The 288,358-nt window shown below is 48.0% G+C and overlaps 4 protein-coding genes and 2 pseudogenes across 11 annotated transcripts; 4 read left to right on the top strand and 2 right to left on the bottom strand.

Moving 5' to 3' along the window:
- The first annotated feature begins 9,967 nt into the window (after positions 1–9,967).
- Positions 9,968–28,833, top strand: LOC139259664 (tubulin alpha-4A chain-like). The gene is made up of 4 exons (XM_070875213.1): positions 9,968–10,104; positions 21,492–21,714; positions 26,412–26,560; positions 27,526–28,833. The coding sequence occupies exons 1-4, from the start codon at positions 10,102–10,104 to the stop codon at positions 28,498–28,500; spliced, it is 1,350 nt and encodes a 449-aa protein (XP_070731314.1). The 5' UTR covers positions 9,968–10,101; the 3' UTR covers positions 28,501–28,833.
- Positions 28,834–51,717: 22,884 nt separating this feature from the next.
- On the bottom strand, positions 51,718–53,441 carry LOC139256820 (tubulin alpha-4 chain-like; annotated as a pseudogene).
- A 29,863-nt stretch (positions 53,442–83,304) lies between these two features.
- On the bottom strand, positions 83,305–232,374 carry LOC139259666 (tubulin alpha chain). Of its 6 annotated transcripts, XM_070875216.1 has the most exons (6): positions 232,302–232,374; positions 174,842–175,121; positions 161,766–161,942; positions 90,084–90,306; positions 88,385–88,533; positions 83,305–84,466 (listed from the first exon to the last, which is right to left on the bottom strand). In XM_070875216.1, exons 3-6 carry the CDS (start codon positions 161,796–161,798, stop codon positions 83,492–83,494), a joined length of 1,380 nt encoding a protein of 459 aa, XP_070731317.1. In that variant the 5' UTR covers positions 161,799–161,942; positions 174,842–175,121; positions 232,302–232,374; the 3' UTR covers positions 83,305–83,491. The 6 variants fall into 6 exon arrangements, with proteins under 6 accessions (XP_070731317.1, XP_070731319.1, XP_070731321.1 ...); XM_070875218.1 differs by lacking the exon at positions 161,766–161,942; XM_070875220.1 differs by lacking the exons at positions 161,766–161,942; positions 174,842–175,121 and having other exon boundaries at positions 232,302–232,362.
- Positions 159,462–164,219, top strand: LOC139259669 (tubulin alpha-4A chain-like; annotated as a pseudogene).
- Positions 211,496–225,033, top strand: LOC139259665 (tubulin alpha-1D chain). 2 transcript variants are annotated; one of them, XM_070875215.1, is made up of 4 exons: positions 211,496–211,685; positions 217,614–217,836; positions 219,253–219,401; positions 223,625–225,033. In XM_070875215.1, exons 1-4 carry the CDS (start codon positions 211,683–211,685, stop codon positions 224,606–224,608), a joined length of 1,359 nt encoding a protein of 452 aa, XP_070731316.1. In that variant the 5' UTR covers positions 211,496–211,682; the 3' UTR covers positions 224,609–225,033. The 2 variants fall into 2 exon arrangements, with proteins under 2 accessions (XP_070731316.1, XP_070731315.1); XM_070875214.1 differs by lacking the exon at positions 211,496–211,685 and adding an exon at positions 215,423–216,044.
- On the top strand, positions 231,944–249,389 carry LOC139259668 (tubulin alpha-1D chain-like). Of its 2 annotated transcripts, none has more exons than XM_070875222.1 (4): positions 231,944–232,030; positions 244,173–244,395; positions 244,535–244,683; positions 247,668–249,389. In XM_070875222.1, the coding sequence occupies exons 1-4, from the start codon at positions 232,028–232,030 to the stop codon at positions 248,640–248,642; spliced, it is 1,350 nt and encodes a 449-aa protein (XP_070731323.1). In that variant the 5' UTR covers positions 231,944–232,027; the 3' UTR covers positions 248,643–249,389. The 2 variants fall into 2 exon arrangements, with proteins under 2 accessions (XP_070731323.1, XP_070731324.1); XM_070875223.1 differs by lacking the exon at positions 231,944–232,030 and adding an exon at positions 242,006–242,028.
- The last annotated feature ends 38,969 nt before the right edge of the window (positions 249,390–288,358 follow it).

Genomic DNA, 288,358 nt, shown 5'->3' with positions numbered 1-288,358 from the left:
AAAGATGAAATAGCAGCGCATTTGGAAAGCAGTGAAAGGATCGGTCCAAGTCAGCATGGATTTATGAAAGGGAAATCATGCTTGACAAATCTTTAAGAATTTTTTGAGGATGTAACTCGTAGAGTGGACTAGGGGGATCCATTGAATGTTGTGTATTTAGACTTTCAAAAGGCTTTTGACAAGGTCCCACACAAGAGATTAGTGTGCAAAATTAAAGCACAGGGTATTGGGGGTAATGTACTGACATGGATAGAGAACTGGTTGACAGACAGGAAGCAAAGAGTAGGAATAAATGGGTCCTTTTCAGAATGGCAGGCAGTGACTAGTGGGGTACCGCAAGGTTCAGTGCTGGGACCCCAGCTATTTACAATGTACATTAATGATTTAGACGAAGGAATTGAATGTAATATCTCCAAGTTTGCAGATGACACTAAGCTGGGTGGCGGTGTGAGGAGGATGCTAAGAGACTGCAGGATGATTTGGACAGGTTAGGTGAGTGGGCAAATACATGGCAGATGCAGTATAATGTGGATAAGTGTGAGGTTATCCACTTTGGTGGCAAAAACAGGAAGGCAGATTATTATCTGAATAGTGACAGATTAGGAAAAGGGGAGGTGCATTGAGACCTGGGTGTCATGATACATCAGTCATTGAAAGTTGGCATACAGGTACAGCAGGTGGTGAAGGCGGAAAATGGCATGTTGGCTTTCATAGCGAGAGGATTTGAGTATAGGAGCAGGGAGGTCTTACTACAGTTGTACAGGGCCTTGGTCAGGCCGCACCTTGAATATTGTGTTCAGTTTTGGTCTCCTAATCTGAGGAAGGATATTCTTGCTATTGAGGGAGTGCAGCGAAGGTTCACCAGACTGATTCCAGGGATGGCAGAAGACATATGCGGAGAGACTGGATCGATTAGGCTTATATTCAATGGAATTAAGAAGAATGAGATGGGATCTCATAGAAACATATAAAATTCTGACGGGATTGGATAGGTTAGATTTAGGAAGAATGTTCCCGATGTTGGCGAAGTCCAGGATCAGGGGTCATAGTCTTAGGATAAGGGGTAGGCCATTTAGGATTGAGATGAGGAAAAACTTCTTCACTCAGAGAGTTGTTAACCTATGGAATTCCCTGCCGCAGAGAGTTGTTGATGCCAGTTCATTGGATATATTCAAGAGGGAGTTAGATATGGCCCTGACGGCTAAAGGGATCAAGGGGTATGGAGAGAAAGCAGGAAAAGGGTACTGAGGGAATGATCAGCCATGATCTTATTGAATGGCGGTGCGGGCTCGAAGGGCCGAATGGCCTACTCCTGCACCTATTTTCTATGTTTCTATGTGTCACATATAAGGTTACTGCGCAAGATAAAAATTCACGGGGTTGGGGGTAATATATTAGCATGGATAGAGGATTGGTTAACCAACAGAAAACAGAGAGTTGGAATAAATGGGTTATTTTCCGATTGGCAAACAATGACTAGTGGGGTGCCGCAGGGATCGGTGCTGGGTCCTCAACTATTTACAATCTATATTAATGACTTGGATGAAGGGAGCGAGTGTAATGTAGCCAAGTTTGCTGCTGATACAAAGATGAGTGAGAAAGCAAATTGTGAGGAGGACACAAAAAATCTGCAAAGGGATATAGACAGGTTAAGTGAGTGGGCAAAAATTTGGCAGATGGAATATAATGTGGGAAAATGTGAGGTTATCCACTTTGGAAGAAAAAATAGAAAAGCAAATTATAATTTAAATGGAGAAAAATTGCAAAGTGCTGCAGTACAGAGGAACCTGGGGGTCCTTGTACATGGAACACAAAAAGTTAGTCTGCAGGTACAGCAAGTAATCAGGCAGGCAAATGGAATGTTGGCCTTTATTGCAAGGGGGATACAGTATAAAAGCAGAGAAGTCCTGCTACAAATGTACAGGGTATTGGTGAGGTCACACCTAGAGTACTGCGTAAAGTTTTGGTCTCCATATTTAAGGAAGGATATACTTGCATTGGAGGCTGTTCAGAGAAAGTTCACTCAGTTGATTCCGGAGATGAGGGGGGTGACTTATGAAGATAGGTTGAGTAGATTGGGCCTAAACACATTAGAGTTCAGAAGAATGAGAGGTGATCTTATCGAAACATGTAAGATAATGAGAGGGCTCGACAAGGTGGATGCAGAGAGGATATTTCCACTCATAGGGGAAACTAAAACTCGGGGACATAGTCTCAGAATAAGGGGCCACCCATTTAAAACTGTGATGAGGAGGAATTTCTTCTCTCAGAGGGTCGTAAATCTGTGGAATTCTCTGCCCCAGAGAGCTGTGGAGGCTGGGTCATTGAATATATTTAAGGCGGAGATAGACAGACTTTTGAGCGATAAGGGAATAAAAGGTTATGGGAAGCGGGCGGGGAAGTGGAGCTGAGTCCATGATCAGATCAGCCATGATCGTATTAAATGGCGGAGCAGGCTCGAGAGGCCAGGTGGCCTACTCCTGCTCCTATTTCTTATGTTCTTATGTTCCTCAATTCCGAGGGACTACTTATGGTGATGATAAAACGCTAGTTAGGCCACAACTAGAGTACTGCGTGCAGTTCTGGTCACCACATTACAGGAAAGATGTGACTGCACTAGAGAGGGTACAGAGGAGATTTGTGAGGATCTGGGCTGGAGAATTTTAGCTATGAAGAATGATTGGATAGGCTGGGGTTGTTTTCTTTCGAACAGTGGAGGCTGAGGAGTCCTTATGTATAAAATTATGAGGGGCCTAGATGGAGTGGATAGGATGGACCTATTTCCTTTAGCAGAGAGGTCAACAACCAGTGGGCATAGATTTAAAGTAATTAGTAGAAGGTTCAGAGGGGACATTTCTTCACCCAGAGGTTGGTGGGGGTCTGGAACTCACTGCCTGAAAGGGTGGTAGATGCAGAAACCCTCACCACAGTTAAAAAGTACTTGGATGTACATTTGAAGTGCCGTAACCTACAGGGCTACGGACCGCGAGCTGGAAAGTGGGATTAGGCTGGATAGCTCCTCGTCGGCCGGCATGGACACGATGGGCCGAAATAGCTTCCTTCCCCGTTGTAAATTTCTATGATTCTATGAGTAGGGAATAAATGAGGAAAGTAGAGGGTAACTGGAAGGTGTGAAGTGACAGGGAGATTTTAAGGATTCAGAGACTGGGTGGCTCAGTGGGTGCATGTGTCCCCTGGTGTGATACTCAACCATAGGGAGAAGGAAGGGCCTGGGTTTAATCTCTGGTCCATGCTGACTGAGTTGACCATAGCTGGGATCATGCTGGTGGTGCTATAATTATCCTGGGAAACCCGGGACTAGGGAGAAGTTGGTCAAAAGTGCATCTGGGTCGATGTTGGGCATGGATGATATAGAACTGGGATTTAATGCCTTTTACAATATAATAGCATACCAACACTCAGCGTCTCAGGAAAGAAAGACATTTATATAGCGCCTTTCACAACCTCAGGACGTCCCAAAGCGCTTTACAGCCAATAAAGTACTTTTTGAAGTGTATTCACTGTTGTAATGTAGGAAACGCGGCAGCTAATTTGCACTCAAGCAAACTCCCACGAACAGAAATAAATCATCTATTTCATTGATGTGGTTGAGAGATAAATATTATCCAGAACTCACCTGCTCTTCTTAGAAAGCACCTTGGGAGTTTTTACATCCACCTGAGAGGGCAGACAGGGCCTCAGTTTAATGTCTCATCCCAAAGACAGCATCTCCAACATTGCAGCACTCCCTTGGTACTGGTCCCTGGGGTGGGACTTAAACTCACAACCTTCTGACTCAAAGGCAAGTGTGCTACCCACTGAGCCACGGCTGACACTTTATTCGGCAATGAAAATCTAATAAGATTTTAGTTTATCCCTTATAGCAATAGATTGTTTGCTAACTCTCACCAAGTCCCGTTCATCCATCTCCCCTGTGCTCACTGAACTCCCTTTGACACTGTTAATCGTGAGGGACTATGGCGCGTCCTCCTCCGTTTCGGCTGCCCCAAAAGTTTGGCACCATCCTCCGCCTGCTCCACGACGACATACAAGCCGTGATCCTGACCAGCGGATACACCACAGACCCAATCCACGTCCGGACCGGGGTCAAGCAGGGCTACGTCATCGCACCAATGCTCTTCTCAATCTTCCTTGCTGCAATGCTCCATCTCATTCTTGGCAAGCTCCCCGCTGGAGTGGAACTAAACTATAAAACAATTTGGGAATCTGTTCAATCTTCACCACCTCTAGGCTAGATCCAAGGCCGTCCCTTCCTCTGTCATCGAACTACAGTACCCGGACGACTCTTGCGTCTGCGTACATTCAGAGGTCGAACTCCAAGCCATTGTCAACATCTTCACCGAGGCATACGAAAGCATGGACCTTACATTAAACATCTGTAAGACAAAGTGTTATATATGTAAACCTGTATATACCTTGTATAGCCACCAGAGAGCTCATCCCCTGGAGTCCCATGGGATTCCACAATCCCTTGGGAGCATAGATACTTAAGGATGCCTCAAAGGCTGGAGAGCACTCTGGAGTCCTGCAAGAAAAGACTAAGGTCACACGTTACTTTGAGCTCACAGTATCCAGTCAGACTCTTTATTCATATATAACACAAAGGTCCTCCACCAACCTGACCCCCCGGTCAACAAAATCCACGGCGCGACCTTGGACAACATGGACCATTTTCCATACCTCGGGAGCCTACTATCGGCAAGGGCAGACATCGATGACGAGGTCCAACACCGCCTCCAGTGCACCAGTGCAGCCTTCGGTCGCCTGCGGAAGAGAGTGTTTGAGGACCAAGACCTCAAATCTGGCACCAAGCTTATGGTCTACAGGGCAGTAGTTATACCCGCCCTCCTGTATGACTCAGAGACGTGGGCCATATACAGCAGACACCTCAAATCGCTGGAGAAATACTGTCATGTATTCAACCAGCATTGTAACCCATGTATAATCTGACCTAAGTTGTACACTGTGAGAACAATGACCACTAGGTGCTGAACTTGTGGGAGACACCCCTAACCTAGACCTTCAGAAAAGGGGAAGCTCCACCACTTCCATCACTTGAGTGCTAAGGAATAAAGGACAGGTCACAGACTGACCTTCTCTCAAGCATGGGCCTCGTGTGCATTTATACTGTATCGTAAGGACGTATCAAATACCACCAGCGCTGCCTCCGCAAGATCCTGCAAATCCCCTGGGAGGATAGACGCACCAACGTCAGCGTCCTCGACCAGGCCAACATCCCCAGCATCGAAGCACTGACCACACTCGACCAGCTCCATTGGGTGGGCCACATCGTCCACATGCCCGACACAAGACTCCCAAAGGAAACGCTCCACTCGGAACTCCTACACAGCAAGTGAGCCCCAGGTGGGCAGAGGAAACGTTTCAAGGACACCCTCAAAGCCTCCCTGATAAAATGCAACATCCCCACCGACATCTGGGAGTCCCTGGCCCAAGACCGCCCTAAGTGGAGGAAGAGCATCCGGGAGGGCGCTGAGCACCTCGAGTCTCGTCACCGAGTGCAGGCAGTGGAAAGAGCGTGTGGCAAACCAGACTCCCCGCCCACCCTTTCCCCTCCAACCACCTGTGACAGAGACTGTAATTCCAGTATTGGACTGTTCAGTCACCTGAGAACTCACTTTTGGAGTGGAAGCAAGTCTTCCTCGATTTAGAGGGACTGATGATGACTCTGGCTCCCAGTTACGCAACACCTCAGTTTAAAAATTCTCATCCTTGTTTGCAAAACGCTCCATGGCCTCGCCCCTCCCTATCTCTATAACCTCCTCTAGCCCTATAATTTCCCCGAGATCTCTGTGCTCCACCTATTCTGCCCTCCTGAGCATTATTGATTTTATTTGCTCTATCATCGGCGGCCGTGCTTTCAGCTGCCTGGGCCCCAAGCTCTGCAATTTCCTCCCTAAATATCTCCGCCTCTCCACTTCTTTTTCCTCCTATAAGACGCTCCTTAAAACCTACCTCTTCGACCAAGCTTTTGTCCTAACACCTCCTTATGTGGCTCGGTGTCATATTTTTTCATTTTTTTATAACGCTCTTGTGAAGCGCCTTGGGACGTTTTGCTACATTGAAGGCGCTATATAAATACAAGTTGTTGTTGTTGTTGGATGTTCAATTGTGAAGACAATGAGTAACTGATTATTACAGGCAAGGAAGCGCCGAGGTTGAGCGTGTGGTATGTGTGGAGTTAACTGGGGGTGACCGAGGCTGGGGTATCTCAGCAATTGGCTGGGGTCTCCTGGGGTCTCCCCCCCACCGCCCCCCCCACTCACTATTCACTGCCACCTGACGCAATGTGGACATTGGGCAAAGATGGATCTGAGTCAGGTGTGGATCCTCCTGTAGTCCAATATCCTGCCAACACTCCTCGCCCAGGGTTGCCCGTGAACAAATTCATCCTGGGCAATGCACTGGAGGGGGCCTGGTGCCTGTTGACCTGTCAGCTGAAGTGCGGGAAATGTTTTGTGGCGGAGGAACGCTGAGAGATCAGCGGCGAGAGAGCGTGGCAGACGAGCGGCGAGAGATCAGCGGTGAGAGATCATGGCGGAGGAACGGTGAGAGGTCGTGGCGGAGGAGCGGCGAGAGATCAGCGGTGAGGGATCATGGCGGAGGAACGGTGAGAGGTCGTGGCGGAGGAGCGGCGAGAGATCAGCGGTGAGGGATCATGGCGGAGGAACGGTGAGAGGTCGTGGCGGAGGAGCGGCGAGAGGTCAGCGGTGAGAGATCGTGGCGGACGAGCGGCGAGAGATCAGCGGTGAGGGATCATGGCGGAGGAACGGTGAGAGATCATGGAGGAGGAACGGTGAGAGATCATGGCGGAGGAGCAGCGAGAGATCAGCGGCGAGAGATCATGGCGGAGGAACGGTGAGAGGTCGTGGCGGAGGAACGGTGAGAGATCATGGAGGAGGAACGGTGAGAGATCAGCGGTGAGGGATCATGGCGGAGGAACGGTGAGAGATCATGGAGGAGGAACGGTGAGAGATCATGGCGGAGGAGCAGCGAGAGATCAGCGGCGAGAGATCATGGCGGAGGAACGGTGAGAGGTCGTGGCGGAGGAACGGTGAGAGATCATGGAGGAGGAACGGTGAGAGATCGTGGTGGAGGAACGGTGAGAGATCGTGGTGGAGGAACGGTGAGAGATCGTGGTGGAGGAGCGGCGAGAGGTCAGCGGTGAGAGATCATGGTGGAGGAGCGGCGAGAGGTCAGCGGTGAGAGATCATGGCGGAGGAACGGTGAGAGATCATGGAGGAGGAACGGTGAGAGATCGTGGTGGCGGAGCGGCGAGAGGTCAGCGATGAGAGATCATGGTGGAGGAGCGGCGAGAGGTCAGCGGTGAGAGATCATGGCGGAGGAACGGTGAGAGGTCGTGCTGGAGGAGCGGCGAGAGGTCAGCGGTGAGAGATCATGGCGGAGGAACGGTAAGAGGTCGTGGTGGAGGAGCGGCGAGAGGTCAGCGGTGAGGGATCATGGCGGAGGAACGGTGAGAGGTCGTGGCGGAGGAGCGGCGAGAGATCAGCGGTGAGGGATCATGGCGGAGGAACGGTGAGAGGTCGTGGCGGAGGAGCGGCGAGAGGTCAGCGGTGAGAGATCGTGGCGGACGAGCGGCGAGAGATCAGCGGTGAGGGATCATGGCGGAGGAACGGTGAGAGATCATGGAGGAGGAACGGTGAGAGATCATGGCGGAGGAGCAGCGAGAGATCAGCGGCGAGAGATCATGGCGGAGGAACGGTGAGAGGTCGTGGCGGAGGAACGGTGAGAGATCATGGAGGAGGAACGGTGAGAGATCGTGGTGGAGGAGCGGCGAGAGATCAGCGGTGAGGGATCATGGCGGAGGAACGGTGAGAGATCATGGAGGAGGAACGGTGAGAGATCATGGCGGAGGAGCAGCGAGAGATCAGCGGCGAGAGATCATGGCGGAGGAACGGTGAGAGGTCGTGGCGGAGGAACGGTGAGAGATCATGGAGGAGGAACGGTGAGAGATCGTGGTGGAGGAACGGTGAGAGATCGTGGTGGAGGAACGGTGAGAGATCGTGGTGGAGGAGCGGCGAGAGGTCAGCGGTGAGAGATCATGGTGGAGGAGCGGCGAGAGGTCAGCGGTGAGAGATCATGGCGGAGGAACGGTGAGAGATCAAGGAGGAGGAACGGTGAGAGATCGTGGTGGCGGAGCGGCGAGAGGTCAGCGGTGAGAGATCATGGTGGAGGAGCGGCGAGAGGTCAGCGGTGAGAGATCATGGCGGAGGAACGGTGAGAGGTCGTGCTGGAGGAGCGGCGAGAGGTCAGCGGTGAGAGATCATGGCGGAGGAACGGTAAGAGGTCGTGGTGGAGGAGCGGCGAGAGGTCAGCGGTGAGAGATCATGGCGGAGGAGCAGCGAGAGATCAGCGGCGAGAGATCATGGCGGAGGAACGGTGAGAGATCGTGGCGGAGGTACGGCGAATGTTTATGGCAGAGGAGCGGCGAGAGATCGTGGCGGAGGTGTGGAAAATGAGGGTACAGGGTCCAGAAGAGCCGAGGGCCCAGGGGCAGCACGGGCCAGCCCACACTGCGATGTGTGTGCGCACTAGGTCCGTGCAGCAGGGCTCCAGTCGTCCTGGTTAACCCTTGCTACTGGATAAAGACCTAGCTCTGTCGAGCCCGTGTGGTGGCTGGTGTGCAACGGTCACCACACGTTAAAACAATCCACGCACAGGCATCTTCCACCCCTGGAGTTCAAGACTGGACCATCGGGTCATCCATTGAAACATCTGTAAACGCATCCCTTTTGGTGTGGAAGCAAGTCATCCTCGTTCGAGGAACCGCCTATGATGACCCCTAAAGATGTTGTTACCTTCAGGAGAGGGGTATTGGAGGGAGCCTGGTGCCTGTGGACCTGTGCCCCAAAAGGAGGCCAAAGGGCGGAGCCAGGTGGGAAAAAACTGGGAGGAAAGTAAAGGTTAATGTGAATAATTTGCCAATCGGATGACTGTGCTGACCCCGGCATTTGCCTGGGTTGGAGGTCAGCTGGTCAGGCTCTCCCTGGGGAGGAAATATCTGTCTGTACTGATGGGTTTAAGCTGCTGTGTGTTCCTGGTTTTGACCTGCCTCGCTCTATCTAACCATCAGTCCAGAGGTTCCCATATATATAATATATTTATATTTATAGTTCATTTAAAGTCCCTCCTTTAACCTTGTTTCCCTGGGATGTTCCTATTCCCATTCCCAAAAAGCTCTCTCATATAATTTCATTCATTTTCTTTCTCTTTTTAGCTCTTTCCCTCGCTCTTTTTTTCTCTCTCTCACTTTCTTTTTCTCTTGTTTTCTCTCTCTCTTTCTTTCTTTTTTCTCTCTTTTCCTTTCTTCTTTCATTCTGTCTTTTTCTTTTTTATCTTTCTCTCGCTTTCTTTCTTCCCCTCTCTCTCTTTTTCTTTTGTTCTCTTTCTCCTTTCTCTCTTTCCCTTTCTTCTTTCATTCTTTCTTTTTCTTTCTCTTTTTATCTCTTTCTCTCGCTCTCTTTCTCTCTCTCACTTCCTTTTTCTTTTATTTTAGTTCCCTATCTCTTTCTCACTCTTTCATTCTCTCTCTCTCTCTTTTCCTCTCTCACTTTCTTTTTCTTTCTTTTTGTTCTCTCTTTCTTTCTCTCTCTCTCTTCTTTCTTTCAGCACTGTTTTGCCCGTCCAAATAAGCAACACTATGCATTGTACCCGTAAACCATCGACATATGCAAACTAGTTTATAGGTACACCTTTGTTTAGTATCTTTTTGCATAATGAGAAGAAATATGACAATATTTCTATGAGGCGGTGTCCCACCCTGTCATAAAGCAATGGTTTTGCTATTCATGTTCCCTAAAACCTCTCTCATACAATTGCAGCATTTAGTCATTTTGATTGCCGTAATGTTTTTAAACCAATCCCCCATCCTGTGACGTGAACAGCTGTATAAATAGGGTCCCGGGACAGCTGTTTTCCGTTGTTCCTTGCTCTGCCTTGTTCCCTATTGTTCCCAGTCTGAGGTGATCAGTCCTCGTACAATCTTTCCTCCTACACCCGCCAGCTTAGAGAGAGAGAGACAGACAGAAACGACATTTTGAAATGGTAAGTGAGCTGAATTAAGCCAGTGCGGCCAAGACCTTTAAACCACGGAAACTTGAAACTTCATGAGGAATGTTTGTTTTGTTTTAGTCTAAAATTGTGGATCTGGGGAGCATGTGTTTTGTGGAGATTCGCAGCTCTGCTCGAGCAATTCGTCCTGCTCGCAGAGGAGGGCTCACAGTGATTGGAGGTGGGAGGGGGCGCAGGGGAAGAGGGACAGAGTTCAGATCTGTCCGGGGGAGGGGGGAGAGGAAGGCAGAGTCCGAGGGGGGGCGGGGGGGAGAGTGAGGCAGAGTCTGGGGGGGGGGGGGGGGAAGAGTGAGGCAGAGTCCGGGGGAGGGGGGGTGGGGGGAGAGTGAGGTAGAGTCTTGGGGCGGGGGGGGGGGGTAGAGTGAGGCAGAGTCTGGGGGAGGGGGGGGGGGAGAGGAAGGCAGAGTCCAGGGGGGGGTGGGGGTGGAGAGGAAGGCAGAGTTCGGGGGTGGGGGGAGGGGGGGAGAGAGTGAGGCAGAGTCTGGGGGCGGGGTGGGGGGAGAGTGAGGCAGAGTCTCGGGGCGGGGGGCGGGGAGAGTGAGGCAGAGTCTCGGGGCGGGGGGGGAGAGTGAGGCAGAGTCTCGGGGCGGGGGGGGGGGGAGAGTGAGACAGAGTCTCGGGACGGGGGGGAGAGTGAGGCAGAGTCTGGGGGGGGGAGGGTGAGAGTGAGGCAGAGTCCGGGGGGGGGGGGGGTGGGAGAGTGAGGCAGAGTCCGGGGGAGAGGGGGGGGTGGGAGAGTGAGGCAGAGTCTGTGGGGGAGGGGTGAGAGTGAGACAGAGAGACAGAGTCTTGGGGTGGGGGGGGAGAGTGAGGCAGAGTCTCGGGGTGGGGGGGGGGTAGAGTGAGGCAGAGTCTCGGGACGGGGGAGGAGAGTGAGGCAGAGTCTCGGGACGGGGGAGGAGAGTGAGGCAGAGTCTCGGGGTGGGGGGGGGAGAGTGAGGCAGAGTCTCGGGGTGGGGGGGGGGGTAGAGTGAGGCAGAGTCTCGGGGCGGGGGGGGAGAGTGAGGCAGAGTCTCGGGACGGGGGAGGAGAGTGAGGCAGAGTCTCGGGACGGGGGGGGAGAGTGAGGCAGAGTCTCGGGGCGGGGGGGGAGAGTGAGGCAGAGTCTCGGGGCGGGGGGGGGAGAGTGAGGCAGAGTCTCGGGGCGGGGGGGGAGAGTGAGGCAGAGTCTCGGGCGGGGGGGGGAGAGTGAGGCAGAGTCTCGGGGCAGGGGGGGGGAGAGTGAGGCAGAGTCTCGGGGCGGGGGGGGAGAGTGAGGCAGAGTCTCGGGGCGGGGGGGGAGAGTGAGGCAGAGTCTCGGGGCGGGGGGGGGAGAGTGAGGCAGAGTCTCGGGGCGGGGGGGGAGAGTGAGGCAGAGTCTGGGGAGGGGGTCGGGGGTGGGTCGCAGGGGGAGGGTGCCAGAGTTCAGGTCTATCCGGGGAGGGGGCGGGGGCGGGGGGAAGAGTGAGGCAGAGTCCGGGGGAGGGAGTGAGGCAGAGTCCATGGGTGGGGGAAGAGGTGGGGGGAGAGCGAGGCAGAGTCCGGGTTTGTCCAGGGAGCAGTGAATTGGGGTTTGATTGGAGGGTTTGTGGAGGGGGAAATGGAGTCTCTTTAAATCAGACTGATCCCAATGAGGAAATATTTGCCCCCCCCCCCAAAAAAAAAACCTGTAGGAATTACCCTCTGGAGAGAAAGAGGGAATCCTATTGGGGACGAGGAGAGGGTCCCTGGGTCTGGATGGGGGCTGACTTTGCCCTCTCACTGACCGCTGTCTCTGGGGCTGGGTGTCCCCACTGACCACTGCTATAGCCCCCCCACACACCCTGTCCCGGGGAGTGCAGGCTGCCAGCTGTCAAACCCCCTGCTGTGCATCGGGAATTAAACCTTCCCCCCACCCTCCCAAATCCTATTGGAAAAAGCACTGTAAATCTTTAATGAGTGCGTGTGTGTCTGCACAGTTTTTTCTCTCTCGTACTCTTTACTGCTGGAAAGGAGCCATTTCTCGACTGGGAAGAAAGTGATTTAAGAAGGGGCGAGAGGTGGGGAGGGAACTTTAAACTTGGATGAGTGGAAGTTAATCTGAAACCCCCTGTGTGACATTTTTCAAACCTGAAAATAGTACCTTTTTTTTCCAGTGGGTTAATGTTGCTTTATCGTGATGAGGCAAATGATTGATATTAATCGAATCTAACGGGTTTTGCTGAGCCGCGTGTATTGCAGTGAGCTTAAACCCACATTCCGATCCTGTGACAGCAACTAGCCACGAAATGAAAGCACTAAAATGCTATTTATTTTTTGTCCTTTTTTGTTCGCATTCTGCCAACCCCCTTTCCCATTTCCTGGCAGTGCTGTGATTGGCCAGCTACTGTTTCCATCCAGTCCTCTGGTGCCTTGTGGAATTTGGGCTGTAGTTATACTGACACCTGCACACGACTTGCAGCTGGCAACGCTTGTGTTGCACTGTGAGCCACCTCTGGCCACGATTCGTGCGCTGGGCGTGTGTGTGTGAGTGTGGTCTGTGTGTGTGTGAGAGTGAGTGTGTGTGTCTGTGTGTGAGTGTGTGCGTGAGAGTGTCTGTGTGTGTCTGTGTATGCGTGTGTGTCTGTGTGTGTGCGTGAGTGTCTGTGTGTGTGTCTGTGTATGTGTGTGTGTCTGCGTGAGTGTCTGTGTCTGTGTGTGAGTGTGTGTGTCAGTGTGTCTGTGTGTGTGTCTGTGTATGTGCTGTGTGTGTGAGCATGTGTGTGTGTCTGTGTGTGTGTGTTTGTGTAAGTGTCTGTGTGTGTGTGAGTCTGTGTGTGTGTGTGTGAGTGAGCGTGTGTGTGAAGGGGATTAGATAGGGACCCCCTAAGAGAAGAGCCCAACCAAAGAAAAATGCAAATATCATTCATTTATACATAGTTTCTATTTTTTAATTATCTTCCTCCCCTCTCTTTTTTATTTTCTTTCTTTCATTCTTTCTCTTCATTTTCTTTCTCGCTCTCCTTCTTTCTCCCTTTTTCTTTTTCTTTCTCTCTTTTTTATCTCCTTTCCCTCTCTTTGTTTATCACTTTTGCCTATGTGTAAAACGACAGGATGAACTTCCCCCGTCAACCATTTGCTCCATTTGAGCCGCGGAGAGTCGATAATGTACCTCACGGCCCAGTATGCAAACTACCTTTTGCACAACGAGAATACGCGCAGCAACCTTTTGCCAGGGCTAGTTCCCCACCCGCTCCTCTCACAGTGCAATAGTTTTGCCTTTGCCGTTTGACTCCTCCGATTTATTTAGCCTCTTTATATTCCCTGCCTGCAGTTCAGGTCCAGGTTTGCCTCGGTGGAGTCATGGGACAGCGCTCGATGCAAGTGTAATTTGACCAGAGACGTGCGCTGCCACCTTGAGTTGATTAGCTGAAAAGAAACATTTTTACAAGTGCTTGAATTTCAATAGTGTTCGTCGTGGACAGAGGCCTCTGCTTATTACAGATCAAGCCGAGCAATGAAAGCGGGATAGAGAGGTGGGGAGACATAAACGCACAGACACAGAGAAAGAGGGAGCTATATTTATATAGCGCCTTTCACTACTCCAGGACACCCCAAAATGCTGCGCAGTCAGTGAATGACTTTTGGCATGTAGTTACTGACCCGTAGCCAAACGGGGCAGCCAATTAGTGCACAGCAAGATCCTACAAACGGTATGTGAATTCTCAGATTATCTATTTCCAGTCCCGTTAGTTACAAACAGAGAAACATAGAAAATAGGTGCAGGAGTAGGCCATTTGGCCCTTCGGGCCTGCACCACCATTCAGTCAGATCATGGCTGATCATTCCCTCAGTACCCCTTTCCTGCTTTCTCTCCATACCCCTTGATCTCTTTAGCCATTAGGGCCATATCTAACTCCCTCCTGAATATATCCAATGAATTGGCATCAACAACTCTCTGCGGCAGGGAATTCCACAGGTTACCAACTCTCTGAGTGAAGAAGTTTCTCCTCATCTCGGTCCTAAATGGCCTACCCCTTATTCTAAGACTATGTCCCCTGGTTCTGGACTTCCCCAACATTGGGAACATTCTTCCCGCATCTAACCTGTCCAGTCCGGTCAGAATCTTATACGTTTCTATGAGATCCCCTCTCATCCTTCTAAACTCCAGTGAATAGCGGCCCAGTTGATCCAGTCTCTCCTCATAGATCAGTCCAGCCATCCCTGGAATCAGTCTGGTGAACCTTCGCTGCACTCCCTCAATAGCAAGAACATCCTTCCTCAGATTAGGAGACCAAAACTGAACACAATATTCCAGGTGAGGCTTCACAAGGCCCTGTACAACTGCAGTAAGACCTCCCTGCTCCTATACTCAAATCTCCTAGCTATGAAGGCCAACATACCATTTGCCTTCTTCACCGCCTGCTGTATCTGCATGCCAACTTTCAATGACTGATGAACCATGACACCCAGGTCTCGTTGCACCTCCCCTTTTCCTAATCTGCCGCCATTCAGATAATATTCTGCCTTCATGTTTTTGCCCCCAAAATGGATAACCTCACATTTATCCACATTATACTGCATCTGCCATGCATTTGCCCACTCACCTAACCTGTCCAAGTCACCCTGCAGCCTCTTAGCATCCTCCTCACAGCTCCCAGCACCACCCAGTTTAGTGTCATCTGCAAACTTGGAGATATTACACTCAATTCCTTCATCTAAATCGTTAATGTATATTGTAAATAGCTGGGGTCCCAGCACTGAGCCCTGCGACACTCCACTAGTCACTGCCATCCTGAAAAGGATCCGTTTATCCCGACTCTCTGCTTCCTGTCTGCCAATCTGTTCTCTATCCACGTCAGCATATTACTCCCAATACCATGTGCTTTGATTTTGCACACCAATCTCTTGTGTGGGACCTTGTCAAAAGCCTTTTGAAAGTCCAAATACACCACATCCACTGGTTCTCCCTTGTCCACTCTACTAGTTACATCCTCAAAAAATTCCAGAAGATTTGTCATGCATGATTTCCCCTTCATAAATCCATGCTGACTTGGACCGATCCTGTCACTGCTTTCCAAATGCGCTGCTATTTCATCCTTAATAATTGATTCCAACATTTTCTCCACTACTGATGTCAGGCTAACCCATTTTCTCTCTCCCTCCCTTTTTAAAAAGTGGTGTTACATTAGCTACCCTCCAGTCCATAGGAACTGATCCAGAGTCGATAGACTGTTGGAAAATGATCACCAATGCATCCACTATTTCTAGGGCCATTTCCTGACATACTCTGGGATGCAGACTATCAGGACCCGAGGATTTATTGGCCTTCAATCCCATCAATTTCCCGAACACAATTTTCCGCCTAATAAGGATATCCTTCAGTTCCTCCTTCTCACTAGACCCACTGTCCCCTAGTACATTCGGAAGGTTATTTGTGTCTTCCTTTGTGAAGACAGAACCGAAGTATTTGTTCAATTGGTCTGCCATTTCTTTGTTCCCCATTATAAATTCACCTGAATCTGACTGCAAGGGGCCTATGTTTGTCTTCACTAATCTTTTTCTCTTTACATATTTATAGAAGCTTTTGAAGTCAGTTTTTTATGTTCCCTGCAAGCTTCCTCTCGTACCCTATTTTCCCCCTCTTAATTAAACCCTTAGTCCTCCTCTGTTGAATTCTAAATTTCTCCCAGTCCTCAGGTTTGTTGCTTTTTCTGGCCAATTTATATGTCTCTTTGGTTTTAATACTATCCTTAATTTCCCTTGTTAGCCACGGTTGAGCCACCTTCCCTGTTTTATTTTTACTCCAGACAGGGATGTACAATTGCTGAAGTTCATCCATGTGATCTTTAAATGTTTGCCATTGCTTATTCACCGTCAACCCTTTAAGTATCCTTTGCCAGTCTATTCTAGCCAATTCACGCCTCATACCGTCGAAGTTACCTTTCCTTAAGTTCAGGACCCTAGTTTCCAAATTACCTGTGTCACTCTCCATCTTAATAAAGAATTCTACCATATTATCGTCACTCTTCCCCAAGGGGCCTCGCACAACAAGATTGCTAATTAGTCGGGAGGCGCCAGTGGGTGGTCGAGGAGACGTTGAGGAGGAGGAGCAGGAGTTCGGGAGGCCTATAAAAGGCCCATCAGTCGGGAGGCGCCAGTGGGAGGTCGAGGAGACGTTGAGGAGGAGGAGCAGGAGTTCGGGAGGCCTACAAAAGGCCCATCAGTCGGGAGGTGCCAGTGGGAGGTTGAGGAGATGTCGGAGAGGAGGAGCAGCAGGGTCGGGAGGCCTACAAAAGGCCCATCAGTCGGGTGGCGCCAGCGGGAGGTCGAGGAGACGTTGAGGAGGAGGAGCAGGAATTCCGGAGGCCTACAAAAGGCCCATCAGTCGGGAGGCGCCAGCGGAAGGTCGAGGAGATGCCGGAGAGGAACAGCAGGAATTCGGGAGGCCTACAAAAGGCCCATCAGTCGGGAGGCGCCAGCGGGAGGTCGAGGAGATGTCGGAGAGGAGCAGCAGGAATTCGGGAGGCCAGCCGGTGCAGCTGCAGCAGGGAGGCAAAAAAGTAGAAAGAATACGAAAGGTGACTTCACAGCCAAGGGGGTAAGTGATTGGCTGGTGATTGGTGAGTAGCTTTTCTTTTTTCTTTTCTTTATTAGTTAAGGGATGAAAGTTGGCCAGAACGTGGGGAGAACTTCTCTGTTCTTCTTCGAACAGTGCCGTTGCTGCACCCGAGCAGGCGGGGTTTAAGACGGCACCCCTGACAATGCCGCACTCCCTCTGTACTGAGGTGCCGTCCTAGATTAGGCGCTGTAGTTCTTGGAGTGTGGCTCAAATCCAGGACAACTTTACTGATTGGCAAGAGCCAAGGTGAGATTGGAGAGAGAGAGTGGGTATTGGGGGGCCTTTCGAAAGCAAAGAAGGAAGCAACTAGGTGGAGAGGTTTCGAGGGGATGTGTCAGAGAGCAGGGGCAGGATTGAATCATAGAACGATACAGCACTGAAGGAGACCACTCGGCCCATCATACGTGTGCCGACTTGTTGAAAGAGCGATCCAATTAGTCCTGTTCCCCTGCCCTTCTCCCATATGTGATATATTCTTACTTTTTCACCGACAAACACACTCTGCACAAGATGGCTCCATACCAGAAAACTGTCGTCACATGACCTTTTATTATTTCATCATCAGAGGCAGTCCCTCGGAATCGAGGAAGACTTGCTTCCACTCTAAAAGTGAGTTCTCAGGTGACTGTACAGTCCAATACGGGAATTACAGTCTCTGTCACAGGTGGGACAGACAGTGGTTGAAGGAACAGGTTTGCCGCACGCTCCTTCCGCTGCCTGCACTTGTTTTCTGCATGCTCTCGACGATGAGACTCGAGGAGCTCAGTGCCCTCCTGAATGCACTTCCTCCACTTAGGGCGGTCTTTGGCCAGGGACTCCCAGGTGTCGGTGGGGATGTTGCATTTTATCAAGGAGGCTTTGAGGGTGTCCTTGAAACGTTTCCTCTGTGCACCTGGGGATCGCTTGCCGTGTAGAAGTTCCAGGTAGAGCGCTTGCTTTGGGGTTTACTATTTACATCAGTAGTTTCAGTACATCAGTAGTTCACTAGGGGAGCTCTATTACAACTATGGCACATTTTCCCCTTCAAGTATTTGCCCAATTCCCTTTTGAAAGTTATTATTGAATCTTCTCCCACAACCCTAGGATGACCTTGCATGAACCATTATTTTTGTTAAGTGTCCATTATTTCTGACTGTGATCATCCTAGGTTGCCTTCAGTTCCTTCAAGTACTACAAAGACATGCCTTTCATGAACTTAGGATAACCGAAAGTGCTTTACAGTCAATTTTGGAGTGTCATCACTGTTGTAATGTGGGAAACGCAGCAGCCAACTTGCGCACAGCAAGCTCCCACAAACAGCAATGCGATAATGACCAGATAATCTGTTTTTTTAGTGACGTTGGCTGAGGGATAAATAGGGGAGACCTCCCCTTATCTTCTTCCAATTAGTGCAGGGGGAATCTTTTATGTCCACGCAAGAGGGCAGATGGGGCCTCAGATTAACGTTTCATGCGTAGGAGAGCATCTCCGGCAGTGCAACACTCTCTCGATACTGAACTGCGAGTGTCAGCATACATTATGGGCACAAGTCCCTGGAGTGGGACTTGAATCCACAACCTTCTGACTCAGAGGCGAGAGTGCTGCCCACTGAGCCACGGCTGACACTGCCATGGTATTTAGTTGGCGCTGAGCTTAAACTGCATTTTCTTTTGTGCAAGTTCAGATTCCTTCTAGGGCAAGTCCCTCAAGCTTGTGTTCTAGAAAGCTGGGTTCTAACTTTTAAAACTTTATATTTTCAAGTCCCCCTCCAGGGACTGGAGCACAAAACTTTAGGCTGACACTCCAGTGCAGTACTGAGGGAGTGCTACACTGTCAGAGGTGCCAGCTTTCGGATGAGACGTTAAACCGAGGCCCCGTCTGCTCTCTCAGGTGGATGTAAAAGATCCCACGGCCACTATTTTGAAGAAGAGCATGGGAGTTATCCCCGGTGTCCTGGGCCAATATTTATCCCTCAATCAACATAACAAAAACAGATTATCTGGTCATTATCACATTGCTGTTTGTGGGAGCTTGCTGTGCGCAAATAGGCTGCCATGCTTCCCACATTACAACAGTGACTACACTCCAAAAGTACTTCATTGGCTGTAAAGCGCTTTGAGATGCCCGGTGATTATGAAAGGTGCTATATAAATGCAAGTCTTTCTTTCTTTCGAAAAGTGGTTTTTCGCCAACCAGTATTGTGTGTTGACTAAACCAGGAAGACATTATTTGGGAAGTGGAAGTAACTCCCACTAGTAACCATTCAAACTGTAAATAAAGATACAAATATGCAACCAATATACATTTTTATATTTGCCTGGGTCTTGCTGCGGAGATCATGAATTCCAAAGGCTAATTGGAGCTGCGTAGGCCCCAGGCTCTGGAATTCCCTTCCTAAACCTCGCGGCCCTAAGCTCTGGAACTCCCTTCCTAAACCTCTCCACCCTATGCTCTGGAATTCCCTTCCTATATCTCTCCGCCCCTTTAAGACCCTATTAAATCCTGCATCTCTAGGCAAGCTTTTAATCACTTTACGTTCTTTAGCTCGGTGTCAAATACTGTCGGTTTACGCTCCTGTGACATGCCTTGCGACGTTACATACTTATCAGGGAAGACTGAACAGACTAAAGAAGACCGAGGGGTGATCTGATAGAGGTCTTTAAAATTTTGAAGGGTTTCGATAGGGTAGACGTAGGGAAGATGTTTCCACTTGTGGGGGAAAACAGAACTAGGGAGCCATCAATATAAGATAGTCACTGATAAATCCAATGGGGAATTCAGGAGAAACATCTTTACCCAGAGAGTGGTGAGAATGTGAAACTCGCTGCCACAGGGAGTGGTTGAGGTGAATAGCATAGATGCATTTAAAGGGAAACTGGATAAACACATGAGGGAGAAAGGAATAGAAGGATAGGGTGATGAGGTGAGATGAAGGAGGGTGGGAGGAGGCTCGTGTGGAGCATAAACATCAGCACGGAGCGATGGGCCGAATGGCCTGTTTCTGTGCTGTAAAATTCTATTGCAATTCTACGTAATATTCTACAATGGTTTCTCAGTCCATGTTCATATTCCCGTTAATACCACTGGTCTTTTAACATAGAAACATAGAAAATAGGTGCAGGAGTAGGCCATTCGGCCCTTCGAGCCTGCACCGCCATTCAATGAGTTCATGGCTGAACATGCAACTTCAGTACCCCATTCCTGCTTTCTCGCCATACCCCTTGATCCCCCTAGTAGTAAGGACTATATCTAACTCCTTTTTGAATATATTTAGTGAATTGGCCTCAACAACTTTATGTGGTAGAGAATTCCACAGGCTCACCAGTCTCTGGGTGAAGAAGTTTCTTCTCATCTCATTCCTAAATGGCTTACCCCTTATCCTTAGACTGTGACCCCTGGTTCTGGACTTCCCCAACATTGGGAACATTCTTCCTGCATCTAACCTGTCTAAACCCTTCAGAATTTTAAACGTTTCTATGAGATCCCCTCTCATTCTTCTGAACTCCAGTGAATACAAGCCCAGTTGATCCAGTCTTTCTTGATATGTCAGTCCCGCCATCCCGGGAATCAGTCTGGTGAACCTTCGCTGCACTCCCTCAATAGCAAGAATGTCCTTCCTCAAGTTAGGAGACCAAAACTATACACAATACTCCAGGTGTGGCCTTACCAAGGCCCTGTACAACTGTAGCAACACCTCCCTGCCCCTGTACTCAAATCCCCTCGCTATGAAGGCCAACATGCCATTTGCTTTCTTAACCGCCTGCTGTACCTGCATGCCAACCTTCAATGACTGATGTACCATGACACCCAGGTCTCTTTGCACCTCCCCTTTTCCTAATCTGTCACCATTCAGATAATAGTCTGTCTCTCTGTTTTTACCACCAAAGTGGATAACCTCACATTTATCCCTTTCAGACTCCTGAATATCTGCTATCTTAAATTAAATCTCTCTGATGACTGGATGTCATATTACAAAGTTCATGTGAGCACTAACTCCTTGAAACTATGATTTATTTTGATTTAAGGCTCCACCTATTTCACTTGTCCAATTCTAAGTGCATGATGTACAAAACCTAGGTTGCACGCACCTGTATTAGAGGCTGGGATTTTCCGGACCTCTCCGCCTCTGTTTTTGCCCCCGGAGGTGCGGGCAATGGTGGTGGGTGAGCACTTCCGGGCGGGCGGCCAGCTCCCAGCGCCCCGCCGGGGTTTTCGGGGCCGGTATTGGCGGGAGGCGCGGAGCATTACCGCCCGGGAGAGCCGAGCCGGTGTGCAACGCCCCTGGTCGCGACACCGGCTCGATTTTTGGCTCCTGACCAATCCGTAGCACTGCGTAGAGCGCCCCCTAGTGGGAACGCCTGTGGAAGCGGGCCGTCCGAGCTGTAGCGGCTGCAGTGAGGGAAGTAATGTCCACCTCCGGCAAGTGTGATTGGTTTTTATTTTATTTTTGTTTGATGATTTATGTTGTGGTGGCGTGGGCTGTGTATTGGGAATGTTTTTGGTGGGGTTTTTTTTCGGGTTTATTTTTTTCGCACCGAGGCCTCTCTCAGAGCGCTCCCAGACCGGCTGTTTAGCTCGGGATTTTCACATGCCCAGCCGGCCTAGCGCCTCCCTTAGCATTCTGCCCCACACTCAGGGCCCAGCTGACCAATTTTGCTGACTGAGGCACAAACTGTTCCCGGGCAGTATCGGGACTGCCCCACCGCGATTTACGCCCCGAAATCCTAAAAACCGAATATCCAGCCCCCAGGGACTTGGCTGTAACCACTCAGCGTCTATCCCTCTCGGACGTCGCACTAATTGTTCATCACTTCCTCCACAGCGTGAATGTATCTCCATCCATGTTGGCCAGGCCGGTGTCCAGATGGGCAATGCCTGCTGGGAGCTGTACTGTTTGGAACACAGCATCCAGCCCGACGGTCGTAGACTTGACGGGAGAGGCACTGGAGGGGCAGACGACTCCTTCGACACCTTCTTCTGCGACACGGGAACTGGGAAACACGTGCCCAGGGCAATCTTTCTGGATCTAGAACCGTCTGTGATCGGTAATGGAAAATACTCATCTCTCTGAGCTTTCGGCCACATATCAACAGCATAACTAGGACCACCTATTCCCACCTCCGTAATATCGCCTGTCTCCACCTCCTTGCCTCAGCTCATCAGCTGCTGAAGCCCTCATCAAATCCTTTGTTACCTCCAGACTTAACTATTCCAACGCACTAGAGGTGATCCATAACTCGGCTGCCCCGTGTCCTAACTCGCACCAAGTCCCGCTCACCCATCACCCCCTGTGCTCGCTGACCTACATTGGCTTCCAGTTAAGCAACAACTTGATTTCAAAATTCTCACCCTTGTTTTTAAATCTCTCCATGGCCTTGCCCCTCCCTATCTCTGTAATCTCCTCCAGCCCCACAATCCCCCCCGAGATGTCTGCGCTCCTCTAATTCTGCCCTCCTGAGCATCCCTGATTATAATCGCTCAACCATCGGTGGCCGTGCCTTCTGTTGCCTGGGCCCCAAGCTCTGGAACTCCCTGCCTAAACCTCTCCACCTCTCTACCTCTCTTTCCTCCTTCAAGATGCTCCTTAAAACCTACCTCTTTGACCAAGCCCGGCGCTAATTTCTATTTATGCGATTCGGTGTCAAATTTTTATCGCATAATGCTCCTGTGAAGTGCCTTGGGACGTTTCACGACGTTAAAGGCACTATATAAATGCAAATTGTTGTTGCATTCAACACGCTTCTGGATCTTTCACACAACGAGTTGATACGATCTGGAACACGCTGCCTGAAAGGCTGGTGGAAGCAGATTCGATAATAACTCCCAAAAGGGGAATTGGACATATACTTGAGAATGAAAAATTCGCAGGGCTTTCGGGAAAGAGCAAAGGGGGAGTGGGACTAACTGGATAACTCTTTCCAAGAGGCACAAAAGGCCGAGTGACCTCCTTCTGTGCTGCATCATTCTATGATTCTAACTCTTGGTTCCAGATATCCTTGAGTTTTGACTAGGAGCTTCCCTTCACTGAACGTCTGGTTGTGGTTGAATCACCGGGTGGTGGAAGAGCAGTCCGAGAGAGTAGCAATTCCTGATGGGACTGCTCATCTTTCTCTCTGTACAAGGTGTCTATTACTGTCAAACATAAGAACATAAGAAATAGGAGCAGGAGTAGGCCATTTGGTCCCTCGAGCCTGCTCCGCCATTCAATAAGATCATGGCTGGTCTGATCTTGGCCTCAACTCCACTTCCCTGCCCGCTCCCCATAACCCTTGACTCACTTATCGCTCAAAAATCTGTCATAGAAACATAGAAAATAGGTGCAGGAGTAGGCCATTCGGCCCTTCGAGCCTGCACCACCATTCAATAAGACCATGGCTGATCCTTCACCTCAGTATCCCTTTCCCGCTTTCTCTCTATACCCCTTGATCCCTTTAGCCATAAGGGCCATATCTAACTCACTCTTGAATACATCCAATGAATTGGCATCAACAACTCTCTGCGGCAGGGAATTCCACAGGTTAACAACTCTCTGAGTGAAGAAGTTTCTCCTCATCTCAGTTCTAAATGGCCTACCCCTTATCCTAAGACTGTGTCCCCTGGTTCTGGACTTCCCCAACATCGGGAACATTCTTCCCGCATCTAACCTGTCCCGTCCCGTCAGAATCTTATACGTTTCTATGAGATCCCCTCTCATCCTTCTAAACTCCAGTGTATAAAGGCCCAGTTGACCCAGTCTCTCCTCATATGTTAGTCCAGCCATCCCTGGAATCAGTCTGGTGAACCTTCGCTGCACTCCCTCAATAGCAAGAACGTCCTTCCTCAGATTAGGAGACCAAAACTGAACACAATATTCCAGGTGAGTCCTCACCAAGGCCCTGTACAATTGCAGTAAGACCTCCCTGCTCCTATACTCAAATCCTCTAGCTATGAAGGCCAACATGCCATTTGTCTTCTTCACTGCCTGCTGTACCTGCATGCCAACTTTTAATGACTGATGAACCATGACATCCAGGTCTCGTTGCACATCCTCTTTTCCAAATCTGCCGCCATTCAGATAATATTCTGCCTTCGTGTTTTTGCCACCGAAGTGGATAATCTCACATTTATCCACATTATACTGCATCTGCCATGTATTTGCCCACTCACCTAACATGCCCAAGTCACTCTGCAGCCTCTTAGCATCCTCCTCACAACTCACACCACCACCCACTGTCTATCTCCACCTTAAATATATTCAATGACCCAGCCTCCACAGCTCTCTGGGGCAGAGAATTCCAAAGATTCACGACCCTCTGAGAGAAGAAATTCCACCTCATTTCAATTTTAAATGGGTGGCCCCTTATTCTGAAACTATGTCCCCTAGTTCTAGATTCCTCCATGAGGGGAGATATGCTCTCTGCATCTACCTTGTCAAGCCCCCTCAGAATCTTATATGTTTCAATAACATCACCTCTCATTCTTCTAAACTCCAATGAGTATAGGCCCAACCTGCTCAACCTTTCTTCTTAAGACAAGGGTTTGTCACGATACATGGCAGAGAATTAAAATTCATCCGGATGTTTTCCGCCCCCTGCAATGAGATTAAAGAACAAATGTTGAAACTCGTTGGTCGAACTGTAAATTCTCCCACCACATAACTACAATTACTTTCGGGTGAATCTTGAAATGAAAAGCCGCAAATCGTGTCGTGTCAAATGATACAGCACAGAAGGAGGCCATTCGGCCTATCATTGCCTGTGCCGGCTCTTTGAAAGAGCGATCCAATTAGTCCCATTCTCTTGCCTTTACATAACAACATCAGAACATAAGAAATAGGAGCAGGAGTAGGCCATCCAGCCCCTCAAGTCTGGTCCGCCATTTAATACGATCATGGCTGATCCGATCATGGACTCAGGTCCACTTCCCTGCCCGCTCTCCATAACCCCTTATCGGTTAAGAAACTGTCTCTGTCTTAAATTTATTCAATGTCTCAACTTCCACAGCTCTCTGAGGCAGCAAATTTCACAGATTTACAATCCTCTGAGAGAAGAAATTCCTCCTCATCTCAGTTTTAAATGGGCGGCCCCTTATTCTAAGATCATGCCCCCTAGTTCTAGTCTCCCCCATCAGTGGAAACATCCTCTCTGCATCCTCCTTGTCAAGCCCCCTCATAATCTTATATGTTTCGATAAAAGCACCTCTCATTCTTCTGAATTCCAATGAGTAGAGGCCCAACCTACTTAACCTTTCCTCATAAGTCAACCTCCTCATCTCCGGAATCAACCAAGTGAACCTTCTCTGAACTGCCTCCAAAGCAAGCATATCCTTTCGTAAATATGGAAACCAAAACTGCACGCAGTATTCCAGGTGTGGCCTCACCAATACCCTGTATAACTGTAGCAAGACTTCCCTGCTTTTATACTCCATCCCCGTTGCCCTTCTCCCATAGCCCTGTAATTTTTTCCTCTTCAAGTAGTTATCCAATTCCCTTTTGCATGTTACCACTGAATCTGCTCCCACTGCCCTTTCAGGCAGCGTGTTCCAGATCATAACAACTCGCTGCGTAAAAAAAAAATCCTCCTCCTCCCCAATAATCCCCCGAATATTTTTTTGGTGAACGGTCCATTTAAGGGACTGAGCGGCCCAATCAAAACTTTGCACATGCCTGAAAGGTCACATTGAAAAGCCAATGATCAGCCTGCGCCGGATCTCCATGCCAACTCCGCAGGTCAACGTGAACATTGACCTCTGGTTCTTTTGTCAATTATCTTAAATCTATGTCCTCTGGTGATCCATCCACCTGCCACTGGAAACCAGTTTCTCCTTATTTACTCAATCAAACGCCTGAGTGTCAGCTGTGGCTCAGTGGGTAGCACACTTGCCTCTGGGTCATAAGGTTGTGGGTCCCACTCCAGGGGCTTGAGCACAACAAATCTAGGCTGACACTCCCAGTGCAGTGCGGAAGGATGTGAAGTCTTTAGAGAAGGTGCAGAGAAGATTTAAGGGAATGATTCCAGGAATGAAGTTACACTGATAGACTGGAGAAGCTGGGGTTGTTCTCCTTGGAGCAGAGGAGATTTGATAGAGGTGTTCAAAATCATGAGGGGTCTGGACAGGGTAGATAGAGAGAAACTGTTCCCGTGGTGTCAGCTGTGGCTCAGTGGGCAACACTCCCACCTGAGTCAGAAGGTTGTGGGTTCAAGTCCCACTCCAGGGGCTTGAGCACAACAAATTTAGGTTGACACTTCCTTCAGTGCAGTGCTGAAGGAGCGCTGCACTGTCGGAGGCGCCGTCTTTCGGATGAGACATTAAACTGAGGTCCCGTCTGCCCTCTCAGGTGGATATAAAAGATCCCATGGCACTGTTTTGAAGAAGAGCAGGGGAGATATCCCCGGTGGCCTGGCCAATATTTATCCCTCAATCAAAATAACATAAACAGATTATCTGGTCATTATCACATTGCTGTTTGTGGGAGCTTGCTGTGCGCAAATTGGCTGCCGCGTTTCCCACATTACAACAGTAACGACACTCCAAACAGTACTTCATTGGCTGTAAAGCACTGTGAGAATAGGGTGGTCGTGAAAGGCGCTATATAAATGCAAGTATTTCTTTTTTTATTCTTTTTAATAATTTCGAACACCTCTATATTAAATGTCCCCTTAACCTTCCCTTCTGTAAGGAGAACACTTCCAGCTTCTTCAGTCTTTCCACGCATTGTTGTGAGTAAGCATTAGTGTAACCTGTTGCACGAATCTTTCTGCAGATGAGGTCCGTGTTGGTTCCTATCGGCATCTGTTCCACCCCGAGCAGCTCATCACCGGGAAGGAAGACGCGGCAAACAACTACGCCCGCGGGCACTACACCATCGGCAAGGAGCTGATTGACCCCGTCTTGGACAGGATCCGCAAATTGGTAAGAGTGTAGATGATGTAAAGCTCGGTCGTAGAATGTCGTGTGCCTGATGTGTATTGGGGGGGAGGGAGTGCAGCGAAGGTTCACCAGACTGATTCCCGGGATGGCAGGACTGACATATGAAGAAAGACTGGATCGACTAGGCTTATATTCACTGGAATTTAGAAGAATGAAAGGGGATCTCATAGAAACATCTAAAATTCTGACGGGGTTGGACAGGTTAGATGCAGGAAGAATGTTCCCGATGTTGGGGAAGTCCAGAACCAGGGGTCACAGTCCAAGGATAAGGGGTAAGCCATTTAGGACTGAGATGAGGAGAAACTTCTTCACTCAGAGAATTGTGAACCTGTGGAATTCTCTACCACAGAAAGTTGTTGAGGCCAGTTCGTTAGATATATTCAAAAGGAAGTTAGATGTGGTCCCTATGGCTAAAGGGAACAAGGGGTATGGAGAGAAAGCAGGAATGGGGTACTGAAGTTGCATGATCAGCTATGATCATATTGAATGATGGTGCAGGCTCGAAGGGTCGAATGGCCTACTCCTGCACCTATTTTCTATGTTTCTATGTTTCTATGAGTCTGACATGCGCGCTGTAAGGACGTGACTTGACTTGTTTTGACTTGAAAGAAAGACTTGCATTTATATAGCGCCTTTCACGACCAATTAAGTACTTTCAGAGTATGCTCACCAGCCAGTTGGGTTTGGGGGAATCCACGATGAGGCAGGTGGTTGTGAACCTGGTGGATGAACCAGTAATGTGTAGTGTGATTGTTAAACCTTTTGCTAATAAACCAACTAGTTCTTAATAGCAATGTGTTGCTATGAATTCTTAAGCAAAGAACCCATGAAGCAAATACATTACAATTGACACCCGAAGGTCAGGGCCAGATAATGTATCGTTTGCTTCTATTTGGAAAGTGACATTTGCTGTTTCTTTTTTTTGTCTTTCTCTTTTCCCCTCCCAGGCTGACCAGTGCACTGGTCTACAAGGCTTCTTTGTGTTCCATAGTTTTGGTGGTGGCACCGGTTCTGGTTTCACCTCCTTGCTGATGGAACGTCTCTCCGTCGACTACGGCAAGAAATCCAAGCTGGAGTTCTGCATCTATCCGGCTCCCAGGATCTCCACAGCCGTGGTCGAACCCTACAACGCCATTCTGACCACCCACACCACTCTCGAGCACACCGACTGTTCCTTCATGGTGGACAACGAGGCCATCTACGACATCTGCCGCAGGAACCTGGACATCGAGCGCCCAGGCTACGTCAACCTGAACAGGCTGATTGGCCAAATTGTCTCGTCCATCACCGCTTCGCTCCGCTTTGACGGAGCCCTGAATGTCGACCTGACAGAATTCCAAACTAACTTGGTGCCTTATCCTCGCATCCACTTCCCTCTGGTGACGTACGCTCCAGCCATCTCGGCTGAGAAGGCTTACCACGAGCAACTGTCTGTGGCCGACATCACCAGCTCTTGCTTTGAGCCGGGCAACCAGATGGTTAAGTGTGACCCTCGCCGTGGCAAGTACATGGCTTGCTGCTTACTGTATCGGGGTGATGTGGTGCCAAAAGACGTCAATGCTGCCATCGCGGCCATCAAGACCAGGCGCTCCATCCAATTTGTGGACTGGTGCCCCACTGGCTTCAAGGTTGGCATCAACTACCAGCCTCCCACCGTGATAGTCGGCGGGGACCTGGCCAAGGTGCAGCGCGCGGTGTGCATGCTGAGCAACACCACGGCCATCGCCGAGGCCTGGGCTCGCCTTAATCACAAGTTTGATCTGATGTACGCCAAGCGCGCCTTTGTGCACTGGTTCGTGGGTGAGGGGATGGAGGAAGGGGAGTTCTCGGAGGCCCGCGAAGACCTGGCGGCCCTGGAAAAGGACTATGAAGAAGTTGGTGCGGATAGTACAGCAGACGATGACGATGGGGAGGAATTTTGAATTCCATTCAACCCTCCATTCAAAAAAAAATTCACTTTTGCTTGATATAACTGAGATGTGAATAAAATTGCATTAATATTGAGGAATTAATGTGTTTTGGCTTGAATTAATCTTCATTGTGTGAGAAGCTTGTAATGTATGCTCACAGGTTTGTAGAGCTGTTGCATTGAGAGTGGCTTACTCATTCTCGCGATGTTCACAAGACTCAATAAAACCCCAGCCAGTTGGGTCTCTGTCATCCACGATGAGGTATGCAGTTGTGAGCCTAGTGGATGAACTGGTAATGTGTAGTGTGATTGTTAAACCTTTGTTAATAAACCAACTAATTTTTAACAGCAATGTGTTGCTATGAATTCTTAAGCAAAGAACCCATGAAGCAAATACATTACAAAGCTGAACATTATAAACATGTTCAGATGTGAGGCATTTATTTTGAAACACTCATCTGTTTTTATCTGATGAAAATAATTGCTGCAACATTGCATTGGAGAAATCTTTGATGTTTCTAATTATAAAGTGTAATCTAAGTAGGCTGTTGCAGTGGACAAGGGGCTTTGTGATGTGCTGCATCTTCCATTATGTAGCAACAGCCAGCTATGATAATGCAGCCAGAAGTATCAAAGAATGAGAGTACAAATCCCACCATGGGAAGTTTGAGAAATTGAATTCAGCGTAAAAAGAAATCTGGAAACAAAAACGCAGGTATCAGTAAAAGTGACCATGATAGGAACATAAAAACCTAATAATTAGGAGCAGGAGTAGGCCATTCGGCCCCTCGAGTCTGCTCCGCCATTCAATAAGATCGTGGCTGATCTTCGACCTCAATGCCACTTTCCCGCCCGATCTCCATATCCTTGGTTCCCCTCGAGTCCAAAAATCTATCGCTCTCAGCCTTGAATATACACAACAACTGAGCCTCTACAGCTCTCTGGCAGAGAATCCCAAAGATTCACCACCCTCTAAGTGAAGAAATTTCTCCTTATCTCAGTCCTAAATGGCCGACCCCTTATTCTGAGACTGTGACCCCTGGTTCTAGACTCCCCAGACAGGGGGAAACATCCTCCCTGCATCTACCCTGTCAAGCCCATTAAGAATTTATATCTTTCAATGAGATCACCTCTCATTCTTCTAAACTCTAAGGAATATAGGTCTAGTTTAATTTTCTCCTCATAGGACAAATCTCCTATCCCAGGAATCAGCCTAGTGAACTTTTGTTATACTCTCTCTAAGGCAAGTAAGGAGACCAAAACTGTACACAATACTCCAGATGTGGTCTCACCAGGGCCCTATATAATTGCAGTAAGACTTATTTCTCCTCATACTAAAATCCTTTTGTAATAAAAACGAACATACCATTTGCTTTCCTAATTGCTTGCTATACCTACATGTTAACTTTCTGTGATTCATGTACAAGGACACCCAGGTCCCTCTGTGTAACAACATTTTCCAATCACCATTTAAAAAATATTCTGGTTTTCTATTTTTCCTACTAAAGTGGATAACGTCACTTGTGTCAGATTACTGTGCCATACCGTACAGTGTGTCTGCCCTTTACACTCATGTGCAAACAAAAACCACACCATCGAAAAACATTTCAACATCAATCCAAAAATAATTTTGCGTTCCAGCCTGCAGCCACAGTAAAGTCAAGGATGCAAAAAGGTTTTTTAAAATTTAACCAAACAAAGCCTGCCTCTACAGTACACTTAACTCTCTCATCGCTAGATCTCAATCTCTCACCTAAATGGTGAGAGATTGGGAAATGTTGGTGTTCAGAGGGACCTAGGTGTCCTTGTAACGAAACACTGAAAGTTAACATGCAGGTACCAGAAGCAATTGAGAGCAAATGGCATGTTGGCCTTTATTACAAGAGTGTAAGAGTAATGATGTCTCATTGCAATTATATAGGGCCCTGGTGAGACCACACCTGGAGTATTGTGTACAGTTTTGGTCTCCTTACCTAAGGAAGGATATACTTGCCATAGAGGGAGTGCAACGAAGGTTCACCAGACTGATGCCTGGGGTGGGGGGAATTGTCCTATGACGAGAGATGGAATAGACTAGGCCTATAGTTTAGAAGAATGAGAGGTGATCTCATTGAAATATTCAAAATTCTTACAGGGCTTGACAGGACAGATGCAGGGAGGCTGTTTCCCCTGGCTGGGGAGTTGAGAATCAGAGGTCAGCCATTTATGACTGATGAGGAGAAATGTTTTCACTGAGGGTGGTGAATCTTTGGAATTCTCTACCCCAGAAGGCTGTGGAAGCTCAGTCTTTGAGCATATTCAAGACAGAGATTGATCGATTTTTGGATATCCAAAGGATATGGGGATAGATGAGGTCCTTACTACTAGGGGGATCAAGGGGTATGGCGAGAAAGCAGGAATGGGGTACTGAAGTTGAATGTTCAGCCATGAACTCAATTGAATGGCGGTGCAGGCTAGAAGGGCCGAACGGCCTACTCCTGCACCTATTTTCTATGTTTCTATAATGTAGGCAAGTGGAGTTGAGGTAAAAAATCAGCCATGATCCCATTGAATGGCAGAGCAGGCTCGAGGGGACGAATGTCCTACTCCTGTTCCTATTTCTTATGTCACATTTCTCCATATTATACTCCACCTGCCATGTTCTTGCCCACTCATTTAACCTGTCTACATCCCTTTGTATCTGTTATATATTTATATTACACTACCACCAGAGGGCCTACCTGTTGGAGTCCCAAGGGATCCCAGCATCCCTTGGGAGCATGGTATATAAGCAGGCCTCCCACGAGGTACCTGCACTCTGGAGTCGCAATAAAGGAGCCAAGATCACACTTGCTCATTGTACACATTGCTCAGTTTCTTTCTTGTGTATTATGAGCATAACAATTGGCGACGAGGTAACGAACAACCGCACGAAAATGCAAAGAACAGTTGGTATCCCGGAGAAGTTCTCAGAGGGGGACGATTGGGAGGCCTTCATGGAGAGACTTGACCAATACTTTGTGGCCAACGAGCTGGAAGGGAACGAAAACGCTGCCAAACGAAGGGCGATCCTCCTTACCGTCTGTGGGGCAACAACCTATGGCCTCATGAAGAATCTCCTAGCTCCGGCAAAACCAACAGAGAAATCCTATGAAGAATTGTGTACGCTGGTCCGGGAGCACCTAAATCCTGCATGCAACGGTTGCAGAACAATGGGACACCTGCAGCGAATGTGCAGGCGAGCTGCAAACCCTGCAAACCCTGCAAACCAACATGTTGCAGAGGAAAATTGATCCATTGGGGATCAGGCTGAATTGGAGACTCGTACCGAGGAGGTAGAAGTGTACGGGGTACACACATTCATAGAAACATAGAAAATAGGTGCATGAGTAGGCCATTCGGCCCTTCGAGCCTGCACCACCATTCAATAAGACCATGGCTGATCATTCACTTCAGTACCCCTTTCCTGCTTTCTCTCCATTCCCCTTGATCCCTTTAGCCGTAAGGGCCATATCTAACTCCCTCTTGAATATATCCAATGAACTGGCATTGGATCTCTTCAAGAGGGAGTTAGATATGGTGGACATTCACTACGAAATGTCCACCAATAATGTTGAAAGTTGAACTGAACGGAATTCCAGTATCTATGGAACTGGACACAGGTGCGAGTCAGTCCATAATGAGTAAAAAGGCCTTCGACTGGCTGTGGGGCAAAACGGCACACAGGCCCAAGCTCAGCCCCATTCACACCAAACTAAGGAACTAATCCCTGTAATTGGCAGTGCAGAAGTCAAAGTCTCCTATGACGGAGCAGTGTATGAACTCCCGCTGTGGATTGTGCCGGGGATGGCCCCACGTTGTTTGGCAGAAGCTGGCTGGGAAAAATCCGCTGGAACTGGGACATCCGAGCACTTTCGTCCATCGACGACGCCTCATGTGCCCAGGTTCTGAGCAAGTTCCCATCGTTGTTCGAGCCAGGCATTGGAAGTTTCTCGGGAGCGAAAGTGCAGATCCATTTGGTTCCCGGTGCACGACCCATCCACCACAAGGCACGAGCGGTACCGTACATGATGCGTGAGAAAGTGGAAATTGAGCTGGATAGGCTGCAGCGAGAAGGCATCATCGCGCCGGTGGAATTCAACAACTGGGCCAGTCTGATTGTCCCGGTACTTAAAGAGGACGGCATGATTAGAATTTGTGGAGATTATAAAGTAACGATTAACCGTTTTTCGCTGCAGGACCAGTACCCGCTACCCAAGGCAGATGACTATTTGCGACCCTGGCTGGAGGGAAGACATTCACCTAGCTGGACCTGACCTCGGCCTACATGACACAGGAGCTGGAGGAGTCCTCGAAAGGCCTCACCTGCATCAACATGCACAAGAGTCTGTTCATCTATAACAGGTGCCCATTTGGGATTCGGTCGGCTGTGGCAATCTTTCAACGGAACATGGAGAGCCTGCTAAAGTCAGTTCCTCACACCGTGGTTTTCCAGGGTGACATACTGGTTACAGGTCGGGACACCATTGAGCACTTGAAGAATCTGGAAGAGGTTCTTAGTCAGTTGGATCACGTGGGGCTCAGGTTGAAATGCTCGAAGTGTGTTTTCCTGGTGCAGGAGGTCGAGTTCTTGGGAAGAAGAATCACTGCAGATGGCATCAGACCCACCGACGCCAAGATGGAGGCCATCAAGAACGCGCCGAGACCACAGAACGTGACGGAGCTGCGGTCGTTCCTGGGATTCCTTAACTATTTTGGTAATTTCCTACCCGGGTTAAGCACCTTGCTAGAACCCCGACATGCGCTACTGCGCAAGGGAGACGACTGGGTATGGGGGAATTCACAAGAGGCTGCCTTTAAGAAAGCCAGAAATACGTTGTGTTCAAACAAACTGCTTGTCCTGTATAATCCTTGTAAAAGATTAGTGTTAGCTTGCGATGCGTCGTCATATGGGGTCGGGTGAGTGTTATAACAGGCTAACGAATCGGGAATCTTGCAACCGATCGTGTATGCATCCAGGAGTTTGTCCAAGGCCGAAAAGGCCTACAGCATGATTGAAAAAGAGGCTCTGGCGTGCGTTTACGGGGTAAAAAAAAGGACCAGTATTTATTTGGCCTCAAGTTTGAGTTTGAAACTGACCACAAGCCGCTCATATAGTTGTTCTCTGAGAGCAAAGGAATTAACACCAATGCCTCTGTCCACATCCAAAGATGGGCGCTCACGCTGTCGGCATATAACTATGTAATCCGCCATAGACCGGGCACAGAGAACGGCACAGATGCTCTCAGTAGGCTGCCATTGCCCACCACTGGGGTGGAAATGGCACAGCCAGTGGACTTGCTCATGGTCATGGAGGCATTCGAGAACGAAAAGTCCCCCGTTATGGCCCGCCAGATCAGGACCTGGACCAGCCAGGATCCTTTACCGTCCTTGGTAAAAAAAAACTGTGTCCTCCATGGGAGCTGGTCCAGTGTCCCAGTGGAGATGCAGGAGGCGATTAAGCCGTTCCACAGGCGCAAAGACGAAATGTCCCTCCAGGCGGACTGTCTATTGTGGGGCAATCGCATGGTCCTGCCCAAGAAAGGCAGAGATACGTTCATTTGTGAACTGCACAGCACCCACCCGGGCATTGTAATGATGAAAGCCATAGCCAGATCCCATGTGTGGCGGCCTGGCATCGAGTCAGATTTAGAGTCATGCGTGCGCCAGTGCAACCCTTGCTCTCAGCTGAGCAATGCACCCAGAGAGGCATCGCTAAGTTTGTGGTCATGGCCCTCCAAACCCTGGTCAAGGATCCACGAGGACTATGCGGGCCCATTTCTAGGCAAAATGTATTTTGGTTGTCGTTAACGCCTACTCAAAATGGATTGAATGTGCGATAATGTCTGTAAGCACATCCATGGCCACCATTGAAAGCCTATGAGCCATGTTTGCCACGCACAGCTTGCCTGATGTCCTAGTCAGCGACAATGGGCCGTGCTTCAACAGTGCTGAATTCAAGGAATTCATGACCCGCAATGGGATCAAACATGTCAAATCTGCCCCGTTCAAGCTCGCATCCAACGGCCATCACCATAGCCCAGGCTTTCATATCCACGAGCGACAACACGAAACAGATATCTTCACAGCATCGAAGCTCACCGGCAAGTACTGTCCATAAAATAATGCCTTCAGCAGGCAGAACTGTACATGGCAGGGCCTACACGACTGCAGAGGCCAGACCTAGGATGATTCAGAGGCCACCGAGGGGCATGAATGCGAATCCATTAACACCATGTTGGCGCTGTGGGGGCAGTCATAGAGCCCATCAATGTCGATTCAAGCACTATGTGTGCAAGGACTGTGGAACAATGGGGCACCTCCAGCGAATGTGCAAACGACCTCTGACTCACCAGGTGGCAGAGTCAGCAGAGGATGACCAATCTAGCGTGGATCACACTGAACGAGCAGGAGAGGCGACTCAACCTGAGGATGAAGAGGAAGTGTATGGGCTACACACCTTCACCACCAAAAGCCTTCCGATAATGTTAAAAGTTAAACTTAACGGCATTCTAGTCACCATGGAATTGGACACGGGGGCGAGTCAATCAATCATGAGCCAGAAGGCTTTTGAGAAACTGTGGGGCAACAAGGCACAGAGGCCAAAACTGAGCCCGATTCACACAATGCTGCGCACTTACACCAAAGAACTCATACTTGTTATCGGCAGTGCGGCAGTGAAAGTATCGTACGACGGAATGGTGCATGAATTACCACTATGGATTATACCAGGCGATGCCCAACGCTGTTCGGCAGAAGTTAGCTCGGAAAGATCCGATGGAACTGGGACGACATCAAAGCACTGTCTTTGGTGGGTGACATCTCGTGCACCCAGCTACTAAACAAATTCCTGGCATTATTTGAGCAAGGCATTTACAACTTCACAGGCACCAAGGTGCAGATTCATCTTGCAACTGGGGTGCAGTCCATTCACAAGGCCCGAGCAGTCCCATATATGATGCGAGAGAAAATCGAGATCGAGCTGGACAAACTTCAACGAGGGGGGATCACCAATCGAGTTGAACGAGTGGGCCAGTCCAATCCAGTCGGTGCTAAAGAGCAATGGGACGGTCAGAATCTGCGGGGACTACAAGGTAATGATCAACCGAGTCTCGTTACAGGACTAGTACCCACTACCCAAAGCGGAGGACCTATTCACAACGCTAGCAGGGGGAAAGTCTTGCATCAAGCTAGTTCTAACCTCTGCTTACATGACATAGAAGCTGGCTGAACCATCAAAGAAATTGACGTGCATCAACACGTACAAAGGACTGTTCGTGTACCACAGATGCCCCTTTGGGATTCGCTCTGCTGCGGCTATCTTCCAGAGGAACATGGGGAGTCTGCTGAAATCGGTTCCATGCACCATTGAGTTTCAAGATGACATCTTGATCACTGGCCGCAACACCACCAAACACTGCACAACCTGGAAGAGGTTCTAAATCGACTGGACATAGTGGGACTCAGGCTGAAACGCTCCAAGTGTGTTTTCCTGGTGCCAGAGGTCGCATTTCTGGGGAGAAAGATTGCGGCGGACGGCATCAGACCCACGGACTCCAAGACGGAGGTCATCAAGAATGCACCCAGACCACAGAATGTGACGGAGCTGCGTTCGATCCTGGGACTCCTCAACTATTTTGGTAACTTTCTACTGGGGTTGACCACTTTGCTGGAACCCTTGCATTTATTGCTACGCAAGGGTGACGACTGGGTTTGGGGTAAATCTCAAGAGACAGCCTTTAATAAGGCCAGAAACCTGCTATGCTCTAACAAGTTACTTGTATTGTATGACCCATGTAAACATTTATACTAGCTTGTGATGCGTCGTCGTACGGGATTGGTTGTGTGTTACAGCAAGCAAATGTGTCAGTCAAACTTGGAACCGGTTGCATATGCATCCAGAAGTTTATCCAAGGCTGAAAGAGCCTACAGTATGGTTGTGAAAGAAGCATTAGCATGTGTATACGGGGTTAAGAAAATGCACCAATACCTATTTGGTCTCCGGTTCGAGCTCGAAACCAACCACAAACCGTTTACTTCACTGCTCTCAGAAAGCAAAGGTATTAACACCAACGCTTCGTCCTGCATCCAAAGATGGACACTAATATTGTCGCATATGATTATGTAATCTGCCATAGACCAGGCACCAAGAAGTGTGCTGATGCCCTCAGTCGGCTACCGTTGCCCACCACCGGGGTGGAAATGACGCAACCCGCAGACTTGCTTCTGGTAATGGATGCTTTTGAGAGCGAGGGGTCACCCGTCATGGCTCGCCAGATCAGGACCTGGACTAGCCAAGAACCTGCGCTATTACTAGTAAAAAGCTGCATTCTTAATGGGAGCTGGTCGGCGGTCCCAGGGGAAATGCAAGATGAAATTAAGCTGTTCCACCAACGTAAGGATGAATTGTTCATCCTATCCGATTGTCTCCTCCTATCCGATTGTCTCCTATGGGGGAATCACGTGGTTTTGCCAAAAAAAGGCAGGGAAACGTTTATATATGACCTACACAGTATCCACCCAGGCATAGTCATAGTCATGATGAAGGCTATCGTCAGGTCGTACATTTGGTGGCCCAGTATTGACTCGGAATTGGAGTCATGCGTACCCAGGGAGACCCCACTGAGCCTGTGGTGATGGCCCTCCAAACCGTGGTCAGGGTCCACGTAGATTTTCCTGGCCCTGTTCGAGGAAAGATGTTTCTTGTAGCAGTGGATGCTTACTCTAAATGGATCGAATGTATAATAATGTAATTGTCATGTATCTTACATTATTATATATAACTGTATCCTAACATGCTATACATGACTGTAATAAGATATGACCTGTAACCACCAGCATACCTTACCACCAGGGCTGCACTTGCAAGAGACAGGTATATAAGGACAGGTCTCAGGCAAGTGCAGCATTCCAGAGCTGTGAAATAAAGGTGCAGGTCCAGAGTGACCTTGACTTCACTACATGCCTCGTGTGAATCTGTACTGAGGGGACAGGACTTTACAGTCATCATGTACGTCCACTGCCACCATTGAAAGCCTCAGGGCCATGTTCGCCACTCATGGTTTGCCTGATGTGCTTGTAAGTGACAATGGACCATGTTTCACCAGCTTGTAATTCAACGAGTTCATGACCCACAATGGTATTAAGCTTGTCAGGTCTGCCCCATTTAAGCCCATATCCAATGGTCAAGTGGAACGGGCAGTCCAAACCATCAAGCAGAGATGAAATGCGTAACGGACGGCTCCTTGCAGACCCGGTTATCTCGGGTCCTGCTCAGCTACCGGATGGGCCCCCCACTCGCTCACCGGGGTTCCCCCTGCAGAGTTGTTAATGAAGAGAGCACTCAAAACCAGGCTCTCCTTAGTCCACCCGGATCTCAATGATCACGTAGAAACCTGGCGGCACCGGCATAACTTGTACCACGATCGCGCGGCTGTATCACGTGACATTGCGGTTAATGACCCAGTGTTTGTTCTCAATTATGGTCATGGTCCCAAATGGATTCTGGCACTGTGTTAGCCAAGGAGGGGAATAGAGTGTTTGTTGTTAAACTGCTGAATGAGCAAACGTGCAAAAAGCACTTGTATCAGATCAAACTGCGATTCACTGACAACCAAGAACAGTTTGAAGAAGACTTTGCCATCTATGATTCACCAACACACACCCAACCAGCAATCGGCCTTGCTGTCAACCATGAGGATGAACCCACCACCGTGCCCGACAGTCCGATCAGACCAGCCACACCGCAGTGCAGCAATGATCCGACCGACTCACTCATACCAGGACTTCAACTCAGGCGATCGACCCGGGAACGCAGGGCGCCAGATCACCTTAACCTGTAAATAACTTGTACATAAGACTTTGGGGGGGAATGATGTTATGTATGCAAACTTCACCAATGTGCAACACTTGCCACTAGGGGGCATACCTGTGGGAGACCGAAGGGTTACCTGTGCACCCTGGAGCAAGCAGGTATAAAAGGCAATCCACCATGCTGCTGCCTGACTTTGGAGTTACATTAAAGAGACCAAGGTCACAATGGTTTGAGCTTACAACACAGTCTTGTGGAGTTATCCTGAACACAATAGACGATGAAGGAACGGCCGATATATTTCCAAGTCAGGATGGTGTGTGACTTGGAGGGGAACGTGGAGGTGATGGTGTTCCCATGTGCCTGCTGCCCTTGTCCTTCTAAGTGGCAAACGTCACGGGTTTGGGAGGTGCTGCCGAAGAAGCCTTGGCGAGTTGCTGCAGTGCATCTTGTAGATGGTACACACTGCAGCCAGGGGGCGCCGGTGGTGGAGGGAGTGAATGTTTAAGATGGTGGATGGGGTAGAATGAATAATAAAAAGAAGGTACATAAATGTGCCTTGTTTGGGGGGGTCCGAGTGTCTCAGCTTAATCACCCATCAACTTTCATTGCCCATTGGATGTGTTTATGCAACAAATGCAGGGATAGACAGATGTTAGAAATGGCTTTTGCCGTAGCCAAACACAGTAATCTACTTGTCAGCATGTGTCGACGCTGAAGCCAGATTCGCGAAGCTCCAGTGGCAGCACTCACGCCTCGAAGTCAGAAGGTTGCAGGTTTCAGGTCCCACTCAAGGGAGTGAAAACATAATGAAAGTGGATACTCCCCCAGTGCAGTACAGAGGGAGAGCCGCACTGTCGGAGGTGCGCCGCCTTTCGGGTAAGACATTAAACCGAGACCCTCGTCTGCCCGCTCAGGTGGACTGATGTTACAAAGACGAGGGACCACAGAGTTTGGGGCAAGAGATACAGGGCGGGGGGCGGGAGTGGGGGGGCGGGAGTGGGGGTGGGGGGTGGAGGAAGAACTTTTTACGCAGCAAGTGCTAATGACCATAAACTCGCTGTCGCCGATTGTGGTGGAAGTGGAGACAATCAATAATGTTATCAAAAGGAAGTTGGATCGGCACTTGAAGGAAATAAACTTGTAGGGCTAGAGGGATAGAGCATCATCATAGGCAGTCCCTCGGGATTGGGAAAGACTTGCTTCCACTCTTAGAATGAGTTCTTAGGTGGCTGAGCCACAGTCTCTGTCACAGGTGGGACAGACAGTGGTTGAAGGAAAGGGAGGGTGGGACTGGTTTGCCGCACGCTCTTTCCGCTGCCTGCGCTTGATTTCTGCATGCTCTCGGCAATGAGACTCGAGGTGCTCAGCGCCCTCCCGGATGCACTTCCTCCACTGAGGGCGGTCTTTGGCCAGGGACTCCCAGGTGTCGGTGGGGATGTTGCACTTGATCAGGGAGGCTTTGAGAGTGTCCTTGTTACGTTTCCTCTGCCCACCTTTGGTTCGTTTGCCGTGAAGGAGTTCCGAGTAGAGCATAGAGCAGGGAAATGGGAGTGACTGGATTGCTCTACAGAGAGCCGGCATGGACTCGATGGGCCAAATAAGAACATAAGAAATAGGAGCAGGAGTAGGCCATACGGCCCCTCGAGCCTGCTCCACCATTTAATACGATCATGGCGGATCTGATCATTGACTCAGGTCCACTTCCCTGCCCGCTCCCCATAACTCCTTATTCCCTTATCCGTTAAGAAACTGTCTATCTTTGTCTTAAATGTATTCAATGACTCAACTTCCACAGCTCTCTGAGGCAGAGAATTCCACAGATTTACAATCCTCGGAGAGAAGAAATTCCTCTTCATCGCAGTTTTAAATGGGCGGCCCCTTATTCTAAGATTATGCCCCCGAGTTCTAATCTCCCCTATCAGTGGAAACATCCTCTCTGCATCCACCTTGTCAAGCGCTCTCATAAATGGCCTCCTTCTGTGCCGTTATGATTCTATGACATAAAAGATCCCACGACCACTACTTCAAAGAAGAGCAGGGGAGTTATCCCCGGTGGCCTGGCCAATATTTATTCCTCAAACGACAGGAGATTATCTGGTCATTTATCACATTGATTACACTCCAAAAGTACATCATTGGCTGGAAAGCACTTTGGGAAGTCATGAGGTTGTGAAAGGCGCTATAGAAATGCAAGTTCTTTCTTTCTTGCTTTTACTTGGCGGTTGAACCTATATGGCCATGAACCCAGCCCTTGCACAGTTGGGTTTGTTCACAGTTGCACTATACAAGGTAATCCAATCTTTCGAGGACCACCTTCCCCTGGGTCAACAACCTTTCCTCACATACAACTGGAATAATTGAAGCATTGGCTGCTCAGTTTTAGCCCTTGTGTCATCCACTGGGTTTATCCCAAGTCCTCAAGCCAATGTACTTGAATCTGAAACAGTGCTGTTGTTTGTTCTTGCAGACATTGCATTTACGTGTGTCAGCTGTGCTCAGTAGGTAGCACTCTCGCCTCTGAATCAGAAGGTTGTGGGTTCAAATCCGACTCCAGGGACTTGAGCACAAAAATCTAAGCTGACACTCCCAATGCTAGTACTGAGGGAGCGCTGCACTGTCAGAGGTGCTGTCAGGTGAGACGTTAAACCGAGGTCCTGTCTGCTCTCTCAGGTGGACATAAAAGATCCTACGGCACTATGTTGGCCTTTATTGCAAGGGGGATAGAGTATAAAAGCAGAGAAGTCCTGCTACAACTGTACAGGGTATTGGTGAGGCCACACCTGGAGTACTGCATGCAGTTTTGGTCTCCGTACTTAAGGAAGGATATACTTGCATTGGAGGATGTTCAGAGAAGGTTCACGTGGTTCATTCTGGAGATGAGGGGGTTGACTTATGAAGATAGGTTGAGTAGGTTGGGCCTCTACTCATTGGAGTTCAGAAGAATGCAAGGTGATCTTATCGAAACATATAAGATAATGAGGGGGTTAGACAAGGTGGATGCAGAGAGGATATTTCCACTGATAGGGGAAACTAAAACTAGGGAACATAATTTCAGAAGAAGGGGCCACCCATTTAAAACTAAGCTGAGGAGAAATATCTTCTCTCAGAGGGTTGTAAATCTGTGGAATTCTCTGCCCCAGCGAACTGTGGAGGCTGGGACATTGAATATATTTAAGGCGGAGATAAACAGATTTTTGAGCGATAAGGGAGTAAAGGGTTATGGGGAGCGGGCGGGGAAGTGGAGCTGAGTCCATGATCAGATCAGCCATGATCTTATTGAATGGCGGAGCAGGCTCGAGGGGGCTGTATGGCCTACTCCTGCTCCTATTTCCTATTTCTTATGTTCTTACTATTTTGAAGAAGAGCAGGGGAGTTCTCCCCAGTGTCCTGAGCCAATATTTATCCCTCAGCCAACGTCACTAAAACAGACGATATGGTCATAATCACAGTGCTGGTTGTGGGAGCTTGCTGTGCGCAAATTCGGCTGTCGCGTTTCCTTCATTACAACAGTGACTGCACTTCAAAAAGTACTTTATTGGCTGTAAAGCGCTTTGAGAAATCCAGTGGTCGTCTTTCTTTATTCAGTGTCTTTCACAACCTCAGGCTGTTGCAGGATCAACAAGATCATCCATTGTGAGTGGTGGTTTGTGTTGGTCAGGATACCCCCTGCTGCTCTCCCCACATTACAACAGTGGCTACGCTTCAAAACAATTGTTCATTAACTGTAAAGTGCTTTGGGATGTTCTGAGGTCATGAAAAGCGCTATATAAATGCATGTTTTTCTTTTTTTTCCTTTTCAAAGCGTCCCGTGGCAGGCTCCAGATCCATTTGAGAGGGCAGACAGGGCTTCTTTTTAATGTCTCCTCTGAAATACATCCCCTCCAGCAGCACAGCACCTCACTGTGCTCACGTCGCTGGCATTGGGCCTACGTTATTACAATGACTAGAGCACGTCCGAGGTTGTGAAAGCTGCTGAAGAAATGCAAGTTCATTCTTCGATCTATCGCTCTACCCTTCTCCCCTCCTGTTCATGTAGAGGGAGAGAGAGGGAGTGGGAGAGGGGGAAGGGTAGAGAGAGAGAGGGAGGGAGGGGAGCGGTACGGATAGGGAGGGGTAGAGAGAGGGGAGGAGTAAAGACAAAGGGAGGGTGAGTGTCATGTATTCAACTGTCATTGTAACCCATGTATAAACTGACCTAAGTTGTACACCGTGAGAACACTGACCACTAGGTGGTGAACTTGTGGGAGACACTTCTAACCTGGACTTTCAGGTATAAAAGGGGAAGCTCCACCCACCTTCTGCACTTCAGAGCTGGCTAATAAAGGTTACTGGTCAAAGAGTGACCTTTTCTCAAGTATGGGCCTCATGTGCATTTGAGCACAGTGCGGTGCTGTGCTGCTGGAGGGGATGTATTTCAGAGGAGACATTAAAAGAAGCCCTGCCTGCCCTCTCAAGTGGATGTGGAGCCTGCCACGGGATGCTTTGAAAAGGAAAAAAAAGAAAAACATGCATTTATATTGCGCCTTTCATGACCTCAGAACATCCCAAAGCACTTTACAGTTAATGAACAATTGTTTTTGTCATGTATCTTACATTATTAGTACAGTAAGGACATATTATTTCACCTCCCCCCCACAGTCTTATTGGGATCACAAGTTAAGTCTCTCTGGTGGTTTACGCTCCCTTGTAGAGCGTCTGAGTTGGGGCTCCGGTTGTTGGGCGCTGGCCTGAGTGTCTGCTGTTTGTGGTGCCTCAGGCCTGTCCGGACTGCCCACAGTGACTGGGCTCTCCTCCACTTGGTTCCTGTGTTCGGTCACCTGTGGTGGAGTGAACTCTATATCGTGTTCTTCCTCTACTTCTTCGATGGGGTTGCTGAACCTCCTTTTTGTTTGATCCACATGTTTGCGGCAGATTTGTCCATTGGTAAGTTTAACTACCAGAATCCTATTCCCCTCTTGGCAACCACAGTGCCTGCGAGCCATTTGGCCCCTGCAGCGTAGTTGAGGACAAAGACAGGGTCATTGACATCAATACATCGCGCCCTCACATTCCTGTCATGGTAGTCACATTATGACTGGCGCCTGCTCTCAACAATTTCTTTCATGGTGGGATATATAAGGGATAACCTGGTTTTGAGCGTCCTTTTCATTAGCAGCTCTGCAGGTGGGACCCCTGTGAGCGAGTGTGGTCAGGATCTATTGGCCAACAGGAGGCGTGATAAGCGGCTTTGTAGGGAACCCCCTTGGATTCTGAGCATCCCCTGTTTGATTATCTGCACTGCTCGTTCTGCCTGGCCATTTGAGGCTGGCTTGAACGGTGCCGTTTTGACATGGTTGATACCATTTCCTGCCATGAAGTACTGGAATTCAATGCTCGTGAAGCACGGGCCATTGTCACTGACCAAGACATCGGGTAGACCATGGGCGGCGAACATTGCCCGTAGACTTTCTACCATGGCAGAGGATGTGCTTGAATTTAAAATGGCACACTCAATCCATTTGGATTAGGCGTCTACTACAACCAAAAACATTTTCCCCATGAAAGAACCTGCGTAGTCCACATGGATGCGTGACCATGGCTTGGCGGGCCAGGACCAGGGGCTAAGGGGTGTTTCCCTGGGCGCACTGCCCAGCTGGGCACACGTGTTGCACCTGCGAACACAAAGTTCCAGGTCTGCCTCTATCCCTGGCCACCAAACGTGTGACCTGGCAATTGCCTTCATCATGACAATGCCCGGGTGCCCATTGTGGAGTTCTCGGATGAACACCTCTCTGCCCATCTGGGGCATGACTACTCGGTTTCCCCATAGTAGGCAATCGGCCTGAATCGAGAGTTCATCCTTGCGCCTATGAAATGGTTTAAATTCCTCAGGGCATGCCCCGTACGTGGCTCCCCAGTCCCCATTCAGGACACATTTCTTGACTAAAGACAATAGCGGATCTCTATTTGTCCAGACTTTGATCTGACGGGCTGTCACGGGTGAGCCTTCACTTTCAAAAGCTTCAACAGCCATGCTCAGCAGCATGCTCGGTTATCCCCTCGGTGGTGGTTAGTGGGAGCCTGCTGAGTGCATCGGCGCAGTTTTCAGTGCCCGGTCTGTGCCAAATTGTGTAGTCATAGGCGGCTAACGTGAGTGCCCACCTCTGTATGCGGGCCGACGCATTTGCATTTATGGCCTTGTTGTTGGCCAAAAGGGACATTAGGGGTTTGTGATCTGTCTCCAGCTCAAATTTCCTGCCAAACAGGTACTGGTGCATTTGTTTTACTGCATATACACATGCAAGCGCTTCCTTTTCTACCATCCCATAGCCCCTTTCTGCCTGGGACAGACTTCTGGAGGCATAAGCTACCAGCTGTAACTGACCCTTGGCATTGACATGCTGCAACACACACCCGACCCAATAGGACGACGCATCGCACGTTAAAACAAGTTTCTTACATGGGTCATATAGCATTAACAGATTGTTGGAGCATAACAAATTGCGTGATCTATCAAAAGCCCTTTCCTGGCTGTTCCCCCAGATCCATTCACAACCTTTGCGTAGGAGCATGTGTAGCGGCTCTAACAGCGTGCTCAATTTGGGAAGAACATTACCAAAATAATTCAGGAGCCCCAAGAACGAACGCAACTCCGTAGATCGCTTCCATTTTGGATGCAGTAGGGTCTGATCCCGTCTGCTGCTACCCTCATCCCCAAGAATTCTACCTCTGGAGCTAGGAAGATGCATTTCGCTTTTTTCAGTCGCAGCCCTACCCGGTCCAGTCTGCGTAGCACCTCCTCCAGGTTGTGGCGGTGTTCTTCAGTATCGCAACCCGTGATGAGGATGTTGTCTTGAAAAACCACCGTCCTTGGAATCGACTTGAGGAGGCGTTCCATGTTTTATTGAAAGATCGTGGCGGCCGAGCAAATCCCGAACGGGCATCTGTTATACTCAAACAACCCCTTGTGTGTCGTGATGGTGGTCAGCTTCTTCGACTCACTCGCCAGCTCCTGGGTCATGTAAGCTGAGGTCAGGTCCAATTTTGAAAAAAGTTTGCCACCGGACAGCGTCGCAAAGAGGTCCTCCACTCTCAGTAGCGGGTACTGGTCTTGGAGTGACACCCGATTGATGGTGGCCTTGTAATCCTGACCGACCCATCCGCTTTGAGCACCGGCACAATCGGACTCGCCCAGTCACTGAATTCGACTGGCGAGATGATGCCTTCCCTCAGCAGGCGGTCTAATTCGCCTTCTATCTTTTCCCGCATCATGTATGGCACCGCTCTGGCCTTGTGGTGTACTGGCCTGTGAATAGGGTTTATGTGAATCATTACCTTGGCCCCTATGAAAGTGCCAATGCCGGGTTGAAATAGTGAGTCAAATTTGTCCAGGATCTGTGAGCATGATATTCGCTCCACAGAAGAAATTGCATTGACATCGCCCCATTTCCAGTTCATGACAGCAAGCCAACTCCTCCCCAGCAGTGCGGGACCGTCCCCCGGGACAATCCAGAGTGGCAACCTGTTCTCCGAATCTTTGTGGGTCACGACTACTATGGCGCTGCCTAGCACCGGAATGATCTCCTTTGTATATGTCCGTAGCTGTGCGTCAATCGGCAATAATTTTGGCCTCCTGGCCTTGGACGGCCACAACTTGTCGAACTGTTTCATACTCATCAGAGACTGGCTGGCCCCCGTGTCTAGCTCCATTGATACTGGGATGCCATTGAGGAGCACTTGCATCATTATCGGTGGCGTCCTGGTGTATGAACTGTATATGTGCTCCACATAAACTCACTGAACTTCAGCTTCCAGCGATTTCCCCCAGTATTCATTTGGCCTTGTAGGGCTTACATCGGGCCCGTCCTCCTCATACATCAACCTGGCTGCAGTCTTCCTGCACATACGCGCCAAGTGACCGCTGAAGTTGCAATTTCTGCAGGTGTATTGCTGATACCTGCAAGCTCTGGCTGGGTGTTTGCCTCCACACCTCCAACATGAGCCGTTGTAGGAAACAAAAGGTCCATTACCAGTCGATCGTCTCTGACTGTCTCTGTAACTGTCCTTAAGCGCTTGGGGCTTAAGGCCTTAAGTAATGGGGCCATCAACAGATGTTGATGGCCCCATTACTGGCCGCATTGTCCGTTGCGATGGCATGAATCGCTGTTCAGCTAGCCATTGTCTCTGTTGAATTCCCCCTTTGGGTTCAACTACATGCTCGGACATGACCGATCGCCCCTGTCTGCCTGGAGAACTGTGTGCCGCGTTAACAATGTTGACTCCCTGTCCATTTTCTGCATTTAAACCAAGATTTTTGTCAAACATCATTCTGGTCTCTTCCTCCCCTGAGATAAATGTGTGGGCCATCAAAGCCGCCATTTCCAGGGTCAAGTCTTTGGTCTCAATCAGTTTCCTGAAAACTCCAGCGTGCCCGATGCCCTCAATAAAAAAGTCTCGCAGCATCTCCGCTCTGCATGCATCTGTGAACTTACATAGGCTCGCCAATCGCCAGAGATCTGCCACGAAGTCTGGAACGCTTTGCCCTTCTCGCCGCCGGTGCGTGTAAAACCGGTGTCTCGCCATGTGCATGCTGCTCGCCGGTTTAAAGTGTTCCCCGATCAACTTACTGAGCTCTTCAAAAGTCTTGTCCGCTGGCTTCTCTGGCGCTAGAAGGTCCTTCATCAGGGAGTACGTCCTGAATCCACAAACCGTCAGATGAGCCCTGCGTTTGTCGGCCGAATCCTGTCCCAGCCATTCCTTAGTGACGGAACTTTGCTGTAGTCTTTGAATAAAATCGTCCCAATCCTCACCAACACAGTACCTCTCGTCTGTGCTGCTAGTGGCCATGCTCGCGTGGTTTTAATCCCAGTTTCTCGTCGCCAATAATATGTCCTTACTATACAGAACAAATGCACACGAGGCCCATACTTGAGAGAAGGTCACTCTGTGACCAGTAACCTTTATTAGGCAGCACTGAAGTGCAGAAGCTGGGTGGAGCTAACCCTTTTATACCTGAAAGTCCAGGTTAGAGGTGTCTCCCACAAGTTCACCACCTAGTGGTCAGGGTTCTCATAGTATAACTATAACTTAGGTCAGTTTATACATGGGTTACAATGACAGTTGAATACATGACAGTGAGGGGGAGAGAGAAGGAGAATAGAGAGAGGGAAGGGGAGAGGGAGGGGGTGGGGTAAAGAGAAAGAGAGGGGGAGGGAGAGAAGGAGGGTAGAGAGAGGGAAGGGGAGAGAGAGAAGAGCAGAGAGAGAGGGGTGAGGGTAGAAGGGGGTTAGAGGGAGGGGGAGGGGTGGAGAGGGAGGGGTAGAGAGAGGGGGACGGATAAAGAGAAAGGGAGGGGAGGGGGAGAGAGAAAGAGGACAGAGAGAGGGAAGGGGAGGGGGGAGAAGGGTAGAGAGAGAGAGAGAGAGAGGGGTGAGGGTAGAAGGAGGGGGAGGGGTCGTGAGGGAGGGGGCAGGTTGAAGTTGAGAACAAAGGGAGGGTGAGGGGAGAGAGAAGGGTAGAGAGAGAAAAGGGGAGAGGGAGAAGGGTAGAAAGAGAGAGGGAGAGGGAAGAGGGAGCGGAGGGGTAGAGAGGGAGAAAGAGGGAGAGGGAGAGGGCGGCAAAGGGGGAAAGGGGAGAGGGAAGAGGGGGAGGGGGGCATAGGAAGAGGGGGAGGCCATTCAGCCCCTCGAATCTGTCCACCATTCAATGGGATCATGGCTGATCGATGACTGAACTCCATATATCCGGCTTGGAACCACATCCCTTTATACCTTTGGTGAACACAAATCTACCAATCTCAGATTTAAAATTAATAATTGACCCAGCATCAATAGCCCTTTGTGGAAGAGAGTTCCAAACGGCTGCCACCCTCTGTGTGTAGAAGTGATTTCTAATTTCACTCCTGAAAGGCCTAGCTCTAATGTTTAGACTGTGTCCCCTAGTCCTGGAGTCCCCAACCAGTTTCTCTCTATCTACCCTATCTGTTCCCCTTAATATCTTCGATCAGACTCTAAACTCTAGGGAATACACTTCTCATTTGTGTAATCTCTTCTCGTAACTTAACCCTTGAAGTCCGGGTATCATTTTGGTAAACCCACGCTGCACTCCCTCCAAGGCCAATATATCCTTCCTACGATGTGGTGCCCAGAACTGCTCACAGTGCTCCAGGTGTGGGCTAACCAGGGCTTTGTACAGCTGCAGCATAACCTCTACCCCCTTGTATTCTAGTCCTCTGGATATAAAGGCCAGCATTCCATTCGTCTTTTTGATTATTTTCTGTACCTGTACATGACATTTTAATGATTGATGTACCTGAACCCCCAAATCTCTCTGGACCTCCACTGTTTTTAGCCTTTCATCATTCAGAAAGTACCCTGTTCTATCCTTTTTAGATCCAAAGTGGATGACCTCACATTTGCCTTGCCAGCGACACCCACATCTCGGTAAGAATAAAAGAAAAATTTGCCTACATTGAAATCCATTAGCCGCAGTTTTGCTCATTCACCTCATCTATCGATATCCCTGTGTAATTTTATTCTTCCATCTACACTACATACGCCTATCTGTGTGTCATCGGCAAATTTGGACTTTGTATGTCATCATCTACGTCGTTCATAAATACTGTCAATAATTGAGCCCCGACACTGATCCCTGGAGGACACCACTAGTCCACCTCCTGCCAATTAGAGTAACCTGCCCATTATCCCTACTGCCTGTCTCCTGCCACTTAGCCAACTTCGTAACCAGGTCAATAATTTGCCCTCAATTCTGTAGGTTACCTTCGTTAACAGTCTCTGATGAGGGATTTTATCAAATGCCATCTGGAAGTCCAAATAAATAACATCTGTAGACATTCCCCTGTCTATTACTTTAGTCACCTCCTCAAAAAATTCAGTCAGGTTTGTCAGGCATGACTTACCTTTCACAAAACCACACTGGCTCTCTCTGATCAACTGAGAATTTGCGAGGTGTTCAGTAACTCTATTCGTAACTGCAGACTCTATGTCCCGACAATAGATGTTAGGCTAACTGGTCTATGATTCCCTGGTTTCCCCCTCTCCCCATTCTTAGAGAGAGGGTAGAAATAAAGAGAGAGAGGAAGAGAATGGAGGAGAGGGAGAGGGAGAGAGAGAGAGAGAGACAGAGGAGGGTAGAGCGGCAAGGGAGAGAGAGGATTGAAGTAAAGAGAGAGAGAAAAAGAGAGGGGAGTAGAGGAAGAGGGAGAGAGAGACAGAAGAAGAGAGAGAGAGACAGAGGAGGGGTAGAGGGCAAGGGAGAGAGAGGATAGAAAAAAAGAGTGAGAAAGAGACTGGGGTAGAGAGAGAGAGATAGCAAGGGCGCAAAGCCTCAGTTTTACACTATAAATCTGGCAGTCTTTGGATCCAAGGGCTTTGGATTGTTATTGCTGGGGAAGAGAAGGCTCACGCAAGATATTATTCAAGAGTCTTATGTGACTAGCTGAACTGAACCTTGATATATTTGAGATTGCCAGATATCTCTCAACCAACAGCACTTTAAAAAAAAACAGATGATCCATTCCTTCTCACATTGGTGTTTGTGGGAGCTTGCTGTGCACAAGTTGGCTGCCGCGTTTGCTACATTACAGCAGTAACTACATATCAGAAAAGTATTTCATTGGCTTTAGGATGCCTGGAGCTTGTAAAAGGCACTGTAGAAATGTAAGTTTCATTTTTTAACTGGACATAGATTTCTCTGGCTGTCGCATCAGTTCTGACGATGCCACCTTCCACACTAGTGCTTCCGATATGACTTCCTTTTTCTTCAACTGAGGATTCCCCTCTACCGTGGCTGACATGGCCCTCGGCCGTGTCACACCTCTGCTCTCACCACTTTCCCTCCCTCCCAGAACCACGATAGGATTCCCCTTGTCCTCACCTTTCACCCCACCAGCCTCCACGTTTAATGGATCAGCCTCCTCCTCCACCTCCAGCATGATCCCACCACCAAACACATCTCCCCCTCCCCTTTCAGCATTCCAAAGGGACCGCTCCCTCCGTGACACCCTGGTCCAGTCCTCAATCACCCCCAGCACCCCCTCCCCTTCCCACGGCACCTTCCCGTGCAAGCTCGGGAAATGCAACATCTGCCCTTTTACCTCCTCCCTTCCCACCGTCCAGGGCCCCAAATACTCCTTCCAGGTGAAACAGCGATTTACTTGTACTTCTTGCAGTTTAGTATACTGTATTGGCTGCTGACGATGTGGTCTCCTCTACATTGGGTGACTGCTTTGCAGAACACCTCCGTCCAGTCCGCAAGCGTGACCCCAAGCTTTCGTTCACCTGGCACTTTAATGCTCTGCTCCACTCACACCCTCACCTCTCACACTGTTCCATCGAAGCTCAACGTAAGCGAGAACAGCACCTCATCTTTGGACAAAGCACTCAACATCGAGTCCAACAATTTCAGACCATAACCTCTGCCCCTATTTTTTCAGATAGCAGCTGTTGTTGATTCTGCTGTAGCAAACTATTGTTTCTTTACTTGGCCATCTCCTTTTTCTTTGTACAATCATACCCTTTGCTTTGTACAATCATACTCCTGTCTTCCACCCTATCTAGTGTCAGCTGTGGCTCAGTGGGCAGCATTCTCGCCTCAGAATCAGAAGGTTGTGGGTTCAAGTACTGCCTCAGGGACTTAAGCACAATAAAATCTAGGCTGACATTCCAGTGCAGTGCTGAGGGAGTGCTGCACTGTTGGGGGTGCATGTTTCAGTTGAGATGTTAAACTGAGGCCCCGTCTGTCCTCTCAGGTGGATGTAAAAGATCCCATGGCACTATTTCAAAGAAGAGCAGAGGAGTTATCCCTGGTGTCCTGGCCAATATTTATTCCTCAATCAACATAATAAAAAAACAGATGATCTGGTCATTATCACAGTGCTGTTTTGGGCTTGCTGTGTGCAAATTGGCTGCCACGTTTCCCACATTACAAAAGTACTTCATTGGCTGTAAAGCGCTTTGAGATGTCCGGTAGTCATGAAAGACGCTATATAAATCCAAGTCTTTCTATTGCAATCCCTGCCCTAGTGTTAGTTGTGGCTCAGTGGGTAGCACACTTACCTCTGAGTCAGAAGGTTGTCGGTTCAAATCCCACTCGAGGAACTTAAGCACAAAAACCTAGTCTGACACTCCACTACAGTGAGGTACTGTCTTTTGGATGGGACACTAAACCGAGGCCTCATCTGCCCTCTAAGCCTTTCTTCCTTGCCTAAAATCTGTTACTTTTCTAACTTTTTCCGGTTCTGACGAAAGGTCATCAACCTGAAACGTTAACTCTCTCTCTCTCTACAAATGCTGCCTGACCTGCTGAGCATTTCCAGCGTATTCTGTTTTTATTACAGATTTATAGTCCTGTACGGCTGCCACCCACTTTGGAAATTAGAATTCAGAAAAGTCCCGACTGCTAAATGTCATCCCGATACAGTAAGCAGCAAGCCATGTACTTGCCACGGCGAGGGTCACACTTGACCATCTGGTTGCCCGGCTCAAAGCAAGAGCTGGTGATGTTGGCCACTGACAGTTGCTCGTGGTAAGCCTTCTCAGCCGAGATGGCTGGAGCGTACGTCACCAGAGGGAAGTGGATGCGAGGATTAATTTGAAATTCTGTCAAGCCGACATTCAGAGCTTCGTCAAAGCAGAGAGATGCAGTGTGATTGAGAGACAATTTGGCCAATCAGCCTGTTCAGGTTGACCTAGCCTGGACTCTCAACGTCCAGATTCTTTTGGCAGATGTCATAGATGGCTTCGTTGTCCACCATGAAGGCACATAGAAACATAGAAAATAGGTGCCATTCGGCCCTTCAAGCCTACACCACCATTCAATATGATCACAGCTGATCATGCAACTTCAGTACCTCGTTCCTGCTTTCTCTCCATACCCCCTGATCCCTTTAGCCGTAAGGGTCACATCTAACTCCCTTCTGAATATATCTAACGAACTGGCCTCAACAACTTTCTGTGGTAGAGAATTCCACAGGTTCACAATTCTCTGAGTGAGGAAGTTTCTCCTCATCTCGGTCTTAAATGGTTACCCCTTACCCTTAAACTGTAACCCCTGATTCTGGACTTCCCCAAAATCAGGAACATTCTTCCTGCATCTAACCTGTCCAATCCCGTCAGAATTTTATATGTTTCTATGAGATCCCCTCTCATTCTTCTAAATTCAAGTGAATATAAGCCTAGTCGATCCAGTCTTTCTTCATATGTCAGTCCTGCCACCCGGGAATCAGTCTGGTGAACCTTCGCTGCACTCACTCAATAGCAAGAATGTCCTTCCTCAGATTAGGAGACCAAAACTGAACACAATATTCAAGGTGTGGCCACACCAAGGCTCTGTACAACTGCAGTAAGACCTCCCTGCTCCTATACTCAAATCCTCTCGCTATGAAGGCCAACATGCCACTTGCCTTCTTCACCATCTGCTGTATCTGCATGCCAACTTTCAATGACTGATGTACCATGACACCCAGGTCTCATTGTACCTCCTCTTTTCCTAATTTGTTACCATTCAGATAATATTCTGCCTTCCTGTTTTTGCCACCAAAGTGGATAACCTCACATTTATCTACATTATACTGCATCTGCCATGCATTTGCCCACTCACCTAACCTGTCCAAGTCACCCTGCAGCCTCTTAGCATCCTCCTTACAACTCACACTGCCACCCAACTTAGTGTCATCTGCAAACATGGAGATATTACATTCAATTCTTTTGTCTAAATCATTGATGTATATTGTAAATAGCTGGGGTCTCAGCACTGAACCTTGCAGTACCCCCTAGTCACTGCCTGCCATTCTGAAAAGGACCCGTTTATCCCGACTCTCTGCTTCCCCCAGTTCTGTATCCACGTCAATACATTACCCCCAGTAACATGTGCTTTAATTTTGCACACCAATCTCTTGTGTGGGCACAGTCTGTATGTTCCAGTGTGGTGTGAGTGGTCAGAATAGAATTGTAGGGTTCGACCACAGCTGTGGAGATCCTTGGAGCTGGGTAGATGGAGAACTCCAGCTTGGATTTCTTGCCGTAGTTAACGGAGAGACGTTCCATCAACAGGGAGGTGAAACCAGAACCGGTGCCACCACCAAAACTATGGAATATCAGGAATCCTTGCAGACCTGTGCAATGGTCACTCTGATAGACAAGGTGGATAGGGTGGTTAGGATGGCATATGGAATACTTGCCTTCCTTGGTGGAAGGGTCCATTACGAGGAGGCATAGTTTTAAAGGTGGTTGGTAGAAGATTTAGAGGGAATTTAAGGGGAAGTTTCTTCACACAGTGGGTTGTGGGAGTCTGGAACTCATTGCCTGGAAGGGTGGTGGATGCAGAAACCCTCACCACATTTAAAAGATGCTTGGATGGGCACTTGAAGAGCCGCAACCTGCAGGGATACGGACCAAGAGCTGGAAAGTGGGATTAGGCTGGATAACCTCTTGTTGGTTGGCGCAGATATGATGGGAAGTACTTCAGGGAATCTAATACGGCCAGAGTAATCTCCTGGAGTAGTTTTGATTGCCTGGATGGGTCAGAAAGGAATTTTACCAGATTTTCTTTTTCCCCAATTGGCCTGGGTTTTTATTTGTTGTTTTACCTCTCCCAGGAGATCACATTGATCCAGGTGGGGTGGAGTGCAAAATGTTGTGGGGGGCAGACTGTCCACCATTGTTCATTGTTTATAGGTTTATATGTAAACTTCAGGGCTGCTGACCGAGGGCCGTGTGGCTCTTTGTCAGCCGGCGCGGACATGATGGACCGAAATGGCCTCCTTCTGCGCTGTAAATTTCTATGTTTCTATTAGCCGAGACATATAATACAAGAGCAGGGAGGTTATATTTGAACTGTATAAAACACTAGTTAGACCACAGCTAGAGTACTGCATGTAGTTCTGGTCACCACATTACAGGAAAGCTATGATCGGACTAGAGAGGGTAGAGAAGATTTGCGAGGATGATGCCTGGACTGGAGAATTTTAGCTATGAGGAAAGATTGGAGATGCTGGGTTTGTTTCCTTTGGAACTGAGGAGGCTGAGGGGAGACCTGATTGAGGTGTATAAAATTATGAGGGTCCTAGATCGAGTGGACAGGAAGGACCTATTTCCCTTAGCAGTGGGATCAACAACCAGGGGGCATAGATTTAAAGTATGTAAAAGGTTTAGAGGGGATTTGAGGGGAAATTTCTTCACCGAGAGTGGTGGGGGTCTGGAACTCACTGCCTGAAACCCTCACCACATTTAAAAAGTACTTGGATGTGCACTTGAAGTGCCGTAACTTACAGGGCTACGGACCGAGAGCTGGAAAGTGGGATTAGGCTGAATAGCTCTTTGTCGGCCGGGGCGGACACGATGGGCCAAAATGGCCTCCTTCTGCGCTGTAAATTTCTATGATTCTATGAGGGGCGTGAGGAAGAAACAAAAGGCAGCAAGGTATTATCAACATTGAGTTATATCCCATTATGAATCATTGAATCAAAAATCATGTAGTACAGAAGGAGGCCATTCGGCCCATCGTGCCTGTGCAGATTCTTTGAAAGAGCGATCCAATTAGTCCCACTCCCCTGCCCTCTCCATTGACCAATTTATCCAATTCTCTATTGAAAGTGACTATTGAATCTGCTTCCACCAGCCTTTCAAGCAGCGCCTTGCAGATCACAACAACTCGCTGCGTTAAAAAAGAAATTCTCCTCAGTCGACCCCCCCCCCCACCCCCGCCTTTTTTGCCAATTTAAAATCTGTCCTTTGGTTACTGACCCTCCTGCCAGCAGAAACAGTTTCTCCCTGTCTATTCTTGGCAATTCTGAGGAATTTTGAACACTTCTAATAAATCTTCCCTTAACCTTCTCTGTTCCAAGGAGAATTCCAGCTTTCTCGCCTCTCCACATAACTGAACCACCTTACCCCCTCGTAAACCTCCTCCGCACCCTCCCCAAGGACTTAATATCCTTCCTGCAATGCGGTGCCCAGAATTGAACACAATACTCCAGCTGAGGTCTAACCAGTGTTTTATTAAGATTTAGCCTAGCTTCCTTGCTTATTTTTTACTCTACGCTTCTATTTAAATTTTGGACTCTGTATTTAAGGGAGGATATACTTGCATTGGAGGCTGTTCAAGAGAAGGTTCACTGGTTGATTCCAGAGATGAGGGGATTGACTTATGAAGATAGGTTGAGTAGGTTAGGCCTATACATATTGTAGTTCAGAATAAGAGGTGACCTTCATCCCTTGCACATGATGGCCAGACTACAGAAACATTTTGCCTTCTGTATAAAAGGCCCCAAGACCAACATCGCAGGCCATTGGATTCTGATTGGTACAACTGCTTAAAAAAGGCACATCTGTTCAAACTCTCCTCCCCTTGCCCCCCCCCCCCCGCTTAAAAGTCCTTCTCGGCCTGTCTGCAGCCATTGACACGGTTGACCACTCTATCCGTCTCCGACGCCTCTCCACCGTTGTCCAGCTGGGTGGGACTGCACTCACCTGGTTTCATTCTTATCTATGTAATCGAAGCCAGAGAACCACCTGCAATGGTTTCTATTCCCACCCCCACATAGTTACCTCTGGTGTCCCCCAAGGATCTATCCTTGGCCCCCTCCTAGTTCTCATCTACATGTTGCCCCTTGGCGACATCATCCGGAAACACAGGGTCAGTTCCCACATGTACGCTGATGGCACCCAGCTCTACCTCACCACCACTTCTCTCGACCCCTCCACGGTCTCTAAATTGTCGGACAAGATCAATTTTCTCCAATTGAATATTGGTAAGACCGAAGCCATTGTTTTCGGTCCCCGCCACAAACTCCGTTCCCGAGCCATTGACTCCATCCCTCTCCCCAACATCTGCCTGAGGCTGAATCAGACTGTTCGCAACCTTGATGTCATATTTGACCATGAAATGAGCTTCTGGCCACATAACCGCCACATAACTAAAACCGCCTATTTCCACCTCTGTAACATCGCCCATCTCCGCCCCTGCCTCAGCTCATCTGCTGCTGTAGCCCTCATCCATGCCTTTGTTATCTCTAGACTTGACTATTCCATCGCACTCCTGGCTGGCCTCCCACATTCTACCCAACGTAAACTAGAGGTGATCTAAACCGTGACTGCCCATGTCCTAACTCGCACCAAGTCTCACACACCCATCACCCCTGTGCTCGCTGACCCTACATTGGCTCCTGGTTAAGCAACGCCTCGATTTTAAAATTCTCATCCTTGTTTACAAATCCCTCCATGGCTTCACTCCTCCCTATCTCTGTAATCTCCTCCAGCCCTACAACCCTCCGAGATATCGGCATTCCTCTAATTCTGCCCTCTTGAGCATCCCTGATAATCGCTCAACCATCGGTGGTCATGCCTTCCATTGCCTCAGCCCAAAGCTCTGGAACTCCCTCCTTAAATCTCTCTGTCTCTTTATCCTCCTTCAAGATGCTCCTTAAAACCTACCCCTTTGATCAAGCTTTTAGTCACCTGCGCTAATTTCTCCTTCTGTGGCTCGGTGTCAAATCTTTTGTCTCATAATACTCCTGTGAAGCGCCTTGTGAAGTTTCACTACATTGAAGGCGCTATATAAATGCAAGTTGTTCTTGCTGTAGTTGTTATGTCTTTAGATGCTCTGATAATGACTCTACGAGGCAAAGTATTGTACTTGAACTGTAGTGACCTTAGTCCATTTAATATAACTCCAGAATGAAGATGCCACACGATGGACTCCCTTTTATACCTGGGTACCTGTGGTGTACAGGTGACCCCTGGGCCTCCACTAGTTGCACCCTCTTCTGGTGCCAGCATAGTGTGTACCGTGTGAACCTTGTTGAGGTACCTTCGATAAACAAGTCTCCATCTTATGCAACTATACAGTGACTACACAGAGAGTATATCTATAGTATACATATATAACAGTAATAAAGGCCTCCAAGTGGGGCCCAGAGCGGACTCCAGGGAGTTAGGAATGCCAAAGACCTGACAAGGAAGGTAATCTTAATTTCTGAACTCATTCAACCTTCCTTCCCATACTGTAGGAGTTGTACCAAAGTCGGATTGGTTTAAAAGGGGAAGGCCTTAGCTGAATCATAGAGCAAAGGAGGAGGCCATTCGGCCCATCGTGCTTGTGCTATCTCTATGAAAGAGCTATCCATTTAGTCCCTCTCTCTCCCTCCCCGCCCCCACTCATTCCCCATAGCCTTGCAAATTCCCCCTCCCCCAATTATTTATCCATTCCCTTTCGAAAGTTACTATTACTTGTTAAAGCCACTTCCCTGCTTGGTGAAGTGTCTTCTTTCCATAGCAATTGAAGTGTCACGAATCTCAGGCATTACTGCTCTTATAGAAGAGGCTGCACAAGGTCACCACGTGTCAAGAGACTTAATTGGACAACTTTTTGCAGATTCGTTTTGAGAAAAAAAACTTAGTGTCTTAGAATCCAAGGAGATGTCATTGGATCTGCTGTTAAACTCATCCAAGGAATTAAAAAGTGGGGGGTGGGAAATTGCCCTATAATTAAGTACTTGAGCAATAGGTACTTGGAATTCTCTCCCTAAACCTAACTGTCTCTCCTCCTTTAAGATGCTCCTTAAAATCTACCTCGTCACCCATCCCAATAAATATGGACTGGAGGGTAGCTAATGTAATACCACTTTTTAAGAAAGGAGGGAGAGAGAAAACGGGTAATTATAGACTGGTTAGCCTGACATCAGTAGTGGGAAAAATGTTGGAATCAATAATTAAAGATGAAATAGCAGCGCATTTGGAAAGCAGTGACAGGATCGGTCCAAGTCAGCATGGATTTATGAAAGTGAAATCATGCTTGACAAATCTTCCAGAATTTTTGGGGGATGTAACTAATAGAGTGGGACAAGGGAGAACCAGTAGATGTGGTGTATTTGGACTTTTAAAAGGCTTCTGACAAGGTCCCACACAAGAGATTGGTGTGCAAAATCAAAGCACATGGTATTGGGGGTAATGTACTGACATGGATAGAGAACTGGTTGGCAGACAGGAAGCAGAGAGTCGGGATAACCGGGTCCTTTTCAGAATGGCAGGCAGTAACTAGTGGGGTGCTGCAGGCCTCAGTGCTGGGACCCCAGCTCTTTACAATATACATTAATGATTTAGATGATGGAATTGAATGTAATATCTCCAAGTTTGCAGATGACATTAAGCTGGGTGGCGGTGTGAGCTGTGAGGAGGAAGCTAAGAGGCTGCAGGGTGACTTGGACAGGTTAGGTGAGTGGGCAAACGCATGGCAGATGCAGTATAATGTGGATAAATATGAGGTTATCCACTTTGGTGGCAAAAACACGAAGGCAGAATGTTGGCAGAATGTTATCTGAATGGCAGCAGATTAGGAAAAGGGGAGGTGCAACGAAACCTGAGTGTCATGGTTCATCAGTCATTGAAAGTTGGCATGCAGGTACATCAGGCGGCGAAGAAGGCAAATGGTATGTTGGCCTTCATAGCTAGGGGATTTGACTATAGGAGCAGGGAGGTCTTACTGCAGTTATATAGGGCCTTGGTGAGGCCTCACCTGGAATATTGTGTTCAATTTTGGTCTCCCAATCTGAGAAAGGACATTCTTGCTATTGAGGGAGTGCAGCGAAGGTTCACCAGACTGATTCCCGGGATGGCAGGACTGACATATGAGGAGAGACTGGATCGACTGGGCCTGTATTCACTGAAGTTTAGAAGAATGAGAGGGGATCTCATAGAAACATATAAAATTCTGACGGGACTGGACAGGTTAGATGCGGAAAGAATGTTCCCTATGTTGGGGAAGTCCAGAACCAGGGGACATAGTCTAAGGATAAGGGGTAAACCATTTAGGACTGAGATGAGGAAAAACTTCTTCGCTCAGAGAGTTGCCAACCTGTGGAATTCCCTGCCGCAGAGAGTTGTTGATGCTAGTTCATTGGATATATTCAAGAGAGTGTTAGATATGGCCCTTTTGGCTAAAGGGATCAAGGGGTATGGAGAGAAAGCAGGAAAGGGGTACTGAGGTGAATGATCAGCCATGATCTTATTGAATGGTGGTGCAGGCTCGAAGGACCGAATGGCCTACTCCTGCACCTATTTTCTATGTTTCTATACCTCCTTATGTGGCTCAGTGTCAAATTCTATCCGATTACATTCCTGCGAAGCTCCAGGGGACGTTAGACTATGTTAAAGGCATTAATAAATACAGGCACTAATATTCTCAAGGTGACACTGGGAGCTTTGCAAACGTGCAGGGTGGGAAGAGAAAAGAGAGAAAAAGAAATTAAAATCCCCACAATATAGGATTTAGCCCTAGAGTTACATTATGAACAACCGACAGGAAAAGGCCCTTAAATAAAACCTTCACTTGATTTAGTTAACATTCACCTGGTCTGAAGAATCAAGGTATGGTAGCATAGTGGTTATGTTACTGGACTAAGATTCCAGAGGCCTGGAGTAATAATCCAGAGACATGAGTTCAAATCCTGCTATGGCAGCTGGGGAATTTAAATTCAGTTAATTAAATAAATCTGGATTCTAGAAATTTTTTTTAAAAAGCTAATATTAGTGATGGTGACCATGAAACTACTGGATTGTCAGGAAAAACGCAACTGGTTCACCAATGTACTTTAGGGAAGGAAATCTGCCACCCTTACCCGGTCTGGCCTATATGTGACTCCAGACCCACAGCAATGTGATTGACTCTTAACTGCCCTCTGAAATGGCCCAGCGAGACACTCATTTGTACCAAACCGCTGCAACATCGTCAGCATGTGGGAGCACCTGCACCACACGGACTGCAGCGATTCAAGAAGGCGGCTCACCACCACCTTCTCAAGGGCAATTAGGGATGGGCAATAAATGCCGGCCTTGCCAGTGACGCCTACAACTCATGAATGAATTAAAAAGAAAGGGCGATGCACAATAGCCTTCATCTAAATCTATCCACATAACCCTCTATTCCCTTCTCCCTCATATGCTTATCTAGCCCCTTAAATGCATCTCTATTATTCGCTTCAACCACTCCCTGTGGTAGCGAGTTCCACATTCTCACCACTCTCTGGGCAAAGAAGTTTCTTCTGAATTCCCGAGTGGATTTCTTGGTGACTATCTTATATTGATGGCCTCTAGTTATGCTCCACCCCACAAGTGGAAACACTCTCTCTGTCATAATTTAAAAGACTTCTATTAGGTCACACATCTGTCTTCTTTTTTCAAGAGAACAGAGACCCAGCCTGTTTATCCTTTCCTGATAGATATACCATCGCCTTTCTGGTATCATCCTTGTAAATCTTCTCCGCACCTTCTCCAGTGCCTCTATATCCTTTTTATAATGTGGGGACCAGAACTGTACCAGATCTTTGTAATAAGGATCACTTTGCATTTTCAACATAAAAAAGAGACTTTCATTTTTATAGCCCCTTTCACAACAAATGAACTAGTCATTCATCCAATTGCTGTTTGGGCAATCCTGCTGTGCGCAAATTGGCTGCCGCATTTCCTCTGCCCACCTGGGGCTCGCTTGCCATGTCGAAGCTCCGAGTAGAGCGCTTGTTTTGGGAGTCTAGTATGGGGCATGCGGACGATGTGGCCCGTCCATCAGAGCTGATCCAGCGTGGTCAGTGCTTCTGATATGTCCTTACTATACAGTATAAATGCACACGAGGCCCATACTTGAGAGAAGGTCACTCTGTGACAAGTTACCTTTATTACCGAGACCTCAAGTGATGAAGGTGGGTGGAGCTTCACCTTTTAGAAAGTCCAGGTTAGGAGTGTCTCCCACAAGTTCACCCCCTTGTGGTCAATGTTCTCAAGGTGTACAACTTAGGTCAGCTTATACATGGGTTACAATGACAGTTGAATACATGACATCACCTCCACCCCAAAATCTTATTGGGATCACAGGTTAAGTCTCTCTGGTGGTTTACGCTCCCTTGTAGAGCACCTGAGTTGGGGCTCCGGTTGTTGGGTGCTGGCCTGAGTGTCTGCTGTTTGTGGTGCCTCAGGCCTGTCCGGACTGCCCACAGTGACTGGGCTCTCCTCCACTCGGTTCCGGTGTTCGGTCACCTGTGGTGGAGTAAACTCTACGTCGTGTTCTTCCTCTGCTTCTTCTATGGGATTGCTGAACCTCCTTTTTGTTTGATCCACGTGTTTGCGGCAGATTTGTCCATTGGTAAGTTTAACGACCAAAACCCTTTTCCCCTCTTTGGCAATCACAGTGCCTGCGAGCCATTTGGCCCCTGCAGCGTAATTAAGGACAAAAACAGGGTAATTGACATCACTACATCGCGCCCTCGCATTCCTGTCATAGTAGTCACATTGTGACTGACGCCTGCTCTCAACAATTTCTTTCATAGTAGGGTGTATAAGGGATAACCTGGTTTTGAGCGTCCTTTTCATTAGCAGCTCTGCGGGTGGAACCCCTGTGAGCAAGTGTGGTCGGGGTCTATTGGCCAACAGGAGGCATGATAAGTGGCTTTGTAGGGAACCCCCTTGGATTCTGAGCATTCCCTGTTTGATTATCTGCACTGCTCGTTCCGCCTGGCCGTTTGAGGCCGGCTTGAACGGTGCCGTTCTGACATGGTTGATTCCATTGCCTGCCATGAAGTCCTGGAATTCAGTGCTTGTGAAGCACAGGCCATTGTCGCTGACCAAGACATCGGGTAGACCATGGGCGGCGAACATTGCCCATAGACTTTCTATCATGGCAGAGGATGTGCTTGAATTTAAAATGGCACATTCAATCCATTTGGAGTAGGCGTCTACTACAACCAAAAACATTTTTCCCATGAAACGACCTGCGTAGTCCACACGGATGCGTGACCATGGCTTGGCGGGCCAGGGGCTAAGGGGGTCTTTCCTGGGTGCGTTGCCCAGCTGAGCACACGTGTTGCACCTGCGAACACAAAGTTCCAGGTCTGCATCTGTCCCTGGCCACCAAACGTGTGACCTGGCAATTGCCTTCATCATGACAATACCCGGGTGCTCATTGTGAAGTTCTCTAATAAACACCTCTCTGCCCCTCTGGGGCATGACTACTCGGTTTCCCCACAGTAGGCAATCGGCCTAAATCTCGAGTTCATCCTTGCGCCTATGAAACGGTTTAAACTCCTCAGGGCATGCCCCGTACGTGGCTGCCCAGTCCCCATTCAGGACACATTTCCTATGTAAAGACAGTAGCGGGTCTTTATTTGTACAGACTTTAACTGATGGGCTGTCACAGGTGAGCCTTCGCTTTCGAAAGCTTCAACAGCCATGACCATCTCAGCAGCATGCTCAGCTGCCCCCTCAGTGGTGGCTAGTGGGAGCCTGCTGAGTGCATCGGCACAGTTTTCAGTGCCCGGTCTGTGCCCAATTGTGTAGTCATAGGCGGCTAACATAAATGCCCACCTCCGTATGCGGGCCGATGCATTCGCATTTATGGCCTTGTTGTCGGCCAAAAGGGACATTAGGGGTTTGTGATCTGTCTCCAGCTCAAATTTCCTGCCAAACAGGTACTGGTGCATTTTTTTTACTGCATATACACATGCTAGCGCTTCCTTTTCAACCATCCCATAGCCTCTTTCTGCCTGGGACAGACTTCTGGAGGCATAAGCTACCGGCTGTAACTGACCCTTGGCATTGACATGCTGCAACACATACTCGACCCCATAGGACGACGCATTGCACGTTAGAACAAGTTTCTTACACGGGTCATATAACGTTAACAGTTTGTTGGAGCATAACAAGCTGCGTGCTCTATCAAAAACCCTTTCCTGGCTGTCCCCCCAGACCGAATCACGACCTTGGTGTAGGAGCACGTGTAGCGGCTCTAACAGCCTGCTCAATTTGGGAAGAAAGTTACTAAAATAGTTCAGGAGCCCCAGGAACGAACGCAGCTCTGTCGTGTTACGGGGTCTGGGTGCTCTCTGGATCGCTTCCGTTTTGGACGCAGTGGGGCTGATCCCGTCTGCTGCTACCCTCATCCCCAGGAATTCTACCTCTGGAGCTAAGAAGACGCACTTCGCCTTTTTCAGTCACAGACCTACCCGGTCCAGTCTGTGTAGCACCTCCTCCAGGTTTTGGAGGTGTTCTTCAGTATCGTAACCCGTGATGAGGATGTCTTCTTGAAAAACCAACGTCCTTGGAATCGACTTGAGGAGGCTTTCCATATTTCGCTGAAAGATCGCGGCGGCCGAACGAATCCCAAACGGACATCTGTTATACTCAAACAACCCCTTGTGTGTCGTAATGGTGGTCAGCTTCTTCGACTCACTCCCAGCTCCTGGGTCATGTAAGCTGAGGTCAGGTCCAATTTTGAAAAAAGTTTGCCACCGAATAGCGTCACAAAGAGCTCCTCCGCTCTCAGTAGCGGGTACTGGTCTTGGAGTGACACCCGATTGATGGTGGCCTTGTAATCGCCACATATCCTGACCGATCCATCCGCCTTGAGCACCGGCACAATCGGGCTCGCCCAGTCACTGAATTCGACTGGCGAGATGATGCCTTCCCTCAGCAGGCTGTCCAATTCGCCTTCTATCTTTTCCCGCATCACGTACGGCACCGCTCTGGCCTTGTGGTGTACTGGCCTGGCGTCCGGGTTTATGTGAATCACCACCTTGGCCCCCATGAAAGTGCCAATGCCGGGTTGAAATAATGAGTCAAATTTGTCCAGGATCTGTGAGCATGATACTCGCTCCACAGAGAAAATTGCATTGACATCGCCCCAATTCCAGTTCATGATAACAAGCCAACTTGTAGGTATTAGGCACCCTAGGGCAACGGCACCTGTAGGATAAGGTTAGAAATACACCTGTAGTATAAGGTTAGAACTAAATATGTAACTTGTACCATAAAATGGCTACCAGTGAAGCCTCAAGGGATTTCTGTTAGCTGAAATTAGACCGCATTCTTGGAGACTGATACTTGTTGTTTCCCACACACAGGACTAGAAGCAAACTCTGCAGGTGTCTCTAAATCAGCCAGGCCTCAGGACTAAATGTTCTGTTGAAAGTAAGGACAATACGACTCTGTAGCAGGATTGAGATAAGGAGGCTACCCAAACACAGCATCCAAGGACAGTAAGATAAGGGAGGCCCAGGCCATGTTACAAGACACATGAGTCATTCCTAGCAACACACCCCTTAGCAACACATCTCTTGGCAACACATGAGCCACTTTACATTTAGAGACTAACTCTATCTATTGGTCTAATGTAACTGTAGTAAACTGTTGTATGTAACTGTAGTAAACTGTTGTAAAACATATAAAGATCCACGAAACCCTTTGTTCTGCGGAGAGAAGCCTGGATCCAGTCCTGAGGCTTCCTCCCCGCTGGCATTAATAAAGGCGTTGGAACCGACTCTGAGTGTTGAGTGATTCTTCTGATAAACACTAACACTAACATCCTGTGAGCGTGATACTCGCTCCACAGAGGAAATTGCATTGACATCGCCCCATTTCCAGTTCATGACAGCAAGCCAACTCCTCCCCAGTAGTGCGGGACCATCCCCCAGGACAACCCAGAGTGGCAACCTGTTCTCCGAATCTTTGTGGGTCACGACTACTGTGGCGCTGCCTAGCACCGGAATGATCTGCTTTGTATATGTCCGTAGCTGTGTGTCAATCGGCAATAATTTTGGCCTCCTGGCCTTGGACACCCACAACCTTTCGAACTGTTTGATACCCATCAGGGACTGGCTGGTTCCCGTGTCCAGCTCCATTGATACTGGGATGCCATTGAGGAGCACTTTCATCATTATCGGCGGCGTCCTGGCGTGTGAACTGTATACGTGCTCCACATGAACTCGCTGAACTTCAGCTTCCAGCGATTTCCCCCCGCGTTCATTTCTGCAATTTCTGCAGGTATTTTGCTCATCTCTGCAAACTCCGGCTGAGTGTGTGCCTTCGCGCCTCCAACATGAGCTGCTGTTTGAAACAAAAGGTCCCTTGCCAGTCGATCGTCCCTGACTGCCCCTGTTATTGTCCTTGAGTGCACCATTAACAGATATTGATGGCCCCATTACTGGCCGCATTGTCCCTTGCAATGGTGTGAATTGCCGTTCAGCTTCCCATTGTCTCTGTCAAACTCCCCCTCTGGGTTCAACTACATGTTGGGGCATGCCCGATTGCCCTTGTCTGCCTGGAGATCTGTGTGCTGCTTTAACAATGTTGAATCTCTGTCCCAACCATTCCTTAACACAGTATCTCTCGTCTGTTCTGCTCGTGGCCATGGTTTAAATCCCAGTTTCTCGTCGCCATTGATACGTCCTTACTATACAGTATAAATGCACACGAGGCCCATGCTTGAGAGAAGGTCAGTCTGTGACCTGTCCTTTATTCCATAGCACTCAAGTGATGGAAGTGGGTGGAGCTTCCCCTTTTATACCTGAAGGTCCAGGTTAGGAGTGTCTCCCACAAGTTCACCACCTAGTGGTCATTGTTCTTACAGTGTACAACTTAGGTCAGATTGTACATGGGTTACAATGCTGGTTGAATACATGACAATTTCTACCTCCAACATTTCAATCACTCGTACTTCAGACAGCTCACAAATCTGTGTTCTGAAGACTGCCTTACTGCCGAGTATATGGCCCAGGCACATCCTAGGGGGATTCAAAGAGCTAGATTTTTTATTTTGAATAGTATTTTAAATGCAAGAGTAGCAGAGGACACACAGCATGAGATGAGACTGCCTCCATCATAGTTCAGGGATAAATCACAGGATGATAGACAGTATTCATTGAGCAAAATACAAATGCTTTTCTTATATGCAACATTTAGCTCAGTAACATTGCAGTGTCTGCTCACAACTCATTTCCCTCAGTAAACTTATTCAACTTAAAATTTGCATCCAGCCGAGTCCCAGGACACAGCGCAAGTCAGCGAGAACAAGCGACTGAAAGAAAGAACTTGCATTTCTATAGCACCTTTCAAGGCCTCGGGATGTCCCAAAGCGCTTCACAGCCAAAGAAGTACTTTTTATTTTAAAGTGTAGTCACGGTTGTTGTTATATATATAAACCTGTAAACACCTTGGGAGTCCCAAGGGATCTTAAGGAGGCTGGAGAGGCACTCTGTTAATAAATGACTACGGTCACACTTTACTTTGAACTCACAGTATCTGGTCAGACTCTTTATTCATGCTTAACAGTTGTAATGTGGGAAACACGGCAGCCAATATGCGCACAGCAAGCTCCCACAAACAGCAATGAGATAATGATCAGGACACCGGTTATAACTCCCCTGCTCTTCAAAGCAGTGGCATGGAAAATTTTACGTTCACCCAAGGGGGCAGATGGGACCTTGGTTTAACATCTCATCCGAATGACAGCATCTCTGACAGCGCGCCATTGTGAATGTAGAATCTTGCGGCGACATCGTTGGTGGTATTTCTCCAGTGACTTGATGTGTCGACTGTACATAGTCCATGTCTCTGAGCCATACAGGAGGGAGGTATTACTACAGCCTGTAGACCATGAGGTTGGTGGTAGATTTGAGGGCCTGATCTTCGAAACTCTTTGCCGAAGGCTGCACTGGCGCACTGGAGACAGTGTTGAATCTCCTCATCAATGTCTGCTTTTGTTGATAAGAGGCTCCCGAGGTATGGGAAGTGGTCCACATCATCCAGGGTCATGCCATGGATCTTGATGACTGGAGGGGCAGTGCTGTGCGGCGAGGTCAGGCTGGTGGAGGACCTTTGTCTTACAGATGGTTAGCGTAAGGCCCATGCTTTCGTATGCCTCAGTAAATAAGTCCACTATTAATAAATAAGTCGCTGGAGAAATACCATCAACGATGCCTCCGCAAGATCCTATAAACCCCCTGGGTGGACAGATGCACCAACATTAGGGGCCTTGACCAGGCCAACGTCCCCAGCATTGAAGCACTGACCACACTCCATCAGCTCCGCTGGGCAGACCACATTGTCCGCATGCCAGACACGAGACTCCCAAAGCAAGCGCTCTACTCGGAACTCCTTCACGGCAAACGAGCCAAGGGTGGACAGAGGAAACGTTACAAGGACACCCTCAAAGCCTCCCTGATAAAGTGCGGCATCCCCACAGACACTTCCGCCCTAAGTGGAGGAAGTGCATCCGGGAGGGCGCTGAGCACCTCGAGTCTCATCGCCAAGAGCGTGCAGAAACCAAGCGCAGGCAGTGGAAGGAGCGTGCGGCAAACCAGTCCCACCCTCCCTTACCCTCAACGACTATCTGTCCCACCTGTGGCAGGGACTGTGGTTCCCGTATTGGACTGTACAGCTACCTAAGGACTCATTCTAAGAGTGGAAGCAAGTCTTCCTCGATTCCGAGGGACTGCCTATGATGATGATGATGATGATGCGTGCAAGCGTCAACCTCGATCACATGCTCACGTTTCCAGAGCGAGACTTGAACACAACTTTTTGACTCCACCCACTGATCAACAGCTGACGACAACAACTTGAATTTATATAGCGCCTTTAACATAGTGAAACATCCCAAGGCGCATCACAGGAGTGTTTTGAGACAAAGGATTTGACACCGAGCCACATAAGGAGAAATTAGGGCAGGTGACCAAAAGCTTGGTCAAGGAGGTAAGTTTTAAGGAGCGTGTTGAAGGAGGAAAGAGAGGCAGAGAGGTTTAGTCATAGAGTCATAGAAATTTACAGCACGGAAGGAGGCCATTTCGGCCCATCGTGTCTGCGCCGTCGACCAAGAGCTATCCAGCCTAATCCCACTTTCCAGCTCTTGATCCGTAGCCCTGTGGGTTACGGCACTTTAAGTGCATATCCAAGTATTTTTTTAATGTGATGAGGGTTTCTGCCTCTACCACCCTTTCAGGCAGTGTGTTCCAGACCTCCATCACCCTCTGGGTAAAGAAATTTCTCCTCATATCTCCTCTAAACCTCCTCTCAATCATTTTAAATCTATGCCTCCTGGTTGTTGACCCCTCCGCCAAGGGAAACAGGTCCTTTCTATCCACTCTATCCAGGCCCCTCATAATTTTATACACCTCAATCAGGTCTCCCCTCAGCCTCCTCTGTTCCAAAGAAAACAATCTTTCCAAACATCTCCTATCTTTCCTCATGGCCAAGGTTTAGGGAGGGAGTTCCAGAGCTTGAGGCCTAGGCAACAGAAGGCAGACCAATAGAACATATACTTTGGTTCTATCTTCACAAAGGAAATACACAAATAACCTTCCGGAAATATTAGGAGACCGAGGGTCTAGCGAGAAGGAGGAACTGAAGGATATCCTTATTAGTCAGGAAATTGTGTTGGGGAAATTGATGGGATTGAAGGCCAATAAATTCCCAGGGCCTGATAGTCTGCATCCCAGAGTACTTAAGGAAGTGACCCTAGAAATAGTAGATGCATTGGTGATCATTTTCCAGCAGTCTATCGACTCTGGATCAGTTCCTATGGACTGGAGGGTAGCTAATGTAACACCACTGTTCAAAAAAGGAGGGAGAGAGAAAACGGGGAATTATAGATCGGTTAGCCTGACATCAGTAGTGGGGAAAATGCTGGAGTCAATTATTAAAGATGAAATAGCAGCGCATTTGGAAAACAGTGACAGGATCGGTCCAAGTCAGCGTGGATTTATGAAAGGGAAATCATGCTTGACAAATCTAGAATTTTTTGAGGATGTAACTAGTCGAGTGGACAAGGGAGAACCAGTGGATGTGGCGTATTTGGACTTTCAAAAGGCTTTTGACAAGGTCCCACACAAGAGATTAGTGTGCAAAATTAAAGCACATGGTATTGGGGGTAATGTTGGCATGCAGGTACAGCAGACGGTGAAGAAGGCAAATGGTATGTTGGCCTTCATAGCTAGGAGATTTGAGTATAGGAGCAGGGAGGTCTTACTGCAGTTTAACAGGGCCTTGGTGAGGCCTCACCTGGAATATTGTGTTCAGTTTTGGTCTCCTAATTTGAGGAAGGACGTTCTTGTTATTGAGGGAGTGCAGCGAAGGTTCACCAGACTGATTCCCGGGACGGCAGGACTGACATATGAGGAGAGACTAGATCAACTGGGCCTGTATTCACTGGAGTTTAGAAGAATGGGAGGGGATTTCATAGAAACATATAAAATACTTACGGGACTGGACAGGTTAGATGCAGGAAGAATGTTCCCGATGTTGGGGAAATCCAAAACCAGGGGACACAGTCTAAGGATAAGGGGTAAGCCATTTAGGACCGAGATGAGGAGAAACGTCTTCACTCAGAGTTGTTAACTTGTGGAATTCTCTACCACAGAGTTGTTGATGCCAGTTCGTTGGATATATTCAAGAGGGAGTTAGATATGGCCCTTACAGCTAAAAGGGATCAAGGGGTATGGAGAGAAAGCAGGAAAGGGGTACTGAGGTGATGATCAGCCATGATCTTATTGAATAGTGGTGCAGGCTCGAAGGGCTGAATGGCCTATTCCTGCACCTATTTTCTATGTTTCTATGGATGAGGGTTTCAGCAGCGGATGAGCTGAGAAAGGGCGGAGACGGGCGATGTTACGGTGGTGGAAATAGGCGGTCTTAGTTATGCTGCGGCTATATGGTCGAAAGCTCATTTCAGGGTCAAATATGGCACCAAGGTTGCGAACAGTCTGGTTCAGCCTCAGACAGAAGTTGGGAAGAGGGATGGAGTCGGTGGCTAGGGAACGGAGTTTGTGACGGGGACCGAAAACTATGGCTTCAGTCTTCCCAATATTTAATTGGAGAATATTTCTGGTCATCCAGAACTGGAAGTCGGAGGAGCAGTCTGACAATTTGGAGACCGTGGAGGGGTCGAGAGAGGTGGTGGTGAGGTAGAGCTGGGTGTCTTCAGCGTACATGTGGGAACTGACCCTGTGTTTTCGGATGCTGTCGACAAGGGGCAACATGTAGATGAGAAATAGGAGGGGGCCAAGGATAGATCCTTGGGGGACACCAGAGGTAACGATGCGGGGGCGGGAAGAGAAGCCGTTGCAGGTGATTCTCTGGCTACGATTAGAGAGATAAGAATGGAACCAGGCAACACTTCACCTACCAACACTTCAGGATGGAAAGACAACAAATGATACAATTAATTGGGAAGAATTCAATTACAGATGGAGGAGTGGGGAGTGTGGGGGGGAGAAACACCTTATTCAAGAGTAATAATAAAGTGAAAACTAAATTGAGAAAGTGCCTCTTTTCCTAACAACTCATTTAGAATTGACTCTGTCAGGTTTGTGCACTTTATGCAAAGCCAACAAACAAATGTGTTATAAACAAAAAGGTATAGTTTGCATAGGACCAAAAGATAAGCTAAGAAGATAGATGACAGGAAGTCAGACAGGGCAGCTCCCATTATTTTAAACTGAGCTCCACAATGTCCTCAGAGTTCTGTCTGGGACCATAGGAACAGGAGGAGACCATTCAGCCTCTCAAGTCTGTTCCTCCATTCAAATAGATCACAGCTGATCTGTACTCTAACTCCATATTCTCTGATACCCTTAACCAACATATCTCAATCTTGAATATTTCAATTCACCACCCAGCAGCCATAGCTTTTTGGAGGGAGTGAGTTCCAGATTTCATAACATCACAAACAGATTATCTGGCCTTCATCACAGTGCTGTTTATGGGAGCTTGCTGTGCGCAAATTGGGCGCCGACCTACCCTTCACAAATTCATGCTGGCTTGCCGCTGATCAGTTTATACTTCCAGTGCTCAATAACTCTCTTCCTGATGACAGATTCCAGTTACTGAGCCACAACTAACGTTAGGTCTGTAGTTATCAGAATTCTCTCCCCCTCCATTCTTAAATAATGGAGGCAGATTTGCAATTTTCCAATCCAACGGAGGGATTCCCAAATCAAGAGAACTTTCCAACAAGTTCCTCCCCGAGAATTATTTTTAACATCCATTGTACCACTGGTATTTTAGCCTCTTACTCTGCAGAGAGATTGAAATGTACTCATTTAACAAACCTGCTATTTCCTTATTATCTATTACAGGCATCACTGGGGCCATGTTCCCCTTTATCACCTCTCTTAATACTAGAACTTTTACTTTTACTGTTATGCTATCCTTGGCAAGTTTTTAAGGGGTTCGCTGTGGCTCAGTGGATAGCACCCTTGCCCGAATCAGAGGGTTGTGGATTCAAGTCCCCACTCCAGAGACCTGAGCACAAAAATCCAGACTGCCACTCCCAGTGCCATCTTTCGGACGAGACGTTAAACCGAGGGCGCGTCTGCTCTCTCAGGTGGACGTGAAAGATCCCATGGCCAATATTTCAAAGAGCAGGGGAATTCCTGCCGGTGTCTTTGCCAAGATTTATCCCTCAATTAAAATCACTAAAACATCACATAGCTGTGTGTGGGAGCTTTCTGTGCACCAATTGGCTGCCATGTTTCCAGCATTACAATGGTGACTACACTTCTAAAGTACTTAATTGGCTGTAAAGGCCTTTGGAATAGCCGCTGGTCATGAAAGGCGCTATAGAAATGCAAGTCTTTCTTTCAAGACTTCTGTTAGCTTTGCTATTGCTGGCAAGATTTTAAATCCATAATTTCGTTTCACCCCTCTACTTCCTTTGTTGCTTTTTATAGCTCAGTTGGGAAATGTTGGTGTTCAAAGGGACCTGGGTGATCTTGTACACGAATCACTGAAAGCAATTAAGAAAGTAAATGGAATGTTGGCCTTTATTACAAGAGGATTTGCATATATGAGTAAAGACGCCTTACTACAATTATATAGGGCCCTGGTGAGACCGCACCTGGAGTATTGTGTACAGTTTTGGTCTTCTTACCCAAGGAAGACCACAAGAAAAATATATTCCAGCGAGGAGGAAAGGGTGCAAGAGAAAAGATAACTATCCGTGGCTAACTAAAGAAATAAAGGATGGTATCCAATTAAAAACAAGAGCATACAATGTGGCCAAAACGAATGAGAAGACAGAAGATTGGGAAACGTTTAAAAGCCAACAAAGAATGACTAAAAAAATGATTAAGAAAGGGAAGATAGGCTATGAAAGTAAACTAGCACAAAATATAAAAACAGATAGCAAGAGTTTCTATTGGTATATAAAAAGGAAAAGAATGGCTAGAGGAAATGTTGGTCCCTTAGAGGACGAGACCGGGGAATTAGTAATGGGGAACATGGAGATGGCAGTAACTCTGAACAAATATTTTGTATCAGTCTTTATGGTAGAGAACATTAACAATATTCCAACAGTGGATAGTCAAGGGACTATAGGTGGGGAGGAACATAACACAATCACAATCACTAAGAAGGTAGTTCTCAGTAAGATAATGGGACTAAAGGTGGATAAATCCCCTGGACGTGATGGTTTGAATCCTAGGGTCTTAAGAGAAGTAGCGGCAGGGATAGTGGATGCATTGGTTGTAATTTACCAAAATTCCCTGGATTCTGAGGAGGTCTCAGCAGATTGGAAAACTGCAAATGTAACGCCCCTATTTAAAAAAGGAGGCAGACAAAAAGCAGGAAACTCTTGACCAGCTAGCCTAACATCTGTGGTTGGGAAGATGTTGGAGTCCATTATTAAAGAAGCAGTAGCAGGACATTTGGCAAAGCAAAATGCAGTCAGGCAGAGTCAGCATGGATTTATGAAGGGGAAGTCATGTTTGACAAATTTGCTAGAATTCTTTGAGGATGCAACGAACAGGATGGATAAAGGGGAATGAGTAGATGTGGTGTATTTGGACTTCCAGAAGGCATTTGACAAGGTGCCACATAAAAGGTTACTGCACAAGATAAAAGTTCACGGGGTTGGGGGTAATATATTACCATGGATAGAGGATTGGCTAATGAACAGAAAGCAGAGAGGAGGGATAAATGGTTCATTCTCGGGTTGGCAATCAGTAACCAGTGGGGTACCGCAGGGATCAGTGCTGGGACCCCAACTATTTACAATCTATATTAACGACTTGGAGGAAGGGACCGAGTGTAACGTAGCCAAGTTTGCTGACGATACAAAGATGGGAGGAAAACCAATGTGTGAGGAGTACACAAAAATTCTGCAAAGGATATAGACAGGCTAAGTGAGTGGGCAAAAATTTGGCAGACTGAGTATAATGTTGGAAAGTTTGAGGTCATGCACTTCAGCATAAAAAAAATCAAAGAGCAAGTTATTATTTAAATGGAAAAAGACTGCAAAGTGCTGCAGTACCGCACGACCTGGGGGAACTTGTGCATGAAACACAAAAGGTTAGTATGCAGGTACAGCAAGTGATCAGGAAGGCCAATGGAATCTTGGCCTTTATTGCAAAAGGGATGGAGTATAAAAGCAGGGATGTCTTGCTACAGTTGTATAGGGTATTGGTGAGGCCACACCTGGAATACTGCGTGCAGTTTTGGTTTCCATAGTTCAGAAAGGATATACTTGCTTTGGAGGCTGTTCAGAGAAGTTCACTAGGTTGATTCCGGAGATGAGGGGGTTAACATAGAACATGGGCAAAGGCATGGCAGATGCAGTAAAATGTAGATAAATGTGAGGTTATCCACTTTGGGGGCAAAAACAGGAAGGCAGAATATTACCTGAATGGTGACAGATTAGGAAAAGGGGAGACCTGGGTGTCATGATACATCAGTCATTGAAAGTTGGCATGCAGGTAAAACAGGTGGTGAAGAAGGCAAATGGCATGTTGGCCTTCATAGTGAGAGGATTTGAGTATAGGAGCAGGGATGTCTTACTGCAGTTGTACAGGGCCTTGGTGAGGCACACCTTGAATATTGTGTACAGTTTTGGTCTCCTAATCTGAGGAAGGATATTCTTGCTATTGAGGGAGTGCAGCGAAGGTTCACCAGACTGATTCCAGGGATGGCAGGACTGACATATGAAGAACAACTGGATCCACTAGGCTTATATTCACTGGAATTTAAAAGAATGAGAAGGGATCTCATAGAAACATATAAAATTCTGATGGGATTGGACAGATTCGATGCAGGAAGAATGTTCCCGATGTTGGGGAAGTCCAGAACCAGGAATCACAGTCTAAGGATAAGGGGTAAGCCATTTAGGATCGAGATGAGGAGAAACTTCTTCACTCAGAGAATTGTGAACCTGTGGAATTCTCTACCACGGAAAGTTGTTGAGGCCAGTTCGTTAGATATATTCAAAAGGGAGTTAGATGTGGCCCTTACGGCTAAAGGGATCAAGGGGTATGGAGAGAAAGCAGGAATGGGGTACTGAAGCTGCATGATCAGCCGTGATCATATTGAATGGTGGTGCAGGCTCGAAGGGCTGAATGGCCTAATCCTGCACCTATTTTCTATGTTTCTATGTTCATTTGCTGGCTTACTAGAACAGTTAGGTTGGAATATTATATTTTTAATCATCTATCCCAACACTTTTCTTTTGGAAAAAGAACATAAGAAATTGGAGCAGGAGTAGGCCATTTGACCCCTCGAGCCTGCTCTGCCATTCAATAAGATCATGGCTGATCTGAACTTGGCCTCAGCTCCACTTCCCTGCCCGGGGAAATGGCGGGAGAGTGGTACTAGCTGAGAGTCGGCATGGGCTCAACGGGCCGAATAGCCGCCTTCCATGCTTTAACCATTCTATTTTTTAGTCACCTGTCCTACTATCTTCTTACGTAGTTTCGTGTCAAATTTCTGCCTTATGATACTACTGTGAAGTGCCTTGGGATGTTTTACTACGATAAAGCTGCAATATAAATGCAAGGTGTTGTTGTAGAAGGCAGTGTGTCGCAAGGATGGATGTTTCAGGCGACCAATGCGGGAGCGTTGGAAGCAGGAGGTCTTGCAATTAAACATACAGAAATCCATCCAAGCAGAGTTGGCAACCCCACAGAATAGTACAGCACAGAAGGAGGCCATTTGGCCCATCGAGTCCATGCCAGCTCTTTCGAAGAGCCACTCCCCCGCTCTTTCCCCATATCACTGCAATTTTTTCTCCTTCAAGTATTTATCCAATTCCCTTTTGAAGGCCAGGGTAGATAAGGTGGTTAAGAAGGCATATGGAATACTTGCCTTTATTAGTTGAGGCATGGAATGCAAGAGCAGGGAGGTTATGCTTGAACTGTATAAAACACTGGTAAACCACAGCTGGAGTACGGTGTGCAGTTCTGGTCACTGCTTTACAGGAAAGATGTGATTGCACTGGAAAGGGTGCAGAGGCGATTTACAAGAATGTTGCCTGGAATGGAGAATGTTGGCTATGAGGAAAGATTGGAGATGCTGGGTCTGTTTTCTTTGGAACAGAAGAGGCTAAAGGGAGACCTGATAGGGCAGTGGATACAACTCAATCAGGTAGTGCATTCCAAATCCTAACCACTTGAAGCATAAAGGAGCTGCTCCTCATGTCGCCTCTGGTTCTTTTGCCAATCACCTTAAAATGGTGCCCTCTCATTATAAAACCTTCAGCCATTGAAACAGTTTCACTTTATTGTACAGGTCAGGTGGGCAGAACAGAGGCAAATGGAATTCAATCCGGATAAGTGTGATGCATTTGGGGAGGGCTAACAAGGCAAGGAAATATACATTAAATGGCATGACATTGAAAAGTGTAGAGGAACAAAGGGACCTCGGAGTGCAGGTCCACAGATCCCTGAAAGTAGCAGGCCAGGTAGATAAGGTAGTTAAGAAGAAATATGGAATACTTGCCTTTATTAGTCGAGGCATAGAATACAAGGACAAGGAGGTTATGCTTAAACTGTATAAAACACTGGTTAGGCCGCAGCTGGAGTACGGTGTGCAGTTCTGGTCACCAGATTACAGGAAAGATGTGATTGCACTAGAAAGGGTGCAGAGAAGATTTACAAGAATGTAGTCTGGACTGGAGAATTTTGGCTATGAGAAAAGATTGGAAATGCTGGGTCTGTTTTCTTTCGAACAGAGGAGTCTGAGGGGAGACCTGATTGAGGTGCATAAAATGATGAGCTGCCTGGATAGAAAAGACCTGTTTCCCTTGGCAGAGGGGTAAACAACCAGGGGGCAGATTTAAAGTAATTGGGGGGAGGTTTAGAGGAGATAGGAGGGGAAATTTCTTCACCCAGAGGGTAGTGAGGGTCTGGAACTCACTGCCTGAAAGGGTGGTAGAGGTAGAAACCCTCACCACATTTAAAAGATACTTGGATGTGCACCCGAAGTGCCGTAACCTACAGGGCTACAGACCACGAGCTGGAAAGTGGGATCAGGCTGGAGAGCTCTTGGTCGGCCGGCACAGACATGATGGGCCGAAATGGCCTCCTTCAGTGATATAAGTTGCCATGATTCTATAATTCTCTCATTATATTTGGTCCCCGCCACAAACTGCATTCCCTAACCACTGACTCCATCCCTCTCCCTAGCATCAATCTGAGGGTGAACAAGACTGTTAAGGATGAAATAGCAGTGCATTTGGAAAGCAGTGACAGGATCGGTCCAAGTCAGCATGGATTTACGAAGGAGAAATCATGCTTGACAAATCTTCTGGAATTTTTTGAGGATGTAACTACGAGAGTGGACAAGGGAGAACCAGTGGATGTGGTGTATTTGGACTTTCAAAAGGCTTTTGACAAGGTCCCACACAAGAGATTGGTGTGCAAAATCAATGCACATGTTATTGGGGATAATATACTGACGTAGATAGAGAACTGGTTGGCAGACAGGAAGCAGAGAGTCAGGATAAACGGGTCCTTTTCAGAATGGCAGGCAGTGACTAGTAGAGTGCCGCAGGGTTCAGTGCTGGGACCCCAGCTCTTTACAATATACATCAATGATTTGGATGAAGGAATTGAGTGTAATATCTCTAAGTTTGCAGATGACACTAAACTGGGTGGCGGTGTGAGCTGTGAGGGGGATGTTAAGAGGCTGCAGGGTGATTAGACAGGTTAGATGAGTGGGCAAATGCATGGCAGATGCAGTATAATGTGGGTATATGTGAGGTTATCCACTTTGGGGGCAAAAACACAAAGACAGAATATTATCTGAATGGTGGCAGGTTAGGAAAAGGGGAGGTGCAACGAGACCTGGGTGTCATGGTTCATCAGTCATTGAAAGTTGGCATGCAGATACAGCAGGCGGTGAAGAAGGCAAATGGTATGTTGGCCTTCATAGCTAGGGGATTTGAGTATAGGAGCAAGGAGGTCTTACTGCAGTTGTACAGAGCCTTGGTGAGGTCTCACCTGGAATATTGTGTTCAATTTTGGTCTCCTAATCTGAGGAAGGGCGTTCTTGCTATTGAGGGAGTGCAGCGAAGGTTCACCAGACTGATTCCCGGGATGGCCGGACTGACATATGAGGAGAGACTGGATCAACTGGGCCTTTATACAATGGAGTTTAGAAGGATGAGAGGGGATCTCCTAGAAACATACAAGATTCTGACAGGACGGGACAGGTTAGATGCAGGTAGATTATTCCCGATGTTGGGGAAGTCTAGAACCAGGGGACACAGTCTTAGGATAAGGGGTAGGCCATTTAGGACTGAGATAAGGAGAAACTTCTTCACTCAGAGAGTTGTTAACCTATGGAATTTCCTGCTGCAGAGAGTTGTTGATGCCAGTTCATTGGATATATTCAAGAGGGAGTTAGATATAGCCCTTACGGCTAAAGGGATCAAGGGGTATGGAGAGAAAGCAGGAAAGGGGGACTGCAGGAATGATCAGCCATGATTTTATCGAATGGTGGTGCAGGCTCGAAGGGCCGAATGGTCTACTCCTGCACCTATTTTCTACGTTTCTATGTTTTTATGTTTGCAACCTAGGTGTCACGTTTAACTCTGACATGAGTTTCCAACCAAGTATCTGCGGCATAACTAAAGCCGCCTTTTTCCACTTCCGTAACATTGCCCGCCTCCGCCTCCGCTCTTCTGCTGCTGAAACCCTCATCCACGCCTTTGTTACCTCTAGACTTGACTACTCCAACTCACTCCTGGCTGGCCTCCCACAATCTACACTATGTAAACTTGAGGTCATCCAAAATTCAACAGCCCGTGTACTAACCCGCACCAAGTCACGATCATCTCGGTGCTTTCTGACCTACATTGGCTCCCGGCTAAACAACACCTCGATTTCAAAATTCTCACCCTGGTTTACAAATTACTCCATGGCCTTGCATCTCCCTATCTCGGCAATCTTTTTCAGCCTGACAACCCTACAAGATGTCTGTGCTCCTCAAATTCTGCCCTCTTGAACATTCCTCATTATAACTGCTCAACCATTGGTGGCTGTGCCTTTAGCTGCCTGGGCCCCAAGCTCTGGAACTCCCTACTTAAACCTCTCTCCCCCTCTCTCTCTCCCCTCCTTTAAGACACTCCTTAAAACCTACCTCTTTGACCAAGCTTTTGGTCATCTGCCATAATTTCTTTTTTTGTGGCTCAGTGTCAAATATCTTTGCTTTGTCTTGTAATTAATTCTGTTGTGAAGCACCTTGGGAGGTTTTACTATGTTAAAGGCACTATATAAATAAGAGAGTTATTACTCTATCTAAATGCTTGATGGTTTTGAACACCTCTATCAAATCTCTTCTTAACCTTCCTCTGCTCCAGGAGAACCACCCCAGCTTCTCCATTCTATCCACATAACTAACTCATCCCTGGGACCATTCGAGTAAATCTCTTCTATATCCTCTCTGCAGCCTTCACATCCTTCGTAAAAGGTGTGGTGCCTAGAATTGGACACAATACTACAGCTAGGGCTGAACTAGTGGTTTATATAGGTTTAGTATAACTTCCTGACCTTTGTACTCTAGGTCACTATTTATAAATCCCAGAATCCCATGAGCTTTATTAACTGCTTTGAGAACCTGTCCTGCCACCTCCAAAGATTTGTGTCCATTGATTTTCCTCTTATTACAGAACTGCATAGTGATGGTTTTCCAACTGGCCTGCCTGACCCACTCTCAGGAGATGGTGTCCATCAAATGGTGTAGGATTAGAGTCAATGTAGGCCAGGTTAATTCCCTTCCCTGAAAGACATTGGTGAACCAGTTGTGTTTTTACAACAAGCTGGCAGGTTTCAAGGGCATTTGTTTCTGATTGAAGATGAAAAAATTACCACATTTAATAAATTCACTTCCATAATTTACCATCGCAGAGCCCCAATCACAAGCTAGAAATCATCACCGTCGGTATCATGGGCAGTCCCTTGAGTAGAGGATGACTTGCTTCCACATCAAAAAGTTCAGAGATGTTCCAACGAAGGACCTAAAATTCCAGGTCCCGAACTAAATCTTGAAAAGGTGGAAGATGCCTGTGCGTGGATTTTTTTTTTTTAATGTGGGGTGGCCGTTGCACACCAGCCACCACACAAGCTTTACAGAGCTAGGTCTAGTGGCAGGACGACTGGAGAGCAGCTCTGCTGCACGGACCTAGTGTGCACACATATTGCAGTGTGGGCTGGGCCCGTGCTGCCCCTGCCCCCAGATCACGTCCCACCAGTCTTTCGCTGCTCCTTCACCTCGACCTTGCCACTCCTCCTATATCGGCGCACGCTCCAATCACCGACCTGGACCTTGATGACATCACTCTTCACTGGCCTCCTGCTTCAGCAGGTGCTGCTCGCTGGAGTGGTACATCGCCCCACTGCTCCTGCCACTGTGTTTGAACAACAACTTGCATTTTTTTTTTTTTAAAAAGCACCATTGACGTAGTAAAACATCCCAAGGCACTTCACGAGCATTCATCAAATAAATGTTGACACGAACCACAAAGAGATACGAGGACAGGTGATCAAAAGCTCGGTCAAAGATGTAGGTTTTAAGGAGCGTCTTCAAGGAGGAGAGAGGAGGTAGAGAGGTGGAGAGGTTTAGGGAGGGAATTCCAGAGCTTGGGGCCCAGGCAGTTGAAGGCACAGCCACCAATGGTGGAGCGAAGGAAATGAGGGATGCTCAAGAGGCCAGAATTGGAGGAGTGCAAAGCCTGAACGAAATGGGGTTGGGGGTTTGAGACCATGAAGGGATTTGAAAATAAAGATGAGAATTTTAAAATTAAGGCTTCATCAGATCAGAAGCCAGTGTAAGTCAGCAAGCACAGGGGTGATGGTGAATGGGACATCAAGAGTCAGAATTAGAGCTCGTTTTGATGCACCCACCATCAGTGCTCCAGGACCAGAGAGAGATTGAGGAAAGGGGGGAAAAAAAAAGTGGTCAATGAAGAAAAGAAAATCAGATGCTCTTGTCCAGGGGATTTCCTTCTTCCCTTTCGGAAATATTGCTGTTCCCTAGTAAAAAGGTTAAGTGAGGCAGTCTGACTGAATCCAACCTATTGTGATGTACAAAGTTCAGGAATGCAATGGGGCATGTTGGGATTGTTGTATTTCCGACAAAACATCCCCAGAAATTCTTAGCGGAAGTGAGGATGACATTTAACAAGATTAGGGAAATACAGATACATCAGGCTGATAAGGTGGCCATGTTAGTTCAGTGCCTAAAGCACTCCACCAGCTGGTGCCACACAATGTAGTTGTCCGTTAGGAGATTATAGGAGAGGTAAAGTGACTTGGGGCATTTTATTATATAAATACAAGTTGTTGTTAGATAGGAAAACCTTTGTTTACTCATGCTCAAATCCCTCCGTGTCCTCACCCCTACAATGGAGATTGCTGTACTGCTCTATAAATCAGCCAGTGCACTAGACTCCTGCTAAATGATCTGAGATGGCATTATTGGGAGGGGTCAGTCCACCCACCAAATGCCTTATGCCTGTGCTCACCAACCTACATTGGCTCCTGGTTAAGCAACACCTAGATTTCAAAATTCTCATCTTTGTTTACAAATCCCACCATGGCCTCACCCCTCCCTATCTTTAATCTTCTTCAGCCTCAGTCTTAAAATACTCCTGTGCAGCACCTTGGGATGTTCTACTACATTAGTCACCATCGGCAGTCCCTCGAAATGAGGATGACTTGCTTCCACACCAAGAAGGGATGAGTTCACAGGTGTTTCAATGAAGGACCTAATACTCCAGGTCCCACGCTTCATGAAGGGTGGAAGAAACCGGTGCATGGATTTTTAAAAAAAATAAACGTGGCAGCCACCACACAGGCTTGACAGAGCTAGGTCTTAGTCCAGTGGCAAGGGTTATCCAAAACAACTGGAGACCTGCTCTGCTTTACAGATCGAATGCACACATCGCAGTGTGGGCTGGCCCGTGCTGCCCCTGGGCCCCGAACTCACGCCTCTCCTGGGCCCCGATCACATCCCTCCACAGGCTCTTGCCGCTCCTGTTGTATCTGCCCACTCTCCAATCACTGACCTGGACCTTGATGATGTCACTTCGCCACCATGGCCCCCCCTACACCAGCTTGCACAGCTCCCTGAAGTGACCTGCCTCCATGCTGCTCCCAGGCCACCGCACCATTTATGGCCCCGACCTGCCACTGGTGTTCTCACGATTACGTTAAAGGCTCTATATAAATACAAGTTGTTGTTGTGCTGGGAGTCAAAAGAAGCCAGGTGCCGCAGTGATTAATAGGCAACAGTAGCTCATTAAGGCTCTGCCCAACAGGCCACAGGAGCCTGGTGAGCAAGCATTGAGATGGTGAAATGTAGAACCCACCATCGTGTGGCTCAACCCAGCCACATCACATGCAAACCTGTGTCAGGAAACAAGCCATTGGGCTCAGCCAGTCCGTGTCAGCATTTAAACTCCACACAAGCAAATAGTTCTAATCTTATTCACCCACCCTGCTCCTGTATTCCTTCAACCCAGTTTCCTTTATTCCAATGAAGGACTGTAGATGGACACAAAATTGACAGGTTTTTTTTTGGAGTGTATGTCTGCACCCTGACCAAGTTATGGGCAATCAGTCCAGACCATGGACTTCTAGTCCATCACTTAGGCCCTTGCCAAGATGATCGATTGGATTTAAGTGACCAAGAAGCAACCATTACTTGACCTAGAAACTATCAGAATCAAGGCAGAATAAACTACTTTTGCAATAGGCTGGGAAGGGTAGGTGGTCTGTGGAGTAAAGGGGTGCAAGTTATGTTCGAGGTATAGCGCTCAGTTTAGATCCCATTTAGTTTGCTGCATTGAGAACAGGGTTCTGCACCTCCAGGAGAGGGGCTTTGAGGGGGTGCAGCGTAATTTCACCAGAATGATACAAGGGAAAAGAGGGTTAAATTATCAGGACAGGTTGCATAGGCTAGGCTTGTATTCCCATGCTTTAAGACGATTAAGGGGTGATCTAATTGGAGAGAGTTATGATTGAAGGATTTGATAGTTTTTTTTTCCTATTTCTTCTGGAGACTCCAGAACAAAGGGGCATCTTAGTGCCTGGCCATTCAAGAATGTCAGGAAGCACTTCACACAAAGGTAATGGAAATCATGAACTCTTTCCCTTCCCCTTCCCCCACAAAAAGCTGTAGAGGCTGGGGATCAATTGAAAATTTCAGAACCAAGATTGATAGATTAGTGTGTTAGGCAAGGGTATTGAGGGATTATGGTGGGAAGATGGAATTTGTTACTTATTTAACCCCTTGTAACCTGTATAACACTTCCACCAAAGGGGCTATCTGTTGGAGTCCCAAGGGATCCCAGCATCCTTTGGCAGCACAGTCTATAAGCAGACCACCCACGAGGTACCTGCACTCAACTCTTATTAAAAAAAGGAGCTAAGGTCACACTTGCTCATTGTACACAATACTCAGTTTCATCCTTTATGAATGTATCAGTTGAGGTACAGATCTAGCATCGTCTAAGCAAGGTGAAGATATATCTGCTGCCTCTGCATTTAGTAAACTTGTTACAGTTACAAGGACACCCTCAAAGCCTCCCTGATAAAGTGCAACATCCCCACCGACACCTAGGAGTCCCTGGCCAAAGACCGCCCTAAGTGGAGGAAGTGCATCCAGGAGGGCACGGAGCACCTCGAGTTTCGTCACCGAGAGCATGCAGAAACCAAGCGCAGATAGAAAGAGGGTGCGGCAAACCAGTCCCACCCACCCTTTCCCTCAACAATTATCTGTCCCACCTGTGACAGCGACCATGGTTCTCATATTGGACTGTTCAGCCACCTAGGGACTCATTTTTAGAGTGGAAGCAAGTCTTCCTTGATTCCGAGGGACTGCCTATGACAATGACAGTTACATCCGTTTCTATGAGTCAACATGTCCAGACTGCACCCAAGAAAAGTGTGACAACTAAAACTTATGTTCAAGTGAGATTTACTTCAAAAACATACAAGTCAATATACAGGAAAGGCATTTTTAAGTAAATACTCGACCACAATACATTGATCAGTCAAAATATTCAGTGCTGAAATGGGACCATTTTCAATGATATAAATTTACATGAAATGGGTGGAACATAGACCTGTCCTACAGGTGGAGGGCATTCAGAATTCCTCCTCATAGTCAAGGTCTGCAACACTATCTGTTCCCACCTCTTCGTAATCTTTCTCCAAGGCCGCCATGTCTTCACGGGCCTCTGAGAACTCCCCTTCCTCCATCCCCTCACCCACGAACCAGTGCACAAAGGCGCGCTTGGCGTACATCAGATCAAACTTGTGATCAAGGCGAGCCCAGGCCTCGGCGATGGCCGTGGTGTTGCTCAGCATGCACACCGCGCGCTGCACCTTGGCCAGGTCCCCGCCAGGCACCGCGGTGGGAGGCTGGTAGTTGATGCCAACCTTGAAGCCAGTTGGGCACCAGTCCACAAACTGGATGGTGCGTTTGGTCTTGATGGATGCAATGGCAGCATTGACATCTTTTGGCACCACATCACCCCGATACAGTAAGCAGCAAGCCATGTACTTGCCATGGCGACAGTCACATTTCACCATCTGGTTGCCCGGGTCAAAGCAAGAGTTGGTGATGTCGGCCACAGACAGTTGTTCATGGTAAGCCTTCTCAACCGAGATCACTGGAGCATACGTCACCAGAGGGAAGTGGATGCGAGGATAAGGCACCAAGTTAGTTTGGAATTCTGTCAGGTCGACATTCAGAGCTCCGTCAAAGCGGAGCGACGCGGTGATGGACGAGACAATTTGGCCAATCAGCCTGTTCAGGTTGACGTAGCCTGGACTCTGCACGTCCAGATTCTTTTGGCAGATGTCATAGATGGCTTCGTTGTCCACCATGAAGGCACAATCTGTATGTTCCAGTGTGGTGTGAGTGGTCAGAATAGAATTGTAGGGTTCGACCACAGCTGTGGAGATCCTTGGAGCTGGGTAGATGGAGAACTCCAGCTTGGACTTCTTGCCGTAGTTAACGGAGAGACGTTCCATCAACAGGGAGGTGAAACCAGAACCGGTGCCACCACCAAAACTATGGAATACCAGGAAGCCTTGGAGACCTGTGCATTGGTCACTCTGGGAAGTTAAAACCCACAGTTAGTTCCAAACAGGGAATCAACACTCCCATTATCTAGGTCAATTTTCCCTCCTCCCAAATGTGTGGGTTTCATCCTGGGGGTTGCACTGATCTTATCCAAGGAGGCAGCCATAATGGATCCTTGAATTTACAGCTTGTCCTCAGGGAAGATCCAACAGAATAATATCAGGGCATGGTGGGGAAGGGGGCACGGTTAGGAACACAGTCAGTAGAGGCTCGAGAGAAGCTTTGATCCCCAGGCATCTCCGCCAGCCAGAGTGTGGAAACCAGGTTTAATATTGGGTTGAGCCCACAGAATCATAACGACAAAGCATAGAGGGTCCGTTCAGCCCATCGAGTTTGTGCTGGAGGTCAGTCTGCTCAGACCAGGCATCAAAGGTGGGGACTAAGGCTCACTGCAATGGTGTGGGGGGTGGCAGGAAGAAAGTGCTTTGGACACGATTTGTGACAGATTTAAATATTTAAGGTAGCTAGACTGTCTGGCCTCAATGATCCACAAGAAATAGGAGGCAGCCATTTTGCCTTTTGAGCCTGCTCCTCCCATCATTAAGGTCAATGGCAGATATTCTACCTCAACTCCACCTTCCAACACTATCCCCATATCCCTAGAGTCCCTTAGTGTCCAAAAATGTATCAATCTTAGTCTTGAATATACTCAACAACTGAGAATCCACAGCCCTCTGAAGTAGAGAATTCAAAAGATTCATACACACTGAGTGAAGAGATTTTTCCTCATCAGTTCTAATTGGCCAACCTGTTATTCTGAGACTGTGACCCCTGAGATCTAGACACCCCAGCCAGGGGAATCATCCTCAGTATCTACCCCATCAAGCCCCTTAATAATTTTACATGTTTCAAAGAGATCACCTATCATTCTAAGCTCAAGGGAATATCGACCTATTCATAGGACAATTCTCTCTCAACATAAGAAATAGGAACAGGAGTAGGCCATACGGCCCCTCAAGCCTGCTCCACCATTCAATATCATGGCTGATCTGATCACGGACTCAGCTCCACTTCCCCGCCCGCTCCCCATAAACACTTATCCCCTTATCGGTTAAGAAACTGTTTATTTCTGTCTTAAATTTATTCAATGTCCCAGCTTCCACAGCTCTGAGGCAGCAAATTCCACAGATTTGCCACCCTGAGAGAAGAAATTTCTCATCTGTTTTAAATGGGCAGCCCTTTATTCTAAGATTGTGCCCTCTAGTTCTAGTCTCCCCCATCAGTGGAAACATCCTCTCTGCATCCTTGTCAAGCCCGCTCAATCTTATAAGTTTTGATATCTCAGTCTCCTGAATTCCAATGAGTAGAGGCCCAACCTATTCAACCTTTCCTCATAAGTAAACCCCCTCATCCCCGAATCAACCTAGGGAAACCTTCTCTGAACTGCCTCCAAAAGCAAGTCTATCCTTTTGTAAATATGGAAACCAAAACTACATACATTATTCCAGGTGTGGCCTCATTAAATACCTTATATAGCTATGGTAAGACTTCCCTGCTTTTATACTCCATCCCTTTTGCAATAAAGGCCAAGATACCATCGGCCTTTCTGATCACTTGCTGTACCTGCATACAATCCTTGTGTGTTTCATGCACAAGTTCCCCCAGGTCCACTGTGCTGCGGCACTTTGCAATCTTTCTCCATTGAAATAATAACTTGCTTTTTGATTTTTTTTTCTGCCAAAGTGCATGATCACACACTTTCCAACATTATACTCCATCTGCCAAATTTTTGCCCACTCACTTAGCCTGTCTATGTCCTTTTGCAGATTTTGTGTCCTCCTCACATTGCTTTTCCGCCCATCTTTGTATAGTCAGCAAACTCGGCTATGTTACACTCAGTACCTTCTTCCAAGTAGTTAATACATATTGTAAATAGTTGGGGATCCCAGCACTGATCCCTGCGGCACCCCACGTTACTGGTTGCCAACTAGAGAATGAACCATTTATCCTGACTCTTCTGTTTGTTAACCAATCCCCTATCCATGCTAATATATTATCCCTGACCCCATGAACTTTTATCTTGTGCAGTAACCTTTTTTATGTGGCACCTTGTCAAAGGCTTTCTGAAAGTACAAATACACCACATCCACTGGTTCCCCTTTATCTACCCTGTTCGTTACATCCTCAAAGAACTCCAGCAAATTTGTCAAACATGACTTCCCCTTCATAAATCCATGCTGACTCTGCCTGACCAAATTTTATTTTCCTCATCCCAGGAATTAGTCCAGTGACTCTTGATTCCACTCCCTTCAGGCAAGTATATATCCTTCCTTAAGTAAGATCAAAACTGTGCACAGTACTTCAGGTGTGGTCTCACCTCGGCCCTATACAAGTATAGCAAGACTTTCCTACTCATGCTTCAATCCATTTGTAACAGACTAAAATATCATTTGTTTGCCCAATTGCTTGTTGTAGCTTCATGTTAACTGTGATTCATGTACACTGTGATTCATGTACAAGGACACTCAGGTCCCTCTGAATATCAACAATTCCCAGTCTCACCACTTACGCCGCTTTAAAAACATCCGAACCTGATGGAATTAAAAGAAAATGCTTCAACACGGTTCCGATCAGCAGGATGCAGGACAGTCATGAATTAGGCATTAAGTTGCACATCTGCATCATCTGTCCCTTGTACAACATGGTTAAAAACATCCCAGGGCACCATTAACAACATTTGACACCATGCCACGCAAGGAGATATTAGGACAGGTGACCAAACGTGTGATCAAAGTAGGAGGTTTGAAGGAGTGTCTTGAGGAGAGCAAGGTAGAGAGAGGAAGAGGGGTTCAGGGAGGGAATTCCAGAGTTTGGGGCCTAGGCAGCTGAAGGCACAACTGCCAATGGAGCAGCGAAGATAGATCCTGGAAGCGCAAGAAATTGGAAGAGCGCAGGGATCCAAGGGTTGTAAGCCTGGAGGAGGTTAGAGATAGTGTCGGTTCTGGCTCAGTTTGTAGCACTCATGCCTCAGAGTTGAAAGGTTGTGGATTCAAGTCTCACTCCAGAGACTGAGTGCATAATATCTAGGTTGACATTCCAGTGCAGCATTGAGGATTGCTGTTAAACCGAGGCCTCGTCTGCTCTCAGGTGGATGCAAAAGATCCCATGACACTATTTTGAAGAGGAGCAGGGGAGTTATCACTGGCGTCATGGCCAATATTTATTGCTCAGCTTCACTAAAAAAAAAAAGGAGATGATCGGGTCATCACATTGCTGTTTGAGAACTTGCGGTGCGTAAATTGCCTGCCGCATTTCTCACATTAAAGCAGTGACTACACTTCAAAATGTACATGTGCTGTAAAGAGGTTTGGAACATTAGCAGGTCAAAGGTGCTATAGAAATGCAAGTTTTTCTTGTTTATGAGAGGAGGGCTCTTCGACAGCACCTCCCAAACCTGCGATCTCTAGCACCTAGAAGGACAAGGGCAGCATGCACATGGGAACACCACCACCCGAGTTACACACCATCCTGACTTGGAAACATATCGGCCGTTCCTTCATAATCGTTGGGTCAAAATCCTAGAACTCCCTCCCCAACAGCACTGTGGGAGCACCATCACACGCACTGCAGCGGTTCAAGGCAGCAGTTCACCACCACCTTCTCAAGAGCAATAAATGCTGGCCTTGCCAGTGATGCCCACATCCCAGGAACGAATTTTTAAAAAGGGAGGAGCAAGGCCATGGAGGATTTTGAACCTAATAAAAGGACATTGCTTTTAGCCACCCCAGTACATACAGAAGTAGCTGGCACATCAGCCCACTGAGGGAAAACACATTAGATTCACCATTGTACACAGTTTGTTTGAGGTTATTATGCCTTGCTGAATCAATATGCTCTTATAGCATCCAATCACTCCTTTCTCAATGCAAGGCTTTTGAGAACACCCTTACCAATTTGCGGATCCTGTCCAAGACGTGGTCAATCAGCTCCTTGCCAATGGTGTAGTGCCCGCGGGCGTAGTTGTTTGCCGCGTCTTCCTGCCCGGTGATGAGCTGCTCAGGATGGAACAGCTGGCGATAAGTACCAACACGAACCTCATCTGCAAAACAATAATGCAAGTTGCACAGACCATACTAGGTATCTAACAAGTCTATAGACCGGCAGCACATTGGATAGACTGTTCATCTCGCATAGACAGAAGTGAAAGAAATGTCCTCACGGAATTGCAAGTCGAGAGTTCTTAGCTCAACCTTCCAAAAAAATGTCCGTGACTGGTCTTTAATCTCAATACACCATCGGAACAGGAGTCGTCCATTCAGCCCTTCCACTAGTCAATTAGATCATGGCTGAGCTGCAGCTCAATTCAGTGTACCCATCTTGGTTCCATAGCACTCAATGCCCTTGCCTAACAAAAATCTAACTCAATTTTGAAATTTTCAAATTGACCCTCAGCTTTTAGGGGCAAAAGTTCCAAATTTCCATTAGCCTGTGTGTGATATCGCCCCTGAACAGCCAAGCTCTATTTTTAAAGTTCTGCCTCCTTGTTCTGGACTCCCCCACCACACCTGGAGTACCGCGTACAATTTTGGTCTCCTTACCAAAGGAAGGATATACTTGCCTGAAAGGGAGTGCAACAGAGGTTCACCAGACTGATTCCTGTGATGGGGCAGGACAATCCTGTGATAGGGCAGGATTGTCCTATGAAGAGAAACAGAGTAGACTAGGCCTATATTCACTAGAGTTTTGAGAATGAAAAGGTGATCTCTGAAATGTATAAAACCCTTAAGGGAGTTGACAAAGGAGTCTAGAACTAGGGGTCACAGTCTCAGAATAAGGGGTCAACCATTTAGGATAGAGATGGAGAAATTTCTTCATTCAGAAAGTTGCAAATCTTTGGAATTCTCTACCCCAGAGGACTATGGATGCTCAGTCATTGAGTTTATTCAATACTCAATGAGTATTGAGTATTCAGTACTCAATATATTTTTGGATACTAAGGGAACCAAGAGATATGGAGAGTGCATGAAAGTAGAGTTGCAGAAGATCAGCCATGGAATGGCAGGGCAGGCTCAGAGACAAATGGCCAACTCCATTTCTTACATTCTTATTTCTCTCCATCAATCACCTCGATTAGATTATCCCTCAATCTTCTATGCTCAAGGGAATACACCTAGCGTATGCAAACTGCCTCAAATGTAACCCTTTTAGCCCTAGATATGTTGAACCTGAACTGCATCCCCTCCAAGGCCAATATATCCTTGATGTGGGTAGGAAGTAGGAAGAGTTGAGAGCTATGAATTTTGGCAACTCCTTGGTATGGTTAGGATCCACCACCACCAGGAGCTGGTTGTAAATACATTCTAAAAACAGAGCATTTGATCCAAGAGATATTCCTAGTGTTAGGAACATCAACTGTTCGGAACATCAACTGTTCTGGGAAGAGAGATTTCATTCAAGGTGCGAGGGAATGATCAGCCATGATCTTATTGAATGGCGGTGCAGGCCCGAGGGGCCGAATGGCCTACTCCTGCACCTATTTTCTATGTCTATGACAACCCCAATATGATTAAATCAAGAGCCCTGCTGAAATCTAAGCAGCCATTGTAAAATGTATTAAGATACAATGATAGATTTGAGTGCTTCCATTACCGATCACAGTTGGTTCCAAGTCCACAAAGACGGCCCTGGGCACATGTTTCCCAGCTCCCGTCTCACAGAAGAAGGTGTTGAAGGAGTTGTCCACCCCTCCAGTGCTACTGCTGTCAGGTTTATGGCCATTGGGCTGGATACCATGTTCCAAACAGTACAGCTCCCAACAGGCATTGCCCATCTGGACACCGGCCTGGCCGATATGCATGGAAATACATTCACGCTGCAGGAGAAGAGTGTTTGAGGAATTAGTACACAATGCTTATATAGTCAACCTTACTACATACAATCTACAGCACAAACAGGCCCTTCGACCCAACTTGTCTATGCTCCACATGAGCCTCCCCCCTTCATCCAACCCAAACATATCCTGCGAATCCTTCCACCCGCATGTGCTTGTGTAGCTTCCCCTTAGCTAGGGTCAGCTGTGACTCAGTGGGTAACACACTTGACAGAGTCAAAGTTGTAGATTCAAATCTCACTCGAGACTTGAGCACAAAAAAAAAATAATGTAGGCTGACATTCCAGTGCTGAAGGAGCGCTGCACTGCCGGAGGTGTCAGCTTTCTGAGGAGACATTAAACAGAGGACCCGTCTGCCCTCTCAAATGGGCGAAAAAGATCCCATGGCACTATTTCGAAGAACACAGGAGTTATCCCCAGTGTCCTGGAGGCCAATATTTATCCCTCAACCAACAAAAAAAAACAGATTATCCCGTCATCATCAAATTGCTGTTTGTGGGAGCTTGCGGTGTGCAAATTGCCTGCCATGTTTCCCACATTGCAGCAGTGACTACACTCCAAAAAAGTACTTCATTGGCCATATAGCACTTTGATGCATCCAGTGGTCATGAAAGACGCTATATAAATCCAAGTCTTTATTAGCTGTATCTATGCTATTTGCCTCAACCACTCCTTGTAGTTACATGTTCCAACATGGTAAAAATGTTTCTCCTAAATTCCTTACTGGATCCATTATGGACTACCTTATATTGATGACCTCTAGTTTTGGTCTCCCCCACGAGTGCACAACATTTTCTCTATATCTACTCTATCAAACCCTTCATAATTTAATGTAAAATCCTCTCAGATTATCCCTCAGCTTTCTCTTGTCTAGAGAAAAGAGCCCCAGCCTGTGCAGTCTTGTCCTGAGAGTTTTTTGGTATCAAGGTTTAAGAAAACAAAACTGCAATTTCTCCAGTAATCTTGCACATTAGAATAAGCATTTAGAATTAGAGCTCAGGTAGACGGAAGGAAGATGGTTTTAGGATAAACTGTAGTACAAGATCTGAGCACAGGACAACAGCTTCTCTGGCAAGAAAAGATCACACTTAAATAGCAACTACCCTAGTACCATAAAATGTAATTGAGGAAAAAAAGCCATATCCTTCAGTAAAAGTTGGGTCTCGAGATAGAGTCTGCCACCCCCAGTGTAGTTCATGCAATATCATATCCACAAACAAAGATGAATACAGTGAAAGTTATCTCTATCATGGTCTACAGGGCTGTAGTAATATCTGCCCTCCTGTATGGCTCAGATGTGGACCATGTACAGTAGACACCTCCAGTCACTGGAGAAATATCACCAACGATGTCTCAAAATCCTACAAATCCCCTGGGAGGACAGGCGCACCATCAGCGTCCTCATTCAGGCCAACATCCCCAGCATTGAAACACTGAGCACACTCGATCAGCTCTGCTGGGCAGGCCAGTGTCTGCATGCCAGACACAAGCCTCCCAAAGCAAGCGCTCTACTCTGAGCAAACAAGCCAAAGGTGGGCAGAGGAAACGTTACAACACCCTCAAAGCCTCCCTGATAAAGTGCAACATCCCCACAGATACCTGGGAGTCCCTGGCCAAAGACTGTCCTAAGTGGAGGAAGAACATCCGGGAGGGCGCTGAGCACCGAGTCTCATCGCCGAGAACATGCAGAAACCAAGCACAGGCAACGGAAAGAGCGTGCAGCAAACCAGGCCCACCCTCCCCTTCACGACTATCTGTCCCACCTGAGAGAGTCTGTGGCTCTCTTATTGGACTATTCAGCCACCCAAGGTCTCACTTCAGGAGTGGAAGCAAGTCTTCCTCGATTCTGAGAGACAGCCTATGATGATGGATCTCTATCATAGGCAGTCCCTCAAAACAAGGATGACTTGCATCCATGCTGAAAAGGGATGAGCTCACATGTGTTTCAATAGGGAGCTAATATTCCAGGAAGGGTGGAAGATGCCTGTGCGTGGATTATTTTTTTAACGTGTGGTGGCAGTTGCACACAAGCCATCACACGGGCTTGACAGAGCTAGGTCTTGGTCCAGTGGCAAGGGTTAACCAAGATGACTGGAGACCAGCTCTGCTGCATGGACCTAGTGCGCACACATTGCAGTGTTGACTGGTCTGTGCTGTCCCTGGGCCCTGAACTCACCTCTCCTGGGCCCTGATCACATCCCTCCAGTCTCTATAAACCTTGAGCCATTGCAGTTGAGCTCCCAATCACCCAAAGACCCACAATCCTGATTTCTCCCTCTTTCCCCACCACGCACGCCCCCCCCCCCCCTCAAAAGATTGAGGGGGATTGAGAGATGTTGGGTGGATATTTCTCCCTAGCTGGAGTCCCTAGAACTAGGGCATAGTCTCAGAAGGGGTCAGCCTTTTAAGACCGAGATGAGGAGGAATTTCTTCACTGAGGGTTGTGAATCTTTGGAATGCTCTGCCCCAAAGGGCTGTGGATGCTGAATCGTTCAATATATTCAAGGTCGAGATAGATAGATTTCTGGACACCAAAGGAATTAAGGAATATGGGGTCAGGAAGGAAAGTGGAATTGGAGGTCGAAGATCAGCCATGATCTTATTGAATGGCGGAGCAGGCTCAAAGGGTTGTACCTGCCTACCCCTGCTCCTAATTCTTATGTTCTTACCCTTAGTTAGGTACTGAACAAGGACAGCAGTACAGTGACTAACCTAACCACACCAAGATGGTATTTACAAGAAAGCTTAAGTTTTTCCCATGCATACATCTCCCAACAAGTTCTATTCTCACATCATAGTGACAGCAAATGGCTGCAATCACAATCAATGTAGGTTCATCTATATCCAAGTCATCATCATCATAGGCAGTCCTTTGGAATCGAGGAAGACTTGCTTCCACTCCTGAAGTGAGTCCTTAGCTGGCTAAACAGTCCAATATGAGAGCCACAGTCCGTCGCAGGTGGGACAGATGGTTGTTGAGGGTAAGGGAGGATGGGACAGGTTTGCCGCACGCTCTTTCTGCTGCCTGCGCTTGGTTTCTGCATGCTCTCGGCGGAGACTCGAGGTGCTCAGCGCCCTCCTGGATTTTCTTCCTCCACTTAGGGTGGTCTTTGATCAGGGACTCCCAGGTGTCGGTGGGGATGGTGCACTTTATCAGGGAGGCTTCGAGGGTGTCCTTGTAACATTTCCTCTGCCCACCTTTGGCTCGTTTGCCATAAGGGGGGTTCCAAGTAGAGCGCTTGCTTTGGGAGTCTCGTGACTGGCATGCAGACAATGTGGCCTGCCCAGCTGAGCTGATCAAGTCAGTGCTTCAATACTGGGGACATTGGCACGTCTGACCTCCCAGGGGTTTTGTAGGATCTTGCAGAGGCATCGTTGGTGGTATTTCTCCAGCAACGAGGTGTCTACTGTACATGGCCCATGTCTGAGCCATACCGGAAGGCAGGTATTACTCCAGCCCTGTAGACCATGAGCTTGGTGGCAGATGAGGGCCTGGTCTTCAAACACTTTCTCAGGCTGCATTATGGGAGGTCCCACCTTTCTGATGAGACGTTAGAGACCCCACGTGCTCTCCAGTGCACTTTATCATACAGCACTATTTCAAAAGAGCAGGGGAGTTCTCCAGGTATCCTGGCCAATACTTATCCCTCAAAACAACATCACAAAACAAAAGTTTTCTGGTCATTTATCACATTGCTGTCTGTGGGAGCTTGCTGTGCAAAAATTGGCTGTCATATTTTCTACATTATAACAGTGATTACACATCAAAAAGTGGTCAGGATCACTATCTCAGATCTCCTGGCATGTTCTCCTCCCTCCAAATATATGAAATGTATCCGTGCCAACAGCACCTTTCCACCATGCTTTAGCGCCTCAGCAGGAATTCCATCTGCATTCGTAGCCTTGTCATTCTAGAGCTGTTTTATGGCTTTATCTACCTCGTGCAGCGTTGGGGTTTCACTGAGGTGGTGGTGGGTCGTATGCTGCGGGATGGAGTGGAGAACACTCGAGTCAAAGGCAGAGTCTCAATTGAGGAGATCTTCAAAGTGTTCCTTCCATCGGGCCCCAACAGCCTCGGTGTCCTTGATGTGTTTCTCCATTCTTGGCCAGGAGTGGGGTGGGGCCTTGGGAGTTTGGACCGCAGGTGGCTTTGACTGCAACAATGAAGAATCTTCGCATATCATGGCTGCTGGCCAATTGTTGTATCTCCTGTGCTTTCTCCATCCACCATCTGTTCTTTAGGTCCCGGCAAATCAGTCCCAGCCGCCCCCGCCACCCCCCCCCCCCCCACCCCCTTCCCCCGACTACTGTCTGTCCCGTCCCACCTGCGACAGGGACTGTGGCTCTCATTGGACTGTTCAGCCACCAAAGGACTCACTTTAGGAGCGGGAGCAAGTCTCCCTCGATTCCAAGGAACTGCCCATGATGACTACACATCAAAAGTACTTAATTGGCTGTAAAGCACTTTGGGATAGCTTGAGGTTGTGAAAGGGTTCCTATGGAACTGGAGGGTAGCTAATGTAACACCACTTTTTTAAAAAAAAAGAAGGAGAGAGAGAGAGAAAGCAGGTAATTATAGACCAGTTAGCCCGACATCAGTAGTGGGGAAAATGTTGGAATCAATGATGAAATAGCAGTGCGTTTGGAAAGCAGTGACATGATCAGTCCAAGTCAGCATGGATTTATGAAAGGGAGGTCATGCTTGACCAATCTTCTGGAATTTTTGTGAGGATTTCACTAGAGTGGACAGGGAAGAACCAGTGGATGTGGTGTATTTGGACTTTCAAAAGGCCTTTGACAAGGTCCCACATACAAGAGATTGGTGTGCAAGATCAAGGCACATGGTATTGGGGGTAATGTACTGGCGTGGATAGAGAATTGGTTGGCAGGCAAGGAGCAGAGAGTCGGGATAAGCAGCTCCTTTTTGGAATGGGAGGCAGTGACTAGTGGAGTACCACAGGGCTCAGTGCTGGGATCCTAGCTTTTTACAATATACATTAATGATTTGGATGAAGGAATTGAGTGTAATATCTCAAAGTTTGCAGATGACACTAAACTGGGTGACTGAGGAGGATGCTAAGAGACTGCAGGGTGATTTGGACAGGTTAGGTGAGTGGGCAAATGCATGGCAGATGCAGTATAATGTGGATAAATGTGAGGTTATCCACTTTGGGGGCAAAAACACAAAGGCAGATTATTATCTGAATGGTGAGATTAGGAAAAGGGGAGGTGCAACGAGACCTGGGTGTCATGGTTCATCAGTCATTGAAAGTACACATGCAGGTACAGCACAAGTTAAGCAAGCAAATGGCATGTTGGCCTTCATAGCAAGAGGATTTGAGTATAAGAGCAGGGAGGTCTTGCTGCTGTTGTACAGGACCTTGGTGAGACCACACCTTGAGTATCGTGTAGAGTTTTGGCCTCCTAATCTGAGGAAGGACATTCTTGCTATTGGAGTGCAGCGAAGGTTCACCAGACTGATTCTCGGGATGGCAGGACTGACATATGACGAAAGACTGGATCGACTAGGCTTATATTCACAAATTTAGATGAATGAGAGGGGGATCTCAGAAGCATATACAATTCTGATGGGATTGGACAGGTTAGATGCAGGAAAAATGTTCCCGATGTTGGGGGGAAGTCCAGAACCAGAGGTCATAGTCTAAGGGTAAGGAGTAAGCCATATAGGACCAAGATGAGGAGAAACATTTTCACCGAGAATTGTGAACCTGTAGAATTCTCTACCACAGAAAGTTGTTGAGGCCAGTTCGTTGGATATATTCAAAAGGGAGTTAGATGTGGCCTTTACAGCTAAAGGGGTCAAGGGGTATGGAGAGAAGGCATGAGTGGGGTACTGAAGTTGCCATGATCTTATTGAATGGTGGTGCAGGCTCGAAGGCCTACTCCTACACCTATTTTCTATGTTTCTATTATGACCAACTGCTTTTAGAGACAAGGAGGAAAAAAAAAAATCAGGCTCAGAAGAGGAAGGGAGACAAAGATTGGCAGCAGTTACACTCTGAAGGCTGTAAAGCACCAAACAAAAAGAGGAGGTGCTGTTCCTCGAGCTTGCATTGAGCTTTGTTGGAACAGTGTAGGAGACAGAGGACAGAGGTCAGAGTGGGAATGGAGCGGGCAATTAAAGTGACAGATGACCAGAAGCTCGGTCATGCTTACGGATTGATGCCAAGTCTCTCTAATATTCCAACCTATCACAGACCTTCCCTTTTGTTCTTTCTTCCCCTCCCCCTTTCAGTGCTCGTTAAGAATCTGATCTTTCCGAACACTCCAGTTCTGACGAAGGGTCATCGACCCGAAACGTTAACTCTGCTTCCTCTCCACAGATGCTGCCTGACCCGCTGAGATTTCCAGCATATAAATGCAAGTCTTTCTTGCAGCCAACAACCTCCCCAATCAAGTGCAGGAGTGGGGTTGTTCATTCACAATTCTATAATGTTCAACTCCATTAACAATTGACCAGGACCAAAGAAATGTTAAAGCTCAGGTTGGCACATGGCATTTAAGCACTAGTCAATGATCAAGGTCCAAATATCTGCCCTTAAAAACAGCACCAACATCCAGAGAGATGGAGATGGAGATTTTAAGGATAAGGGAGTCAAGGGTTATGGGGAGCAGGCAGGGAAGTGGAGTTGAGGCCAAGACCAGATCAGCCATGATCTTATTGAATGGCGGAGCAGGCTCAAGGGGCCAAATGGCTTGCTCCTATTTCTTATGTTCCTCATTGTCCAGAAGCTTAACTGGACCAGCTGTAACAAGACAAAACTCCCATTTGCCACTCACTTGAATCTATCAATACCCGATTGCAGCATTTTGTTCCCACCTACAGTACTTATTATGCCACCTAACCTGGAGTTATCAGCACACTGCTATAACTACTAGATTCCTTCATCCAAGTCATTGGTAAATACTCACCATCTGGAAAAGTATGGACTAATGAAGGAGAGCCAGCATGGATTTGAGACAGGCAAAGCGTGTTTGACTAACTTGACCGTTTTTTTGATGAGGTAACAGGGTATACAAGGGCATATCGTCATCATAGGTGGTCCCTTAGAGGATGACTTGCTTCCATGCCAAAAGGATGAGTTCACGGGTGTTTCAATGAAGGACCTGAACGACATGAAGGGTGGAAGATGCCTGCGCGTGAATTTATTTATTTTTTTTTTTTAAACATATGGTGGCCGTTGCACACCAGCCACCACACAGGATTGACAGAGTTAGGTCTTGGTCCAGTGGCAAGGATTAACCAGGACGACTGGAGACCAGTTCTGCTGCTCAGACCTAGTGCGCACACATATCGCAGTGTGGGTTAGCCCGTGCTGCCCCTCGGCCCTCGTCTCTTCTGGGCCCCGATCACAGCGCACCATGATCACTCGTCACTCCTGCACCCCAACCTCTGCTTCCTGCTGTACCTGCCCACACTCCAATCACCGACCTGTGGTGTCCTTCACCATGGGCTTCGACACCTGGAGGGCATATGCAGTTGATGTGCATATGGACTTCAAAAAGGAGTTTGAAGTACCACATAATAGGCTTTTTAAGCAAAATTAAAGCCTATGGGATAGAGGGCAGGCGCAGCTGGGTACAAAATTGACTAAGGGATAGATAACAGAGTTGTGGTGAATGGCTGTTTTCTGGACTGGATTGAGGTAAACAGTGGTGCTCCCCACGATGAGGTTCAACACCACCTCCAGTGCACCAGCGCAGCCTTTGATCACCTGAGGGAGAGAGTGTTCGAAGATCAGGCCCTCAAATCTGGCACCAAGCTCATGGTCTACAGTGCTGTAGTGATACCCGCCCTCCTGTATGGCACAGACGTGGACCATGTACAGTAGACACCTCAAATCGCTGAAGAAATACCAACGATATTTCCGCAAGATCCTGCAAATCCCCTGGGAGGACAGACACATCAATGTCAGTGTTCTTGATCAGGCCAACATCGAAGCACTGACCACACTTGACCAGTTCCGTTGGGCAGGCCACATTGTCTGCATGCCCGACATGAGACTCCCAAAGTAAGCGCTCTACTTGGAGCTCCTTCACGGCAAGTAAGTCCCAGGTGGGCAGAGGAAACGTTACAAGGACACCCTCAAAGCCTCCTTGATAATGTGCCACATCCCCACCGACATCTAGGAGTCCCTGGCCAAAGACCACCCCAAGTGGAGGAAGAGCATCCTGGAGGGCGCTGAGCACCTCGAGTCTCATTGTTGAGAGCATGCAGAAAGCAAGCGCAGGCAGCGGAAGGAGCGTGCAGCAAACCAGACTCCCCACTGAAAGGTTACAAAATTCGTGGGAAATCCCCCCAGTGTTTGGACTCATTAGAAAGGAAATTTAATTTGGAACTATCTCCCAGAAAATTTGAAATCCTAACGTGCACATGGAAGAAACTATGAACTTTAAATCGAATTTGGGATTTTACAAGGCAGGTTGAGTCTGTGTGGACAGGGCTAAAGAACTAAAGGATAACTATCCTGCAAAGAAGTCAGTTTTGAGTATTGAAACTGTCTGGGGTATTGAAACTAAAGCAAATTGTCTGGAGAATTGTGGCTACTTGAAAACCCTTCTCCCCAGGAGACATTAACATAACAATTAACCCAGAGATAGCTAACCATCATCCTGATCTGGAAAGCCATTCCAGCACGTGCATAACAATGGCCCATCTAGCCCACATGAAAAACCCAAGCACAGACAGACACTGAAAATACCAAAGCTAATATTTCCATCAAGAAACAGATTTAAAAAGATCGACACACCCGACACAGGTTAATATTTAATGAGCCCACCAAAATATAACAAAGAATCCAGGCTGATTTGGCGCGAAGACTAGAACACTCCAAAGGTATAACTGGGCCCGCTTTAACAAAGGGTATGTTACTGCCTCAGAAGACACTGCTAGGGACGCTTAGCCGAAGGTATGCACACAGCAGCCTAGCATCATAGAGCATCAAGGAGGGAGAGAGACCACCGCAGCAGTCTTTAACTAACTTCTCCAGCCTAGACGTCCTGTAATCGGAAAGGAAGGAAGAACATCAGCATCGCGGCAGCAACCGACCACAGCCGACGTGGTACCAACAAAAACACCGCGATCGACCAATGTCGAAACAAAACTCCGCAAGGAAGAAACCGAAGAATCGAAAGTTTCCACTCTACAACCTAGGCCTGACTACCAACAGGTGAAAACATTACCTAAAGAGACTTTGGACCTATTTCTAACAAAAGAAAGTGGGTACTTACCACATAAATCCAAAACGGGCCCTACCGCATCAGTGGACACCACCCAACTGAAGATTGCGCAGTAAGAAGTCTTCTACGATGTTCAGGGTACGGCAAGCAGATCCTACAGAATCCAGCAAACCCCGAAATCGCGGACCACCGCCAACTACCAGTAAAGGATCGGCGAGCATCGTCCCTGTTTGCCCTGGAGTTTAACCTAGTCAGTGTTAGGCACTGGGAGGTGGGAGGTGGGAGGTGTATTATTTCTGTAACCCCTTTGAATGTGTTCTTTACTTGAGTGGCTAAGTTTGACATTGATTTTATTAAAGGCAAGAAAATACAAAGTTCTTTTGCACCAAACCAGTTGTGTCTTGCATTTTATCACATCCCCCAAATAAATCCAGAGTCTAGAACCCAGGGGGTGAGAGTGATTCGAACCACTCAGAAGGTCAGAGGTGAACCTGACCCCACACACCACCCCCTCTTTCCTTCAACCGCTGTCTGTCCCACCTGTGACAGAGACTGCCATTCCTGTATTGGATTGTTCAGTCACCCGAGAACTCACTTAGAGTGGAAGCAAATCTTCATTGGTTTCAAAGGGACTACCTATGATGACTAGGACCACTGCTGCTTTTGGATTCTATAAAGCAGAGGCCCCAGTACAATCCCTAGGGGGGGGTGGGCACCACTCGTCACACCCTAGACATTCTCAAAAAGAGCAAGGTCTAACAATTCACTCATTCTCAGCTAAATGATGCCAGGATAGCTACAAGAGGTTAGAAAGCTGTTTAGAACTGGCAAGTAACTTGTTAAAACACCAGGTTAGCTTGTAGGAATCAGACAATATGGAGTGTCATCTCCAAGGTTCCAGTTTAAAAAGTCAGCTTTCTGGTGATGTGAAAGAACAGGGTCAGGCTAGGCTGGAGGCTAAATAAACATAGCTGGTTAAAAGCAGCTACACATGAAAATAAATCCCTGCACTAAAGCTGTAGTATTGTGCACAATTCTGGGCACCATGCTTTAGGAAGGATGTCAAGGCCTTGGAAAGGATGCAGAGGAAGTTTACCAGGATGACAGCAGGAATGGAGCGAGCTCAGTTATGTTGAAAGTTTGGAGAAGCTGGGATTGTTGTCCTTTGAGCAGGAGGTGGTCAAAAGGACACGCAATAGGTATTCAAAATGGAGTGGTTCCTAAACTAGCTTGGTTTCCTTGGGCAAGTTGCTCAAGTAACCAAAGGTTTAAAACAATTGGTAAAAAAAACCAGAGGGGGAAATGAGAAGTGTTTTCAGAGGTTAATACCTGGAATGGACCACCTAAAAGGGGTGGTGGAATCAGATGCCATTGGAATTTTCAAAAGGCAACAGGACATGTATGTTCAAGAGCTAATTTGTAGAGTTATGGGGACAATGATCAGATGCAACACTAAATGGGTCAAACTCTTTCAGAGTCGGCGCAGGCACGACCAGCTCCCTTCTGTACCGCAAGATTCGATGAAATGAAAAAGAGACTAAAAAAGGTAGAGGGCAATGCAAAGCCCATGAAACAATGGTGTGCTCATGGGGTAGTTAAAACATTTCAAAGCCTCAGTTCATCATAAACATATTAAACAAGCAGCTGAATTTAAAACAGATAGACAATCAGGATCAGTAAAGGCCATGGAAGGTATCTATGCCACCTATAATTTAAGTGCAACGACAAACTTGATTTACATTTTAAAAATTGTATAAAAGTGTTTAGATTTATACAAGACACTACAGCCATTTGCCTGTAATTGTGTAACTTTAGCATAATGGGACCAGGGGGCAACTGGAGTCAGGGGCAATAAATTACATACAAGGGGGAAAAGGCAACCATTGAAAGTTTGCAGCCTTATTTTTAATGCAATGGGCGTTTAATTCCCAATACGCAGCAGAGGTTTTGACAGGTGGCAGCCTGGACTCCCAAAGACAAGGGGCAGCACCAGCAGTCAGTGGGGATACCCAGGGGCAGGAGGCAAAGTCAGACCCTCATTTTCCTCAATAGGATTCCCTCTTCGCCCCCAGGGAATAATTCTGGGAACATCTTCAGATTAAAACAAAATAAAACTTCCCTTTCCAACTTTAACATGGTAACGGTCTCAGCCACACTGGCTGATTTCAGCACACTCACCATTTCACAAGTCCTTTTTTTTTCCCCCCCCCTCCTCTTTAAGTTGACTGAGGTAGGAAAAGAGACTGCACAAGAAGCAAACCCCCTCAGACTGGGAACAAAACAGAGAAAGAAAGAAAACAAAACACAACACTGATCTCCTGGGACCCTATTTATACAGCTGCTCACATCACGGGATTGGTTAAAAAATAAATGATTCCAATCAAGAAAATTACAAACTGCTGCAACTGCACACCTTCTAAATGATGATGATGTCACTCCCCTCCTCTTTTATAGGGGGCACTTGTAAATTATATGATTTTAATGCCCCAAAAAAAACACAAAAAAACCCCCCCAAAAAAACAAAAAAAATTTTAAAAAGAGGGCAGTTAAAAGTGTCTGGAGTGTCCCCCAGATCGGGGGGGCACTCGATCTAATGTTTAATTTGTCTCCCCCAAAAAGAGTGATGATGTCACTGCGACAAAGTTTCCCCTTTTTAAAGGTGCATGCACTTCCGTCTTCACTTAGTTTACTAATATGATTTATATGTGGATCATAAATGCAACTCTTTTACTTAAAGCTTAATTGATTGCAATTTAGTTTAACTTCTTATGCAAGACCATCAGCAGGCCGGGGCCATTGGAGGGAGCAGGGTGCGGTCCCGGCCCACAAGACCATCAGCAGGCCGGGGCCATTGGAGGGAGCAGTGTGCAGTCCCAGCCCACAAGACCATCAGCAGGCCGGGACCATTGGAGGGAGCAGTGAGCGGTCCCAGCCCACAAGACCATCAGCAGGCCGGGACCATTGGAGGGAGCAGGGTGCGGTCCCGGCCCACAAGACCATCAGCAGGCCAGGGCCATTGGAGGGAGCAGTGTGCAGTCCCAGCCCACAAGACCATCAGCAGGCCGGGACCATTGGAGGGAGCAGTGAGCGGTCCCAGCCCACAAGACCATCAGCAGGCCGGGACCATTGGAGGGAGCAGGGTGCGGTCCTGGCCCACAAGACCATCAGCAGGCCGGGGCCATTGGAGGGAGCAGTGTGCGGCGGTATATCACTTCAGGGAGCAGAGCGCACTGCTGCAGGAAGGAGACGGCTGACTGCAGTGCGGTCAGATACAGCAGGAGCGGCGAGGTCGGGGAGAAGGAGCGGCAAGAGTTCGTAGAGGGACATGATCGGGGCTCAGGAGAGGCGAGAGTTCGGTGCCAGAAGAGGCGAGGGCCCTGGGGCAGCACGGGCCAGCCCACACTGCGATATGTGCGCGCACTAGGTCCGTGCAGCAGAGCAGGTCTCCAGTCATCCTGGTGAACCCTTGCCACTGGACCAAGACCCACCACACATTTTTTTTAAATCCACGCACAGGCATCGACCACCCTTTGAGATCCAGAATATTAGGTCCTTCATTGAAGCACCTGTGAACTCATCCCTTTTCGGCGTGGAAGCAGGTCATTTTCGTTTCAAGGGACTGCCTATGAAATGAATGAATTGATTGCAATTGCCATCACCAATTAAGCATGTGTTCCCATCTTAAAGGTGCACAACTAAAAATTGTAACTTAAACCAAAATGAATGGCAACTTAACACATTAAATCAAAATTCTATTTTCCGGGGTGATGAAGCAGTCCAGTCGCTATGGTGCCCACCAGTTGCAGAAGGCCCCGAGTGTCTCTCAAATTTACTACAACCTAGTAATAATACTCAAGTTAGGTGACTCCATGCAATTATATAGGACCCTGGTGAGACCGCACCTGGAGTCTTGTGTACAGTTTTGATATCCTTACCTGTCCACCGGTACGCTCATGGTGTTCCGCAAGAGGTGGGCTCCGGAGGGACTGGAGTGCATCATCAGCCCAGCAACCAAATTTTAATTTGATTTGTTTAATGTCCAAAGTTTAATTTGTGAATTTGTTGGTTCGAGTGCCCCCTTTTAAGGGGTGTACTTGATTTATAGTTTTACTTAAAATAGTTTGTCATGTATTCAACCAGCATTGTAACCCATGTATAATCTGACCTAAGTTGTACACTGTGAGAACAATGACCACTAGGTGGTGAACTTGTGGGAGACACTCCTAACCTGGACCTTCAGGTATAAAAGGGGAAGCTCCACCCACTTCCATCACTTGAGTGCTATGGAATAAAGGATAGGTCACAGACTGACCTTCTCTCAAGCATGGGCCTCGTGTGCATTTATACTGTATAGTAAGGATGTATCAATGGCGACGAGAAACTGGGATTTAAATCACGCGAGCATGGCCACGAGCAGAACAGACGAGAGGTACTGTGTTAAGGAATGGTTGGGACAGAGAGTCAACATTGTTAAAGCAGCACACAGTTCTCCAGGCAGACAAGGGCAGTCGGGCATGCCCCAACATGTAGTTGAACCCAGAGGGGGAGTTCGACAGAGACAATGGCAAGCTGAACGGCGATTCACACCATTGTAAGGGACAATGCGGCCAGTAATGGGGCCATCAACACCTGTTAATGGCGCACTCAAAGACAATAACAGGGGCAGTCAGGGACGATCGACTGGCAAGGGACCTTTTGTTTCAAACAGCAGCTCATGTTGGAGGCGTGGAGACACACACTCAGCCGGAGTTTGCAGAGATGAGCCAAATACCTGCAGAAATTGCAGAAATAAACGCTGGGGGAAATTGCTGGAAGCTGAAGTTCAGCGAGTTCATGTGGAGCACGTATACAGTTCATACACCAGGACGCCACCGATAATGATGAAAGTGCTCCTAAATGGCATCTCAGTATCAATGGAGCTAGACACGGGGGCCAGCCAGTCCCTGATGGGTATTAAACAGTTCGAAAAGTTGTGGGCGTCCAAGGCCAGGAGGCCAAAATTATCGCCGATTGACGCACAGCTACGGGCATACACAAAGCAGATCATTCCGGTGCTGGGCAGCGCCACGGTAGTCGTGACCCACAAAGATTCGGAGAACAGGTTGCCACTCTGGGTTGTCCCGGGGGACGGTCCCGCACTACTGGGGAGGAGTTGGCTTGCTGTCATGAACTGAAAATGGAGCGATGTCAATGCAATTTCCTCTGTGGAGCGAGTATCATGCTCACAGATCCTGGACAAATTTGACTCATTATTTCAACCCAGCATTGGCACTTTCATGGGGGCCAAGGTAGTGATTCACATAAACCCAGATGCCAGGCCAGTACACCACAAGGCCAGAGCGGTGCCGTACGTGATGCAGGAAAAGATAGAAGGCGAAGTGGACCGCCTGCTGAGGGAAGGCATCATCTCGCCAGTCGAATTCAGTGACTGGGTGAGCCCGATCGTGCCGGTGCTCAAGGCGGATGGGTCGGTCAGGATATGTGGCGATTACAAGGCCACCATCAATCTGGTGTCACTCCAAGACCAGTACCCGCTGCCGAGAGCGGAGGACCTCTTTGCGACGCTATCTGGTGGCAAACCTTTTTCAAAATTGGACTTGACCTCAGCTTACATGACAGCACTATTCGGCACAGACCGGGCACCGAAAACTGCGCCCTTGCACTCAGCAGGCTCCCACTAGCCACCACTGAGGGGGCTACTGAGCATGCTGCTGAGATGGTCATGGCTGTTGAAGCTTTCGGAAGCGAAGGCTCACCCGTGACAGCCCGTCAGATTAAAGTCTGGACAAATAGAGACCCGCTATTGTCTCTAGTCAAGAAATGTGTCCTGAATGGGGACTGGGCAGCCACGTACAGGGCATGCCCTGAGGAATTTAAACCATTTCACAGATGCAGGGATGAACTCTCAATTCAGGCTGATTGCCTACTGTGGGGAAACCGCGTAGTCATGCCCCAGATGGGCAGAGAGGTGTTCATCAGAGAACTCCACAATGAGCACCCGGGCATTGTCACGATGAAGGTAATTGCCAGGTCACACGTTTGGTGGCCAGGGATAGACGCAGATCTGGAACTTTGTGTTCGCAGGTGCAACACGTGTGCCCAGCTGGGCAATGCGCCCAGGGAAGCCCCCCTTAGCCCTTGGCCATGGCCCGCCAAGCCTTGGTCACGCATCCATGTGGACTACACAGGTCCTTTCATGGGGAAAATGTTTTTGGTTGTAGTCGACGCCTACTCCAAATGGATCGAGTGTGACATTTTAAATTCAAGCACATCCTCTGCCACGGTAGAAAGTCTACGGGCAATGTTCGCCGTCAAGGTCTACTGGACATCTTAGTCAGCGACAATGGCCCATGCTTCACAAGCACTGAATTCCAGGACTTCATGGCAGGCAATGGAATTAACCATGACAGAACGGCACCGTTCAAGCCGGACTCAAACGGCCAGGCAGAACGAGCAGCGCAGATAATCAAACAGGGGATGCTCAGAATCCAAGGGGATTCCCTACAATGCCGCTTATCACGCCTCCTGTTGGCTTACAGATCCCGACCACACTCACTCACAGGGGTTCCACCCGCAGAGCTGCTAATGAAAAGGACGCTCAAAACCCGGTTATCCCTTATACACCCCACCATGAAAGAAATTGTCGAGAGCAGGCGCCAGTCACAATATCACTACCATGACAGGAATGCGAGGGCACGATGTATTGATGTAAGTGACCCTGTTTTTGTCCTCAACTACGCTGCAGGGCCCAAATAGCTCACAGGCACTGTGGTTGCCAAAGAGGGAAATAGGATTCTGGTCGTTAAACTTACCAATGGACAAATCTGCCGCAAACATGTGGATCAAACAAAAAGGAGTTTCAGCAACCCCATAGAAGAAGCAGAGGAAGAACACAATATAGAGTTCACTCCACCACAGGTGACCGAACACCGGAACCAAGTGGAGGAGAGCCCAGTCACTGTGGGCAGTCCGGACAGGCCTGAGGCACCGCAAACAGCAGACACTCAAGCCAGCGCCCAACAACCGGAGCCCCAACTCAGGCGCTCTACAAGAGAGAGACTCAACCTGTGATCCCAATAAGATTTTGGGGGGGAGGTGATGCCATGTATTCAACCAGCATTGTAACCCATGTATAATCTGACCTAAGTTGTACACTGTGAGAACAATGACCACTAGGTGGTGAACTTGTGGGAGACACTCCTAGCCTGGACCTTCAGGTATAAAAGAGGAAGCTCCACCCACTTCCATCACTTGAGTGCTATGGAATAAAGGATAGGTCACAGACTGACCTTCTCTCAAGCATGGGCCTCGTGTGCATTTATACTGTGTAGTAAGGACATATCATAGTTGATCTCCTTACCTAAGGAAGGATATACTTGGCATAGAGGGAGTGCAACGAAAGTTCAGCAGACTGATTCCTGGGATAGGGGGGTGGTCCTATGAGGAGAGATTGAGGAGACTGGGCCTAAGATCACATGGATGAACTTCAACAATTGTACATCCCTGTCTGGCGTAAACATAAAACAGGGAAGGTGGCTCAACCGTGGCTAACAAAGGAAATTAGGGATAGTGTTAAATCCATAGAAGAGGCATATAAATTAGTCAGAAAAAGCAGCAAACCTGAGGACTGGGAGAAATTTAGAATTCAGCAGAGGAGGACAAAGGGTTTAATTAGGAGGGGGAAAATAGAGTATGACAGTAAGCTTGCAGGGAACATAAAACTGACTGCAAAAGCTTCTACAGGTATGTGAAGAGAAAAAGATTAGTGAAGACAAATGTAGGTCCCTTGCAGTCAGAATCAGGTGAATTTATAATGGGGAACAAAGAAATGGCAGACCAATTGAACAAATACTTTGGTTCTGTCTTCACTAAGGAAGACACAAATAACTTCCGGAAATACTAGGGGACCGAGGGTCTAGCGAGAAGATTAGATGCAAGAAGAATGTTCCCGATGTTGGGGAAGTCCAGAACCAGGGGCCACAGTCTAAGGATAAGGGGTAAGCCATTTAGGACCGAGATGAGGAGAAACTTCTTCATTCAGACAATTGCGAACCTGTGAAATTCTCTACCACAGAAAGTTGTTGAGGCTAGTTCGTTAGATATATTCAAAAGGGAGTTAGATATTGCCCTTACGGCTAAAGGGATCAAGGGGTATGGAGAGAAAGCAGGAATGGGGTACTAAAGTTGCAAAACTGACCAGCCATGATCATATTGAATGGTGGTGCAGGCTCGAAGGGCCGAATGGCCTACTCCTCCAACTATTTTCTAAGTTTCTATATTCTCTAGAGTTTAGAATATTGAGAGGTGATCTCATTGAAACATACACAATTCTTACAGGGCTTGACAGGGTGGATGCAGTGAGGATGTTTCCTCTGGCTGGGGAGTCCAGAACTAGGGGTCACAGTCTCAGGATAAGGGGTCGGCCCTTTAGGACTGAGGTGATCAGATCAGCCATGATCTTGTTGAATGGCGGAGCAGGCTCGAGACGCCGTATGGCCTACTCCTGTTCCTATTTCTTATGTTCTAAAACTTCTTCACTCAGAGGGTGGTGAATCTTTGGAATTCTCTATCCCAGAGGGCTGAGGGAGCTCAGTCTTTGAGTATATTCAAGACACATTTATGGATATTAAGGAAATCCAGGGATATGGGGACAGTGCAGGAAAGTGGAGTTCAGGTACAAGATCAGCCATGATCTCATTGAATGGTGGAGCAGACTCGAGGGGCTGAATGGTCTACTCCTACTCCTAATTTTTATGTTCCTCTGTAGTGTCTTGTAGTCCCGTGCAATAAGGTTTTAAGTCGGTTCAACAGACTCCTGGGCCACCTGCATTTTTTGCAGTCTGGAGGAGTCCTTGTTACATGTTTTTATAGAATGTTTGAGATTGTAGCCCCTCTTCCATTATTTGAAGGGACTGTTCCTTGATTTCTGGCTGCATTTCAGTCCCACGGTCCTGATCTTTGGGCATCCTGTGCAGGGGGAGGGGGAGCGGGCAGGTCGGAAGGCCTCCTCGTGGGCCTGCTCCTGGGCATGACCAAGGTGGCCATTAACCGGTCCAGGCAGCGGGCGGTTGAGGGGGTCGTTCAGCCTGACTGCCCGCCTCTCTTCCGCGTTTACATCCGAGTCAGGGTGTCCCTGGAGATGGAGCACGCGGTGTCCACCGGTACGTTCGCGGCCTTCTGCGAGAGGTGGGTGCCGGAGGGACTGGAGTGCATCATCACCCCCGGCAACCAAGTTTTAATTTTATCCACTAATGTCTAAAGTTTAATTTGTTTAAATTTGTCGGTTTTAGTGCCTCCCTTTAATCAACTGAAATAATTGTGTACAGTTTTGATCTCCTTATCTGTCCACCGGTACACTCGCGGCCTTCCGCGAGAGGTGGGCTCCAGAGGGCCTGGAGTGCATCATCACCCCTGGCAACCAAATTTTAACGTGATTCATTTAATGTCTAAAGTTTAATTTATGAATTTTCTCGGTTCTAATGCTCCCTTTTAAGCAGGGGGGGGGGAATACTTGATTTATAGTTTTACTTAATGTTATGTATGTAAACATTACCAAAGTGTAAGACTTTCCACCAGGGGGCGCACCTGTGGGAGACCCAAGGGTCAACTGCACACCCTGGGCAAGCAGGTATAAAAGGCAGTCTACCATGCTGCCTTCTCTGGAGTTACAATAAAGCGACCGAGGTCACAACAGTTTGAGCTTAAGAAATACAGTCTTGTGGAGTTATTCTAAACGTAACACTTAAAATAGTTGATCTCCTTACCGAAGGAAGGATATACATAAGGGAGTGCAACGAAAGTTCACCAGACTGATTCCTGGGATGGGGGGATTGTCCTATGAGGAGAGATTGAGCAGACTAGGCCTATATTCTCTGGAGCTTAGAAGAATGAGAGGTGATCTCATTGAAACATACACAATTCTTACAGGGCTTGACAGGGTAGATGCAGGGAGGATGCTTCCCCCGGGCTGGGGAGTCTCGAACCAGGGGTCACGGTCTCAGAATAAGGGGTCGGCCATTTAGGACTGAGTCGAGGAGAAATTTCTTAACATAGAGGGGGTGAATCTCTGGAATTCTCTACCCCAGAGGGCTGTGGAGGCTCAGTCTTTGAGTATATTCAAGACATATGTTTGAATATTAAGGGAATGAAGGATATGGAGAGAGGGCAGAAAAATTGAGTTCAGGTAGCAGATCAGCCATGATCTTACTGAATGGTGGAGCAGGCTCGAGGGGCCGAATGGCCTACTCCTAATTCTTATGTTCCTACGTAGTGTCTTGTAGTCCCGTGCAATAAGTTTTTAAGTCAGTTCAACGGACTCCCGGGCCGCCTGCATTTTTTGCGGTCTGGAGGAGTCCCTGTTCCATGTTTTTATAGAGTCTTTGAGGTTGCAGCCCCTCTTCCATTATTTGAAGGGACTGCTCCTTGATTTTTGGCTGCACTTCAGTCCCACGCTCCTGATCTTTGGGCACCCTGTGCGGGGGGAGGGGGAGCGGACAGGTCGGAGGGCCTCTGCGTGGGACTGCTCATGGTCCTGGCCAAGGTGGCCATTATCGGTCCAGGCAGCGGCCGATCGAGAGGGTCGTTCCGTGGCTACGTTCGCCAGGGTGTCCCTGGAGATGGAGCACGTGGTGTCTACCGGTACACTCATGGCCTTCTGCGAGAGGTGAGTACTGGAGGGACTGGAGTGCATCATTACAATAGGGAACAGAATTTTTATGTGATTTGTTAAGGTTCCCTTTAACCTTTATTTGAGGGTTTTACCGTAGGCTTAAAGTTATAATTTAAAAGAGTTGTAGGGGCCGAGCACCCTGTGCGGCGGGGAGCGGGCAGGTCGGAAGGCCTCCTCGTGGGCCTGCTCCTGGGCATGGCCAAGGTGGCCATTAACCGGTCCAGGCAGCGGGCAGTCGAGGGGATCGTTCAGCCCAACTGCCTGCCTCTCTTCCGCAGTTACATCCGAGCCAGGGTGACCCTCGAGATGGAGCACGCAGTGTCCACCGATACGCTCGCGGCCTTCCGTGAGAGATGGGCGCCAGAGGGACTGGAGTGCATCATCACCCCCGGCAACCAAATTTTAATTTGAACCACGTGTCTAAAGTTGAATTTGTTTAAGTTTGTCGGTTTTAGTGTCCCCCCCCTCCCCCCGCCCCCTTTTAGCCAGGGGGCACTTGTATAATTTGTGTTTTTGGTGCCCTCAAAAAAAAACAAGGGGACACTTGAAAAGTTTTTGGAGTGTGACCCCCGCTCCTTTAATCTGGGGGCACTTGATAAATGTGTCTACAAAAATAGTTGTAGGGGCCAAAATTGGCCTCTGCCGGAAATGGGGCAGGCCTACCACATTTTAACATAAGAACATAAGAATAAGAGAAATAGGAACAGGAGTAGGCCATATGGCCCCTCGATCCTGCTCTGCCATTCAATAAGATCATGGCTGATCCGATCATGGACTCAGCTCCACTTCCCTGCCCGCTCCCAATGACCCCTTATCCCCTTATCATTCAAGAAACTGTCTATTTCTGTCTTAAATTTATTCAATGTCCCAGCTTCCACAGTTCTCTGAGGCAGCGAATTCCACGGATTTACCACCCTCAGAGAGAAGAAATTCCTCCTCATTTTAAATGGGCGGCCCTATATTCTAAAATCATGCCCCATTTTCACGTCCCTTACTGCAGATACGAATGCAGCAGTGTTAAGAGTGAAATTCCGCTTTTTTGGCGGCTAAATGGAGTGGAGTGGTAATGCCTGGGGTAATGGGCTGGTTGCAGCGGTGTGGGAGCGGAGCGGCGTTTGAACCGCGAAATCCCGCCCCTAACCAATAGCGATGCAGCTGCTCCCTGGCCTTCTTAAAGGGCAGGTTTTGCAACCGTGCCTTGACCGGTCTGAGCTGCGACAGAGGAGACCTCGGCTGCAAGGGACACGTTTGAGGAGGGCCAGCCGCTTCAGCAACGCTGAGCTGGAAAGCCTGATGGAAGCTGTGGAGAGAAGGAGGCGGCTACTGTTCCCTGATACTGGTGGGCGACCAATTAGGAGCGTCTTCCTAAATGCCTGTAGGGAGATTGCGGGACCTCCATTCACCAGCACACCCCCACCCAATGCAGGAAAAAGCTCACCGACCTTATTCGACTAATGAAAGTACATTTTCCCCCAACTCCTCACCTTACATCTGCAAGACTCTCCTTCACCTTAACTTCTTTCTCCCCAACACTATATAGTAGCTGAAGAAGCACTTGATTGCTCAGGCATATGTGCGTTCACACTCACAATGGAGGCTCCCTTGCACGTGAGATTCAGAGCTGCATGTAACAGACCCACACTTGCACTAATTGCCAAGGCCTTAAAGAACTCCGACTTAACGCAACCGTGCCCAGCAACAAGCCACAGGTGGGGGCGAGTCCGAAAATATCGAGCTGACTGATCTGGAGAGGGTGCAGCGGCCAGTGGGCACACGCGTTGGCTTCCCTGTGGCTGCTGGTCATGCCGATCCTGTAGTATATGCAAGCACTCTAATAACGACTCCACGAGGTAAGGGTATAGTACTTGAACTGTAATGACCTTAGTCCTTTATTGCAGCTCCTAGAGTGAGGACACCAAGAGGTGAGCTCCCTTTTATACTGGGTTACCTGCAGTGTGCAGGTGACCCTTAGGTCTCCAGCAGCAGCACCCTCTGGTGGTACAGGTATAGTGTACACAGGGTGAAGGTACATTCAGTGATCTAGTGTTATAGTACATACATTAATATGCATACATAACAACACTCCCTCTAAGCCTTTCCCAAGTCCTTATTGCCATGACATGGGGAGGTGATCAGTAGTGGATGGTGGGGGGGCGTTGTGGTGAGAGTTGTGTGGGTGCTGGGTGTGATCCATGTTTTTGTGGCTGCACACATCCATTCCCCCCCACCCCCCCCAATACATAGACCACGTGGGTATGTCACTGTTGGAGGATTCTGCATTGGTGGAGCAAGTACATGTTGTTATGAGAAAGGTACATACATTGTTGAATGGGTAGGTGGTGGCGTTTAGTGATGGGCAAGGCCACAGGGTGGTGTGGCCTCCTTGTCCTCCATTGGTGGTGGAAGTCTGGTCATCCCAGGTCCCGCTGGGAAAGCTGGAGGGTATTGGCCCTTGCTCCCACTGCTGGCCCTGGTGGCCAGGGGGGGAGCAGCATGGGTAAGTGAAGGCCTTTGAGCAATGCTATCTTTCTCTGGTAGCGGAAAGATCGTGCAGCAAACCTGTCCCACCCACCCTTTCCTTCAACAACTGTCTGTCCCACCTGTGACAGAGACTGTAATTCCTGTATTGGACTGTTCAGTCACCTAAGAACTCATTTTTAGAGTGGAAGCAAGTCTTCCTCGATTTCGAGGGACTGCGTATGATGATGATGCATGGTGCAATGCACACCTCACCCTCACGGCACCCCTTGTCCCATTTATGATTGCAGATGAGACCCCGAGTGTCAGCCAAAGCGAGATGGGACACCCTTGAGGCGGCTGCCAGCCAGAGTCAGGAGGACACTCTTGAGGCCTCGGAAGATCTTGGCGGCATGTCCGAAGAGGGAGACGGAGAGGGGAAGAGTTCTGCCAGCACCATGTCACTGTTTCCTACAGTCACACACGTCAGCTCAGATACTGGGAGTACGCAGTCGGGTATGCTAGGTTTAGGAGAAGGTTCTGCTCTGGGTGATGCACCGGGGCCTAGCAGGCTGCAGCATGGCGGAGGACAAAGGGAACCTCGGGTGCCATCTCTCCAGGAGGTGAGGGTGCAGGCGAGTCCTGCTGGGGAGGACTCCGACCAGCCCATTGACGTTGGGGCTTACGAACAAAGGGCGGAGGCCATGCAAGCCAAGCTCTTGGCGGCAATACAAGGATGCCCAAGAGGCTGTTGCAAGTGGTCAGGAGCATGGAGGAGTCCACCTCCCGCATGGTGTACAGCTCTGCGTGCACCATGGGGACCATCATTGCTAATGTGCAGACGATGGTGGAATCCCAGAGTGACCATGCGGATCCAGCTGCGATGACGCGTCCGTTGGCTGAGGTGCAAGCTGCCATTGCAGCACAGGCGCGAGGGAGCGAGCGAGGCTCTGCACCTTTGGACAGGATGGCCACTGCCCTGGAAGCTCAGAATGCTCTCATGCACTCTGGGCAACAGGCCACGGCACGTCTTACTGCTGTCGTCTCCGGTGGCTTCGAGACTGTGGCTGGTCTCATGCAGTCTCAGCTTGATGCTATGCGACTGCTGCCATCGCGATTGGGTCCACCACGGTCCACTGGGAGCCTAACGGTGCCACCACACCCGCCGACCTGTGCTCCAGCAGCTTGGTGGGGGAAGTGGGGTGCTGACCCGGGGGCGGGGGGGCGGTGGCACTGGCTCCTCGGACCAGGATACTGTTGTGGGCTCTCAGGTGCACAGCAAGTCCTGAGCCGAGACCTGCCACTCCGCCATTGCTGCAGAGCATGGAATCGCCCCAGCCACTTCCGACTGAAGGCGCAGAGGACGATGTGGCCCAGAAGGGGCACTAGAAGTGACAAATTAACAAATTTAAAACTGAGATGAGGAGAAATTTCTTCTCTCAGAGGGTTGTAAATCTGTGGAATTCGCTGCCTCAGAGAGCTGTGGAAGCTGGGTCATTGAATAAATTTAAGGCAGAAATAGACAGTTTCTTAAACGATAAGGGGTTATGGGGAGCGGGCGGGGAAGTGGAACTGAGTCCATGATCAGATCAGCCATGATCTTGTTGAATGGCGGAGCAGGCACAAGGGGCCATATGGCCTACTCCTGCTCCTATTCTTATGTTTTTATGTAAATAAAACTTTTTAAATTATGGTCAAATCAAAATTTGGTTGCCGGGGGTGATGATGCACTCCAGTTCCTCTGGCGCCCACCTCTCGCGGAAGGCCGCGAGCGTACCGGTGGACACCGCGTGCTCCGCCTCCAGGGACACCCTGGCTCGGATGTAACCGCGGAAGAGAGGCAGCCAGTCGGGCTGAACGGCCCCCTCGGCTGCCCACTGCCTGGACCGGTTAATGGCCACCTTGGCCAGGCCCAGGAGCAGTCCTACCAGGAGGTCTTTCGACCTACCCACTCCCCTCCGCACAAGGTGCCCAAAGATAGGGAGACAAACCGCTACATCAGAGCAAGTAAGGGTGGGCAATAAATGCTGACCTTGTCAGTGGCATCCACTGCTCCTGGGCATGGCTCAGGTGGCCATCAACCGATTCAGGCAGCGGGCGGTCGAGGGGAACGTTCAGCCCGACTGCCTGCCTCTCTTCCGCGGTTACATCCGAGCCAGGGTGTCCCTGGAGATGGAGCACGCGGTATCCACCGGTACGCTCGCGGCCTTCCGCGAGAGGTGGGCACCGGAGGGACTGGAGTTCATCATCGCCCCTGGCAACCAAATTTTAATTTGATTTAAGATTACCGTCAAAAGTTTAATTTGTTCAATGTGTCGGTTTTAGGGGGCACTTGAATTACAGGTGCAACTTAAAATAGTTGTAGCGGCACTCACAATTATTTTAAGTAGAAATTTTAAATCAAGTGCCCACTTTTGGCACTAGAACCCACAAATGAACAATTTAAAACTGTAACGAAAACCTTTAATCAAATTAGAATTTGATTGTCGGGGGTGATGATGCACTCCAGTCCCTCCGGCGCCCATCTCTCACGGAAGGCCGCGAGCATACCGGTGAACACCGCATGCTTTAGAAGTGACACCCTTATATGGAAGGTGTGCAATTGCAACAGTTAGTAATTTTAGTTGATTACAACCATTTAGTTTTTAACCAATCCCATGACATGAACAGCTGTAACATAGCTGTAACATAGCTGTAACATAGAAACATAGAAAAAAGGTGCAGGAGTAGGCCATTCGGCCCTTCAAGCCTGCACCACCATTCAATAAGATCATGGCTGATCATTCCCTCAGTATCCCTTTCCTGCTTTCTCTCCATACCCCTTGACCCCTTTAGCTGTAAGGGCCACATCTAACTCCCTCTTGAATATATCCAATGAACTGGCATCAACAACTCTCTGCGGCAGGGAATTCCACAGGTTAACAACTCTCTGAGTGAAGAAGTTTCTCCTCATCTCGGTCCTAAATGGCCTACCCCTTATCCTTAGACTATATCCCCTGGTTCTGGACTTCCCCAACATCGGGAACATTCTTCCCGTATCTAACCTGTCCCGTCCCGTCAGAATCTTATACGTTTCTATGAGATCCCCTCTCATCCTTCTAAACTCCAGTGTATAAAGACCCAGTTGATCCAGTCTCTCCTCATATGTCAGTCCAGCCATCCCTGGAATCAGTCTGGTGAACCTTCGCTGCACTCCCTCAATAGCAAGAACGTCCTTCCTCAGATTAGGAGACCAAAACTGAACACAATATTCCAGGTGGGGCCTCACCAAGGCTCTGTACAACTGCAGTAAGACCTCCCTGCTCCTATACTCAAATCCTCTCGCTATGAAGGCCAACATGCCACTTGCCTTCTTAACCGCCTGCTGTACCTGCATGCCAACTTTCAATGACTGATGAACCATGACACCCAGGTCGCGTTGCACCTCCCCTTTTCCAAATCTGCCGCCATTCAGATAATATTCTGCCTTTGTGTTTTTGCCACCAAAGTGGATAACCTCACATTTATCCACATTATACTGCATCTGCCATGCATTTGCCCACTCACCTAACCTGTCCAAATCACCCTTCAGCCTCTTAGCATCCTCCTCACAGCTCACACCGCCACTCAGTTTAGTGTCATCTGCAAACTTGGAGATATTACACTCAATTCCTTCATCCAAATCATTGATGTATATTGTAATGAGCTGGGGTCCCAGCACTGAGCCCTGCGGCACTCCACTAGTCACTGCCTCCCATTCCGAAAAGGAACCGTTTATCCCAACTCTCTGCTTCCTGTCTGCCAACCAATTCTCTATCCACGCCAGTACATTACCCCCAATACCATGTGCTTTGATTTTGCACACCAATCTCTTATGTGGGACCTTGTCAAAGGCCTGTTGAAAGTCCAAATATACCACATCCACTGGTTCTCCCTTGTTCACTCTACTATACATCCTCAAAAAATTCCAGAAGATTTGTCAAGCATGATTTCCCTTTCATAAATCCATGCTGATTTGGACTGATCCTGTCACTGCTTTCCAAATATACTGCTATTTCATCCTTAATAATTGATTCCAACATTTTCCCCACTACTGATGTCAGGCTAGCCGGTCTATAATTACCCGCCTTCTCTCTACCTCCATTTTTAAAAAGTGGTGTTACATTAGCTATCCTCCAGTCCATAGGAACTGATCCAGAGTCGATAGACTGTTGGAAAATGATCATCGATGCATCCACTATTTCTAGGGCCACTTTCTTAAGTACTCTGGGATGCAGACAATCAGGCCCCGGGGATTTATCGGCCTTCAATCCCATCAATTTCTCCCGCCTAATAAGGATATCCTTCAGATATCCTCCTTCTCACTAGACCCTCGGTCCCCTAGTACATCCGGAAGGTTATTTGTGTCTTCCTTCGTGAAGACAGAACCAAAGTATTTGTTCAATTGGTCTGCCATTTCTTTGTTCCTCATTATAAATTCACCTGAGTCCGACTGCAAGGGATCTACGTTTGCCTTCACTAATCTTTTTCTCTTCACATATCTATAGAAGCTTTTGCAGTCAATTTTTATGTTCCCGGCAAGCTTCCTCTCGTACTCTATTTTCCCCCTCCTAATTAAACCCTTTGCCCTCCTCTGCTGAATTCTAAATTTCTTCCAGTCCTCAAGTTTGCTGCTTTTTCTGGCCAATTTATATGCCTCTTCCTTGGCTCTAACACTATCCCTAATTTCCTTTGTTAGCCACGGTTGAGCTGTATAAATAGAGTCCTGAGAGAGTTGTTCATTGCTATTTCTCCCTCTGTCTTGTCCTTAGTCTGAGGTGGTTGGTCTGTGTACAATCTCACCTCTTGTATCAGTCAACGTTTGAGAGAGGAAATATAAAAGGCCATTGGTAATGGTAAACTTAGCCAGTGTGGCCCAGACCTTTAATCTGTGGAAATTAGAGCATTTTTAAATTTTTTTATTTTGCTTTGATCTAACGATGTGGATCTGAGCCCGTGTTTTATGGAGATGCTTAACTCCGATTGAGCAATCTGTCCTGGCTAGAGGGTAGGATCACGTGATTGTTTTTGGGGGAGAAGTAGGCAGAGTGTGTGTCTGTCCAGGGGAGGGGAGAGAGAGCAGAGGAGAAAGGGAAGGCAGGAGAGAGTCTGTCTGTCTATCTGGGGCAGGTCGGCAGCATCTGGCAGGGATTTTCCTGTTGCCGAGCGTGTGGGATTGGGCTGGAGTGGAAGTTAACTACAGAACCAGTGGGAACATGTTCAACCTTCGCCGTTTCCAAGGCAGGTCAAAGACCACCCTAACCTCTGTCGTCGAACTACAGTACGTGGACAACGCCTGCGTCTGCGCATGATATAGTCGACATATTTACTGAGGTGTACGAAAGCATAAGCCTTGCGTTAAACATCTGTAAGACAAAGGTCCTCCACCAGCCTGTCCTCGCCGCACAGCACTGCCTCCCCCACCCGTCCCCCGCCAAGTCAACAAGATCCACGGCGCGGCCCTGGACCACGTGGACCATTTCCCATAACTCGGGAGCCTCTTATCAACAAGAGCAGACATTGATGACGAGATTCAACACTGCCTCCAGTGCAGCCTTCGGCCGCCTGAGGAAAAGAGTATTTGAAGACCAGGCCCTCAAAAACATAAGAACATAAGAATTAGGAACAGAAGTAGGCCATCTAGCCCCTCGAGCCTGCTCCGCCATTCAACAAGATCATGGCTGATCTGGCCGTGGACTCAGCTCCACTTACCCGCCTGCTCCCCGTAACCCTTAATTCCCTTATTGGTTAAAAATCTATCTATCTGTGACTTGAATACATTCAATGAGCTAGCCTCAACTGCTTCCTTGGGCAGAGAATTCCACAGATTCAAACCCTCTGGGAGAAGAAATTCCTTCTCAACTCGGTTTTTGAGGCTGTGCCCCCTAGTTCTAGTCTCCCCGACCAGTGGAAACAACGTCTCTGCCTCGATCTTATCTATCCCTTTCATTATTTTAAATGTTTCTATAAGATCACCCCTCATCCTTCTGAACTCCAACGAGTAAAGACCCAGTCTACTCAATCTATCATCATAAGGTAACCCCCTCATCTCCGGAATCAGCCTACTGAATCGTCTCTGTACCCCCTCCAAAGCCAGTATATCCTTCCTTAAGTAAGGTGATCAAAACTGCACGCAGTACTCCAGGTGCGGCCTCACCAATACCTTATACAGTTGCAGCAGGACCTCCCTGCTTTTGTACTCCATCCTTCTCGCAATGAAGGTCAACATTCCATTCGCCTTCCTGATTACCTGCTGCACCTGCAAACTAACTTTTTGGGATTCATGCACAAGGACCCCCAGGTCCCTCTGCACCGCAGCATGTTGTAATTTCTCCCCATTCAAATAAAATTCCCTTTTACTGTTTTTTTTTCCCAAGTGGATGACCTCACACTTTCCGACATTGTATTCCATCTGCCAAACCTTAGCCCATTCACTTAACCTATCTAAATCTCTTTGCAGCCTCCCTATGTCCTCTACACAACCCGCTTTCCCACTAATCTTTGTGTCATCTGCAAATTTTGTTACACTACATTCTGTCCCCAAACTGCCACCAAACTCATGGTCTACATGGCTGTAGTATTACCCGCCTTCCTGTTTGGCTCAGAGACATGGACCATGTACAGTAGACACCTCAAGTCGCTGGAGAAATACCACCAACGATGTCTCCACAAGATCCTACAAATCCCTTGGGAGGACAGACGCACCAATGTCAGGGTCCTCGACCAGGCCAACATCCCCAGCATTGAAGCACTGACCACACTTGATCAGCTCCGCTGGGCAGGCCACATTGTCCCCATGCCAGGCACAAGACTCTCAAAGCAGGTGCTCTACTCGTAACTCCTTCACAGCAAGCGAGCCCCAGGTGGGCAGAGGAAACGTTACAGGGACACCCTCAAAGCCTCCCTGAAAGTGTAACACCCCCACTGACACCTGGGAGTCCCTGGCCAAAGACCGCCCTCGGTGGAGGAAGAGCATCCGGGAGGGCGCTGAGCACCTCGCGTCTCATCGCCGAGAGCATGCAGAAAACAAGCGCAGGCAGCGGAAGGAGAGTGCGGCAAACCAGTCCCACCCACCCTTGCCCTTAACGACTGTCTGTCCCACCTATGACAGGGTTGTGGCTCTTGTATTGGACTGTTCAGCCATCTAAGGACTCATTGTAAGAGTGGAAGCATGTCTTCCTCGATTCCGAGGGACTGCCTATGATAATGGGGTTTGGGGATAGCAGTAAAACTCCCAGAAATTGCGAGCGTGTTGGGAGAGACACCCAACCTCCAACTCATCCTGCTGCCTTGTGCATTTAACTTGGACGGATTTGAAGATGCAGTCTGATCAGCAGACGCGTGTGACCTCATTCAAGTGCTTGTTGAGAGATGCTTAAGAGTTTTTAAACAACAGCTTTTGACTTTTACTGCAGGAGCACAATATTCACGCATCTGGGGTAGCTTGGCTGTGAAGGGGTGGCGGATGCTCTGTGCCCATTGAGTCCATACATTGGGAGCAGGGAGAAGCACATAAATACTCCCAACGGTGCACCTCATTATGCCCTACATTTTGTCTGGATTTAGGGGTCAGCAGTTTGAGAATTTTGAAATGCGTGTTGCTTAACCGGACGTGAATGTAGGTCAGCGAGCACAGGGGATGATGGGTGAGCGGAACTTGGTGCGAGTTAGGACACGGGCAGCCGAGTTTTGGATCACATCTAGTTTACGTAGGGTAGAATATGGGAGGCGTCGGAACAGTCCAGTCTAGTCCTAGACTTCAGCAGCAGATGAGCTGAGGCAAGGGCGGAGATGTGCGCTGTTACAGAGGTGGAAATAGGCGGTCTTAATTATGCTGCGGCTATGTGGTTGAAACCTTATTTCAGGGTCAAATGTGATATGATTCAGCCTCCGATAGGAGTTGGAAAGAAGGATGGAGTCAGCTAGGGAACGGAGTTTGCGACGGGGAACGAAAACAATGGCTTCAGTCTTCCCAATATTCAATTGAAGAAAATTTCTGCTCATCCAGAACTGGATGTTGGACAACTTGGAGACCGTGGAGGGGTCGAGAGAAGAGCTGGGTGTCATCAGCATACACATGGAAACTGACGCTGTATTTTTGGATGATGTTGCCAAGAGCCAATATATAAATGAGAAATAGGAGGGGACTAAGAGATCCTTGGGGAACACAAGGGATAATGATGCAGGGGTGGGAAGAGAAGCTGTTCATATCATAGAAATTTACAGCATGGAAGGAGGCCATTTTGGCCCATGTCTACGCCAACGAAGAGCTACCCAGCCGAATCCCACTTTCCAGCTCTTGGTCCGTAGCCCTGTAGGTTACGGCACTTCAAGTGCACATCCAAATACTTTTCAAAGGAGGTGGGTTTCTGCCTCTACCACCCTTTCAGGCAGTGAGTTCCAGACCCACCTCTAAACCACCCCCCAATTACTTTAAATGTATGCCTCCTGGTTGTTGACCCCTCTGACAAGAGAAACAGATCCTTCCTATCTACTCTACCAGGTCCCTCATAATTGTATACACCTCAATGAGGTCTCCCCTCAGCCTCCTCTGTTCTAAAGAAAATAGACCCAGCATCTCCAATCTTTCCTCATAGCCAAAATTCTCCAGTCCAGACAACCTTCTTGTAAATCTCCTCTGCACCCTTTCCAGTGCAATTACATCTTTCCTGCAATGCGGTGACCAGAATTACACACAGTACTCCAGCTGTAGCCTAACCATCGTGGAATCATTACCAGAGCATCTGAAGACATAACAATTGGCGACAAGATTACGGAACTTCACGTGAAAATGGCTAATCTTGGTACTTTGCAGCAGTTCGCCGATGGTGGTGATTGGGACGCCTTTGTGGAGAGGGTCAACCATTTCTTCACAGCAAACGACCTGCAGGCGATAATCCGGCCACACTGGCAGAGTTATCCTGCTAACCAGTTGTGGGCCCACTGTCTATGGCCTCATCAGGGACTTGCTGGCACCAGCGAAGATAACGACCAAGATGTACGAGGAGCTTGTAACGCTGATCCAAGAACAACTCAAGCCCAAAGAGCGCATCCTCATAGCCAGACACCAGTTTTATACCCACCGAAGGCCAGGAAATCGCAAAATATGCTGCAGACCTCGGGGTTGGCGGCACCGTGTGATTTCGGCGACGACCTCACCGAAGTGCTGCGGGATATCTTTGTCATCAGAATCGGCCACGAGGGCCTTCTTCACAGGCTACTATCTGCGGATACCACAGTCACACTGCAGAAGACCATCACCATGAGCCAGGCATTCATGGCCTCGACCTGCGGCTCTAGGCGAATGACTCATCCTCAGAACTCAAACCCGGCAAGTACTGTACACAGACTGGCGCCTTTGAGGCTGGACGGTAGAACGTGAATCTCCTCGGGAGAGAGAACAGGCCCCCCGAGTCCGCCGAGCGGGGGCTAATCGAGTAGCACCATGCTGGCGTTGCAGAAGGAATCGCAGGGTTCACCAGTGCTGTTTTAAGGAATATGTGTGTAAAGGCTGCAGCACAAAGGGCCACTTCCAGCGAATGAGTAAAAGAAATATGACTCACTTTGTTGATGAAGAGCCTGCAGATGGCCATGAATCCAGCGCGGATTATGAAGCGATAGTCAGAGGCAGCTCAGCCCCACGATGAGGTGTATGGTATGTTTACCTGCACCACAGAATGTTCCCCGTTGAGGATGGAAGTCGAGATAGATGGCGTTCCAGTCTTCATGGAAGTGGACACGGGCGAGCCAGTCAATATTGAATCAAGAAGCCTTTGAGAGGCTATGGGACAATCAAACTGAATGACCCAAGTTGGTCCCGGTTCAGGCAAAGCTGCGCATCTACACCAATGGACTTATCCCAGTCGTTGGTAGTGCGGATGGAAAGATACTCGATGATAGCGCAGTGCACAAGTTACCACTGTGGATTGTTGTAGGTGATGGACCAATGCTACTCGGAAGAAGGTGGCTGGAGAAGATCCATTGGAGCTGGGAAGATTTCATCCCTCCAACGATCGTCCCCCGCGCTCCGAGGCAAAGCAAGCCCCCACCTGAAGTTGGATCCGGCACCAGAGAGCAGACCAGCACAGCACCCGAGGCACAGACCGCTCAGCACGACTGCGTGGAGATGATCCAGCTGAGACGACCCGAACGCACCTTCCAGGCTCCAGTGGCAGGACTCCGGAGGAAGAAAATCAGAGCCAAAGGCGACTTCCCAGCTTCGGTGGCAGAACCCGGGGAGAAGAGGGTCACAGCAGCCGACATCGTGGATGGAAGAAAGATGGCGCCCAAACCACGAGGTGAAGCGCTGAAGGAAAAGATGGTGGCGGCCAGACCACGAGGTGCAGCGTTGATGGAGCAACACCTGGTACCGAGTGAAGAAGAGGATTGGGGTAAAGATAACAAGGCTCTCTTAAAGGAGACCAGTAACCCACCACACTTAAAGGGAGAGTTCCACATTCTCAATCAATGTAATAGCAACTGAGTTAAATGTAAAGCTTGTAAATGATGAGAGTTTTATACATGTAACAAGCAAAGAAAAGTCGGGCGATTGCGATCGGAGCTACAGTTTATCTACAATGAGTAATGAAATGTTGTGCGATGTAGGATTTCAACTGTATTCAGATAATGTAGCGGGCAAACACCCATCGGGAGCGCACAGGTCCAGCAGGCTACCCATTGCTGTAGCCTGCGTCCCTGGGACCAGTGTGATGCACCACGGAGTGTGGCCACAAGCAGCTAGTATAGACCAGTTGCAGAGCAAGCGATCGCAGGAGGGCAACGGTAACGGTATCGATACCCTGCCCCTGATCAGCTCCACCTCTCAGGCACCCGATGGCACCAACCGCCACGAGCCTGAAAGAGCAAACTGCGCTAAGGTGCAGCCCCCAGACCCTATCGCCACCAAGGCTACATCTGGGAACGAAGGGTCACCCGCAACGGCTCTCCCAAATAGGACCAGGACCAGCCAGTATCCCAAACCAAATAACGCCCAGGCAAGCGAACCAGCACTGCTAGATGACTGCTCCTCAGGGAGCAGCTGCGACCCGGGACATAAGGAAAGGACAGGGAGGTCACAGGCATCTATGAACCTTCCCGATGCTAGGAGTAACGGCAAAGGCCCCGAGAGCAGGCAACTTGAGCCAACCGGGTTCCCACTGCCAGCACTGGGCACCGCGCCACCACCAGACACCATCCAGCAGTTCTGGATCTAGCTTGCCCTCACACACCAGTACTGATTCCAAGTAAGTATCAAGAATGTGTATCACCTGTCAAATGTACTTGCCTCACACAACTTTACCACAAACATAATGATGTAAAGGCAAATTTTTTTTTCTGGGCTTGAATGTAATGAGCCACCGGCATAATCCCATATGTGGGGGGAGAGAATGGAGTGGTCATGGACTCACAAACAGAAACCACCAGCACCTCTCCTGCCAACAAAACACCACCTACTCACCCATGTATCTAGACATGTTTACTGCTTGTACTATTACATATGATGTGCCACCAGAGGGTACTACTATGGGAAACTTGTACACCAGCTGTATGGTCACTAAGGTGTGCCACCAGAGGGCACTGCAGTGGGAGACTTGTAGGTTATCTGTACAGGTGCGCCAGGCCTAATATAAGGTGTGATACTCACTCTGGAGTTATATTGAACTGTAGTGACCTTAGTCCATTTAAGTGCAATACATTGCTTCGTGGAGTCATTATCAGAGCATCTAAAGACATAACAGAGCGCATGCCAGTGGATCTTGGATGCTGTAATCATGACCATCTTCAAGAAAGGTGACCAGTCCAATTAGAGGAGTTTCTCTACTTCTGCCACAGGGAAAGTCATCACAAGAATCCTCCTCAATCGCCTTCTCCCAGTGGCTGAAGAGCTCCTCCCAGAGTCGCAATGCGGATTCCGCCCACTAAGGGGCACAATGAACATGATCTTCACCGCGCATCAAGTTCAAGAAAAATGCAGGGAGCAGCACCAACCTTTGTATATGGCCGCTTTTGACCTCACAAAGGCCTTCGACACTGTCAACTGGGAGGGATTATGGATTGTCGGCCTCAAATTCGGCTGCCCTCAAGTTTGTCATTATCCTCCATCTGCTTCACAACGACATGTAAGCAGTGATCCTGACCAACGGATCCACCACAGACCCAATTCCTGTACAGACCGGGGTCAAGCAGGGCTGTGTCATCGCACCAACGCTCTTCTCGATCTTCCTTGCTGCAGTGCTCCATCTTGCCCTCAGTAAGCTCCCCGCTGGAGTGGAGCTAATCTACAGAACAAACGGGAAACTGTTCAACCTCCGTCATCTCCAATCTAGATCCAAGGTTGTCCCATCCTCTGTCATCGAATTACGGTATGCAGACGACACTTGCCAAACCATCATCAACACCTTCACCGACGCGTACGAGAGTATGAGCCTTACACTAAACATCCGTAAGACAAAGGTCCTCTACCGACCTGCCCCCGCCACACAGTACTGACCCCCCAATTATCAAAATTCACGACGAGGCCTTGGATAACGTGAACCATTTTCCATACCTTGGGAGCCTACTGTCAACAAGGGCAAACATCGCCGACTAGGTCCAACACTGCCTTCAGTGTGTCAGCGCAGCCTCTGGTCGCCTGAGGAAGACTGTTTGTAGACCAGGACCTCCAACCTGGCACCAAGCTCATGGTCTACAGAGCAGTGGTGATGCCCGCTCTCCTATATGCTTCAGAGACATGGACTATGTACAGCAGGCACCTCAAAGTACTGGAGAAGCACCACTGACACTACCTCCACAAGATCCTGTAAATCCATTGGCAAGATAGACGCACTGACCACGTTCGGAGCGAGAACACCGATGTTAATCAGCTCTGTTGGCAGGCTACATCGTCCGCATGCCCGATAAGAGACTCCCAAAATAAGCGCTCTACTCGGAGCTCCGACACAGCAAAGGAATCCAAAGTGGGCAGAAAAAAAGGTTTCAAGGACACCCTCAAAGCCTCCTTGAAAACGTGCAACATCCCCAGTGCCACCCGGGAATCCCTGGCCCAAGGCCGCTCACAGTGGAGGAGGAGCATCCGGGAAGGCATAGAACACCTCGCGTCTCTTTGCCAGGAGCAAGCGGAAGCCAAGCAGAAGGAGCGTACTGTTATGTATTAATGCTTGGGGGTCACCAGACACCAGATGGCGCCGCGGTTGGAGGTCAACAGGCTGTACACATGTGGCATATGTGCTTGGTCACCTGTATATAAGCTGGGTGTCTGTCACACAGGCACTCTCGGGCTGGAATAAAGATGGATCAGGTTGCACCTAAGGTGAGTTTGCAGTAATCAGATTCTTGAGTCATTACACGTACGATAACCCATGCACCCCACCCACCCGTCCCTTCAGCCACCGTCTGCCCCACCTGTGACAGAGTCTGTTGGTCCAGCATTTTACTCATCGGTCACCTGAACTCATTTTTAGCGTGGAAGCAAGTCATCCTCGCCTAAGAAGACGACGTCCTTGGAGGAGCACTCCCGGGGGTGGGAGCACGGTGCAGCACCCAATGCTACGCGGACCATTATTGTAGCGCTAACGCACGACAACGCCCCTTTTATTTAAAGGGGCGGGCCACTGCACACTCCGCACTTGATGGCCAGTCTCTGGGTCACCAGGGACGCGATCAACTGGGCCAGCAGTCCCGCAACCAAAACGGAGTGCCCGGCTGTGTGATGGTGGCCCGGTCGATGCGAGTGCCGCCATTGGTGGGCTGACATGAGTCCGCCGACAAAATAAAGTGGCGGCCCACGGCGCTAAGAGGCGCCCCGGGGGCGGACGCCCGACAGCCTCGCAGCCCGCAAAGGTGGGGTTGACATTGGCCGACGGGAACCTCGCGGCCCGGCGGGCAATTTCACCCGGGGACACGAAAGGGTCGGCGCGCCGGCGCACTAGTCACGCGCCACTATCAGGATGGCGCTCCCCCAAATCTCCAGGACTATTTCCTGGCAGGTGCTATCACCACCCGCTTCCCCGCACCCCACTGGCGAAAGCTTCATTACGCCTTGTTAGCGCCCCCTGGAAGCCCGTGAATGTTGATGTCCATAATAGTATTATTGGATCTGATTAGCCGGTGGTCCGTCCAGCAGTCGTCGGCTCCTGTCATAGCACACATCCTTGCAATCCCTGGCTCAGATGATGACATAGTCGAGCAGGTGCCAGTGTTTGGAGCGAGACACCAAGTCGCTGGAGAGATACCACCAACGATGTCTCTGCAAGATCCTACAAATTCCCCTGGGAGGACAGACCAGGCCAACATCCCCAGCATTGAAGCACTGACCACACTCGATCAGCTCCGCTGGGCGGGCCACATCGTTCACATGCCAGACACAAGACTCCCAAAGCAAGCGCTCTACTTGGAACTCCTTCACGGCAAACGAGCCAAAGGTGGGCAGAGGAAACGCTGCAAGGACACCCTCTAAGCCTCCCTGATAAAGTGCAACATCCCCACCGACACCTGGCAGTCCCTGGCCAAAGACCGCCCTAAGTGGAAGTGGTGCATCCGGGAGTCTCATCGCCGAGAGCATGCAGAAAACAAGCGCAGGCAGCAGAAAGAAGGTGCAGCAAACCAGTCCCACCCTCCCTTTCCTTCAACGACTATCTGTCCCACCTGTGACAGGGACTGTGGTTCTCGTATTGGACTGTTCCGCCACCTATGGACTCATTCTAAGAGTGGAAGCAAGTCTTCCTCGATTCCGAGGGGATGATGATTCCTCTTCTTCTATTAATGTAACCATTCTAAATCACCTCTTTACTCTCCCACAGGTCCATCAAGAACACCTTTTTCCTCCTTCTCCTCCTTCCCCCATCCCCCAGCCCCCATTGTCCAGTCGGAGGAGGGGGACTGATTCTCAGGAGCCTCTGAGGCTCTGTCACTCGACGCAAGCACAGATATGCTCATCTCAGTGGGTACTATACGAGAGAGTAGTGTTGTGACGTGAGACACCAAGTGACAAGTGAGCAAGAGCAGATGGCGGCAACAGGGACAACAGTGGACTCCACTCCAGAGGGTGCAGGATGCTCCCAGATATGCAGTCGCTGCATACAGTCGCTGAGCCTCGCGGGGGGAGGGAACGGGGGCCAGCTATCGAGAAAGAGGGTGATCCTGGAGGTGCTGGAAGAAGTGTCTGTCGGGTTTCATGGCCGCGATGTCTGCAAATGTGCAGAGAATGGCGTCCGTCTCCAACGTGAGCACCACCATGCAGCAGGCGATTGGGGATGGTGTTCTCTTCCATGGAAAGGATGGCAACCTGCATGGCGCAGCTAATGTTCCAGTCACATCTATGGACAACAGATAGACAGGAGGTCCATGAGCCTCTGCCAGGAGGGATGTAAACATATACTTGTGTTCCCATGGCCCCACGTCTGTGCAGAAAGATGCTCTCCTGCTCCTTGCATCAGGGAAGTGCGGGTGGCCCATGAGAGGGACAATGGTGAGAGGGGACATGGAAGTGGGGGCTCCTCTCAAAGCACTCCCACTTCTCTGCCATTACTCCCCCTCCGCCCCAGGTCTGAGCCCCGATGCCTCCTCAAATCGCAATGGCGGAGTCTGACCCTGCACAGTTGCAGCAGGTGCAGACTTTGGCGGGGCCATCGGAGGCTCCAAAACCCAGCGGATATGCGCCAAAAGTGTCCACACAGGCTGCCTCTACCTCTGCTGAAGCCACAGGGATTGCACCTCTTAGGAGCACATGTAAACTAAAACTGGCACGGAAGTAGATACACATGGGTGTTTAAAGAAGTGTTATTGTTAACATCCCCAGCATCGAAGCACTGACCACACTTGACCAGCTCCGTTGGGCAGGCCACAGTGTTCGCATGCTCAACACGTGAGTCCCAAAGCTCTACTCGGAACGCCTACAAGACAAGGGAGCCCCAGGTGGGCAGAGGGAACGTTTCAAGGACACCCTCAAAGCCTCCTTGATAATGTGCCACATCCGCACCGACACCTGGGAGTCCCTGGCCAAAGACCGCCCAAAATGGAGGAAGTGCATCCAGGAAGGTGCTGAGCACCACGAGTCTCGTCGCAGAAACCAAGCGCGGGCAGCGGAAAGATCGTGCGGCAAACCAGTCCCACCCTTACCCTCAACCATTATCTGTCCCACCTGTGACAGACACTAATTCCCATATTGGACTGTTCAGTCACCTGAGAACTCACTTTTAGAGTGGAAGCAAGGCTTCCTCGATTTCGAGGGACTGTCTATGATAAGATTCCGTTACTGTTATAACGCACACTAATTTTCACCACTTTTTGGTCATGCCCATTTTTGACTAATACTTTGGCAGTGGCTTAGTGAGTTGGAGTTAATGGTCAGACATAACGTTGTCCCCAGCAATGGGGGTCAATGTGAAAGGAATGGCTTGGTCATTATAAGGATTCCTTGTGGAGAGGAGCGGGGGTGGGGGGATTCTGGAGACCCTGGCTGGTGCGTACAGAGGGCTCCTCCTGATCTGTCAAGGCATCTGAAGCGTAATTTCGTGTTGCATATTCTATGACTCATCTGGTGAAGATGTGGCTCTCATTCTGACGCGCCTCAGTATTTGGCCTCCTCGGCGAGAGGCGGCGGCAGTCCGAGAGGCGGGAGTGCGTGGTGTCGGAGCGGCCTATAAAGGCGTGGCTTGTGCAGCTGCAGCGGGGAGAGAAGGCAAAAAAGAAGTAGAAAGAAATCAAAAGGTGACGTCACAGCCAAGGGGGTAAGTGATTGGCTGGTGATTGGTGAGTAGCTTTTCTTTTTATTTTTTATAGCAGTAAGTAAGCTGTTAACATTGTTCTTGCCAATTCAAGAGTATCTAAGGATTAAGTCATGGCAGGAGAGCTCGGTCATATGCTCCTCCTGTACCATGTGGGAACTCAGGGACACTTCCGGTGTCCCTGATGACTACGTGTGCGGGAAGTGTATCCGCCTCCAGCTCCTGACGGACCGCGTTGCGGAATTGGAGCTGAGGGTGGATTCACTCTGGAGCATCCACGATGCTGAGAATGACGTGAGTAGCACATGCAGCGAGTTGGTCTTACTGCAGGTGAAGGGTCCACAGCCAGCTAGGGAATGGAAGATCAGCAGGAAGAGCAGTGCAAGGAAGGTAGTGCAGGGGTCTCCTGCGGTCATCCCCCTGCAAAACAGATACAGTGCTTTGAGTACTGTTGAGGGGGATGACTCATCAGGGGAGGGCAGCAGCAGCCAAGTTCATGGCACCGTGGCTGGCTCTGTTGCACAGGAGGGCAGGAAAAAGAGTGGGAGAGCGATAGTGATAGGGGATTCAATTGTAAGGGGAATAGATAGGCGTTTCTGTGGTTGCAACCGAGACTCCAGGATGGTATGTTGCCTCCCTGGTGCAAGGGTCAAGGATGTCTCGGAGCGGGTGCAGGACATTCTAAAAAGGGAGGGAGAACAGCCAGTTGTTGTGGTGCACATTGGTACCAACGACACAGGTTTAAAAAAGGGATGAGGTCCTACGAGACGAATTTAAGGAGCTAGGAGCTAAATTAAAAAGTACGACCACAAAAGTAGTCATCTCGGGATTGCTACCAGTGCCACGTGCTAGTCAGAGTAGGAATCGCAGGATAGCGCAGATGAATACGTGGCTTGAGCAGTAGTGCAGCAGGGAGGGATTCAAATTCCTGGGGCATTGGAACAGGTTCTGGGGGAGGTGGGACCAGTACAGACTGGATGGTCTGCACCTGGGCAGGACCGGAACCAATGTCCTAGGGGGAGTGTTTGCTAGTGCTGTTGGGGAGGAGTTAAACTAATATGGCAGGGGGATGGGAACCAATGCAGGGAGACAGAGGGAAACAAAAAGGAGACAAAAGCAAAAGATAGAAAGGAGATGAGTAAAAGTGGAGGGCAGAGAAACCCAAGGCAAAAAAAAAGGGTCACTGAATATAAAGGGGCTGCAGAAGGGATCAAAACTAAAAATCATGGTTTAAAAACTAGGATTAAAATACTCTACCTAAATGCACACAGCATTCGAAATAAAGTAAATGAGTTGACAGCACAAATCATTACAAATGGGTATGATTTGGTGGCCATTACAGAAAAATGGTTGCAGGTTGGCCAAGACTGGGAATTAAACATACAGGGGTATCTGACGATTCGGAAAGATAGGCAAGAAGGGAAAGGAGGTGGGGTAGCTCTGTTAATAAAGGATGATATCAGGGCAGTTGTGAGAGACGATATTGACTCGAATGAACAAAATGTTGAATCATTGTGGGTGGAGATTAGAGATAGCAAGGGGAAAAAGTCACTGGTGGGCGTAGTTTATAGGCTCCCAAATAATAACTTCACGGTGGGGCGGATAATAATCAAGGGAATAATGGAGGCATGTGAAAAAGGAACGGCAGTAATCATGGGGGATTTTAACCTACATATCGATTGGTCAACTCAAATCGTACGGGGTAGCCTGGAGGAGGAATTCATAGAATGCATACGGGATTGTTTCTTAGAACAGTATGTAACAGAACCTGCAAGGGAGCAAGCTATCTTCGATCTGGTCCTGTATAATGAGACAGGAAAAATAAACGATCTCCCAGTAAAAGATCCTCTCGGAATGAGTGATCACAGTATGGTTGAATTTGTAATACAGATTGAGGGTAAGGAAGTTGTGTCAGAAACGAGCGTACTATGCTTAAACAAAGGGGACTACAGTGGGATGAGGGCAGAGTTGGCTAAAGTAGACTGGGAACACAGACTAAACGGTGGCACAATTGAGGAATAGTGGAGGACTTTTAAAGAGCTCTTTCATAGTGCGCAACAAAAATATATTCCAGTGAAAAAGAAGGGCGGTAAGAGAAGGGATAACCAGCCGTGGATAACCAAGGAAATAAAGGAGAGTATCAAATCAAAGACCAATGCGTATAAGGTGGCCAAGGTTAGTGGGAAACTAGTGGATTGGGAAAATTTTAAACGACAGCATAAGAATGACTAAAAAAGCAATAAAGAAAGGAAAGATAGATTGCGAAGGTAAACTTGCGCAAAACATAAAAACAGATAGTAAAAGCTTTTACAGATATATAAAACGGAAAAGAGTGACTAAAGTAAATGTTGGTCCCTTAGAAGATGAGAAGGGAGATTTAATAATGGGAAATGTGGAAATGGCTGAGACCTTAAACAATTATTTTGCTTCGGTCTTCACAGTGGAAGACACAAAAACCATGCCAAAAATTGCTGGTCACAGGAATGTGGGAAGGGAGGATCTTGAGACAATCACTATCACTAGTGGGGTAGTGCTGGATAGGCTAATGGGACTCAAGGTGGACAAGTCCCCTGGTCCTGATGAAATGCATCCCAGGGTATTAAAAGAGATGGCGGAAGTTATAGCAGATGCATTTGTTATAATCTACCAACATTTTCTGGACTCTGGGGAGGTACCAGTGGATTGGAAAGCAGCTAATGTAACGCCTCTGTTTAAAAAAGGGGGCAGACAAAAGGCAGGTAACTATCAGCCGGTTAGTTTAACATCTGTAGTGGGGAAAATGCTTGAAACTATCATTAAGGAAGAAATAGTGGGACATCTAGATAGGAATAGTGCAATCAAGCAGACGCAGCATGGATTCATGAAGGGGAAATCATGTTTAACTAATTTACTGGAATTCTTTGAGGATATAACGAGCATGGTGGATAGAGGTGTGCCGATGGATGTGGTGTATTTAGATTTCCAAAAGGCATTCGATAAGGTGCCACACAAAAGGTTACTGCAGAAGATAGAGGTACGCGGAGTCAGAGGAAATGTATTAGCATGGATCGAGAATTGGCTGGCTAACAGAAAGCAGAGAGTCGGGATAAATGGATCCTTTTCGGGTTGGAAATCGGTGGTTAGTGGTGTGCCACAGGGATCGGTGCTGGGACCACAACTGTTTACAATATACATAGATGACCTGGAAGAGGGGACAGAGTGTAGTGTAACAAAATTTGCAGATGACACAAAGATTAGTGGGAAAGCGGGTTGTGTAGAGGACAGAGAAAGGCTGCAAAGAGATTTGGATAGGTTAAGCGAATGGGCTAAGGTTTGGCAGATGGAATACAATGTCGGAAAGTGTGAGGTCATCCACCTTCGGGGAAAAAAACAGTAAAAGGGAATATTATTTGAATGGGGAGAAATTACAACATGCTGAGGTGCAGAGGGACCTGGGGGTCCTTGTGCATGAATCCCAAAAAGTTAGTTTGCAGGTGCAGCAGGTAATCAGGAAGGCGAATGGAATGTTGGCCTTCATTGCGAGAGGGATGGAGTACAAAAGCAGGGAAGTCCTGCTGCAACTGTATAGGGTATTGGTGAGGCCGCACCTGGAGTACTGCGTGCAGTTTTGGTCACCTTACTTAAGGAAGGATATATTGGCTTTGGAGGGGGTACAGAGACGATTCACTAGGCTGATTCCGGAGATGAGGAGGTTACCTTATGATGATAGATTGAGTAGAGTGGGTCTTTACTCGTTGGAGTTCAGAAGGATGAGGGGTGATCTTATAGAAACATTTAAAATCATGAAAGAGGCAGAGAGGTTGTTTCCACTGGTAGGGGAGACTAGAACTAGGGGGCACAGCTTCAAAATACAGGGGAGCCAATTTAAAACCGAGTTGAGAAGGAATTTCTTCTCCCAGAGTGTTGTGAATCTGTGGAATTCTCTGCCCAAGGAAGCAGTTGAGACTAGCTCATTGAATGTATTCACGTCACAGATACATAGATTTTTAACCAATAAGGGAATTAAGGGTTATGGGGGGCGGGCGGGTAAGTGGAGCTGAGCCCACGGCCAGATCAGCCATGATCTTATTGAATGGCGGAGCAGGCTCGAGGGGCTAGATGGCCTACTACTGTTCCTAGTTCTTATGTTTTTATGTTCGGGTGTCATGAGCCACATCTTTCGTGAATAGCCTTGTCTCCAAGCAGCTAGCCGGGCGGCAAGTGTTTGGAAGTGCCGAGAGCTGTGGGAGGGAGGGTGGACTGGCACGGGACCAAAGTCATGACAACAGCCAAGGAGTTTTGGTGTGCAAATGCTTGATCTTCCTATGGTTGCAGACCAGCTGCACATTGAAGGAGTGGAAGCCCTTGCTGGTATTCAGCGGCTGGTCGGGGCCATAAAAGGAGCGGAGGTGCGGTGGCCCGGGAGTAGAGTGGAGGCCTGCCACTTCAGGGAGCTGGTGCAGGAGGGCGACGGCAGGGAAGAGTGACATCATCAAGGTCCAGGTTGGTGATTGGAGCGTGGGCAGATACAGCAGGAGCGGCGACAGACTGTGGAGGGATGTGATCGGGGCCCAGGAGAGGCGTGTGTTCTGGCCCAGGGGCAGCACAGGCCACTGCGATATGTGTGCACACTAGGTCCGTGCAGCAGAGCTGGTCTCCAGTCGTCTTGGATAATCCTTGCCACTGGACCAAGACCTAGCTCTGTCAAACCCGTGTGGTGGCTGGTGTGCAACGGCCACCATACGTTTAAAAAAAAATCCACACACACACATCTGTTACATTTAGAATAACTCCACAAGACTGTATCTTAAGCTCAAACTGTTGTGACCTTGATCTCTTTATTGTAACTCCAGAGTGAGGAGACAGCATGGTAGACTGCCTTTTATACCTGTTTGCCCAGGGTGTTCAGGTGATCCTTGGGTCTCCCACAGGTGTGCCCTCTGGTGGGAAGTCTTATACATTGGTAATGTTTACATACATAACATCATTTCCCCCCCCCGCCACCCCAACCCGCCAAAGTCTTATGTACAAGTTATTTACAAGTTGAGGCGATCCAGGGCTCTGCGTTCCCGGGTTGATCGCCTGAGTTGAAGTCCTGGTATGGGTAAGTCGGTCGGATCATTGCTACACTGCGGTGTGGCTGGTCTGATCGGACTGTCGGGCACGGTGGGTTCATCCTCGTGGTTGACCACGAAGTCGATTGCTGGTTGGGTGTGTGTGGGTGGATCAATGACGGTAATGTCCTCTTCAAACTGTTCTTGGTTTTCGGTGAACTGTGTTTGGTCTGGTCCAAGTGCTTTCTGCACGTTTGTCTGTTCAAAAGTTTGACGACAAACACTCTATTCCCCTCCTTGGCTAACACAGTGCCAGCAACCCCTTTCAGACCATGACCATAATTAAGAACAAACACTGGGTCATTAACCTCAATGTCACGCGATACAGCCGCGCGATCGTGGTACACGTTATGCCGGTGAGGCCGGGTTTCTACATGATCATTGAGATCCGGGTGGACTAAGGAGAGCCTGGTTTTGAGTGCTCTCTTCATTAACAATTCTGCAGGGGAACCCCGGTAAGCGAGTGGGGTCGTGTCCGGTAGCTGAGCAGAATCTGAGATAATCGGGTCCACAGGGAACCGTCCGTCACGTGTTTCAAGCTCTGCTTGATGGTTTGGACTGCCCGTTCCGCTTGACCATTGGATGCAGGCTTAAACGGGGCAGACCTGACATGCTTGATGCCATTGCGGGTCATGAACTCGTTGAATTCTGAACTGGTGAAGCATAGTCCATTGTCACTAACAAGGCAAACCATGGGTGGCGAACATGGCCCGGAGGTTTTTAATAGTGGACGTACATGACGACATTATTATACATTCAATCCATTTAGAGTAAGTGCCCACTGCTACTAGGAACATCATTCCTAGAAAGGGGCCAGCAAAATCTACGTGGACCCTTGACTACGGTTTGGAGGGCCATGACCACAGACCCTTGGTGCATTGCTCAACTGTGAGCAAGTGTTGCATTGGTGTACGCATGACTCCACTTCCGAGTCAGTGCCAAGCCACCAAACGTGTGACCTGGCGATAGCCTTCATCATGACTATGCCTGGGTGGGTACTGTGAAGGTCGCACATAAACATTTTCCTGCTTTTTTTGGGCAAAATTACACGATTCCCCCATAGGAGGCAGTTCGAATGGATGGACATTTCGTCCTTGTATCGGTGAAACGGCTAAATTTCATCTTGCATTTCCCTTAGGGCTGCCGACCAGCTCCCATTGAGGACACAGCTTTTTACTAGCGATAGCACCGAGTCCTGGCTAGTCCAGGTCCTGATCTGGCGAGCCGTGGCAGGTGACCCCTCGCTCTCAAAAGCATCCATTACAAGGAGCAAGTCTGTGGGTTGCGCCATTTCCACCCTAGTGGTAGGCAATGGTAGCCGACTGAGGGCATCAGCACAGTTCTCCATGCCTGGTCTGTGGCAGATTACATAATCGTACACAGATAACGTTAGTGCCCATCTTTGGACGTGGGACGAAGCATTGGTGTTAATAACTTTTGCTTTCTGATAACAGCGAAATGAGCAGCTTGTGGTTGGTTTCGAGCTCGAACCAGAGCCCAAATAGATATTGGTGCATTTTTTAACCCCGTAGACACATGCTTCTTTTTCAGCCATACTGTAGGCTCTTTCAGCCTTAGGTAAGCTTCTGGGCGCAGATGCAACCGGTTGCAGTTTGCCTGATCCATTGGCTTGCTGTAACACACAACCGACCCCGTATGAAGATGCATCACAAGCTAATACTAAACGTTTACACGGGTCTTACAATACAAGTAACTTGTTGGAACATAACAGATTTCTGGCCTTGTTAAAGGCTGTCTCTTGAGCTTTACCCCAAACCTAGTCGTCACCCTTGCGTAGCAATAAATGCAATGGTTCCAGCAAAGTGCTCAACCCCGGTAGAAAGTTACCAAAGTAGTTGAGGAGTCCCAGGAACGAACGCAGCTCCATCACATTCTGTGGTCTGGGTGCATTCAGATGGCCTCCGTCTTGGAGTCTGTGGGTCTGATGCCGTCCGCCGCAATCTTTCTCCCCAGAAATTCGACCTCCGGCGTCAGGCAAACACACTTGGAGCCATTTCAACCTGAGTCCCACTCTATCCAGTCGCTTGAGAACCTCTTTCAGGTTGTGCAAGTGTTCGGTGGTGTTGCGGCCGGTGCTCAAGATGTCATCTTGAAACACCAGGGTGCGTGGAACCAATTTCAGCAGACTCTCCATGTTCCTCTGGAAGATGGCAGCAGCCGAGCGAATCCCAAAGGGGCATCTGTGGTATATGAACAGTCCTCTGTGCGTGTTGATGCATGTCAATTTTTTCGATGGTTCAGCCAACCCCTGTGTCATGTAAGCAGAGGTTAGATCCAGCTTGGTGAACAACTGCCCCCCCACCCCCCCTTGCTAGCGTTGCAAACAGGTCATCCGCTTTGGGTAGTGGGTACTGGTCCTGTAACGAGATTCGGATGATCGTTACCTTGTAGTCCCCGCAGATTCTAACCGTCCCATTGTTCTTCAACACCGGAACAATCGGAGTGGCCCACTCGTTGAACTCGACTGGCGATATGATCCCCTCTCGAAGTCTGTCCAGCTCGATCTCGACTTTCTCTCGCATCATGTATGGAACCACTCAGGCCTTGTGATGACCGAGTCATGCATCAGGGATGAGATGGATTTGCACTTTGGCGCCTGTGAAGTTGTCGATGCCTGGCTTGAATAACGCCGGGAATTTATTCAGCACTTGGGCGCACGAAGCGTCCGATGGAACTGGGGCGAGTGCTTTGATGTCGTCCCAGTTCCGTCGGATCTTTCCTAGCCAGCTTCTGCCAAACAGTGTTGGGTCATCGCCTGGTCCAATCCGTAGTGGTAAATCATGCACAGCTCCATCGTACGATACCTTCGCTGCCGCGCTGCCAATAACTGCTATGAGCTCTTTGGTGTAAGTGTACAGCTTGGTGTGGATCGGACTTAGTTTTGGCCTTTGTGCCTTGCTGCCCCACACTTTCTCAAAAGCACTTCTGGCTCATAATTAACTGACTCGCACCCGTGTCCAATTCCATGGAAACTGGAATGTCGTTTAGTTTGACTTTCAACATTATCGGAGGGCTTTTGGTGGTGAAGGTGTGTACCCCATACACTTCCTCTTCAGCCTCGGGTTGAGTTGCCTCTCTTACTCGTTCAGCGTGATCCGCGCCGGATCGGTCATCTTCTGCCGACTCTGTCACGTGGTGAGTCACAGCACGTCTGCATATTCACTGGAGGTGACCCATTGTTCCACAGCCCTTGCACACGTAGTGCTTGAATCGACATTAATGGGCTCGATGATTACCCCCGCAGCGCCAACACGGATTCACATTCTAATGGATTCGCATTCACGCCCTTCGGCGGACTCGGAGTCATCCTAGGTCTGGCCTCTGCGGGCGTGTAGGCCCTGCCATGTACAGTTCTGCCTGCTGAAGGCGTTATTTTATGCACAGTACTTGCCGGTGAGTTCCGATGCTGCAATGATATCTCTTTAGTATTATCGTTCGTGGACATAAAAGCCTGAGCTATCGTGATGGCCTTGCTCAGATCTAGGGTTTCGGCAGACAGCAGTTTGCGAAGAATGACTTCGTGGCCGATTCCAAGCACGAAAAAGTTCCGCAACACTTCCACCAAAAATCCAGCAAATACGCACGGTCCCGCAAGGCGTCTTAGGTCAGCGACATAGCTCGCCACGTCCTGGCCCTCGGAGCGGTGGTGCGTATAAAAGCGATACCTGGCCATCAAGATGCTCTCCTTCGGCTTGAGGTGTTCCCGAACCAGTGTGCACAACTCTTCATATGTCTTGTCCGTTGGTTTCATCGGTGCTAGCAGATTTTTGATGAAGCTATATATCGTGGACCCACAAACGGTGAAGAGAATCGCCCTGCGCTTGATCGCGGTTTCTGCCTTCTCCAGCTCGTTGGCCATGAAGTACTGGTCAAGACGCTCGACGAAGGCTTCCCAATCATCACCCTCAACAAATCTCTCAAGAATACCAACGGCAACCATAAATGCGTAAATGCCTTTTATACCTGCTTGCCCAGGGTGTGCAGGTGATCCTTGGGACTCCCAGAGGTGCGGCCTCTGGTGGCAAGTCTTACACATTGGTAATGTTTACATACATAACAGCAGCTTCCACCCTTCAAGATGTAATTCAGGACTGGAATATTAGGTCCTTCATTGAAACACCTGTGAACTCATCCTTTTTTGCCATGGGAGCAAGTCATCTGCGTTTTGAGGGACTGCACATGATGATGAGGAAACTCTTGCAGTTCACAAACACTCCTGGGTGATGACGGGCCACGTGTGTACAGTCGATGATGCCCTGACCCGTGGGAAGTCAGCCAGAGCAGCAAAGCCGAGCGCTCGCTCAGTAACACTGGTTTCATCAGTGGCAAAGTTCACACAATTGGCTGGCTTGTCAAACATGGCATTGGCGACCTATGTGATGCATCTGTGGTCGGCCGACTGCGAGATGCCGCAAATGTCGGGTCGGTGGCAAGTTGGCAAAGGCGGGATGCCAGCCCGTACCTGACTCGCTCCCATTTTCTGCAATTTTCACTACCCGCCCATCTCCAAACCTGCATGCACAGCAGCGGAAAAATTCCAGCCCTAGCAGTGGTCCAAAAGTAGCAGTGGTCCTTGAGCTGAACCCTGGGGGGACACCACTGTATACACCCAACGGTCTGAAAACTGCCAGTCACCACAGCTGTGTTTCATGCTGCTATTGCCTCTTTTCATCCCATGGGCTTCAATTTTGCTAACCGGCCTATTATGTGGTACTTTATCAAACACCTTTTGAAAGTCCATATACACAACTTCAAACGCATGTGCCCTCTCTGTTCATTCATTTTTTTTAAAACTCCGTCAAGTTATTCATGCACTATTTTCCCTTAACAATTTCGTGCTGGCTCTTTTTATTGATCCTTACTTATCCAAGTGGCCTGCTTTCGCTCCTCATGCCCAACTGCCTTCAGCTGATCAAGTGTTAGCCGTAGCACACTCGCCTCTGAGCCAGAAGATTGCTAGTTCAAGTTCCACTCCAGAGACTTGAGCACAAATCTAGGCTTGAGGGAGCGCTGCAATGTCTGAGGGAGATATACCACTTAATTGGGCTGTTGGTAAAATTGAAGCTAATTGGATACAAGGATGTATCGGGAAAGACTGATAATGCTGGGGCTCTTTCTCTGGAAAAGAGAAGACTGGGGGCGGGGGTGAACGAGGAGATAACTTTTAAAATTATGAAGGGGTTTGATAGGCTATGGAGAAAACATTTCCACTTGTGGGGAGACCAAAACTTGAGGTCATCAATATAAAATAGAATCATAGAATGGTTACAGCACGGAAGGAGGCCATTCAGCCCGTCGAACCCGTGCCGGCTCTCTGCAAGAGCACTTCAGCTAGTCCCACTCCCCCGCCCTTTCCCCGTAGCCCTGCAATATTGTTTTTACTTCAGGTACTTATCAACTTCCCTATTGAAAGCCATGATTGAGTCTGCCTCCACTGCCCTTTCGGGCCGTGCATTCCAGATCCTAACCACTCGCTGCATTTTCAAAAAAAGGTTTTTCCTCATGTCGCCTTTCGTTGTCTTGTCAATCCCCTTAAATCTGTGTCCTCTGGTTCTCGACCCTTCCACCAATGGGAACAGTTTCTCTCTATCAACTCTGTCCAGACTCCTCATGATTTTGAACACCTCGATCAAATCTCCTCTCAACCTTCAATGCTCCAAGGAGAACAACCCCAGCTTCTCCAGTCTATCCACGTCACTGAAGTCCCTCATTCTTGGAAATCTTTTCTGCATCCTCTCCAAGGCCTTCAGATCCTTCCTGTTATGTTCAGAATAACTCCACAGTTGTATACTGTAAGCTCAAACTGCTGTGAGCTTGGTCTCTTTAATGTAACTCCAGAGTGAGGAAGCGGCATGGTAGACTGCCTTTTATACTTGCTTGCCCAGGGTGTACAGGTGACCCTTAGGTCTCCCACAGGTGTGGCCCCTGGTGGCAAGTCTTGCACACTAGTAAAGTTTACATACATAACACTTCCTAAAGTACGGTGCCCACAATTGGGCACAATACTCCAGTTGAGGCCAAACCAGTGTTTTATACAGGTTCATCATAACTTTCTTGCTTTTGTACTCCTATAGGGCTGAAAATGCAGCCCTCAAGCTCCATTACCGTCTCTAAAAAGCGGTAATGGAGCGAATAGGTCTCACTGATCATATCATCATAGGCAGTCCCTCGAGTCGAGGATGACTTGCTGCCACATCAAAAAGTTCACAGCTGCTTCAATGAAGGACCTAATATTCCTGATCCCGAACTACATGTTGAAGGGTGGAAGATGCCTGTGCGTGGATTGTTTTAATGTGTGGTGGCCATTGCACACCAGCCACCACATGGGCTTGACAGAGCTAGGTCTTGGTCCAGTGGCAAGGATTAACCAAGACGACTGGAGACCAGCTCTGCTGCACGGACCTAGTGCGCACACACAACGCAGTGTGGGCTGGCCCGTGCTGCCCCCGGGCCCTCTTCCCTTCTGGATCCCGAACACATGCCTCTCCTGGGCCCCGATCACATCCCTCTACGATCTCTCGCCGTTCCTTCGCCCCGACCTCGCCGCTCCTGCTGTACCTGCCCACGCTCCAATCACCGACCTGGATCTTGGTGACGTCACCCTTCACTGCCGTTGCCCTCCTGCTCCAGTACGTGCTGCTCCCTGGAGTGGTACGCCGGCCGCCACACTGCTCCTTCCGCTCCCCGGCCTGCTCTGATGGTGCTCGCAGGCCAGGGGCCTCAACGACCGGGGGCAGACGGATGGGCCAACCCATCCAAAATTGCTCTCGGGCCAGGAGCGGCGAGAACAGATTTCCGCGCCGCCCGTGTTGCCACCCCGTCAGGCACGTGCCGACAGATGGCGACCCCCTTACCGACCCCAGTGGGAAATTGCCCCGCGGGAGCGGCGCCGCCATCGGTCGGTGTCACTGACCGCTTTCCTCGGGCAGGAAGCTGTGTGTGCCTGGGCGGAGCGTCCGCCCTTAAAGGGGAGGGCGCACTACCGGCGTCATCTTATTTTAACTGTTGGGCCCACTCCGAGGTCGGCCAGACAATGGTAGCTACAGATTTGGCTGGGCCGCCAACAGGAAGCCCCCTCCCCCCTCTTTGGCGCCAGGCCGCTGGCCCTGCGGAAACCCTCGCTGGTGGCCCAGTGGGCCTAAGTAAACTAAATGCAGAGTTCGCAGTGGCCCCTCCCCTTTAACTGAAGTGGAGCGACGTTGTTCCGCGGCGCTGACGACCCAACAGAAGGGCTCTTCCGCCCCTCAGCACTGCCCTGGTTGGAAATAGAAGTCAAAGAGGCGAATATTGCCTCAAGATCCACCCCATGGATTGGGGCAGTGACAAATCTTAAATATCGCTAAGTGCACCTACTCTTAGTCGGGCGGGGGGAGGGGGCGGGTGGGTGCAATTTCGGCCCCTATGCCTCTAAAACATACGATATTCTGGGCTTCATGAACAACCACTTTCTCAACCTGCCCTGTTGCCTTCAATGATTTCTGCACATATACCCCAGGACACTCTTCATGCACCCCTTTTAGGATTGTACGCTTTAGTTGATGCTGCCTCTCCTCATTCTGCCTACCAAATGTATCACCTCGCACTCTTCTGCATTAAGTTTCATCTGCCACGTATTCCACCAGCCTGTATGTCGTCTTAATTTGCAGGATCTTGTGGAGGTAGCACTGGTGGTACTTCTCCAGCCCTTTGAGATATCTGCTGTATATAGTCCGCGTCTCTGAGCCATACAGGAGAGCAGGTATCACTACTGCCCTGTAGACCATAAGCTTGGTGCCAGATTTGAGAGCCTGGTCTTCAAACACTCTCTTCCTCAGGTAACAGAAGGCTGCGCTGCCACACTGGAGGGGGTGTTGGACCTCGTCATCGATGTCTGCCCTTGCTGATAGTAAGCTCCCGAGGTATGGAAAACGGTCCATGTTGTCCAAGGCCGAGCCGTGGATTTTGATAACCTGGGGGGCGGGGGGGGGGGGGACTGCTGTTTGGCGAGGTCAAGTTGGCGGAGGAACTTTGTCTTACGGATAGACGCACCAGCGTCTATGTCCTCGATCAAGCCAACATCCCCAGCATCAAAGCGCTGACCACACTGACCAGCTCCGTTGGGCAGGCCGCATGCCCAACATGAGACTCCCTAAGCAATGCTCTACTTGGAACTCCTACATGGCAAGCGAGCCCCAGGTGGGCAAAGGAAACGCTTCAAGGACACCCTCAAAGTCTCCTTGCTAAAGTGCAACATCGCTACCGACACCTGAGAATCCCTGGCCCAAGACCGCCCAAAGTACAGGAAGAGCATCTGGGAAGGCGCTGAGCACCTCGAGCCTCATCGCCATGAGCATGCAGAAAACAAGTGCAGGCAGCGGAAGGAGCGTGTGGCAAACCAGACTCCCCACCCACCCTTTCCTCCAACCACTGTCTGTCCCACCTGTGACAGACTATAATTCCCGCGTTGGACTGTACAGTTACCTAAGAACTCACTTCTGGAGTGGAAGCAAGTCTTCCTCGATTTCGAGGGACTGCCGATGTCGTCCTGAAGTTTATCACTATTCTACTCACTGTTCATTATACTTCCAAGTTCTGTCATCTGCAATTTTTGAAATTGTGCCCTGTACGTCCAAGGACGGTCTGCACCTGGGCAGGACCGGAACCAATGTCCGAGGGGTAGTGTTTGCTAGTGCTGTTGGGGAGCAGTTAAACTATTACGGCAGGGGGATGGGAACCTATGCAGGGAGACAGAGGGAAGTAGAATGGGGGCAGAAGCAAAAGATAGAAAGAAAAAAAGTAAAAGTGGAGGGCAAAGAAACCTAAAGCAAAAAGGGCCACATTACAGCAAAATTCTAAAGGGGCAAAGTGTGTCAGAAAGACAAGTCTGAAGGCTCTGTGCCTCAATGCGAGGAGTATTCGGAATAAGGTGGACGAATTAACTGCGCAGATAGCAGTTAACGGGTATGATGTAATTGGCATCACGGCGACATGGCTCCAGGGTGACCAAGGCTGGGAACTCAACATCCAGGGGTATTCAACATTTAGGAAGGATAGACAGAAAGGAAAAGGAAGCGGGGGTGGCGCTGCTGGTTAAAGAGGAAATTAATGCAATAGTAAGAAAGGACATTAGCCTGGATGATGTGGAATTGGTATGGGTAGAGCTGCGGAATACCAAGGGGCAGAAAACGCTAGTGGGAGTTGTGTACAGACCATCAAACAGTAGTAGTGAGGTTGGGGACAGCATCAAACAAGAAATAAGGGATGCATGCAATAAAGGTACACCAGTTATCATGGGTGACTTTAATCTACATATTGATTGGGCTAACCAAACTGGTAGCAATGCGGTGGAGAGGATTTCCTGGCGTGTATTAGGGATGGTTTTCTAGACCAATATGTCGAGGAACCAACCAGGGAGCTGGCCATCCTAGACTGGGTGATGTGTAATGAGAAAGGACTAATGAGCAGTCTTGTGCGAGATCCCTTGGGGAAGAGTGACCATAACATGGTAGAATTCTTTATTAGGATGGAGAGTGACAGTTAATTCAGAAACTAGGGTCCTGAACTTAAGGAAAGGTAACCTCGATGGTTTGAGGTGTGAATTGGCTAGAGTAGACTGGCAAATGATACTTAAAGGGTTGACGGTGGATAGGCAATGGCAAACATTGGGGAAGAGAGACTATAATATGGTGGAATTCTACATTAGGATGGAGAATGAAACAGTTAATTCAGAGACCATGGTCCAGAACTTAAAGAAGGGTAACTTTGAAGGTATGAGGCGTGAATTGGCTAGGATAGATTGCCGAATGAGACTTAAGGGGTTGACTGTGGATGGGCAATGGCAGACATTGAGAGATTGCATGGATGAACTACAACAATTGTACATCCCTGCCTGGTGTAAAAATAAAAAAGGGAAGGTGGCTCAACCATGGCTATCAAGGGAAATCAGGGATAGTATTAAAGCCAAGGAAGTGGCATACAATTTGGCCAGAAATAGCAGCAAACCCGGGGACTGGGAGAAATTTAGAATTCAGCAGAGGAGGACAAAGGGTTTTATTAGTGAGGGGAAAATAGAGTACGAAAGGAAGCTTGCAGGGATCATTAAGACAGACTGCAAAAGCTTCGATAGATATGTAAAGAGAAAAAGGTTAGTAAAGACAAACGTAAGTCCCCTGCAGTCAGAATCAGGGGAAGTCATAACGGGGAACAAAGAAATGGCAGACCAATTGAACAAGTACTTTGGTTCGGTATTCACTAAGGAGGACACAAACAACCTTCTGGATATAAAAGGGGTCAGAGGGTCTAGTAAGAAGGAGGAACTGAGGGAAATCCTTATTAGTCGAGAAATTGTGTTGGGGAAATTGATGGGATTGAAGGCCGATAAATCCCCAGGGCCTGATGGACTGCATCCCAGAGTACTTAAGGAGGTGGCCTTGGAAATAACAGATGTATTGTCAGTCATTTTCCAACATTCCATAGACTCTGGATCAGTTCCTATGGAGTGGAGGGTAGCCAATGTAACCCCACTTTTTAAAAAAGGAGGGAGAGAGAAAACAGGGAATTATAGACATCGGTAGTGGGTAAAATGATGGAATCAATTATTAAGGATGTCATAGCAGCGCATTTGGAACGAGGTGACATGATAGGTCCAAGTCAGCATGGATTTGTGAAAAGGAAATCATGCTGGACAAATCTGGAATATTTTGAGGATGTTTCGAGTAGAGTGGACAAGGGAGAACCAGTTGATGTGGTATATTTGGATTTTCAGAAGGCTTTCGACAAGGTCCAACACGAGAGATTAATGCACATGGGATTGGGGGTAATGTGCTGACGTGGATTGAGAACTGGTTGGCAGACAGGAAGCAAAGAGTAGGAGTAAATGGGTACTTTTCAGAATGGCAGGCAGTGACTAGTGGGGTACCACAAGGTTCTGTGCTGGGGCCCCAGCTGTTTACATTGCACATTAATGATTTAGACGAGGGGATTAAATGTAGTATCTCCAAATTTGCGGATGACACTAAGTTGAATGGCAGTGTGAGCTGCGAGGAGGATGCTATGAGGCTGCAGAGTGACTTGGATCGGTTAGGTGAGTGGGCAAATGCATGGCAGATGAAGTATAATGTGGATAAATGTGAGGTTATCCACTTTTGTGGTAAAAACAGAGAGACAGACTATTATCTGAATGGTGACAGATTAGGAAAAGGGGAGGTGCAACGAGACCTGGGTGTCATGGTACATCAGTCATTGAAGGTTGGCATGCAGGTACAGCAGGCGGTTAAGAAAGCAAATGGCATGTTGGCCTTCATAGCGAGGGGATTTGAGTACAGAGGTGTTACTACAGTTGTACAGTGCCTTGGTGAGGCCACACCTGGAGTATTGTGTACAGTTTTGGTCTCCTAACTTGAGGAAGGACATTCTTGCTATTGAGGGAGTGCAGCGAAGGTTCACCAGACTGATTCCCGGGATGGTGGGACTGACATATCAAGAAAGACTGGATCAACTGGGCTTGTATTCACTGGAGTTCAGAAGAATGAGAGGGGATCTCATAGAAACGTTTAAAATTCTGACGGGTTTAGACAGGTTACATGCAGGAAGAATGTTCCCAATGTTGGGGAAGTCCAGAACCAGGAGTCACAGTCTAAGGATAAGTGGTAAGCCATTTAGGACCGAGATGAGGAGAAACTTCTTCACCCAGAGAGTGGTGAACCTGTGGAATTCTTTACCACAGAAAGTTGTTGAGGCCAATTCACTAAATGTATTCAAAAAGGAGTTAGATGTAGTCCTTACTACTCGGGGGATCAAGGGGTATGGCGAGAAAGCAGGAATGGGGTACTGAAGTTGCATGTTCAGCCATGAAATCATTGAATGGAGGTGCAGGCTCGAAGGGCCGAATGGCCTACTCCTGCACCTATTTTCTATGTAACATTTAAAGGTCACATGGATGAACTTCAGCAATTGTACTTCCCTGTCTGGAGTAAAAATAAAATGGGGAAGGTGGCTCAACAGTGGCCAATAAGGGAAATTAAAGATCGTGTTGAATCCAAGGAAGAGGCATATAAATTGGCCAGAAAAAGCAGCAAACCTGAGGACTGGAAGAAATTTAGAATTCAGCAGAGGAGGACAAAGAGTTTAATTAAGAGGGAGAAAATAGAGTACGAGAAGAAGCTTGCCGGGAACATAAAAACTGACTGCAAAAGCTTCTATAGATATGTGAAGAGAAAAAGATTAGTGAAGACAAACGTAGGTCCCTTGCAGTTGGATTCAGGTGAATTTATCATGGGAAACAAAGAAATGGCAGACCAATTGAACAAATACTTTGGTTCTGTCTTCACGAAGGAAGACACAAATGACCTTCCGAAAGTACTAGGGGACCGAGGATCTAGTAAGAAGGAGGAACTAAAGGATATCTTTATTAGGCGGGAAATTGTGTTCGGGAAATTGATGGGATTGAAGGCTGATAAATCCCCGGGGCCTGATAGTCTGCATCCCAGAGTACTTAAGGAAGTGGCCCCAGAAATAGTGGATGCATTGGTGATCATTTTCCAACAGTCTACCGACTCTGGATCAGTTCCTATGGACTGGAGGGTAGCTAATGTAACACCAATTTTTAAAAAGGGAGGGAGAGAAAATGGGTAATTATAGACTGGTTAGCCTGCTACATCAGTGCTGGGGAAAATGGTGGAATCCATTATTAAGGATGAAATAGCAGCGCATTTGGAAAGCAGTGACAGTATCGGTCCAAGTCAGCATGGATTTATGAAGGGGAAATCATGCTTGACAAATCTTCTGGAATTTTTTGAGGATGTAACTAGTAGAGTGAACATGGGAGAACCAGTGGATGTGGTGTATTTGGACTTTCAAAAGGCTTTTGACAAGATCCCGCACAAGAGATTGGTCTGCAAAATCAAAGCACATGGTATTGGGGGTAATATACTGACGTGGATAGAGAACTGGTTGGCAGACAGGAAGCAGAGAGTCAGGATAAACGGATCCTTTTCAGAATGGCAGGCAGTGACTAGTGGAGTGCCGCAGGGCTCAGGTGCGGGGAACCCAGCTCTTTACATAAGAACATAAGAATTAGGAACAGGAGTAGGCCATCTAGCCCCTCGAGCCTGCTCCGCAATTCAAAAAGATCATAGCTCCACTTACCCGCCCGCTCCCCATAACCCTTAATTCCCTTATTGGTTCAAAACCTATCTATCTGTGATTTGAATACATTCAATGAGCTAGCCTCAACTGCTTTCTTGCGCAGAGAATTCCACAGATTCACAACCCTCTGGGAGAAGAAATTCCTTCTCAACTCGGTTTTAAATTGGCTCCCCCGTATTTTGAGGCTGTGCCCCCTAGTTCTAGTCTCCCCAACCAGTGGAAACAACCTCTCTGCCTCTATCTTGTCTATCCCTTTCATTATTTGAAATGTTTCTATAAGATCATCCGTCATCCTTCTGAACTCCAACGAGTAAAGACCTAGTCTACTCAATCTATCATAATAAGGTAACCCCCTCATCTCCGGAATCAGCCTAGTGAATCGTCTCTGTACCCCCCCCAAGGCTAGAATATCCTTCCTTAAGTAAGGTGACCAAAACTACACGCAGTACTCCAGGTGCGGCCTCACCAATACCCTGTACAGTTGCAGCAGGACCTCCCTGCTTTTGTACTCCATCCCTCTCGCAATGAAGGCCAACATTCCATTCGCCTTCCTGATTACCTGCTGCACCTGCAAACTAACTTTTTGGGATTCATGCACAAGGACCAATTGTGCAGCAGTGGAGGCGTGTCCTGCACAGTTGGAGCTGTGAGCAGTGAGTGGAGCTGCTAGCAATTTGAGCTCCTGCCTGGGGAGCCCTGAGACCAGCCCAGGAATAGAAGGAAGGAAGGGGTTTCACACCAACTTCTATCCAGAGGGAGAGGAGGAGAAAGCAGAAAACTTTCAACATCTTTATCATTTCTGCAAAGAGTTGGAGAGAGGGGGAAAAACCACAACAACCAACATCCAGTGTGGAAGGAGGGAGACTCTACTATCTCTACAGGTGGGTGTGGGTGCATTTCCCCAAACAGACTTTGTTGTATCGGTGGGGGGAGGAAAGAAGACCACTGAGGGCCGGAACATCGCGGGGGGTGTGTGTGTGTGTGTGGTAGTGTGCGTGGGGGCCGTGCTTACAACTAGGCCCCCCCCCCCACAATTGGAACCCCCCCCACCCCCCACATTTGCCTAGCCTGGGATAGCTGGAGCTACCAGGCTGAAGATTGTTATTAATCACCCAATTAAAGATCGTTAGGAGTGCCTGGTGGCTCCAGCTACCCCAGGTGAAGACATCTTCTCCCCCCACCTGAAGACCACCTCAAAGACTTTTGTGTTTTGCCATCTGGGGAGTGCACCCACCCACAGCTGCGAGGGGAGACCTGCCCTCGCAGTCCCCCCCTTCCCACCCCCCCCCCTCTCTCTTTCTCTGTTACTCTGTTTCTCCCCTCTCTCTCTGAGAGCCTCTTTCTTCCAAATTTAATTTTAAAAAACATTTAAGACAACTGAGCAGAGGGAGCAAGGCCCCTCCCCAATTGCCAACTAGGGGAGAGGTACCTCATTAAGGGCTCCTCTGCTCAGTCAATCTACAAGAGGCCTAATAAAGACCATTAAGGCCTGTGACTTTGGGGTGGGTGTAGCCCTTAAAGGGACCCCGTGATGGCGACCCCATCCACGCCGGTGGCAGGGCCAGCAAGGTCGTATGCGCAGGCGGTGTCCACATCCACGGCACCTCCTGCGCCAGCCGCTGCCCTGCCACCTTTCAGACTTATAACTAAAAAACACGGGGTCAAGAGCTACACTCACCCCACAATGAGCATCGAGGAGTGCGTGCGGGCGATGGCTGGGGTAGTCGGCCCCTCGGCCATTGTCGCAGCCTCCAAGATGTCTGGGAAGGCCGTGTTCTTCCTGGGGTCGGAGCGGGCGGTGTCCCTGGCCCTTGAAAAGGGGCTCACGGTGGGCGGGACGTTCCTGCCGGTGGACCCTCTCGAGGCCACCGCGCAGAGGGTCATCATTTCAAACGTCCCGCCCTTTGTTCCCGCTGAGCTCCTCCTCCCTCACCTACACCAACTGGGGGAGGTAAGGTCGGGGATCAACCCCATACCGCTCGGCCTCAGGGAGAGCAGCCTGCGCCACGTGTTCTCCTTCCGCCGCCAGCTCTTTGTCCGGCTGGCGCGGGAGGAGACGACGGAGGGGAACTTTAATGTGGTGCACGAGGGGACTGCCTACCGCGTCTTCTGGACGTCGGACGGCGTGCGGTGCCATGCCTGTAGGGAGGTGGGGCATGTTCGTAAGAGCTGCCCCGCCTCCAAGGCCGCCAAACCACCGAAGGCGGCCAAGGCTGGCACCGCCGCCACCCCTCCCCCTAGTTGCGTCCGCGTGCCGGGAGCCATGGGTGCACGGGCATCGTCGGAGGCCTTTGTTTTCAGGGCCTCCGGCGGGGGGGAGGGAGAGCGTTCGACCGGAAAGAAGGCGCGGAAGAAGGCGAAACATCTCGAGGCGGGTCCCCTCAGTGCGCCGGAAAATTTGACCACCGCGCTCAGCCCAACCCCGTCACCGGCGAGCGCGGGGTGCCCTGAGCCCGTGCCTGAGCCCTTGACCAATACCGCGGAGGGGCCCGGGCGCGGGCAAGAAAAGGAAAAGGGGGGGGCGGAGCGGGAGGCCTCGGCAGACACAGAGGTCTCCCTGCCTTCGCGCACCCCCAGGAACAAAAAGAGGCACCGCCCCAATGAGGCGGAGGGGGAACAACATCCCTCCGCGGAGGAGGCGGTGCCCGCCGCGTGTCCCGCGTCCCCCACCAGCGCCCCCAAATTGCGCTGCAGGCGCGAGGAGTCTGTCCCCGGGGAGGATGAGGCAGTCGAGGCTGCCCAGCCGCTGCCTCCTGGGGTGGGCGTGGAAGATCTGCCTGTCGTGGGGGGCGTGGGGCCAGTGGAAGAATGCGTAGCCGCCGGGTCGAGCGTCCCGGGGACCGAGGCGGGCGGGGCCGAAAAGGCCGAACCTGAGCCCGTCCAGCCAATACCCAACTTCCCCCGGGATTTGCTCGACCCGGTAGAAACTGAGAATATGAACAATTTTAATGAATCCGTACACGCTGGGCTGGGGGGAGGCGGCGGGGAGGGGGAAGAACAACAACCCTCGCCCCCTACTTTGGAGCTGGGGGACTTGGTGGACCTGGAGAACTTCCTAAACCGGGTCTCTCCGTGTTCCCCGGTTCCTGGGGCGGAGGAGGAACCCCTTCCGCTGTCGCTTCCCGACCCAGCACCAATTTTAAAAGAGCCCAGTGGGGACTCCTCTGCCGACGATCCTGGGGGTGGGATCGGGGCAGAGCCAGGGCCAGATGGAGCGGCCGGGCCGTTTGCCGTACCTCGTGCGGTCGACGGGCCGGCTGCTAGCGGCGACCTCCCGGAGGGGGACGGGGACTCGGTGGAGGACGTGGGTGAAGATCTCGAGTCCATCGCCAGTGAGGCGGTGGATCTGCTCGCGGCCGCCACTGAGACCCTCCTCATTCCCGCAGAGGAACTCCGGGACTTTTTGGTCCAGTGCCGGGGTCGCCGCGACCAAGCCCGTCTGGCCCTGGAAAGATGGTCCGAGCCGGGGCTGCTCGTCGCATCCGTCCGCGCCGCCACTAAAACCATGGCCGCGGGCGGGCCCTTATCAAAGGCTCAGGGCCTTGAGCTGCGCCGGCTCAAAAAGTTCCTCGCTGGGCTGCTGAAGGAGCGGAGTTCAACAAAAGACTCCGCTCCCTCCCCCACAATAGGTTAAGGTAGAGGTTGCACTATGCTTTTGCCATGAAGATAACCATAGCCAGCCTCAACATCAACGGCGGCAGAGGGGCACGCCGTAGATTTGACAATTTTTCGCTCCTGCGGGAGGGGAAATATGCGGTGTGCTTCCTGCAAGAAACCCACACCGTTCCGGGAGACGAAGCCACGTGGCTCCTGGAATGGCAAGGAGAGGTCCGCATGAGCCACCTCACCGCCATTTCTAGTGGGGTGGCCATCTTGCTGGGCCCGCATTTTCAGCCGGAGATCTTGGGGGTCGAGGAGCCCGTGCCAGGCCGCTTGCTGCACGTAACGGTTCGCCTGGGGGACGTGCCGCTCCATCTCGTGAACGTGTACGCCCCTCATCCCGGCCCGCAGCAAACGCGCTTCTTTGAAGAGGTGTCCGCTCTTCTTGGCTCCGTCGACGTCGGCGACTGCATTGTCCTCGGGGGGGATTTTAACTGCACCCTCGAGGCGAGGGACCGCTCCGGTGCCCCGCAGTGCATGACGGCGATGGAGAAGTTGAGGGACCTGGTCGGGTCCTTCGACTTGGTGGACGTCTGGCGAAATCTCCACCCCGACTCCAGCGCCTTTACTTGGGTGAGGCCTGGAGTTGGATGGTCTAGGGTCGACCGCCTTTACGTGTCTCGGGCGTACGTTTCCTGCGTCCCGGCGGCCTCCATGCGGCCGGTGCCGTGCTCGGACCACCACCTGGTGTGGGCGGAGCTCGCTTCGCTCCGCGCGAGGACGGGGTCCGCGTACTGGCACTTTAACAACCGGCTGCTGGAGGACGTGCGGTTCCAGGACTCGTTCCGTCGATTCTGGTCCGACTGGAGAAGGAAGCAGGGGGGCTTCCCCTCCTTGAGGCTATGGTGGGACGTGGGCAAGGCTCACGTCCGCGTCTTCTGTCAAGAGTACGCGAGGGGGTCGACCAAGAGGCGGGCGGCCAGAGTCGGGCGCCTAGAAAAAGAGGTGCTCGACCTGGAAGCCCGTCTCGGTCAAGTCGTCCAGGACCCGGCCCTGCGGACGGTGTACGAAGCGAAGAAGGCCGCGCTGAAGGACCTGCAGCTCGTCGGGTCCCGAGGCGCGTTCGTGAGGTCGCGGATCCGGTTCCTGCGGGATCTGGACCGCGGCTCCCCCTTCTTCTACTCGCTGGAAAAAAGGCAGAGTGTCCGTAAGCAGCTCTTGACGCTGCTGGCCGACGACGGCTCTCTCGTCTCGGATCCGGAGGGCGTCAACAACAGGGTCCGTGAATATTACGGGGCTCTGTTCTCTCCGGATCCGTCCAGCGAGGAAGCGCGTAGAGTTTTGTGGGAGGACCTGCCGAAGGTCGGCCCGGACGGCGCCGAAAATCTGGAAGCTCCGCTAAGCCTGGCGGAGCTGACCGGTGCCCTCGCCCGGCTCTCGAGGGGAAAATCCCCGGGGCTGGACGGGCTGACCGTGGAGTTCCACAGGGCGTTCTGGGACGTCCTGGGGGGCGACTACGCGCGGGTCCTGGGGGAAAGTCTGGCGACCGGGGAGATGCCCCTCTCTTGGCGCAGGGCAGTCATCGTCCTGCTGCCTAAGAAGGGCGATCTCCGCCTCCTTAAGAACTGGCGCCCGGTCTCCCTCCTCAGCACGGACTACAAAATCTTCGCCAGGGCGATGTCTGCTCGCCTTGGTGCCGTGCTGGACCACATGATCCACCCCGACCAGTCATACACGGTCCCGGGCCGGACAATCCACGACAACATCCATCTGGTTCGGGACCTCATCCATTGCTCCCAGGAGGCTGGTCTGTCGGTCGCCTTCCTATCCCTCGACCAAGAGAAGGCGTTCGACAGGGTGGATCACGACTATCTGCTCGGAACTCTGCGCGCTTTCGGGTTCGGGACGCATTTCGTCGCCCGGATCCGACTTTTGTACGCCGCCGCGGAGTGTCTGATTAAGGTTAACGGGTCCTTGACGGCGCCCCTTCGCTTTAGGAGAGGGGTGCGCCAGGGATGCCCCATGTCCGGCCAGTTATACGCCGTTTGCGTGGAGCCTTTCCTGCGCCTCTTGCGGACGAGGTTGACGGGACTGGCTCTGCAAGGGCCGGGCGTGGAGGTCGTCCTCTCGGCTTACGCCGATGACGTGCTCCTCGCGGTAGAGGATCCCGCTGACCTGCGGAGGATGCGTGAGTGCCAGGAGATTTACTCGGCCGCGTCCTCCGCCAGGATCAACTGGGAGAAATGTTCCGGACTCCTGGTGGGTCAGTGGCGGGTGGACTCCCTGCCGGAGGAGCTCAGGCCTTTTGCCTGGAGCACGACCCATCTCCTCTATCTGGGAGTCTACCTTAGCCCCGACGAGGAAGCCTGGCCGGCGAACTGGCAGGAGCTGGAGGCCAAGGTCGCCGCTCGCCTAGGGCGCTGGACAGGACTGCTCCGAGTGCTGTCCTACAGGGGTCGAGCGCTAGTCATAAACCAGCTGGTGGCCGCAATGCTGTGGTACCGGCTGGTCACTTTGACCCCTCCCCCTGCGTTTGTCGCCAAGATACAGAAGAAGCTGGTGGACTTCTTCTGGAACAACAGGAAGCACTGGGTCTCTGTCGCGGTCTTGAGTCTCCCGCTTGAGGAGGGCGGTCAGTCGTTGGTGTGCGTCAGCGCCCAGCTCGCGACTTTCCGTCTTCAGACCCTGCAGAGATACCTTTACGTCGAGCCCCCTCCTAGGTGGTGTGCTCTGGCGAGGTATTTCTTCCGCCAGCAGCTCGACCTCAATTATGACACGCAGCTCCTGTTTGTGAACTTGGGGGGTGCCAGGACCGCCCTCCGGGAGCTGCCTGTCTTTTACAGGGAACTCATCAGGGTCTGGAACAAAGTCTCCACCAAGCGCAGCTCTCCGCCGGCTGGAGTGGCGGCCGTCCTGCAGGAACCGCTGCTCGGGAATCCGTACCTCCACGGCCGAGGCTTCATGTGGCGGTCGGAAGAGAGGGCTGTGGCTGGTGAGGTGACCAGGGTCAGGGACCTGCTCGATGGCGGAGGAGCGGGCTGGATGGCGCCAGTCACGCTGGCGCGGCGCCTAAATTCTGCCAACGTCCGCCGCGCGGCCGATGCCATCGAGTCGCTAAAAACAGCTCTGGGCCCTGACTCCGTTAGGTGTATCGAGGAGGCTCAAGCACGTGGGGAGATCCCGTCCGAACTGACCCCCGTCCGGACGGAATTCCTCATCGGCGCCAAACCCCGGAACCTCCCTCGGGGGCCGGCGCCTCACAACTTGAGCCGCCTCGGGGAAATCCCCTCCGTGCCTTTCAGTTCCGCGCGGAGGGGTTTCCTGTACGGGCTGCTCCTGCACACCCTCAACTTTGCCATCCTCGCCGGCCGTCCGGACACGCCATGGCGTACCATCTTGCCGTCCGGAGGAGGCGGGGGTCCCCGATGGAGGGCCCTCTACGCAGGGGTCCTCCCACTATTCATCGGGGACTTGGCCTGGAGGGTGGTGCACGGAGCAGTGCCGTGCAACAAATTTTTAAGCCGGTTCACGGACTCCCAGGCCGCCTGCAATTTCTGCGGTCTGGAGGAGTCCGTGTTCCATGTTTTTATGGAATGCACGAGGTTGCAGCCCCTGTTTTATTATTTGAAGGGGCTGCTCCTGAAATTCTGGCTGCACTTCAGTCCCACTCTCCTGATCTTTGGGCACCCTGTGCGGAGGGGAGCGGGTAGGTCCGAAGGCCTCCTCGTAGGACTGCTCCTGGGCACGGCCAAGGGTGCCATCAGCCGGTCCAGGCAGCGGGCGGTCGAGGGGGTCGTTCAACCTGACTGCCTGCCTCTCTTCCGCTCTTACATCCGGTCCAGGGTGTCCTTGGAGATGGAGCACGCGGTGTCCACCGGTACGCTCGCGGCCTTCCGCGAGAGGTGGGCACCGGAGGGACTGGAGTGCATCATCACGCCCGGCAACCAAATTTTAATTTGATTTTACGTTTTAAAGTTTAACTTGTTTTAATTGCCGGTGTTTTTAGTGTCCCCCTCTCCTTTTATAGGGGGCACTGGAAAAATTTGATTTTAGCGCCAAAAAAAAAAAAAAAAAAAAAAAAAAAAAAAAAACCCAAAAAAAAAGGGGGCCTTGAAAATGTCTGCTGTGTCACCCAGGTCGGGTGGCACAGTTTAATGTTGTTTATGTTTTGCAGGTAGACTCCTAAAAGAGTTTCATGCACAAGGACCCCCAGGTTCCTCTGCACAGCAGCATGTTGTAATTTTTCCCCATTCAAATAATATTCCCTTTTACTGTTTTTTTTCCAAGGTGGATGACCTCACACTTTCCCACATTGTATTCCATCTGCCAAAATTTCATCAGGACCAGGGGACTTGTCTACCTTGAATCCCATTAGCCTGTCCAGCACTACCTCCCTAGTGATAGTGATTGTCTCAAGGTCCTCCCTTCCCACATTCCCGTGACCAGCAATATTTGGCATGGTTTTTGTGTCTTCCAGTGTGAAGACCGAAGCAAAATAATTGTTTTAAGGTCTCAGCCATTTCCACATTTCCCATTATTAAATCCCCCTTCTTATCTTCTAAGGGACCAACATTTACTTTAGTCACTCTCTTACGTTTTATATATCGGTAAAAGCTTTTACTCTCTGTTTTTATGTTTTGCGCAAGTTTACTTTTCGTAATCTATTTTTCCTTTCTTTATTGCTTTCTTAGTGTTTCTATGCTGTCGTTTAAAATTTTCCCAATCTTCTAGTTTCCCACTAACCTTGGCCACCTTATACGCATTGGTTTTTAATTTGATACTCTCCTTTATTTCCTTGGTTGTCCAAGGCTGGTTATCCCTTCTCTTACCGCCCTTCTTTTTCACTGGAATATATTTTTGTTGAGCACTGTGAAAAAGCTCCTTTTGAGTCCTCCACTGTTCCTCAATTGTGCCACCATTTAGACTGTGTTCACAGTCTACTTTAGCTAACTCTGCCCTCATCCCACTATAGTCCCCTTTGTTTAAGCATAGTACGCTCGTTTGAGACACTACTTCCTCACCCTCAATCTGTATTACAAATTCAACCATACTGTGATCACTCATTCCGAGAGGATCTTTTACTCGGAGATCGTTTATTATTCCTGTCTCATTACACAGGACCAGATCTAAGATCGCTTGCTCCCTTGTGGGTTCTGTAACATACTTGTCTAAGAAACAATCCCGTATGCATTCTATGAATTCCTCCTCAAGGCTACCCTGTGCGATTTGATTTGACCAATCGATATATCGGCTAAAATCCCCCATGATTACTGCCGTTCCTTTTTCACATGCCTCTATTATTCCCTTGATTATTGTCCGCCCCACCGTGAAGTTATTATTTGGGGGCTTATAAACTACGCCCACCAGTGACTTTTTCCCCTTACTATCGCTAATCTCCAACATGATTCAACATTTTGTTCATTAGAGCCAATATCATCTCTCACAACTATATCATTCTTTATTAACAGAACTACCCCACCTCCTTTCCCTTCTTGTCTATCCTTCCGAATTGTCAGATACCCCATACAAAATACATCAATGATTTGGATGAAGGAATTGAGTGTAATATCTCCAAGTTTGCAGATGACACTAAACTGGGTGGCGGTGTGAGCTGTGAGGGGGACGCTAAAAGGCTGCAGGGTGACTTAGACATGTTAGGTGAGTGGGCAAATGCATGGTATAATGTGGATAAATGTGAGGTTATCCACTTTGAGGGCAAAAACGCAAAGACAGAATATTATCTGAATGGTGGCAGATTAGGAAAAGGGGAGGTGCAACGAGACCTGGGTGTCATGGTTCATCAGTCATTGAAAGTTGGCATGCAGGTACAGCAGGCGGTGAAGAAGGCAAATGGTATGTTGGCCTTCATAGCTAGGGGATTTGAGTATAGGAGCAGGGAGGTCTTACTGCAGTTGTACAGGGCCTTGGTGAGGCCTCACCTGGAATATTGTGTTCAATTTTGGTCTCCTAATCTGAGGAAGGACGTTCTTGCTATTGGGGGAGTGCAGCGAAGGTTCACCAGACTGATTCCCGGGATGGCCGGACTGACATATGAGGAGGGACTGGATCAACTGGGCCTTTATACATTGGAGTTTAGAAGGATGAGAGGGGATCTCCCTTCATACAAGATTCTGACGGGACTGGACAGGTTAGATGCAGGAAGAATGTTCCCAATGTTGGAGAAGTCCAGAACCAGGGGACATAGTCTAAGGATAAGGGGTAGGCCATTTAGGACTGAGATGAGGAGAAACTTCTTCACTCAGAGAGTTGTTAACCTGTGGAATTCCCTGCCGCAGAGAGTTGTTGATGCCAGTTCATTGGATATATTGAAGAGGGAGTTAGAAATGGCCATTACGGCTAAAGGGATCAAGGGGTATGGAGAGAAAGCAGGAAAGGGGTACTGAGGGAATGATCAGCCATGATCTTATCGAATGGTGGTGCAGACTCGAAGGGCTGAATGGCCTACTCCTGCACCTATTTTCTATGTTTCTATGTTTTCTATGTCATTAATATATATCAAGAAAAGCAGTGGTCCTAGTACCTACCCCTGGGAACATCATTGAACACCATTTTCCTTCCTCCAGTCTGGAAAAACACTGTTCCCCCCTACTGTTTCCTGTCACTTAGCCAATTTCGTATCCATGCTGCCACTGACATTTTTATTCCATGGGCTTCAACTTTGCTGGCAAGCCTATCATATTGCACTCTATCAAATGTCTTTTGGAAATCCATGGCAATTGCATTGCCCTCATCAACCCTCTCTGTTATCTCATCAAAAAACTTGATCTAGTTAGTTCAACACGATTTGCTTTTATCAATTCCATGCTGGCTTTCCTCAATTAATCCACACCTGTCCAAGTGACCACAAGCTTTTACCCTCATTATCGTTTTTAAAAGCTTCCCCACTCCAGAGGTTAAACTGACTGGCCTGTAATTGCTGGGATTATACTTGTACTCCTTTTTATTTCTTATTTATGTTTTTATTGATCAAGGGTGTAATATTTGCAATTCTCCTCTGACACCGCCCCTGTGAAGGATTGGAAGATTATGCCCAGTACCTCTGTGAGTTCCTCCTTAACTTCCCTCCGCATCGTAGGCTGCTTCCCATCCGGTCTAGGTGACTTATCACTTAAAGTACAGTCAGTCTTTCTGGAACCTCCCATCAATTTTTATTTCATCCTGTATCTCCACTACCTCCTCTTTCATTATTATAATAAATAATAACTTTTATTTATATAGCACATTTAACGTAGTAAAACGTCTTATGACCTTGGCAGCATCTTCCGTGCCTAAGTCTCCTTTTTGGTCTCATGCCTCCACTTACTACCCATTTATTATTTATATGTCTAAAGAAAACTTTTGAATTCTCTTATGTTGGCTACCAGCCTCGCTCTTTGCCCCTCTTATTTTCTTTCTCACTTCCCCTCTGAATTTTCTATATTCAGCCTGATTCTCACTTGTATTCTCGACCTGACATCTATCATACGTGCTCTTTTTCTGCTTCATCTTACTCGCTACCCTTTTTGTCATCAAGGGAGTTCTGGCTTTAGGTACCCTAGCTTCCTTCTCGTGAGACTGTACCCAAATGATCTCATCTTTAAAACAGCCCATTGTTCAATTAGCTTTTCCTGCCAATCTTCAATTCCTGTTTCCCTGGGCCCGATCTGTTCTCAACCCACCAAAATTGGCCTTCCCCCAATTAAGTATTTTTACTCTAGATTGCTCCCTGTCCTTTTCCGTAGCTAATCTAAATCTTGTGATGCTATGATCACTATTCCCTAAATGTTCCCCTACTGACACTTGCACAACTTAACCCACTTCATTCCCCATAACCAGATACAGCCTCCATCCTCGTTGGGCTGGAAAAGTACTGAAGATTGTCACTGATAGATCCAATAAAGAATTCAGAAGAAACTTCTTTACCAAGAGAAAGGTGAGAATGTGGAACTCTCTACCACAGGGAGTGGTTGAGGCAAATAGCATAGATGTATTTAAGGGAAAGCTAGAGAAGTCCATGAGGGAGAATAAAATAGAAGAATATGTTGATGAAACAGCAGGAGCTTGGGGGGGGGCGGGGGCGGGGGGGGGAGGGTGGAAGGAGAGGAGGAAGGGAATGGTGGGAATAGGCTCTTGTTGGGCACAATGACCTGTTTGTGCTGTAAATTCTATGTAGTAAGGTTGACTATATAAGCATTGTGTACTAATTCCTCAAACACCCTTCTCCTGCAGCGTGAATGTATTTCCATGCATATCGGCCAAGCCAGTGTCCAGAAGGGCAATGCCTGTTGGGAGCTGTACTGTTTGGAACATGGCATCCAGCCCAATGGCCATAGACCTGACGGCAGTAGCACTGGAGGGGTGGACAACTCCTTCAACACCACCTTCTGTGAGGTGGGAGCCGGGAAACACGTGCCCAGGGCCGTCTTTGTGGACTTGGAACCAACTGTGATCAGTAATAGAAGCACTCAAACCTATCATTGTATCTTAATACGTTTAACAGAAGCTGCTTGGAATTTAGTTGGTCTCCTGATTTAATCATGTTGGGGTCGTCTTGCACCTTGAATGAAATCTCTCCTCCCAGGACAGTTGATTTTCCGAACACTAGGAATATCTCTTGGAGGCAATGCTCTGCTATTAGAATGTATTTACAACCAGCTAATGGTGGTGGATCCTAACCATAACAGGAAGTTGTCTAACTTCATAACTGTCTAAAGTCTACCCACATCAAGGATATATTGGCCTTGCAGCGCAGGTTCAACATACGATAGCCGAGGTTAAATTATGAAGACTGGTTACATAGACTAGGCTTGTATTCCCTTGAAATACTCTGACTGAGATGTTGATGATTGAAGGATTTGCTAAGATAATGAGAACCTCTTTTCTCTGGTGGGGGAGTCCAGAACATGAGGGCCGAACCTTAAAATTAGAGCTCTGCTGTTCAGGAGTAATGTCGAAACACTTCTTCACACAATGGATGGAGGAAATCTAGAACCCTCTCCCCCCCCCCCCCCCTTGCTGGGGTGGCATTTGAAAATGGACTGAGCAGAGGTGTTCTGCAAAGCGGTCACCCAATCTGCCCATTCAGTCCGTAAGCTTCCGGTCGCCTGTCACTTCAATTCTCTGCTCTCCTCCCACTCGGATCTCTCCATTCTCGGCTTCCTGCACCGTTCCACTGAAGCTCAACATAAGCTCGAGGAACAGCAGCTCATTTTTGTTTAGGCACTTCTGGACTCTGACTTCTGCCCCTATTTTTTTTCTCATTTTTTTCTGTTGATTCTGCCATCTCCACTTACACGCTATCTAGACTCATCTTTTGTTTCTTAACTTGCCCCATTACCATCTCCTTTTGCCTTGCACCATCATCCCTTTTTTTCTCATAGGGCCAGACTTTCCATAAAGGCCCTCAACGCCCGATTGCCCACTGAGAAGGATCGCTAGCGTTCGGCAAACAAAGCTGGTGAGGATTTCCATAAAAGTAAGTGGAACTGATCGCCCGGAGAGAAAACGGGCGTTGCAAACTCATTCTCGGCGGGTAAGTGCAAAGTTAGACAAATGAGCGGTCGTTACCGGAATGGACGGTAAGTAGAAAAATTTAGTCCGAGGCTGCGGTTGTGCCAAGGGAGGGGGTAAAACTTTTTTTTTAATTTCCATTTAAAAAAAATAATAAATAACCATGTACAATCCATTCCTGTTATGTTCAGAATGACTTCACAAGACTGTATACTGTAAGCTCAAACTGTTGTGACCTTGGTCTCTTTAATGTAACTCCAGAGTGAGGAAGCAGCATGGTAGACTGCCTTTTATACCTGCTTGCCTGGGATGTGCAGGTGACCCTTGGGTCTCCCACAGGTGTGCCCCCTGGTGGCAAGTCTTACACACTAGTAAGGTTTACATACATAACAATTCCCAAGACAGTTTTAACCCTAATCGCTGTGTTAGAATTAAAAAAAATAATTAACTAACCGTTAACTTACCTTTTTTTGCAGGGTTCCCCCCTTACCGACCTGTTTAAGCAGTTTTTACAGGGCGGGTCTCTCTGCGATCTGGACGCTGGCGGTTGAGGCCAAACTTACACACACCCTGGCAGTTTTTCTCGCCGTTGCACGTGGGCGGTTTGGTCCCGGCGGGCGACTTCAGATGTGAGTGATAACGTTCAAAAACTTACGTGCAAACTCTCGCCGGGCGAAAAACCAGCTGCAACGCCGAGAAAATCGCCGACAATGAAGCCGAAAGTTGGGCTCATGATCTCTTCTGCCTTCCACCCCAATCACAGACCTTCCCTTATTGTTTTTTCCTTCCCCTTCCGCCCCCCCACCCAACCCCATCTCTGCTCTTACACTTGCTTAAAATCCTGTTACAGCTCTAACTTTGTCCAGTTCTAACGAAGGTTCATTGACCTGAACCGTTAACTGTTTTTCTCTCTCTCGCCATACATACTGCCCGACCTGCTGAGTATTTCCAGCATTTTCTGTTTTCATTATGGTCTATACCTTGTTGCACTAATCTTTCTGCAGATGAGGTCCGCAGTGGTACCTGGCGGCATCTGTTCCAACCCGAGCAGCTCATCACCGGGAAGGAAGGCGTTGCAGACAACTACGCCCGTGAGCACTACATCATCGGCAAGGAGCTGATCGACCCCTTCATGGACAGGATCCATAAATTGGTATGGGTGTTGTGTTCAAAAGCCATTGAGAAAGAAGTGATTGGATGCTATAAAAGAGCATATTGATTCAGCAAGGCATAATAACCTCAAACAAATTGAATGTTGTTTTTTTTTTAGTTGTGTTCAAATCCCTCCATGGCCACTCCCTCCTCCCTATCTCTGTAACCTCCATCAGCCCTCAGATCTCCGCGTTGCTCCAATTCTGACCTCTGACCTCTGTCCCCTAATTTTCTTTGCTCCACCATTGGCGGCTGTGACTTCAGTTGCCGAGGAGCCAGCCTCTGGAATTCACTCTCCAAACCTTTCCATCTCTCTCCTCCTTTTTGAGGCTCCTTGAAAACCTACCTCTATTAACCAAGCTTTCAGTCACCAGTCCTAAAACCTCTCTGCGGCTCAGATTAAAATTTTGCTTATGGCTCCTGGTACGTTTTACTATGTTGTCGTATGTATGTATGTATAGCCCCGACCTGTTGTATGTATAGCCCCGACCTGTGATGGGTGGAGGTGCGGCGAATGAGGGTACGGGGCCCAGAAGAGCCGAGGGCCCAGGGCAGCACGGGCCAGCCCACACTGTGATATCTGTGCTCACTAGGTCCGTGCAGAAGAGCTGGTCTCCAGTCATCCTGGTCAACCCTTGCCATTGGATAAAGGCCTAACTCTAAGTCAAGCCCGTGTGGTGACTGATGTGCAATGGTCACCACACGTTAAAAAAATCCACGCAAGGCATCTTCCACCCCCTCAAATGGAGTTCAGGACTGGAACATCGGGCCCTTCATTGAAACATCTGTGAACTCTTGTGGAAGCAAGTCATCCTCGTTTGAGGGACCGTCTATGATGATGACTATGCTGTAGGTGCTATATGAATGTGTGGTGATGGGACCATATTTTTTCCCACTCCACTGCCATGATGCCAACAGCGGCTTTGCAGTTATATTGCTTGGGTATCCACTTCAGTCAGAAATACAGACCAGGCAGGTCCCAGGATTGATTCCTGGTCTGAGCGGACTGATGTTCGGCACATGAATGATGGGCCAAACGGCCTCCCTCCGTGCTGTATCATTCTGATTCTGTGATCGCCACCAGATATTAGAACTGGCTTCCACACTCGATGGCTGGGGGAATTGCCTGGGGATTTAGACCTCTCATGAGTGGCTCCTGGGTATGCATCCCCACCCCCCGTATAATTCCAGTGAATCTTCCTTGTGGATCACCTGTAAATTCAAGGATCCATTATGACTGATGCCTCCTTGGATAAGATCAGTGCAACCCCCAGGATGAAACCCACACACTTGGGAGGAGGGAAAACTGACCTAGATAATGGGAGTGTTGATTCCCTGTTTGGAAGTAACTGTGGGTTTTGTCTTCCCAGAGTGACCAATGCACAGGTCTGCAAGGCTTCCTGGTATTCCATAGTTTTGGTGGTGGCACCGGTTCTGGTTTCATCTCTCCGTTAACTACGGCAAGAAGTCCAAGCTGGAGTTCTCCATCTACCCAGCTCCAAGGATCTCCTCCACAGCTGTGGTCGAACCTTACAATTCTATTCTGACCACTCACACCACACTGGAACTACAGACTGTGCCTTCATGGTGGACAACAAAGCCATCTATGACATCTGCCAAAAGAATCTGGACGTTGAGGGTCCAGGCTATGTCAACCTGAACAGACTGATTGGCCAAATTGTCTCGTCCATCACTGCGCCTCTCCGCTTTGACGGAGCTCTGAATGTTGACCTGACAGAATTCCAAACTAACTTGGTGTCTTATCCTCACATCCATTTCCCTCTGGCGACATATGCCCCAGTGAATTTGGCTGAGAAGGCTTACCACGAGCAACTGTCTGTGGCCGACATCACCAGCTCTTGTTTTGAACTGGGCAACCAGATGGTCAAGTGCAACCTTTGCTGTGGCAAGTACATGGCTTGCTGCTTACTGTATCGGGGTGACGTGGTGCCAAAAGACGTCAATGCTGCCATTGAATCCATCAAGACCAGGTGCTCCATCCAGTTTGTGAACTGGTGCCCAACTGGCTTCAAGGTTGGCATCAATGACCAGCCTCCCACTGCAATACCTGGCGGGGACCTGGCCAAGGTGCAGCGCGCAGTGTGCATGCTGAGCAACACCACGGCCAACGTCGAGGCCTGGGCTCGCCTTAATCACAAGTTTGATCTGATGTACACCAAGCGCGCCTTTGTGCACTGGTACGTGGGTGAGGGGATGGAGGAAGGGGAGTTCTCGGAGACCCGCGAAGACCTGGCGGCCCTGGAGAAAGATTTTGAAGAGGTGGGAACTGATAACTTAGTTGATGAAGATGAGGAGGAATTTTGAACTCTATTCCAACTGTAGGGCAGATCTATGTTCTACACATTTGATGTAAATTTTAAAAAAATGGTCCAATGAAGCGAAGCACTGAATGTTTTGACTGATCAATCAATTACACAAACAGCTCCACTCATGCCTCCTCCTGTCTTTCCTCATCTAACTCTATTAACAACACCCTCTATCCTTCTCCCTCATGTGCATATCTAGCCTCCCCTTAAATTCACTTCAACCACTCCCTCAGGTCGTGAGTTCGACATTCTCGCCACTCTCTGGGTATAGACCTTTTCTCCTGAATTTCCGACTTAATTTCTTGGTGACTATCTTGTATTGATGGCCTCGAGTTTTGCTCCACCCTACAAGCGAAAATAGTAAGCCATTTGGCCACTCGAGCCCGCCCCACCATTTAATAAGATCATGGCTGATCTGATCATGGACTCAGCTTTAAACTTTAGGCACTGTCTAAAGACCTCTAGGTCATCCCTCAGCCTTCTCTTGAGACTTGGTCTGTTTACCCTTTCCTGATGGGTATAACTTCGCATTTCTGGTATCATCCTTGTAAATCTTTTTATGCGCCCTCTCTCGTGCCTCTATATCCTTTCTATAATATGGCAAGCAGAATTGTACACAGCAACATTGCCGCGTTTTTTGGGTCTGGCTTTTCCAATGTTATGGGCCGCGCAGCCCCTTCAAGGTGCCATGCACCCAAACAATTAGAGGAACATTGGTACACAGTACTTCCCAAGGTCTAACCATACAAGTTAAGCATAAATTCTCTACTTTTCAATTCTATCCCTCTTGAAATAAACCCTGGTACTTGATTTACATTTTTGATGGCCTTATTCACCTCAGTCGCTACTTTTAGTGATTTGCGTATTTGGTCTCGATCCCTTTGCTCCTCTGCACCATTTAGATTCTTACCTTCCAAGTAATACGTGACCTAATTTTTCCTACTAAAATGAAATACCTCACACTTATCTATGTTGAAATTCATTTACTAATTAAAACCCATTCTGCAAGTTTATTAATGTCGACTGATAATTTGTTGTAGCCCATTCTCGGTATTGACTATTCTGCCTACCATCACCATAATTTGGTGTCATCTGCAGTTTAGAAAGTTTTGAAATTGTTTTGATTCTAAAGTCTAAATCATTAATATAAACTGAACAACAGTTATCCCAGCACTGATCTTGAGGCCCCATTTTTCACCTTCTGTCACTCTGAATAGTTAGCATTCGCCCCACTCTTGTTTTCTGTTTTGAAGCCAGCGAGCTATCCATTCTGCTACTTGTCCCGACTCTGACTCCGCATGCTCTGACCTTATTCATATGTAGCACCTTATTTGTTACATTTAGAATAACTCCAAGACTGCACATCTTAAGCTCAAACTGTTGTGACCTTGGTCTCTTCATTGTAACTCCAGAGTGAGGAGGCGACATGGTAGACTGCCTTTTATACCTTCGGTGGCATAAACACGAAGGCAGAATATTATCTGAATGGTGGCAGATTAGGAAAAGGGGAGGTGCAACGAGACCTGGGTGTCATGGTTCATCAGTCATTGAAAGTTGGCATGCAGGTACATCAGGCGTTGAAGAAGGCAAATGGCATGTTGGCCTTCATAGCTAGCGGATTTGAGTACAGGAGCAGGGAGGTCTTAATGCAGTTGTACAGGGCCTTGGTGAGGCCTCACCTGGAATATTGTGTTCAGTTTTGGTCTCCTAATCTGAGGTAGGACGTTCTTGCTATTGAGGGTGTTGTGTATCTGTAAAGCATGCACTCCCATGTTCCGCCACCAGGGAGCGCATCCCCTGAAGTCCCAAGGGATCCAGCATCCCTTGGGAGCACTGTATATAAACCGGCCCCTAAGGCCTGTTCCTCATTCTGGAGTGTCTTAATAAAGACTCAGGTCACTGTTACTTTAACCTCCCTGTGTGCAGTCTCATCTGTGTTAGGAACACAATAACTGGCGACGAGGATACAAATCCAATGCAAAGATGCAGGCATCCTGGAGAAGTTCTCGGAGGGTGAGAACTGGGAAGCCTATGTTGAAAGGCTAGACCAGTACTTTGTAGCCAACGAGTTGGACGGAGAAGGAAGCGCTGCAAAAAGGAGAGCGGTCCTTCTCACGGTCTGCGGGGCACCAACCTACAGCCTCATGAAGAATCTTCTGGCTCCGGTGAAACCCACAGATAAGTCGTATGAGGAGCTGTGTACACTGGTTCAGGAGCATCTTAACCCGAGGGGGAGCGTGCTGATGGCGAGGTATCGGTTCTACATGTGCCAGTGATCTGAAGATCAGGAAGTGGTTTCCAGGTCAGACTATGGTCAGTTGGTCAGTTTCTCGTTGCTGGGTGAGATTGTGTTCAGTTGGTCAGCTTTTGGTTTCTAGGTCAGCCTGTGGTCAGTTGCTCAGTTTCTGGTTTCTAGGTCAGACTGTAGGACAATGTGAGTTTGATAGCTAGCTGGAGCAGATGCTCAGACTTTTTTGGACTGGGCATTGGCCATGAGTCCATCCTATGAAAACTTTTGACTGTAGAGACACCGACCCTCAGTAAGGCCATTGCGATAGCACAGGAATTTATGTCCACCATTGATAACACCAAGCGATATCTCAGCACACAAGTGCGAGCAATGTTCATAAATTAACTGGAACTGTGTTTGCGAGCAGAAATGTACAGGGCAGAAATCACGAGTCTGCAACTGCCAGTAGACCTCAGGTGACCCAGATGACTGAGTCCGCAACAAAGGATGAATGCAAGGCAATTAACACCTTGTTGGCGTTGTGGAGGCTTCCATTCAGCCTATTCATGCCGCTTCAAAGGGTATATTTGCAAGAGCTGTGGAACAATGGGGCACTTCCAACGAGCTTGCAGACGAGCTGCAAGCTCTGCAAAACCTGCGAACCACCACGTGGCAGAGGAAGATCGGTCCATGGTAGATCAAAGCAATTTCGAGCCTCAGAGAGAGGAGGCAGATGCTGAAGTACACGGGGTGCACACATTTTCAATGAAATGTCCACCTATAATGCTAAATGTAAAATTAAATGGCTTACCCATAGCCATGGAACTGGACACTGGCGCTAGCCAATCCATCATGAGTAAAAAGATGTTTGAGAGACTGTGGTGTAACAAGGCACTCAGACCAACCCTGAGCCCCATCCACTTGAACCTGAGAACGTACACCAAAGAGCTCATCACTGTCCTGGGCAGCGCCATGGTCAAGGTCAGCTACGAGGGCACGGTGCACGAACTGCCACTCTGGATTGTCCCAGGCGATGGCCCTACACTGCTTGGAAGGAGCTGGCTGGGCAAAATCCGCTGGAACTGGGATGACATCTGAGCGCTATCACATGTCGATGAGGCCTCATGTACCCAGGTTCTTAACAAATTTCCTTCCCTTTTTGAGTCAAACATTGGAAATTATTCCTGGGTGAAGGTGCTGATCCAATTGGTCCCAGAGGCACGACCCATTCACCACAAGGCGCGAGCGTTATCTCACATGATGAGGGAGAGAGTGGAAATTGAGCTGGACAGGCTGCAACGTGAGGGCATCATCTCCCCAGTGGAGTTCAGCGAGTGGGTCAGCCCGATTGTTCCAGTACTCAAAAGTGATGGCATGGTCAGGATTTGGGTCGATTATAAAGTAACTATTAATCGTTTCTCGCTACAGGACCAATACCCACTACCTAAGGCAGACGACCTATTTGCGACACTGACATGAGGCAAGACATTCACCAAGCTCAACCTGACTTCGGCCTACATGACGCAGGAGCTGGAGGAGTCTTCGAAGGGCCTCACCTGCATCAACACGCACAAGGGACTGTTCATCTACAACAGATGCCCGTTTGGAATTCGGTCGGCTGCAGCAATCTTCCAGAGAAACATGGAGAGCCTACTCAAGTCGGAACCACACACGGTGGTTTTTCAGGACGACATATTGGTCACGGGTCGGGACACCCTCGAGCACCTACAAAACCTGGAGGAGGTCCTCCAGCGACTGGATCGCGTAGGGCTGCGGCTGAAGAGGTCGAAATATGCCTTCATGGGGCAACAGAAGTGGAGTTTTGGGGAGAAAGATCGCGGCGGACGGCATTCGGCCCACAGACACCAAGTCAGAGGCTATCAGGAACGCATCCAGGCCACAGAACGTAACAGAGCTGCGGTCGTTCCTGGGACTCCTCAACTATTTTGGTAACTTTCTACCGGAGTTAAGCACCCTCTTAGAGCCCCGACATGTGTTATTGCGTAAAGGTGAGAACTGGGTATGGGGAAAAAAACAAGTAATTGCTTTTGAGAAAGCCAGAAACATTTAATGCTCCAACAAGCTGCTTGTATTGTATAACCCGTGTAAAAGACTTGTGCTAGCATGTGATGCGTCGTCGTACGGAGTCGGGTGTGTATTACAACAAGCTAACGTTGCAGGGAAGTTGCAACCTGTCACCTATGCCTCCAGGAGCTTGTTTAAGGCCGAGAGGGCCTACAGCATGATTGAGAAAGAGGCATTAGCGTGTGTGTGTTCGGGGTAAAGATAATGCATCAGTACCTGTTTGGCCTCAAATTTGAGCTGGAAACCGATCACAAGCCCCTCATATCCCTGTTCGCTGAAAGCCAGGGGATAAATACTAATGCCTCAGCCCGCATACAAAGGTGGGCACTTGCGCTAACAGTGTATAATTATACCACCCGCCACAGGCCAGGCACCGAGAACTGTGTGAATGTTCTCAGTCAGCTACCATTGCCCACCACGGGGGTGGAAATGGCACAGCCTCCAGACTTGTTGATGGTCATGGAAGGTCTGAAAATGATAAATCACCTGTCACGGCCTGCCATGATCAGGTTGAGAGCAGGCGGCAGCAACAAAATATAAACGATGGTCGCGCCACTGTGTCACGGGAGATTGATCTGAATGACCCTGTGTATGTGCTAAACTATGGACATGGTCCCAAGTGGATCGCGGGCATGGTGATAACTAAAGAAGGGAGTAGGGTGTTTGTCGTCAAACTAGACAATGAACAAATTTGCAGAAAGCACCTGGACCAAACGAGGATGGGGTTCACAGACTGCCCTGAACAACCCACAGCAGACACCACCTTTTTCGAGCCCACAACACACACCCAAAGGATCATCGACACCATCCCGGACCAGGAAATTGAACCCATGACACCCAACAGCCCAGCATCCCTTGGGAGCACTGTACATATGACGGCCCCTAAGGCCTGTTCATCACTCAGGAGTGTCTTAATAAAGACTCAGGTCACTGTTACTTTAACCTCCCTGTGTGCAGCCTCATCTGTGTTAGGAACACAATAGGGGGTGTGCAGCGAAGGTTCACCAGACTGATTCCCGGGATGGCAGGACTGACATATGAAGAAAGAATGGATCGATTAGGCTTATATTCACTGGAGTTTAGAAGAATGAGAGGGGATCTCATGGAAACATATAAAATTCTGACGGGATTGGACAGGTTAGATGCAGCAAGAATGTTCCCAATGTTGGGAAAGTCCAGAACGAGGGGTCACAGTCTGAGGATAAGGGGTAAGCCATTTAGGACCGAGATGAGGAGAAACTTCTTCACTCAGAGAATTGTGAACCTGTGGAATTCTCTACCACAGAAAGTTGTTGAGGCCAGTCCGTTAGATATATTCAAAAGGGAGTTAGATGTGGCCCTAGGCTAAAGGGATCGGGGATATGGAGAGAAAGCAGGAATGGGGTACTGAAGTTGCATGATCAGCCATGATCATATTGAATGGCGGTGCAGGCTCGAAAGGCCAAATGGCCTACTCCTGCTCCTATTTTCTAATCACTCATGGCTGTCATGTAGATCTTTGCACAAGCACTTTACATATCAGAAGACGAGCTCGGCTTTCCTCTCACCACACTTCAAAACCATCCTGTTTATATTGGAAAGTCTAGTGCTCCGTGACGTGAAGAAATTCACCTGTTAATCCTTTAACTCTCCACGATGTCCAACATATCCACCACTTTTATTTATTCTTATTCCACCCCTTTTTTATTCCTTCTAATGCATGCTCAGACAGTGAGGCAGACTGTTTATACAGTATAATTCTAGTTCATGGGTGCTGAACGATGTTTTAAACTGTCCCCTTTGCATTCATGATTTCCAAAGGATATCATCACCATAGGCGGTCCCTCGAACGAGGATGACTTGCTTCCACAGATGTTTCAATGAAGGATCCGATGTTCCAGTCCTGAGCTCCAATTGAGGCGAGGGACGATGCCTGTGCGTGGATTTTTTTAACGTGTGGTGACCGTTGCACACCAGCCACCACACGTGCTTGACAGAGCTAGGTCTTGGGCCAGTGGCAAGGGTTAACCAGGACGACTGGAGACCTGCTCTGCTGTACGGATCTAGTGCACACACATATCGCAGTGTGGGCTGGCCCGTGCTGCCCCCGGGCCCTCTTCCTTTCTGGATCCCGAACACATGCCTCTTCTGGGCCCCGTACCCTCATTTGCTTGAAGCTATCATGAAGGAAGAAATAGCGGGACATCTAGATAGGAATAGTGCAATCAAGCAGACGCAACATGGATTCATGAAGGGGAAATCATGTTTAACTAATTTACTGGAATTCTTTGAGGATATAACGAGCATGGTGGATAGAGGTGTACCGATGGATGTGGTGTATTTGGATTTCCAAAAGGCATTTGATAAGGTGCCACACAAAAGGTTACTGCAGAAGATAAAGGTACGCGGAGTCAGAGGAAATGTATTAGCATGGATAGAGAATTGGCTAACTAACAGAAAGCAGAGAGTCGGGATAAATGGGTCCTCGTCAGGTTGGCAATCGGTGGTTAGTGGTGTGGCACAGGGATCGGTGCTGGGACCACAACTGTTTACAATATACATAGATGACCTGGAAGAGGGGACAGAGTGTAGTGTAACAAAATTTGCAGATGACACAAAGATTAGTGGCCGGTCTTCAGCCAGGGTCTCCCAGGTGTCAGTCATGATGTCGCACTTTACCAGGGAGGCTTTGAAGATGTCCTTGTAACGCTTCCGCTGCCCACCTTTGGCTCGTTTACCATGAAGGAGCTCCGCATAAAGCATTTGCTTAGGGAGTCTCGTATCTGGCATGCGAACTATGTGGCCTGCCCAGCGAAGCTAATCGAGTGTGGTCAGTGCTTCAATACTGGGGATGTTAGCCTGGACGAGGACACTGATGTTGGTGCACCTGTCCTCCCAGGGGATTTGTAGGATCTTGCGAAGACATCGTTGGTGATATATCTCCAGCGACTTGAGGTGCCTTCTATATATGGTCCATGCCTCAGATCCATACAGGAGGGTGGGTATTACTACAGCCCTGTAGACCATGAGCTTGGTGGTAGATTTGAGGGCCTTGGCTTCAAACACTCTGTTCCTCAGGTGGCCGAAGGCTGCATTGGCGCACTGGAGGCGATGTTGAATCTCCGCATCAATGTCTACTTTTATTGACAAGCGGCTCCTGAGGTATGGGAAATCGTCCACGTTGTCGAGGGCCGCGCCGTGAATCTTGATGATTTGGGAACAGTGCTGTGCGGCGGGGACAGGCTGGTGGAGGACCTTTGTCTTACGGATGTTAAGCATAAGGCCCATATGTCTCAGTGAATACATCGACTATATCCTGGAGTCTGCCCTCCTTAAAGATCGGGCTAAGGAGGTTCTGTCTTCACGAAGGAAAACACAAATAACCTTCCGGAAGTACTAGGGGACCGAGGGTCCAATGAGAAGGAGGAACTGAAGGATATCCTTATTCGGCGGAAAATTGTGTTAGGGAAATTGATGGGATTGAAGGCCAATAAATCCCCGGAGCCTGATAGTCTGCATCCCAGAGTACTTAAGGAAGTGGCCCTAGAAATAGTGGATGCATTGGTGATCATTTTCCAACAGTCTATCGACTCTGGATCCGTTCCTATGGACTGGAGGGTATCTAATGTAACACCACTTTTTAAAAAAGGAGGGAGAGAGAAAACGGGTAATTATAGACCGGTTAGTCTGGCATCAGTAGTAGGGAAAATGTTAGAATCAAATATTAAATATGAAATAGCAGCGTATTTGGAAAGCAGTGACAGGATCGGTCCAAGTCAGCATGGATTTATGAAAGGGAAATCAGGCTTGACAAATCTCCTGGAATTTTTTGAGGATGTAACTACGAGAGTGGACAAGGGAGAACCAGTGGATGTGGTGTTTTTGGACTTTCAAAAGGCTTTTGACATGTTCCCACACGAGAGATTGGTGTGCAAAATTAAAGCATATGCTATTGGGGGTAATGTACTGACGTGGATAGAGAACTGGTTGGCAGACAGGAAGCAGAGAGTCCGGATAAACGGGTCCTTTTCAGAATAGCAGGCAGTGACTAGTGGGGTGCCGCAGGGCTCAGTGCTGGGACCTCAGCTATTTACAATATACATTAATGATTTAGATGAAGGAATTGAGTGTAATATCTCCAAGTTTGCAGATGACACTAAACTGGGTAGCGGTGTGAGCTGTGAAGAGGACGCTAAGAGGCTGCAGGGTGACTTGGACAGGTTAGGTGAGTGGGCAAATGCAGGGCAGATGTAGTATAATGTGGATAAATGTGGGGTTATCCACTTTGGGAGCAAAAACACGAAAGCAGAATATTATCTGAATGGCAGCAGATTAGGAAAAGGAGGTGCAACGAGACCTGGGTGTCATAGTATATCAGGCATTGAAAGTTAGCATACAGGTATAGCAGGCGGTGAAGAAGACAAATGGCATGTTGGCCTTCATAGCTAGGGGATCTGAGTATAGGAGCAGGGAGGTCTTACTGCAATTTTACAGGGCCTTGGTGAGGCCTCACCTGGACTATTGCGTTCAGTTTTGGTCTCCTAATCTAAGGAAGGACGTTCTTGCTATTGAGGGAGTGCAGCGAAGGTTCACCAGACTGATTCACGGGATGGCTGGACTGACATATGAGGAGAGACTGGATTGACTGGGCCTGTATTCATTGGAGTTTAGAAGGATGAAAGGGGATCTCATAGCAACATATAAAATTCTGACGGGACTGGAAAGGTTAGATGCAGGAAGAATATTTCCGATGTTGGGGAAGTCCAGAATCAGGGGACACAGTCTAAGGATAAGGGGTAGGCCATTTAGGACTGAGATGAGGAGAAACTTGTTTACTCAGAGAGTTGTTAACCTGTGGAATTTACCGCAGAGAGTTGTTGATGCCAGTTTATTGGATATATTTAAGAGGGAGTTAGATATGGCCCTTACGGCTAAAGGGATCAACGGGTATGGAGAGAAAGCAGGAAAGGGGTACTGAAGTGAATGATCAGCCATGATCTTATTGAATGGTGGTGCAGGCTCGAAGGGCCGAATGGTCTACTCCTGCACCTATTTTCTATGTTTTTATGTTTCTAACTTGACTGAGCCAACATCGGACACCTCCAAATCACCATCATTTGGTCAGATCTGATCTTCGTCCCTTCAAAGGCCATGCCAACTACACTGGGGATGCTTGCTACTGGTGGGTGAAGCACATAGTGGAAACTGGAAATATTAACATAGGGACTTACTGAAAAACCTGTTCAATGCCACGCTTCCTATTCTCCTCCGCCCCCCCCCCCCCCTCAAACAGAAATCCGAGCCTCAAATCCATTGAAACTATGTGAACTCAACACCCCATAGCTCATTCTTTCCAAATAGTTTTGCACAACAGTAGCTGGGAATCTGACACCTAGTGGCTAAATGCTCTGACCATTGCCAAAGTAAATAATGGCTCAGATCCTGCTGAAAGGAATAACTGGGTCTGAACGATGCACATTGTTGTTAATGTGCAAATCAACCCGCAACTTGTGGCGAGGGAGAGAGACCCCGTGATTTGCGAATTGCCAGATTGCTGGGCGATATGCGCCGCTCCACCGTTCGGCTCGCGAAAACGGCATCTCGCCCTCAACCTCAACCACAACAACTTATATTTATATGGTGCCTTTAATGTAGTGAAACTCCCACGGCACTTCACAGGAGCAGTATGAGAGAAAATGTTTGACACCGAGCCACTTAAGGAGGAATCAGGGTAGGTGACCAAAGGCTTGGTCAAAGAGGTAGGTTTTTAAGGAGCGTCTTGAAAGAAGAAAACGAGGTAGAGAGGCGGAGAGGTTTCGGCAGGGAGTTCCAGAGCTTGGGGCCCAGGCAACAGAAGGCACGGCCACCGATGGTTGAGCGATGACAATCAGGGATGCTCAAGAGGGCAGAATTAGAGGAGCGCAGACATCTTGGGGGGTTGTGGGGCTGGAGGAGATTACGGTGATAGGGAGGGGCGAAGCCATGGAGGGATTTGAAAATAAGGATGAGAATTTTGAAATTGAGGCGTTGCTTAACCAGGAGCCAATGTAGGTCAGCGAGCACAGGGGTGATGGGTGAGCGGGACTTGGTGCGACCTCCCTGTGAGTTTCACGAAGTTGCTGCATTTGCGCCTTAATTGTCCATTAAACTCGCCGCAGAAGGTTAACTCTAATAATTAACAGATTAAGTACCCTTTTAATGATGTGATCATTGTTACTGACTGCAAATAGCCTCTCTGACCCAGAAAGTGAACAATTATAAGCGTTGTGAATTGTTTTAGGAGATCTGAAAATTGTCAAATGTAAAAATTTTACATTTCATCTTACCTTTGCTTTCTGTCGCTCTCTTGATCCAATCTTGCTTTCCCTCTCTTTATGTCTCTTTCTTTTAGTCAGCCAGTGACTCGGTTGGTAGGACTCTCACGCCTCTGAGTCAGAAGGTTGTGGGTTTAAGTCCCACTCCAGAAACTTCAGCACAAAAATCTAGGTTGACACTCCAGTGCAGTACCGACGGAGTGCTGCACTGTCAGAGGTGCCGTCTGTCGGATGAGACGTTAAACCGAGGCCCCGTCTGCTCCCTCAGGTGGACGTAAAAGAATCCATGGCACTATTTTGAAGAAAAGCAGCGGAATTATCCCTGGAGTCCAATATTTATCCCTCAACCAACATCACTAAAACAGATTATCTGGTCATAATCACATTGCTGTTTCTGGGAGCTTGCTATGCGCAGAATTGGCTGCTGCATTTCCTACAATACAACAGTGACTGCGGCAACCTTAGGGGGAACATTGGTGTGCAGCCCTCCAGCCCAAATAATTGCCCACCTCTGGGTTAGATGGAGGCTCGTGTGGAACATAAACTCCGGCATGGACCTGTTGGGCTGAATGGTCTGTTTTGGTATTGTAAATCCTTACTGCAGTTTCTCATATTTAGATTTAATTTATTGTACATTTTAAATTGCTGCATTTTATTTTGTCGCCAGTGCTAATCCTGTCCCTATTGGCATTCCCAGTGGGACCCCTGCCCCCCACCATGTGCGGCGTCTTTGAACACAAAGAATAACAACAAAAACAACCTGCATTTGTATAGCACCTTTAACATAGTAAAATGTCCTATGGTGCTTCACAGGAGCAATTATCAAACAAGAATTTAACACCAAGCCGCATGAGGAGATAATAGGACAGGGGACTAAATGCCTCGTCAAAGCGAGAGGTTTTAAAGCGTTATCTTAAAAGAAAGAGAGTTGGAGAGGTTTCAGGAGAGAATTCCAGAGCTTAGGGCCGAGACAGCTGGGGGCATGACCACCAATGGAAGTGGGCGATGTACAAGAAGGCAGAATTGGAAGAGCGCAGAGATCTTGGAGGGTTGTAGGGCTGGAGTATACAGGGGGCGAGGCCTTGGAATGCGAGGATGAGAATTTAAAAGTCGAGGCGTTGCTGGATTGGGACCCAATGTAGGTCAACGAGCACATTAAAGTATCCTCACTGAACATGTCCATTGCCCGCTCCTTCTCGACTGTCACGCCTGATTAGCTCATGCCCTCTTAAAGTGCCCGCATGCTAACAATCTGTCGCCTGAGGCCCAATCTCGAGGAGGCACGCGTTGCTGCGGAGCTAATCCCGCCCCGTCATAATGGTGGTGTTTGAGGGGCGGCTAAGGACTGTTTGGTAAGAAAGGGGGCTCGTTTCCTCTCAGTATTTAAAAAAAACAGCCCTGAAGAAATCAGTGGAGTCGATAAAACTGGAGAGTTGCAGCACGTTTCATGTGGAAACCCAGCTGTGCATTGCCAGGAGTTGGGAACTGCGAGTGAGATCATAGCACTTCCTGTTGAAGTTAGTCAGAGAGGCTCCTTGCATTCGTCCAGGGAAGCGGGGCAGGAGGGGGCATCGGGAAATGAGTGATTCGGCAGTGATTTTTCTCTTCAGCTACTTGCATAGCAACATAGGAATGAAGAAATTACATTTATATAGCGCCTTTCATGACCACTGGAGGTCTCAAAGTGCTTATCAGCCAATGAAGTACTTTTGGAGTGTAGTCATTGTTGTAATGTAGGAAACGCAGCAGCCAATTTGCGCACAGCAATGTGATAATTACAAGATCATCTGTTTTTTGTTATGTTGATTGAGGGATAAATATTGGCCAGGACACTGGGGATAACTCCCCCTGCGCTTCTTCAAAATAGTGCCATGAGATCTTTTAGGTCCACCTGAGAGGGCAGACAGGGCCTCAGTTTAACGTCTCATCCGAAAGACGGCACCTTCGACAGTGCAGCGCTCCCTCAGCACTGCACTGGGAATGTCAGCCTAGATTTTTATGCTCAAGTCCCATGGAGTGGGACTTGAACCCACAACCGTCTGACTCAGAGGCGAGAGTGCTGCCCACTGAGCCACAGCTGACACAGCAGCCCCTCCAGCCCATTCCGCCATTCAATCAGATCACGGCTGGTCCGTACCCCAACTCCACTTACCCACCTTTGCTTCATTACCCTTGAGACCCTCGCCCAACAAAATGCTGTCGATCTCAGTCTTCAAAACTCCAACTGAGCCCTGCAATTGACTCCACATGCTTTATCGGGGAGAGTTCCAGATTGTTACTACCCTTTGTGTGAATAAATACTTCCTGATTTCACACCCGAATGGTTTACCGCTAATTTTAAGATTATGCCCCCGTGTTCTGGACTCCACTCACCGGAGAAAATAGTTTCCCTCAACTGCCCTGTCGAATCCCTTTATCATTTTATCACCTCGAGTTGTCTTCAGTGAGGGGAGTAAGCCCCTCCCCCTCCTCACCAGCCCCGACACTATTTCGAGGTGGACGAGAGCACGAACTATTACTTAGGTACCATCTTTCGGTTGAGACGTTAAACCGAGGCCCCGTCTGCTCTCTCACGTGGTCGCAAAAGATCCATTATTTTGCAGAAGAGCGGGGGAGTTCTTCCTGGTGTCCTGGGGTCAATATTTATCCCTCAGCTTACATCACTCAAAAACAGATTATCTGGTCATTATCACACTGCTGTTTGTGGGAGCTTGCTGCGCGCAAATCGGCTGCCGCATTTCCCACATTACAACAGTGACTATACCTCAGAAGTATTTCATTGGCTGTAAAGCACTTTGGGATAAAAGGCGCTATATAAATGCAAGTCTTTCTTTTCTTTCTTTACAGAATGTACTGGCCATCTGCCCAACTGGTGTTTATGCGCCACACAAGTTTCCTCCCACTTCAACTAGCCCTATCAACATATCCTTCCATTCTATCTCCTATGTACCTATCAAGCTTCTCCTTAAATGCATCTATGCTATTCGCCTGAACTACTCCATGTGCTAGAGAGTTCCATATTCTCACCACTCTCTGGGTAAAGAAGCTTCTCCTGAATTTCCTGAGATTTATTTGTGACTATCTTATATTTATGGCCCCTACAGTTGGTCTCCCCTACAACTGGAAACATCTTCGCTACATCGACCCAATCAAACCCTTTCATAATAAGAAACATAGAAATAAGAGCAAGAGTAGGCCCTAGGCTCTTCGAGCCTGTTCCGCCATTCAATAAAATCATGTCAGAACTTCGACCTCAACCCCACTTTCCCGCCCGATCTCCATATCCCTCAATTCCCTTTGTGCCCAAATAATCTTATTCCTCTAATCCTTTCTCCCTCGTGTACCAATGCTGCCCTCTTGCGCATCCCTGATTTTAATCGCTCCACCATTGGCGGCCGTGTCTTCAGCTGCCTAGGCCCTAAGCTCTGGAATTCACTCCCTAAACCCCTCTGCCTCCCTACCTCTCTCTCCTCCTTTTAAGACGCTCTGCAAAACCAACCTCTTTTGGTCACCTGTCCTAATATCTACTTATGTGGCTCGGGACATTTTACTACGTTAAAAGCGCTACATAAATGCAAGTTGTTGTTGTTGAAACACTCAGTAGGCAGCATCTGTGGTGTTAACGTTTCATCAGAAGTTAGAGATGTAACAGGCTTTAAGCAAGTGCAGAGGTATATTTCCCCCATCTGCAGTATTTTGATTGTGTGCTTTTGCAGTGTGGTCACTCTTGTTATGCTGTATTGTGGTGCAATGAGGGCTGACTTCCAGTAGGTGGCATCAAATGCGCCACTTGTGCAGTGCTGGGCACATAGGCTCTGAATAACTAAAGCATGAAACACTATCGAACAGAGGAAAATATACCCCAGGGAAAGGCTGGGGGAAGATTTCATTTCTTGGCGGTCCTTGTGCATGAATCACAAAAAGTTAGTCTGCAGGTACAGCAAGTAATCAGGAAGGCAAATGGAATGTTGGCCTTTACTGCAAGGGGGATGGAGTATAAAAGCAGGGAAGTCCTGCTACAACTGTACAGGGTATTGGTGAGGCCACACCTGGAGTACTGCGTACAGTTTTGGTCTCTGTATTTAAGGAAGGATATGCTTGCATTAGAGGCTGTTCAGAGAAGATTCACTAGGTTGATTCTGAAGATGAGGGGGTTGACTTATGAAGATAGGTTGAGTAGGTTGGGCCTATACACATTGGAGTTCAGAAGAATGAGAGGTGATCTTATCGAAACATATAAGATAATGAGGGGGCTCGACAAGGTGGATGCAGAGAGGATATTTCCACTCATAGGGGAAAATAAAACTCGGGGACATAGTCTTTGAATAAGGGGCGGCCCATTTAAAACTGAGATGAGGAGGAATTTCTTCTCTCAGAGGGTTGTAAATCTGTGGATTTCTCTGTCTCAGAGAGCTGTGGAGGCTGGGTCATTGAATATATTTAAGGCAGAGATAGACAGATTTTTGAGCGATAAGGAAGTAAAGGGTTATGCTGAGCGGGCGGGGAAGTGGAGCTGAGTCCATGATTGGATCAGCCATGATCTTATTGAATGGCGGAGCAGGCTCGAGGAGCCTAATGGCCTACTCCTGCTCCTATTTCTTATGTTCTTATATAGAGCTATGGGGAAAGAGCAGGGGGAGTGGGACTAATTGGATAGCTCTTTCAAAGAGCCGGCACAGGCACGATGGGAGAATGGTGGCCTCCTCTGCTGCCTGATTCCATGATTATTTGCCTTATAGCAGTTCTGTACGACAATGTTTTATTCGTGGTGTCAGCCCCGTTTCCGCTAAGCCGCGAAGCCTCACGGCGGTCTGGAGGCCTCGCGCAGGCCGCTCCCCAGCTTTTCAATGGAAATATACGTGCAATCGCGGGAATTTGAATGGGCCACGCAGTCCCTTAAAGGGACCGCGTACCAAAAAAATATTACGGGGACCATTGGGTGTCAGCCGTGGCTCAGTGGGCAGCACACTCCCGCTCTGAGCCAGATGGTTGTAAGTTCAAGTCCCAATCCAGAGAATTAACCACAGAATCTAGGCTGACACTCCAGTGCAGTGCTGAGGGAGTGCGGCACTGTTAGAGGTGTCGTACATCAGATGAGACATTAAACCGAGGCCCCGTCTGCTCTCTCAGGTGGACGTAAAAGAACCCACGGCCACTTTTTCGAAGAAGAGCAGGGAAGTTCTACCCGGTGTCCTGTGCCAATATTTATGGACGCGTTTATTTGCAACAGTAAAATGCCCTTGATCACAAGATCTGATTGCTGATTGGTCCCCTTGGAGGATAAGACGTGCCCTGCAGTTTCTCTGGAATGTGTATTTAGAACCGCCCAGCCTATGTAATTGGTGACTTTGCAAAGTGTAATTCGAGCCATTCTGACTGCCGGCTCCAGACAAGAGAGAGCTCACTCGCACAGGTTAAGACCTCCCCACCCAGCCCAAATTCCTGACCCATCCCCCAGCCCAGGTTCCTGACCCACCCCCCAGCCCAGATTCCTGACCCCTCCCCCAGCCCAGGTTCCTGACTTTAGCCCACCCCCCTCCCGCCCCGCTGCACCATAGACGGGGCATTGTGTGTGCGTCACGGATTGTTAACAGGTTTATTGGGTATGAAGTGAATAGTGATGGTGTCGTGACTTCCAGATTTTGTTCAGTCCAATGATGTCACTTGCCACACACGCACCGAGCTTTCCGAGAAATCAACCAGATGTAGGCGGAGAGGGAGAATGTGGTGCGGGTATAAAGAGAGTGGGTCTCTCTCTCCCCAGTTTTTCTCTCTCCCCCCCCCAATCTCTCTCTCACTCTCCCCCAGTCTCTCTCTCACCAGTCTCTCTCTCCCCGCCTCTCTCCCCGCAGTCTCTCTCTCTCTTTCTCTCTCTCTCCCCCCAGTCTCTCACTACCTCCGATTTTTTTTCTCTCCCAAAGAGGCCGTGAAAATGTTCGTGTAGATAATCACAACTATATTTTCGGCATAAGTCCTGGAGATAACCCAAAAGCCCGAGCAGCAGCTCCAGCAGCGATACGCTCCACGCGGATGGTGGATCGGCCCAACACTTCTGGCTTTCTCGAATGTCGCTCTGGGCATGCGCAACCGGATCGGGCCGCATGCGCTAAAAAGGGGCGGACCTGCGCAGAAGGACAAAGAAGTTGTTGCCAATAATCACTTTGAATATTTATCCCCCAACCAACACCTAAAAACAGATGGGGACCGAAATTGGTGGATATACCGGCGCATACCGCCCAAAACTGCAAAATTGATCAAGAAAATACCGCCCGGCGGGAAATTCATCAGCGACATACCGCCGGGCGGTATGCATACCGTCTGCCCACACGGAGCACCCCACAGACCGCCCAAAAGTCCGACATTGGTAGCATACCGCCGACATACCACCGAAGCTGCACACTGTCTGAAAAAAGGTGGCTTATGCCGATGGTATGTCGACGGTATGTAAATTACAATGTTCCTCCTGCCCCCCCCCCTCCCTCCCCCCAGCGATCTATTTCTCTCCCCCCCCACTCCCCAGGAGATATAATCCCCCTCCCAGAGATCTAATCCCCCCTCCAAGAGATCTAGTCCTCCCCCAGAGATCTAGTCCTCCCCCAGAGATCTAGTTCTTCCCCCAGACATCTCGTCCTCCCCAGAGATCTATCCTCCCCAGGGATCTAGTCCTCCCCCAGAGATCTATCCTCCCCAGGGATCTAGTTCCCCCCCAAGAGATCTAGTCCTCCCCAGAGATCTACTCCTCTCCCAGAGATCTATCCTCCCCAGGGATCTAGTCCTCCCCCAGAGATCTATCCTCCCCAGGGATCTAGTCCTCCCCCAGGGATCTAGTCCTCCCCCAGAGATCTAGTCCTCCCCTCAGAGATCTAATCGCCCCCTACAGATCTATTCTGCACCCCCCCCCCCCCTTTGCAAAATGCGCAAATAAATAAATAAATAAATAACAATATAAGTGTTATAAATAAATCCAAAACACTGCACAAAACAATTAATCTACACTTACCTGCGATCCGACATCGGCAGTCTCTGGCTTCCGAACTGCTCTTCTTGGGGAGGGAGGGGGAGGAGGAATGAGTGGAGAGGGACGGGGGCGGAGGTCGATGGAAGGCAGAACTCGGGACCCAAAGAGTCCCGCGTCCCAGACAACTTACCCCGCACCGCCAGAGCAGACCGTCCGTCGCACTCCACTGACTCACCGCTCAGGACCGCCTGGTACCGCTGGGATGGAGTGCTGGCAACATTGGTCCGGGCAGTGAAGATTGACCGATCACTGTGAGACTGCCGAAAATTGGGCGGTCCACCAATTTCGGCACCATGATCTGGTCATTATCACATTGCTGCTTCTGGGAGCTTGCTGTGCGCAAATTGGCTGCCACATTTCCCACATTACAACAGTGACTGCATTTCAAAAAGTACTTCATTGGTTGTAAAGTGCCTTGGGACATCCTGAGGTTGTTACCTCTAGACTTGACTATTCCAACGCACTCCATTCTGGCCTCCCAAATACTACCCTACGTAAACTAGAGGTGATCCAAAACTCGGCTGCCCGTGTCCTAACTCGCAACAAGTCCCGCTCACCCATCACCCCTGTGCTCGCTGACCTACATTGGCTCCCGGTTAAGCAACGCCTTGATTTAAAAATTCTCATCCTTATTTTCAAATCCCTCCATGGCCTCGCCCCTCCCTATCTCTTAATCTCCTCCAGCCCCACAACCCCTCCCCCCCCCCGAGATGTCTGCGCTCCTTTAATTCTGCCCTCTTCAGCATCCCTGATTATAATCGCTCAACCATCGGTGGTTGTGCCTCCTGTTGTTTAGGCCCCAAGCTCTGGAACTCCCTGCCTAAATCTCTTTGCCTCTCTTTCCTCCTTCAAGACGCTCATTAAAACATGCCTCTTTGACCAAGCTTTTGGTCACCATCGCTAATTACTACTTATGCGATTCGGTGTCAAATTTTTTATCTCATAATACTCCTGTGAAGCACCTTGGGACGATTCACTACGTGAATAATGCTATATAAATACAAGTTGTTGTTGTCATTGTTGTTGAGGTCGTGAAAGGCAAGTTCTTTCTTTTAATAACACTGTTTTATATTGCTGTGAAGCACCTTGGGGCATTTTATTCCATTAAGGTGCTATATAAATTAAGTTGTTCTTTCTGCAATCCTGTGGCATTGGTCGCAAGTTTCCCTCGAGATCTGTGCACAAGTCTGGCTCCCTGAAAATTTGCTCATGAGAAACATGTCTTTATACAGGTATTCCAATTCACTAACTCATCTCTGTCGCATTCCTCACTCATTTTTTTGTGCAATTTTCCACCTCTGATGCCACCACCACGTGATTTCACACTGACTCACACATTTAAGTGCCTTATTGAGGCAATAGATGTGACTAATTCCAGCTCGCTGGTGTAATCATTTAACTAGAGCCTTGTCAAATCATCCTAATGTTTCAGTGCATCTCAGTAAAGAATTGCTATTGGTGCAGTGCGACTGTTATTGAGGCAAACATGACAGCCAATTCACACCCAACAATGTCCCACAAACAACCATGAGGCTAACGGCTAGTTCATCTGTTTTTCTGATGGCGTTGGTTGAATAGAATTACAAAGTTTACATCACAGTAACAGGCCATTCAGCCCAACTGCTCCATGTCGGTGTTTATGCTCCACACGAGTCTCCTCCCACTGCTCTTCATCTCACCCAATCAGTATATCGTTCTATTCCTCCTTTCTCCCTCGTATGCTCATCTAGCCTCCCTGTAAATGCATCTATACTATTCACCTCAACCACGCCCTGTGGCAGCGAGTTCCATATTCTCACCACTCTCTGGGTAAAGAGGTTCTTCTGAATTCCCCATCGGATTTATTAGTGACTATCTTATATTTATGGTCCCTAGTTCTGGTCTTGCTCACAAAAGGAAACATTTTCTCCACATCTACTCTTTCAAAACCTTTCAGTCTTTGCTTTTCTCCAGAAAAGAGCCCCAGCCTGTTTAACACAGCCAGTTGAGGGAGGAATGTTGGCTGGGGGGATAAAAACAGAAAATGCTGGAAATCTCAGTGGGTCAGGCAGCCTCTGTGGAGAGGAAGCAGAGTTAACGTTTCGGGTCGATGACCCTTCGTCAGAACTGGAGAGTGTTCGAAAAGAACAGATTCTTAACGAGCACTGAAAGGGGGAGGGGAAGAAAGAACAAAAGGGAAGGTTGGAAGACAGGAGAGATTAGAGAGACAAAAGGAATGATGGCCCAAATTCTAATGGTAATGTCAGGAATTAGAAACACATTAGTCTAGATACGGCGTAAATGGCGGGATAATGACCAGGTGCCATTAGAGACAAGGAGAGAAAAAAAAAGAAAGAAACAGGCCCTGAGGGGGGAGGGGAAGGGGGAGGGGAGGGGGTGCCAAAGATTGGCAGCGGTTACGCTCTGAAATTTTTGAACTCGATTGAGGTGCTGTTCCTCGAGCTTAAGGGCAGGGGAGTGGGACTGGCTGAGGTGTTCTTGCAGAGAGCCGTCAAGGGCTCGACGGGCTGAATGGCCTCCTCCTGTGCTCAAAACATTCTATGATTGTAAGACACTTGGAAGGACATTCTTGCTATTGAGGGAGTGCAGCGAAGGTTCACCAGACTGATTCCCGGGATGGCGGGACTGACCTATCAAGAAAGACTGGATCAACTGGGCTTGTATTCACTGGAGTTCAGAAGAATGAGAGGGGACCTCATAGAAACATTTAAAATTCTGACGGGGTTAGACAGGTTAGATGCAGGAAGAATGTTCCCAATGTTGGGGAAGTCCAGAACCAGGGGTCACAGTCTAAGGATAAGGGGTAAGCCATTTAGGACCGAGATGCGGAGGAACTTCTTCACCCAGAGAGTGGTGAACCTGTGGAATTCTCTACCACAGAAAGTTGTTGAGGCCAATTCACTAAATATATTCAAAAAGGAGTTAGATGAGGTCCTTACTACTAGGGGGACCAAGGGGTATGGCGAGAAAGCAGGAATGGGGTACTGAAGTTGAATGTTCAGCCATGAACTCATTGAATGGCGGTGCAGGCTAGAAGGGCCGAATGGCCTACTCCTGCACCTATTTTCTATGTTTCTATGTTTCTAGAACGTCGTACACCCTTCAAATAGTGCTATTCTCCAATTCTGACCTCTTGCACCTCTCTGTTTTTTATTGCTCCACCATTGGTGCCCGTGCCTTCAACCACCAAGGCCCTAAGCTCTGGAAGTCGCTCCCTAAACCTCTCCGCCTCTCTCTGCTCCTTTAAGACGCTGACCAAGATTTTGGCCACCTGTCCTTTTGTGTCAGCTGTGGCTCAGTTGGTAGCACACTCGACTCTTGAGTCAGAAGGCTGTAGGCTTAAGTCCCACTCCAGAGGTTTGAGCACAAAAATCTAGGCTGATGCTACAGGGCAGTACTGAGGAAGTGCTGTACTATAGCGTCAGCCTAGATTTTTATTGGAGATGCCGTATTTCAGTTGAGATGTTTTTCTCCTTCGTTCTGAGATGTGGGCGTCGTTGGCAAGGCCAGCATTTATTGCCCATCCCTAATTGCCCTCGAGAAGGTGGTGGTGAGCCGCCTTCTTAAACCGCTGCAGTCCTTGTGGTGAAGCTGCTCCCACAGTGCTGTTAGAGAGGGAGTTCCAGGATTGTGACCAGCGCCAATGCAGGAAGGGCCATACATTTCCAAGTCAGGATGGTGTGTGATGGAGGTGGTGGTGTTCCCATGCGCCTGATGCCCTTGTCCTTCTAGGTGGTAGAGGTCGTGGGTTTGGGTGGTGCTGTGTAAACGGTTTTGATCCGAGCTCAATTGCTAGACGGACCGTTCGAATCGCCCCCACCTTACGAAAATTCTATACCCGGGGATTATTATTCATGGAATAAGTCACGGACAGGAATGCTTCAGTGAAAAATCGTACTTATATTTATTTAGTCTAACATACACTGGCTAAAACATGCGCTACTAAACGAAAATCACTGTCTCTCTGGAGAATAAGATCCAGGTTACAAACAACATACATACAGTACAAAACCGAGGACCGGTAACATGCAGTTGTTACTATGGTGAATTCTAACTCCATCCCTACCAACAAATTAACCAGTCGCAGCCCCTCCGCCTGGCTAACGAAGCTTCCTCCCCAGAATAATCCCCAAAAACGTCACTTCTGAGAAAACCCTGAGCCCTTACACCTTACCCAGCTCGCCTGGGATATCTGGTTACCGGCTTGGGACACTCGCGACCACGCTCACCACCACACACAGTCGATCTCGATCGCTCAGCTCAGCTATGGGAAGTCACTGCCTGGAGGCTGTACCCTGTGAGGGGAATGCGGTTCTCTGTCTCAGCGGCTTCTTCTGCAGAACCAGAATCTATCTTTATAGGAGTCTTGCTACCCCTATCTTTCCCGCCAATCTTTAAAACCCTTTTGTTTCTAAGCACTCCGGTGCTTAGTCAGTGATGGGCCATCATTAGACCCATGTGTATTCCGTGATTGGACTAATGGCCCTGAGTCTGGGACATATCTCGGTCCTTGTGTTGGGAAAAAAAAAACTGGCTCCTCTTTGGCTGGCCAGGCTCGTGTGTTCATTGTTCTGCTTCCCTTCTGAGATGGAGGCGAGAAGTGCTTTTGCAATATGGCACCCTTCCTTTCGCTAGGACTGGCGGGCGAACCCATACATTCTGGATGACTGACAGTCCTTTTGTCACAGCCAACTGCCATGCGGTCTCTCTGCACAGGGTGATCCCATCACAGGGAAAAATGCCCTCAGAAAAATCCCATAAAGTCCACGAAATATTCTCGACTGAGTCCATTCTTTAGTCAGAGACTTTGCGATCTCTCCAGTTGCCGAAGGAACCTTGGCGAGTTGCTGCAGTGCATCTTGTAGATGGTATACACTGCAGTCATGGTGCACCGGTGGTGGAGGGAATGTTGAAGGTGGTGGATGGGGTGCCACTTCAGCGGGCTGCTTTGTCCTGGATGGTGTCGAGCTTCTTGAGTGTGTTGGAGCTGAACTCATCCAGAAAAGTGGAGAGTATTCCATCATACTCCTGACTTGTGCCTCGTAGATGGTGGAAAGGCTTTGGGGAATCAGGAGGTGAGACACTCGCCGCAGAATACCCAGCCTCTGACCCGCTTTTTGGCACAGTATTTATGTGGCTGGTCCAGTTAAGTTTCTGGTCAATGGTGACCCCCAGGATGTTGATGGTGGGGGATTCAGTGATGGTAATACCGTTGAATATCAAGGGAAGGTGGTTAGATTCTCACTTCTTAGAGCAGGTCATTGCCTGGTACTTGTGTGGCACGAATAATACTTTCCACTTATCAGCCCAAGCCTGAATGTTGTCCAGGTCTTGCTGCATGCGGGCATGGACTGCTCCATTATCTGAGGAGTTGTGAATGGAACTGAACACTGTGCAATCATCAGCGAACATCCCCACTTCTGACCTTATGATGGAGGGAAGGTCATTGATGAAACAGCTGAAGATGGTTGGGTCGAGGACACTGCCCTGAGGGACTCCTGCAGTGATGTCCTGCGGCTGGGATGATTGACCTCCAACCACCACAACCATCTTCCTTTGTGCTCGGTATGACTCCAGCCAGTGGAGAGTATTCCTCCTGATTCCCATTGACTTCAATTTTACTAGTGCTCCTTGATGCCACACTCGGTCAAATGCTGCACTCTCACCTCACCTCTGGAATTCAGCTCTTTTGGCCATGTTTAGGCCAAGGCTGTAATGAAATTTGGAGCCAAATGGTCTTGGCGGAAGTCAAGCTAGTCATCAGTGAGCAGGTTATTGGTGCCTAAGTGCCGCTTGATAGTACTGTTGACGACACCTTCCATCACTTTGCTGATGATTGAGAGTAGACTGATGGGGCGGAAATTGACCAGACACACCTGGGCAGTTTTCCACATTATCGGGTAGATGCCAGTGTTGTAGCTGTATCCGAATAGCTTGACTAGAGACGCGGCTAGTTCATGGAGACTCCTCCTCCTGTTAGTTGTTTAATTACGCCCCACCATTCACGACTGGATATGACAGGACTGCAGAGCTTTGATCTGATCCGTTAATTGTGGGATCGCTCAGCTCTATTAAACCTCTGTCTGCTCTCTCAGGTGGACGTAAAAGATACCATGGCACAATTTCGAGAAGAGCAGCGGAGTTATCCCCTGTAGGGTGTTTTGTGTGCCCCGTATCTCTATGACCCTCCCTTGAGTCGACCCGTGCTTTAAAACTCCTCGGTTCAGGTTGTTTCCCTTTGGACGTCAGGAGCTTTTGCCAATAGTTCCTGCCTAGCCCGTCGATTAGGGGGCAATCCCACACAGAGACCAAGGTCAGATGGGTCTTCTCCTATGCCCGATGCGCAGCGTCCCCAGCGGGATTACTGTGTAATCCGGCCGTGAGCGGATGCCACCCGGTTGGTCTTTCGAATTGTGCCGCGAACCACAAACCCCACAACCCCTACGTTCAGACACAAGGAGTTACTATGAATAGATTATAATTAACTCAGACAAAACAAAACGGTTCAGGTTGGTCAAAGATCGATTCCTTTTATTACACTCACAAAACGGCAACTCCTACTCCTCTCGCTTACGGCTTAAAGAGTAGGTGACTGTGGACGCTAGCTTAAAACCTTAGACTAAATACCCACCCTGTCGGTTACACCGAACCAACTCCCTTCCCAGAATCTAAGCCTAGATAATGGAAACCCTTCTAACTAAACCTCTCTCCTGGTTTGGTCAGAACCCGCACTTGGAAGTCTCCTCACACACACACACACACACACACGTGTTAGCCTGAATCTTGGACACTTGCAGCTGAACACGCTTGCGGTCTTGGGGATTTCCAGAGGTGTATGCTGGACATAATTACCAGCCCTTGTCGTTGATTCACGCGTTCCGGGTCCGTTCAACTCTAAAGACAAAACCGAGCTAACAGAGGCATGCAATGAGGCCTAGAGAGTTACGTTCAGGCACTACGGCGAGGCACTCACTTCGGGCATTCCTGGAGAGTTCACGGACGCGTAACCACGCGGGGAACCCCGTTCCAGATGGTGGAGGAAAGTACCTCTCTCCTGTGCTGCCAGTGGCCATGCTCGCATGGTTTAAATCCCAGTTTCTCGTCGCCAATATTATGTCCTTACTATACAGTATAAATGCACATGAGGCCCATACTTGAGAGAAGATCATTCTGTGACCTGTTACCTTTATTACCAAGACCTCAAGAGACAGATGGTGGGTGGAGCTTCCCCTTTTATACCAGAAAGTCCAGGTTAGGAGTGTCTCCCACAAGTTCGCCCCCTGTGGTCAGTGTTCTCAAGGTGTACAACTTAGGTCAGTTTATACATGGGTTACAATGACAGTTGAATACATGACAAGAAGTGTTACATTTGGCCTGCAAACCTCATTGTCCATCCAGACATCTCGGCCCCATGGACAAAAGGTGTTTTTCCACAAATCACACAAAGTTTGAAATGACGTCAGCGTTTAGACTGGTCCCATGGCAACCCATGTTCAACCTCCATTTTGAAACACAGTCCATGTACATCTCCATTTTAAAAGGGCACAGATCCATTTTAAAAGTCCAAAAATCCTTCCGGCCCATACACACACTGATGTTGGCACCGGCCAAATCCTACACCCCCCAGTGAACTGGCCAATATTTATCCTTTAATCAACATCACTAAAACAGATTATCTGGTCATTATCACATTGCTGTTTGTGGGAATTTGCTGAGTGCAAATTTTGTGCCACATTTCCTATATTACAACAGTGACTACATTTCAAAAAGTACTTCTTTGACTGTAAAGCACTTTGGGACATCCAGTGGTCATGAAAAGTGCTATATAAATCCATGACTTTCTTTCTTAATATTTCCTTGTGTCGTTCGATGTTAAATTTTTGTTTGATAATCGCTTCTGTGAAGCACCTTGGGACATTTTACTATGCTAAAGGCGCCATCTATAAGTGCAAGTTGTTGTTAGATCTCTAACACCTACGCGGACCATCATGCTTCATCTGAGGGAGGGTAACTGTGACAAAGCACCATCCCCTCAGCATTGGGCTGGAGTGTCGGCCTAGGTTACCTGCTCAAGCCCTGCTGTTGGCCTCAACTGCTCAAGTCCCAGAGCGTGGCTTAAAACCACAACCTTCTGACCCAAAGTGCTGCCAACTGGGCCAAGCTCTTGCTCTTTGGCTGTTTCCTTTTATCAATTACAAGGAAGTTATTGCTCAGCATTTATCGAACACTGGTTAGGCTCAGCTGGAGTATTGTGTCCAATTCTGGGCACCACACTTTCGGAAGGATGTCAAGGCCTTGGAGAGGGTGCGGAGGAGATTTACCGGAATAGTACCAGGGATGAGGGACTTAAGTTACTTGGATAGACTGGAGAAGCTGGGATTGTTCTCCTTCGAGCAGAGAAGGTTAAGATGAGATTTAATAGAGGTGTTCAAAATGATGAGGGGTTTTGATAAGAGTAGATCGGGAGAAACTGTTTCCAGTGGCAGGAGGGTCGGTAGCCAGAGGACACAGATTTAAGGTAACTGCACAAGAGTCAGAGGGGGAGATGAGGAGAAATATTTTCACGCAGCGAGGTGTTGTGATCTGGAAAGCACAACCTTGTATATACGTGAAAAGTAAACATTTGCAGGTGTATGAGGAAGGAGCAGAGCGGAGTGGGAACAATTGAATAGCACTTTTAAGAAGCCGAGATAGATACGATAAGCCAAATGGCCTCATTCTATGAATTTACAACCCTCCTGCCTGGGCTCTGAGAGTATGTTTACTTTCTAAAGTGTGTCATAAAGTCAGAAGATCGCTCCCTCTTCTGTTTTGAAAATGGATCATTGAATCATTTCCGAACTTTGGGTTTATGATAGAAGGATCGCTCCTGTTTGGTGAATGAACATCTTTCTTCAGAAGCAGATTTACAGAAGAATTAGGAGCAGGAGCAGGCCATTCGGCCCCTCGAGCCTGCTCCGCCATTCAATGAGATCATGGCTGATCTTCTACCTCAATTCTACTTTGTTGCACTCCCTCAATGGCAATTATATCCTTCCGTAAGGAGACCAAAACTGTACACAGTACTCCAGGTGCGGTCTCACCAGGGCCCGATATAATTACTCAAGTCTCTTCACCGAGAGCAAGCTGAAGCCAAGTGTCGACAGCGGAAGGAGCGTGCAGAAACCCAGGCTCCCCACCCACCCGTTCCTTCAACCACCGTTTGCCCCACCTGTGACAGAGACTGCAGGTCCTACATTGGACTCTTCAGTCACCTGAGAACTCATTTTTAGTGTGGAAGCGAGTCATCCTCAACTCCGAGGGACTGCCTATGATGATGATGATGATGATATAATTGCAGTAAGGCGTCTTCACTCTTATACTCAAATCCTCTTGTAATAAAGGCCGACATACCATTTGCTTTCTCAATTGCTTGCTGTACCTGCAGGTTAACTTTCAGTGATTTGTGTACAAGGACACCCAGGTCCCTCTGAACTCCAACATTTCCCAATCTCTCACAATTTAAAAAAAATACTCTGCTTTTCTATTTTTCCTACCAAAGTGGATAACTTCATTTCTCCACATAGTGGGCTCAATTTCCCCCAGTGAGTGCACTGTTTTTTTGGCACGCACCGCTTTTTTGGGGCTAAATTTAACAATTCAAGTTTCCCTAATCTTTGTGTGCCAGCATAACTCGGATAGTTACGATTTTTTTAGGTTCTTTTTTTTTGCGTCATAGTCATGCACAACCTGATGCCTGTGCCAGTTTTTCACAATTATGTAAGTTTGGCCAATTTAAATTTCTCCTAAGACGGCGTATGTGACCACTCCCGAAAAACCTTCTGGCAATTAAGAGAAACCAGTGCACATTAAACAATCGGTGCAGAAAGACGCCATTATTTTTATGCAAAGGTTTGGAGGGAGTCAAGAACACATAAATATGCATAATCAACCTTAAAACGCAGGAAATGGAAGTTTAATGGAATTCTTTAAGTTTTGATTTTTTTTTAAACTGACACACCACCACTGAACGTCTCCAATCCGGGCTCGAGGATCGGAGTGTCGGCCGGCAGAATCAGTCCCTCACCCAAACATGGCTTCAAAAGAAGCCTGGGGGGTGCTGTGGAAGGCGAACGGAAGGCATGAGAAGCCTACACTACGCATCAAATGATGCCGAGTAGGGTTTCCCGATCATTGCGCCTCTCAGACCTGGGTGTGGTCCATACTAGGGTGTCGACCTTGGGAAGAGAGAACAAAGAACCTTGTTGTGCCTGCCATTTTGAGCTTCTTGCAAAGGTAGAATCTAATCATGGGGGAAATACTGACAATGCCATACCTTGCGCAAGCCTTCTGCATGATGGTGCTTCGGAGGAGACAATTCATTCGACATCATCGCATGAGGAACCTCAGAGCACGTAGGGTGATGGGCAGGAGGCCTTACCCATGTCGGGTATATCAAGACAGGCGTTCGTACCTCCACCTGTGTCAGAAGGCTGCGTTTCCACAAAGAAGTTGTAACTGAGATCTGTTAGTAAAAGCAGACCTGCAACCTAGAAGCATCAGGAGGACTGCTTTGTCAGTTGAAGTGAAGGTTACAGCTGCACTTTCATTCTATGTATCTGGATCATTCCAGGCTACAACTGGGGATGTGTGTGCCATTTCTCAACATGCAACACATATCTGCATTCCGCATGTGACTGCTGCACTATATGCCTGGAGGAATGACTACATAGAGTTCCCCATGACCACGCAGGCAATGCATAAAAGGACTGTGGGCTTCTCCAGGATTGCTGGCTTCCCAAAGGTACAGGGCTGCATTGATTGTACCCATGTCGCCTTGCAAGCACATTTGGAGGATTCCGAGATGTATAGGAACAAAAAAGGCTTCCACTCCATTAATGTGCAGCTCATGTGTGACGACATGCATCGCATCATGTCAGTTGATGCAAGATACCCTGGGAGCACCCATGATGCGTTCATCCTATGCGAGAGCGTGATATCTGCCATGTTTCAGCAGCAGCCAGAAGGGCAGAGCTGGCTTCTGGGAGACAAAGGGTACGGCCTCACCACCTAGCTCATGACGTCCCTACACGTGACCCAGACGGAAGCTGACCGGGAGTACAACATGTCGCACATTGCGACGCGCAGTATAATAGAGAGGACCGTTGGTATCTTGAAACAGCGTTTCCAATGCCTGGACCATTCCGGAGGCTACTTGCAATACTCCCCTGAGACTGTCGGTCAGTTCACTGTTGTGTGTTGCATGCTGCATAACTTAACCATCATGAGGCAGCAACAGCTGGTAGTAGAAGACCCACCTGAGGTGAGAGTGGCTGATGATGATGAGAAGATGCAGATAACGAGGAGGAGGAGGACAAGGAAGCCATGTAACTACCTGAACCCGGAGCACGATGGCGGAGTTGGGCGGGCCGTCGTGCCCCTTTAACGATTGTTCGAGCCTTGCGCCAGCAGCTCATCCATGAACGCTTTGCTGCCTGAAGGCTCAGCGGCAACTATTCCACATGGAACATGTTTACTGTTTGGACCTGTTCCATAATGTTGTGTTGTGTTAATGGAACAAATGATGGAAATGATTCTTGTTTACTTGAAAAAAGTTGTGTTAATAAACTTTAAGATCACTTACAAACTGTAAGATCACCTAAAAACTTTAAGATCACTTACAAACTTGTAAACTTGTAAATTTATATAACTTACACAAAACTTTTAATTTGAGAACAGTTACAACAGTAACAATAATAACAACAACAATTGCAGCAAAGAAAGGCGGCACCCATCTCTCCTCCACCTTATTCTAAGACCGCTCGCTGCGCTTGGTCTTGATGACTCCACCCCTGTCCGCAGCATTTCTCGGGTTGGTACCAAGCTTATTCTATCGAACATCTTGGATAATGCACACTTCTTGTGGGGGGGGGCGGGGGTGGAGGCGGTAATGTGGAGGGCCCGGTTTGGGCCTCTTCAGAGGCTGGTCTGGGGATTGGAGTGGGAGTGGCAGTTGATTCTGTCAATGGACGCGGGGTCTGGGCGTGTTCCCTTATTGCAGCAGCTAACTCTGACATTCCCTCCCTCATGTTCACTGACATTGTTTCGGCTGACTGAGACATTCCCTCCCTAATGTGTTCCCATTTCTCGTGTGAGTGCTGTTACTTCTCCCGACAGTTCTGATACCTCATCACCCACCCCACTGATGGTGTCCAGGAGTGATCGGGTAAGGTCAATGCTCTCCCCGCTCATTGCCATCATCTGAACCACATCTGTTATATCCTGCACCTCAGGAGAGCGCTGTCGAGCTCTCCTTCCCCTTCTCACCCTGGGTGTGGCTGGCTGCATCCCACTGGGACCCGCAGCCTGGGACAGTGGGGCCCTGGGTGTGCCTCACTGCACCCCACTGGGACCCGCAGCCTCGGATGGTGGGGCCCTGGATGTGTCTTGCTGCATCCTACTGGGACCCACAGCCTGGGGCGGTGGGGCCCTGGGTGTGCCTCGCTGCTCCCCACTAGAATCCCCAGCCTTGGACGGTGGGAAACCATGGAATATCCCACCAACACTCAAACCACTCAAGGAAGGGGCTGGCACCTCAATGGGAGGCACCTGCACTTCCTCCAGAGTGAGTACAACAGTAGGGGATTCATCCATCACCTCCCCCTCCCCCCCATGATCTTGGTCTGGAAGGTGGAATTGGGAGATGTTCTCCTCTTCAGGCTCATCTGCGTCTGAATCTTCTTCTGCATCGTCAGGGTTGTCCTCAAGTTCTGCAAAATATAACAGAACAGACAAATGGTTAGCAGCAGAGGAGGGGGCAGGGTGGGTGTCATGAGTAGGCTCACACAGCGCAGGCCGCACGATGAATGATAGCACATTGCATCAACCGAAGCATAGTTGACGGAGACATCCCGATGAACCGAAGCATGACTAGTCCGCGCAGTAATTAAACATAGAAACATAGAAAATAGGTGCAGGAGTAGGCCATTCGGCCCTTCGAGCCTGCACCACCATTCAATGAGTTCATGGCTGAACATGCAACTTCAGTACCCCATTCCTGCTTTCTCGCCATACCCCTTGATCCCCCTAGTAGTAAGGACTTCATCTAACTCCTTTTTGAATATATTTAGTGAATTGGCCTCAACAACTTTCTGTGGTAGAGTATTCCACAGGTTCACCACTCTCTGGGTGAAGAAGTTTCTCTTCATCTCAGTCCTAAATGGCTTACCCCTTATCCTTAGATTGTGACCCCTGGTTCTGGACTTCCCCAACATTGGGAACATTCTTCCTGCATCTAACCTGTTGAAACCCCTCAGAATTTTAAACGTTTCTATGAGGTCCCCTCTCATTCTTCTGAACTCCAGTGAATACAAGCCCAGTTGATCCAGTCTTTCTTGATATGTCAGTCCCGCCATCCCGGGAATCAGTCTGGTGAACCTTCGCTGCACTCCCTCAATAGCAATTAGAAAATAACATTTAGCAAAGCCAAACTGTGGAATTTGCAGGACATACCCTCTCCCTCGAATGTGGGCTTGTGCAGTGGTGGTTGCTTTTCTCCAGGCAGGACCCATCAAAGCAGCGACCCTCTCTTCCAAGGGTGTCAATGGGTGCAGATTTGCTGGGCCTCCTCCTGTTCGAGTTCTGTCTCGTTGGTTGTGTGCCACTTTCCTCTGCAAAGATGAAAACATAACTTTTTAGAGAGGGTGTCTTTCTGCCGGGTGAGACATATACCACTGGTCACATTTACAATTGCAATTGCATTGAATAAATGAAAACATTACTTACACTAACTACTTTACCAAGGTCCTGCCATTTCTTTTTGCACTGGCCTCCAGATCTCAGGGTGGTCACCATTACACAGTAATCTTCTGCAACTTGGTTCCAGTGTTTCTTCATTTCTTTGGGTGGAACTTTTATGTGACCTCTGTTGGTGTCTAGCTCATGCCATCTGCCCTCAATCACAGTAACTAGTGCCTCCACTTCGTCCTGTAAGAAATTCTTGGTCCTTGCGTTGTGTTGTACCTTGTATTGCAGCTCTGATTTTTCCAATGAGCATTAAAGTTCTCACACACAACTGGCTCTTTAAAAATGGCCGAATGCAGACCGGGAGCTGAACCGGACATGCGCGCACATGGGAATCACGTCAAAAACATCCTTTTTTTTTCTCACGCATGCGCAGAAGGAGCATCGTTTTTTTCGGCGGAGACATTTGGCTCCACCTCTCGAGGCTACAGGGCAGGCTGTGCGGCGCCAATTTCAAAAAATTGAACAGGGAGACTTGCTACTTTTTTTTTGGAGTAGTTGAGGCCAAGAAAAATGGGCGTAACTCTGGCAATATGCCAAAAAACGGGATTGGGGAAAATTGAGCCTTATATTCCATTTGCCATGTTCTTGCCCACTCACTTAACCTGTGTACATCCCCTTGAAGTCTCTTTGGATCCTCCTCACAACTTACATTCCCACCTAGCTTTGTATCATCAGCAAACTTGGATATATTACATTTGATCCCCTCATCCAAATCATTGATATAGATTGTGAATAGCTGAGGTCTAAGCACTGATCCAGGCGGCACCCCACTAGTTACAGCCTGCCAACCCAAAAATGACCTGTTTATTCCTACTCTCTGTTTTCTGTCCTTTAACCAATCCTCAATCCATATTAGTACATTATTCCCAATCCCATGAGCCCTAATTATGCAAATAACCTCTTGTGTGTCATCTTATCGAATGCCTTCTGAAAATCCAAATACACCACATCCACTGGTTCCCCCTTATCTATTCTGTTCTTCTAGGTGGTAGAATTCACAGCTTTGCAAGGTGCTGCCGAAGAAGCCTTGGCGAATTGCTGAAGTGCATCTTGTAGATGGTACACACTGCAGCCACGGAACATGGTGATGGAGGGAGTGAAGTTGTAAGGTGGTGGATGGTGTGCCGGTCAAGCGGAGTGCTTTGGCCTTGGCCCGCACCAACGACTTACCACTGAACTTTAAATGTACAGATCCGTGACTTATTGGAATTGAAACCCAGCAACAGTTTGCCGCCTCTTCTTCCCTCCCTTTTCAACTGCCTCAGAACATATCTGGCACCCAGTAAAATAATCCTTTAAATGCAGTATGAAAGCTGGCCCCACAGAGGCAATGGAATGCACAACCGAATAGCAAATACTTAATGGGGCTTTGTAACGAAATATTTGCACGGCAAGAATATAGAATCTCTTCAAGCGACCACAGGAGCAATATTACACACGGTATTGATGCAAAAAGCAAAACTAATCCAAGGAGACTGAAAGCACAGGGGGGCGGGGGGCTGGGGGGGCGATGGGGCATAAGGTTGCTGGCTGGGGGTGGGAAGGGGAGGAGAGGTGATCGGTTGCTGCAATACTACATTCCTTGTGTTGATCAGACTGTACACTTAGTGCGGAATGCAGGCACCGGGGCTCCTGCAGTTTCTATACCTGCCGTAAACAAAGCTAGGCTTCCCCAGCAACAGGTGAGCGGGAAGGGAGAGTCACACCAACCCTCATCACAACTTAACTGATGAGGAAAGAACTTTCACGACCTCAGGACATCCCAAAGCGCTTTACAGCCAATGAAGTACTTTTTCAAGTATAGTCGCTGTTGTAATATAGGAAACGCGACAGCCAATCTGCCACAGTGACTACCCTTCAAAAAGTACTTAATTGGCTGTAAAGCACTTTGGAATTTCTTCCCTAAATCTCTCCGCCTCTCTTTCCTCTTTTAAGACGCTCCTTAAAATCTGCCTCTTTGACCAAGCTTTTGGTCACCCGCCCTAATTTCTCCGAATGTGGCTCGGTGTCAAAATGTTGTTTTATAACATTCTTGTGAAGCGCCTTGGGACGCTTTTCTAGTTGAGGTTGTGAAAAGAACTGTAGAAATGTAATAAAAACAGTAAATGCTGGAAATACTCAGCAGGTGAGGCAGCATCGGTGGAGAGAGAAACAGAGTTAATGTTTCAGGTCAATGACCTTTCATTAGAGATGTAACAAAAGATTGACCACGCTCGATCAACTCTGATGGAAGGGCCATATTGTCCGTGTTCTGTTCCTAACACAGATGAGGCTGCACACAGGGAGGTTAAAGTAACAGTGACCTCAGTCTTTAATAAGACACTCCAGAGTGAGGAACAGGCCTCAGGGGCCGGCTTATATACAGTGCTCCCAAGGGTTGCTGGGATCCCTTGGGACTTCAGGGGATGCGCTCCCTGGTGGCAGAACATGGGAGTGCATGCTTTACACAACAACACTCGCCCCCCCCCCCCCCCCAAAGACAAAGTGAAAACTATTTACAAGGTGAGGTGGTAGGGAGCCTTTCTTTCCCTGGTGGACCACCTCAGTACAAATGTCTTCTGGTGTGTTGGCTGTGCCCTTGCTGGTCCGGCGTGGTGTCGTTGATCGTTTGGGTGTGTGTTGTGGGCTCGAAAAAGGTGGTGTCGGCTGTGGGTTGTTCAGGGCAGTCTGTGAACCACAGCCTCGTTTGGTCCAGGTGCTTTCTGCAAATGTGTCCATTGTCTAGTTTGACTACAAACACCCTACTCCCTTCTTTAGCTATCGCCATGCCCGCGATCCACTTGGGACCATGTCCATAGTTTAGCACATACACAAGGTCATTCAGATCAATTTCCCGTGACACAGTGGCGCGACCATCGTTTACATTTTGCTGCTGCCGCCTGCTCTCTACCTGATCATACAGGTTGGGGTGAACCAGCGAGAGTCTGGTTTTAAGTGTCCTTTTCATGAATAACTCAGCTGGGGGCACCCCTGTGAGCGAGTGGGGTCTCGTGCGGTAGCTGAGATGTACTCGGGACAGGCGGGTTTGGAGTGAGCCCTGTGTGACTCATTTAAGGCTATGTTTGATTGTTTGTACTGCCCGCTCTGCCTGCCCATTGGAGGCTGGATTAAACGGGGCCGAGGTGACATGTTTGATCCCATTGCGGATCATGAATTCTTTAAATTCGGCACTGGTGAAACATGGCCCGTTGTCACTGACCAGTATGTCAGGCAGGCCGTGGGTGGCAAACATGGCCCTCAGGCTTTCAATGGTGGCGGTGGCGGTGCTTCCCAACATTATTTCACATTCAATCCATTTTGAAAAAGCATCCACCACCACCAGGAACATTTTACCGAGAAACGGGCCCGCATAGGCGACATGGATCCTCGACCATGGTCTGGAGGGCCAGGACTACAAACTTAGTGGTGTCTCTCTGGGCGCGTTGCTCAACTGAGCACACACGGTGCATTGCCGTACACAGGACTCTAAGTCAGAGTCGATTCCGGACCACCACACGTGGGATCTGGCTATCGCTTTCATCATTACTATACCCGGTGTGTGCTGTGGAGATCCGAGATGAACGTCTCCCTGCCCTTTTTGGGTAGCACTACGCGGTTACTCCACAACAGGCAATCTGCCTGAATGGACAGCTCGTCCTTTCGCTGCTGGAACGGCTTGATTAGCTCTTGCATTTCAACGGGGATGCTGGCCCAGCTCCCATGCAGTACACAGTTTTTTACTAGGGACAGCAGAGGATCTTGGCTGGTCCGAGTCCTAATCTGGCGGGCCGTGACAGGTGATTTATCATTTTCAAACGCTTCCATGACCATCAACAAGTCTGCGGGCTGCGCCACCATCAACAAGTTTGCAGGCTGCGCCATCCCCGTGGTGGGCAATGGTGACCGACTGAGAGCATCCGCACAGTTCTCGGTGCCTGGCCTGTGGCGGATGGTATAGTTATACGCTGACAGCACGAGTGCCCACCTTTGTATGCGGGCTGAGGCATTAGTATTTATCCCCTTGTTTTCAGCGAACAGGGATCTGAGAGGATTGTGATCGGTTTCCAGCTCAAATTTGAGGCCAAACAGGTACTGATGCATTTTCTTTAACCCGAACATGCACGCTAATGCCTCTTTCTCAATCATGCTGTAGGCCCTCTCGGCCTTAGACGAGCTCCTGGAGGCATAGGCGACAGGTTGCAACTTCCCCGCAACGTTAGCTTGTTGTAATACACACCCGATTCATCACATGCGAGCACAAGTCTTTTACACGGGTTATACAGTACAAGCAGCTTGTTGGAGCATAAAATGTTTCTGGCTTTCTCAAAAGCAATTACTTGTTTTTTCCCCCATACCCAGTTCTCACCTTTACGCAATAACACATGTAGGGGCTCGAAGAGGGTGCTTAACCCCGGTAGGAAGTTACCAAAATAGTTGAGGAGTCCCAGGAACGACCGCAGCTCCGTGATGTTCTGTGGCCTGGGCACGTTACTGATAGCCTCTGTCTTGGCGTCTGTGGGCTGAATGCCGTCCGCCGCAATCTTTCTCCCCCAAAACTCCACTTCTGTTGCCATGAAGACGCATTTCGACCTCTTCAGCCGCAGCCCTACGCGACTCAGTCGCTGGATGACCTCCTCCGGGTTTTGTAGGTGCTCGATGGTGTCCTGACCCGTGACCAATATATTGTCCTGAAAAACCATTGTGCGTGGTTCCGACTTGAGTAGGCTCTCCATGTTTCTCTGGAAGATCGCTGCAGCCGACCAAATTCCAAATGGACATCTTTTGTAGATGAACAGTCCCTTGTGCGTGTTGATGCAGGTGAGGCCCTTCGAAGACTCCTCCAGTTCCTGCGTCATGTAGGCCGAAGTCAGGTCGAGCTTGGTGAATGTCTTGCCTCCTGCCAGCGTCACAAATAGGTCGTCTGCCTTAGGTAGCGGGTATTGGTCCTGTAGCGAGAAACGATTAATAGTTACTTTATAATCGCCACAAATCCTGGCCATCACTTTTGAGTACTGGAACATTCGGGCTGGCCCACTCACTGAACTCCACTGGGGAGATGATGCCCTCGCGTTGCAGCCTGTCCACTCGATTTCCACTCTCTCCCTCATCATGTGAGGTACCGCTCGCGCCTTGTGGTGAATGGGTCGTGCCTCTGGGACCAAGTGAATCCGCACCTTCGCCCCGGAAAAGTTTCCAATGCCTGGCTCAAAAAGGGAAGGAAATTTGTTAAGAACCTGGGTACATGAGGCCTCATCGACATGTGATAGTGCTCGGATGTCATCCCAGTTCCAGCGGATTTTGCCCAGCCAGCTCCTTCCAAGCAGTGTGGGGCCATTGCCAGGACAATTCAGAGTGGCAGTTCATGCACCGTGCCCTCGTAGGTGACCTTGAACATGGTGCTGCCCAGGACAGTGATGAGCTCTTTGGTGTACGTTCTCAGTTTCGTGTGGATGGGGCTCAGGGTTGCTCTGAGTGCCTTGTTGCACCACAGTCTCGCAAACATCTTTTTACTCATGATGGATTGGCTAGCGTCAGTGTCCAGTTCCATGGCTACGGGTAAGCCATTCAATTTAACGTTTAGCATTATAGGGGGACATTTCATCGAAAATGTGTGCACCCCGTCTACTTCAGCATCTGCCTCATCTCTCTGAGGCTCGAAATTGCTTTGATCCACCATGGACCGATCTTCCTCTGCCACGTGGTGATTAGCAGGTTTTGCAGAGCTTGCAGCTCATCTGCAAGCTTGTTGGAGGTGCCCCATTGTTCCACAGCTCTTGCAAACACACCCTTTGAAGCGGCATGAATAGGCTGAATTGAAGCCTCCACAACGCCAACAAGATGTGAATTGCCTTGCATTCATCCTTTGTTGCAGACTCAGTCATCTGGGTCAACTGAGGCCTGCTGGCAGTTGCAGACTCATGGTTTCTGCCCTGTACATTTCTGCTCGCAAACACAGTTCCAGTTAATTTATGAACATTGCTAGCAATTGTGTGCTGAGAGATTTATTTGGTGTTATCGCTGGTGAACATAAACGCCTGTGCTATTGCAATGGCCTTACTGAGGGTCGGTGTCTCTACAATCAAAAGTTTTCGTAGGATGGTCTCGTGGCCAAAGCACAGTACAAAAAAGTCTCTGAGCATCTGCTACAGGCAGCCATCAAATTCACATTGTCCTGCAAGTCGCCTTAGCTCGGCGACGTAGCTCGCCACTTCCTGACCTTCAGGTCGCTGGCACGTGTAGAACCGATACCTCACCATCAGCACGCTCTCCCTCAGGTTAAGATGCTCCCGAACCAGTGTACACAGCTCCTCATACGACTTATCTGTGGGTTTCACCGGAGGCAGAAGATTCTTCATGAGGCTGTAGGTCGGTGCCCCGCAGAGGAGGACCGCTCTCCTTTTTGCAGCGCTTCTTTCTCCGTCCAGCTCGTTGGCTACAAAGTACTGGTCTAGCCATTCGACATAGGCTTCCCAGTCCTCACCGTCCAAGAACTTCTCCAGGATGCCCACAGTTTGCGTTGGATTCGTATACTCGTCGCCAGTTATTGTGTTCCTAACACAGACGAGACTGCACACAGGGAGGTCAAAGTAACAGTGACCTCAGTCTTTATTAAGACACTCCAGAGTGAGGAACTGGCCTTATGGGTCGGCTTATATACGGTGCTCCCAAGGGATGTTGGGATCCCTTGGGACTTCAGGGGATACGCTCCCTGGTGGCAGAACATGGGAGTGCATGCTTTACAGATACACTACTGTCTGCATGCCCGATACAAGACTCCCAAAACAAGCACTCTACTCCGAGCTATGTCACGGCAAGCGAGTCCCACGAAGGCAGAGAAAACGCTTCAAGGACACCCTCAAGGCCTCCTTGAAAAATGTAACATCCCCACCGACTCTTGGGAATCCCTGGCCCAAGATCGCTCAAAGTGGAGGAAAAGCATCTGGGAAGGCGCCAAGACTCTTCGCCGGGAGCACGCAGAAGCCAAGTACAAACAGCGGAAGGAGCGCACGACAATCCAAACACCCCACCCACCCGTCCCTCCAACCACTGTCTGCCCCACCTGTGACAGAGACTGTAGATCCCGCATTGGTCTCAGCAGTCACCTTCAAACTCATTTTAGTGTGGAAACAAATCATCCTCGACTCCGGGGGACTGCCTGAGAGGAAGGAAGAGAGATGTAACAGGTGTTAAGCAAGTACAGAGGCAGGAAAGAACAAGAGGGAAAGTCTGCGATAGGGTGGAAGGCAGGAGTGATTAAATCAGAAAAAGGATGATGGTGCGAGGCGAAAGAAGATGGTAATGGTACAAGTAAAGAAACAAAAGATGGGTCTGGAGATGTAAATGGGAATATTAGAATCATCAGCAGCAGCTTTCGTCCAAAATGATGGGGGCAGAGGTTATGATCTGAAATTGTTGAACTCAATGTTCGGAAAGCTGTAAAGTGGCTAATAGAAAGATGAGGTGCTGTTCCTCAAGCTTACGTTGAGCTTCATTGGAACAGTATAGGAGGCCGAGAACAGAGAGGTCTAATGTGGGAGTGTTCCGGAGAATTAAAGTAACCGTCGATCGTAAACTCAGGGTCTCGCTTGCGGAGTTGCTCCGCCAAGTGCACAGGGCACTATTTCAAAATTTGCAGATGACAATAAAATTGGAAGTCGAGTCAGCCTTGAGGAGCTGAGTTATGGACCTCAAAAAAAAAGATGGATTTATACAGCGTCTTTCACGACCTCAGGACATCCTAAAGCGCTTTACAGCCAATTAAGTACTTTTGGAGTGTAGTCAGTGTTGTAATGGGGGAAATGCAGCAGCCAATTTGCACACAGCAAGCTCCCACAAACAGCACTGTGATAATGACTCAATACTCTTTTTTGTTATGTTGATTGAGGGATAAATATTGGCCAGGACATCAGGGAGAACTCCCCTGCTCTTCTTCGAAATAGTGCCATAGGATCTTTTACGTCCACCTGAGAGAGCAGACGGGGACCTCGGTTTAACATCTCATCCGAAAGACAGCACCGCCAACAGTGCAGTGCTCCCTGGATTTTTGTGCTCATGTCCCTGGATTGGGACTTTGAACCCACAACCTTCTGACTCAGAAGCGAGAGTGCTACTCACTGAGCCACAGCTGACACCTTCAAGAGGACATAGACAGGCTGGTGGAATGGACGGACACGTGGCAGATGAAATTTAATGCAGAAAAGTGCGAACTGATACATTTTGGTAGCTTGAACGAGGAGAGACAATATAAACTAAAGAGTACAATTCTAAATGGGGTGCAGGAACAGAGAGACCTGGGGGTATATGTGCACAAATCACAGTATGGTTGAATTTGTAATACAGATTGAGGGTGAGGAAGTAGTGTCTCAAACGAGCGTACTATGCTTAAACAAAGGGGACTACAGTGGGATGAGGGCAGAGTTGGCTAAAGTGGACTGGAAACACAGACTAAACGGTGGTACAGTTGAGGAACAGTGGAGGACTTTTAAGGAGCTCTTTCATAGTGCTCAACAAAAATATATTCCAGTGAAAAAGAAGAGCGGTAAGAGAAGGGATAACCAGCCGTGGATAACCAAGGAAATTTTCCCAATCCTCTAGTTTCCCACTAACCTTGGCCACCTAGTGGGAAACTAGAAGATTGGGAAAATTTTAAACGACAGCAAAGAATGACTAAGAAAGCAATAAAGAAAGGAAAGATAGATTACGAAAGTAAACTTGCGCAAAACATAAAAACAGATAGTAAAAGCTTTTACCGATATATAAAACGGAAAAGAGTGACTAAAGTAAATGTTGGTCCCTTAGAAGATGAGAAGGGGGATTTAATAATGGGAAATGTGGAAATGGTTGAGACCTTAAAAAATTATTTTGCTTCGGTCTTCACAGTGGAAGACACAAAAACCATGCCAAAAATTGCTGGTCACGGGAATGTGGGAAGGGAGGACCTTGAGATAATCACTATCACTAGGGGGGTCGTGCTGGACAGGCTAATGGGACTCAAGGTAGACAAGTCCCCTGGTCCGGATGAAATGCATCCCAGGGTATTAAAAGAGATGGCGGAAGTTATAGCAGATGCATTTGTTATAATCTACCAAAATTCTCTGGACTCTGGGGAGGTATCAGCGGATTGGAAAGCAGCTAATGTAACGTCTCTGTTTAAAAAAGGGGGCAGACAAAAGGCAGGTAACTATAGGCTGGTTAGTTTAACATCTGTAGTGGGGAAAATGCTTGAAGCTATCATTAAGGAAGAAATAGCGGGACATCTAGATAGGAATAGTGTAATCAAGCAGACGCAACATGGATTCATGAAGGGGAAATCATGTTTAACTAATTCTTTGAGTATATAACGAGCATGGTGGATAGAGGTGTACCGATGGATGTGATGTATTTACATTTCCAAAAGGCATTCGATAAGGTGCCACACAAAAGGTTACTGCAGAAGATAAAGGTACGCGGAGTCAGAGGAAATGTATTAGCATGGATAGAGAATTGGCTGGCTAACAAAAAGCAGAGAGTCGGGATAAATGGGTCCTTTTCGGGTTGGAAATCGGTGGTTAGTGGTATGCCGCAGGGATCGGTGCTGGGACCACAACTGTTTACAATATACATAGATGACCTGGAAGAGGGGACAAAATTTGCAGATGACACAAAGATTAGTGGGAAAGCGGGTTGTGTAGAGGACACAGAGAGGCTGCAAAGAGATTTAGATAGGTTAAGCGAATGGGCTAAGGTTTGGCAGATGGAATACAATGTCGGAAAATGTGAGGTCATCCACCTTGGAAAAAAAAACAGTAAAAGGGAATATTATTTGAATGGGGGGAAATTACAACATGCTGCGGTGCAGAGGGACCTGGGGGTCCTTGTGCATGAATCCCAAAAAGTTAGTTTGCAGGTGCAGCAGGTAATCAGGAAGGCGAATGGAATATTGGCCTTCATTGCGAGAGGGATGGAGTACAAAAGCAGGGAGGTCCTGCTGCAACTGTATAAGGTATTGGTGAGGCCGCACCTGGAGTACTGCGTGCAGTTTTGGTCACCTTACTTAAGGAAGGATATACTAGCTTTGGAGGGGGTACAGAGACGATTCACTAGGCTGATTCCGGAGATGAGAGGGTTACCTTATGATGATAGTTTGGGTCTTTATTCGTTGGAGTTCAGAAGGATGAGGGGTGATCTTATAGAAACATTTAAAATAATGAAAGGGATAGACAAGATAGAGGCAGAGAGGTTGTTTCCACTGGTCGGGGAGACTAGAACGAGGGGGCACAGCCTCAAAATACGGGGGAGCCAATTTAAAACCGAGTTGAGAAGGAATTTCTTCTCCCAGAGGGTTGTGAATCTGTGGAATTCTCTCCCAAGGAAGCAGTTGAGGCTAGCTCATTGAATGTATGCAAATCACAGATAGATAGATTTTCAACCAATAAGGGAATTAAGGGTTACGGGGAGCGGGCGGGTAAGTGGAGCTGACTCCACGGCCAGATCAGCCAATATTCTTGTTGAATGGCGGAGCAGGCTCGAGGGGCTAGATGGCCTACTCCTGTTCCTAATTCTTATGTTCTTATGAAGGTGGCAGGGCAGGTTGAGAAAGAGGTTAAAAAATCATACGGGATCGTGGTCTTCATAAATAGAGGCATAGGGGGTGAAATTCATTATCGCCCTGTTTGGGGGCGGTAACTGTGGGGAGAAGCGAGAATTAGCGCCAGGCACTGACGATTTGCCCCTCTCAAAAAATTCGGGTTTCCACCCCTGGAAGGAAGTGGCAGCCCCTCGAGTTGAGGATGACTTGCTTCCACGCCAAAAAGTTCACAGGTATTTCAATGAAGGACCTGATGCCTGTGCGTGGATTTTTTTAACGTGGGGTGACCGTTGCACATCAGCCACCACACGGGCTTGACAGAGCTAGGTCTTGGTCCAGTGGCAAGGGTTATCCAAGACAACTGGAGACCAGCTCTGCTGCATGGACCTAGTGCGCACACATATCGCAGTGTGGGCTGGCCCGTGCTGCCCCTGGGCCCTCCCTTCTTCTGGGTCCCGAACTCACGCCTCTCCTGGGCCGCGATCACATCCCTCTACATTCTCTCCCCGCTCCTTTGCCCCGACCTCGCCGCTCCTGCAGTACCTGCCCACACTCCAATCAGCGACCTGGACCTTGATGACGTTTAATCCAATCGTCCTCTTCGCTGCCGTTGCTCTCCTGCTCCAGCACGTGCTGCTCCCTGGAGTGGTACGCCGCCATGCTGATCCTTCCGCTCCCCGGCCTGCTCCGATGGTGCTCGCAGGCCGGGGGCCACTCAGCCTGCTGGACCAGGCCACCATGCTGCTCCTTCCGCTCCCCGGCCTGCTCCAATGGTGCTCGCAGGCCGAGGGCCGCTCAGCCTACTGGGCCAGGCCGCCACACTGCACCTTCCGCTCCCCGGCCTGCTCCGATGATATTCGCAGGCCAGGAGCCGCGCAGACTGACAGACGCGTAGCCACGCCGGGAACCCCGTTCCAGATGGTGGAGAAAAGTTCCTTCTTGGAGCGCTAACAGGTCGGATGCCTCAGCAGCGCTGCGCACTGGACCGCACAGCACTGCCGCGTCCGAGGGGCTCTTCCCTCACTTAAAGGGAAGGGCCCACGCTGCTGACTCTGCAAAGTAAAGAGGGATTTACCTGGACCACCGGGGAGCGGGGGCGCCGCGCGATCAGCCCAGCACTCGAGCAGAGAGCCGGGTTGAGCGATCACGGCCAGCGACCCGCGATGAAAACGGAGCAGCACCGCGAACAACGAGGTCATTTGTTTTTTCTCATTTCCATCGGCCACCTTGCCTTTATCGCCTGGGTAGCGGACCCCCGCTCGATCCACGCCTCCTGCAGCTGCTGGGGTTTTTGGGCCAGTGCTGCTGCAGGCGGCAAAAGTGAATTTCGGGGCGGGGGCGCTAATGATGATGTCATGATCTCCGGGCTCAGAAGATCAGGGTGCAAAGCTGTAGCACCGCCGCTAAACTCCCGTCCACTATGGCGGGAATCGTTAACAGCGCCGCGCCCGGTCCATAACGCATTTGCGCCCGGTTAGCGCCCCCAACGAGAGGTGCAAATGCATTGAATCTCTAGCCCATAGCGTACAAAAGCAAGGAAGTTATGATGAACCTGTATAAAACACTGGTTCGGCCTCAACTGGAGTATTGTGTCCAATTCTGGGCATCGCACTTTAGTAAGGATGTGAAGGCCTTAGAAAAGGTGTAGAAAACATTTACAGGAATGGTTCCAGGGATGAGGAACGTCGTGGATAGACTGGTGAAGCTGGGGTTCTTCTTCTTAGAGCAGAGAAGATTGAGCGGAGATTTGTTAGAGGTGTTCAAAATCATGAGTGGTCGAGACTGGGTAGATAGAGATTGTTCCCATTGGAGGAAGTGTCGAGAACCAGAGGACACTGATTTAAGGTGATTGGCAGAAGAACCAAAGGCGACATGAGAAAAAACTTTTTTACGCAGCGAATGGTTAGAATCTGGAATGCACTACCTGAGAGGGTGGTGGAGGCAGAGTCAATCGTGGCTTTCAAAAGGGAGCTGGATAAGTACCTGAAGGAAAAAATGTGCAGGGCTATGGGGAAAAGACGGGGGAGTAATTGAAGTGCTTTTGCAGAGAGCTCACACAGGCTCGATGGGCTGAATGGCTCCTTTGTAACCACTCTATGATTCTATGTAAATAAACAAAAGATGGGTCCAGAGGAGCCCAGAATTGGACACAGTACTCCAGTTGTGGTCAAACCAGTGTTTTATAAAGGTTCATCATAACTTCCTTGCTTTTGTGCTCTATGCCTCTATTTATGAAGCCCAGGATTCCATATGCTTTTTTAACCACTTTTTCAACCTGCCCTGCCACCTTCAACGATTTGTGCACATGTACCCCCTCGAGCATCTTTCTATTCCTGCACCCCCTTAAAATTGTACACTTTAGTTTATATTACCTCTAGTTCTTCCTACCAAAATGTATGACTTGCACTTTTCTGCGTTAAATTTCATCTGCCACGTGTTCACCCATTCCACCAGCCTGTCTGTGTCTTCTTGAAGTTTACCACTATCCTCCTCACTGTTCACTATGCAGTACTTGCAAGTTTTGTGTCATCTGCAAATTTTGAAATGATGCCATGTATACAAGTCTAAGTCATTAATATATATCAAGAAAAGTAGTGGTCCTAGTATCGACCCCTGGGGAACATCACTGTGTAACTTCCTCCAGTCAGAAAAATAATTGTTCACATTTTCACCTCCTTTTGCCTTGCGCCATTATCCCTTTTTGTCATTTAATTACTCACGCCCTCCATCCTATCACAGACCTTCCCTTTTGTTCTCATTCCCTCCCCCTCCCTGACGCCCCCCCCCCCCCCCCCCCCACTCATTTCCCTGGCTCTGTACTTGCTTAAAATGTGCTAAACCTCGAGCATCTTTGTTCTGCGGTTATCCACTTTGGGGGCAAAAACACGAAGACAGAATATTATCTGAATGGCGGCAGATTAGGAAAAGTGGAGGTGCAACGAGACCTAGGTGTCATGGTACATCAGTCATTGAAAGTTGGCAAACAGGTAAAGCAGGCGGTGAAGAAGGCAAATGGCATGTTGGCCTTCATAGCTAGGGGTTTTGAGTATAGGAGTAGGGAGGTCTTACTGCAGTTGTACAGGGCCTTGGTAAGGCTTCACCTGGAATATTGTGTCCAGTTTTTGTCTCCTAATCTGAGGAAGGACGTTCTTGCTATTGAGGGAGTGCAGCAAAGGTTCACCAGACTGATTCCCGGGATGGCAGGACTGACATAGGAGGAGAGACAGGATCAACTGGGCCTGTATTCACTGGAGTTTAGAAGGATAAGAGGGGATATCATCGAAACATGTAAAATTCTGACTGGACTGGACAGGTTAGATGCAGGAAGAATGTTCCCGATGTTGGGGAAGTCCAGAACCGGGGACACAGTCTAAGGATAAGGGGTAAGCCATTTAGGACTGAGATGAGGAGAAACTTCTTCACTCAGAGAGTTGTTAACCTGTGGAATTCCCTACCGCAGAGAGTTGTTGATGCCAGTTCATTGGATATATTCAAGAGGGAGTTGGATGTGGCCCTTACGGCTAAAGGGATCAAGGGGTATGGAGAGAAAGCAAGAAAGGGGTACTGAGGTGAATGATCAGTCATGATCTTATTGAATGGTGGTGCAGGCTCAAAGGGCCGAATGGCCTACTCCTGCGTCTATTTTCTATGTTTCTGATGGAACGTAAATTCTATTTCTCTCTCTCCACAAATGCTGCATGAACCTCTCCGGGGACAGTGGCAGGTGGGGAGTTTGACTGGGGCGGTACACCTGTCTCACTGTAATGCAGATGTCCTAAGGCGAGCTCAGGGAGGACAGAAACCTCCCGTGGAGCAGAAGGGCATTTTCTGTTTTCCATCATCTGCAATATTTTTCTTGTGTGCCACTATAAACATGATTATCTGCTCATTATTGCATTGCTGGATAAATATTGTCCTAGCCAATATTTATCCCTCAATCAACATCACTAATACAGATTGAAGAGTATTAAGGGTTATGGAGTTAAAATAGAGCCGCCATTATCTAATTGGATGGTGGAACAGATTTGAGGAGCTGAATGGCCTCCGCCTGTCCCTATAAGAGCAGGGTCGTCTGTCGACCCGAAACGTTAACTCTGTTTTTCATTGCACAGATGCTGCCTGACCCGCTGAGATTTCCAGCATTTCCTGTTTTTATTTCAGATTCCAGCATCGGCTGTATTTTGATTTTATAAGAGATGGGAAGTTATCCCCGGTGTCCTGGGGCCAATATTTACCCCTCAATCACCATCACTAAAACAGATGACCTGGTCATTAACACATTGCTGTTTGTGGAAGCTTGCTGTGTGCAAATTGGCTGCCGCGTTTCCCACATTACAACAGTGACAACACTACAAAAAGTGTTTCATTGGCTGTAAAGCGCTTTAGAAAGTCCTGAGTGAAAGGTGCTATATAAACATTACAAGGATACCCTCAAAGCCATCGACACCTGGGAGTCCCTGGCCAAAGACCGCCCTAAGTGGAGGAAGTGCATCCGGGAGGGCGCTGAGCACCTCGAGTCTCGTCGTTGAGAGCATGCAGAAATTAAGCGGAGGCAGCGGAAAGAGCATGCGGCAAACCTGTCCCATCCTCCCTTACCCTCAACGACTATCTGTCCCACCTGTGACAGAGACTGTGGCTCTCGTATTGGACTATTCAGCCACCTAAGGACTCATTTTAAGAGTGTAAGCAAGTCTTCCTTGATTCCGAGGGTCTGCCTATGATATAAATGCAAGTCCTTTCTTTTCCTAAACTGTGCAGCCGCGCCGCCATCGGGAGATCCCGCGCAGCTCGCTCTTCCACTGGAAGAGACCGCGAATCCGCAGCAACCGCGCAGTAAATTTAAAGGGACCGAGCACCAAAATTAAAATTAGAGGGAACACTGCACCTTCTCATCCCTGCCCATTCCGTTACATGCATTCCTGATCCCAGACGCAGTATTGCACTTGCCTGGGAAAGGGAGTGGTGTTATGTAAAATACTCCGACGGACTGACGATGATGATGATACAAAAGCAAATTATTTTCTTTCCCTTTTGCATTCTACCAGTTCCCCCCACCCCTGCTGGCAACACCACTCTACACAAAGGGTTAATAATAAAGGAAGCACTGATAGTGTGCTCAAAAGGCATAAAATTCTAGTTTCAATTAATCTCGCTGGAGCTGAATGCTCGGTGGGGGCACAGAAACACAAAGTAGCCTCCCTGTTGGGCCAGCTTCTGTGTGTTTGCAAATGCTGTTTTAACGTCTTGTCGCTAAGAGCCCAACTCTGCAAGTCCGTTGTGTTGACAGGTAATTTGAGCCTCCCCCCCCGTCTCCTGGAGAAGGCTGGTTGCATAAACAATCGGATCGCTGCTGGTTGCTACCAACAAACCGCCCGCCCCCCGGTTCCTCTCGCAAGCCTTTGTCTCCAGCGTTGCTATAAATCCAGTGAAGGAGGCAGCCTGCAGTCTGTTGAAAAATCTTCCTCGCCGATTCCTCAAGGTCGCACCATCGGAGAGCTATAACCATGGTGAGTGTGCAGGGCTTTATTCAGACGTGCTCGGTTTTTTTGTACAACAAACCGCAGAGCCTTAAACATCGTTTATTTTTTTTTAAAAAAGGCGTTTCACAGGCGTGTAATGAAGACAGAAAAAATTGACAAGAGAGCCACATTAAGGAAATATTAGGGTGGGTGGCCAAGAGCTTGGGCAAAAGAGGTTAGATTTTTAAGGAGCAGAGAGAGGGGCGGAAATTCCAGAACTGGGAGCCAAGGCGGCTGAAAAAAATGACCACCAATGGTGGAGCAAAGGAAGTGAAGGGAGGGTGTGGACAGGAGGCCAGAATTGGGAGGAATGCAGAGATGTCGGAGGGCTGTGGGGATGGAGGAGGTTGCAGGGATAGGGAGGGATTTCCACCGAAGGGTGAGAATTTTTAATTCCAGGGGTTGCTGTGTGTGTCGGTAACGAGGCATTGAGCTTTAGTGGCGATGGTTTGGGGGCGAGAGTGCGATGGTTCCTGCACCACGACATATCCCGCAGGCTGCTGTGCATTGACCGGCTGGCGATCGTCTGGCCATAGAGGGGTGAAGGGGGGGGTGCAGTGTTCTGTAGGACCGGTGAAATCCTGCTGATTTTGGCTGGCTCAGGAGTCTTGCTGCCCGGGGAGTCACGATCTCGACAGTCGCAGCCTTGGGAGGGGCTAAGGGAGATCGGTTATGTTCACGGTCGGGATCTCTGCAGTGATTATGTGGAGCAGATTATTACGGACATGGGTGCGGGAGCAAGAAACCATCAAAATGGAACTAAGCAGGTTCCCTGTCGGCGAATGGCATACAGGGTGGGCGAGCTGGCTGAAGATCTTCGCCTGCCTGGAACTGTTGCTATGATACTGTGAAGTCAGCCATGCCACAGTTGGGAGCTGTGGTTAGGCACTTCACCTCTGGGAGGAGCAGAGAGTCCGAGGGAGTGGGTCGAGTGCAGGCTTCGATGAGCCGAATGTATTTTTTCAGCGTCCTCCATTGTTCTTCTAGATTTACTTAGAATTTACAGACACAGAAACTGGCTGTGTTGGTGTTTATATTCTACAAGAGCATCCTCCCACACGACTTCATCTCACCCCCATCAGCATATATTCTATTCCCCTCTCCCTCATGTGTTTGTCCAGCTTCCCCTTAAATGCATCTATGCTATTCGGCTCAACCACTCCCTATGGCAGCGAGTTCCACATTCTCACCGCTCTCAGTAAAGAATTTTCTTCTGAATTCCCTATTGGATTTATTAGTGACTGTCTTATATATTTATTTCATCATCGTAAGCAGTCCCTCGAAATCGAGGAAGACTTGCTTCCACTCTAAATGTGAGTCCTTAGGTGGCTGAACAGTCCAATATGGGAGCTACAGTTCCTGTCACAGGTGGGACAGACAGTGGTTGAGGGTAAGGGAGGGTGGGACTGGTTTTCCGCACGCTCCTTCCTCTGCCTGCGCTTGATTTCTGCATGCTCTCGGCAACGAGACTCGAGGTGCTCAGCGCCCTCCCGGATGGTCTTTTTGCCAGGGACTCCCAGGTGTCGGTGGGGATGTTGCACTTTATCAGAGAGGCTTTGAGGGTGACCTTGTAACGTTTCCTCTGCCCACCTTTGGCTCGTTTGCAGTGAAAGAGTTCCGAGTAGAGCGCTTGCTTTGGGAATCTCTTGTTGGGCATGCGGACAATGTGGCCTGCCCAGCGGAACTGATCGAGTGTGGCCAGTGCTTCGATGCTGGGGATGTTGGCCTGGTCGAGAACGCTGATGTTGGTACATCTGTCCTCCCAGGGGATTTGCAGGATCTTGTATTTATTCACTCACTCAATAGCAGGGATCAAGCACAGCACTAGATTAAGAAGTTTAGTTTCGCTCACCCCTAGTTATGACCAACGTTTCCTCTAGCGCATCCTGGGACCGGCCTTTCCAATGTAAAAGTTTGCGCATGCGCGAAGCTTTGAATGGACTATACAGCCCCTTAAAGGGATCACACAGGTAAATGTAAAATCAGGGGGAACATTGGTCACGACCCCCTGTTTTGGATTCCCCCACGAGCGGAAACAGTTTCTCTACGTCTACTGTATCACTTTCATAATTTCAAAGCCTTCTATTAGGTGACCCTCCTAGCCTTCTCTTTTCTAGAACTATCTTTCTTTGAAAGGGCTCTCCAATTAGTCCCCATAGCCCTTTTCATAGAATCATGGAAATTTACAGCACGGAAGGAGGCCATTTCGGCCCATCGTGTCCACGCCGATAAAACAACTACCCAGCCTAATCCCACTTTCCAGCTCTTGGTCCATAGCCCTGTAGGTTACGGTACTTCAAGTGCACATCCAAGTACTTTTTAAATGTGGTGAGGGTTTCTGCCTCTACCACCCTTTCACGCAGTGAGTTCCAGACCCCCACCACCCTCTGGGTGAAGAAATTTCCCCTCAAATCCCCTCTAAACCTACCAATTACTTTAAATCTATGCCCCCTGGTTATTGACCTCTCTGCTAAGGGAAATAAATCCATCCTATCCACTAGGCCCCTCATAATGTTATACTCATCATAGGCAGTCCCTCGGAATCGAGGAAGACTTGCTTCCACTCTAAAACTGAGTCCTTAGGTGGCTGAACAGTCCAATACGAGAACCACTGTCAAAGGTGGGACAGATAGTCGTTGAGGGAAGGGGTGGGACTGGTTTGCCATACGCTCTTTCCACTGCCTGCACTTGATTTCTGCATGCTCTCGGCGATGAGACTTCAATAAGGTCTCCCCTCAGCCTCCTCTGTTCCAAGGAAAACAAAGCCAGCCTATCAAATCTTTCCTCATAACTAAAATTCTCCAGTCTAGGCAACATTCTCATAAATCTCCTTTTGGACCCTCTCTAGTGCAATCACGTACTTTTCAAGCATATGTTTGGTCTTGATCTCTGTAATAGGTTGGGGAACAAAGGGCTTTACAACAGGACTGGCAGAATCCTGGAATCCTGGAGGACAGAGGTGCAGCAGGTCGCAGAGGGTGACTCCGACCTGAAAGTGCTCTTTACGGGCAGGGTGAGGGGGATTGGATATGATGGTCCCCACAGTCGAATAGCAGCACATTGCCATGCGAATAAAAGATATTCTAATGCTTGGGGATAAAACTAGCGACTTAAAAAGGTGCTTGCTGCTCAGGGAATGTGACTGGAAAGAAAGATTTGCATTTATATAGCGCCTTTCATGACCACCAGACATCTCAAAATGCTTTACAGCCAATGAAGTGCTTTTGGAGTGTCGTCACTGTTGGCATCATTATAGGCGGTCCCGCGTAACGAGGATGACTTGCTTCCATGCCTAAAAGGGATGAGTTCACAGATGTTTCAATGAAGGACCTAATATTCCAGATCCCGAACTACATGTTGAAGGATGGAAGATGCCTGTGCTTGGATTTTTTTAATGTGTGGTGGCCGTTGCACACCAGCCACCACACGGGCTTGACAGAGCTAGGTCTTGGCCCAGTGGCAAGGGTTAACCAAGACGACTAGTCTGTTGTAATGTGGGAAAGGAGGGGGTTAAAAAAAAAGGCAAGTAGTGGAGGAAAAGAAAATTTGGACTATAATTTACATTCCTTGAATTTGACCTTTGGCTTTCGATCTTTTGTGTCAGCAAACTCCTCCATCACTTGAGAGTTTTGGAACATTCATCATTTCCTTAGGTTTACTAGCCCCACCCAAAAGAATATTTTTGAACGTGTTTGATGCTGGGTATAAATCTAGATTGCTAGGATCAAGTTCCCTCCTCTCTCGCTCTTCTCCTGCTCCCTTTTTCCCTCTCACCCTCTCTCTTTTTATCTGTCCTTTCCCTTCCCCTTCTCTCTCCCCGTTCCCAGCTCTCCTCCTCTTTCTCAATTTTCCCCTTTCTCTGTTTCTATCTGTTCTTTCTCCTCTCTCCCCCTTCCCCACTCTCCCTCCCCTCTCTGCCTCTGCCCCGTGCTATCTCCTCTCTCACTGTTTCTCTCTTCTTCCCTCTTCTCCCTCCTTTCTCTTTTTTTCTCTCTCCCCTTCCTCTCTCCCTTTCTCTTCCACCCCCTCTCCTCCCTTCTCTGTCCCACCCCCTCCCTCTTCCTCTCTCCCCAATCTCCCACCGCCTATCTTTCCCTCTCTCTCTCCCACTCCCTACCGCTCTCTCCCTCCCCCCCCTCCCTCTCTCTATTCCCCACCCCCTCTCTCTTTCTGTGCCAGCAGAATTGAAAGCACGAGAACTGAGGCACAGGCGTTACGCTCCGGTGACTGGATGAAGTATAAATTATTCGTCCAATTATTGGGCCTGTACAGTTCCTGACTTGACACACCAGACTGCAGAGGAGATGAAGGCAAACAATGCCAGGCATTTTCAATCTCCTGGAACTGGTAAAGTGGCTTTCTCTTGTTCTGTGAAACCTGATGCTCTTTTACTATTTGAAGAACTCACAATGAAGGGAAGGTGGGAGAAGGGTGTAGGGGGAATTCTGTATCAGGCCATACTTGGAACTTAAGCTTTAGACCATAACTTATTCCTTTTAACATAAGTACATAAGAAATAGGAGTAGGCCATACGGCCCCTCGAGCCTGCTCCGTCATTTTATACAATCTTGGTAGATCTGATTATTGACTCAGCTCCACTTCCCTGCCCGCTCCCCATAACCCCTTATTCCCTTATCAGTTAAGAAACTGTCTATCTTTGTCTTAAATTTATTCAATGACCCAGCTTCCACAGCTCCCTGAGGCAGCAAATTCCACAGATTTCAATCCTCTGAGAAAAGAAATTTCTCCTCGTCTGAGTTTTAAATGGGCGTCCCCTTATTCTAAGATTATGCCCCTTAGTTCTAGTCTCCCCCATCAGTGGAAAATTTGCTCTGCATCCAACTTGTCAAGCCCCCTCAACCAATATTCCCTATAAACAGCAGTTTGTGCTTGTTTCTTATAATGTGTAGTCCCTTTAAATTTCTGCGCACATGTGGTATTTACAATGGAAAATCTGTTGAGCGGTCTGTGCAGGTGTAGGTGTGGAAGAGAGCTTGCATCCCCGATTGTAATCGTTTCACCATTGGAGGCCGTGCCTTCCGCTGCCTGGGCCCTTAGTTCTGGAATTCCCTCCCTAAACTTCTCCACCTCTCTCTCCTTCTTTTAAGACACTCCTTGAAACCTACCTCTTTGACCAAGCTTTTGGTAGCCTGTCCTAATATCTCCTTATATGGCATGGTGTCAAATTTGATTTGATAATCGCCCCTGTAAAGCCCTTCAGGACTTTTTACTATGTTAAAGGCGCTGTATGTGAAAGTTATTGTTGTTGAGGAAGAGGTTTATCGAGGGAGTTACAGAGCTTAGGGCCCAGGAAGCAGAAGGCACAGCTGACAATGGTGGGGTGAAGGAAGTGGGGGGTGCAGAAGAGGCCAGAGCCAAAGGAACGCAGAGTTTTGGTGGATGGTAGGCGATGTTTCTTCACAGACCGCTCACCAGATTTTCCATTGTAAATACTACATATGCGCAGAAATTTAAAGCGACTACGCATTATAAGAAACAAGAACAAAATGCTGTTTACAGAGAACATTGGTTGTAGAGCTTCAATTATGAATTATGAAAGGGTTTGATGGAGTAAATGTAGACAAGATGTTTCCACTTGTGGTGGAGTCTGAAACTAGGGGCTATAAATATGAGAGTCACTAATAGGGAATTCAGCAGAACCTCTTTACTTAGAGTGGTGAGAATGTGGAACTCGCTACCACATGGAGTGCTTGAGGCGAATAGCACAGATGCATTCAAGGGGAGGCAAGCTAAGAACATGGGGGAGAAAGGAATAGAAGGATATGGTGATAGGGTGAGGTAAAGTAAGGTGGGAGGAGGCTTGTGTGGAGCATAAACACCGGCATGGACCAGTTGAGCCAAATGGCCTGTTTCTATAATTTTATGTAGTAATAATTGCTCATTTTTGTCCCACAGCGTGAATGTATCTCCATCCATGTTGGCCAGGCCGGAGTCCAGATGGGCAATGCCTGCTGGGAGCTGTACTGTCTGGAACACGGTATCCAGCCCGATGGACAGATGCCCAGTGACAAGACCATTGGAGGTGGAGACGACTCCTTCAACACTTTCTTCAGTGAGACTGGAGCAGGGAAGCACGTCCCCCGGGCTGTCTTTGTTGATTTGGAACCCACTGTGATCGGTAAGTCCAGTGAGAGAATGGACATGTATTGGGGGCAGGGCGGCGGGGGGCGGGGGGGGGGGAGAAAATGGTGGCAAACAGTCACAACCTCTCCCTCACAAACACATTCCTTCTACTTTACATATATTTTCAATGTTGTTATTCTTCGGAATATAGGATCACGATTAGTCCATTCAGCCCCTCTAGCCTGTTACTAGATCATGGCTAATCTGTAATCTTAACTCCATTTAAAATACGCCATGGTTCTGTAACCCTTAATACACTTGCCTAACAAAAATGTATCAATCTCAGTTGATAAACTTTCAACTGACCCCCAGCCTCAACAGCTTTTTGGGGGAGAGAGTTCCAAATTCCCACTATCCTTAGTGTGAAGAAATGCATCCTGTTATCATCCCTGAACGGCCTGGCTCTAATTTTAAGGTTCTGCCCCCTTGTTCTGGACTCCCCCCACCAGGGAGAATAGTTTCTCTCTATCCACCCTATCAAATCCTTTAATCAACAAAAGCAATGACAACTTGCACTCATATAGCACCTGTAACATAGTGAAACGTCCCAAGGTGCTTCACAGGATTATTATGAGACAAAAAGTTTGACACCAAGCCAGATAAGGAGAAATTAAGGTAGGTGACCAAAAGCTTAGTCATAGAGGTACGTTTTAAGGAGAGTCTTGAAGGAAGAAAGAGAGGCGGGGAGGTTTAGGCAGGGGGTTCCAGAGCTTAGGGCCTAGGCAACAGAAGGCACGGCCACCGATGGTTGAGCGATTATAATCAGGGATGCTCAAGAGTGCAGAATTAGAGGAGCACAGACATCTCGGGGGGATTGTGGGGCTGGAGGAGATTACAGAGATAGGGAGGGGACGAGGCCATGGAGGGATTTGTAAACGAGGATGATAATTTTGAAATCGAGGTGTTGCTTAACCAGAAACCAGAAGCTTAACCAGCGAGCACAGGGGTGATGGGTGAACGGGGCTTGGTGCGAGTTAGGACACGGGCAGCCGACTACCTAAATTAGGAAGGTGGGATGTTACAATTTGTGTTCAGACATTATGCCTGGGATATCAGATCAAGTACTGTGAGATTGATTGGACACCGTAATTCTAGATTTGTTACTAGTTTGACTGTTCCCGAGTACCCGACAGAACTGACGTATCGACTAACATCCCAGTGTTCCACATTCTGGATCCTTGTTACCCCCAATAAGGGCGAGTTGGTATCCAGGACCAGATGCTGGTCTATCTAAATACAGTTCCTACCCTTTTCAACTTTGTTAGTGTCCTCTACTATCAGCCCTTAGCCCTTTCGCTCGCCTTTTCCATTCAAAAAAAAGGGGAGCATGCATTTGCACGTGCAGAACGTGTGAATCAGTATATACGATCGTGGACAAGTGAACAAATTGCTTACGGTTTCTGTATTCCAGATGAGGTCCGCACCGGTACCTATCGCCAGCTGTTCCACCCCGAGCAGCTCATCACCGGAAAGGAAGACGCAGCAAACAACTACGCCCGCGGGCACTACACCATCGGCAAGGAGCTGATTGACCTGGTTCTGGACAGACTTCGCAAATTGGTAAAAATTGAGCCAACAGGCCGGGGCCCATGAATTATAAAAAGACCTGCATTTATACAGAGCCTTTCATGACCCCAGGACGTCCCCAAGCACTTTGCAGCCAATGAAGTAGTTTGAAGTGCAGTCACTGCAATGTAGGGAAGCGCGGCAGCCAATTTGCGCACAGCAAGCTCCCACAATCACCAATGAGATAAATGAGAGAACAACCCCTGCTCTTCTTCGAAATAGTGGCCATGGGATCTTTGACGTCAGCCCGAGAGGGCACATGGGACCTCGGATTAACCTCTCATCCAATAGATAGCAGCTCGGACAGTGCAACACTCCCTCAGTATTGGCACTGGGAGTGTCAGCCTTGGATTACGGGACTCTAGTCCTATCCTGATAGGATGGATAGAGAGAATCTATTTCTGCTGGCTGGGGAGACTAGGACTAGCGGGAAATAGTCTAAAAATTAGAGCCAAACCTTTCAGGAGTGAAGTTAGGAAACACTTCCACACCCAAAGGGTGGTAGAGGTTTGGAATGCTCTTCCACAAATGGCAAATGATGCTGGGTCAGTTGTTAATTTTAAATCTGAGATTGATAGATTTTTGTTACCAGATGTGGGGCAAAGGCGGATATATGGAGTTAGGTCACGGCTCAGCCATGGTCCCATTGAATGGCGGAACAGGCTTGAGGGGCTAACTGGCCTACTCGTGTTCCTATGATCCTATCCAATGCATTAACTAAGGGATATCTAAACTTTGGCCCATGGGGCACAGGGGATCCCTGAGTCTGGCATCTCAGTATCATTTTCACTTGTAGATTTTTATTATGTTGTTGATTCGTTCTGTTTCAATTCCGTGGCTCTAGAGATTTGGAAAGGGATGTTTTCAATAGTGTTGTTAGCTCATTTGGTGGAAGCATCTTTAGCTGGATCATCAACTAGTTCACTTGTAAAAGTATCTGTTGAGGTAATGGGATCCCGAGTCACATAGGTTCAGCAACAACAACTTGTATTTATATAGCGCCTTGAGCATGTCAAAGATGTCCCAATGCGCTTCACAGGAGCCATCAGACAAACATTTCACAACGAGCCTCGTAAAGAGAAAACGGTACCCTGTATCCTTGGGTGTTGCATCATCATCATAGGCAGTCCCTCAGAATCTTTCCATCTTTCTTTCTTTCCACTGTGATCTGTGCATGGAAACTTCAATTAAATGGATACAGCATGCTGCACCACACGCATGCCCATTGAAGCCTCACTGCACCAGTGGGTGCTCCATTAGAGAAGAAGATCCTCAAATAATTGTCAAATTCAACACTTTGTGACTGACAATAACATCATCATCATAGGCAGTCCCTCAGAATCAAGGAAGACTTGCTTCCACTCCATTGGCCCAAGTTTCCACATGATTTGCGCCTGATTTTTAGGAGCAACTGGTGGAGAACGGACTATCTTAGAAATCACAATTCTCCACATTTTTTTTTCTGCAGTTCTAGTCAGGTAGAACAGTTCTACTTTGGAACAGAATTTTTTCTTCAAAAGGGGGAGTGTCCGGTCACTGACGCCTGATTTCAAAGTTTCCACTATGAAAACGTACTCCAAACTAACTTAGAATGGAGCAAGTGAAGATTTTTGTAGAACTGAAAAAACCTGTTCTACACATTAAAAAAATCAGGCGCAGGTTACAAATTAGGCGTAGGGAACAAGGGGGGGAGGGGGAAGGGAAGTCATTAAATTCTACAATAAATCCTTAGTTATACTTAGACAAATATTATACAAATAAATCCAACCTGAATAAACATTTATAAGCAAAGAAAAGATTAAATAAACCATGTTCCTACCTGTGTGAAAGTTCTTCAGGCAGGCCTTTAGGAAGCGATTTGCCGTCGGGACCGAAGGCTGAACGGGCCGGGCCCGAGATTTCGGGCAGGGCCCGTCCCCAGCACCAGAGGTAGGTGGCGTTGGGTCGGGTCGGGGAGAGAGGTTCGGTTCGGGTCGGCGGGGGAGGGAGGGAGGGAGGGAGGGAGAGAGAGGGAGGGAGGGAGAGAGAGAGGGAGGGAGGGAGAGAGAGGGAGGGAGGGAGAGAGGGAAGGGGAGGGAGGGAGGGAGGTCAGGTTGGGGAGGGGGAGGTCAGGTCGGATCCAGTTCGGGGGCGAGAGTCGAGTCGAGTGGGAGTGGGAGCGGCAGCGACAGGCAGGTCGAGTCGGGTCCGGTCGGGGGGGGAAGCAGGAGCGGGAGTCGGCAGGAAGCAGGAGCGGCAGCGACAGGCAGGTCGAGTCGGTTCCGGTCGGCGGGTGGGGTGGGGGGGGGAGAGCAGGAGCGGGAGTCGGCAGGAAGCAGGAGCTGGCCGTGGGAGGAGCCTTATTCATGCAGCCCCAGTGAGGCCATTCGGCCAGGGAACCACACGAGCCCCTCCCACACAGTTTCGGGCACCTGGAGCTACTGCACTTGCGTGCCCACTGTAGCGCGCATGTGCAGAGCTCCCGGCACTGTTTTCGGCGCAGGGTCCTAGCTCCGCCCCCTACAGCTCCTGCTGCGCCACGCCGAGGGCCAGAGGACCTGCAGGGAGGTGGAGAATACGGAGGGTTTTTTTTAGGCGCACTTTGTGGCGCGAAAAACGGGCGCCCAGCTCAGAGGGGCGCCCGTTTTTTATCGTGTGGAAACTTGGGCCCAAAAAGTGAGTTCTCAGGTGGCTTAACAGTCCAATACGGGAATTACAGTCTCTGTCACAGGTGGGACAGATAGTAATTGAGGGTAATGGAGGGTGGGACTGGTTTGCCGCATGCTCCTTCCGCTATCCGCGCTTGGTTTCTGCATGCTCTCGCCGCCGAGACTTGAGGTGCTCAGTGCCCTCCCGGATGCACTTCCTCCACTTTGGCCAGGGACTCCCAGGTGTTAGTGGGGATGTTGCACCTTATCAGACCCTCCGGTCAATCCAGCCTGTCCCAGACAATTACGATGCCGTGCGCATCATAATCTATATTCTCCATCCCACCCAGAACCATGTGATCTCATGGGAAAGGCAAACAGAAACCCTGGAAAACCCAGGCCAATTTGAGGGGGAAAAATGTAGGAAATTCCTCTCAGCCGATCGCAACTAGTCTAGGAAATCACTTAACGTTCTCAGATAGCTAGCTCTTGCATGAGGCGATCTCCACCCCAGCCAGGAACAAGTCCGGTTTTCGCTTGAATGAATTCGGCGAATCAACGTCCACTGCACGTGCCGGCAGCCTGTTCCACCATTCTCTGGGAAAAGAACCATCATCATCATAGGCAGTCCCTCGAAATCGAGGAAGATTTGCTTCCACTCTAAAAATGAGTTCTTAGGTGACTGAACATTCCAATACGGGAATTACAGTCTCTGTCACAGGTGGGACAGATAGTCATTGAGGGAAGGGGTGGGTGGGACTGGTTTGCCACACGCTCCTTCCGCTGCCTCCTGCATGCTCTGGGCGACGAGACTCGAGGTGCTCCCGGATGCACTTCCTCCACTTAGGGCCGTCTTTGGCCAGGGACTTCCAGGTGTCGGTGGGGGATGTTGCATTTTATCAAGAAGGTTTTGAGGGTGTCCTTGAAACGTTTCCTCTGTCCACCTTTGGCTCGCTTGTCGCTTAGGAGTTCCGAACCCAACCTAGATCCAGCCTTATACAACTAAAGTTGTGACCCCTGGTCTTCCCTAACCAGTTAGATGAAACTTAGAATCATAGAAACTTACAGCACAGAAGGAGGCCATTCAGCAAGTCATACCAATGCTGGCTCTTTGAAAGAGCAGTCGTGCTTAGTCCCACATACCCGCTTTTTGTCCGTAATCCTCTAAGTTCTTCATCCTCAAGCATCTGTCCAACTACCTTTTAAAATGATGCATGGAGTCCGCTTCCAGCACCTTTCCAGGTCGAGCGTTCCAGATCCCACAACTCTGAGTGACAAAACTTCTCCTCATCTCCCCTCTAGATCTTTTGCCAATGACTTTACATCTATCACCTCTGGTTGAACACAATCTAATCCTGTTATCACCTTATGAACCACGATCAGATCAAACCTTCCTAAGTTCTAACGCTTCTCTTAAAAAGTCAAGAGTCCCAGCTCATTGAGCCTGTCTTGATAACTAAGATGCTTTAAACTGGGAATTAGTCCAGTTGCCCTCCTCTACAGCCTATATTTTGAGGGTGAATTGCACTGCGAGAGGCAGCCGCCTGCCTTGTATTTGTTTCTGAATAAACATATGCGTTCTTTTCGCAGGCTGACCAGTGCACAGGACTCCAGGGTTTCCTCATTTTCCACAGCTTTGGCGGAGGCACTGGCTCAGGTTTCACGTCCCTGCTGATGGAACGTCTCTCCGTCGACTACGGCAAGAAGTCCAAGCTGGAGTTTTCCATCTACCCGGCTCCTCAGATCTCCACGGCTGTCGTCGAACCCTACAACTCCATCCTGACCACCCACACCACCCTCGAGCACTCGGACTGTGCCTTCATGGTAGACAATGAAGCCATCTATGATATCTGTCGCAGAAACCTGGACATTGAGCGCCCTACCTACACCAATTTGAACCGACTGATTGGTCAGATTGTGTCGTCCATCACAGCCTCCCTTCGCTTTGACGGTGCCTTGAATGTTGATCTGACAGAGTTCCAGACCAATTTGGTTCCATACCCACGTATCCACTTCCCTCTGGCGACCTATGCCCCAGTGATCTCAGCTGAGAAGGCTTACCACGAACAACTGTCTGTGTCTGAGATCACCAATGCCTGCTTTGAGCCAGCAAACCAGATGGTCAAGTGTGACCCTCGCCATGGCAAGTACATGGCTTGCTGTCTGCTCTATCGAGGCGACGTGGTGCCAAAAGATGTCAATGCTGCCATTGCCACCATCAAGACCAAACGCACCATCCAGTTTGTGGACTGGTGCCCAACTGGCTTCAAGGTTGGCATCAACTACCAGCCTCCCACTGTGGTGCCTGGCGGGGACCTGGCCAAGGTGCAGCGCGCAGTGTGCATGTTGAGCAACACCACGGCCATTGCCGAGGCCTGGGCTCGCCTTGATCACAAGTTTGATCTGATGTACGCCAAGCGCGCCTTTGTGCACTGGTATGTGGGTGAGGGGATGGAGGAAGGGGAGTTCTCGGAGGCCCGTGAAGACATGGCGGCCTTGGAAAAAGATTATGAAGAGGTGGGCACTGACAGTGTTGAGGGTGAAGGAGAGGCAGAAGAAGGTGAGGAGTATTAGACCATCGAAAGTAGACCCAATGGTGATAATATGTGGGACCAATGAGCTGGTTTGATTCAACTTGAGGTGTAACAGGAAAGTCCTTAGGTCTCTGGCATTTTTAACAAACAGAAAACAGAAATACACCGGTCCATCGCACCTGAAAAGAGAAAAGACAGGTTAGCAAATCTGGCAAAGGAACCTGCTCCCAAACCTGTCTTATCTCATCGCAGGTGCTCTTCGACCTGTTTTACTCCAATGTTTGCACGCTCCTCTCTCTTTCTTTTAATAGCACAAATTTGTGTTTCATCAGTTGCGCCAAGAAAGGGACCATGTAGTTTAAAATTAATCAAGAGAAACAATGAACCATTCCTTAGTTGTCAGGAAAATAATATTACGGATTGTATCGTTGGAATATGTGAGATGTATGTAGCAAAAGGCTTAAATAAAATCTTGTCTATAATCCACAGTTGTTGCACGTGACTTTTTATTGACATAGGAGCTGGAGGAGGCCAGTCAGCCCCTTGAGTCTGTTCGACCATTCAATTAGATCATGGCTGATCTGTTAACTCCATTTACCCACCTTTTTATTATTTGTTCATGGGATGTGGGTGTCGCTGACAAGGCCAGCATTTGCTGCCCATTCCTAATTTATCACAGAATCATAGAAATTCACAGCGCAGAAGGAGGTCATTCGGCCCATCGTGTCTGTGCCGGCTGGCAAAGAGCTATCCAGCCTTCCAGCTCTCGGTCCGTAGCCCTGTAGGTTACGGCACTTCAAGTGCACATCCAAGTACCTTTTAAATGTGGTGAGGGTTTCTGCCTCTACCACTCTTTCAGGCAGTGAGTTCCCCGACCCCCACCACCCTCTGGGTGAAAAACTTTCCCCTCAAATTCCCTCTCAATTACTTTAAATCTATGCCCGCTGGTTGTTGACCCCTCTGCTAAGGGGAATAGGTCATAAGGAGCAGGATTAGGCCATTTGGCCCCTCGAGCCTGCTCCGCCATTCAATAAGATCATGGCTGATCTGATCATGGACTCAGCTCCACTTCCCCACCCGCTCCCCATAACCCCTAATTCCCTTAATGTTTAAGAAACTGTCTATTTCTGTCTTAAATGTATTCAATGTTCAAGCTTCCACAGCTCTCTGAGGCAGCGAATTCCATAGATTTACAACCCTCTGAGAGAAGAAATTTCTCCTCATCTCAGTTTTAAATGTGTGGCCCCTTATTCTAAGATCATGCCCTCTAGTTCTAGTCTCCCCCATCAGTGGAAACATCCTCTCTGCATCCACCTTGTCAAGCCTTATACCTTTCGATAAGATCACCTCTCATTCTTCTGAATTCCAATGAGTAGAGGCTTCCTATCCACTCTCAGCCCTTCATTATTTTATACACCTCAATCAGGTCTACCCTCAGGCTCCTCTGTACCAGAGAAAACAACCTCAGTCTATCCAATCTTTCCTCATAGCTTGAGAAGGTGGTAGTGAGTCACCTTCTTGAACCGCTGCAGTCCGTGTGGTGAAGGTGCTCCCACAGTGCTGTTCGGGAGCGAGCTCCAGGATTTTAAAGCAGCGACAATGAAGGAACGGCCGATATATTTCCAAGTCAGGATGGTGTGTGACTTGGAGGGGATCTTGGAGGTGGTGGTGTTCCCAGGCGCCTGCTGTCCTTGTCCTTCTAGGTGGTAGAGGTTGCGGGTTTGGGAGGTGCTATCGAAGGAGCCTTGGCGAGTTGCTGCAGTGCATCTTGTAGATGGTGCACACTGCAGCCAGGGGGCGCCGGTGGTGGAGGGAGTGAATGTTGAACGTGGTGGATGGGGTGCCAGTTCAGCGAGCTGCTTTGTCCTGGATGGTGTTCCGTAATTCTTAATATCCTTACCCAATAAAAATCTATCAATCTCAGTTCTTGAAATTTACAATTGACCCCTAGCCTCAACAGCTTTTTGGGGGAACGCGTTCCAGATTTCCAATACCCTTTATGTGAAGAAGTGCTTTGTACTCTCACTGCAGCTGTAGTGCAAATGCAACCAGAGAGAATTGAGGGTAAAACCGATATGGGCACGGCACTCATAGAGTTAGGTCAGAGATCCGCAAAGGCTGAAAGGCTGACTGATGCATTGCGCATCATTTAATTGAACAGATTTTTTTCAGAAACTCGCATTTATATTTGATGATCAAAGATGAGGATTTTTTTTTAATGTAGAAACTGAACAAGGGGCCATGCAAATGTTAAAATATTAAATGATGTTGTTTGAATTAAATAACAACCACTTGCATTTATATAGCATCTTTAACGTAGTAACACCGTCCCAAGGCGCTTCACAGAAGCGCTATCGGATAAGATTTGACACATAGCCACATAAGGAGATAGTAGGGCAGGTGACCGAAAATTTGGTCAAAGAGGTTTTAAGAAGCGTCTTAAAGGAGGAGAGGCCGAGAGGCGGACAGCTTAGGGCCTTGGCAGCTGATGGTGCTATATAAATGCAAGTTGTTGTCATGTCCCGCCTCTCCATGGTTGAGACTCTTCGACACTCCCATATTTGCCGCCATAGATCAGGCAGCGGGCACAATTGGGGATGCGTTCCCCATATTTAAGTCTTTAACGCCCTTTCCACCCTCCCCACCCATCGGGGGGAGGGGGGGGATTATAGCGGGGCCAACGTTTCATTGTCGATATTATAAGAACATAAGAAATAGGAGCAGGAGTAGGCCATACGCCCCTCGAGTCTGCTCTGCCATTTAATACTATCATGGCTGATCCAATCATAGGCTCAGCTCCCCTTCCCTGTCCGCTCCCCATAACCCCTTCTTCATCCCTTATCGGTTAAGAAACTATTAATTTCTGTCTTAAATTTATTCAATGTCCCAGCTTCCACAGCTCTCTAAGGCAGCGAATTCCACAGATTTATAACCCTCTGAGAGAAGAAATTTCTCGTCAGCACCGGAGAAAGAAAGACCTGGATTTATATCTTGCATTTCACGACCACTGGACGTTTCAAAGCGTTTTGGCAGCAAATGAAGTACTTTTGGAGTGTAGTCACTGTTGTAATGTAGCAGGATGTTAGAGCGGTTTTATTTTTATAATCAACAATTCATTTCCTCAAGTCCTGCTGGAGTGGGGTTTGAACTCGAAATGCACAGGATGGTTTCTCCCAACATAGACAATGTACTGCTCCCAGTAACCATGCTTTAACAAGCAATGTAATGTATTTGTCTGACCTTCCCTGTGTATGCCTTTGTGCATCATACCTAAATTGCCACGGGCAGCGTGGAGGCCCCGACCTACGAGGGAACATCAGCGGCAGGTCGGGGCCATAAAAGGAGCGGCGAGGGGCAGCGTGGAGGCTTACCACCTACAAGGTACAGCGCGAGCTGGTGCAGGAGGGCGAGGGCTGTGAAGAGTGACGTCATCAAGATCCAGGTTGGTGATTGGAGCGTGGACAGGTACAGCAGGAGCAGCGAGGTCGGGGCGAATGAGCGGCGAGAGACTGTGGAGGGACGTGATCGGGGCGCGAGATCCGGGCCGGGGGCCCAGAGGCAGCACAGGCCAGTCCACACTGCGATATGTGTGCGCACTGGGTCCGTATGGCAAAGCTGGTCTCCAGTCATCTTGGTTAACCCTTGCCACTGGACCAAGACCTAGCTCTGTCAAGCCCGTGTGGTGGCTGGTGTGCAACGGCCACCACACGTTAAAAAAAGTCCACACACAGGCATCTTCCACCCTTCAACATGTAGTTCGGCTCCTTTACAGAAAAATCTGTGAACGCGTCCTTTTTTTGGCGTGGAAGCAAGTCATCCTCGTTTTGAGGGACAACCGATGATGATGATTAGATTTAGAGATCAAGAATTTCCTTGTATCTATATATCATCATCATCATAGGCAGTCCCTCGGAATCGAGGAAGATTTGCTTCCACTCCTGAAGTGAGTTCTTTGGTGGCTGATACGAGAGCCACAGACTCTTGTCACAGGTGGGACTGGTTTGCCGCACGCTCTTTCCGCTGCCTGCGCTTGAATTCTGCATGCTACATATCGATTGGTCAAATCAAATCGCACGGGGTAGCCTTGAGGAGGAATTCATAGAATGTATACGGGATTGTTTCTTAGAACAGTATGTTACAGAACCTACAAGGGAGCAAGCTATCTTAGATCTGGTCCTGTGTAATGAGACAGGAATAATAAACGATCTCCGAGTAAAAGATCCTCTCGGAATGAGTGATCACAGTATGGTTGAATTTGTAATACAGATCGAGGGTGAGGAAGTAGTGTCTCAAACGAGCGTACTATGCTTAAACAAAGGGGACTACAATGGGATGAGGGCAGAGTTGGCTAAAGTAGACTGGGAACACAGACTAAACGGTGGCACAATTGAGGAACAGTGGAGGACTTTTAAGGAGCTCTTTCATAGTGCTCAACAAAAATATATTCCAGTGAAAAAGAAGGGCGGTAAGAGAAGGGATAACCAGCCGTGGATAACCAAGGAAATAAAGGAGAGTATCAAATTAAAAACCAATGTGTATAAGGTGGCCAAGGTTTGTGGGAAACTAGAAGATTGGGAAAATTTTAAACAACAGCAAAGAATGATTAAGAAAGCAATAAAGAAAGGAAAGATAGATTACGAAAGTAAACTTGCGCAAAACATAAAAACAGATAGTAAAAGCTTTTACCAATATATAAAACGGAAAAGAGTGACTAAAGTAAATGTTGGTCCCTTAGAAGATGAGAAGGGGGATTTAATAATGGGAAATGTGGAAATGGCTGAGACCTTAAACAATTATTTTGCTTCGGTCTTCACAGTGGAAGACACAAAAACCATGCCAAAAATTGCTGGTCACGGGAATGTGGGAAGGGAGGACCTTGAGATAATCACTATCACTAGGGGGGTAGTGCTGGACAGGCTAATGGGACTCAAGGTAGACAAGTCCCCTGGTCCTGATGAAATGCATCCCAGGGTATTAAAAGAGATGGCGGAAGTTGTAGCAGATGCATTCGTTATAATCTACCAAAATTCTCTGGACTCTGGGGAAGTACCAGCGGATTGGAAAGCAGCTAATGTAACGCCTCTGTTTAAAAAAGGGGGCAGACAAAAGGCAGGTAACTATAGGCCGGTTTAGTTTAACATCTGTAGTGGGGAAAATGCTTGAAGCTATCATTAAGGAAGAAATAGCGGGACATCTAGATAGGAATAGTGCAATCAAGCATATGCAACATGGATTCATGAAGGGGAAATCATGTTTAACTAATTTACTGGAATGCTTTGAGGATATAACGAGCATGGTGGATAGAGGTGTACCGATGGATGTGGTGTATTTACATTTCCAAAAGGCATTCGATAAGGTGCCACACAAAAGGTTACTGCAGAAGATAAAGGTACGCGGAGTCAGAGGAAATGTATTAGCATGGATCGAGAATTGGCTGGCTAACAGAAAGCAGAGAGTCGGGATAAATGGATCCTTTTCGGGTTGGAAATCGGTGGTTAGTGGTGTGCCACAGTGATCGGTGCTGGGACCACAACTGTTTACAATATACATAATGACCTGGAAGAGGGGACAGAGTGTAGTGTAACAAAATTTGCAGATGACACAAAGATTAGTGGGAAAGCGGGTTGTGTAGAGGACACAGAGAGGCTGCAAAGAGATTTAGATAGGTTAAGCGAATGGGCTAAGGTTTGGCAGATGGAATACAATGTCGGAAAATGTGAGGTCATCCACCTTGGGAAGAAAAACAGTAAAAGGGAATATTATTTGAATGGGGAGAAATTACAACATGCTGCGATGCAGAGGGACCTGGGGTCCTTGTGCATGAAACTCTTTTGGAGTAAACAAAAACATTAAACCGTGACCCCCCGATCTGGGGGACGCACCAAACATTTACAACGCCCATTTTTCATTTTTTTTTCTTCTTTTTTTTTGGGCACTAAAATAATATTATTTTCCTAAGTGCCCCCTATAAAAGGGGATGGGGACACTAAAAAACACCGGCAATTAAAACAAATTAAACTTTAAAACATAAAATCAAATTAAAATTTGGTTGCCGGGCGTGACGATGCACTCCAGTCCCTCCGGTGCCCACCTCTCGCGGAAGGCCGCGAGCGTACCGGTGGACACCGCGTGCTCCATCTCCAAGGACACCCTGGCGCGGATGTACGCGCGGAAGAGAGGCAGGCAGTCAGGTTGAACGACCCCCTCGACCGCCCGCTGCCTTCCTTGTGCATGAATCCCAAAAAAAAGTTAGTTTGCAGGTGCAGCAGGTAATCAGGAAGGCGAATGGAATGTTGGCCTTCATTGCAAGAGGGATGGAGTACAAAAGCAGGGAGGTCCTGCTGCAACTGTACAGGGTATTGGTGAGGCCGCACCTGGAGTACTGCGTGCAGTTTTGGTCACCTTACTTAAGGAAGGATATACTAGCTTTGGAAGGGGTTCAGAGACGATTCACTAGGCTGATTCCGGAGATGAGGGGGTTACCTTATGATGATAGATTGAGTAGACTGGGTCTTTACTTGTTGGAGTTATGAAGGATAGGGGTGATCTTATCGAAACATTTAAAATCATGAAAGGGATAGACAAGATAGAGGCAGAGAGGTTGTTTCCACTGGTCAGGGAGACTAGAACTAGGAGGCACAGCCTCAAAATACGGGGGAGCCAATTTAAAACCGAGTTGAGAAGGAATTTCTTCTCCCAGAGGGTTGTGAATCTGTGGAATTCTCTGCCCAAGGAAGCAGTTGAGGCTAGCTCATTGAATGTATTCAAGTCACAGATAGATAGATTTTTAACCAATAAGGGAATTAAGGGGAGCGGGCGGGTAAGTGGAGCTGGGTCCACGGCCAGATCAGCCATGATCTTGTTGAATGGCGGAGCAGGCTCGAGGGGCTAGATGGCCTCCTCCTGTTCCTAATTCTTATGTTCTTACGCTCTCGGCGATGAGACTCGAGGTGCTCAGCGCCCTCCCGGATGCGCTTCCTCCACTTAGGGCGGTCTTGGGTCAGGGACTCCCAGGTGTCGGTGGGGATGTTGCATTTTATCAGGGAGGCTGATATGAACGTTGAAGGTCATAAATTAAAAAAAAAAAGGTTTTATGTTGCCGACCCCCTGGAAAATCTATCGGGTTTTGAACTTGGTTGATCTGCACTAAATCTCATCTTGCAAGATGCATGTGCGGGAGTCACACTGACTTGACTGATCCAAATTGGCACAAAGGGGATGCAAAAGCGGCTGGAGATGCGCGTTGCGGGGACCAGGCCAAGTCGCCGTGACGCAGCGACGTCAACCGCGGTGGCGGCGCTCGCCCCGTACGTACGTACGTGCGGGAGCCCCCCCCCCCCCCGCCCCAACCCCATACGCATGCGTAGTGGCGGACCCGGGGCGTAGCTACGCATGCGTATTTAAGGTCGCAAAGCGCTCTCGAGCATTTCCGAGCAAAGCGCGCCAGTTGAAGACGAGAATGGTATGTGTCTCCCTGTATCGTGTTATTCTTTCTTTTCCCCCCCACCCTCTCTCTCTCTCTCTCTATTCCTGTCAGCTTTTTTTTAGTTTGGTGGGGGGAAAAAAAACAAGCGGCTTCAGCATCGGTTTGATGAGGAAATTTAAAATAAAAAAAATTTGTGCCGCACCTTTTTTTTTTCCTCTCCGAGTAACGGCCTCCCGCGCTCGGGGCCTTGCCAATCTCCCTCCTTCTCGCCCGCCGCGCACTCCCGCCTTTTTATTTCGTGGCTTACCCGCGGAACGATGCGTTGGGCCTCGACGGGGGCGTGAGGGGCAACTCGGAAACTCCTTTTTTTTTCTTTCTCTCTTTTCTCCTTTCTTTTTCTTTCTTTCTCTCTCTTTTTTTTTCTTTCTTTCTTATTCTCGCTCTCTCTCTCGGCAGCGACGTCGATTTTAAAAATTGGGGGGGGGAGGGGGGATAGTCGCGTACTTTTTTTTTCCCCCCTCCCATTAACTGCAGGCACTTAAAATGGCGGCACGTCCCCCTTTGGTGAGGCGATTATGCGAAGAGGCTGGCGGGCATGCCTTTGCGCATGTGCGGTGGCTGAGCCCCCTCACTCCCCGAGCGAGAGATTGGGTTGTGTGTGGTGGGGGGGGGCGTTCTCAGGCGCGCATGCGTCACCTCCTCCCGCCCTCTGCGGAGAGACCAGTCGAACCGGCGCCGGGGTTGCGCACGCGCGAGTCATCCTGCGGGTAAACCCCCCCCACTTGTCACGTGCTGATCTGCACTGCAAGGGAGGGGAGGTGCGGTCACTCACTCAGTGACTGACGGACACGAAGGAAAGCCACCACGGCAGCTGGGGAATTTAAATTTCAGTTTAAATTATATATAAATTAAACTCTGCAGCTGCTATCATTCCCTCTTGGGTGGTCCCACATGTCGAGGGTGATTTGCTCCCACACTAAAAAGGGGTGAGTTCACGGGTGTCCTCAATGAGGGACCCAACATTCTGGGTCCCGAACTGCATAATGAAGGGTGGGAGGTGCCTGTGTGGGTTTTTTTTAAGGCGTGGCATGGCCGTTGTACGCCAACTACCACACTGGCTCGACACAGCTAGGTCTAGTTCCACTGGTGAGGATTAACCAAGGCTATCATTAATGGTGACTGAAATTACTGTGTTTTCTTTATAAAACCCCAACTGGTTCACTTAACGTCCTTTCCTGGTCTGGTCCAATATGTGACTGGATCCATGGCAATGTGCGATTCAAGATGGTGGTTCGCCACCACCTCGAGGGCAATTAAGGATGGGCAGTAAATGCTGGCCTTGCCAATGACTCCCACGTACCATGAGTGACTATAGAAAGGAATGAGGTGATGTGTGTCCTCAGCTATGCTGGAAAGCTTGAATGTATTAAGTGTAGCCCATTCTGCCATTCAATAAGATTATGGCTGATCTTTGACCTCAATACTACCTTTCCCGGCCGATCCCTTTGTGCCCAAAAATCTATTGATCCCAACCTTGTACTCAATGAGCATTCACAGACCTCTAGGGTAGAGAATTCCAAAGATTCACAACCCTGAGTAATTTCTCCTCAGTCCTAAATGGCCACTCTCCTTTCCCTGGAAATAAGACTCTGCAAATGAGTTCTCCAAGTACTTTTAAGAATTCAGGTACTGCATTTTGGATCTCAACAGCCCTTTGTGAGGGCATTTGTCATTTAGTCAATTATTTTAAATCTGTGATCTCTGGTTACTGACAGGTTACAGCATGGCAGGAGGCTATTTGACCTGTTGAGCCTGTGCCAACTCTCAGTCTTTTCCCTGCCCTATATATTTTCCCTTTGGATACTTGGCCAACTCCCTTTTTGAAGATAAAATTGAGTCTGCCTCCATCACCCTTTCAGGTAATGTATTCCAGATCTTAACCACTTCTGTGGCTACAGGCAAGAATTATTTAACAATCAACAAATCTGTCCTGGTTCTTGACCCATCTGCCAATGGGAACAGGTCTGACTTGTCCTGTGTCAGTGGGAACACTTTGTGCTCTTATCAAGACACCTCATAATTTTGACTACCTCTATTGGCTGAGGAGAACAATGCCAGCTTTTCCATTCTCAGAACTCATCCTTGGTATCACCCTGGTAAACCTCCCGTAGGCCTTTACATCCTTCCTAAAGTGTGGTACCAGTCAACATCATAGACTGATGTGGCCATTCGGCCCCTTGTGCCTGTGCCATAGCTGAAGATATTTTTTAACGGGAACATTTTGTTCCATTAGGCCAACTGTTAGTGGTGGGAAGCATGTTAGTGGATATGTTTTTATTCTGCTAGTGGCATTGGGCACCTATCTGGTGCCACCTTATTGGGGCCCAGATAGACATTTGTTGTGTGCCCATGTTACTAAGCTTCCCAACTATAATGAAAGACAGCAAGTCAGCATAATAGTAGTTTTTTAAAAAATTGAAATTAAAATGAAAGCACAATTTGTAATCTCAACAGACAGCAGGTCTGACAGCATCTGGAAAGAAGGGTTGGCTTTTTATGATTTGTAGTTCCTGTGTCAATCTGACAGTTGATGAGAGGATTAAGTTTTGAGAATCAGTGAAGTGAGTGGTTTACAGGAAATTCAAAATCTTGACGGCTGGTACATTTGTATAGAACCAGTGGAAGCACAATTCACAATAGCTTTTTAAAAAGGAAGTGGCTAAATACCTGATAACTGAAAAAATATGATGTGGTGAAAGTCTCATTTCCCTTCTGTTTCTCCTGACACCTGCTCTCCTCCAGCCTCCTTCCCATACAAACACACAAGAAGCAATTCCTGCCCTTTCACCTCCTCCCTTCCCACTGTCCTGGGCCCCAAACAGTGATTTACATGTATCTCTAATTTGTGGTCACCTCTTGCATAGGGGGGACTAAGTGCTGATTAGTTGATCGTTTGCTGAACACTTCAGTTCAGTCCACAAGCATGACCCTGTAATTCTCCATCTTTCTCAAATCATATGAAATAGGAGCAGGAGTCGGTCACTTGGCCCCTCTAGCCTGCTCTGCCATTCAATAAGATCATGACTTATCTGATCGAGCCCCCTCTGACTCTCCACTCCTGTCCTTGGCCTCCTATACTGTTCCCGTTATACTGATTGCAAACACGAGGAACACCTCATCTTTCTGTTGGGCACGTTAACTGCCATTTGACCGTAACATTGAGTTTAACAATGTTAGATCTTAACCATTGCTCCTGTTTTCTCTTGGACAGCAGGTGCTGGTAAAGAAGGGTGGCTGCACCAGAGCCACTGGAAGTGAAGGAGGTATGGGGTGGGGCTTCCTATCGTTGCATGGCTGCTGGGGTTGTCTGCACCCCTAAAGTCAATCCAACTTTTTCTGCAACATTCACAGGCCACAGGAACCTTTTATTTGCCAGATTCCTCATGCTTCCTTTGCCTTCTGCTATTTGTTGTCATTTACACCTCCCCTCTACCCATCTCTTGTTCCTTTACTTTTCCGCCTCCTTTTCCCTTGCACCATCGGCCCTTTTGTCATTGAATCCCTCCTAACTATCACAGACCTTCCCCTTTGTTCTTTCCTTCTCTCCACCTCTTTATTTTGTCTGGCTCTAATTGCTTAAAATCTGTTAATCTCTCAACATTATCCAGTTCTGATGAAAGGTCATTGGCCCAATGCTGCCTCATGTTTGCAATAAGCCTGCAACAAGTCTTTGAAGTAGTCATTCATTGCAACCTTTGTAAACTAGTCCATCAAGAATTCGACTGAAATTGATTACATTGAAATGCTTTTTTCTGCTTTTATTTCCAGCATCTGCAGTAGTTTGCTTTTCTCCTGATGTATACCTCTGACTCTTAGAGCTGGCACAGACATGGGGATCTGAATGGTCTCCTTCAGGGCTGCAAAATTCCATGATACTACATGCCTGTGCTTCCTTGTGAATTAACAATAGCTGGGTTCATTGTAGCATACAGTAGTGGACCACTTTTTTTGTCTGAAATAAATTTTGATGTCAGTGATAGAACTTAAATTATTGACTTCTTTTGTTTTAATCTTTAAAAAGGCATTTTCCCTTTTTCAGAAAGCGATAGCCGTGACATTTTATTTTCTTTCATTTAAACCACATTAGAACAATAGGCTGTGTGATCAAAGTGGGGATTGCTCCCCCATGAGACTGGACCATTGTAATAACAAATTGTAGCATAAACCATGTTAATTGATGGCCTTATTCTGCCACATACAATAGGATAATGCCACTTTGGGGGAGAATCATTTACTTGGCATTCTTACAAGTGCAGAATGTATCCTTGTCCCATGCACCCCCCCCCCCGCACACACATTACCCCTTGTTTGCTCCCCCATAATTACACCTTGTCCTGTGCCCCACCCTAAGCAAATGATGTATGTTTTTCAGGTTGTGAATGTAACTGCTTTGCAATAAAAATAAAAATGTTTTTAAGTTTCAAAAGTTACCAAAATTATTTCAGTGTACCTATAATTGAAATGCTGTATTTAGGGTAGTACAGTCCACGGCTGCTGCAAGACTGGTTTTCCTTCTTCAAACCATCAGGGAGTTGCAAATAAGCTTTCTATCTAATAGGATAAAAATGCATATCAAGGTGCATGATTAAGTGTGCTAGGTGTCTCTGACTTGCTGTCACAAGATGTGTTCTAATTCACTTATCACTATCTACCACTCTTGTCATTCACTCTGTTTAGCTTGTTCTCACTCACGCCCTGGTGTTTGTCTTGCTTGCTGTGACCTGCTTTTATCTCTGATTTCTTTCTCCTGTTCTCTGCTTAGTCTGCCTGTATTCTCAAATTCAAGACATTATTGATGGCAGTATACAGCCATATGCTCAATGCCAGCTGTGACAAATAATTAAATAATTCTGTTTGGCAGCTATACCTTTAAGTCAGGCATAACTCATTTTACAAAGCCTGCTTCAGCTTTTGTTGTGGTTTTTTAATTCTGAAATTAAGAGGCCACGTCTTTTGGGTTTGGGGCGAGGTGGGCCTCGAAGTGCTGAAAATGGGCAACTGACACGTGGGGCTGGGCTGAAAAGAATTGGGAGAAAGCTGAGCCTTGGGTTTGGAATTAGGTAGTGTGCTATAGCTTGTGGTGGGGAGTGTTGAACTAGGTGTAATTGTGGGGGGGGGCACGGGCGAGGTGTAATTTGTGGGGGAGCAGACAAGGGGTAATTCTGGGGGGGGTGCATGAGACGAGGGGTAATTGTGGGAGTAGGATAGTGTCCTGTGGTCTAGGAACACTATTATTGCAAAGACAAATTACAACATAGAAACAGGCCCTTTGGCTCAACCAATCTTTGTTGCTATTCATCTTTCACACAAGCAATATTAGGCCCATATTCCTGCCCTTTCCCTTTATCCCCTCTTTCCCACTACCTATCTAACCCATTCTTAAAAGTATGACTTGGTCATGTTTAAGTCACTAACTCAAGTTGTGCATTCACAGCCTTACAATCCTCGTGTTTTAAAAAATCTGCTTGCTATTCTACATCTTGTATTTAATCTTTCATCCATGTCTTTGTTCTAGACCCCTTGCGCCATTGGCAATGCTCTATTTTGATTTACTTCTGTCCTATCCCATCATAATTTTATCACCCATCATTTCACTTTTTGTAAACAACCTCCATTTTTTTGACGCCTTTTTCTATTTCCTTGTACCAGGCAGCAGCCTGGTGAATCTGCACTGTACCTGCTCTATTGCCCAGCATCCTTCTTGGACCCCCAAACTGTGTACACTAATCCAACTATAATCTTATTAAGGTTTATAATCGATTCACCATTGCAATCGACTTGTATTCTATAACTCTTGCCATAAAACCATGTTTCGTTAGCTTTTTTTATAGATTTTATCCAAATGAGATTTGCTTTTCAGATCTCGTGGATCTGAACCTCAAATATCTCTGCTCTCCCACTTCAAATTTACTGGCTATTATTCCCCCCATTCCACATCTTGCCAATATCTGGCTGCAAAGTGTGGCCTCTGTACATGTGCCTAAACCTGGCACTTGCAATCTGTCAATTTCTATTAACCGATCTTATGAATGCAAAAGTAAAAGGGCCTCTGCTGGTGGAGAAACCCCTGCCCAGTAAATGTCCTTAAAACTTGCACCTGGTAAAGACAAGCGTAAGGCCTGCTTAATTTTTTTCCTAAAACATTTAATTAAATTTCTATTAATCTGAAATGAGTATTTTTAATTTAGTATTTTTTGTTTTGGGGGTATTCCCATTCATAGTAATGGCAGCTCCGTACAAAAAGACTGGAGTTTTTTTTAGGAACGGTCTTGTGGGCGATTTTGTTTTCTGAATTAAGCCACAGGCTTCGCACGCGCAGTGTTTCTGGGCAGCGTGACGTCATGTGCTGCCCAGGACTCTGCCGGTTCAAAGCGGAATTCTCCGTGTACACCGGGACTGCAGGTAGGTGCACATCACATTCGGTGGTCAGGGCTTGCGTCCGCGGGAAACCTCCCAACGCAACTTTTGGCTTCCTTTGGGCCCCTAGAATTATTTACTGTGCCTCCTATTTTAGTACAGTCTGTGGATTTGGATATCCCTCTCTAGCCCTATAACAAAATCATTGTACGCAGTAACCGAAATAGTCCAGAACACTGGGCTACCTATTTTTAACCTACTGAGAAACTGCATTTAAATCCTGTTCTCCATTTCCCCATTTTTGTAACAATTTCTAATGCAATTTGCTGCTCTTTTCTGAATTCCATGCCTTTTTAATCTTTTCCAAATTGTTTTACTTTGTCAAAGGCTTTCTGAAAGTCTGTATATACTGCACCCTCTGCATTTTCCCCATCTACCATTTTTTTTTAAAATGCTGTTTGTCAAGCATTATCCTATGGACCCATCTTTCTCTTTATTTTTCCCTTAAAACCCTCTTTTACTTGGACTATCACTTCACTCCTATCTCTGACCTTTGCCTTTTGTTTCCTTAACTGTTTGTCTCTACAGCGGCTCGTGACCTGCTGATTGTTTATTTGTTGAACACTATTTTTTATGAAATATTGCTGCTGCCTCTAATTATTTTCTCCAAAAAAAATTAGCAATTTAATCTTCAAATTAAATTTGGGGGTAAAGATGAAGTGGTGTAGTGAATTTATTCCAGGGTTTGGGGCCTTATTGGCCAAAGGCAACTGCCAATGGGGTGAAAGATGAATGAACCAAAAGTTGGAGAAATAGAGTTCACGGTGAGTTATAGGGCTGGAGAAGGTTTTCAGTGGGGAGATACAAGGCCATGGAAATGATTTTTAAACAGCATTTAAAATTGAGGTATTTGCAGTGGGTTGAGTTGAGTGATCAGCGTGGGCAGAGGTGATGGGTAAACAAGATTTGGTGTGGGATAGCAGAAGTTTCAAAACAGTGTTTGAGAGGCTAGCCAGGAAAATATTGAAGTCTAGTCTGGAAGAGACAGTGACATGGATGAGGATTTTGTCAGCAGATGGGCTGAGGCAGGGTGGACAGGGGCGATGTTGGAGGTGGGCTTTGTGGTGGAGAGGATACTTGGTCGGATACAGCCCAAGGTTGCAAACCATCTGGTTCAACAGGAGATGGTGGCCGGGAAGGGGGCTGGGATCAGTAGCAAGAACGGTGCAGAGTTTGTGGCAAGGGTCCAAGAGGATGGCATCAGTCTTTGATATTTAATTGGTCAAAATGGCAGACCATCCAGGAACTAGGTTGGGGGAGGGGGTGGGGTGGTAGTGGAGCAGCAACAGTAGATCCTTGGGGTACTATGATGCAATTGCTGGAGCAGCTGTGGCTAGGATTTGAATAGTGCTATTGGACCAAGCAAGGACAGTTCTGCTGAGCTGGACAATAGGGGATGTGACTGACCATAGACTGCAGAAGTCTAAAGTCCCATCACCATTGCAGATGTCATTTTTGGTCTTGTGGTGGGCTGGATTCCTGTTTTGTAAAGATTGAAGCATTGAGTTTATGCCTCAAATCTATTTTCAATGAAAAAAGAACTGAAGGAGATTGGAGATGGGGCAGTGCTTTGCAAGTACAGGGGGATTGAGTAGAATGATGATTGATTTTGAAAGGGATGGGGACATTGCACAAGGAGAGGGAACCATTTACAATTGCATAGGAGCCAGTTGGGTGGTGAGTAGGGCTAAGGAACAGGAGGTTGATTGAATGGACACTTAACAAGCTCAGGGCATGATGGGTGGATCAGCTGGAGAAAGGGTTAGAGAACATTTGGGGGGGAACTTGGCTTGGGGGGGAAGAAATGAGAATGACGGTGAACAAAACATGTCAACCTTGGTTACAGAAGCTCCTTGCACCTGTTTGGGTGGAGGGGGCAGTGGGGAGGGTGGAGATGAAGCTTTATAGAATGATCCTGGAGTGAGTTTTTGGCAGAGGAACAGTGATGATGTACAGCACAGAAACAGGCCATTTGGCCCACAGGTCCATACTAATGTCTGCACCACACAAGCCTCTCACCCCTCTTCCAACCCTTTCATATCCTTCTATTCCTTTCTCTCATGTGTTTATTGAGCATCCCTTTAATGTTTCTATGCTATTTGATTTGATTACTCCTTGTAGCAAGTTCCACATTCTAACCACTCTGGGTAAGGCAATTTCTCCCAATCTTAGGATTTATTGATGGCTCCTAGTTCAGTGCTTGATGTGGTCCAGCCAAATCTTGTGATGGATGGCTAAACTAGTTGTATGCCTGGTGCGCTCAAGTGTTATGTCCCATTCTACATGAGGAGGGTGTGGGGGCCATCCCAGGATGGGAAAGGGTTTTTCTGGGGACCAGGGTATCAAAGGTCAGTGGTTGGAAGGGGCTCTGAATACATGGGTGGTAAGGGCTTTGAGGAAGTGTTCGGAGATGGCCATGCCTGTAATTGAGATGATGGGAATAGAGGTCATGAGTATGGGGTGACTGACAAATGTTCCCTTAAAGCTGTGCTGCCTTGCAGCAATCTGGAGGTCCAACACATGCTGTAATTTAAAGAGGCTGTGCACACAAAAAATTGTCAGGAATATTGGTGGTCACTGGTATGTTTGGGGTTTATATGGAGGAAGAGCATTGAAGGCTGAGGGGAAAATTGAGATTGAAATCTGAGTGAGTAGATGCTCCACTGGTTTCTAGTGGGCAGCTGGGATTAAAATGTCCCCTTGTACCTTTTTTTTTAAATTGTATCTAAACCCCCTCAATATGTGCTTCCTTGTAATTACTTCCAGATTTGTGATCCTTACCTTTAATGTGGTTATTAATTATGACATGTACCAGATTTCTGTATTCCTCATGCTTAATGTGATTATTGATAAAATACCATCAAAACAGCCTCTGATTTAAGATTCTGCAGCATTGCAGCACTTTAGAAGAGCAGTGTATGGCATCTGGAGTGTAGTGGTTTTTTACACCTATTGTCCTATCTTCTAACAGTTCCATTTGTCATGGGGGAGGGGGTGGGGAGAGAGGGGAGGAGTGGTGAAATTCTTGCATGGGATGGTGCCTTTTAATTACTAGTCCATCAAGGAGCAATAGATTTTTATACATTGTTACCACTGTCTTTGTAGGGCATTTAGAGTAATCTGCATTGCCCCACAGTAGGGGTGAGTTGCCCAGACTGCTCAATGTGCTCCCATCCAGGGACTAGTTTGAATCAACTGTTAAGAAGGGAGCACAGACCTGAGATGCATATCATTCAGATAACAAAATAGACTACATTTAATATAAACCTAATACCTTTTTTATATATTATGGGATTTTAGTGTGCTAGCTGAATATTTGCCTGGCAGTTTTCTACTGGAGCATTGTTCTAATTACTGATCCAATTGGTAGTGTGGGGATCTCTTGGGGAGGTCTGGTCTGATGTGCTAAACCACGCCCTCTTCTGCTCCTGCCAACAATCTCCGACTAGTTTGCTTGGTCATTGTTCTGTGTCGGTGCAATCTCTAGGACATAAACCTCCATTTTGCACAAAATCTTTGCTGATTCCTGAAGATTGTGTGAGAAGTGTATTGCAATGGTGAGGATTAAGATTTAATTGCTTAATGTACTGTTAAAGGCTATGGTTTTTGGAACAATGAGTGTTGTACAGCTATGCTAGGCCCCTTTTTTTTGTTGAGCAGAAATGTTTGTGCTTGAGAATGCAGTCTTGTATAATTTTCAATTATTTACTAAATTTAAAGGGAAACAATTAACTTTCATTTTTATATTAAAATTGGAGAACAGTTGAGCATTTCAATACTTTCATCGGTCAGGATGTGGTTGGGGGAAGGGGCGGAATCTGTTTGCTCGATGCGTAATCTGTGTGGAATTTGGCAGCTCTGCTTATTTCTGTACTCCGTGAAATCTATGCAGACGCAGTTCGTGTATCAGCAAATTCCAAGTTTAAAATCATGTCTATGTTTTTGATTATGTTCATTGTTCCTGCCTAAATGGCCATTTCTATCTATTGTGTGTAATGGTGAGCCTTATTAGGACATATTTCTTTGCCATCCTACTTCTCTAACAGGATTCAGCTGCTGTTTGCTGCATGCAGTTCTGTTCTGATCCGATGTAAGCAGTGGTGTACAGAGGCAGCAGACTTAAGTTATTCTGTTTCAGTGCTGCAGACAAGAGAATGTTGCATTTTTTACTGTTAAGCATATTAAGAGAATTTTTTAAATAGTGAAATTATAGCCCTTCCAATGTGTTCCACTGTCATTTATATATTGTCTTTAATGCATCTTGGTGTTTTGCAGAAGTATAAATAAAATTAACAGAGCTAAAGATGATATTGGGAGGGGCATTGAGGTTTTAAGAATCATTTTAAAGGAGGAAAGGGAGGTTTAAAGGTAATTCTAGTGTGGTGCCTATACAGCTGCCAATGGTGGGGTGAGGGAAGGTGGGATGTACAAGTCAGAATCTAAGCATTGAGGATTGCAGAGATGGGGGGGGGGGGTGTTTAAACACCAGGATGATTTTTAAATGTGGGGTGTTGAGGGAACTGAAGCCAATGTAGATCAATAAGCTCATATGTGATCGTTCAATTAGTTTTAAGTATTGTATGCAGTTTTGTGCATCCCAAAAGGAAAATGTGGAAAAAGTGTGATGGCTTTGCTAGGATGTTAACCAGCGATTTGGGGGTTGCAGACCAGTGAATGTGGAGAAGTTGAGCTTTTTCACTAGAGCTGGAAAGGTTAAGGGGTAACCTGATTTAGCTCTTCAAGGTTAAGAATGGATATGATGCAGTACGCAGTGAGACAATGAGAGGATAAAACTTTCTTATCTTTATAATCACAAAAGAACTTAAGTATTTGAGGAGAAAATAATTCTTTATCCACAGTGGTCAGAATGTGGAATTCTCATAGCCTGTTAACTTTTTTAAATAGGGTATTGGGCAGTTGCTTTTAAGAGTATTAAAGGATGTGGAGGTGGGATTTGACTGGGTGGCTCGTATGGAGGCACTGGAGCAGATTGGCCAGTTTTCTGGCTATATTTGATTGTCAAGATCCATGATGTTGGCGCAGTCTTGTAATGTTCCTGATTCAGTCGCTAATTAAATAGTGCAGATATATTTTGTATTCTGCCACAAGTGCACCCTCCAATTCAGAACTGTAGAATCTTGCAGCACAGAAGGAAGCCATTTGGCCTATTGTGCCTGTGCCAGCTCTTTGAAAGAGCTATCAAATTAGGCCCATTCCTCTTTTCCTGTCCTGTAAAAACATTTTGCTTTGAGTATTTATCCAGTTCCTTTTGAAAGTTGCTATTGAATCTGCTTCCACTGCCCTTTCAGACAGAACATTCTTAATCATAACCACTCATTTTTTGGTCATCTTGCTCCTGATTCTTTGCCAACTTTCTGAAATCTGTGCCCTCTGGGTACTGACCCTCCTACCAGTGGAAAGAACAGTTTTTCCCTAATTTCCCATTTAATCAGCAAGTCTGGCAGCATCTGTGAAGAGTTGTTTCAGGTCGATGACCTTTGTCCAGCATTTTCTGTTTTCACTTCAGATTTCCAGCATCTGCAATACTTTGTTTTTTGTACTAGAATTTAATTATCTAGTCTGGAGGCTTGTCTGTATATAAATGCCTCAATGTGGAACCAACATGATGACTTGCTGTACTGTCACCACTGATAGTTAAGCACAAAACACACAAGTTCATTTAGCTATTTTTGTCCCACAGCGTGAATGTATCTCCATCCATGTTGGCCAGGCCGGAGTCCAGATGGGCAATGCCTGCTGGGAGCTGTACTGTCTGGAACACGGTATCCAGCCCGATGGACAGATGCCCAGTGACAAGACCATTGGAGGTGGAGATGACTCCTTCAACACTTTCTTCAGTGAGACTGGAGCAGGGAAGCATGTCCCCCGGGCTGTCTTTGTTGATTTGGAACCCACTGTGATAGGTAAGTCCAGTGAGAGTGCATTTGTTCTGTTTGTTCAACCGATTGGCACAAAAGAATATTTCAGCAATTTATTGTGTGTGTGTATATATATTATATGTACATGGGGGAAGGAAAAAATTGCTGCTATTCTGCATTGCAGATGAGGTCCGCGGTGGTACCTATCGGCAGCTGTTCCACCCTGAGCAGCTCATCACTGGGAAGGAAGATGCGGCAAACAACTATGCCCGTGGGCACTACACCATCGGCAAGGAGCTGATCGACCTGGTTCTTGACAAACTTCGTAAACTAGTAAGATTCTTGCATTACGATCTGTTAACCAAGGGGGAAACTTAGCTGTAATTTGTGCACTAGTTTAAACAATGATATATTCAGTGTTTACCTCCAATCACCACATTGCTCACATGATCTATTTTCATATATTTGTATTCGAGGATGTGATGGTGCATTTGGCTGCGATGGTGGCTTCAGAGATTTCCCTTCACATGAGAACCTGTGTATCAATCCTGACCAAGGAGTGGATAGCTAAAAGATCACATCTCCTTGATGAATGAATCACAAGTGAAATGTCGCCTTATAGTTTCCGAAACCTAGCTGCTGGTACTCATCAATCCACAGCTCTTAAGGTATCCCTGCGTGGGGTGGTTTGAAGATGTAGATCATTGAATTGGCACCTGGTAATGCACAGGAAAAGGGGGGTTTTCACACACATTTGATCTAAGATCCACAATAATTGACATTTGCAGAAAATGTGTTTTTTTTTAAGTCGATCAATTAAGGCACATTAGTGTGCATTAACCCAAATTGTCAGGGTAAAATTCTAGTGATCCATTCTGTTGTCTACTGAGCATTCTGTTCCTAAATGATCCGGAGAAAGTTATTTCATTGGGCCCAAGTTTCCTCGCGCGCCTAGAACGGCGCAGTCCCGACCTGGACGCCCGTTTTTCGCGCCACAAAGTGCGCCTAAAAAAATCCTCGGTATTCTCCACCTCCCTGCAGGTCCTCTGGCCCTAGGCGCAGCCAGCACGAGCTGTGGGGGGGCAGAGCCAGGTCCCTGCGCTGAAAACAGTGCCGGGACCTCTGCATATGCGCGCTACAGTGGGCACGCAAGTGCAGTAGCTCCAGGCGCCGAACTGTGTGGGAGGGGCCCGAAGCACGCAGCCCCTAGCCGAATGGCCTCACTGGGGCTGCATGAATAAGGCTCCTCCCACGGCCAGCTCCTGCTGTCCCCCGACCGGACCAGACCCGACACCCGCTCCCCCCGCGCTCCTGTTCCCGCTCCGCCCTCTTCCCCCCCCCCCCCGACTGGACCTGACCCAACCCGCGCTCCTGTTCCCGACCTGACCGCGCTCCTGTTCCCTCTCCCCGCTCTCTCTCTCTCTCTCTCTCTCTCTCTCTCTCTCTCTCTCTCTCTCTCTCTCTCTCTCTCTCTCTCTCTCTCTCTCTCTCTCCCTTTCCCCGACCCAACGCCACCTACCTGTAAATCTGTTGCTGGGGGCGGGAGAAAGGCCTGCCTGAAGCACTTTCACACAGGTAGGAAGATGGTTTATTTAATCTTTTCTTATAAATGTTTATTCAAGTTGGATTTATTTGTAGAAGTATAAATAAGGATTTATTATAGAATTTAATGACTTCCCTTTCCCCCACCTCGTTCTGGACGCTTAATTTGTAACCTGCGCCTGATTTTTTTAATGTGTAGAACAGGTTTTTTCAGTTCTACAAAAATCTTCACTTGCTCCATTCTGCTTTAATTTGGAGTACGTTTTCACTGTGGAAACTTTCAAATCAGGCGTCAGTGGCCGGACGCGCCCCCTTTTTGAAGAAAAAAATTCTGTTCCAAAGTAGAACTGACTAGAACTGCAGAAAAAAAAAATGTGGAGAATTGTGATTTCTAAGATAGTCTGTTCTCCACCAGTTGCTCCTAAAAATCATGTGGAAACTTGGGGCCCATAGTGTTGTACTTGCTGATGGCGCCTCAGAGGCACAGGATGATGACCATGCGATGCTGATGGCATTCAGAGCATTCTGGACCAATTGGGCAGGTGGCTGGATTGATTGGTCATAAATGTGCAAAAGGGCAGATGTATAGTGTAAATCACAACACTGGTGGATAAGGAATTGGGTTGTGATTATTGGTCATTTGCTAGAACATCTAGTAATATTTTATCTAGATTATTGGTATGGTCATATTTGAAATATTGGTAATTTTGTTGCATGCAAAGGGCATAGAAAATAGGTGCAGGAGTAGGCCATTGGGCCCTTTGAGCCTGCACCACCATTCAATATGATCATGGCTAATCATTCCTTGAGTACCCCTTTCTGCTTTCTCTCCATACCCCTTGATCCCTTTAGCCATAAGGGCCACATCTAACTCCCTTTTGAATATATCTAACGAATTGGCCTCAACAACTTTCTGTGGTAGAGAATTCCACAAGTCCACAACTCTGAGCGAAGAAGTTTCTCCCCATCTCGGTTCTAAATAGCTTACCACTTATCCTAAGACTGCAACCCCTGGCCCCGGACTTCCCCAATATCGGGAACATTCTTCCTGCATCCAACCCGCCCAATCCCGTCAGAATCCTACATGTTTCTGAGATCCCCTCCCACTCTACAAGCCCAGTCGATCCAGTCCCTCCTCAAACATCAGTCCTGCCATCCCGGACATCAGTCCGGCGAACCTCCGCCGCACTCCTCCAATAGCAAGAACGTCCCTCCTCTGATCAGGAGACCAAAACTGCACACAACACCCAAGGCACGGCCCCACCAAGACCCTGCACAACCGCAGCAAGACCCCCCCCTGCTCCCATACCCAAATTTTCTCGCTACGAAAGCCAACATGCCACTTTCCCCCCCACTGCCTGCCGTACCTGCATGCCAACCTTCAATGACTGGTGCACCATGATGCCCAGGTCCTGCCGCACCTCCCCCTTTCCCAATCTATCAACATTCAGATAATACTCTGCCTTCCTGTTCCTGCCACCAAAGTGGATAACCTCACATTTATCCACATTATACTGCATCTGCAATGCATTTGCCCACTCACCTAACCCATTCAAGTCACCCTGTAGCCTTTAGCATCCTCCTCACAGCTTACACTGCCACCCAATTTAGTGTCATCTGCAAACGTGGAGATATTACATTCAATTCCTTAAATGGGTTCAGTAGAGTAGCAAGAATGATTCCAAGACTCGGTGAGTCATAGTTGGAGATTTTCTTCCTTTTGTGTGTTACTTCCTGTTATAATCTGTTCCTTTTTATTTCTTCCCTGCCTCCAGTCAGACCAGTGCACAGGACTCCAGGGTTTCCTCATTTTCCACAGCTTTGGCGGAGGCACTGGCTCAGGTTTCACATCCCTGCTGATGGAACGTCTCTCCGTCGACTACGGCAAGAAGTCCAAACTTGAATTTGCCATCTACCCGGCTCCTCAGATCTCCACGGCTGTAGTCGAACCCTACAACTCCATCCTGACCACCCACACCACCCTCGAGCACTCGGACTGTGCCTTCATGGTAGACAATGAAGCCATCTATGATATCTGTCGCAGAAACCTGGACATTGAGCGCCCTACCTACACCAATTTGAACCGACTGATTGGTCAGATTGTGTCCTCTATCACAGTATCCCTTCGCTTTGACGGTGCCTTAAATGTTGATCTGACAGAGTTCCAGACCAATTTGGTTCCATACCCACGTATCCACTTCCCTCTGGCTACCTATGCTCCTGTAACCTCATCTGAGAAGGCTTACCATGAGCAACTGTCTGTAGCTGAGATCACCAATTCTTGCTTTGAGCCAGCAAACCAGATGGTCAAGTGTGACCCTCGCCATGGCAAGTACATGGCTTGCTGTCTGCTCTATCGAGGTGATGTGGTGCCAAAAGATGTCAATGCTGCTATTGCCACAATCAAGACCAAACGCACCATCCAGTTTGTGGACTGGTGCCCAACTGGCTTCAAGGTTGGCATCAACTACCAGCCTCCCACTGTGGTGCCTGGCGGGGACCTGGCCAAGGTGCAGCGCGCAGTGTGCATGTTGAGCAACACCACGGCCATTGCCGAGGCCTGGGCTCGCCTTGATCACAAGTTTGATCTGATGTACGCCAAGCGCGCCTTTGTGCACTGGTACGTGGGTGAGGGGATGGAGGAAGGAGAGTTCTCTGAGGCTCGTGAGGACATGGCGGCCTTGGAGAAAGATTACGAAGAGGTTGGTGCAGATAGTGCTGAGGATCAAGGTGAAGAAGAAGAATATTAAAGAAATCTGAAACATTCCTGAGTGTTGGTTGAGATCAGATTGCTGGTTGGATTCATGGTGCCCTTCAAGGGGGAGTCATTTGATCTCGCGTACTTTTTTTTTTCCTCCCCAAGTGGAAGTTGTGCTGTTCTTGCAAAAATTGTGCTACTTTTGTAGTAAGTTTGCTGAATATTTAATTATTCACAATAATAAGTCAAAGTCTAGAACTGGGTGGGCAACTAGTAAAAGCTCATGTTTCCAAAAAAGGAATTGACTAATAGCAGTGTGTTTTAAGTATAGTATACTCTAACTACAACAAAATGTAGTTATACTGTTTACCATTTTACTATAAGCAATGGAATCTGGCTAATTTTGACTGCTGTGCTTTTGATGACACCAGGTGCCCTCTGCATATGGCGCACACCCTGCTGGGCAACAGAGGAGCACATTTGGGCTAAAAGTAACTAGTTAACATCGTAGTTAATCCCAAATTTATTTAGCAAAAGTCTGAATGGAAGGAATTATGCTGATTTTTAATGTTATCCTGTAATGCGATTGAAGCTATAGGTTGGTGCAAAAACACACCAACGGGGGAGCTGCATGTTTCAAGAGACCACTCTGATCTAGAGCACTACTATTAAAATGGTACACTTGTCCAAAATGGCACGGCTTCCAATTTAAAATGAGTCGGGAGAAATAATTAACCATTCCTAATATTTGTAATGTTTAGAACAAAATGTTTCAATAAACTTTTGTGGCTATATAAAAGTTTGTCTTAAATTCAATCTTTGAAGGTTTTTTGAAAGTGTTAAGCCAGTACTTTGGCCCCAAGTTTTGTGGCGAGCTGGGCGCCTGTTTTTCACGGCGAAAACTGCGCCTAAAAAAAAAATCCAATATTATCGAGCTCCTTGGAGCTCGATGTCTGCTTGGCATGGCGTGCTCTTTGTAGCAGGGGGCGGAGCCTTACACTTGCGCCGATTTTCTAAGCAGCAGGGGGCAGATACAATTTAAATTAGCCTTAGTGGTGCCGGCAACCGTGTGCGTTGGAGCGTGCATGCACGCGCAGTTCTCACAAACATTGGCACTCGGCCATTTTTAAAAATACTGCAGAAAGTGAAGATTTGTTACTTGGACCCCTGCAAAGGCTTGTAATTTAATTTTTTTTGATATTTGTGTGAGGGAGTGCTTTTAGCAGCACTGCTGAATAAATCACCTGAAATCAGTGAGTTCAGCTTTTCACTGCTAAACTTGCAGAACCGGTGCTGCATTGGTGCATGCAAATGAAGGACTGTTTGCAATAATACGTGGTGTTGCAACTTTGCAATAATACATGGTGTTGACTGGAGCACCCATTCTGCAAATTTGAATATAAAACTGTCGATGTGGCTGCCTCCCTGTCCAAATGGCCCCCATCCCCCCTCAGAGCTCGAAGTCTGCCGGCCAGCCACTGACGCCGCTGATATCCTATGGCCGAATGGCCTCGCGTCCTTCCGCTGCTGATTCTTTGGCTGCCGGCCAGCCACTGACGCCGCTGCTATCTCATGGCCGAATGGCTTCGGGTCCGTCTAGTGCTGCTTCGTGGCCAGCCACGAAGAGAATGAAGGCCTGCCTCAAGCACGGCAGCTCAGCTCGAAGCTTGCTGCCACTGATGCCACACCACTGCCTGTTTCCAACATGAAAGGCTTGCCTCAAGCACTTTCACACAGTGAGGAACATGGTTTATTTAATCTTTTCTTTGCTTATAAATTTTTATTCAGGTTGGATTTATTTGTATAAGTATAACTAAGGATTGATTGTAGAATTTAATGACTTCCCTTCCCCCCCCCCCCCCCCCCCACCACCTCATTCCCTATGCCTAATTTGTAACCTACACCTGATTTTCTAAAGTGTAGACAAGGTTTTTTCAAGCGTACAAAAATCTTCACTTACTCCATTCTAAGTTAGCTTGGAGTAAGTTTTCACTCATGAAACTTTGAAAACAGGTGTAAGTGGCTGGACATGCCCCCTTGAAAAACATTCTGTTCCAAAGTGAAACTGTTCTACCTGACTAGAACTGGAGCAAACTAAATGTGGAGAATTCCGATTTCTAAGATACTCCGTTCTATACCAGTTGCTTCTAAAAATCAGGAGCAAATCATGTGGAAACTTGGGGCCTTTAATTCCAGGATTTCTGAAGTGCTTGAGCAAATACTTGCTGTTAAATATATCAGTACTACCACAAGAGCCATGGAAAGGGCGGCTTGGGTTAAGACAATTCTGCCCATTTGTCCTGCATCTGAGGAAATTGACACCCAAACACCCAGGAGGAGAAAATAAAAATTTGGAGCAGGAATAGGCTATACGACCCCTCGCACCTACTCTGCTAATCAAGAAGATCCTGGCTGATCTTTGACCTCGGTTCCACTTTCCTGCCCTATCTCCGTACCCCAAGTCCAAAAATATATTTTTTTAATTTGTTCTGGGGTGTGTGGCTGACGGCCAGATTATATTTCCTATCCCTAATTGCTGTTGAAGTTGGTGAGTTGCTGCCTTGAACTGCTGCTGTCCTTGTGGTGAAGGTACTGTTAAGGAGTGAGTTCCAGGAATTTGACCCAGTGACAATGAAGGAACAGCCGATTTTTTATATTTCCAACTCTGGATGTTGTATGACTTGGGAGGGGAGTGTGCAGATTCCCATGTGCCTACTGCACGTCTCCTAGGTGGTAGAGCTCGTGGGTTTGGGAGGTGCTGCTGGAGAAGCTGTGGCAAGTTGCTGCAGTGCATCTTGTTGGGGATAACAATGGCAAAAGAAAAAAGTGAGGCAGCTAGCAGCAAGAAAAAAATAGAACCCATATGGATAGAGATAAAAGATGATAAAGGATTAATCACACTAATGGGTGTCTATCTGTAGAGTACACCTAAAAGTGGAAGGGAGGTGGAGGAAGAAATATGCAGACAAATTAGGGAACATAAAATAATCATTGGGGAATTCAACTCCCCTCATATTGAAGAGGTAGGTAAAGGGGATAGAGTTCCTACAATGTGTACAGGACTCCTTTTCTAACCCAATATGTTTAAAAAAAAAACAAGGGAGGAGTCACCATTGGATCTAGTAATGCAGAATAGACCAGATAAGAAAAGTAAAAGTAGGGGAGCATCGAGGCAATAGTGACCACAATATAATGCACTTTAAGATCATTAAGATGGGCAGAAGTATGATAAACCAGGTTAATTGGAGAAAAGCTGATTTTTGGCTGAGAATAGAACTTGGGGAAAATAAATGGCTGATGTCGAGCAGCAATAGGAAATATTTAAAACTGTTCAACAGTGCAGGAACAATATATTCTGCTAAAAGGAAAGAAACTAAACACTGAAGACACAATCTTCACAAGGGCACAGACAGGCTAAGTGAGTGGGCAAAAATTTCACAGATGGAGGATAATGTCAAAGTATGATGTCATGCACTTTGGCAGAAAAAGTCAAAGAGCAAGTTATTTAAATGGAGAGATTGCAAAGTACAGTGGGTCCTGGGGGTACTTGTGCATGAAACACAAGGATAGCATGCAGGTACAGCAAGTGATCAGGAAGACCAATGGTATCTTGGCCTTTATTGTAAAGGGAAAAGAGTATAAAAGCAGGGAAGTCTTGCTACAGTTCTAAGGTATTGGTGAAGCCACACCTGGAATACTGCATGCAGTTTTGGTTTCCATATTTACAAAAGGATATACTTGCTTTGGAGGCAGTTCAGAAAGGTTCACTAGGTTGATTCTGAGGAAGAGGGCGTTGACTGAGGAAAGGTTGAGTAGGTTGGGCCTCTACTCATTGGAATTCAGAAGAATGAGGTGTGATCTTATCAAAATGTATAAGTGAGGGGGCTTGACAAGGTGGATGCAGAGGGGATGTTCCACTGATGGCGGAGACGAGAGCGAGAGGGCACGATCTTCAAATAAGGGGCCGCACATTTAAAACATGAGAAATTTCTTCTCTCCGAGGGTTGTAAATCTGGAATTCGCTGCCTCAAAGAGCTGTAGAAGCTGAGACATTGAATAAATTTAAGTCAAAAATACAATTTTGTAAATGATAAGGGGTTATGGGGATCAGCAGGTGGGGAATTGGAGCGGAGTCCATGATATTGAATGACGGCGCCGGCTCGAGGGGCCGGATGGCCTAATCCTGCTCTGGTTATGTTCTAATGAGACACATTGGATGAATTGTCTCATAATGGAACAATTACATACAGTGGGGGAGTACATGATCACGAGAGAAGTCAAAAAACAATTGGGAATGCAGAGGGATTATGAAATTAAATTATCAAGGAACATAAAACAAAATAGTAAAATATTTTACAAGCATCAATTTTTTTTTAAAGTTGGGACAGGGATAGGGCCATTAAAGGAGCAACTGAATAATACCACAATGATGGAGAAAGTGGAAATATTAAATTTTTGCTTCAGTATTTACCAGGATGATCGAACATGACATTGGATGATTGAGAAGTACATGTAAAATAAAGAGGGAATATATTAAATCAAATTCCCAAGATATAAACCCTGGTCTGGATGGATTGCATCTGTGTATTTTAAAAGAATCTAGAAGAGATAGCCGAGGCTTTGCTGGACATAGTTAAAAAGTAGTGTCAGAGAACTGGCATAGCTATATTTAATACCTATTTAAGAAAGGATGGAAAATATTCATGGAATTATAGACCAGTCAGCTTGACATCAGAGATAGAAAAAAATAATGGAATCCCCACTAAAGGAGAAAATAGAACATTTAGAAACCAAACATAAATAGTCAGCATAGATTTCAAAAAGGAACGTCTTGCTTGACCAGCCTCATTGAATTTTTTTTGAAGAGTTAACAGAGTAGACAATGGTAATGTAGCAGATATAATTTATCTAGATTTTCAGAAGGCCTTTGATAAGGTACCCCATAGTATACTGATGAACAAGGTCAGGGAATGTGGAGTCAGGACAAGTAGCAGAATGGATAGCTAGCTGGCTTCACGGCAGAAAGAGTAGGGGTAAAAGTGGCAGAAGGTGGGTAGTGGTGGTCCACAAGGATCAGTACTGGGACCACTGTTCAAAATTTATATTAACATTTTAGACTGGAATCAAACACAAGCTCTAAATTTGTGGACGACACCAAATTGGGGGTGATGGTCAATACTGAGGAGAACTGGAACAAATTACAGGAGGACATTAATAAACGTGCACAATGGGCATATAATTGGCAAATGAAGTTCAACACCGATAAATGTGAAGTATTACTTGGTAGAGGAACAAAGGGATCTGTGAGTACAAATACACACATCGCTAAAAGTTGTGACACAGGTTCGTAAGGCCATTTAAAAAAAGCACTAGGGTTTATTTCTAGAGTTATGGAATTGAAAAGTAGGCACGTTATGCTAAACCTGAATTGAATCTTGGTTAGACCACACTTGGGAGTACTGCTTTTAGTTCTGGTCGCCATATTCTAAAAATATAGAGGCATCGGAGAGAGTACAGAGAAGATTTGCGAGGATGATACTCGAAATGCAAGGGTGTACATGAGGAAAAGATGAACGGGCTAGGTTTCTTGGAAAAAAGAAAGCTGAGGGGTGATCTAATAGAGGTCTTTAAAATGATGAAAGGTTTTGATAGAGTGGATACAGAGAGAGTGTTTCCACTTGTGGGGAAGAGCATAACTAGAGTCCATCAATATAAGATGGTCACCAAGAAATCTAATAAGGAATTCAGGAGAAAATTACTTGCCCAAAGAGTGGTGAGAATGTGGAACTCACTACCACAGTGAGTGGTTGGAGCAAATAGTATTTATGCATTTAAGGGGAGTCTAGACCAGCATGAGGGAGAAGGGAATAGCGGGTTATGCAGAAACATTTAGATGAGGAAAGACGAGTGGAGCATAAATGCCAGGATGCACTGGTTGGGCAAAATGGCTTGTTTCTTTGCCTTTTATCCGATGTAATCCTAGGTATGACTCCAACCAGTGGAGAGTTTCTTTCCCCCCCCCCCCGGATTCCCATTGCCTTCAATTTTAATAAGGCTCCTTGATGCCACACTCTATCAAATGCTGCCTTGCTGTCAAGGGCACTAACTCCCCTCACTTCTGAAATTCAGCTCTTTTGTCCATGTTTTGACCAAGGTCATAATGAGGTCTGGAGCCGAGTGGTCCTGGCGGAACCCAAACTGAGCATCAGTGAGCAGGACACGACCATTTACAATCTATATTAATGTCTTGGATGAAAGGGCTGAGTGTAATGTAGCCAAATTTGCTGACGATACAAAGATGGGTGGGAAATAAAAGTTTGAGAGGAGGACACAAAGAATCTGCAAAGGGATATAGATAGGCTAAGTGCATGGGCAAACATTTCGCAGATGGAGAAAATGTGAGGTTATCCATTTTGGTCAAAAAAATAAAAAAAGCAAGTTATTTAAACAGGGAGGGAGAGATTACAAAATGCTGCGGTACAGAAGAATCTGAGGGTTCTTGTACATGAAACACAGTGGCCCTGAAATCCTGGTTTTGGGCTTCCCGCGGGCGCTCGCCTGAAAATAAGAAAAAAGATCCCGCACCTACCTTTTGCTCCGGCGATTCCATTCTGAAGCCTTCTATTCCTACGCTTCGCAGCGTGTCCACGTCTTGGAGATACGGAGGGAGAAGCTGGAATCACAAGGCACTGGACAGCCAATGAAGATAAGTGTTCTCATTGACAGTGGGAACTCCGTAAGTATGAACTCCCACCCAAACACAGCATAAAAGATTTTAAAAAACGCCTCACATTGATTGAAATTAAAGTTAATGAAATGTTTGAGAAAAAAAAAAAATTTCCGATTTTTGTTTAAAGTTTTAGTGGGGTTTACAATAAACTTACCTTTGTGGACAGGGTTTTTAACATTAAAATATATTTTTTATTTTTGTGTTTTAAAACTTACACTGGTAAAAGTTGGCCACGTGCCTGCTTTTACCAGGTGCAAGAGTTTTAAGGGCATTCGCTGGGTAAGAGTTGGGCAAATAGCCCAATCTCACCCGCGCGAATGTCCTGGCTGCGGGGATGCAGAAGATCTGTCGAGCCAAAACTTGACAGATTGGAAAAGCTGGATTTCGGCCCATGCGCATCACGTGCCGAAAACCAGCTTTTGCAGGGCCTCGCCGGGTCCATGTGTCTTCCATAAGGCCGGAATTTTAGCCCCAAAAAGTTAGCATGCAGGTGCAGCAAGTAATTAGGAAAGCAAATGGAATGCTGACCTTTATTGCAAGGGGGATGGAGTATAAAAGTAGGGAAGGCCTGCTACAACTGTATCACCTGGAGTACTGCGTACAGTTTTGGTCTCCTTATTTAAGGAGGGATATACTTGCATTGGAGGCAGTTCAGAGAAGATTCACGAGGTTGATTCCTGAGATGAAACATAGAAAATAGGAGCAGTAGTGGCTCTTAGAGCCTGCACTGCCATTCAATATGATCATGGCTGATCCGCTATCTCAACACCATATTCCCACTTTCTCCCCATACCTTGATGACTTTTGTGTCTAGAAATCTATCTATCTCAATTATATTTAGTGACTTGGCCTCCACAGCCTTCTGTGGTAGAGAATTCCACAGGTTCACCACCCTCTGAGTGAAGAAATTTCTCCTCATCTCAGTCCTAAATTTCCTACCCCGTATCCTGAGACTGTGACCACTTGTTCTAGACTTGCCAGCCAGGGGTAACATCTTCCCCGCATCCAGTCTGTCCAACCCTGTCAGAATTTTATACGTTTCAATGAGATCCCCTCTCATTCTTCTAAACTCTAGTGAACACAGGCCTAGTCGACCCAATCTCTCCTCTTACAATAGTCCTGCCATCCCAGGAATCAGTCTGGTGAACCTTTGTTGCACTCCCTCTATGGCAAGTATATCCTTTCTTAGGCAAGGAGAGCAAAACTGCACACAATACTCCAGGTGCGGTCTCACCAAGGCCCTGTATAACTGTAGTAAGACACCTTTGCTCCTGTACTCAAATCTTCTTGCAATGAAGGCCAACATACCATTTGCCTTCCTAACTGCTTGCTGCACCTCATGTTTGCTTTCAATGACTGGTGTGCAAGGACACCCAGGTCCCTTTGTACATCGACATTTCCTAAGCTATCACCATTTAAATATACTTTGTCTTTATGTTTTTCCTACCAAAGTGGATAACTTCACATTTATCCACATTATACTGCATCTGCCATGTGTTTGCCCACTCAACCTATCTAAATCGCCTTGCAGCATCTTTACATCCTCGCAACTCTCAAAACCTAGTTTTGTGTCGTCAGCAAACTTGGAAATATTACATTTGGTTCCCTCATCCAAATCATTTATATATATATATATAATATATTGTGAATAGCTGGGGCCCAAGCACTGATCCCTGTGGTACTAGTCACTGCCCGCCACCCCAAAAAAGAGCCGTTTATTCCTACTCTCTGTTTTCTGTCAGTTAACCAATTTTCAATCCATGCCAGTATATTACCCCCAATCCTATGTGCTTTAATTTTGCAGACTAACCTCTTATGTGAGACTTATCTTATCAAAGGCCATCTGAGAATCCAAATGCACGACATCCACTGGTTCTCACTTAGCTATTCTATCAGTTACATCCTCAAAAAACTCCAGTAGGTTTGTCAAACATGATTTTCCTTTCATAAATCCATGTTGCCTTTGTCTAATACCATTGATATTATCCAAGTGTCCCGTTATCTCATCCTTTATAACAGACTCGAGCATTTTTCCTACTACTGATGTTAGGCTAACCGGTCTGTAGTTCCCTGTTTTCTCTCCCTTTTTGAAATCCTGGGGCTACATTTGCCACCCTCCAATTTGCAGGAACCATTCCATAATCTAAAGAATTTTGAAAGATGACAACCAATGTATCCACTATTTCCATGGCTACCACTTAGTACTCTGGGATGCAGATTATCAGGCCCTAGGGATTTATATATGAAGGGGTTGTCTTATGAAGAAAGGTTGAGCAGGTTGGGCCTATACTCATTGGATTTTAGAAGAATGAGAGGTGATCTTATTGAAACATGTAAGATTCCTCATGGGGGAATCTAGAACTAGAGGGCATAGTTTCAGAATAAGGTGTCGCCCATTTAAAATGGAGATGAGGAGGAATTTCTTCTTTCAGAGGGTTGTGAATCTTTGGAATTCTCTACCCCAGAGAGCTGTGGAGGCTGGGTCATTGAATATATTTTTGAACAATAAGATAGTAAAGGGTTATGGGGAGTTGAGGCCAAGATCAGATCAGCCGTGATCTTATTGAATAGTGGAGCAGGCTCGAGGGGCCAAATGGCGTACTCCTGCTCCTATTTCTTATGTTCTTATGATTATGTTTATTTTGAAGACTGATGATTTCTTTCTAAATCGTGCTGCAGACGCAGTAATCTGGAGCACTTTAGAATTTCCTTCAGTCTTGTGAAATTAAATAGCATTTACAATCTACATACAGAAAACAAATCAACTTGCAGAATCAACCTGATAATTTTGCAGTACAGGTACAAAATAGGTCACATTTATCAGATAGCATTTATCATAACCTCTTGGTTAGAGGATAGCACATAATAATTAATAGATTCACAATTGATTCACACAAATTATCTGCGCTTATGTAAACTAATCCGATTATCTGGTTGTTCACAAATTATTAAGGGAATCAGTAATCACATGTAGATATTTAAGTACATGTCTATAACCCTGTTGGTCAAAATTGAATTACAGACATTAGGTTAAACTAATCAGAGCATGTAAGCTTGATTACATCTGGGGCAAGGCAATGTTTCTCTCAAAAATTACTACATCTCAAGAGTAATTAGATTGTGGAGACTTAACGTCCAATGGCCATAGAGCTAAAATCACCAGCTCTTGTGGTCATATAAATCAAAAAAGCCCCAGATTCAATCGCTACTTTGGACTAGCTGATCTCAGGTAGGGTACTACAATTGGCCTAAGCATCTGCAATAGCAATTCAATGATTTGAGGGGGACTGGAATACAAAGGGATGCAAGTTACACTATAGTGGTATCGTTTTCTTCTTGGGCAGTCCCTTGGAGTCGAGGATGACTTGCTTCCACACCAATATGAGTTCTCAGGTGATTGATGAGACCAATGCGGGATGTACAGTCTCTGTTGCAGGTGGGGCAGAAGGTGGTTGGAGGGACGGGAGGGTGGGGTGCTTGATTTGTCGTACGCTCCTTCCACTGTTTGACTTCTGCGTACTCCTAGCGACGAGACACAAAGTGTTCGGCGCCTTCTCAGATGCTTCTCCTCCATTTTCAGTGGTCTTGGGCCAGGGATTCGGTGGGGATGTTACATTTTTTCAAGGAGGCTTTGAGGGTGACCTTGAAATGTTTTCTCTGCCTTCCTGGGGCTCGCCTGCCATGACGTAGCTCGGAGTAGAGTGCTTATTTCTGGAGTCTAGTACCAGGCATGCGGACAATGTGGCCCGTCCATCGGAGCAGATCGAACCTGGTCAAAGCCTCAGTGCTGAGGATGTTGACCTGAGAGAGAACGCTGACGTTGGTGCGCCCATCCTGCCAATGAATTTGCAGGATTTTGCGGAGGCAGCGTTGGTGGTGCTTCTCCGGTGCTTACTGTACATAGTCCATGTCTCTGAAGCATATAGGAGGACGGGTATCACTACTTCTCTGCAGACTATGAGCTTGGTGCCGGGTTTGAGATCCTGGTATAAAGCCCTGGTCAGACCGCATCTAGAGCACTGCGTTCATTTCTGGGCACCATCCCTCAGGAAGGGTATATCGGCCTTGGAAGTGGGGTGGGGTGGGGGAGCAGCACAGTTTCACCAGAATGATACTGGGGCTTGAAGGGTTAAAAAGAAAGGCTTGCATTTTTTTTAGCGCCTTTTACGAACACCGGACATTGCAAAGTGTTTACAGCCAATTAAGTACTGTCGTAAAGTAGGTTAAATTATGAGGACGGATTGCAAAGACTGGGTTTGCATTCTCTCGACTATTGAACATTGAAGGATGATCTAATCGAGGTGTTTAAGATGATTAAAGGAGTTGATATGGTATGTAGGAACTATTTCCTTTGGTGGGGGAAGTCCAGAACAAGGGGGCATAACCTTAAAATTAGAGCCAGGCCGTTCAGGGGTGATGTCAGGAAGCACTTCTTCACACAAAGAATCTGGAACTCTCGTCCCCCAAGCAGCTGTCGAATCATAGAATCATACAGCATAGGCAACCATTCAGCCCATCGTGCCTATGCTGGCTCTTTGAAAGACCAACCAATTATCCCACTCCGCTGCTCTTTACCCATAGACCTGTAAATTTTTACATTCACATATTTATGCAATTCCCCATTGAATGTTATTGAATCTGCTTCCATCATCTTTCAGGCAGTGTGTTCCAGAGGCTAGGTCATGTAAGGGGGGTGGGGGGGATGTTTGGGGTGTGTTGTCTCTATGAGGGGGTCAGGTTCCCTTCTGACCAACTTGAGCGGTTTCGAATCACTCCCCCCTCCCTTGGGTTCTGTACTTTGGATTTATTTGGGGGTTGTGACAAAAGTGCAGAGGACACTGGTTTGATGCAAAGAACTTTGGCTTTATTACAGTCAAAGTAATACAGGCTTATTACTCTAGTAAGAAAATACAAGGCCAAACTTACAATCACTCTAATAAAGAACAAGACAAGGAAAGTTGCACGGTCAAACTTATAATCACTCTAATAAAGTACCATACACTACACATTCAAAGGGGGTTGCAGTAAAATTATACCTCCCACCTCCCAATACCTAATTCTAGCTACGTTAGACTCCAGGGCAGGGACTTATACTTACCAATCCTTTTGATAGTTAATGATAGATGGTGATGTTCTTCCTTCCTTCAGGACTTAAAGACTTCGAGGCTGGAGAAGTTAATTTTACAGCTGTCACGTTGGTTTCTCTCCTTGTCTTGATGAGGTAGTAGCGACCACCTCTCTTCCCCCCCCCCCCCCCCCCCACTAACCTCTGTTGAAAACAGTGGCCAGTTACACAATTTCAGTGTTCTAATCTTGCCATCAAATCTCTTCCCAATCCTTTGTATAATTTTGGCGGGCTTGGTTCTTCTTTGTAATATTTTGTCGTTAAAGTTGATATGTCTTGGGTGGGTTGTTCTTCAAAAAATTGTTTCCTGATGGAAATATTAGTTTGGTAATTGCTTAGTCTTTCGCATACAGGCTGGATTGGGCCTCTTTGTGATGTATATGCTGAAATTGTTTGTCCAGACCCATGTTGATGGGGAGCCACCTCTGGTTGATACTGTGATGATAATGTCTCTTGTGGAGGAAGATTTCCAAATACTCATTCTTCCAGACAGGTTAACTCAGTTCTCACACCCAGACAGTTCTAATAATCAAATGGGCTTCTTTTGTTCCCTAGGTCCGCCCACAGGCTTGAATTTGTCTTGTAAAAGTTCATCATTCTATTAACGTTTGTAGTTTCTTCCATAAGCACTTTAGAGTTCCAAACTTTTCGGTAGATAGTCCCAAATTAAATTTCCTTTTGAATGAGCCCAAACACAGCGGGGGTTCTGGTGAATTTTGCTCTCTGCAGTCAATATAACATTTCAATGATAAGGTTTTTGTTAGCTAGTCATTGACAGTCATTGAGGATAAGGGAGAGTGGGATAGGTTTGCCGCACGTTCTTTCCATTGCCTGCGCTTGATTTCTACATGCACTCGCCGATGAGACTCGAGGTGCTCTGCGTCCTCCCGGATGCACTTCCTCCATTTAGGGCCATCTTTGGCCAGGGGCTCCCAGGTGTTGGTGGGGATGTTGCACTTTATCAGGGAGGCTTTGAGGGTGTCCTTGTAATGTTTCCTCTGTCCACCTTTAGCTCATTTGCCATGAAGGAGTTCCGAGTAGAGCGCTTGCTTTGGGAGTCTCGTGTCTGGCATGCGGACAATGTGGCCTGCCCAACGGAGCTGATCGAGTGTAGTCAGTGCTTCAATGCTGGGGATGTTGGCCTGGACGAGGACACTACTGTTGGTGCGTCTGTCCTCCCAGGGGATTTGTAGGATCTTGCGGATGCATCATTCGTGGTATTTCTCCAGCGACTTGAGGTGTCTACTGTATGTGGTCCACATCTCTGAGCCGTACAGGAGGGCGGGTATTACTACAACCCTGTAGACCATGAGCTTAGTGGTAGATTTGAGAGCCTGGTCTTCGAACAATCTTTTCCTCAGGTGGACGAAGGCTTCGCTGGCACAGTGGAGGCGGTGTTGAATCTCCTCATCAATATCTGCTTTTGTTGATAAAAGGCTCCAGAGATATGGGAAATGATCCACGTTGTCCAGGGCCGCGCCATGGATCTTGAAGACTGGGTGGCAGTGCTGTGCGGCGAGGACAGACTGGTGGAGGACCTTTGTCTTACGGATGTTTAGCATAAGGCCCATGCTTTCGTATGCCTCAGTAAATATATCGACTATGTCCTGGAGTTCAGCCTCTGAATGTGCGCAGACACAGGCGTCGCCTGTATACTGTAGCTCGACGACAGAGGTTGGGGTGGTCTTGGACCTGGCCTGGAGACGGCGAAGGTTGAACAGCTTCTCACTGGTTCTGTAGTTTAGTTCCACTCCAGCGGGGAGCTTGTTGACTGAGGTGGAGCATGGCAGTGAGGAAGATTGAGAAGAGGGTTGGGGCGATGACGCAGCCCTGTTTGATCCCGGTCCAGACGTGGATTGGGTCTGTAATGGATCCGTTGGTAAGGATCACGGCCTGCATGTCGTCATGGAGCAGGCGGAGGATGTTGAAGAACTTTTAGGGGCCTCCGAAACGGAGGAGGACACTCCATAGACCCTCGCGGTTGACAGTGTCAAAGGCCTTTGTAAGGTCGAAGAAAGCCATGTATAAGGGCTGGTGCTGCTCCCTGCATTTTTCCTGCAGCTGTCGCGCTGCAAAGATCATGAGAAGCTCCTCCCGGAGTCACAGTGCGGATTTCGTCTCCTACGGGACACAATGGAACTTGTTATCACAGGGAGTGGTTGAAGCAAATGGTATCGATGCATTTAAGGGGAGGCTAGACAAGCATATGAGGGAGAAGGGAATAGAGGGTTATGATAGATTTAGATGAGGAAAGACGGGAGGAGGCTCGAGTGGAGCATGGACTGGTTGGGCTGAATGGTCTGTTTCTGTACCGTATATCCCATATAATCCTATGTAAAACAGGCTCGAGGGGCTGAATGTTCTACTGCTGGTCCTACGACCCTTGGTCAAGGAGCACATAGACAGGACTGGGCTCAGCTTCTGCCATGGTTGAGTAGCTGCCGAGACTCACTTTCTCACTTCATGTGAGGAATGACTGCATGGGGCACGCTGCTGGAACTTGTCAACTTGGTACCACTACTTTCAAGATAGGAGGGGAAAAGAAGGGGTAGGGAAATAGTCTATGGCAGTGAAAAGTTATAGGGCTGCATTTTCGGCTTTTAGGCTTTCGGGTCGTGACTGACGACGGGGCAGTCTTGATATCGCCTGGAAAAAGTTTGCACCTCAGTGAGCAAAATTGGGCAGCTGGGCCCTGAGTGTGGGACGGAGCGCTAAAGGAGGCGCTAGGCCGGCTGAGCATGTGAAAATCCCGAGCTAAACAGCCAGCCTGAACTGCTCTAAGAGAGGCCTGGGGAGGAAAAAAAAACACATCAAAAACATTCCCAATACATAGCTCAGGCCACCACAACATAAATCGCCGTTTAAAAAAAAAAAGAAAAAACAGTCGCACTTACCTGAGGTGGACATTACTTGCCTCACTGCAGCCACTACAGCTCGGACCACCTACTTTCACAGGCAGTCCCACTAGGGGGCGCTCTGCGCAGCTACGGGTCGGGCGGGATTCAAAAAAATCGAACCAGGGGCGTTGCATACCGGTTCGCCTCTTCCGGGCGGTAATGCTCCGCGCCCCGCCGGAACCAGCCCCGAAAACCCTGGCGGGGCGCTGGACGCTGGCTGCCTGCCCGGAAGAGCTCACCGCCGTCATTGCCGTCCCTCTGGGGCAAAAACAGAGGCGACAACGAACTGAAAATCCAGTCTGATTTAAGGACATATTTGAGGAGACAAAGGCTATGATCTTGTCGTGGCTCGGTTGGTACTACTCTCATCTCCGAGTCAGAAGATCGTTGGTTCTAAGGCTGATACTCCAGTGCAGTGCTAAGGGAGCGCTGCACTGCCGGAGGTGCCGTCTTTTGGATGAGACACTAAACTGAGGCTCCGCCTGCTCTCTCGGGTGAATGTAAAAGATCCCATGGAACTATTTCGAAGAAGAGCAGTGGAGTTATCCCCGGTGTCCCGGCCAATATTTATCCCTCAAATCAACTTCACTAAAAAACAGATTACCTGGTCATTATCACGTTACTTGTGACAGCTTGCTGTGCGCAAGTTGACTGCTGAGTTGCCTACATTACAACAGTGGCTACGCTTCAAAAGTGCCTCAAGGCTGTAATGCGCTTTGGGACATCCTCAGGTCGTGAAAGACGCTATATAAATGCAATGCCTTTCTTCACTGATTGCAGTGCGGGCAGGCACAGCAGGAGGGGCGAAGGAGCGGCAAGAGTTTGTAGTGGGAATTGACCGGGGCCCAGGAGAGGCGAGAGTTCGGGGTTCCGAGGAGGCGAGGGCCCAGGGGCAGCACGGGCCCAGCCCACACTGTGCGATATGTGTGCGCACTAGGTCCGTGCAGCAGAGCTGGTCTCCAGTCATCTTGGTTAATCCTTGCCACTGGACCAAGACCTAGCTCTGTCAAGCCCGTGTGGTGGCTGGTGTGCAACGGCCACCACACGTTAAAAAAATCCACGCACAGGCATCTTCCACCCCCTCAACATGTAGTTCGGGATCTAGAATAATAGTTCGGCATCTGGAACATTGAAACACCTGTGAAATCATCCCTTTTTGGCGTGGAAGTAAGTCATCCTCGCTTCGAGGGACTGCCTAATGACTTCAATTTTATGCATTTTTTTCCCCCCCTCCCTTTTTTGTTGTCCTGTATCACACAGCAGCCATGACATTGGTACTGCAAGTTTGATACTACTACATAATGTTGCTTATGCCAAGTATTCAGCGGTACTGATTCTTTTCTTGTACTTGACCATCTGGCAGAGAAAGTTTAGATCTGGACATCGAACTATGGAATATTGAATCACTGAACAAAATATTCCAAGCCAAAGAGGGCTTTACTGCTTTCTGTGAAACTATTTATTTTTAGTGCATGGCTGCTCAGAATGCCAAACTCATTTCATACAGCATGCAGGAAGGCAGTGCTGAAAGCCCCAGTGACACCTGATTGAATTTCACAGTACAGATGCCCCAGGAAGCCATCGGGGACTTTTAGCAAGAGTTCTTTTGAAATGAATCTTCGTCTAACCAACAGCACTGATTAACTTTCCATATGGGAGAAACACCCAGGGGTCTCCACTATTGACAGCAAGGAATGTAATTCATTTATTAATTCAGGGGTTGATACTTTGCAGTGTACCGTGGTCAATGCGCTGGGGTCATGTCAGCACCAATGTTAATCATTTGGCAACTTGGCTTTACTCCGAGACATGAAGGAGGCCCAAGTCCAACATGACTTTTGTTCATATTACAGGCTGTTGTATTTGTGTTCCCCTGCGTCTGCAGCAGTACTGCATTGCACAACTCAAATTACATCTTTAATTGCAAGTGACCCAATGGTGACATTAGTGAAGAATCTCAAGTGCTGTGTGCGTGTGTCGTGGGGACAAAAATAGGCCACTTTGTGGCGCTAGAATTTGCCAAGTCAGATAGTGTACATGCAGAATGCGGTGGGAGTTAGGAAAGCAGATTTTACCAGTTGGCAGTACGTGTGCAGGACGGTAAATACAGGAGCCGGCTTAGCCTGTCGCATGCCTGCTTTCAGTATGGATGACAATCACCTGCTCTCAGATTCAGTGCTAACAAAATGGAGGGTGATTGGGGGGAGAAAAACAAACTGACTGGGTAGGAAAAATACTGGAATATCACGTCCTTGCCATACCGCACCTGGAGTATTGTGCACAGTTTTGGTCTCTTTGCCAAAGGAAGGATATACTTGCCATTGAGAGAGTGCAATGAAGATTCACCAGACTGATTCCTGGGATGGGGAAGAGATTGAGTAGACTAGGCCTATATTATCTAGCGTTTAAATATGAGAGGTGATCTCATTGAAACATGCAAAATTCTTGCAGGGCTTGACAGGGTAGATGCAGGGGGGATGTTTCTCCTGGCTGGGGAGTCTGGAACCAGGGGTCACAGTCTCGGAATAAGAGGTTGGCCATTTAGGACTGAGATGAGAAGAAACTTCTTCACTCAAAGGGTGGTGAATCTTTGGAATTCTCTACCCCAGAGGGCTGTGAAGGTTCAGTCTTTGAGAATATTCAAGACAGAGATCAATAGATTTTTGGATATTAAGGGAATCAAGGGATATGGGGATAGTGCAGGAAAGTGGAGTTGAGGTAGAAGTTCAGCCATGATCCTATTGATGGCAGAGCCGGCTCGAGGGGCCGAATACCCTACTACTGCTCCTAATTCTTATAAGAACAAGGGTTATGTTCAGAATAACTCCGCAAGACTGTATCTTAAGCTCAAACTGTCTCTTTAATGTAACTCCAGAGTGAGGAGGCAACATGGTAGACTGCCTTTTATACCTGTTTGCCCGGGGTGTGCAGGTGACCCTTGGGTCTCCCACAGGTGCGCCCCCTGGTGGCAAGCCTTACACACTAATAAAGTTTACATACATAACATCACTCACCCCCCCCCCCCCCCCAAAGTCTTATGTACAAGTTATTTACAAGTTGAGACGATCCAGGGCTCTACGTTCCCGGGTTGATCGCCTGAGTTGAAGTCCTGGTATGGGTGAGTCGGTCAGATCATTGCTACACTGCGGTGTGGCTGGTCTGATCGGACTGTCGGGCATGGTGGGTTCATCCTCGTGGTTGACCGTGAGGTCAATTGCTGGTTGGGTGTGTGTGGGTGGATCAATGATGGTAATGTCCTCTTCAAACTGTTCTTGGTTGTCAGTGAATCGCAGATTGGTCTGATCCAAATGCACGTTTGTCCATTCAAAAGTTTGACAACAAACACTTTATTCCCCTCCTTGGCTAACACAGTGCCAGCAACCCATTTTTGACCATGACCATAATTAAGAACAAACGCAGGGTCATTAACTTCAATGTAGCATGATACAGCCCTGCGAGCATGGTACATGTTATGCCAGTGCCGCCGGGTTTCTACGTGATCATTGAGATCCGGGTGGACTAACAATTAACAATTCTGCAGAGTGAACACCAGTAAGCGAGTGGGGTCGTGTCCGGTAGCTGAGCAGAATCTGAGATAGCCAGGTCCGTCACGCTTTTCAAGCTCTGCTTGATAGTTTGGACTGCCCGTTCTGCTTGACCATTGGATATGAGCTTAAAGGGGGCAGACCTGACATGCTTGATGCCATTGCGGGTCATGAGCTCGTTGAATTCTGAGCTGGTGAAACATGGTCCATTGGCACTAACAAGGACGTCGGGCAAACCATGGATGGCAAACGTGGCCCGGAGGCTTTCAATGATGGCAGTGGACGTACATAATAACATTATTATACATTCAATCCATTTAGAGTAAGTGTCCACTGCTACTAGGAACATCTTTCCTAGAAAGGGGCCAGCGAAATCTACGTGGACCCTGGACCACGGTTTGGAGGGCCATGACCACAGACTCAGTGGAGCCTCCCATGGTGCATTGCTCAACTGTGAGCAAGTGTTAAATTGGTGTACGCATGACTCCAATTCCGAGTCAATGCTGGGCCACCAAACGTGCGACCTGGCGATAGCCTTCATCATGACTGTGCCTGGGTGGGTACTGTGTAGGTCGCATATAAACGTTGCCCTGCCTTTTTTTGGCAAAACTACACGATTCCCCCATAGGAGACAATCCGAATAGATGGACATTTCATCCTTGAGTCGGTAAAACGGCTTAATTTCATCTTGCATTTCCCTGGGAACCGCCGACGAGCTTCCAGTTAGGCCGCAGCTTTTTATCAGTGATAGCACCGGGTCCTGGCTAGTCCAGGTCCTGATCTGACGAGCCGTGACGGGTGACCGCTCGCTCTCAAAAGCATCCATTACAAGAAGCAAGTCTGGGGGTTGTGCCATTTCCAACCCAGTGCTGGGCAATGGTAGTCGACTGAGGGCATCAGCACAGTTCTCAGTGCCTGGTCTGTGGCGGATTACAAGACATACGCAGATAACGTTAGTGCCCATCTTTGGATGCGGGACGAAGCATTGGTGTTAATACCTTTGCTTTCTGAGAGCAGTGAAATGAGCGGCTTGTAGTCAGTTTCGAGATCGAACCGGAGTTCAAATAGGTATTGGTGAATTTTCTTAACCCCATATACGCATGCTAGTGCTTCTTTCTCAACCATACCGTGGGCTCTTTCAGCCTTAGATAAACTTCTGGATGCATATGCAACCAGTTGCAATTTGCCTGACACATTGGCTTGCTGTAACACACAACCGACCCCGTACGAAGATGCATCACAAGCTAGTACTAAACCTTTACATGGGTCATACAATACAAGTAACTTGTTAGAACATTACAGGTTTCTGGCCTTATTTGTAGGGGGTGATGTGTGGGGTCAGGTTCACCTCTGACCTTCTGAGAGGTTCGAATCGCTCCCACTCCCTGGGTTCTAGGCTCTGGATTTATTTGGGGTATGTGATAAATTGCAAGAGACAACATAAGAACATAAGAACATAAGAATTAGGAACAGGAGTAGGCCATCTAGCCCCTTCGAGCCTGCTCCGCCATTCAATAAGATCATGGCTGATCTGGCCGTGGACTCAGCTCCACTTACCCGCCCTCTCCCCGTAACCCTTAATTCCCTTATTGGTTAACAACTGGTTTACTGCAAAAGAACTTCGATTTTATTAAAGGCAAGAAAATACAATGTCAAATTTATAATCACTCAAATAAAGAACAGTACATCATACATTCAAAGGGGTTACAATGAATAATACACCAATGCTTAACACTGACTAGGTTAAACTCCAGGGCAAACAGGGATTATGCTCACCGATCCTTTACTGGTAGTTGGCGGTTGTTCGCGATTTCGAGGTTCGCTGGATTATGTAGGTTCTGCTTGCCGTACCCTGAACATTGTAGGAGACTTCTTACTGTGCAATCTTCAGTTGGGTGGTGTCCGCTGATGCAGTAGGGCGCATTTTGGATTTATGGGGTAAGTACCCACTTTCATTCGTTAGAAATAGGTTCAAAGTCTCTTTAGGTAATGTTTTCACCTGTTGGTAGTCAGGCCTAGGTTGTAGAGTGGAAACTTTTGATTCTTCGGTTTCTTCCTTGCGGAGTTTTGTTTTGAAGTTGGTCGATCGCGGTGTTTTTTGTGGTACCACGTTGGCTGTGGTTGATTGCTGCCGTGATGGTGATGTTTTTCCTTCCTTTTTGGTTGCAGGACATCGAGGCTGAAGAGGCTTGTTAAAACTGCTGCCGTGGTCTCTCTCCTTTCTCCCTCTGATGTGTAGCATAGCATAGCATTGCATACCATAGCATAGCATACCATAGCATTGCATACCATAGCATAGCATACCATAGCATAGCATACCGTAGCATCGCATACCATAGCATTGCATACCATTGCATAGCATACCATAGCATAGCATACCATAGCATAGCATACCGTAGCATAGCATACCATAGCATGCATACCATAGCATAGCATACCATAGCATAGCATACCATAGCATAGCATACCGTAGCATAGCATACCATAGCATAGCATACCATAGCATAGCATACCATAGCATAGCATACCATAGCATTGCATACCATAGCATAGCATACCATAGCATGCATACCCTTTGTTAAAGCAGGGCCCAGTTATACCTTTGCAATTGTTCTAATCTTCGCATCAAATCAGCCCTGAATCTTCGTTTAATTTTGCTGGGCTTGATATTTCTTTGTCATATTTTGGCGGGCCCATTAAATGTTAACCTGTTTCGGATGTGTCGATCTTTTAAATCTGTTTTCTTGTTGGAAATATTAGCTCTGGTATTTGCAATGTCTGTCTGTGCTTGGGTTTTCCATGCGGGCTGGATGTGCCATTGTTATTATGTATGGGCTGGAATGGTTTTCCAGGTCAGGATAATGGTTAGCTATCTCTGGGTTAATTGTTGCTATGTTAATGTCTCCTGGGGAGAAGGGTTTTCAAGTATCCACAATTCTCCAGACAATTTGCTTTAGCTTCAATATCCCAGACAGCTTCAATACTCAAACTGGCTTCTTTGAAGGATAGTTCCTTTAGTTCTTAGCCCTACCCACACAGACCCAATCTGCTTTGTAAAATCCCAAATTCGATTAAAGTTCGTAGCTTCTTCCATGTGCACTTTAGGATCTCAAACTTTCTGGTAGATAGTTCCAAATTAAATTTCCTTTGGGGGGGGGGGGGGGGTTCTCCCACAAATTTTGCAACTCGACATATTAAAGGCTGTCTCTTGAGATTTACCCCAAACCCAGTCGTCACCCTTGCGTAGCAATAAATGCAATGGTTCCAGCAAAGTGCTCAATCCCGGTAGAAAGTTACCAAAATAGTTGAGGAGCCCCAGGAACGAACGCAGCTCCGTCACATTCTGTGGTCTGGGTGCATTCTTGAAGGCCTCCGTCTTGGAGTCCGTGGGTCTGATGCCGTCCGCCGCAATCTTTCTCCCTAGGAATTCGACCTCTGGCGCCAGGAAAACACACTTGGAGCGTTTCAGCCTGAGTCCCACTCTATCCAGTCGCTTTAGAACCTCTTCCAGGTTGTGCAAGTGTTCGGTGGTGTTGCGACCAGTGATCAAGATGTCGTCTTGGAACACCACTGTGCGCGGAACCGATTTCAGCGGATTCTCCAAGTTCCTCTGGAAGATGGTCGGTGCTGAACGAATCCCAAAGGGGCATCTGTGGTATATGAACAGTCCTTTGTGCGTGTTGATGCACGGCAATTTTTTCGAAGGTTCAGCCAGCTCCTGTGTCATGTAAGCAGAGGTTAGATCCAGCTTAGTGAACGATTTCCCCCCCCTGCTAGCATTGCGAACAGGTCATCCGCTTTGGATAGTGGATACTGGTCCTGTAACGAAACTCGGTTGATCGATCCCTTGTAGTCACCACAGATTTTGAACGTCCCATCGCTTTTCAACACCGCAACAATTGGACTGGCCCACTCGTTGATCTCCACTGGCGATATGATCCCCTCTCGTTGAAGTCTGTCCAGCTTGATCTTGACTTTCTCTCGAATCAGATATGGAACTGCTCGGGCCTTGTGATGAATGGGTCGTGCATCAGGGACTAGGTGGATCTCCACTTTGGCACATGTGAAGTTGCCGATGTCTGGAATTTGTTTAGCACTTGGGCGCACGAGGCTTCATCCACCGGAGACTGTGCTTTGATATCGTCCTAGTTCCCTCAGATCTTTCCTAGCCAGCTTCTGCTGAACAGCGTTGTGCCATCGCCTGGTACAAGCCATGGTGAGAAATCATGCACAGTTCCACCATATGATACCTTCACTGCCGCACTGCCAATGACTGGTACGAGCTCTTTGGTGTAAGTGCACAGCTTGGTGTGAATCGGGCTTAGTTTTGGCCTTTGTGCCTTGTTGCGCACAGTTTCTCAAAAGACTTTTGACTCTCCCCCGTGTCCAATTCCATGGAAACTGGAGGGCTTTTGGTGGTGAAGGTGTGTACCCCATACACTTCCTCGTCAGCCTCGGGTTGAGTTGCCTCTCTTACTCGTTCAGCGTGATCCGCGCCGGATCGGTCATCTTCTGCCGACTCTGCCACGTGGTGAGTCGCAGCACGTTTGCCCCATTGTTCCGCAGCCTTTGCACATGTAGTGCTTGAATCGACACTGATGGGCCCGATGATTACCCCCGCAGCGCCAACATGGTGTTAATAGATTCGCATTCACACCCCACAGTGGACTCTGAGTCATCCTAGGTTTGGCCTCTGCAAGCGTGTAGGCCCTGCTATGTACAGCTCTGCCTGCTGAAGGCGTTATTTTATGCACAGTACTCACTGGTGAGTTCTGATGCTGCAAAGATATCTGTTTAGCGTTATCATTCGTGGATATGAAAGCCTGGGCTATCGTGATGGCCTTGCTCAGATCTCGGGATTCGGCAGACAGCAGTTTGCGAAGAATGACCTTGTGGCTGATTCCAAGCACGAAAAAGTCCCGCAACATTTCCCCAAATTCAGAAAATTCGCACTGTCCCGCAAGGTGTCTTAGGTCGGCGACATAGCTTGCCACGTTCTGGTTCTCAGAGCGATGGTGCGCGTAAAAGCGATACCTGACCATTAGGATGCTCTCCTTCGGCATGAGGTGTTCCCGAACCAGCTTGCCCACTCACCTAACCTGTCCAAGTCACCCTGCAGACTCTTAGCATCCTCCTCACAGCTCACACCGCCACCCAGCTTAGTGTCATCTGCAAACTTGGAGATATTGCATTCAATTCCTTTGTCTAAATCATTAATGTATATTGTAAATAGCTGGGGTCCCAGCACTGAGCCTGCCATTCTGAAAAGGAACCATTTATTCCTACTCTTTGCTTCCTGTCTGCCAACCAGTTCTGTATCCATGTCAATACATTACCCCAAATACCATGTGCTTTAATTTTGCACAATAATCTATTGTGTGGGACCTTGTCAAAAGTCTTTTGAAAGTCCAAATACACCACATCCACTGGTTCTCCCTTGTCCACTTTACTAGTTACATCCTCAAAAAATTCTTAAATATTTGTCAAGCATGATTTCCCTTTCATAAATCCATGCTGACTTGGACCGATCCTGCCACTGCTTTCCAAATGCGCTGCTATTACATCTTTAATAATTGATTCCAACATTTGCCCCACTTCTGATGTCAGGCTAACCTGTCTATAATTCCGTTTCCTCGCCCTCCTTTTTTTTAAAGTGGGGTTACATTAGCTACCCTCCAATCCATAGGAACTGATCCAGAGTCTATAGAATGTTGGAAAATGACCACCAATGCATCCACTATTTCTAGGGCCACTTCCTTAAATACTCTGGGATGCAGACTTATTGGCCCTGGGGACTTATTGGCTTTCAATCCCATCAATTTCCCTAACTAGTAAAGTTTACATACATAACAATAAGAACATAAGAAATAGGAATAGGAGTAGGCTATACGGCCCCTCGAGCCTGCTCCGCCATTCAATAAGATTATGGCTGATCTGATCATGGACTCGGCTCCACTTCCCTGCCCGCTCCCCAGAACCCCTTATCCGCTTATCGATTAACCCCTTATGTTCTTATATAAAAGAAATGCACCATGCCAGATAACCCAATGAGAAAAGAAATGTTTTTATTCAAAGACTTAGAACAAAATAATGGGCTCAATTTTCTCCAAAGCTTTTTTTTCCGCATACTTGAAGAGTTACGCCCTTTTTTCGAGGCCTAAAGTAGGCCAAAAAAAAAGTTCTACGTTTCCCCATTGGATTTCTTCATTTTGGCGTGGCCTAACCCGATCTTTAGTTTTGGGGGTGGAGCCTTGATCTGCGTGAAAAAAAATCGGCTGCCACGGTAACCAGGGACACAATGCAAGCTGAGGCTGCAAAGTGAAACATACAGCCAGCTCCCAACACATTAAAACACATTGCATCAATTTAAAACACATTAAAATATATTGCGGCAACTTACCTGCCGGTCCGCTCCCCCCCGCCCGACATCCCAAAAAACGGCCTCCCAGTCTCTCGCGCTCTCTCTCTCATTAGCCTAAACAGAACTGGAGTAACACTCAGCTGGCTAAATTTGCCTAAGCGGCCAGAATTGGCACGGGTGGCAGGTTGCACCCCCATTGGCTGAAAAAAAACTAACCTAAAAAAAATCGTAACTAACTGAGTTACTGTGGTTTTTTAACTTGGGCCAAAAAAAGGCAGCCTGCTCCAAAAAAACGGCGCAAATCACTGGGGAAAGTTGAGCCCATTATCCCTACGTAATGAACTTTTGCTTCTTCTGGTTTCTCAATTCTTTATGATTATCCATAGCTGGTTTCTGTAATCAACTGTGAAGGAATACAAGCTCATCTCAATCAACTCCTGTCCAGTCACCTCCAACCTCTTTTGAAGGACCGAGATGAGGAGAAACTTTTTCACCCAGAGAGTTGTGAACCTGTGGAATTCTCTGTCACAGAAAGTTGTTGAGGCCAGTTCGTTGGACATATTCAAAAGGGTGTTAGATTTGGCCCTTATAGCTAAAGGGATCAGGGGTTTTGGAGAGAAGGCAGAGGTGGGGTACTGAGGTTGCATGATCAGGCATAATCATATTGAATGGTGGTGCAGGCTCGAAGGGCCGAATGGCCTGCTCCTGCACCTCTTTCCATGTTTCTAAAACATGAAATGTTTAAAAAAAAAGGACTTGAACCACATAAGCAGAACTCTTGACTGGGCAAGGTTTACAGGTAAAGAACAGGTAGTGGGAACCGCAATGGTGTGGTTGGTGAGCATCGTGTACCCTTTGCTTTTAATACTGATCTCAGCAAGTTCAAGATACAACAATATATGTTACCGAACATCTTCCCATTTCCGTCTCCAAGTGCTGTCTTGACTGTCCCAATATGAAAATAGTTTTGTTTGAATATTAACCAGACATGCGAGTCAGTGGTCTCTGTCAGTGCAATGTACACAAATGTAATCAATTCAGATTCATCAAGTTATTTTATTAATAATAATAATAATAATAACTTTTATGTATATAATTAATAATAATCACTTTTATTTATATAGCGCCTTTAACGTAGTAAAACGTCCCAAGGAGCTTTTCACAACAGTGTTACAGACAGACAGACAGATAAATTTGACACCGAGCCACAGAAGAAATTAAGGCAGATGATCACAAGCTTATTTAAAGAGGCAGGTTTTAATGAGCGTCTTAAAGGAGGAAAGAGAGGTCGAGAGGCGGAGAGGTTTAGGGAGGGAGTTCCAGAGCTTGGGGCCTAGGCAGCTGAAGGCACAGCCACCGATGGTGGAGCGATTATAATCAGGGACTTAGTAAAATGCCCCAAGGCGCTTCACAATAATTTTACAACACGTTAGATATTGACCATTGAGGGAAAAAGAGAAAAAGCAGGGGAAGGAAGTGTAAAAAGAGGTTAAAGGCTCAGGACTGAAGAGGCAGCCAAAATTTGCACGCAAATAGACAGGCGGAAACAAAATTAAATAATATATGCCATAATTATATATTAAGTTAAAATTAGAAAATCAGCAATTGAAGCAAATTAAATCAGTTGTTAGCTTTCTTTAATAAGGAGACCAAAGCTGAATGTAGTACTCCAGGTGTGGTCTCACCAACACCCTGAATAGTTGTAGTAGGCTACCAGTGATCAAAAGAATCTCCTAATGGGTGTGCTTTTGACACAGGTGTTTCTGCAAGAACTGTTTGCCTGAGACGAGTCTTTGTGCAGTTTGGGCTTTTTGCCAATCTGCTGAAACTGTGTTTTTTTTCCACAGCTAAACAACGATTTTCATAAGCTGACTGGATCTCTCTGAACTGAAGCCTTCCTTTCACTGCCATGCATGAGTTCACATGCCAACTCCTGCTGGAAGTATTCCTAAAGGTCACATGACCTCCTGCCTCTGACGCCCCGCCCCTACTCTCCTGCCATCGGCCCCCCGAAACGTCCATCCTCTTGGTGCCCCCGCCTTACCACAGCCAATTGGAAAGCGGCCTGACTCTTCGTTACCCAATTGGATGACTTGACCTGTCAGTCAAGCAGCCTTTTACCCGCCCCCTCTCAGTCATATTTTTCAAACTAATACAACAACAACAGCAACTTGTATTTATATAGCACCTTTAACGTAGTGCAGTGTCTGTCCCAAGGGACTTCACAGGAGTATTATAAAACCAAAAATTTGACACCGAGCCACATGAGGAGAAATTAGGGCAGTGACCAAAAGCTAAAAGGAGGAACGAGAGGTAGAGAGGCGGAGAGGTTTAGGGAGGGAATTCCAGAGCCTAGGGCCCAGGCAACAGAAGGCATAGCCACTGATGGTGGAGCAATTATAATCAGGGATGCTCAAAAGGACAGAATTAGAGGAGCACAGACGTCTCAGGGGTTGTGGGGCTGGAGGTGATTATAGAGATAGGGAGGGGTGAGGCCATGGAGGGATTTGAAAATGAGGATGAAAATTTTGAAATCGAGACATGGATAACTGGAAGCTACTGTAGGCTGTTCCACCACCACCTTGGATGCCTTAGTCCCTGTTAAAACAATTACTCTTTCGCACCCTGGCCGTTCCTCCTGGTACAACCCCGATCTTACCTGCTCCTCTAATTCTGCCCTCTTGAGCATCCCTGATTATAATCGCTCAACCACCGGTGGCCGTGCCTTCAGCTGCCGAGGCCCCAAGCTCTGGAATTCCCTACCTAAATCTTTCCGCCTCGCGACCTCTCTTTCCTCCTTCAAGCTTTTGGTCACTGCCCTAATTTCTCCTCATGGGGCTCGGTGTCAAATTTTTGGTCTCATAATACTTCCTTGGACATAAGGGAGACTTCAATAGATATGGTGGACAACTAGTTTAGCCATTCACCGCCAGATCTGGCTGGACCACATATAGTACTTTCGAAACATAGAATCATAGAAAATAGGTGCAGGAGTAGGCCATTCGGCCCTTTGAGCCTGCACCGCCATTCAATGAGTTCATGGCTGAACATTCAACTTCAGTACCCCATTCCTGCTTTCTCGCCATACCCCTTGATCCCCCTAGTAGTAAGGACTACATCTAACTCCTTTTTGAATATATTTAGTGAATTGGCCTCAACAACTTTCTGTGGTAGAGAATTCCACAGGTTCACCACTCTCTGGGTGAAGAAGTTTCTCCTCATCTCGGTCCTAAATGGCTTTCCCCTTATCCTTAGACTGTGACCCCTGGTTCTGGACTTCCCCAACATCGGGAACATTCTTCCTGCATCTAACCTGTCGAAACCCCTCAGAATTCTAAACGTTTCTATGAGGTCCCCTCTCATTCGTCTGAACTCCAGTGAATACAATCCCAGTTGATCCAGTCTTTCTTGATAGGTCAGTCCCGTCATCCCGGGAATCAGTCTGGTGAACCTTCGCTGCACTCTCTCAAAAGCAAGAATGTCCTTCCTCAAGTTAGGAGACCAAATACTCCAGGTGTGGCCTCACCAAGGCCCTGTACAACTGTAGTAACACCTCCCTGCCCCTGTACTCAAATCCCCTCGCTATGAAGGCCAACATGCCATTTGCTTTCTTAACCGCCTGCTGTATCTGCATGCCAACCTTCAATGACTGATGTACCATGACACCCAGGTCTCGTTACACCTCCCCTTTTCCTAATCTGTCACCATTCAGATAATAGTCTGTCTCCCTGTTTTTACCACCAAAGTGGATAACCTCACATTCATCCACATTATACTTCATCTGCCATGCATTTGCCCACTCACCTAACCTATCCAAGTCACTCTGCAGCCTCATAGCATCCTCCTCGCAGCTCACACTGCCACCCAACTTAGTGTCATCCGCGAATTTGGAGATACTACATTTAATCCCCTCGTCTAAATCATTAATGTACAATGTAAACAGCTGGGGCCCCAGCACAGAACCTTGCGGTACCCCACTGCCTGCCATTCTGAAAAGTACCCATTTACTCCTACTCTTTGCTTCCTGTCTGCCAACCAGTTCTCAATCCACGTCAGCACACTACCCCCAATCCCATATGCTTTAACTTTGCACATTAATCCCTTGTGTGGGACTTTGTCGAAAGCCTTCTGAAAGTCTAAATACACCACATCAACTGGTTCTCCCTTGTCCACTCTACTGGAAACATCCTCAAAAAATTCCAGAAGATTTGTCAAGCGTGATTTCCCTTTCACAAATCCATGCAGACTTGGACCTATCATGTCACCTCTTTCCAAATGCGCTGCTCTGACACCCTTAATAATTGATTCCATCATTTTACCCACTACCGATGTCAAGCTGACCGGTCTATAATTCCCTGTTTTCTCTCTCCCTCCTTTTTTAAAAAATGGGGTTACATTGGCTACCCTCCACTCCATAAGAACTGATCCAGAGTCTATGGAATGTTGGAAAATGACTGTCAATGCATCCGCTATTTCCAAGGCCACCTCCTTAAGTACTCTGGGATGCAGACCATCAGGCCCTGGGGATTTATCGGCCTTCAATCCCATCAATTTCCCCAACACAATTTCCCGACTAATAAGGATTTCCCTCAGTTCCTCCTCCTTACTAGACCCTCTGACCCCTTTTATATCCGGAAGGTTGTTTGTGTCCTCCTTAGTGAATACCGAACCAAAGTACTTGTTCAATTGGTCTGCCATTTCTTTGTTCCCCATTATGACTTCCCCTGATTCTGACTGCAGGGGACCTACGTTTGTCTTTACTAACCTTTTTCTCTTTACATATCTATAGAAGCTTTTGCAGTCCGTCTTAATGTTCCCTGCAAGCTTCCTCTCGTACTCTATTTTCCTTGCTCTAATCAAACCCTTTATCCTCCTCTGCTGAGTTCTAAATTTCTCCCAGTCCCCGGGTTCGCTGCTATTTCTGGCCAATTTGTATGCCACTTCCTTGGCTTTAATACTATCCCTGATTTCCCTTGATAGCCATGGTTGAGCCACCTTCCCTTTTTTTATTTTTACGCCAGACAGGGATGTACAATTGTTGTAGTTCATCCATGCGGTCTCTAAATGTCTGCCATTGCCCATCCACAGTCAACCTCTTAAGTATCATTCACCAATCTATCCTAGCTAATTCACGCCTCATACCTTCAAAGTTACCCTTCTTTAAGTTCTGGACCATGGTCTCTGAATTAACTGTTTCATTCTCCATCCTAATGTAGAATTCCACCATATTATGGTCACTCTTCCCCAAGGGGCCTCACACAATGAGATTGCTAATTAATCCTCTCTCATTACACAACACCCAGTCTAAGATGGCCTCCCCCCGTAGTTGGTTCCTCGACATATTGGTCTCGAAAACCATCCCTTATGCACTCCAGGAAATCCTCCTCCACCGTATTGCTTCCAGTTTGGTTAGCCCAATCTATATGCATATTAAAGTCACCCATGATAACTACTGCACCTTTATTGCATGCACCCCTAATTTCCTGTTTGATGCCCTCCCCAACATCACTACTACTGTTTGGAGGTCTGTACACAACTCCCACTAACGTTTTTTGCCCTTTGGTGTTCTGCAGCTCTACCCATATAGATTCCACATCATCCAAGCTAATGTCCTTCCTAACTATTGCTTCAACAAGCAATGCTACCCCACCTGCTTTTCCTTTTATTCTATCCTTCCTGAATGTTGAATACCCTTGGATGTTGAGTTCCCAGCCCTGATCATCCTGGAGCCACGTCTCTGTAATCCCAATCACATCATATCTGTTAACATCTATTTGCACAGTTAATTCATCCACCTTATTATGGATACTCCTTGCATTAAGACACAAAGCCTACAGGCTTGTTTTTTTAACACCCTTTATCCTTTTAGAAATATGATGTAGTGTGGCCCTTTTTGTTTCTTGCCTTTGTTTACTCGGCCTTCCACTATTGCTTTTTACCTTTCTACCATCTGTTTCTGACTCCATATTACTTCGCCTTGTCTCGCTGTATAGGTTCCCATCCCCCTGCCATATTAGTTTAAACACTCCAGAACTGCATTAGCAAATATTATTCCCAGGATATCAGTTCCAGTCCTGCCCAAGTGCAGACCGTCCCTTTTGTGCAGGTCCCACTTCCCCCAGAACTGGTTCCAATGTCCCAGGAATTTGAATCCCTCCCTCTTGCACCACTGCTCAAGCCACGTATTTATTCTAACTATCCTGCTCCCTCTATTCTGATTAGCACGTGGCACTGGTAGCAATCCAGAGATTACTACCTTTGAGGTCCTATTTTTTAATTTAACTCCTAACTCCCTAAATTTAGCTTGTAGGACCTCTTCCCGCTTCTTACCTATATCGTTGGTACCTATATGGACCACGACAACTGGCTGTTCTCCCTCCCATTTCAGAATGTCCTGCACCCGCTCCGAGACATCCTTGACCCTTGCACCAGGGAGGCAACATACCATCCTGGAGTCTCGGTTACAGCCGCAGAAACTCCTATCTATTCCCCTTACAATAGAGTCCCCTATCACTATAGCTCTCCCACTCTTTTTCCCACCCTTCTGTGCAGCAGAGCCACCCATGGTGCCATGAACCTGGCTGTTGGTGCCTTCCCCTGGTAAGTCATCTACCCCAACAGTATCCAAAACGGTATATCTGTTTTGGAGGGAGATGACCGCAGGGGACTCCTGCACTACCTTCCTGCTCTTGCCTTGTCTCTTGGTCACCCATTCACTATCTGTCCTAACCCTTACCTGCTGTGTGACCAACTCACTAAATGTGCTATCCACAACATTCTCAGCATCGCGCATGCTTCAGAGTGAGTCCATCCGCAGCTCCAGTGCCGTCTTGCAGTCTGTCAGGAGCTGCAACTGGACACACTTCCCGCACATATAGTAGTCAGGGACACTTCCAGTGTCCCTGACTTCCCACATAGCACAGGAGGAGCATGACATGGGTCCGAGCTCTCCTGCCATGTCTTAACCCTTAAATTAATTTACTTACTAAAATTTACTTAGAAACATAGAAAATAGGTGCAGGAGTAGGCCATTCAGCCCTTCGAGCCTGCACCACCATTCAATGAGTTCATGGCTGAACATGCAAATTCAGTACCCCATTCCTGCTTTCTCGCCATTCCCCTTGATCCTCCAAGTAGTAAGAACTACATCTAACTCCTTTTTGAATATATTTAGTGAATTGGCCTCAACAACTTTCAGTGGTAGAGAATTCCACAGGTTCACCACTCTCTGGGTGAAGAAGTTTCTCCTCATCTCGGTCCTAAATGGCTTACCCCTTATCCTTAGACTGTGACCCCTGGTTCTGGACTTCCCCAACATTGGGAACATTCTTCCTGCATCTAACCTGTCTAAACCTGTCAGAATTTTAAACGTTTCTATGAGATCCCCTCTCATTCTTCTGAACTCCAGTAAATACAAGCCCAGTTGATCCAGTCTTTCTTGATATGTCAGTCCCGCCATCCCTAGAATCAGTCTGGTGAACCTTCACTGCACTCTCTCAATAGTAAGAATGTCCTTCCTCATGTTAGGAGACCAAAACTGTACACAATACTCCAGGTGTGGCCTCACCAAGGCTCTGTACAACTGTAGTAACACCTCCCTGCCCCTGTACTCAAATCCCCTCGCTATGAAGGCCAACATGCCATTTGCTTTCTTAACCGCCTGCTGTACCTGCATGCTAACCTTCAATGACTGATGTACCATGACACTCAGGTCTCGTTGCACCTCCCCTTTTCCTAATCTGTCACCATTTAGATAATAATCTGTCTCTCTGTTTTTACCACCAAAGTGGATAACCTCACATTTATCCACATTATACTTCATCTGCCATGCATTTGCCCACTCACCTAACCTATCCAAGTCACTCTGCAGCCTCATAGCATCCTCCTCGCAGCTCACACTGCCACCCAACTTAGTGTCATCCGCAAATTTGGAGATACTACATTTAATCCCCTCGTCTAAATCATGAATGTACAATGTAAACAGCTGGGGCCCCAGCACAGAACCTTGCGGTACCCCACTAGTCACTGCCTGCCATTCTGAAAAGTACCCATTTACTCCTACTCTTTGCTTCCTGTTTACTTAAACACCAAACAGCTACTTAGTAGTTCGCTGCCAATTAAACCAATCTAAAAGTCAGCCTAAAAGAGAGTTATACTTACCAGTTGAACAGCCAACCACTTACCAGCTTGGCTGTGACGTCCCCTCTCAATTTCGTACCCCTCTATCTTTGTCTGCAGCTGGTCTCTGGGCCTCCGTCTCCTACCCTCGCACTCTCAAGCCATGTATTGCTCTCTGCCATTTGTCTTGTTCTCATCTGCCAAAATTGCTCACTATTCCAGAATCATGCTGGAATGCAAAGATAAACCCCGGCTTCTATTTTCCACTGCTTTTTAAACTCCTCTCCCCAGTCTCCACCCTCACCTCCGACAATAAGTGTGAGGAGCTCATGGACTTCTTTGTCTCTACGGTTGAGACCATTCGTTCGGCCGCCTCTGTCACTTCCCTTCCTTCCCCATGCCCACTGGGCTAAACATCCTCTAAGGTTCCCCCCTATCCTCGCCCTGAACTCACATCTTTCTCCAGTTTCTCTCTGAACTCTCCTCATGACCTTTCCGAGCTCATCTTGTCCATGAGACCCACTTCCTGCTCCCTTGACCCTATTCCCACCAAACTGTTGACCGCCCAACTTCCTTTTCTGGCTCCCATGTTAGCTGGCATTGTTAACGGTTCTCTCTCCTCAGGTACTGTCCACCTCTCCCTCAATTATGCTGTCATCAACGCTCGCCTCAAAAAAACAACCCTTGATCCCTCTATCCTTGCAAACTACAGTCCCATCTCCAACTTTCATTTCCTCTCCAATCTCTATGAATGTTCTGTCACTTCCCAAATCCGTGCCCGTCTTTCCTACAATTCCATGTTTGAATCTCTTCAATCTGGTTTCTGCCCCTGCCACAATACTGAAACAGCTCTCATCAAAGTCACCAATGACATCCTGTGTGTCTGTGACAAAGGCAAACTATCCCTCCTTGAGCTTCTTGACTTGTCTTCAGCCTTTGACACAGTTGACCACTCTATCCTTCTCCAATGCCTCTCCACCATCGTCCAGCTAGGTGGGACTGCACTCGCCTGGTTCCATTCTTATCTCTCTAATTGTAGCCAGAGAATCACCTGCAACGGCTTTTCTTCCCGCCCCCCGCATCGTTACCTCTGGTGTCCCCCAAGGATCTGTCCTTGGCCCCCTCCTATTTCTCATCTACATGTTGCCCTTGCCGACATCATCCGAAAACACAGGGTCAGTTTCCACATGTACGCTGACGACACCCAGCTCCACCTCACCACCACTTCTCTCGACCCCTCCACGGTCTCTAAATTGTCAGACTGCTTGTCCAACATCCAGTTCTGGAGAAATTTTCTCCAATTAAATATTGGGAAGACCGAAGCCATTGTTTTCAGTCCCCGCCACAAACTCTGTTCCCTAGCCACTGACTCTATCCCTCTCCCTAACTTCTGTCTAAGGCTGAACCAGACTGTGCGCAACCTTGGTGTCATATGTGATCCTGAAATGAGCTTTCGACCACATATCCGCACCATAACTAAGTCCGCCTATTTCCATCTCCGTAACATCGCCCATCTCCGCCCTTGCCTCAGCTCATTCGCTGCTGAAACCCTCATCTGTGCTTTTGTCGTCTCTAGACTTGACTATTCCCATGCACTCCTGGCCGGCCTCCCACATTCTACCCTACGTAAACTAGAGGTGATCCAAAACTCGGTTGCCCGTGTCCTAATTCGCACCAAGTCCCACTCATCCACCGCCCCATGTGCTCGCTGACCTACCTTGACTCGTGGTTAAGCAATGATTTGATTTCAAAATTCTCATCCTTGTTTTCTAATCTCTCCATGACCTCGCCCCTCCCTATATCTGTAATCTTCTCCAGCCCCACAACCTCCCGAGATGTCTGCGCTCCTTTAATTCTTCCCTCCTGAGTACCCCTGATTATAATCGCTCAACCATCGGTGGCTGTGCCTTCTGTTGCCTGGGCCCCAAGCTCTGGAACCCCCTGCCCAACGCTCTCCACTTCTAACTTTCCTTCTTCAGGACGCTCCTTAAAATCTACCTCTTTGAACACGCTTTAGGTCAACGGCGCTAATTTCTCCTTATGCGACACGGTGTAAATTTTTGAATCTTATAATACTCCTGTGAAGCGCCTTGGGACGTTTCACTATGTTAAAGGCGCTATGTAAATACAAGTTCATAGAATCATAGAAAATGATGACACGGAAGGAGGCCATTCGGCCCATCGTGTCCGTGCCGGTCGAAAAAGAGCTACCCAGCCGAATCCCACTTTCCAGCTCCAGATCCGTAGCCCTGTAGGTTACGCCGCTTTAAGTCCACATCCAAGTACTTTTTAAATGTGATGAGGGTTTCTCCCATTCAGGCAGTGAGTTCCAGACCCCCACCACCCTCTGGGTAAAGAAATGTTTCCTCATCTCCCCTCTAATTCTTCCACCAATTAGTTTAAAGTTATTGACCCCTCTGCTAAGGTAAATAGGTCCTTCCTATCCACTCTATCTAGGCCCCTCATAATTTTATACACCTCAATTAAATCTCCCCTCAGCCTCCTCTGTTCCAAGGAAATCAACACCAGCCTATCGAATCTTGCTTCGTAGCTCAAGGTAAAATCCTCGTAAATCTCCTATGTGCCCTTTCTAGTTCAACTACATTCTTCCTGTAATGTGGTGACCAGAATTGCACACAGTACTCAAGCTCTGACCTAACTAGCGTTCTATACAGTTCTAGCATAACCTCCCTGCTCTTGTATTCTTCGCCTTGGCTAATAAAGGAAAGCATTCCATATATCTTTTTTAACTAACTTATCGACCTGTCCTGCTACCTTTAAGGATCTGTGGACGTATACTCCAAGGTATCTCTCAGTATCCTCCCATTTATTGTGTATTCCCTTGACTTGTTGCCCTTCCTGAAATGCCTTACCACAAACTTTTCCGGATTGAATTCCATTTGCTACTTTTCTGCCCAACTGCCCGATCCATCGATATCTTCCTGCAATCTGGAGCTTTCCTCCTCACTGTCAACCACACAGCCAATTTTTGTATCATCTGCAAATTTCTTTATCGTGCCCCCTACATTTAAGTCTAAATCATGAATATATATACTACAGAAAGGAAGGGACCGAGAACTGAGGCACTGTGGAACCCCACTGGAAACCTCCTTCCAGTCACAGAAACACTCCTCAACCATTACCCTTTGTTTCCTGCCACTGAGCCAATTTTGGATCCAATTTGCCACTCTCTCTTGGATCCCATGGGCTTTCAGAAACATAGAAAATAGGTGCAGGAGTAGGCCTTTCGGCCCTTCAAGCATGCACCACCATTCAATAAGATCATGGCTGATCATTCCCTCAGTACCCCTTTCCTGCTTTCTCTCTATACCCCTTGATCCTTTCAGCAGTAAGGGCCATATCTAACTCCCTCTTGAATATATCCAATGAACTGGCCTCAACAACTCTCTGCGGCAGGGAATTCCACAGGTTAACAACTCTCTGAATGAAGAAGTTTCTCCTCATCTCAGTCCTAAGTGACTAAATAAATATCCTAAGACTGTGTCCCCTGGTTCTGGGCTTCCCCAGCATCGGGAACATTCTATCCGCATCTAACCTGTCCCGTCCCGTCCCGTCAGAATCTTATATATTTCTATGAGAACCCCTCTCATCCTTCTAAACTCCAATGTATAAAGGCCAAGTTGATCCAGTCTCTCCTCATATGTCAGTCCTGCCATCCCAGGAATCAGTCTGGTGAACCTTGACTGCACTCCCTCAATATTAAGAATGTCCTTTCTCAGAGTAGGGGACCAAAACTGAACACAATATTCCAGGTGAGGCCTCACCAAGGCCCTGTACAACTGCAGTAAGACCTCCCTGCTCCTATACTCAAATCCCCTAGCCATTATATTTATCCACATTATATTTGTGAAAGGGAAATCATGCTTGACAAATCTTCTGGAATTTTTTGAGGATGTTTCCAGTAGAGTGGACAAGGGAGAACCAGTTGATGTGGTGTATTTGGACTTTCAGAAGGCTTTCGACAAGGTCCCACACAAGAGATTAATGTGCAAAGTTAAAGCACATGGGATTGGGGGTAGTGTGCTGACGTGGATTGAGAACTGGTTGGCAGACAGGAAGCAAAGAGTAGGAGTAAATGGGTACTTTTCAGAATGGCAGGCAGTGACTAGTGGGGTACCGCAAGGTTCTGTGCTGGGGCCCCAGCTGTTTACAGTGTACATTAATGATTTAGACGAGGGGATTTGCGGATGACACTAAGTTGGGCGGCAGTGTGAGCTGCGAGGAGGATGCTATGAGGCTGCAGAGTGACTTGGATAGGTTAGGTGAGTGGGCAAATGCATGGCAGATGAAGTATAATGTGGATAAATGTGAGGTTATCCACATTATACTTGTTGGTAAAAACAGAGAGACAGACTATTATCTGTGGTGACAGATTAGGAAAAGGGGAGGTGCAACGAGACCTGGGTATCATGGTACATCAGTCATTGAAGGTTGGCATGCAGGTACAGCAGGCGGTTAAGAAAGCAAACAGCATGTTGGCCTTCATAGCGAGGGGATTTGAGTACAGGGGCAGGGAGGTGTTGCTACAGTTATACAGGGCCTTGGTGAGGCCACACCTGGAGTAGTGTGTACAGTTTTGGTCTCCTAACTTGGGGAAGGACATTTTTGTTATTGAAGTAGTGCAGCGAAGGTTCACCAGACTGATTCCCGGGATGGTGGGACTGACATATCAAGAAAGACTGGATCAACTGGGCTTGTATTCACTGGAGTTCAGAAGAATGAGAGGGGATCTCATAGAAACGTTTAAAATTCTGACAGGTTTCGACAGGTTAGATGCAGGAAGAATGTTCCCGATGTTGGGGAAGTCCAGAACCAGGGGTCACAGTCTAAGGATAAGGGGTAAGCCATTTAGGACCGAGATGAGGAGAAACTTCTTCACCCAGAGAGTGGTGAACCTGTGGAATTCTCTACCACAGAAAGTTGTTGAGGCCAATTCACTAAATATATTCAAAAAGGAGTTAGATGTAGTCCTTACTACTAGGGGGATCAAGGGGTATGGCGAGAAAGCAGGAATGGGGTACTGAAGTTGCATGTTCAGCCATGAACTCATTGAATGGCGGTGCAGGCTCAAAGGGCCGAATGTTTCGATGTTTCTGTGTCTATATTGCATCTGCCCTGCATTTGCCCACTCACCTAACCTGTCCAAGTCAACCTGCAGCCTCTTAGCGTCCTCCTCACAGCTCACAACGCCACCCAGTTTAGTGTCATCTGCAAACTTGGAGATATTGCACTCAATTCCTTCATCTAAATCGTTAATGTATATTGTAAATAGCTGGGGTCCAAGCACTGAGCCCTGAGGCACTCCACTAGTCACTGCCTGCCATTCTGAAAAGGACCCGTTTATCCCGACTCTCTGCTTCCTGTCTGCCAACCAGTTCTCTATCCATGTCAGTACATTACCCCCAATACCATGCCCTTTGATTTTGCGCACCAATCTCTTGTGCGGGATCTTGTCAAAAGCCTTTTGAAGGTCTAAATACACCACATCCACTGATTCTCCCTTGTCTACTCTGCTCGTTACATCCTCAAAAAATTCCAGAAGATTCGTCGAGCATGATTTCCCTTTCATAAATCAATGCTGACTTGGTCCGATCCTGTCCCTGCTTTCCAAATGCGCTGCTATTCCTTGACATATTGGTCTAGAAAACCATCCCTAATACACTTTAGGAAATCCTCCTCCACCGCATTGCTACCAGTTTGGTTAGCCCAATCAATATGTAGATTAAAGTCACCCATGATAACCGCTGTACCTTTATTGCATGCATCCCTTATTTCTTGTTTGATGCTGTCCCTAACCTTACTACTACTGTTTGGTGGTCTGTACACAACTCCCATTGGCATTTTCTGCCCCTTGGTATTCCGTAGCTCCACCCATACCGATTCCACATCATCCAAGCTAATGTCCTTCCTTACTATTGCATTAATTTCCTCTTTAACCAGCAATGCCACCCCACCTCCTTTTCCTTTCTGTCTATCCTTCCTAAATGTTAAATATCCCTGGATGTTGAGTTCCCAGCCTTGGTCACCCTGGAGCCATGTCTCCATGATGCCAATTACATCATATCTGTTAACTGCTATCTGCGCAGTTAATTTGTCCACCTTATTCCGAATACACCTCGCATTGAGGCACAGAGCCTTCAGGCTTGTCTTTCTAACACACTTTGCCCCTTTCGAATTTTGCTGTAATGTGGCCCTTTTTGCTTTTTGCCTTAGGTTTCTCTGCCCTCCACTTTCTTCTTTCTATGTTTTGCTTCTACCCCCATTCTACTTCCCTCTGCCTCCCTGCATAGGTTCCCATCCCCTGCCATATTAGTTTAACTCCTCCCCAACAGCACTAGCAAACACTCCCCCGAGGACATTTGTTCCGGGCATGCCCAGGTACAGACCGTTCGGTTTGTACTGGTTCCACCTCCCCCAGAACCGGTTCCAATATCCCAGGAATTTGAGTCCCTCCCTTCTGCACCACTCCTCAAGCCACGTATTTATCTGAGCTATCCTGCGATTCCTACTCTGACTAGCACGTGGCACTGGTAGCAATCCTGAGATTACTACTTTTGAGGTCCTACTTTTTTATTTAGCTCCTAGCTCCCTAAATTCGTCTTGTAGGACCTCATCCCGTTTTTTACCTATATCGTTGGTACCTATATGCACCACGACAACTGGCTGTTCACCCTCCCTTTTCAGAATGCCCTACACCCGCTCCGAGATATCCTTGACCCTGGCACCAGGGAGGCAACATACCATCCTGGAGTCTCGGTTGCGGCCGCAGAAACGCCTATCTATTCCCCATACAATTGAATCCCCTATCACTATAGCTCTCGCACTCCTGCCCTCCTGTGCAGCAGAGCCACCCACGGTGCTTTGAACTTGGCTGCTGCTGCCCTCCCCTGATGAGTCATCCCCCTCAACAATACCCAAAGCAGTGAATCTGCTTTGCAGGGGGATGGCCGCAGGGGATCCCTGCACTACCT

The sequence above is a fragment of the Pristiophorus japonicus genome, chromosome 3 (assembly GCF_044704955.1).
Source record: "Pristiophorus japonicus isolate sPriJap1 chromosome 3, sPriJap1.hap1, whole genome shotgun sequence".
Lineage (NCBI taxonomy): Eukaryota > Metazoa > Chordata > Chondrichthyes > Pristiophoridae > Pristiophorus > Pristiophorus japonicus.
This window is presented reverse-complemented; position numbering and strand designations above follow the sequence as displayed.

Bases quoted from the DNA above. Each gene is read 5' to 3' on its own strand.
- LOC139259668 (XM_070875222.1), top strand. The intron at 244,396-244,534 runs GTAAGTCCAGTG...TCTGCATTGCAG, and splicing joins TTTGGAACCCACTGTGATAG to ATGAGGTCCGCGGTGGTACC. The intron at 244,684-247,667 runs GTAAGATTCTTG...CCCTGCCTCCAG, and splicing joins TTGACAAACTTCGTAAACTA to TCAGACCAGTGCACAGGACT.
- LOC139259665 (XM_070875214.1), top strand. From the start codon at position 216,015: ATGCCAGGCATTTTCAATCTCCTGGAACTG. The intron at 217,837-219,252 runs GTAAGTCCAGTG...TCTGTATTCCAG, and splicing joins TTTGGAACCCACTGTGATCG to ATGAGGTCCGCACCGGTACC. The intron at 219,402-223,624 runs GTAAAAATTGAG...TTCTTTTCGCAG, and splicing joins TGGACAGACTTCGCAAATTG to GCTGACCAGTGCACAGGACT.
- LOC139259664 (XM_070875213.1), top strand. The intron at 21,715-26,411 runs GTAATGGAAAAT...ATCTTTCTGCAG, and splicing joins TCTAGAACCGTCTGTGATCG to ATGAGGTCCGTGTTGGTTCC. The intron at 26,561-27,525 runs GTAAGAGTGTAG...TTCCCCTCCCAG, and splicing joins TGGACAGGATCCGCAAATTG to GCTGACCAGTGCACTGGTCT.
- LOC139259666 (XM_070875216.1), bottom strand. From the start codon at position 161,798: ATGAGCTGCTCGGGTTGGAACAGATGCCGCCAG. The intron at 88,534-90,083 runs GTAATGGAAGCA...ATTGTTTTGCAG, and splicing joins CTTGGAACCAACTGTGATCG to ATGAGGTTCGTGTTGGTACT. The intron at 84,467-88,384 runs GTAAGGGTGTTC...TTAACTTCCCAG, and splicing joins TGGACAGGATCCGCAAATTG to AGTGACCAATGCACAGGTCT.